Source organism: Rhinatrema bivittatum, chromosome 8 (assembly GCF_901001135.1).
Source record: "Rhinatrema bivittatum chromosome 8, aRhiBiv1.1, whole genome shotgun sequence".
NCBI lineage: Eukaryota > Metazoa > Chordata > Amphibia > Gymnophiona > Rhinatrematidae > Rhinatrema > Rhinatrema bivittatum.
This window is the reverse complement of record NC_042622.1, coordinates 65,102,425-65,390,782: the sequence shown is the minus strand read 5'-3', so window position 1 is coordinate 65,390,782 and position 288,358 is coordinate 65,102,425. Positions and strand designations below refer to the sequence as shown.

Sequence of the window (288,358 nt, the reverse complement as noted above, 5' to 3'; positions counted from 1 at the left end):
GTGAAATAAAGGAGAAAATCTGGGAACAGGGTGGAAGCCACCACTGAAGGAGAACATAAGAACATAAGAAATTGCCATGCTGGGTCAGACCAAGGGTACATCAAGCCCAGCATCCTGTATCCAACAGAGGCCAAACCAGGCCACAAGAACCTGGCAATTATCCAGCTGAAGCAGGAACAAAGGAATGAGGAACCCTCTCCAAAAGTCAAGCCCCTGAAGGAACCCAGCTTTTCCCAGGAACTGCCAAGAAAGGAACAGGGGTCCCCATATTTATTTATTCTCCTTTGATAATCCACTATTCATATTTAAACATTATTGTAGCACACTATCAAAGATAAACACACAAGAACCTGCCTGCCTAAAATCCAACCTCAATCAAACCCACAGTCACAACTCATCATAAAACTCCTTAAACTCCAACTAAAATGGACAGAAATTTATATTGATAAATCATCTGTCCTCTCTGGATCATGTGACCCGAATTTGATCACTGCGATCCCACTGCGGCTGCCTGAGTGCTGAACGGGATACTTTTCAAAGCCAGCCCTGTCACTGTAGAACCTTCCTGAGCTGTGGTTTCCTCCAGGCACTGTAGTCAAAAAATGCCTTCCCCCACATCCAGCAAGGCAGACCCTGCATGTGCTGCACAGGCCACCATGCTTAGTCAGCCCTGTCATGGTGTTTCCCTGGAGCTGAACTCACCACAAGGCACTCTGTGGCCTCCACTGAGGCACTAACAGGTTCTCAGCACTTTCTGCCAGCCTCTCCTCCCTTGCTGTAGTGGCACTGAAAGTGTAACCGGAAAGAAGCTGCTGGCTCCTTTTTATTTATTTTTTTGGCTATTTTATTCACAGAGCCCCAGGAGGGGAAAGCAGAGGTGCAGACCAGAAGACCATTAACCAAGAGGAGGGGAAAAAGAAAGAGCAGAATTCAGTGACCAGATAAAACATCACCCCCCAATCCAAGTGGCAACTCAATGCTCGCTGGAAAGCCCATTGTCCTAAGCAAAATGCAACTGGGATAGAAGCAGTCCTAAGTACTATTGTTCCAGCAGCAGCCACTTGGACTAGGTCTTGATTTTGCTCTCAGCACAGGATGTTGGCGCCAATACTGACAGGCTGAGGTCAGCACAGGATCCTTTATGGAGTGATGTCATCAAATCTGTTGCTCTCTGTCACCATTTGTTAGTAAGGGAAAATAAACCCGGAAATCTGAACTGGTCTGGCTGAATGAAAAAATTTGGTCTTACCTGCTAATTTTCTTTCCTTGAGTTCTACCAGACTAATCCAGATGCATGTATTTTGTGCCCCTACTAGCAGATGGAGATAGACAGCAACTAGTTTGCTGACATCATCCTATATAGGGTCTGCGCCACCTGAAGCTCTCCAGTATTTTTGTATCAAAGCAACTAATAATATATAACCTTTCTCACAACCAGCAGGGGACAGCGACTGGCCCCAATTGACATTGAATCCCAATAATTGAGAGGTCTAACTATCAAGCAACAATACATTCAAGAACTCCAAACATCATGAAATCACTTGATTGAAAAACTCCTCTGAATGCAGACTGGTTGAGATCCTGGAGTGAGTAGCCTGGTAGGACTTATGGAAACAAAATTAAGACCACATTTTACCTTCCTTATTGTTCAATCAGATCAATCCAGATATTTGGGATTCACCCAAGCAACCTCTAAACTGGGTAGGATGCTACTAAGCTTGCTCTTAAGATGCCCACACCGAAGGCCACAGCCTCTTTGGTACAAACTTCTAAATAAAAGTGCTTAGTAAAGAAGTGCAAGGCCCAAGCTGCCACTTTGCATATCTTCTCTGGTGGGACCAAGTAATGTTCCACTTTGAAAACTGCTAGAGCTTTAGTCGAATTCGCTCCAGATTTATTAGGAACCATCATGTCTTCAGAAATAGAGCCTATAGCTTCTTTAAACCACTGGACTATGGTGTCCTTCAAAGCAGCTTCACTTCTCCTTGGCCAACAAAGAGAATATACAAAAATCCAACCTCCTGAAAGTGTTTCTGACCTTTTGTGATGCTGGTCAGAAGAGTGGACCCTTAGTGCTGTGGTGGGGTTGGAACTGCCTAGTGAGCAAGCCCACTAAGTCCGACAGCTGGCAGAGAAGCCCTGTGGCGGGACCAGCTGAGCCTTCGCCTCTACCAGCCGCCTCCCCTGCAGCAGGTTGAGCCCTTGGGTTCTAGTGGCCAGCAGGTCTTCGGTGGGTCCCTAAGGCAGTCCAAAAGTGAGAGTCCAAGGCTGTGCGTAGGTCGAGGTAGGCAGCAGACAGTGGAGATGGCGATCAGGCCGGAGGTTGGGGCAAGTGGCAGACAGAGCAAAGTCAGGTCCAGGCCGTGATCAAGGAGGGTCCGGATCTGGGTCCAGGCCAGGGTCACGACAAACCAAAACAAACAGAGCACGGGCGAGGCAAGGACGAGGCACAGGCAAAGCAGACAGGTACAAGCAAGGCAGGGCAGGAACAGACAAGATGAGGTGAGGCAAGCAGACAAGAAGCACAAGGACATCAGGGGACCTGTTGCTGAGGCAAGGGGCTAGAATCTGAAGAGCCCCTTAAGTAGGATGAGCAGGTTAGGTCATCCGCTGGTGTCGCGGCCTATTTTCCGCTGTGGGCCTTTTAAATGGGAAAGCATCGGGTGCACGTGTGCCTACAGTTGCCGCCAGGAGTGGCGGGTAACGGCAGCCTCTTGCTTCGAAGTTTGCTGATGTCGGGGATAAATGCGATGGCTCGTGGGGTCATCCCGCAAGTTGCCAAATGTGACACCTTTAGGTTCTACAATAAATTCCTCCTCACCTGTAAGGAACAAAGCTCCCTAAAATCTTTTCGCAAATCCTCTCTTGAAGGATGGCAGGGAAACCCCTGACTGACATAAAATAGAAACACCAACTTAAGTAAAAAAGACAGAAATGACTCACTATGGTCAATGCAACAGGGCCTGAAATTCTGAAATGTGTCTCTGAGCAGATTGCAACAAGGACAAAAAAATGGACTTAAGTGTAAGATCCTTGATCGGAATCTCTGCAATAAGTTCAAATGGAGCAGTCCACAGAGAATGCAGAATCATATTGAGATACATGACTCCTTTCAGGAAATGAGAAACATCAGGAAGATATGATAGAAACATTCCTTGAACCCTACTTCTGTAACAGGCAACTTTACTGCTGCTTCTACTTTGAGGAATTCAATACCAATCCTTTCTGCAATCCATTCTGAAAACAGGACAGTATCAACACAACCGAAGAACTGAAGAAGGAAATGCCCTCATGCCCCAAACACCTACCATACCCTGATGTAAACCAGGGAAGCAGACTTCATGCAAACCTGTAGCGGGATGGCTATAACTTCCCCCAAGTAACTCCTGTTCTTCAGCCTTCTGCTGTCAATAGCCATGTAGAAAATCAACATGGAACCGGATCCTGTAAGTGAACTGGACCTTGGTGCAAGAGACGTTTGACTTGTGGGAATCTCAAGGGTTCCCCTGCCTTTAGACTCATCAGATCTGCATATCAAAGTCATCTAGGCCAGTCCGGAGACACCAAACTACCCGAACCCTAATGATCCACCTGTAGAGCTCTTCCTACTAATGACCATGATGGAAGGACATAGAGTAGTCCTTTCAGAGACCATGGCTGAGATAGGGTATCCAAACCCGAGGATCCCTCTTCCCTTCGACGCCTGAAAAAGACCTTGATCTTGTTGTTCCTCTTGGTAGCCAAAATGTCCATCATTAGTTTTCCCCACTTGTCTATGATCAACGTCAAGGCTGAGCCTGCTAGCTTTCACTTACCCGAGTTTGACGTGCGACAACAAAGATAATCCATCTGAACATTCACAACTCCTGCTATGTGAGCTGCAAAAAGCACTTTCAAATGTCTTTCCACCCATCTGAGCAAAAGACCCACTTCTAGGGCTACCTGAAGGTTCCTGGAGTCTCCTTGCCAGTTCACATATGCCACCAGCCTTGTCTTAAAATATATTTACCGCCCTTCCTCAGACCTTTGTTAAGAATTCCCATAAGGCTTTCTTTATGGCCCTCGTTGCAAAATAGCTTATCGAGCACTTTGCTTTTGTGATATTTCAGAGTCCTTGTGCCATTCGGCCCTGACAGTGTGCTCCCAATAATTCAGACTGGCATCTATGGTCACTGTTAACCAACTAGATGAATCTAATTACATACTCTTCTTCAGGTTCTGCTTGGATAGTCACTGTGCCAAGCTGTTCCTGGCTTTGTCTTGAAGCGGCAGCCTCACGCCATAATTCTGTGACTAGCCCTCCAGTGTGAAAGGAGACACCTTTGCAAGGGCCTCATGTGTGCTCAAGTCCAAGGTACCAGGACCAAAGCTACTGCCATGGACCCCCAATACCTACAAATAATCCTAGGCCCTGGGCCTCTGCTTCTCCAACTGAGCATGAAATCCTTTCTGCTGCCATGAACACCCTCCCCTTCCACATACTGAAGAGGACCTCCCTGGGTACAAGGTCTGGGATGGCACCAGCTTGCTCTTGGCAAAGTTTATCACCCAGCTTAGATACTGAAGGAGCTGAACCACCTGGCCTGTAGAAATCTGGTTCTGCTCAGACTGCTTGAATCAGCCAGTTGTTGACATAAGAGCAAACAATGCATTCTTTGTGAAGTGCCATGGCCAACACCACCATTACCTTTGAGAAGGTTTGTGGAACTGTAGTTAGCCCAGAGGGAAGTGCTCGAAACTGGAAGTTTCCTCCCAGGACTGCAACCCTGAGATACCTTTGATGGTCTGGCCGATATAAGCTTAGCTAAGATCCAAAGATGTGAGGAAGTCCCCCTGCCTCACCTTCACAACCATCAAGCGAAGCACCTCTATGTGTAAATGGAGGCACCCAAAATTGCCCAATTGACCTGCTTCAGATCCAGAAAGTGCCTTAAATCTTGGGTACCACAAAGTATTTAGAATACCTTCCTGTTGTGTTCATCAGTCTCAGAAGGCTTCGACCTCTGTGCCTCACCTTTCTTCCTGCTCTCTCCACTAGCCTTGGGAAGATGGCTGCCGCCACGTCTTCATGCCGCTCTCTCCGGTGTCCCCGGAACTGCGATGGCAAGGCTATCCACCATGTTTCTCCTGAGGTCCTCCTACGTCTTTATCCACGTCATGGCAGGAACCTCGGGGGTGTCCCCCTCGAGGACGTCACGCTATCCGTGTATTTAGCTGCCCTTCATGTGCTAACAATTCGAGTTAGCAAGGTTTGGACTGCCTCCGGTCTAAACTACTCTGCTGCTTCCGTGCTGCCGCTGGAAGCTCTCTCTGCCCTTCGGGGTTATTCATCTAACATGGGTACCCACTCCTCGGGGGCCTTATGCTTTCTTTCAGATGCTTGCTCCTCGAGGGCCTGCTCTCCCTGCCTTGATGCCTGCAATCCAACTACTTCTGCCTGCTGGGATCTCCATTAATACAGCTACCAACTTAGTGAGTAATCTAACATTTGTCCGTCTGTCTCATCTACAGCTCAGCACTGGGAACCTGCTTCTGGAACTCCCTTTACTTCTATGTGCTGTTAACATCTACCAATGTGGGACGGGTCTCCTCTGCCGAAGGCCCTTGGACTGCTTCTACTGGATCACCTCACTACTGCCATCTCTGGTGGTATCATCTAGCTGTATAATAAAGACAAAGCTTCTGTGTTTGCGTGTCTCGAGTCTAGCCTAGTACTGCGGTTCCTCACGGGGCTCCTCCCCGTGGGAGTGGCCATCACCGCAGTACCCAAGAATCCACTCCAACACCTCAAAACCATAACACTTCCTTGCTGCTACTTCTCCTTTGACAGTCCTCATTTTCACTTTTTCACCAGCTCCCCTTCTAGTGTGTGTGTGTGTGTGTGTGTGTGTGTGTACCAGACTCCTTTGACTTTCAGAACTCTCCCACCCAGACTGCAGGCCAATGCTACCAAGGGTCACTAGCCCCCTGCTCCTCATTCGGCCCTACTCCACTGGGAACAGACACTGCAGCCTGAGATCCCAGAAGCAATTTTTTCTAATCCTCTTCTAGTTGCATGGGCTTGCACATCAATCATCTGCTGTAGACAGCAAACAGAGCTACAGGTGGCATAGATCCAATATAGGGTGATGTCAGCAAACCAGTTGTTCTATGTTTCCAACTGCTAAAAGGGGAGCAAAATCCATACATCTGGACTGGTCTGATGTGACGATAAGGAATTTCTAGTTTTTTCCTACCTCACCAAATAATGCTCAAGGAGGCTTACAAGATTAGTCATTCAGGTAAAATATATCATTTCCCTATAAAGCTTACAATCTAAGTAGGTATCTGAGGCAACAGGAGATAAAAGTGACTTGACCAAGGTTGCAAGGAATATTAGTGGGGAAAGTGGTTTCCCTTGTCCTTAGTATATTGCTCTAATCACTAGAGTTTGCTTCATAACAAGGAATGCTAATGAGCCAGTTCTCAAACCCCATCTCCTGTGCAGAAGCCAGGAGGGGGATGGGCCACCATAAGCAGAGCAAAGCAGACACTGACTCAATCTCACACTGGCTCATTAACAGTCAACTGCAATTATTCCCCTTCCTGAGAATGGGCTTCAGATCCAGTCCCAGCTGGGCAGGAGTGTTAATTGCAGTAGTGTTGCTGGAAGTAGGAGGGAGAGACAGAGAGGTATTGCTTTTTTTTTTTTTTTTATTACAAGCTAGTAACTGACTTGGTGGGAGGGATAGAGAGGGCTGTTTTTTCTTTTTAAAAAATACTAACTGGTGGCTGACTGTTTGGGGGAGGGAAAGAAAAGGAAAATTCTTTCTTACCTGCTAATTTTCGTTCCTGAAGTACCACGGATCAGTCTAGATGAATGGGTTTATGCATCCCTACCAGCAGATGGAGGCAGAGAACAAAACTTTGAGGCACTGCTACATAAGTGTGCCACCTGCAGTCCCTCAGTATTGCCCAGAACCCAAGCCAAGATGTTTACCTCAAAAAAACCCCAATAAAGTATGGGCGAACAGAGACGTAAAGTTGGAGTCCCCTGCAAACTAGGCCCCCTTGATTTAACACAACAACTATACCAAACTATGAACACATCTTCTTACTCTGAGCAATCATAAACCAGCTCAGTCAGCTCCACCACATCCAGAAGCGAGCGGGTGTCTAGACTGATTTGTGGTACTTCAGGAATGAAAATTAGAAGGTAAGAACCAATTTTCCTTTCCTGTTCATACCCTGGATCAGACTAGACGAGTGGGATGTACCCAAGCTCCTCTACTCTGGGTGGGATGAAAGACCCGCGCACAACACACTTTCCCCAAATGTCGCCTCTTCTGGGGCCTGCACTTCCAAGCAGTAATGTTTGGTAAAAGTGTGAAGACTGGGTCGCTGCACAACAGATCTCCTGCGGAGAGAGCAGATGACACTCTGACCATGAGGTTGCCTGCGCCCTTAGTGGAATGTGCTCTCAACCCCTCCGGCACTAACCGGCCCTTACAGATGTAGGCCGACGCTATCATCTCTTTTAATCATCAAACAACAGTGCCCTTGAGAGCCTTATTTTCTTTCTTTGCTCCACTGAACAGGACAAACAGATGATCCAATCTCCGAAAAGCATTTGTCACCTTGAGATATCACAAAAGAACTCAACGCACATCCAATAAGTGAAGCTCCCTAGCTATTGGAGTATTGGCCATCAAGTTCGGAAAGGCCGGAAGCTCAACGACCTCATTAAGGTGAAAGGAGGATACCATCTTTGGCAAAAAGGAAGGAACCGCACGTAAAGAAACACCATCCTCCGAAAAGCGAAGGAACGGATCCTTGCATGACAATGCTTGCAGCTCTAAATTTGCCTAGCCGAGCAGATGGCCACCAGGAAAACAAAAGATTTTCAGGGTTAAATCCATCAACTATGCCCTCCACATTGGCTCGAAGGGAGGGCCACACAGTACCCAAAGAATCAAATTCAGATTCCAAGCCAGACAGATCTTCCTCACCGGAGGGCGCAGATGTTTTGCTCCTTTTAGAAAACAAACCACGGCTGAATTAGACGCCAATGGCCTCCCTGAATCTTTGCCACGAAGGGAACCCAAGGCTGCTACCTGGACCCGAAGGGAATTATAGACCAAGCCCTTTGCTAAACCGCTCTGCAAAAAGGCCAGGACCTGAGGAATATCCACTTTTAATGGCTGCACCCTGTTCTGCAAACACCAAGATTCGAAGACTCTGCATATTTGGACATAAGCCATCGAAGTGGAAGGTCTCTAGCCTGAAGCAAAGTAGCAATCATTAGCACCAAATAGCCCTTCAAACGAAGTCACCACCTCTCAAAAGCCAAGCCGCTAGACAGAAGTAATCCTCCCAGTCTGAAAATATGGGTCCCTGCCGCAGCAACCTCGAGGAGAGACAAGCGAACAAGACCATCTACCGCCAGACGCAGAACGTCCGCAAACCACGGCTGATGCGGCCACTCAAGTGCCACCAGAATCACCCTCCCCAGATGACGTTCGATGCGCCGCAGCACCAGACCTATGAAAGGCCACAGGGGAAACACATACAGCAGCAGGCATGCCGGCCACGGTTGAATGAGAGCGTCGATGCCCTCCAATCCAATCTCCCTTCTGTGACTGAAAAACTGATCTGCTTTTGGCATTCGCTAGCGTTGCCATTAAGTCCACTGCTGGTCTGCCTCACCATGCCTGCAGCAAAGCGAAGGTCTCCACCAACAACTCCCACTCCCCCGGATCCAGCCATTGCCTGCTGAGGAAGTCCGCCTGCATATTGTCCATTCTGGCCACATGAGAAGCAACTATCCGCATCAGATGTTTCTCTGTCCATCCGAATAATTCTTTCGCCTCTAACACCACCAGACAACACTTCCTGCCACCCTGCTGACTGATGTACACCACTGTCGCCACATTGTCAGAGAACACACGCACCAACTTGTCCTGGAGGAGCGTAAGAAACACTAAAGAGGCCTTGCGCACTACCCTGGTTTCCAGCTGACTGATAGACCAAGACGCCTCTTCCAGCAACCCTGAGTAGCCAAGAAAATTCTAAAGCATAGCCTTCTCTCACCACCTGCAGGACTCAGCGGACTGACATAAGCTTGGTCCACTCCTTGTAAAAGAGGCCAGCCTCTCTCCAATAGCTTCTGGAGAGGAGTGAACCAGCATGCCTTCATTGCCCAATCTTGTTTCCACCCCCACCTTGAGACCCACTGTCCCTCGGAGGCCTGCGTTGGGCTTGAAAGGACTGCTATCGGCCAGAACTCTGCTTTGGGGCAGCCAGCGCTGAACTCCTGCTAGTGCGAAACCTCCTTGCCTCCTGAAATTGAGAATGCAGAGGGAAAAACTTCTTGGGGTTTTTCTTGTCCTCAGGCAATTTGTTACCCTTCAAGTCCCCCAATTGCTTCATGAGCTGCTCCAGATCCTCCTTAAACAGCAGCTTCCTCTTAAAGGGAAGGTTAGACAGCTGGCCTTAGACCACACATCTGCCAACCAATTTCATAACCACAGAAGTCTTCTTGCAGCTACTGCCAAGACTATACTTCTGGAGGAAGTCCAAATCATGTCGTACAAGGATTCCGCCACATAGGCTGCTACCGCTTCCAAACAGAATGCTTGCGCTATCTCCACAGCCACCCTGACCTCTTATCATGCTCCTTCTGAACCCAGCACAAACAGGTTCTCTGCATCAGATTCCTACAAACGCCGCATGCAGGCTCTCAGCTGAAACTTCAAACAGCCTCTTAAGGAGGATTTCCAGTTTCCTATCCTAAATATCCTTTAAGGCCGCTACACCTGTGACTGGGATGATAGTCTTCTTGGTAAGCAAGGATAGTGCAGCATTCACCTTGGGAATCTTCCACAACTCCAGGGTCTGTTCCGGTAAAGGATATAATTTGGCCATAGCTCTGGCTACCTTCAACCCGCTTCAGGAGATTTCCACTCCCGATCCACCAACTTCTTCACCATCTTAGGCAATAGGAAAGACTTAGGGAGTCCCCGCAATTCCTCCAGGACTGGGTTTACCCCTTTATTATCTGACTCCTCCCTGAGCAACCTTAATCCCCCACTCTTCCAGAACCTGGGGGGGATCATCGGGCCCAACTCCTCTGCGGAACAAATGGACTATCCGAGGATAGTCTCCATCCGCAGCCGGAATCTCATCCGGATCCTGTATAGGATTCCCTACAGCATTAATAGGATCCTGACCCGGATCCTGTAATGGATCCAGCAATGTACTAGCAGGGTCCCTGCCCGGATCCACTGGACCTCCCTGCCCCAATCTGGATCATCAATCTCATCAGATGTGTCTTTCTCCACCACGGACCTCTTGAGACCCAAAAGCCTCAGGAACCCTCCAGACTCCACCTGCCTAGGCTTTTTCGTCGCCTGGGACTTGCTAGGCAAAGACCTCTTCGTCCCAGTCCCCTTCCTGGCCAAATAGGCCTGATACATCAAAAGGACAAAATCTGGAGAAAAGTTTCTGAATCTGATGAAGAAGGGTCTGGATCCATGTTCCCCTGCCTTGCCACCAGCAGGGTCTTGTTCCCCAGGAAAAAGCGTGGGAGGGGAGTCCTGAGGCCCTGAAGTAGCAGCTCATTTCCCAGAATGTGTGCACAAAATGGCTGCTGGTTCCTCAGACCCCCCCACCAGGGTCTCCAAAACCTGCCCCGCCAAACATGGGCTCCTGCCATCCCCTAGGGTGCCTGCGGAGGTCCCCGCCCCTTCGGAGACACATTACCTGCAAAATTCAGCTGAATTGAGGTGAGAGCGCCTTAAGCCACAGCAAACTTTCCCACGCAATGCGGGAGGTGCCATGCCAGTGAAAAAATAGGCCTAAAAATAAACCCTGTCTGCGAGCACTGCAAGCAGCACGAGTACCCGGCCCCGACACACACGGTGAATTGGCCCTGCTCACCTAGAGATGCTTATCGGCAGCATAAACTTAATTCAGCCAGTGGAGTAGTCTGAACTGCTCCACGCCTTTCTGTTCCTGCTTTTTTTTTTTTTTTTTTCCTTACAACTCATTTAAAGGGACACACACACAGAAGGGAAAGAAAAAATTGAAATATTTCCCTGCTTCTGGCAAAGGCTGAGCCCAAAAAGGTGTCAAGGACCTAGAGGGGATGAGGGAGACGGAACCACTGGCTATCACCCCTCCCTGTAGACAAGGATCACCAACCCCCTGCTTGCCCTGCTCTACCTGAGGGATGGCCCATAAAGGAACCTAACACCTCGGGGAGCTAAAATCTTCTCTCAAATCTTTTTCTTTTCCTTTTTGTTTTCGAAAACTCCAGACTGCAGGTCTGCACCACTATCATCTGCTGGAGACTGAGGGACTGCAGGTGGCTCTCTCGGTTATGTAGCAGTGCCTTAAAGTTTTGTTCTCTGCTCCATCTGCTGGTAGGGATGCATAAACTCATTCTTCTGGACTGATCTGGGGTACAAACAGGAAGGGAGAAAATTTTTTTTTTCAATGATTAACTAATGGCTGGCTGGAAGTTAGTATTTTTTTTTCTTTTCTGAGGTTAATATTGTTGGCTGGCTGGGAAAGGGAAGGAGGTAGAGACATGGAGATAGAGAGTTTTTTTAATTATTTATTATTGTTTATTAATGAACAACCTTATTTTTAGAAAAATAATTTCTTAAACTGACTAGTTACCTTCTTAAAATGACACAGACCATACATTAAAGAGCAGATACGAGAGAGAGTATATTCTCCCCTTCTCACTCTTAATTTTCTGGGGACCCCTCCCTCACTTTTCATCAGTTTTGCAACCCGTTCACATAATTTAATGAAGTTCCCCGGCATACAAATGGTTTAGACCACTGGGGTTTATGACACAAACATCTCTGGAAAGCTGAGATTCATAGTTTTCAAACAATATAAGACATGTCTGCACAACCCACAAACTAGGAGAAATAACTTAAAGAGATTGTAAGCCTGATGAGGCAAGATGGCGGCATAGGACGCGACACGAAACGCTCGAGCCGGACCTGTTCTGTTATTCCCTGTTAAACTACAACGTTATGCCTGCAAAGAGAAAAGGCAAAGTAAGGATTTACCCCTCTGAATCCTTACCGTCGTTTACTCAGCTTGATATCGAACGTTTCCTGTCCACTCCAGAGGAACGGGGAACTGATAAGCTCGTTGGGAATCCCTGTGAAGGAGAGCGGGGAGTTCCCCTGGAGGAAGCTTCCCTGAGCCCCGTTGTACGTCAGCCCCCAGCTCAGCGCGATTTCGGAGGAGAATCAGCCCAGGCGCCCACCGATGATGCGGTGAGGGCGACAGGGCAGGAGGGGGGACCCTCCAGTGAAGCGCTGAGCGTTGTAAGCTCTCTGTAACGCCGCGGAAGGAACCGACCAAGGCGATGGAGGAGAGGAGACTGGATGCTTGGAGAACCCCGGAGAGATTGTAAGAGAAGGGTTGTCTTCACAGGAACAGCGGGTCCAGATGTCATCAAGTACAGGGGGTGAGTCAATTGCAATACCACCCAGACCGGAGAATATCACTTTGGAGTCTATTTGGGAGCTGATGGTGGGGCTTGGGGCTTCACTGAACAGGTTGGAAAGAAAAATGAACTCTGTGGCCTCTAATTTTCAACAGAAAACAGATGTAATGCAGGAACAAGTTCAAGAATTATCAAATAAAATCGGCGTGGCAGAGAACAAGATAAAAGTAATACAAGATTTAAACGGGACTATTCTTAGAGACCAGATATCCTGTTTAAGACGTTTGGAAGTTATTGAAAATAATTCTAAACACCTCAATATAAGGATTCTAAATTTTCCTAAAATTTCAGGAGAAGTTCCCTTTATTACATTAAAAAGATTTCTTACAGAAGCTCTCTCTTTCTCATCTGAAGATATTCCCTCTATTAATTTTTGTTACTTTTTGAATAAGAGAGCTTCATTAAGAGGAGCAAATGTAGTAAATATACCAGCAAATTTGACTAGCTTTTTGGAAAACTTTAATATTGAGGTTATAGAGAGGAATACTCTCTTGGCGTCATTTATGTATAAACAGGATGTAAATAATATCATGAAATCCTATTTTAGAAAGTTTCCATTAATGTTCTATGACCAGCCGGTAAAGCTATTTCCTGATTTGGCCCAGGCCACTCAAATCAGGAGAAAAGAATTTCTAACTTTGCGTCAGAAAGTTATTGATTTAGGTTTTTCTTTTATGTTACGCTATCCGTGTAAATGTATCTTAAAAAGAGGCATAGAGGTATTCATATTTTTTCAGTTTGATCAGTTTCAAAGATTTGTGGAATCCAGACAGCTTACTACCTCCTCCCCAAATACTTCCAATGATGACGGGGTTTAAATAAAAGAATTCTGGAGTTTAATTTATGTTAATGCCCTTGAAGAATTGTTTAGTTTCTTTTTTTTTTTTTTTTTTTTTTTAAATCTCCTCAATGTATTTTACTTGCCTCTGGGCTTCAAGTTACCTATGACGTTAGTTGCTAAATGATGACTTGAATGATATTATTACGATGGTGATTAGTTACTTTAAAGATTGTGAAATTATTATTATATAATGTTAATATCACCAATACGGTCAATTTAAGTTTTTCCAATTGTAAAAGAAAAATTGAATAAATAAAGAATAAAAAAAAAAAGAGATTGTAAAAGAATAAAAAATTAGTAGGTACAAACAGCACAGACCGCAAGGGTTCTTTTTTCCTAAGAAACTGTCAGACACAGCAGATGCCTGTCCTCTTGTGAACGAAGCTTGTAAATTCCATCATCTGGTTCAGCATGAAGCTGAAATCTTGTTTGGTAATAGTTTTGCTGAAATTAGTTTAAGCACATTAATTAGATGTATTTAATGCATTTTAGTAACATTTCCCCAAATTCTACGAACCAGTCTATCTAAATTATTTTTTTCTAACAAGAAATATTTACCTTAACATTTTTTTTTAATTTAGCATGTTATAAGTGGAATAACACACTGCAAACTGTGGTGAGGGAAATGTGCAAGTTTCAGCCTTGTTCCTCGCACTGCACTCGTGATTTGAAGTGTGTGTAAATATTTTTATAAAGCACTTATGTTACTCTCTTGTTCTCCACGTAGTACAGTGCCTCATCCAGTCAAAAACCAGGGATTTCCTGTAACATGATAGTGGATGACAGAAAAGGAGAAATTTGGTTCTTACCTGCTTATTTTCTTTCCTTGAGTTCTGCCAGATCAGTCCAGAGGAGTGGATTTTGCTCTCTTACCAGCAGATGGAAGCAGAGAATAAAAGCTATTTGCTGATGTCATCCCTTGTAGGAAAGCATGCCACTTGTAGCTCCTCAATATTTCTATATCAAAGCACACTACCATATTAAAATATAAACTCAACCTTAACAAGCAGGGAAATTCAGATAACTGGCTCTCAAATGAATCCATTTCTCAAAATGTGTAAGTTCTAACACAACATTAATATCTTTCAAAATCAACTCTGCAAAAGAATAAGATATATACACATAAGATATATATACATAAGGCTAGTTGCAGGCTATAGGCTAAAGAAAATCTGATGGGATCCTATACTAGTTTGGTAGAACTCAAAGAGCCACATTTTTCCTTTCTTATTGTCTCAAACCAGGTCAAATATGTGGGATGTACCCAAGCTACCCTTCCACTGCGATGAAGCCTGATAAGCCTGCCCTCAGAATGTCTACCCCAAAGGAAGCAGACTTTTAGGCCCAAACAGCCAATCTGTAATGTTCAGAAAAATATATAAGGAAACTCAAGGCATCATTTTGCAAATCTCCTTTAGAGAGACTAAATGACGCTTCATCCAAGAGGCAACTTATGCCCTAGAAGAAGGCACCTTAAGTCCTTCCAGAACTGCTAGGCACTTCAGAAGATATACTAATGCAATGGCTTCCTTAAGCCATCTAGCCAAAGTGGCCTTGAAAGCCGCTTCCCTCTTTCTTCAACCATAAAAAAGGACAAATGATTTGACCTCTTATAGGAATTAGTCACCTTCAAATATCTGAGATCTTCTTTACAGACATCTAAGAAATGTAACTCTCCTAAGCTTGACTTTCTGAAGGAAGATAATTCTACTGATGGATCTAAATGAAAAGGAGAAACCACCTTTGGCAAAAAGGATGGAACTGTCCAAATCAAAATCCTACTCATCAAAATCCTTTTTTGAGGATTTTGTAAAGTTAGCACCTTAAGTTCTAAATTCACTTCACTGAACAGATCACTACAAAAAATACTGATTTAAGAGTCAAATCCTTCACCATACAAGGCCCTAATGAGTTCTAAAGGAGGCTTACAGAAGGAAGACAAAACCAGGTTAAGGTCCCAAAGACTGAAAGGCTCTCCAGAATGGCGGATGAAAATGCTTCATTCCCTTTAAAAATGTGAAAATCAAGGTAAACTGATATAAAGATACTCTGTGCCGTACCACAACAGAAAATGGCTGCCACCTCCAATCTCTAAGCCCTTTTGCAGAAAAGAAAGTATCAATGGAATCAACGCTTCAAAAGGAGACCCCCCCCCCACCCCTTCTCCTCACATCAGTCTTCAAAAACATTCCAGACTCCGATATAGGTAAGAGAAGTGGACTTCTTACATGCTTGCAGAAAGGTAGCTACCAATTCCTCTGAATATACACCACTTCTGTTAGGATAAGTAAGTGAGTGAACCCTCTGGCCGAGGTGAGAGGTGGAATCACCCAGGGGGATCACTGTCGGGAGACGGAGCCTCAGCTGTGGGATGGAGATACAACAGACGCAGAGGTGGAGACGTAGAGGATGATCCCTGGAGGTGGACCACGGAACGGCAGCAACTGCTGACGTCAGTCTTCCTTGAGACAAGAGTCAAAGGCGGAAGCGGCAATACCCGAGGAACGGGAGTGCCGAGAATTACAGTCACTGTAACACACTGAATCAGTAGTGAAGAATGCAGGGAGGTTCCTTGGTGGAAGAACACGGTAGTGATTCGCAGAGCGGGGTACACTGGTGAGGGTTCCTCAGATGATACACAGCACAGGTCCGTAGAGCAGGGGGAAACCCGGAAGTGAGTCCTCATGGCAATGGTCCGCAGAGCAGGGTACACCAGCGAGGGTTCCTCAAATGATATCACTGATAGGGTCCGCTAAGCAGGGGGGAACCCAGAAGGGAATCCTCATGGCAATCATCCGTGGAGCGGGGTACACTGGCGGGGATTCCCACGTAGCAATCAAAGCAGAGATCCAGAAGTGGTATGCACAGCGACATGTAGTAAGCAGAAGTCCCGTAGAAAGCCTTAGGAGAAGGCAGGCTGGAAACCGGGTGATAGGCCCTCTGAGGAGCGAATAGCCAAGAGACGAGGGGGGCCCCCGAAGAGCAGGTATCCAGTAGTCTCACAACACAGAAGCAAACTGGAACAAGTAGAGCAGAAGCTGGAACAACAGCAAGTGAACTTGTTGCCAAGTCGCCGGCTGTCTGGGCAGGCCGGATTAAATATGAGAGCAGAGTGATGTCATCTGGTAGGGATGCCCCCGAGGTTCCCACCATGACGTGGTTAAAGCTAGACAGGAAGCGCGCGTGCCTAAGGAACCCCGCGGGTAAGATGGCGGTCGGGAGCTTTCATGATGCTCGGATAGACCTGGGAACGGAGGGCGGAAGGCCGGTGGTAGCTGGCCGAAGCCGTGAGTTCGCCCAATGGAGCCAAGGTTGTGAAAAGGGAGGTGAGCAATGGCGGCCGCAGCCGTCTGTGGCCGCGGAGCATAACAGTACCCCCTTTCTTAGGGCCCCTCCCCAGGGTTTTGGGTTTCCTAGGATGAGACACGTGAAACTGTCTGATCAGTTCTTTATTGAGAATATTCGCTGCTGGCTCTCAACTGTTTTCTTCTGGCCCGAAGCCCTCCCAAGATAACAAATATTCCCATCGTCTTCCTCTTTTCCGTATATCCAAGATGTCTTGTACCTGATAAGTGATATCCTTCTCAGAGGCTACAGGTTGTGGTTCGGGCGGTTTCTTGGAAAACTCGGAGAGAACAAGAGGTTTAAGTAAAGAGACGTGGAAGCATTATATATCTTGAGCGAGGTAGGCAGGCATAGACTGTACATAACTGGGCCCAGCTGATGAAGTACGGGGAATGGACTGATATATCTAGGAGGAAAGCGGACCGAAGGTAGTTTCAGACGAATGAATCAAGACTCAGCCACACTTTATCTCCTGAACTGAATTGTGGTGCTGCCCGATAATGCATATCGTAGCATTTTTTGGACTTCTGGGCAGCTTGTTGTATGAGTTGCTTAGTATCTTCCCAGAGTTTATGCAACTCTTGAGTGGTGGCTTGCGCCGCAGGTGAGGCCACTGACTAAGGCAACAGAAGTGGAGGCAGGGGCTGGCATCCATATACCACTTGAAAGGGTGAATAGCCTTGGATAGCCTCGGATGACCAGTGCGAGGGGTTGGCTCCCTTGAGGGTCATGGCGGTGAGAGGGGCAATCAAAGTAGAATAATGTGGAATAAATGACCGGTAGTAATTTGTAAATCCCAAGAATCTACGAAGTGCCTTGAGGCCCGTAGGTTGGGGCTAATCCTGGATGCTCTTGGTCTTCTGAGGGTCCATTTGAAAGCCTTGGCTTGAGACCACATAACCGAGGAACGGAACGATCTCTTGTTCAAAGGAACCCCTCTCCAGCTTGGCTCACAGACAGTTGTCCTGTAGGCACTGGAGAACCTTACAAACATCTCGACGATGACTCTGGAGGTCCTATGAGAATACAAGAATGTTATCCAGAAAGACTACTATGCACTGATAAGAGCATGTCTCTGAATACCTCATTCATCATGAGATCCATGACGAGCATTCCCACCTGTCCCAATTCATCTCAAAAGCTGTAACTACCAAATCCCATTCTCTGGGATCTAGTGTATGAAGACTCAGAAAATCCACTTGCACATTATCCAGTCTCACAATGTGAGACACAGAGAGAGCTGAAGATGCCACTCCGCCCATTTGAACAGAAGACTTACATACTGGGATATCGCTCGACTTCTGGGTCCCCTTGCCAGTTCACATGCGCCACCACCATGGCATTGTCTGAAAACAGTCATGGGAGTCCCTGCAAGTGTACCCCGTTCGAGCAATAGTAGAAATTCCTGTAGGGCTCCCCTACTGCCCTTTTCTCTAACTGGAACAGCACGCTTTTGTAGCCATCTAGTTCCTCTGAGCTACAATGTGCTCCCCATCTGCCATGATCCAATCTAGAGCCTTCAAATCTATTCCCCTATGCAGGTGTCAAACTGTTAGCCACCAATCCAGACGCCTTCTGATTAACCTCAGAATAACCAACCTCCTGTAGTAGTCCTGCAAAAGTGGATTACAATTGGACAGAAGAGCATATGTGTTCTGGCCTAAGGTACAAGAACCAAAGTCACTACCACTGAACCTAACACTTGTAGATAATCCAACTCTCTGGGCAGAGAGCCCTTCAATAATTGGTACCCCTGACCTTGCAACTTGTCCACTCTCTTGAAGGTCATAAATACCTTGCCCTTCTAAGTATCAAAGCAAGCTTCCAGAAACTCTCTCTTCAGTGGGTTCCAGCTTGCTCTTCGCAAATTTGATCACCCAAACCAGGTGTTGTGAAAGCTGAATTACTCTGCTAGTTGCCAACTGATACTCCTCTGCTGCCTTCACTCGAATCAGCTAATCATCTAGATAGGGGCACCCCCTTTCTTGTGAAGGATGGCTGCTATCAACACCATCACCTTGGACAATGTCTTTGGGGCAGTCGCTAGACTGAATGAGAGCATCCAAAACTGAAAATGAACTCCCAGAACAGTAAACCTGAGAAAACTCTAATGATCTTGAGGATTGGGAATAGGTAGATAGATCTGAAGATATCCATAGCTGAGAAAAATAGGAAAACGGGTTCTTACCTGCTAATTTTCATTCCTAGAATACCACAGATCAGTCCAGATGCATGGATCTTTATTCCCTACCAGCAGATGGAGACAGAGAAGAAAAGCTTTACTGACACTGTGCTACTTAAGATAGCGTGCCACCTGCAGTCCCTCAGTATGAACTGTATCCAAGTCAAGATGAGATTAAACCATAAACAACTTTTCCCTCCCCCAACATGAGTAGGGGAAAGGGCAAGTCCCCAATCTAGAGCTCTTCCTTCAATAAAGGCGATTGAAAATTCATAAGAACATAAGAAATTGCTATGCTGGGTCAGACCAAGGATCCATCAAGCCCAGCATCCTGTTTCCAACAGAGGCCAAACCAGGCCACAAGAACCTGCCAATTACCCAAACACCAAGAAAATCCCATGCTACTGATGCAATTAATAGCAGTGGCTATTTCCTAACCTCCCAAAACTAAAACAATTTCTTACTATTTATACCCAAAATAGAGTGGTCTTTCCAGAATGGGTGGAGCTCTGGACTGATGTGGAGTACTGCAGGAACAAAAATTAGCAGGTAAGAACTACTTTTCCTTTCCTGTTCATACCCCAGATCAGTCCAGATACATAGGATGTACCCAAGCTCCCTTAAACTGGGCTGGACTCTGGAAGACCCTCTTGCAACATCCTCTCTCCAAAACCAGGTGCTTCCAGTGTCCAAGCATCCAATTGGTAATGCCTTGTGAAAGTGTGTACAGAAGACCAGGTCACCTCCTGACAGATCTCCTACTGATACTCAGCCCAGGATGCTGCCTGCACCCTAGTAGAATGGGCTCGTAGCCCCACAGGAATCAGATACCCTTTGCAAACACATCATCATGCAATGGTAACTTAAGAAGCTGTAATTCCCTTTACTTGTTCCATCACACAGAATGAAAAGGTGATTGGACTTCTGAAAACTGTTGGTTAACTTTCAAATAGAGCAACAGGACCTGATGCACATCTAACAACTGGAGTTCCTTCGCATGCGGAGAAGAATCCAAATTTTGAAAAACAGGAAGTTCCATTGTTTGACTGAAGTGAAAAGAAGATACCACCTTTGGTAAAAAGGATGGTACCATATGCAAAGACACTCCATCCTCCGAAATCTGAAGAAAACTACAAGACAATGCTTGAAACTCTGAAATCCACCTGGCTGAACAAATCGCCACTAGAAACACACATTTAGTGTAAAGTCCTTCAGCGACACCTTTCTCAATGGCTCGAATGGAGGGCCACAGAGAACCTGCAAAATTAAATTAAGATTCCATGAGGGAAACACTCGCCTCACCGAAAGCTGCAAATGCTTCACCCTTCTAAGAAAAAGAACTGCATCCAGATGCGAAGCCAGGAATGACCCTTGCATCTTAACAATAAAATAGCCCACTTGGACCCTTAGAGCAATGGCTCTCAACCTTTTTTCGTCCGGGACACACCTGCCAGATGGTTCTCACATGCGTGACACACTGAACATGTGACTGTCACGGGGTAAAATGTAAATATACATTCCGCATCCTCAGGAACCCCCTCAACCCCCAAAAATGGGTGCAGAGCAGAACTAGTGCATTACCCGTACAACTCACCATACAAAAAAAGATATTCTGGATCTGATGACATCTCAGTAAAAGCAAAACAAACTCTCTTTACTGGCAAGCACAATAGCCCTCCTTATGAAAAGAAAGTAATTTACTACTACAAATATTTATCCAGGCCCTAAACACTAATACACCTCCTATTAGGAAAACAGAGCAAGCCAAGCTGCTATAGAGCCCCACTTAGAAATAATTGTAAAACTATACTAATAAATGTTACAAAACAGCTGATGAACAGAATAACATCCAACAATTAAAAACTCATAAAAATTATTAAAAATTGTCCAAATATCAATAAAATATTTCAAAACAGCAGACACATCACATAATACCCAATAATTAAAATGGCAGTCAATCAAGAAAAATAAACTTAAAAGGCTGCCTTTTCTTACCCTCTCCAGCAACTCTCCTACTCCTTTCCCTTGCAGGCCAATAGCACTCACCAGAAGCAGCAGTGGCTGCTGAAGCTCTGTCCTCTCAGCCCTCTTCCTTAGGGCCCACAACCAGTCACAACCAATCTCTGTCTCACACAGACCAGTAACCTCCCTAACTAGTATCTCTTCCTCACACACACCAGTCAGCTCCCTGACCAGTCTCTGTCTCTCTCAGCCACCTCGCTGACCAGTCTCTGTCTCATACACACACCAATCATCTTCCTGACCAGTCTCTGTCTCTCCCACACACAAACCAGTCTGTCTCTCTCACACAGACACCAGTCACCTCCCTGACCAGTCTCTGTCTCTCTCAGTCACCTCGCTGACCAGTCTCTCTCTCACACACACCAATCATCTTCCTGACCAGTCTCTGTCTCTCTCTCACAGAAACACATCACCTCTGACCAGTCTCTCTCTCAATCACACACATGCTGTCACTTACATACAAGCTCTCAATCACACACAAATGCTCTTCCTCCCATTCTACCACAAGCCACAAAGCTGCCACTCACCACCCAGGCACCCATTCTACCACACAAACACACAAAGCTGGCATTCATGCACCCATTCTACCACACACACACAAAGCTGCCAGTCACGCACCCAGGCACCCACTCTACCACACACACACAAAGCTGCCACTCACGCACCCAGGCACCCATCCTACCACACACACACACACAAAAAGCTGCCACTCACACACCCAGGCACCCATCCTACCACACACACACACACACACACAAAAAGCTGCCACTCACGCACCCAGGCACCCATTCTACCACAAACACACACACACAAAGCTGCCACTCACGCACCCAAGCACCCATTCTACCACAAACACACACAAAGCTGCCACTCACGCACCCAAGCACCCATTTTACCACAAACACACACACAAAGCTGCCAGTCATGCACCCAGGCACCCATTCTACCACACACACAAAGCTGCCACTCACGCACCTAGGCACCCATTCTACCACAAACACACACACTCAAAGCTGCCACTCACGCACCCAGGCACCCATTCTACCACACACACAAAGCTGCCACTCACGCACCCAGGCACCCATTCTCACACACACACAGCTGCCACTCAGGCACCCATTCTCTCTCACACACTCACACATACACACACACACACACACACACAAGCACACATGGATCCTCTTCTCATTGTTTGGCCCAATAAGTCTGACCTCCGGCGGTGCTCAGGGTCTCTACGTTCTTCGGCCTCACCGGCCTTGGCTCCAGCGGTGGCGCAGTGTCTCTCCGTTCTTTGGCTCCGGTGGACGCAGCATCTCCATTCCTCAGCCTCGCCAGCCTTGGCTCCGGCGGTGGCGCAGCGTCTCTCCGTTCTTCGGCTCCGGCAGTGGCGCAGCGTCTATCCAGTCTTTGGATCCAGCGGTGGCACAGCGTCTCTCCGTTCTTCAGCTCCAGCGGTGGTGCAGCATCTCTCCAGTCTTCGGCCCTGCCGACCCTGGCTCCGGCACAGCGTCTCTCCAGTCTTCAGCCCCGCTGGCCTTGGCTCAGACGGCGACACAAAGATCTCTCCACTCTTTAGTCCCGCCCCTGGTGAGAAGGGAAGCACAAGTGGGGCAGTGGGACACTGGGAGCCGCGACACACCTGCCGGTGCTTGGCGACACACTGGTGTGTCGAGACACACCGGTTGAGAACCGCTGCTTACAGAATTAAATATTAGCCCTTTCGCTAGACCATTCTGGAAAAAAAAGTCAGAATGTGAGACTCACAGGGGCGCAATACCCTCCTCGAGGCACCATGTTTCAAAAAAACTCTCCACACCCTGACATAAGCCAATGAAGTGGAAGTCTCCTAGTCTACCGTAAGGTCGTAATGACTTTCATTGAATGAATCACAAACTTCTCCTTTCAAAAGCCAGGCCGTAAGACAAAGCAAGTTTCCTGTTCCACGAAGACTGGCCCTTGAACATGTAACTTGGGAAGATGCCCGAGCCTTAGAGGGCCATCCACCACCTGATTTACTAAGGCCGCGAACCACAGCTGACGCAGCCATTTCGGAGCCACAAGGATCACCTTCCCCGGGTGAGTTTCAATATACCTTAGCACCCTTCTTATTAAGGGCCAATGTGGAAACATATACAATAGAATTCCGATCGGCTATGGGAGAACCAGTGCATTGAGGCCTTCTGGTCTGACCTCCCACCTGTGACTGAAAAAGTGGCATGCTTTGGCGTTCTGCTTTGATGCTATGAAGACCAGCTGAGGAATACCCCACTTGGAATGAATGAGAGCTATTGCATCTTCTGCCAACTCCCATTCTCCACTACCTGCCAGCTGAGAAAATCTGCTTGAGTGTTGTTCATCCCTGTGACATGAATTGCCACCAGATCTACCACGTGTTCCTCTGCCCAGCAGAAAAGCGCCTGGTCCTCCCGAAACATCATGAGACTCCTGATCCCCCTTGGTGCTTGATATAAACTATCATTGTCACATTGTCCGACTGGACCCTCGTCTCTCGATCGCACAACTGCAGGAGACAAGAAAGCAATGCCTTGTAAACCACCCTCATTTCCAAACAAATGATAGACCATGAAGTCTCCTCCGCCAACCACTGACCCTGTGCTGCTTGCCCCTGACAAACGGCCCCCCGCATCTTTTCAGATTGGCACTGGTGGTCACCACCATCCAATCCGGGATCTCCAATTCTATATCCAGCTCGAAATTGGCCCGAAAAGCTACCAGAATAGACCTGGACATCCCTAGCAGTGGTAGCCTGTTCAGACATGCCTCCAACTGAGAGTTCCCTGCAGGACAGAAGCGTCCTCTGAAGAGGCCGCATATATGCGAATGCCCAAGGAACTAAATCTAGTTTAGACGCCACAGAAACCAGGACTTGCAAATAATCTCAGATGGCGGCGGGGACAGCTCTTTGGAGAAGGGCAGACAATCCATGAAATTGCAGGGCAATATGGAACACTTGCCCCACATGGCTGCTGGGGCTCGCTCTCTCTGCCTCACATGAATCAGCAGTGGTAACCATTTTAGAAGAGTCCGTCAGGGACCATGCAACCATGGAATCTTCAGATCCGCCTTCCTTGATTTCATTGGGGACTCTTGGGATCCTTCCAGCCTAAGGTGGGAGGTCAACTGATTTCTGGTTTGATTTGCAGCAGAATAGAGTGCCCCTCTCAGCAATTTTATTTTTAGTGGGGGGGGGGGGGCTGCTGATATACGAGACCTTTTCAGAAAAAGAGAGTGGACTCATGTCTGGGAGTATGAGCAAGAAGAGACCTTCTTTGAAGGCTGTCTGCTCGCCATCCTGTCCTGTATGCCTTAGATCCAGATCTGAGCTTGCTGTTTGAGAAAGGATCCACTGGAGGATAGCGAAATTCCTGTGGCCAGGGGTGATGATCCTGAAGAGCTGAGGCCTTTCATGCATGAGAAGTGTTCAGTAATGTTTAAGGCCTAGCCAAGGAAACAAGTTTCCCACTTAAAAATGGGGAAAACTTAGGTGGGTTTTGGAGGATGCATCTGACTTCCAGTCCCATAGCCATAATAGCCTCCATGCTGCAACAGTCAAGGCTACAGAACTAGAAGAGATCCAAATAAGGTTCTATTAGGCATCCTCCAGGAAAGCAGCCCCTGACTCCAACCAAGCTGCCTCCTGCCCTTCAGGTAGCTACTGTATCTAGCACAAGCACCTGAGCTACAAAGAAATCACAAAGGTAACGACATGGCTGAAAAAGCATGTTTCAATAGAACCTACATTTTTCTGTCCTAGTGATCTTTGAGGGCTGAGCCCCTATTACCAGAATAGTTGTTTTGTTGGCATCCATGAAAATCAAGGCATCCCCCATAGCACCTGAATAAAGGCATTGTGGGGCAACCACTGGCAAAAGAGTTCAGTTTGGTGAAGCCTCGATATCTTTGGACTATTCTTAGGGGATTCTCACTCCATTAGGAGCATACTCTGAACTTTGACATACGTTTTCTGCATCAGGGCTCCATTTGATGATGTGTAAGGACTACCATCCTGCTTGTCTTAGGAGAAAACCCATACATCTGGATTGGTGTAGCAGGATGAAAAGGAAACGCTTCTTGTTCAATTTTTTAGCAATAAGGCAGCATTTATAAGAGGAGATGTTCATTTTCCCCCCATTATGAAATAGCAGCAGTTGCATAACCCCATCAATAGGGATGTGTATTCGTTGGGCCATTCGTTTCAGGTGTGTGCGCGTATCTCGCGATCGGAAGGTATGTATGCAAAACCGAGGGTACGCACACATGCAGGTAGGCGCCCACAAGCGCATACCAGCAGTTTTGCGTGCTTTCATTCCGATCGCGAGATACGCGCAGCGGGCCAAAACGAATGAAATGGCCTAAAGAAAAAAATAAAACAATGAATGTACATCCCTACACATTAATAGGGCACAAACGTATTGCTTGCTGTATGACTTTCACAGGTCACTTCACCCTCTCATGCTCTAAATGTGAATGGAAGCTCTAGGGATCTGGAATCATGTACCACTGTGCATAATGACTGCATGCTATAAATAATATACAAAACTAGGATTAGAGTTGCCGCCTCACCGAGGTCAATCTGAACAAGAGGATCCAGTCCTTGATTTCCTCCATTGCATGCCTGGGAGTTTTAGTTCTGAGTTCCCAAAGAAAAGTGAGCTTATATCTTCATACATGCAATATGGAGTGATCTAGACAAGGTGGCAATTAAAATGTTCCCTCTAATTTTTGGTGGGCCTTGCACGCCCAAAAAAATTTTCATGTGCAACATGGTGTACAAAATTTGTGTACAGTGTTCTTTGAAAGATCATTCTATTTTCCTTTCAATACGCGTACTATGCTTTTCTGTGTGCTCATTTCACAAACTGTGTGCATGCACACACGCGCACAACTTACAGGGAGCAGCATTGGCAACCTTACTTAGACTATCCCAGGGAAGCATCCAAAATACTGCAGGGCTGACTGGCGCACACATCACACTCCTATGAGAATGAGGAGCTAGGACAAGGAATTTTCCTTTCAGGTTTTCTGAGCACCACCTGCTCCCTTCTCTTTTAAAGACAAAAGGGGGAAGAGAAGACAGGCACTATAAAGTGTTCTAGGCTCAGGGAATCTTCTACCACACATGGATAAAGCATTGCAATGTTCAGCTCAGCCTGCACTTCCTTCACGTTATTAGAACAAAGTATTTTTGTTCCTTTTCTTGGATTTCAAGTTCTACGTTGTCAGATTGTTATTCTGTCAATTTCCAAATACCATCACTAAAAACACGGCAAGATCTACTGTAGCCTTAATTATAGACAAAGAGACCTCATACAAATGTGGCTGGAATACCATATGCAGTGCAGTGCACAGGACGCCACTCAGGTAATACGGTGATAACTGTAATCGAAGTGCACCGTTATAATTGTTCAAATCATCGGTCTCTTTGCCCAAAAGATCAAGTAAGGACAGCTTGTGTCCGTTTACTAGCAATTTATGAGGCAGTATAACATTTTACTTATCGTGGTGTAGGTAGCATTATATAACGGGAGTATGCAGTCAGGGTTTAACAGTTGGCACTGGCCCGACACGGCTCGTGTTTCTTGCACCAGCTTCCTCAGGGGCCTCGCAATGCCACAACTGAAAATAGAAATACACATTGTGTCAATTCCTTACTAAACTGCAAAAAATCAAATGGTAATGCTAGATACCTACAATTCCCAGTACTGCCGCTCAGCGTCTGCTACTCGGCTGCAGGTCCTGTCAGGCAGCCGGATCCGCCATTTTACTCAAGGATTATGTACCTACCGCGATAGGAAGGGGGTGATATCAATCACCTTCTTAATGTGCGTGAACAGTGGTGGATTTTCACCTTGGCATCCTCATCTCCGAATGGGTTAAATGATTCTGTTGAATGGACATCACTTATTTAGTTACTCCGCTCATTTTCAAGTTAATTGGCTCTTACGTCATAATTAATGAGTCCTTCCTATCGCGGTAGGTACATAATCCTTGAGTAAAATGGCGGATCCGGCTGCCTGACAGGACCTGCAGCCGAGTAGCAGACGCTGAGCGGCAGTACTGGGAATTGTAGGTATCTAGCATTACCATTTGATTTTTTGCAGTTTAGTAAGGAATTGACACAATGTGTATTTCTATTTTCAGTTGTGGCATTGCGAGGCCCCTGAGGAAGCTGGTGCAAGAAACACGAGCCGTGTCGGGCCAGTGCCAACTGTTAAACCCTGACTGCATACTCCCGTTATATAATGCTACCTACACCACGATAAGTAAAATGTTATACTGCCTCATAAATTGCTAGTAAACGGACACAAGCTGTCCTTACTTGATCTTTTGGGCAAAGAGACCGATGATTTGAACAATTATAACGGTGCACTTCGATTACAGTTATCACCGTATTACCTGAGTGGCGTCCTGTGCACTGCACTGCATATGGTATTCCAGCCACATTTGTATGAGGTCTCTTTGTCTATAATTAAGGCTACAGTAGATCTTGCCGTGTTTTTAGTGATGGTATTTGGAAATTGATAGTTTAAGATTCCATCCCTTCGGACAGTTGGTTTTATAAGATTGTTATTCTGAGCATATAACACGTATCAGAGGATAGTGGCACACTGGGGCAATATTCAAAGCTTTTTAAGCAGGCAAATGCACGTTTACCCGTGTAAAAACCCATTTTGATTATTGACACACACACAACCCCCACCCCCCCCAGTGCAAGTAAATGTATGTGCGCTTTACTCACATTAAACAGGGGCAGGAATAGTTCGGGAAGGCAAAGCATGCACAGAGATTGTATTTTCACATGCATTATACAGGGGCAAAGAGTATGAAGGTATTTTGTGCATGCCAGCCCTCATTTTCAAAAGAGAAACTCTGCCCTCATTATTGTGACCTGCACATAAAAACTGAGCATGTGCATCTGACTATCATAGGCAAGAATGCTTCCAAATCCTCAGACTCAGATGATAAAACTAATGCAGTGAGTTGGCCACTCCATGCACACACACACAGCGCGCTGTGCACCCCATGTTACTCAAAGGATATTGCTGATTCTCAGAGTCCTCGGTGAGAAGTTTCAGCTGGATGCTGCACATCTGGATCAGATCATCCAGCTGCTGCTCAGCCTCCTGGAGGTCACTGGTATCCTTCACCAGCACCTGGTACTTGCTGCTGTTCTCAACAGTGGACCCACTGCCCCTGGAAACAATAGCAGATATAGGAACAGTTAGGAATACAAAGGTCACGAGCATATTATTTTGAGATGAGGAAAGCACAAGTTCTGATTCAATCAGGCAAATGTACATGAGAGCCAGTGAAAAACAGAGGACCTATGGACTCCTGTAGCATCTGTTATCAGCTGGCCAGCGGGAGCCAAGATTCACTGTACTCAAACTCTGAACCCTAAGACCTCTGAATCTCATCCTCTTGATCAAGAAACAAGGGTCAGGCTCAAAAAATTCATAGGCCAATCACAAGATTAAACCTCTTGAAGACAACTGAGAGTAAAATCACCAAGTTTTCATTTGTAATCTCTAACCCAAATTACATATTTTTATGTTTACATGAAATTTATTCACAGAATTTATTGCAAAAAATTCTAAACTACATCACTCTGAGGTATAATTACGTTTTGTGGAAAACTGTGGCCTTGCACAGTTTTTCCATGTGTAATTTTGCTAATGTCAAATCGCTATTGAGCTGATTTGCATGATTTAGCACTTTACCATGTGTGATTTTGCATTTGCGTATAATTAAGCTAAACTGCTAATGAGTTAAAAAATCATGCAAATCAGCATGTTTGTGAGATTTTACAAGGGGCAAACAGCACTTGTAAAATCTCACAAACATAATTACATGCGCTATTTGCCATTTTAACACTTGCAAATGATTTTGCAAAGCCGTTCCCTGCTTAGTACATTGGTCTTAAAGATAATACTGTACACCTGGTTATTTCATTTAGTGCAACCTCTAAAATTCATTATTTTGTGCGGACTTTACAAAATATATGTCACAAATCTGCATTTAAGTAATATTTAAGTGAGCTGATATGATGAGAAAATATTCTTGTGGTACCAGCTCATTTCTGTGGAGCCAACTGCACAATGGTACATTGGCCTCTTTGTTAATTAAAACTCAAAGTATCCTGTATCATGAATTCAGTACAAAGAATAAAAATAAGTCAGTATTAGAACTGAATCTTTTCTATGTCCTCGCCAAACCTCTAATGTGCACTACTGGCCTCCATGGGGTGCCTATGCCTCTTTAAGTCATATGGCTTATACGACTGGCCCACGTCGCCCTCTGCAAACAAGAGTGGACCCCCACACTGTCGCGCAATCAGGGTATTTTTCTCTGGCTAAGTAAGTGAACTTTTCCAGAGAGAATATCCACTACACTGGCTTAAACCGAGCCATCCTCGTCGATTTGTGCGATGATTTCCAGTTTCTCGTCATTGTTACTTTACTACTAATAATCAAGGACATGCATTTACACCTTGGCCATGGCTTCACCATGAGCAATTCCAGGAGATCGTATGGGAGAGATATGCAGAGAGTGCCACAGATCTAATACCTAACTTCTTTCCAGTTAGTTACTATGATGGGGCACTCCCACTAAACATGGATAAAAAAGGTACGTCCCCCAGCACAGCCTCACCAACCAATGCTCGGAAACTTCAGGAGGGTCTGATGTAGATGCTCAGTGGTTAAATGCCACCCATATCTAAATGAAACCATTAACTTGAAGTTTTGCACAGGAGGGCAATTATGAAAGTACTTTACTCAGATAAACATGTGTTTACCTGTGTGAAATGGGCTGCTGAAAAGGTAAAAGTATACATGTTATGAAAGGGGAGAGCTTCCCTTTGAAAACAAGCTTGCAGACCTGCAATCTCTGCAGAAAATCTGAAACTTGTCCCTAACTGAATTCCCCTTTGTGATCTTTTTCCAAATTATCACTCATGAACCCTCTTACATTTTTTTCCAAATTATCACTCATGAACCCCCCCCGGATCATCTGTAAATATGTTATGTACTATGTGCTATCATTTTCAATTTTCGTAAATATTTACATATCCCTGGCTCCTCCTCTTAGCCCCTTTTCTATTGTTTATTGTTCTCTTGTTTCCCCCCCCCTTGTTCAATGTAATTTCTACCTTTAGTTTTGATGTAAACCGATATGATGTGTATTTTAATGTCGGTATAAAAAAAGCTGTTAAATAAATAAATAAATACATGTGCATCTAAATCTAGGAATTGTCTACCCCAATCTAGCCAGTAGGTGACATTGTTGAGTGATGGCTGGGACTTCCTCCCCTCTGGGGCTGTGGTGCAGCACCCCAGCCAGGTGCAGAAAATTGAAGACCTGAGTCAGATATCAAAACCAGGTCCTCCGCATGCCACAGAGCTAGCTACAAGGCAAGCCTTGGGCTAAATCCAGTTTTAAATGTTTTTTTTTTTGTTTTGTTATTATTCTATGAAGTTCATTTGTTCATCTGTAAAACTGTTCAATTAAAGCACTGCTACTAGTCGTTAATTTAATTGTAAACCAATGTTACTAATGCCTTCAATGTAAAGCCCTGTTGCTAGTCATTGTTTAAATGTAAACCGATGTGGTTACTAAATGAATGTCAGTATATAAAAGCTACAAATGAATAAATAAATAAATAAATAAAATGTTTCTTTAATAGTCTCTGGGGACAAGAATCCTTCCCACTCCCAGTCTTGACCAAAAACTGAATTCTTTTCTGTCCAGATGAGCCTTGTCTTTACATCATTCCCAGAATAAAAAGGGAGGGGGAGGGGAAGGGGTAGCCGGATATATCATAAAAAACTTGTAATTGACTTTCTGGAGGCTCCTGGGATCTACTTTGAGCTCTAAAACAGGTCTCAAAAGAATGAAGGCAGCTAAAGTTCTAAAGCAAGACAAGGGGCCATAGTTGTAAGATTGTAAACCTCTGGTGTAGGGACCTGCCTACTGTACCTGACTGTAATTCACTCTGAGCTCAAATTTAGAAAGCCAAGATATTAAAATCTAAAAAAAAAAAAAATCTAAAAAAACCCCCTATGCATAAAAATAAATCAAACTACAAAAAGAAGAGAAAAATGAACTATTTTCAGAAAAATTAAAATCTCTAGGAGTTAAGAGGAGCCAGTTTCTCGATGAGAGCATGGAATAGAGCGCCTATGTCACTACGATGAGCGCTTCACACTTACACATCTTTGGGAGATCCCAACAGGAAGCAGATCGAGAAATTCACATCAGAGCAGGTGCTACATCACCCACACACTCAAAAGTTACGTTCACATTCACTCACACATACACATACACATTATGCTTTCCTGTTGTTTTAAGGGAGCACTCTGGTTTTGGGATTTGGTAGTCTCTCTGCAGTTGGGGTTGGGGAGTTTAGAGGTTTCCTTAGATAAGGCAGTAATAGTTAAACAGACATTTCCATCAGGTCTGTTTCATGTTTATATTGTATTGTATGTGCTTTTATATGTTATTTTAATATGTATGTAATTTTCTATTTTATTTTGTAATGCATGAAGTTTCTTTTCTCTTGTATATTATTCTAACCCCCCCCCCCCCCCCCCCACCGGGGTAGACCTCTCAGAATGACAGGAACAGCCGAAACTGAAAGCCAACTTCCTGGGGAAGACATCCACCAGGGGACAGAAAACAGGGATGCCGCAAGTGCAAGCCCCTGTAGAAACAGGATTCCTTTACCGACCTGGCAACCTGAAAGGTACCAGGACAGGGTCAGTCTAATCTCAGAACAGACCGCCCAACAACCTGGCATAGGTATCAATATCCAAGGCCAGGATTATACATACTTTCCCCCAAGGAATCATCCGGTCCAGGAGATGAACAGTTGCCTGAACCAGGACTTCCCTGTCCATAGACAGGGTTATCCCTAAAAGGGGAAATATAGCTCACAAGCCACTGCAACAAAAATGTAGCACCTCCGTTGCGTGTTCCCTCATCCCCCAACTTACGCAACGGAGGTGCTACACTTTTGTTGCAGTGGCTTGCGAGCTATATTTCCCCTTTTAGGGATAACCCTGTCTAGATAGATAGATAGATAGATAGATAGATAGATAGATAGATAGATAGATGGCAAGAGGTTGAAAGGCACACTTAGATGTAACTAGACCAGAAAACTCCCCACTAAGGTAGGGTCCCAAATGCAAGAAAGACCGGCAAGAGCGGTCATCCGCGAACACCGCATAGAGTGCTCTGCAGGTAAGAAAAGGGTGATTCCCATGTGGGAAAACCCCTAATCTACACAAGAAGTGGTCCAGAAGGGGAGACCCTGGGTTCGATGGGGAGACTGAATCTGGAGCAACTCCCTCGTGAAATAGACCTGCTGCGCCACAGGATGACCTAGGGGACAAGCGCTAAAACCTGACCTGCTCTCGGATCCTGCAGGGAACAGACAGCAATCCCTTGTCAGAGGTGTTGAAATCCTTCTTTTGGGAAACAGGGAACAAGGGCCACCCCTTGTTGGGGCGAAAAACCCAGTAGCCCAGGGGAACCCATAAGGGACGCCTCTGGAAACCCAGCTGTATCTCCCCTATCCGAAGAAACAGGAAAGCAATGGGAATCGGGGCCTCCCAATCCTGAAAACCCTTCCTACTCTCCTGGGGAGAGTTGGTTACGGTTGCTGATCAGTGAGGTACATAAGCGACCAAATCGGCCAGAGGTAGGACACCACAGTAATCCATGGACCAGCGAGAATGGTCCAACGACCACCGCTGCTGTCCCCCCAACTCCCGCAGGTCCTGACCTGCAAGGAGGGGCACTGATGCAAAATAATCAAGGCTCCAGCCTGGCGACGGACCTGCAAGGGATGGAGCCCCAGAGGCTTCCTTCCTAAGGGGATTCAATATAAGTTTATAGGGGAGGGATTGAAAGATACACCCCTCTTCAGTGGGAGGGAAGGATTCCAGACACTACCCTCCTAGTATCCAAGCCCCTAATGGTTCAACCAGGAAAGCAGGCTTATATCAGACTTGTGGCAGTGGCGCACAACTCTGCACTCAATAGCGATTGGTCGCATCAATGGCACTGACGATGCCGCGCCCAGAGCTCCTAAAGCGCTTAATTGCGCCACAGGCACCCAGCATACCTGACAGCACGCAGTGCTATCAATGCTGCTACAGGTGACTGCACACAGTGACAGCCTAGTGGCACTCCTGATGTACACGTTGCCTGAAGGCGCCAATGGCTCACTGAAAATGTCCAAAGTTCAGTGGCACAGATGACACCTGCAGTGCTCGAAGGTGGAAGCCCTGTAGCATCGATGCGCCACCGCATGCCCTATGGAACCAACACACCACCTCAGTGCCCAAAGGAACCGAAGCCAGCTGGTGTACTCCACGGTTCCCCTCAGCTCAGCTATGCACCCTAGGGTGTCAATGCTTCAGGCTTGACAGTGTCCATGCCCGTGCCTATGGCTGATGCCAGCCAAGACAGTGTCCATGCTTTGCGATCCCGAGCTGTACAGCGGCTCTGATCACCCAACAGTCATATGCCATCAATGGCATATCTCGATGCTCCTCGTGGCCTTCTGGACACCAGCAAGGGGGATCGTAAGTGCTCCCAACTTTAGATAGCCTCAAGGGCAATGAGCCATGGTGCACCCTGAATTCTTCGGTGCTCCAGGGTATCTCAGGTCGATGTCGACCCTGGCGCTCGACAGCACCGCAGCCATCTGTTCAAAGCTCCTATCAGCTAAGGGTTTCCATGGTGCTCGAGGGCTCTCAGGACCTCCATGCCCCGGCAGTTGATAGCCTTGAGGGCAACCAGGTGCTCGATGGTGCCCTGGTGTGATTGTCCTCGACAGCTTGAGAGCAGCCACGAACGGCATCGTGGCTCCATGCACTCAGTCAAAGGCTGTTCTGTACCGCTATGGCCTGGAGAGCAGCCCTGCACCTCGATGGCATCGAGGATGGTCATGGTGCTCAATGGCCAGCCTGGCTCCCGACACGCCACGAATCGCAATACCAGTCAGCGCCGCTATCCCATTGCATCAATGCCCATAGCAGTTGAGGACACTTGGGTCAATACCATTCCTTCGTTGCTTTGAGGGTCCATGGCGCATGATGGCATCCATGGTGCCCGCCAGTGCTTACGGTCTGAAACTGTGAATCGACAGTTCCCACTCAACAGTTCTCACGGTCAATGACCCTTATGGTGTTGATGGTATTGAGGGCGCCTCAGAACCTCGATGGTGTCAAGAGTGATCATGGTGCCCAGTGGTGGTCCCAGTCCCCAACACAGTCCTGACATCGACTTGTCAGATTATCGGTGCACTGGTCACAGATGTGAATGGGCAACCGATACTGGGCATGGCCTCGAAGGTGCAGCAGCAATGCTGGTTGCCTAGGCTCCTGCTCACCCTCTCTCACAAGGTGGCTGCACTGCCATCACTGGCAAGCAGAAGAGGAGGCTATGTCATCTAGGGCTCCTGCCCATGGAGGCTAGCTCCTTAAAATGTGGGGAGGATGAGCGCCCCGCCACAGGAACATGCGGCCCTCAAAACTTTCATTGTCCGCGGCTTCCATCGATGCCAATCGATTTGTGAAACAACATGGAACTCTTGCCTGGGTTAGAACTCAGGCGCCTACATAGAACCCCAACGGAATGCATTCTGTCAGTTCTGTCAGCACCAGACGAAGTTACCAAAAACAGACAGCGCAAGGAGAGGACACAGAAACTAAGCTGCAGATGCAGCATTTATTTATTAAGAATTAGAAGTAGAGTCTGCCAAGCTGCATAGCAACCAAGGCCTGCCATGCGGCTGGTAGAAAGTTGAAAAGTAGAGAAAAAGTAAAATAAGAAACAAAAACTATAGTAAAGAAAAGAAAAGAAAAACAGCTGCAGCTCCAGAAAAAAAGCCACAACTAATCTGTGAAAAGAGAGCAAAGCTGAACACAGTGACCACAGCTCCTGCAACCACACAGCTCCACGGAAAAAAAAAAGACTGAGGGACTCTGTCTAGGGGGCAGGGTGATAACTACAGCTGCACATGCTCTGTAGGGCATGCTTGAAAGCTCTACAATTCTTTGATATCAAAGTTCCATCCCGGGCTCCATCCGATGATGTCGCCCATGTATGAGGACTACCATCCTGCTTGTCCTTAGAGAAAGCTAGTTAACCAGGGGCTTGTCCAACTGGTGTAATTTGGGGTTGGGAAGGAAGATTTTCCTACTGTGCAGATAAAATTGCTAAAGACACAGAGTTTTTATTCTGCTTTACTCTTGATTACTATGTAGGCTCAACCCCAAAAGAGAACCGGACTTGATGGCGTCCCCTGATTATTTAACATAATCAACCTTCTGACCTAGAAAGTTACACATCGTCAAGTGATAAAGTAGCTGCCCCGCACTCTTTTATCACATCCAAAACACTGTCCTCTGCATAACTGCCCACAAATCCCTGTCACTTCTCTCAATCTGGCAGTGCATACAGCACAGAACTAGAAATATCAGGCAGGAAGGAAAGCAATGCAGCCTGAATATATCATGAATTGTGTACAGATGGCATGCACTACACAAAACATGATGATCACTGACCAGAAGTGTCTGGATGCTGTTCCAGGCAGGGAGCTTCTATAGGGTGTCTGCTCTCACTCGATTTTAGGGTCTGGGCAGTTTCATTATCACTACACACCCCAAACAGCATTTAATTAGGATTATAAAATTTCAAGGGTTTTTTTTTAGTCCCTAGGATTGTTTTTAGTTTTCTGGCATCACCATCGCACTAAACAATTGCTAATAGTGTGGGTCTTGCAACGTTTTTTAAACATTAGAAAATTCCTTAAAAATTTGAAAAAAGAGAAAAAAATTTTCTTGTCATTAATAAATTAAATTTGGACCTGTACACTACAAATGAGTTTGTATGATTAACATTCTCACGTAGATCAGAGGTCCTACAAATATATTTAATATATTTAGTGATCTATATTTGGTGGTTCTACATTTTACAATTATTGATAAATGTATACCAGTGGCCTTTTTTGGTTTGATGTGTGGTTGACAATTTTGTAGGCTCTGGAATAAGAGCATTTTGGGCATTTTGCGTGTGATTGACCCCTCAGGTATCGCCATGCACTGCCTGCACCTTGACGATTTGGAGGTCATGGCGGCACTCACTACTAGGTTCCAGGCAGTACACTTTTTCCACTCCCATAAGGATCTGTGAAAACTTTTCAGCTGGGAGAGAAAGTAAAGTGTTTCAAATATGGGCAAAAAAAGGATTAAATTCAATAGGCCAGATTTGGCAGGGCCAAATAGTAGCCACTTTTGAGATGTTAAAAGAAAATTTTCATTTCACTAATAAAGATTTTTTCACCTATATGCAATTACGGCATTTCCTATCTACTAAAAAGGTCCAAGAAGATCTATCTAAAGGAAAATCTTTGTTGGAAGGATATTGCAAAAAGCACCATATGTTAAAGGAGAAATAAATTAAATGTGTTGTTAAATAAATCTAGCGGACCAAAAGTGTGCTATATGCAAGCATGGGAACAAGATCTGGCAAAGACTCTAACAGAGGGGGACTGGGACTTATGTTTTATGGCGGTTCATCGCAGCTCTATATCCTCGCAAGTACTGGAGAACAGTTATAAATTTTTATATAGATGGCATACAACTCCAGTCAACTTAAATAAGATGTCCCCTTTCATCAGCAACTACTGCTGGAGGAAGTGTGGTATGGTGGGAGATTTCATGCATATGTGGTGGGGGTGCCCAGTTATCCAGCACCCTTGGGCCCAAGTGGCGGGCTGGTTACAGGAGCTGCTAAAAATTCACATAATGTTCACCCCTGCGAATACTCTACTGAATTTCTGCATAGAAACGGCATCTGCCCAGCAGCATTTGATTATCCGAGCGGTTGTGCAGGCAGTGGAGGAGTCATAGCGAAGAACTGGAAGAACGATAAAGCACCCACCTTTAAAGCTGTAATCCTCAGACTGGATTTTTTATATGGAAAAGCTGACCGATTTAAGGCATGATAAGAAGCAGAGATTTCAAGAAACCTGGTACTGGCTTTTGGCAATGGCAGAATTCACAACCTAACTACCTGCCTAGGTCTATGCATGGGGTTATAGGAGAGATCGTAATCTCCCAACTTTTTGAATAATTATTTAATTGGACCAGACTTATAATCTGCACTACTGATACTGTTTATCATATACGTAAACCTTCCTTTGTAGAGACTAATGTGTAGAAAAACTTTATACTATTGTAGGAGAGAGGGGGTGGGGGTGGGGGTCCTATAGGCATAAACGAGTTTCAGATTCTGTGGCGGAAAGAGTACGGGGTGGTATTTTGTTTTTTGTATGACCTATGAGGTATTGTTAGATGATTATTGGTTGATTAACCCTCGTGTATTCTTTCCTTAATGTATATGTTTTGAATACTGTTTGATCAATATGAATAAAAATACCAATTACAAAAAGAAAAAAAAGGCCAATATCTAGAAGAGTTGTTTAGTGCTCACTAACAGGGATAATGTCTCTAATGTCCGGGTGGGTGCCCACCTGAGCACCAGTGACCATCAAACGGTATGGTTTGATATTGTAAATAGGATACAGAAAGATCACACAAAGACCCGAGTTTTGAATTTAAAATTACCGACTTTATCGAAATGGGGACGTACCTGGAGGCAGAACTAGAAGACTGGGAGAAAATGAGAGTGGCGGAACAACAGCGAGCCAAACTAAAAAGGAGCAATTACAAAGGCAACAGATCTATATGTGAGAAAAGTAAACTAAAGTAAAAGAAATACAAAACCGATCTGGTTCTCAAAGGACATGGCTGATAAAATAAAGGCAAAAAAAGCAGCATTCAAGAAGTATAAAAGGATCCCAAAAAGAGGAACACAGGGAAGAATATCTGGTGAAACTGAGGGAGACGAAGAAATCAAGAAAGCAAAACGTCAGGCGGGAGAAAGGATTGCCAAAGAGGTAAAGCGAGGTGACAAAACATTTTTCAGATATATCAGAGAAAGGAGAATTATCTGAAGTGGTATAGTGAAATTGAAAGGTGACAAAGATCAATGTGTGGAGAGAGACGAAGAAATGGCCGAAATATTAAACAAATACTTCAGTTCGGTGTTCATTAAAGAAGACCCTGGAGAAGGACTGTCACTAATTGACAAGACTGTGGTTGGGGTTGGAGTAGACGATACTCCGTTTACAGAAGAGAATGTATGAGAAGAGCTAGGAAAACTGAAAGTGGACAAGGCCATGGGGGCAGATGAGGTACATCCCAGGATACTGAAGGAGCTCAGAGATGTGCTGGCGGGTCCACTGAACAACCTGTTTAATAGCTCCTTGGTAATGGGAGTGGTGCCACAAGACTTGAAAAGAATGGTAGTGGTTCCGCTTCACAAGAGTGGGAGCAGAGAGGAGGTTGGAAACTACAGGCCAGTTAGCTTCACCTCAGTGGTGGGAAAATTAATGGAGACTCTGCTGAAGAAAAGGATTGATTTTTTTGATTGGGTGACTAGAGAATTGGATCGAGGAAGAGCGCTCAATGTGATCTACTTGGATTTCAGGAAATCTTTTAATACTGTCCCACATAGGAAGCTTGTGAATAAATGAGGAGCTTGGGAGTGAGTGCCAAGGTGGTGGCGTGGATTACAGACTGGTTGACTGAAAGGAGACAGAGTTTAATGGTAAATGGAACATACTCCGAAAAGAAAACCGTGTTAAGTGGAGTGCCACAGGGTTCAGTATTGGGACCGTTTCTGTTCAATATTTTTGTGAGCCACATTGCGGAAGGGACAGAAGGTAAAATTTATCTGTGGATGATACTGAGATCTGCAATAGAGTTTCAGCGTGGACATGTCTGAAGGAGTAGAGAGAATAGGGAACAAATAAACATGGGGGTAACTTGCTGATATGGCTTTTACTACTCTTAATCATTAAGCCTATTTTTGATGCGGTTCCATCACTGCTCTCTGCTTCCATGCCGGGGATTAGGGAAAACTGGATTCGGATAGCATTCAAGGGCCTTGACTTTTACGATATGGGAAACTGATAAGCATGAGGGTAACCTGCATAGTGCAGCAGATACTGGCATAAGCTTGCTGAGCAGACCGGGTCTGCTCAGCAAGCTTATGCCATTTGGTCTTATTCTGCTAACATTTCTATGTTTATGTTTAGAAGCATTTCTCAGAAGTTAGATGCACTACAGAAAATTTAGCCCATTATGTGGCTCGACCAATCAGCTGACACCCAGAGCAAGGCTTAACCAATCAACTAAGTCACAGAGCACAGTTCAACTAATCAAATTGACTCATGAGCATGGTTTAGTCAATCAGCTGCTACATAGATTGTGACAACAGATCAGCTGAAACACCAAGGGAGGATCAATCAACCAAGCAACTCACTCATAGAATGCGTTCAACCAATCAGATGGCATCTATAATGTGGCTCAACCAATCAGCAAACTCCATGTGTGACTTGACCAATTGGCAAGAGGTTGATGCATTTCACAAATAGGAAACCACTTGTTTGGTTGATCTACCAGCTCAGCTGACTATTCAGATCCTGAGCAGTTTTCAACCAGTATTATTAAAGCATCACAGAATGCTCAGCTAATGAAGTTGCCTGATTGGCTGACATTCCTCCTTTCTGATACTAGCAAAGTTACCACATATAGTGGAATGACACGAGTCATTCTATCATTGGCTGTGTGGAATTCCTGCCAGTGTGTTGTAATGTTTAAGATCATCATTGCTTGCTCTACTTGTCTCACAGTCTTCATAGCAAATCTTCAAGTAACACTCAAATAAGAAGACAGATCAGCAGCAACACCTTTAGACATTTAAATAAACCACTCAGATTGCAAATAACTGGCGACCCTGGTCTGTAGACCAGGAGCATATAAGCACATACGCACAGCCATTGGATGTGGTTCTTGGACTTCTTGGTGATGAGCTGAATGCCCTCCAGGACGTTGGTGATGTCATAGATCCTCCTCTTCTGCACCTTCAGCACCTGTGCTGCCCAGTTCAGATCCACCACCCCATCAGGCGACTGGCTCAACAGCTCCAGGAATCGCTTGGTGGTGAGATTCAAGGATGTTTCATAGCGAGACTTCTCCCCAGGAGACTTCACACCTGTGCACAGAGAAGTAGGAAGTTCTGCTGTAAAAGACAGGAGGGATGCATTCAGAGACTATTTGGGGAGGAAGTCTCAGTCATTGCTCAAAGGTGACTGCTAAACACCATCTTCTGGAGGGAGCTACCATACATGTACTGTCATTGCGATGGCTGGGCTAGGTTGGAGGAAGTGGCAGGTGAGGGGATTAGAAAACAAGTTTTAAAAAACCCCGTTAGTTGGGATTGAACGCTGATGGCACCAGAGCTCAGAAGCCAGTTATGGGTGAGCTAAAAAAAAACCAAACCCAAAGAAGCTGGAGGAAACCACCAAGCCAAGGCCCCCTTCCCTCTATAATCCTGTCCTTCTGTGCTGTGACCAGACAGCAACAAGTCTGAAGAACCTGTTTCTCCACATAAATGCCTGCAATGGATAGGGGGCAATTTGGTTAGGCAAATATTGATGATTTTTTCACTTTGGGATTTTGGGTTTGTACAGCAAGGGTTGCTGTGCAACTTATTCCCTATGATGGAGCAAGAGAGCTGGAACCACTGAGGCACAAAGCCCTAGAGGAACTGATCCACCTGAGAAGCAGGATTTATTTATTCTTCTAGTGACAACTGTAGGAATAATCAGGATACAAATCCATGCATGCTATAGGGAAACACCAGGACTGGATCATACGTGATGTGCTAGTGAAATGTGGAGCTGTGTGTGTGTGTGTGTGCGTGCGTGTAAATATAATAAAAATATTAGCAGCTCCAGGTGATCATTGCAGTGCACCTGCTGCAGACTTCAAAGAGAGAGGCAGGAGCAGTGGATCCACACCACAGGGTCAGGGAGGGAAGAATAAAAAATAGGAGCGGTGGTGGCAGCTGGCCTGGTGAAGTTCACCAGGGCCCCACCAGCAGAAAAAAAAAAAAATTGGGCAGCAGCAGTGGCAGGGCTGGTGGGGTTTCCCTGGTTGTGCCCAGTGGTAGAAAGAAGCCAAGATGTAAGAGAAGGGAGGAGTATGAGATCGAAAGGAGCAGAGGCATGAATGGCCAGGGGGCTCACCTCAGAAAGGCTGGTGGGGTTTTTCAACCCATAGCAGCCAACAGACACAGCCCAAGGTAGGGAAGTGGGGAGGAGGGAGGGAGAAAGAAGTAGAGAGCTGTTGGACAGAGAGAGGGAGGAAAGAGAGGAGTAAGTCTAGGAAGGAGTACCAGACTGGGAGGGGGGGACGGGACTGAGTGAGAGGAGGAAGAAGACAGGAGTGCTAAGAGAGAGGAGAGGATTGTAGGCATCCCCCACATGCACACACATATCACACCCCACCCGCCATGCACAGACCAACACTCTCCCCCCCCCCCACATGCATCCCACATACACCAGCCCCCACATACATGCACAGAACCGGCCCCTATGCACCCGCAGCCCATACACTCATCAGCACCACCCACACCACCACTCCCCTCCGCACATGCATCCAATGCACACCACTGCCCTTCCTATGTACCGGCATCCCTCACACATATACACCACCCCCACGTACACACATCAGCACCACTCACACTACCACTCCCCTCCGCACATGCATCCAATGCACACCGCCACTCCCCCAGGCACATGCATCCCACACACCACTGCCCTTCCTATGTACCGGCATCCCTCACACATATTCACCACCCCCAAGTACACACATCAACACCACTCACACTACCACTCCCCTCTGCACACGCAATCCCATGCCACCGCAATCCCCCAGACACATGCATTCCACACATCACTAGCCTCCCTAGGCACCTGCATCCCACACACCACTGCCCTCCCTACGTACCTGCATCCCTCACACATATACACATCAGCACCCCCCAAACTACCACTCCCCTCTGCACACGCATCCCATGCCACCGCAACCACCCCAGGCACATGCATCCCACACACCACTGCCCTCCCTACGTACCTGCATCCCTCACACATATACACATCAGCACCACCCACACTACCACTCCCCTCCGCACACGCATCCCATGCCACCGCAACCCCCCAGATGCATGCATTCCACACATCACTAGCCTCCCTAGGCACCTGCATCCCTCACACGTCCCACCCCCACGTACATACATTCCACACACAAACCGCTACCCTTCACACACACACATACCATCCCCCCATAAACCACTATCCCTCACACACACCACCCCTCTCACATATATACCACCAACTCCCACAAACCTCACCATCCCATATACACACCTCCAACTCCCACACATCATCGCCCTCTCATATGCAGACATCTCACTCACACTTCACCATCATCGCCCTCCTTCACACAAACACACACACACACATATCACCCTCCAAATGCAGTCATTTCACACACACCACCACCATTGCCCACCCACACTCTAAGATCTCACACACATCCCCATTGCCCTCTCACATGCACACCACCACCATCACCCTCCCATACACATACATTGCCTCCATCACTCATCACTACCAGTCCACCCCATACATACCACTGCCACCCCTGCACACAAAGGAAAGTGAAGGGAGGCTGAAAGAGTGCATGTATCCCACTCACACCCCTGCACACCACCACCTATCCTCCACCCACTCTACTACACCATCAGCTCCCCCCACCCCGCCTACAGAACTATTCCCTCCCTCCTGCCCACCAGCATATGCACACAAGTGAGATGAAGGGGAAAGAGTGCTTCCACCCATACATATTCACATGCGGGGGAGGGGATGCTATTTAAATTATACAAAAAAGCCAGAAACTGGAGATGGGGCAGAGGACAGGATCCAAGGGACATTATACAGCAGAAGTGGAAGCAGGAGAGTCCCAGTGACTCCAGTAGAACCCTGTCGGACACAGACATGTCAGTGTGCCAGGAGACTGACAGTCACACTCTGATTTTTCATTTACTAACACGTTCGTCCAGTGGAGCTCCTTGAGAAGTGGCTCTGGAATTTTTTCTGTCTGGTCGCATTTAGGAGTTTTAATTTTGGGGCATGCTTGCAAACCTTACCTGGAAACTGAGACTGGGGCCCTATCTCTGCAGAAACATGCATGCAACTCCACGCACTTTCAGAGCACAGGGACAGGACAAGACAAGCCAGCAATACTCTTACCTTTTATAGAGTTCTTTGCTTTCCCCCGGGGAGTCTGGACACTCTCGGAAACATACCGATGATCCACCTCCAAATCCAGCTTCCTTTTCACCTGCAGGAGACAGAATGCCCCTTCTTTAAGACTAAGTAAGCTCTGCAGTTTGGCAAAAGATAGCACCCGTTCAAAAAGCAATTTTACAGAATGCAAAGGACCCATTGTTAAGCAAGAACAATCACGGGACATGCTACCAACCACCTGGAGTGGAACACAGCAAAAGATGGAACACCAGGCAAACTTTCGCACACTTCCATCGTTCCAAATGTACTGCTATAAGGGGAGAATTGGTTCCATTTTTCCCTGCTTCGAACTGTGGCTTCTTCTGGCATCAGGGTCTAAATCAAGAAGACATTTGTGAAAAAAAATACTCCCAGAGGAAAATGTCGACCACCTTTCAGAAAGAGAGAGCAAATCTGCTAATAAAAAGCTACAAAGAGAGCATTTGAAAAGATCATGAAAAAGCTGCTTATCTTGCAGCAATTAGTGTAAAAACTGCCTGATATTCAGCAAAGCAACTTGTTTGGACTTTGACAAGTGAGCCACACAGGTTCACGTTCTGGGCCAAGCGAGCTCCACTTCCAACTCGGCCTCTTGTTCCTGGGGTTAAACAGCTTTGGCAAGTGATGCTGAAGTAGCACTGCATAGGTAGCACAGCAGTAGTAGCAGCACAGCAGTACAGGGCTCTGCTTGATCTAGAGCTGCTGCAGAGCAGTCAGAAGATGAAATCTATGAAGCCCTGTGTGCTGCGCCCTCTGCTGCAGTCAGGGACCCTTCCTGCCTCTGCCATGGAAGGTCATGTAAAGATCAGAGGCGTACTAAGGGAGAGGGGCCATTGCCGCTGGCAGGAAGGTCCTGCGGTGGCACGGAACAGTGACGTGGTGGGGGAAACCCCGCCAGCAAAAGCAAGGAGCTGCAGTGGCAGAGGCCAGCGGCGCTGCCGGCATTTCCTGGAGCCGGCGCAACGACAAACAGGCCCAGCATTGCCGCCGGCACTCCAAAAGCCAGCAACAGAAGAAGAGCCCCTGTAGTGCCGCCAGCGGTCAAAGAAGGGAGAGACTGGCCTGTGAGAGTAAGTGCCAGTGTATGAGGGTCTGGGTGTGTAGATGAGTGTGTGTGTGTGTGTGTATATGAGTATGTGTGTATTTATGAGGGGGTGTGGGTATATATGAGGGGGTGTGGGTGTGTGTAGGTGTATATGAGGGTGTTTGGGTGTGTGTGTATATATGAGAGGATGCCTGTGTGTATGAGACGATGAGTGTATAGAAGAGTGAAGTGTGTGCCTGTGGGTGCGTATGTGTGAGAGGGTGCCTGGGTGCGGGGGAGGGGGGGAGGGTGAGAGAGAGGAAGTGTGGTGTTTGTGTGCATGGGTGAAACAAGAATCCTGTGTGAGAGATAAAGAGGAAGCATGTATGTGTGAGAGAGATACGGAGGAAACATGTGACTGTCTCTTTCACACACACACACACACACTCAAGCTCCCTCTGTCTCAAACCAAGCATATATGTGTGTGTGAGAGAAAGAGGAAGCATATTTTGTTTGAGTCTGTGTGTGTGTGTACCCCCAGTTCATGACAATCTCAGGGTGACAGGTATGGAGAGTGGGGGATTTTTAAAATCCTTATTAGTTTAAATTACTGGGTTTTATTTGATGTTTGCTGTTTTGAAATATTTTATTGATGTTTAGGAAATTTTAAAAAATTTATACAGGGGCTTCTAATAATTATTATTCTATTTATCAGCTGTTTTGAAATGTATATTTTTTTAGTATGGTTTTACTATTCTGGTTGATTTATATTGTATTTTGAGGAATATTGATTTTCTGCTTTTCCATTGTTGCCATGCCTACAGAATCTGGCTTGTGGTTTCCAGTTCAGTTTTTGTCTGCATGTGTGCGTGTGAGAGAGAGAGTGAGATAGAGGGAGTATGTATGTGTGTGTGTGTGTGTGTGTGTTAGCGAGTGAGAAAGACACACAAAGGAAGCGTGTGTGTGTGTGAGAAAGAGACATGGAGGAAGCATGTCTGTGTGTGAGAGAGTCAGAGAAAAGTGTGTGAGAATCACAGAGAAAAGTGTGTGTGTGTGTGTGTGTGTGTCACACACACACACACATGCTCCCTCTGTCTCTCACCAAGCATCTATCTATCAAGCATGCCCCCAGTGTACAACAATCTTAGCATGACAGATATGGAAAGCGGGAGATTTTTAAAATCCTTATTAGTTTTCATTATTGCTTGTTATTTGATGTACCTGCTGTTTTGAAATATTTTATCGATGTTTAGAAATTTTTTTAAATTATATATTGGGGGGAGGGGGGGTGCCAATGAAGTATCCGCCCCAGGTGCCAAATACTCTAGTTACACCTCTGGTAAAGATCACTGCATGTCACATTCTGGTATTCCACAGTGAATGCCACCTTCCCTCTTTGATTTGACCCCCACCCGATAAATGTTTTGTCTTTCCTCTGTCTTCTGGGTGTCTCCCACAGCAGCTGGGCAAAGACTTTGCTATTCTGCCCCTCCTAATTCCATTCCAAACTGGCAAGAACGGAGCCACTGCAGCCTCTGTGCAAACTGCCTGAGGTGAAAAGTGATTCGCAGGAATGATGGAATGTGAGCAGCCTCCCACCACTGCCTTCGGGGGAAGCCAGGGTATGAAAATCTATCTGCAAAAGCTGCAAATCAGCTCCATATCTTTGCTCTTTTGACTCACAATGACAGGAATCTTTGGAGCATCTTAGCCAAATGGGCTCACTGGTCCACTAAGCGTGATGAGCCCTAGATTAGATTCTTAGTCCCACATCTTAACACTGTAATGGACTGAGAGTGCTGGAGAAAAGGGGCAAGATGAAGGGGGAAGGGGAAAGAGGAGGATAGGAGTACTGCAGTGCGCATAATCCTGCCAAGGAGAAGACAGCGGACCCCAGACATTTCCAGTTATTGACCTGCCCCTGGTCAGACTTCCTTTGCATCCCAATGAAGAACTAGCACTCTCATGTTCAAGCCACAAACAGAATTGGGGAAACATAAAAAGAACTTGAGTGCCATGCTGCATCAGACCAAGATCCATCGAGCCCAGTATCTCATCTCAGGCAATGGCCAGTCAAGGTACCGAACAAATCCCCTTAGTTAATGTATTTATGATTTGATTTTATTGATTATATGTGCTTTGTCTATGCTTTTACTATGATTTATGAATGTATTGTTCTAAACTGCGCTTGACCATTTTTGGGAATCAGTGATATATAACATTATATAAATATTATATAAGTAGACCTATTCCTGTTACTTACTTTCACAGACAGCAATGGATTTCTTCAGTCTACCTGATGTTTTATGGATTTTTGCACCAAAAACTTGTCCAAACCTCTTTTATGTTTAAACTTTTTACTGAATCGTAATATAATAATACAAATAATGCCTCAAGGTACATTTGTCTCTTATGCCTCCCGAGACAAACTGCAAACATTTAAACATTTATGGATATTTCTCTTTATCCGTCTCATCAACAGTCAACCTTCCATGCTTCCCAAACAGTGAAGTTCACCATACGATTCCACCGTAACATTAATGAATTCCACAACTCTTCCCCCACCGCTTATCCCTTCCCCATGAGATATCAAAGTGAATCAAAACCCGACCGACCAAACAACCAACCAACTCATCCAGGGCTTCCTTGCATACAGGGATGCAGGTGCAAGTAATCTTAAAAATTAGGAACTAAACTGCAAGAGCCTGCAGGCAAACTCTAAATGGAACTATTCCAGGGAGCAGGAAACACCCTCTGTGCAAAAATGTAGTACAATTTCCATTTTCCATTTGCATCATATTATGCAGCAAATTGTGCCAATGCCAGAAAGAGTGCAGTGTGGTATCCCTCCATAGAAATGACGGCAGTCTGCCCAGCAAGCTTATGCCAGTATCTGCTGCACTGTGCAGGTTACCACCATGCTTATCAGTTTCCCAGGCTGCAAAAGTCAGGGCCCTTGGATGCTGTGGAAGCAGAGAGCAATGATGGAGCTGCATCAAAAGTATCAGGCGTAGTGATTAAAGGTGGTAAAAGCTGCAACAGCAAGTTACCCCCATGTTTATTTATTTCCCAAACTGTAAATGTCGGGGCCATTGTTGGTTGCTGTCTAAATCAAATTCCCCTTTTCCCACTGCTGTTGAAGCAGAACGCGATGATAGAGTTGCATTAACAGTATCAAGGCTTATTTGTTAAGGGTAGCAACTGCCACACCAGCAAGTTACACCCAGTTACCCCCATGCACTCTTTTCTTTATTTCTAACCTCTAGCCTTTAGGGATCCATATGGCCAGCCTTAAGCGTGCTGGGCCTATTTTAAAAAGGCCCGGCAACGCGCGTAAAGCCCCGGGACGTGTATGAGTCCCAGGGCTTGCAAAAAGGGGCTGGGTCAGGCTCCCAAGCACAGCGGCCATATTCGCCGCTGTGCCGGGGATCGCATGCTGGCAGTTGGCCGGCAGGCGCAAAAAGTAAAACAAAACTTTTGGGGGGGTTAGAGTAGGGCTGGGGGGGAAAGGTTAGGGGAAGGGAACGGGGGAAGGCAGCACGATTCGGTGCATAATTGTACACCCCCTTGCGCATGCTGACCCTTTATTTTATAACTAGCGTGCGCAAGTTATAAAATCAGGTGTACACGTGCGCGTGCTGGGTAGCGAACGCACATGTACGCTGCGCACGCTGCTTTTAAAATCTACCCCATAGTGTTTATCCAAAGCCCCTTTGAATTCTTTCACTGTTTTCAACTTCACCATTTCTTCCGGAAGGGCATTCACCACCTTCTCCGTGAAGAAATATTTCCTGACATTGGTTCTGAGTCGTCGTCCCCTGGAGTTTCATTTCATGATCCCTAGTTTTATTGATTTCTTTCCAATGGAAAAGGTTTGACAATTGTGCATCATTAAAACCTTTCAGGTATCTGAAGGTCTGTATCATATCTCCCCTGCAACTCCTCTCTTCCAGGGTATACTTTTATTTATTTATTTAGGATTGTTTATATACAGAGGTATAGCAAGCTGCCTTCACTCCGGTTTAGAGTTTAACAACTTATTACAGATGAACAAATTTAACCGAGAACTTCTTGAACTTATTAAGTTAACGCATTACAACATTCTGTATACAGGCAAATTGAAAAAGGGATTACATTATACAAACATCTACGGACAGGTATTACAGTGAACAAGCATTGTATGAACAGGGTCTAATCAGGTATTACGGCATATAGACATTGTCTAAGCAGGGACTAAACAAGTACGGGTGCACAAGTTGCGTATAAACTCGCGTGCGTCATCGAGTCTCTGGTGTGTAAGCGGTCAGATTAGCCAACACCATCTGTGAATGACTGTCTGAAAATCCAAGTTTTGAGCTCCTTTTTGAAAGATTTGGTGTCGCTGATTGTGCTTAAGTAGTCTGGTAGAGAATTCCATGCTTTCGGTCCCGCAATGGAGAAGGCTCTGTTCCTAGTGTTGGAGAGCTTAGCTGAAGGAAGAGGGGGTATGGTTAGGTGCAGTTTGCTGGTTGTTCTTGTTGTGCGTATCTGGATCATTTTATCGAGGGCGTTGTTCTCTGTTCTGTAAATGGTGTTATGTAAGATAGTTAAAGTCTTGAACTTGATTCTTTGTTCGACTGGAAGCCAGTGCAGACTTCTCAGAACAGGGGAGATGTGGTCTGATTTTTTTTTTTGCCAGTTAGGACTCTGGCTGCAGCATTCTGCAACAGTTGGAGAGGTTTTACGGCAGATTTGGGAAGTCCAATCAGGAGCGAGTTGCAGTAATCGATGTTGGTGAAAATAAGTGAGTGCAGGATGGTTCTGAATTCTTGTTGGTGTAGAAGCGGTTTAAGATGTTTAAGTATGCATAGTTTATAAAAGCCTTCTTTAGTTTTCATTGCAATGTTCTTTTTGTGGTTTAGTTCGTTGTCGATCCAGATACAGAGGTCCTTAGTGTTGTTCTTCAGTTGGATGTTAGTGTTGTCGATTTGTAAGGGCGGCAGTGGGGTTATTTGGGCTGTGTTGTTTCCTTCAATGAGGATGCATTCCATTTTGTTCATGTTGAGGCATAGTTTTAGGTGGTTCAGCATGTTTCTGATTGCGATAAGGTAGTTGGTTGTTAGACTCAGTGCGTCTTCGATCATTGAGGTTATTGGAATGAGGAGTTGAATGTCGTCGGCGTACATATAGTATGTAACGCCTAGACTTGAGATGAGTTGGCAGAGTGGGAGTAGATAGATATTAAAGAGGGTGGCCGAGAGGGCGGACCCTTGTGGAACCCCTGTTTCAAGGGGGAGGGGATCAGAGGAGTTGTTGTTAAAGTTTACTTTGAAGAGCCTGTCTTTTAGGAATGAGGTGAACCAGTCAAGAGTTGTGCCTGAAAGACCTATGTTTGCAAATCTGGATATCAGGCTTTTGTGGTCTACGGTGTCGAAAGCCGCAGAGAGATCTAGTAGAATTAGTAAGTGGCTTAGTTTATTGTCGAATCCTCTTATTATTTTAGGATCTGAATATACATATTCAGATCCTTCAGCCTCTCCTCATAAGTCTTCCAATGCTGACCACTCTCCATTTTGGTTGCTCTTCCTTGGACCACCTCTATCCTGTCTTTATCCTTTTTGAGATATGGGCACCAGTACTGACACACTACTCCAGGAGAGGCCTCACCAAGGACTTGTACAGAAGCATTTACCACCTCTTTTTCTTACTGGTTATTTCTCTCTCTATGCAGCCCAGCATTCTTCTGGCTTTAGCTATTGCCTTTTCACATTGCTTCGCCATCTTCAGATCATCAGACACTATCACACCAAGGTCCCTCTCCCAGTCCGTGTGCATTAGTCTTTAACCGCCCATCACATACAGCTCTTTTGGATTGCTGTACCCCAGATGCATGACTCTGCACTTCTTGGCATTGAATCCCAGCTGCCAAATCTTTGACGCTCCAAGCTTTCTTTAATCATTTTTCATTCTCTCTACTCATTCAGGTGTGTCCACTCTGTTGCAGATCTTAGTGTCATCTGCAAATAGACAAACTTTACCTTCTATCCCTTCCACCGGGTTGCTCACAAAGATATTAATCAGAACCGGTGCTAAAACAGATTTCTGTGGCACTTCACTTAACACCGTTCTTTCTTCAAAGTAGGTTCCATTTTCCATTACATGCTGTCTCCTGCCTGTCAACCAGTTTGCAATCCACACTACTACTTTGGCACCCACTCCCAGGCTTCTCAATAGTATCAATCTCCTGCTGAATAAAAAGGTTTTCCTGACAAACATTTTCTCTCCTTTGTTTCTTGACTCTTTGTAGAGAGACATCAAACAATGCTGTTTCCACTGTGCAGGTGACACAGCAGATGACTAAGAAAGCTGTTAATTTTACACCAAAAATGATACACTAAAGGTCAAGACCAAAAACATGAGGTAAGGAACCAAAAGCATGACATTTTTATACAAAGATCTATATCTGTTAAACGTGCTTTGTAGGATTTAACAGGGTTTACAAATGCATCCCTCTCAGATATATATGGCCTGTAAGGCTTTTAATCTTCCTGAAACAACCCATTCCCTATACGTATCCGGATCAGTCCAGAATCCTGGGTTTATGCATCCCCGCTAGCAGATGGATACAGAGAAAGTTTTACTGACACTGCTACAAAATCCCTGGTGGCATCTTCAGTTACTCAGTATTTCTCTGTCTCCAGCAGATGCTGGTGCAAAAACCTGCAGTTCTGCAGTCTGGCGAGTTCTTTCATTTTGTAAGGCTGCTTAGGCGGCTGTAGGCTCAGGGCACCTGGATCTTTCTTGCTTGGCTTGCCTCTCCTTTTTAAATTTTGGCTGTTTTTGTTGCAGCTTCCCTCTCCTTTTTAAATTTGGCTGATCGTGGACTGGACAGCTCTGTTTTCCATCTGAGGGGAGGTTTGCCAGTTTTGTTTAAAGTTATTTAAAAAAACAAAATGATAAAGAAACAGTAAAGAAGACCCAGTTCTGAGGTAAGGCACGGGTGATTTCAGGTCTCTGGTTGATGGCTCTCTCCCTTCCGGTCATTGGGAGTAGTGGGAGAAGGGCTTCTTTTGCCTTTCCCGTTCGTTGCTGTGTTTTGAGCTCGGCAGGAGGGCATTTTCCCGCCAAGTAGACTATGGTGCGCGGTTCAGTGTGCTGTGTGTGTGGCGTGGCGCTGGCATGTCTAAGCCGCCTAGGGCTCTGTGCGGCTTGCTTATTGGGGGGGGGAGAGGGACCATCGGAGCCCCCGAGAGCCACGAAATGGAGGAAGCGGGGTGCAAGCTCTCCCACAGTGGCTGTTCCTGCGTGCCGGAGTTTGGTGTGCATCGGGCCCTCGGCCTCTGTCAGCATGGGAACGGCAGCCATTTTGGATGCTCATGCAGCACTGACCAAGCTGACAGAGGAGAAGGGAGATTTCCCCCCGAGGCTTTCCCTGGTCCGCCTGATCTCCTCCATGGAGGGGGGGGGTGTACATGAGGGGGGTGGCTCAAATCTGCCTATCTCTGGGTCCTCTAGGGATGAGTCCCTGCAGTTTCCGGCGGTTCCTTGCCCTTTCTCAGCTGATTTTGTCCTGATGCTTCATGAAGCTTATTTGGCTCAGCAGACAGGACTGGGGACCCAGTCTCGACCTCCCATGGGTCTAGGTTTGGCTTCTAGACCTGAGCAGTACTGAGGTAAGATGGCTTCCTTGGTGCAGCGTTTGTTGGGTCCTGTTCAGGCTGGTGAAGACTCTGATAACTTGGTCGAGTCGCAGGGGACCCACGGGGCTCTGGGGGCATTGTCGCTGGACCAGGGTGTTGATCTGGACAAGGCTGGCATGGTCCCGGAGGATGATCCAGAGGTTACTCTGATTTATGTCGGGGATAATCCCAAGGTGCTACCGGTGCCATTGGTCAGCCCCTGTCACATGGTAGGAGCAATGGATGGCCAGCGCCATCTTGTGCTTCTACCATGTGACAGGGGCTGACCAATGGCACCGGTAGCCCCTGTGACATAGTGAGGGCAAAGGCTATCAGCGCAATTTTGAATACCGGCAGCAGAGGGTGTGAGTGCAGAAGATGGCTCCCGGACCCCCTGCTGGACCACCAGGGAGTTTTGGTAAGTCTTGGGGGGATCAGGAGGGTGGGGGGTTGTACTTAATTCAATTTTAGCTGGGAAACGAATAAGAATTAACGCATGTACGTATCGGGGGCCCCCCTTGCCGAATGCAACGTATCTGCCCCCTGACGAATATGAATCCTGAATGCAACGTATGGCGTCCCTCTGCACATCCCTATCAGAAACCACCTTCCCGTGTTTTCAGTGGCCTGCTTGACCACTAAAGAAATAGATTTATGCACCAATAGAGTGACACACGCTTTCTTGGTTGATACCTAGGAAACCAAACATTGCCAACCCATCATTGCGTTCATTTATTTTGTTCGATATCATTTAGATGCGTTTCCTGAAAAAGAATAGTTATCAGCTTTCTATTTAAAGCAGATACAATTGCCTTTTAATAACAGTGTTGAAATCTCCCCATTCCATGAAATAATTTTTTTTTGTGTTAAACATTATTTTCCAAAGAGACTTTGTATAATACAACATAAATTGAACAATACAGAGAGTAGATCATCATGGACATGTTCATGAGTAAACGAAGAGAAAATTGAAAAGAAAACTGAAATGAGACATTATGAAAGTAGTATACAATTGAGATATGTCTCCTTGATGCTTTATTCCCATTCCACCCACCCCTAGTCCCTGGCATTCTCAGGTCAGTGCATATAAGAAATAATAAACCATATTTTTGTACAGTGGAAGAAAGAAAGTCACCTCATAAAATAGGGTCATGTGAACTGTAAAAATGCAACTTTCAATATTGCCAAAAGGTAGTTAGAGCGGATCATAAATTTATAATCATCTGAGAGAAGGAGACAGCGAAGCAATATAATCCTGCCAGATCTAGAAATGCTATTCCATTTTGCAATTTGAAGTGGCTTTGGCTATCAGTTCCAAAAGTGAGCAACTTAAATATTCTGTTTTCCCAATTCTTTAAAATCCTCTCCCATTCATGCAGAAAGAATAGCTTTCTTCGCTAATAGAGCGGTTTTATATATATAAACATCTTATGGTCTTTAGAGAGCGGGCATGAGAGATCAGTGTAATACCCAAATAACCATACGTTGGGAGTAAGTGATAAAGGCGCCTGGAATAAAGCACTTATAAGAGATCTTATTCGAGTCTAAAAATGAAAAATTTTAGGAAAAGTCCAAAAACCATGTGAAGACCCAGGAGTTTCCTCACATTTTCTGCAAAATGGGGATGTACAAAGATTTGCCTTAAAAGCCTTATCAATCGCTAAATAGGACTGATGCAAAAATCTGTATTGAGTTTCTCATAAAACAACATTTTCTGTAACTTTATTTTAGAAAAAAACAAGATTGAGATTCTTGTAGAGTTAATTGAAATTTAGACCATTCTTCCCACTTATGAAAGACAAAGAGTAAAACATTCTCCTGTGGGAGGAGCATTAACCTGGCATAAATGTAACACAAGTTGGGGATTCTCTTGTTCTTCCAACTAACACCTCGTCAAGGGGTCTCAATGATCCAGATTTTGGATGCATTTTCAACAAACCCAGGAGATTGTGACGCACTTGCAGGAAGCAAAGAATTCTTTAGAGGGTAACTGAAAAAGAGATTGTAAATCTTGAAAACTCAGCAGTATGCTAGAATTCAGCATTAAAAATTGATTTAAAAAAAATCTAAGACCCTTCTTGGACCAATCCCGAAAAATTGGGTTGTTCAGTCTGGGTAAGAATTGCAGATTGCCCCACACAGCAAGTATTGGTAAACAAGTATTTCTATGCAATAAGGTCCTAAATAAATATGCCCTGTCTGAACGACATGATCGAATAAACAGAAGTCCCTTCCATTGCCCTGGAATATCTATCCCAGAAAGTTTAAATCAGTGAGTTCAATGAGAGGGGACTCAACCAATAATGCAATGTGGACTGTGATGAAAAATGAGAAGTCCCAAAAATCACATCAAATAAGTGTCATAGCATGTGAAAACATCTTTCATGCATCTGCGAAGCCCTATCGCACGGCTTTAATGCAGAGTTTAGCTACAACATTCTCAGGAGTGTTAAGCTGTGCGATAGCTTGCATTACAGCTGTATCACCTGTTGCGTTGTCTTTGACGGATGTGTGCGTGTGAGAGAGAGAGAGAGAGAGAGAGACACACACACACACCGTACCTGGGTAACCTCAAGCTAGGTTGAGAGAACACTGCACAAATCTCATCTTTGGGTGAGTTTCCTCACTCCGAGGGTAACCAAAGGTTCACAAGAGAGCACTGTTCTGTTTGTACATCTCACATTGAATGTCAAAGTGGCCCCTAACCCCCTACACTAATATCTAAACCTCACCTCGAGTTACTAGGTGGGCCTCCCATAGAGATATAAATACCTATCTAGGATCAGGGCATTATGGCTAGTCTCTCTCTCTCCCCCCCCCCCCCAGTGTTTGTATGTAGGAAACACCACATTCTGGCACTTATCTCAAAGTGTGAAAAAGTTATCGCAATTTGCGGTAACTTAGCTCTTCACATAGGTATTAGCGCAAATTGTGAAAACTCCCTATTACCATAAAACACACCCCTTTTTCTATTGCATGTGATATTTAACGCATTTTGATAAATCCAGGCCATAGCATGCATGCTAAATTATAAAACTGCATATTAGGACACTTCAGCTCTCCTTGCTCCACCGACCCTATCAGAAGTTTCAGGGAGATTCATGCCCTCTTCCTCTTCCAAATAGAGTTCCCAAAACCCAGTGTAATTCCTGGAGATCACTTCTTCGCAACCAGATGGGTAGCATTTGCAAGATATATAGCCATTTAGGCTTTCCATCATTTTCACACGTTGTATTCTTCCCATGACAGAGAGGGGAAGGTCGTGCCAGCATTGAAGGGACACTTTCAAATTTTTCAATAAGGGCCAGACATTTGCCTCATATACCCAACTAATATCTCCTGGGATTCTGATTCCCAAATACCACATCTCTAGTTACCTATTTTAGGGGGAAGTCCACTTCCATGAACTCTGTGTTGCGTTCATGCCTGTTCCTCGCCCTCGCTCTACCCTCTCTACTTCTGTGGCGACTCTCTCCAGGTTTGACAGACCGTTGCTACCGTGGAGTTTTCCTGCCGCATCTCATCGGAACCCTCGGGCTGACTTGACGCTATGGACCCGCCATGCTCCTGATGACGTAAGGGCGCGCGCATGCTCCAGACTTGTACCGGCGAGGGCGCTAACCTTGGGGGCGTCCTCCTGTAGTGACGTCACCCACTTCCAACATAAAAATGTCTTGATTGCTGCTACTAATCGAGTTAGCAAGGACTCGATTCTATCTCTGCCAGATTACGATTCTACCAAGCTACTCTGCTTTTGGACTTATTAGGAGTACCCGCTCCTCGGGGGCTCCGCTCTCCCTATTCTTGATTTCAGATTGTTGGACGGGATCCAGTACTCGCTCCTCAAGGGCCTACATTCCCGAAGACTCAGAAGACTCCTTCTGCCTGGAGGCGATTGCAGACGTGAACACAGTGAGTCTTATTACAGACAGGAACCGGTACTCACTCCACGAGGGCCATTGTTCCTAATCTCAGGCTCCCTTCAGTCTAAGATGTTATCGCAGGTACAGAGATCGTGAGTTACCATTGCAGATAGGAATCTGTACTCGCTCCACAAGGGCCTATGTTCCTAATTCCTTTCTCATACTCCCTTCTTCCTCAGAAGGTATCACATACCTATATCTTATGGATTACTATTACAGATTACCAGATAGGTACCGGTACTCACTCCACGAGGGCCTACGTTCCTAAATCTCTTCTAGCCTCTCTTCTATTCCAGAAGCCATCCCATACACAGTTATTGTGAGTTCTATTTCAGACTGCTTATAGGAACCAGTACTCGCCTGCGGCTCCTGTTCCTGAATACTGAAGACTCTCTGTTACATAAAGAAGACACTACAGAGATCTACAATTGTGAGTGTATTATCTACCACTGGTTATGCCCAGCATACCCTGTCTACTCACTACCTATAGTCTCTCCTTACAGCTCAGCAACTCAGAGATCGTAGTTCCAGTATCAGAGGGACTTCAGCCTTGCTGGGCATATCAGCTCACCACTGCCACCTCTGGTGGTTCTACTTCCAGTCTAATAAAGAACTATCTGTGTTTGTCTCAATACTCCAGCCTAGCCGGTGGTCCCTCTCAAGATCTCCACTTGAGGGCGCTGTCATCTGTCATCAGCCCAGTGATTCACCATTTTTTTTTTTTTACTAAGTGTTCATTCCTTACACTAAAGTTGTTCTGCTGAATTTCAATGTATAGCGTTGTTAAAATGTAAACCGGAGTGAAGGCCTCCGCAAATACTTCGGTATATAAAAGCTTATAAATAAAAAATAAATAATAGAACAGTATTATCAACTGCCACTCTGTGGGAGCCAACCCACAGCAGACCACTAACTCCGCCTACGGAGTATCATAAAGTGCTAGCCCCTCCCCTTGGGGAGCAGCATTGAACACTTTGCAAAGTACCTGAAATATCTAATTCTTCTGACTTGTCCCTATTAATTTTCAATCCCACAAATGCCCCAAATCGAGTTTGAACCTGAAGAACTCTCTCCAGAGATGCCTGTGGTTTTGTGAGAAAGAACTAAAATATCATCGGCGAAGGCCGCTATTTTAAATTCGTGTGCTCCCTCCCAAAACCCTTTTATAGACTCCTCCACTGCAATTTTCCATAACAATGGGTCAATGGTCAAAATATATAGCAACGGGGATAGAGGGCAGCCTTGCCTAACACCTCTGTGCAACTGAAAATCATCCGACTTAAAACCATTGCCAATAATATTAGAGGACGAATGTCGGTATAAAAGATTGAGATATTGTAACAAGGAGCCTTTAAAAGCAAAGCAAGCCACGATGGAGAATAAATAAGAAGAAGAGACCCTATCAAAAGCCTTTTCAGAATCAAATCCTTTGGCCACAGCAGGAACGCTCTTAGTTTTACATAGTGCCCTTCACGAAGCCCACTTGGTTGTTGGAAATGAGTGAAGAGATGATCCGACTCAGCCGAGCTGCTAACATTCTAGATAAAATTTTAAATCACAATTGATAAGTGAGATGGGGCGGTAGGAGCCTGGAGACGGATCTTTCCCTGGTTTGGCTAGGACTGTTAAATATATGTTATTTGAAATGTAAAGGAAAAGAATTATCCTGAAGAGCCCGCCTGAAATAGGTCTTCATGGGGATGGAAATCTGTGTTTTTAGTAATTTATAGTAGTCAAATGAAAACCCATCAGGGCCTGGTGTCTTGCAAGATTTACTGCTCTTAATTGCTTGAGAAATTTCAAATGTTTGGATGGGCTTATTCAAAAATTCAAGCTGTTGATCTGATAAATGGGGCAGCAGCAAATTATGGAAAAACTGTTCTTCCACTGTGTGTGTGTCTAGGGGCATATCTGTTCATAAAAATGACGGAATGTCGCACAAATGTCCAGCCCTTTTGTTACTAAAACACCTAGGGTATTTTTAACCTTTTTTAAAAATGACTTCCCCTTCCATACACGAACTACATTGGATAAGGATTTCCCAGACTTATTATCAAAATGAAAAAGATTATGTTCTGATCTGTTTAACAGTTTCAGAGTTCTCTGATGGCTCAGGGTGTTTAAACTTTCCAAAATATTCCTGTATTCAGCTTTAGCCACCTTGCAACCATGTCGAAACCATCTATCCTTGGCCCTTGCTAATTGTTGTTCTAACTGGATAATGGATTGGTTCAGCTGTTTATTCCTTGCAATAAGATAAGCAATAATTTCCCCCCGCGTCACCACTTTGCTAGTCTCCCACAAATGTTCTGGGGAGTCTTTATGCTGGCTGTTATGGTTCTCGAAATCTTTCCATTTTTGATAAAGAAATTATTGGAATGCAACATCATTCCATAGTCAGCTATGGATCTTCCATAATTTTTCTTTAAATTCTGCATCCCAGGGTTTCCAATCTATCCAAAGCAGTAAATGATCTGAAATGACAGGATTTCCTATATACAATATTAGAGAGCAACCCCTGGGACATCAAAATATAATCTATTCTGGATAGAGACTCATGGGCACATGAGTTATGTGCCCATGAGTCTCCAGGATGAAGAACCATCCAAACATCCAGTAATTGTAACTCTTGGCATAGGAACTCTATACCTCTATCGCTCACATTCCGAGGCCTGGTGGCTGCTGGGGATTTGTCTAAAAGGGGATCATGTACACAGTTAAAATCACCCAGCAAGAAAAGTGGTCCCTTAATATGCTAGATTAAGGAATTAACCAATGAAACAAAGAATGTGTGGTTTTATTCAGTTGGGGTGTAGATACTACATAATATGACCCATTCCCCATTCAATTTTCCAATAAATATGACAAACTGCCCCTCTTGGTCTTTGGCTACAGTTTCTTCCGCAATGTGAACATTTTTATGTATTAAGATTGCCACTCTAGCTTTCTTTTTTATCAGTAGCTGGAGAAAAATAGCACCCTCCTACCCAATCTCTACGTAATTTAATTTCTCTGCTGGAAATAGGTGAGTTTCTTGTAAACATGCCACCGAAACTTTAAAGCAATTCAATATCTGTAACACCTTTCTTTTGATTGGCGAGCCCAACCCATTAACATTCCAAGAAATAAATCTTACTATGTCTGTCACTGGTATACAGGGATATAAGAGAAATGGGACCTTTGATTTAGAAATACCACAGACCATCCTCCAGACCATTCCCAGAATAAGAAGACACCAGGTGCCCCAGGATAATACCAGTGGACCTGTCTCTTCATCTCCCAAAATAATATCAAAATGTTAGCCAATAACGAGATTCCCATAACAAAGAATGCCTTCCTCCCTCCCTTTTCCCCAGACTCCCCTATTCCCAATCCTATACAGCTCGACTTGCACCCGGCAAGCATGAGGCATGCAAAAGATGTGGATATATACCATCCCCAAGGAAAAAAAGAGTAAACCCTGTGACGGTAACCCCAGGATCATAGATTTATTTATTTATTTATTTATTTATAGTTTTTCTATACCGGCATTCGAGATTAGAAACCCCATCATGCCGGTTTACAAATAACAAGAGGGTGTGCACAAAAACAAAGACAAGTGCAGAGAAATAAAATAAAATAAAAGTTACATTACAACAGGGTCATATAACTGGGGAGAGAATTAGAGTAAGATAGTTGAGTAGAAAAGATGAATTATTTACATTAATAATTTACATAATATTGTGTAGTGTCTTATAAGATGTTACTGACTTTCAATATGGATCTGGGAAGGCTTGCTTAAATAGCCATGTCTTAAGCCTTTTTCTGAAAGTAGGAAGGCATGGTTCTTGTCTTAGATCGGGAGGAATAGAGTTCCATAGTGAAGGTCCGGCTGTGGAGAAGGCTCGGTCTCTGTAGGTTAGGTGGTGAGTGGTTTTGGTTTGTGGAACAAGGAGTGATCCTTTGTAGGCTTCTCTGATGGGTCTGGTGGATGTGTGCTTTCTGAGTGGAATTTGAAGATCGAGGGATGCTTGGTGATGGATAGTCTTGTAGATGATAGTGAGGGATTTGTGGATAATTCTAAAGTGTATTGGTAGCCAGTGCAAGTTCTTGAGAATAGGAGAGATGTGGTCTCTTCTCCTGGTGTTAGTCAGAATTCTCGCAGCCGAATTCTGAAGCATCTGAAGGGGTTTAATGGAAGCAGAAGGGAGACCTAATAAGATGGAATTGCAGTAGTCTATCTTAGAAAAGATTACTGCTTGAAGTACCGTTCTGAAGTCTCGCATGTGAAGGAGCGGTTTGATTCTTTTAAGTACCTGAAGTTTATAGAATCCGTCTTTAGTAGTTTGTTTGATGAAGGATTTTAAATTAAGATGGTTGTCGATAACTGCGCCTAAGTCCCTTGTTTGGGTGGAAAGATGGTGGGTTAGAGGACATGGAAGTGGGTTGCTATTTTCTGGTGAGATGATAAGAAGTTCCGTTTTGGCTGTATTTAATATCAGGTTTAGACTCGAGAGGAGGCGATTGATTTCTTTAAGGCAAATTTCCCAAAATTCAAGAGTTTTGGTGATGGTTTCTTTGATGGGGATCAAGATCTGCACATCGTCTGCATATAGGAAGTGAGTTAGTTTCAAGTGGGTTAGCAGTTGACATAGCGGTAGAAGGTAAATATTAAAGAGTGTAGGGGATAGGGAGGAGCCTTGAGGAACTCCAAAAGCTGAAGAGAAGCGGGAGGATTCCTTATTATGTATCTTGACCTTATAGCCTCTGTTGTTGAGGAAAGTATTGAACCATGATAGGGCAGTTCCTGAGATTCCTATGTTAGCAAGTTGATTGATGAGGATAGAGTGTTTGACGGTATCAAATGCGGCCGAAAGGTCCAAAAGGATAAGTAGAAAGGATTGGCCTTTGTCTAGCCCCATGATGATGCGGTCTGTCAGGGATATGAGTAGCGTCTCTGTACTTAAAGCTTTACGGAAACCATGTTGTGAGGGGTAAAGTATTTTGTGATCTTCAATGTAGTTGGAGAGTTGAGTGTTGACCAGCTTTTCCATTATCTTGGCAATAAATGGAAGATTGGAAATCGGACGAAAGTTGTTGGGGTCCTTGGGGTCTAGATTAGGTTTCTTTAGGAGTGGTTTTAGCGAAGCTAGTTTAAGGTCTTCTGGAAATAGACCCTGGGATAATGAGCAGTTTATGATATCTGCCAGAGTTTTGGATATCGTTTCCGGTATTAGAAGGAGGAGCTTTGAGGGTATTTGGTCGAAAGGGTGGGAGGAAGGTTTCATTTTTTTAAGTAACAGAAGAATCTCATAGGCTGTGATGGGTTGGAATGATTCAAAGGAGGTTCCTTTGTTTTGTATCTGCGGCGCATTAGGGCGAGAATTGTTGCTGGGGGTCAGTCGCTTTAGCAGGTTGGATATTTTGTCTTGGAAGAAAATAGCCAATTCCTCGGCTTTAGATTGAGCTAGTTCTATGGGAATATCTGGTATGTTGATGTGTGTCAGGTTAGATATGTAAGCAAAAAGAGCTTTGGCGTCAAATACAAGGTCATGGATCTTGCTAGCATAGTAATCCCTTTTTGATTTTTGGGTTGAGTTCTTGTAGTGATGTAGAGCTAGTTTGTAGGCGGCTAAGGTGCTGGGGCAGGGTGCCTTACGCCATTTGCTTTCTTTGTGTCTTAGGCTTTGTTTAAGTTTATGGAGGTTGTTTGAGAACCATGGTTGTCTTTTTGCTGGGTTTGGGTTTAGTTTTTTTGCTGAAAGTGGACAAAGTTTGTTTGCTACTGCCTCGGTGATGTTGTTCCAGGAAAGGATGGCTGAGTTAGGGTCAGAGAGGTTAATGTGAGGAAGCTCTGAGGTGAGCTGGCTTTTGAGGTCGTCGGATGAGCAGGGTCTTCTGTAGAGAAATGAGGATTTCGAGGGGAGATGTTTTCTGAATTGTGTCAGAGAAAAAGTGGCGGTGATTAGAGAATGATCTGACCATGGGACAGGGGTGCAGGACGGAGGTGAGGTGTATTTGATCCCTGTATTTACGAAGATAAGGTCCAAGGTGTGTCCAGCTTTATGGGTGGGTTTGTTAATGATCTGTTCAAATCCCATAGCTGAGAGGGCAGTAAGTAGAGCTTCGCAATTGGTGGTAGGTGTAGGGTTATCAACATGTAAGTTAAAGTCTCCTAAAATTATAGCCGGAGATTCCAGATTTAAGTGTGTTGTGATTATTTCTACAATGGGGGAGGCATCTGAATCCAGAACGCCTGGAGGGGCATACACGAGTAGGACTTGGAGTTGAGCTGTTTTGAAAAGTCCTATTTCAAGTTTAGAGACTGCTTTGACTGAGAGTTGGGTAAATTTCAGATCCTTTTTGGCTGCCAAAAGAATGCCCCCTCCCCTTTTTTTGAGACGAGGGAGGGAAAAGAAGTCGTAGAGGTCGGTAGGGAGTTGATTTATTATAGCAATATCTGTTGGTTTAAGCCAAGTTTCTGTTATGGCACAGATGTCTGGGTTGGAGTCCAACAGATAGTCATTGAGGATCAGAGATTTTTTGGTGAGAGATTGAGCGTTGAATAGCGAAAGGGAAAATAGTGTTAGTCCTAGTAATTGGGTAAGAGGAGAAATCATAATAGGGATAAGGGCTGTGTAGTTGCGGGATCTTTGTAGCAAGGTGGTTTTTCCTGTGGTGAGTAGGTTATGTTGAAGAATCGGAATCTGACATCTCGTCGTCATACTGACTGTAGAGTTAGTGATGCTCGAGTGATGAGCTCAGATGATAAATTGAGTGCGTTGAATGGTTGGGTATGGAAGTTTTGTAGATGTTGGAGTAGCTGCCTACTGCTGAATGCTGCTGGATCATGCAGTGTGAATATTGAGCGAATGATTGTTGGTCACACTGTATGAGTGCTGTGAGGATGATTGTTGATCACACTGTATGAGTGCTGTGAGGAAGATTGTTGATCACACTGTATGAGTGCTGTGAGGATGGTTGTTGATCACAATGGAAGTATATGAACAAGCTTAGAATAAAGAGAAATGAAGGATTGGCTAGATTGTTTGGCTAGGTAAGAGGGGGGATCAGCTGATTTAAAGGAGAGTTGTTGGATTAATTGTCTGTAGAGATCTGGAGTAAGAGGAATAGGGAGGGGGAGGAGAGATTCAGACTACGAGTAGCGTTATGAGTCCTGGAGTGGCTGGCCGTTGTGTATGTGAATTGCTGAAGAGGTAACGGGTGCCGTTTTACTCACTGTGCGAAGTTATCTGATGTCTGATAGCATTAGTTTTTTTTTTTTAATGTTATTCTAACTCCAAGTGTCATGGAGCAAGATCCTGAAACAGTTAAGAACAATGAGAACAAAGACCTGAAACATTCTACAATGCCAAAATCAATTCTGGCATAGTCCCGTATGAATGATATGTTGTAAGCAGGCAGAAACAGATAAACGATCTGACGTCCGAAGCTCTTGTCTAGTATTGGTAGACCTCGGCGCTATGTTATATAACCAATTGCTTCGCTTGCCCCCGATGTTGAACCCAGAAAAGGACTGTCGCAAGCTCCAGCAACGTCATTATGCTTGGGCATGCTGTACCTCCTTCATGGCCTGCTGCAACAAATCTAACTTTATGGCAAGGACAGTGTAGGCAGGAACAAACAAGAAGTGCTCTCCGTGAAGATAATGGGCTGGTTGGGAAAAACGCCGCTGAGAATTCAGAGACCTCCGCATCCAGTCTTCAATGTGTCAGTGAGTGTTACATTCAATCCAGGAAATCTTTCACAGCTTGTGGTTGTTCGAAGACGAAGGTTTTGTCTGGTGCCAGACTAAGTTTTGCTTGATATTGCTAGGAAAAATTCACCTGCTTTTTCGCAAATTCTGAGCATACAGGGGAGAATGCCTTTCGCTGGAGTGCTAGCTTTGCAGAGTAGCTTTGAAAAATTCTAACCGCTCTCCCTTTGTAGGCCAGCTCCTAGGACTTGTGGTAAGACTGCAGGAGCCTTTGCTTATGAGACCAATTAAATATTTTAGCGATGGTGATACGGGGTCATTGCTCCTCGTCCCTTCTGTCGCCCAAACGATGAGCTCTCTCTATCTGTAGCACCCCGGTAAGCTCAGGGAGAGATAACTCTTCAGGCAGCTATTTCTCCAAGAAATTTGCCAAGTTAGCAACTTCTATACTTTCCAACAGGCTGAGCAAACATATATTAATGAGTCTTGATCTATTTTCTAGATCTTCTATTCTCTCTTCCTGCTTTTCCACTAGTTTAGTTAGTGAAACTACTTTACCAGTAAAGGCCTCAAAGTCATCCTCTAGAACTGAGATTCTGCCTTCAATCATTTCCAGTCTCTGCCCCATTTCTGTAAGCGTTGTTTACAATCCAGCTATTTCCTCCAAGAGTTAAGTGAAAAGATTATCCAGAGCTGCAATTACGGCTGTTGTGATATTGGACGCCAAGGCAGTAAGCTCGGAGGATTTTGTCAAATTCTCCTCCATACCGGCCATCTTGTCTGCAACACACGACGGCTTTTCTTTCTCCTTTCTCACACCTTTTAAGGGCATAATCCTCAGAGATTTCTGCATGTCTGATGACAGAATCGATGGTTAAAAAGCAGGGATGCCAAAAGATATTGTGCAGACAAAGGAGGATGGTATGTAGACCCAGCTCAGACACGTCCGACCCAGCTCACTGCATCACATGACCTCCCCATGAAATAATTTTACTTTACTTTCTACTCATTGGCCCATTGATAAATATAGTAAAAAAAACAAAACAAAACAAATGAAAAATGTTTTCTTTCTGCATAACACTAGTGAGAACCCCCTAGCCTAGGCTCCCACTTCCAACATCACCCTTAGAATCATCCCGATCTATTTATTTATACTGCGCCTATCCATAATACTAAGTAGGTAACAATAAAAATATACACACTTTCCCAGTAACCTTCCAAGTATGGCTGGTATAACATTAGTAATAAATCTTTCATATCCACCCTTTTAGTCCTGTTACCCTTTCCATTCCTACTAAATATAACCTCCCCCTATCCCCACCCATGATAGAAATCAAACCCTCCCTTTCTATCAATGGAAAGCGAGTTGCCCACCACTCTTGGGGTAGCTATCCATCCTCAACCAGTCATCCTCAATTAGTCAAAGATTACCTCCAAACCTCTTTTCTATAACTCCCATAAAATCTTAAGGATCCATAAAAGGAACATGTTGAGCTTCACGACTGACTGGGCAACCCTGTGAGCCTCTGCACTCATCCCCGATACCACAGCCGGGTGGTAGATGCTGCCAGCACCGCCGCTTCCAACTGCCCCTTAGATGCGCGCACAGGTGCACGCACTTTAAAGGCCCCCACAGTGGGAAAGTTCTCTGCCAACGATGATGTCAGAGGCTTCCCTACTTAAGGGACAGGCCGGTGATTTGTCGACGCCTCAGCAATGGGTCTCCTGCATTTCCTGGAGTGTGGGTTGCCAGTGTTCCTGTGCCTTGCATTCCAGTCCAGCCTCGTCCATCCTTGTCCAGCCTTGCCTTCCAGTACATCCTGTGTTCTTTGTGGTTTTCTCCTGTGTGGCTACGTCCACCCTTGGTTAGTTGCTCTGGATCTTGACCTCTTGTTTTGACAGGACCATAATTATCTGCTGCCTGGACCAAACATATCCTTGCTTGCCTCCTGCACCAACATAGGCTCTCCTTTAATTTCCACAAACCTGCTATCCCATCTACTACCACATCTGCCCTAGAGACCACCTAAGTCCTGCAGGCTGACAGAATCCAAGGGCTCAACCTGCAGAGGAGGTGGTTGGTAAAGATGACTGTCCCACCATAGGGCGTGTTCTCCAGTTGCCGTTGTAGGCCTCGTGGTTTTGCCCTCAATGCTGCGTCAACTAAGCTTCAGCACTAAGGGCTCACATACCTCCATATTCATTACAAGTGGCTGAGGCAATAACCTCGGTGGACTCGCTCCCTGCTTTCACTGTTACCTATCTAGCATGTCAGCTTCAACACAAGCAGAATCAACTAAATACCATGTCCGGCTATCTCCAGGGTATTGTGGCCCGCCCTACTCTGATGTCTGCTCCTGTACCCATCATCTGACTTACCACAACCATGCTCCACTTGCCTCCAAGTTTTGATGGGGATCCCAGAAGCTGCAAAGGCTTTCTTAACCAGTGCCGGATGCAATTTGAGCTGCAGCACCATTAATTTCTAATGACCGAGTCAAGGTAAACTACATTCTGTTGCATCGGTCGGTCACAGACAGCTGCGACCGCTCTGCCTTACCTCTTTTTCTCCCCTTTCCCTCTCTTTGGGCAAGATGGCTGTCTCCGGTGCCGAATGCCTCAGCGTTCTCAGACCAGCATGGGCGTCCCCATCCGCCATGCTTACTCCTGTGGCCTCCTAGGGCGCGAGCGCACACATCTCTGACGCTCAAATACACGTCATGGCGGGAACTTCGGGGGGCAGCCCCACCGCATGACGTCAGTACCTCCGGGTATAACTAGCCTCCGCTTCCGCTACTAATTTGAGTTAGCAAAGACTTTGCTTCGCTACTCTGCCTGCTCTAAACTGCTAGCTTACTCACCTCCTTTCGCTAAGGGCCTCTCTCCAGCATAAGCACTAGACAACCGCTCCTCGGGGGTCTTTTCTCTTATTTCATTTCCAGGATATTGGACATTGGGGACTCGCTGGGCCTATCTACTTCATATCCTGCATCATGGACCTTTGGTCCTACCATTCTACCATCAGGAAGAAACCTTCCCTCTGTGAGTACCTCTACGAATAGACGCTCCAATTCCACCCTCCAGCCGTGGCGTTACCCGCACTGCGGGCTCCTGCCTATCGTGAACATCTGGGTGAGACTACACTTCTGAGCCTGTTGAGCGTATTGGCACCTCGTGGATCAGTGCCTTACCTTCCTGCTTTACCATCTATTTACAGCAGTATAATAAAGAGACTCTATCCATTCTGTGTCTGCTGTCGGGCCGATTCAGTAAAAACGCGGGAGAGCGGACGAACGCCCCGGCCACTCGCCGGTGCGCGCAATTCAGTATGTAAATTAGGTGGTGCAGTAGAAACGGGCAAAAGGAGGCGCTAGGGACACTAGCGCGCCCCTAGCGCCTCCTTTTGACCCGGACCGGCGGCTGTCAGCGGGTTTGACAGCCGACACTCAATTTCGCCTGCATTGGTTCTCGAGCCCGCTGACAGCCATGGGCTCGGAAACCGGACGCCGGCAAAATTGAGCATCCGGTTTTCGGCCCGACAGCCGCCGGCCCAATTTACATTTTTTTTTTTTTACTTTTTACACCCTTCGGGACCTCCGACTTAATATTGCTATGATATTAAGTCGGAGGGTGCACAGAAAAGCAGTTTTTACTGCTTTTCTGTGCACTTTCCCGGTGCCGGCAGAAACTAGCGCCTACCTTTGGGTAGGCGCTAATTTGTTAAGAGTAAAATGTGCGGCTTGGCTGCACATTTTACTTACCGTATCCCGCACGCAAACCTAATAGGGCCATCAACATGCATTTGCATGTTGAGGGCGCTATTAGGTGCCGCGGGTTGGACGCGCATTTTCCGCCCCTTACTGAATAAGGGGTAAGGGAAAACGCGCGTCCAAGGGCAGGTTAACAGTGCGCTCCATCAGAGCGCACTTTACTGTATCGGCCTGTGTGTCAGCCTTTCGCAGTGGTTCCCCACGGGGCTCCTCCTCGTGGGCGGAGTCATCTCCATTGCGACCAAGGGTCCACAATGCCTCAAACACAACATATTCTCTCCCTGCTAGGAGACACCGCCTTGACTTGGCCTCCTCCTCTGGAAACAGGATGATCCAGTTTTTGCAAGCGTTCCAACAAGTATTTCATGAACCTAGTCACAGCACTTCTAACTCTTCTGAAAGCGTGCAGATCAGAAGAGGCTCCCAGTCCAGGAATGGATCAAAGAAAGAAGTGCGACCACTGGCTTGTCCACCTTTCTCCAACCCTTCAGAGAACAGTGACTAACTGTTCTCCTTGAGTCAGGCCCACCACCAGTAGAATCCATGCACGTGAATTGTTTAAGAATCGGATGACGAGAAACAGATGTGCCATATGCTTAACCTTTGCTTTAACCTGATATCCACCGGCTCATTTACACCCTTTATCCCCCCTCTCACCCACACCTAATATCCTCTCTCCTAACATGCCCTTTTACCCTCACGTCTATATAATTCCCTTCCAATTTTGATATTCCCTTTATATGCTCTACCTTCCCATTCTATTTTCCTTTCTTCCCACATGTTTCACATAAGTTACCCTGCCTCTCTCTAACCCCTCCTCCAAAGGTTATTTAAAGTTGTCATTAGTTCTTCCATGTTATCTTCCTTATTTTTACATGTTATTTTGTTACCTCCATATATTTTATATTGTTTAATGTATAATGCCTTGGCGTTTGTTCTTGTTCTCTGTACACCGACGCGATATCTTTGATAAGCGGCAGCATATAAAAATCAATAAATAAATAAATTATATATATATTGCGCAGACCTAGGCCATCTCACAAGGCAATGCCCAAACAAGTCGGGAAACTCAAGGACCTAGGCCTGGTGGGAGAGGCTACCCTAGGTCATCCTTGTACCTCTCCGTAACATCTGGTTCCAGTATGCCGGTCTTTCAAAGATGTCCTTGTTAATGATCTTGCCTTTCTGAATACCTCGCTGGAGTTAGCTTTATCCAAGGAGGCTCTGGTCCAACACTATAACATACCCACAGTTCCCTTAAATTCTCTGCTTTCAATATCCTTCATTTATGGAGAGCCCCTACCGGGACAGATTACCAAGATGACAATACTACTGACCTTACAAACAAATCATGCATGCAGTACAAATCAGCCTTTATGTTTTATCTAAGGCAATCAATATAATCATCCTTGGCCATCCTTACATCATCAACCCCATGTCGATTGGGTGACAATGTAAATTGCCAGATGGGGTCCTCAGCGTCATGAACAATGTATTACCAGAGTTTCTCTTTTGGTGCCTGTGGCCCAGACTGTCTTCTCTGAACCTTCAGGCCTGCCACCACAGTATTCCGATTTCATTGATGTGTTCAGTAAACTGCAGGCAGAGGTCCTGCTGCCTCATTTCAAGCAAGGTTCGATCTCTGCTCCTGAAACAGAAGCAATGTCTAAATACATCAAGGAGAATCTGGACTGAGGCTTCAGTCATCCCTCCTCATCACCTGCAGGTACTGGGTTCTTTTTTGTTGGAAAGAAGGATGGGTCATTACGTCACTGCATTGATATCTACTTCCCTTGATCTCAGAGCTTTTTGACAGCCTCTGGGGTGCAAAAATATTCATGACATTGGACCTCGGGAGGGGGGGGGAGGGCATACAATTTGATCAGAATCCAAGAAGGCGATGAGTGGAAGACTGTCTTTAATACCCATGATGGACATTATGAGTACCTAGTAATGCCCTTCTGGTTGTGCAATGCTCCCGTGGTCTTCCAGTTTATGGTAAATGAGATCTTCTAGGACCTGCTCTACTCCCATGTGGTGGTCTACCTAGATGACATTCTGATCTTCTCAAAGTCATTTCTGAGCACAGACATCATTTGAAGCAGGTCCTCCAGAGACTCTGTGTACATCATCTCTATGCTAAGTTGGAGAAGTGTATCTTCAAACAGGATGAACTTTCCTTTTTGGGTATATCATCTTACGTCAGGGTCTTTGGATGGATCCAGAGAAATTAAAAGCCACCTTAAAATGGCCTTGGCCGGTAGGTCTCAAAGCGATTCAACATTTCCTTGGGATTCACAAATTAATATAGGCAATTTTAACCTGGCTACTCCACCTTGGTGACTCCACTTACAGTGCTCATTAAAAGGGTGCAGACACCAGGAATTGGACCTCAGATGCCATTCAGCCTTTAAACAGCTAAAGGAGTTCACCTTTGATACATGCTTACATCATCCAGATCCGTTCCAACCCTTCATTCGGGAGGGGTAGGCACTGTCTTCCAACAGCATAACTCTAAGGATACCCTTGTAACTTGCTCCTATTTCTCTAGGAAATTTTCTCCAGCAGAGAAGAATTATAACATTGGTGATTGTGAGCTGTTAGTGGTCAAACTAGCCTTGGAAGAATGGCGACATCTGTTGGAGGGGGTCAAACATCAAATAACCATTTATACGAATCATAAGAACCTTGAACACTTGGCACAGGCTCAAAGGCTAAACCTCAGGCAAGCCCAATGTTTTTATTTTTCAATTGATTTGACTTTGAGTTGCTGCATCAACCAGCTGATAAGAACAGTCGAGCTGATGCGCTCTCCTGGTCATTCAATACTAAAGGGGACCCTGGAATCCCTACAACATATTATTGACCCAACCAAAATTATGATCACTGTCACCTTCACAGTTTGTCCCAGCAAGTCGGTGGTACTCTGGCGCCTGCGTCAGAAGGTTATAAAGTGGGCACACAACTCCCATCTTATCTGGTGATCTGGGGATTACCCGGACATTGGAATTGATCATGCGACACTATTGGTGGTCAAAGATAAAGACAGACATTCACCGTTACATGGGGTCCTCCCCTATGTGCACCATGCATAAAAAAGTGTCAGAGCACAACTATGGGGGTTGTCACAGCCACTGCTGGCTCCCACAGAACCCTGTACCCATGTGGCCACAGATTTTGTCTGTGACCTTCCCCTCCTAGTGGCAATACCACCATATGGATGGTTGTGGATAGATTCTCTAAGATGGCACACTTCATTTCCCTTCCTGAACTTCCATCTGAGCTTGAATTAGCTAAACTCTTTGTACCACACATCTTCTGCCTGCATGGGCTACCACTTCACATTCTTTCAGATCGAGGGGTTCAGTTCACCACCCAATATTGGAAAGGCCTGTGCTAAAAATTAGGAATTCTGCTGGATTTTACTTCCATGTACCACCCTCAGAATAATGGACAAACCAAATGGGTGAAACAAAGTCTCAAGGCCTTCCTGAGGGCTTATGTGAATCTACATCAAGATAACTGGGCATCTCTCCTTCTATTGGCTGTTTGTTCATAATAACCATGTGAGTAGCTCCACAGGATTATCACCCTTTTATGTAGTCTTGGGGCGTCATATTATCTCCGACGATTGCCCAGCAGCCAATCTGATGGGACAGGAACTTCAAGAACTTTGGACAAAAACGAATTTTCTCCTGGATAAAATGGCAGAACGTACTAAGAAGCAAGCTGACAGGAAATGCTGTCTGGCATCTCAGCTGTCCCCAGGAAGCCTAGACTGGCTCAGTACCAAGAATCTGAGACTCAAGACACTTTCTATAGAGTTCACCCCATGGTTCATAGGACCCTTTCCTATTGATCATCAGCTGAGCCTCATGGCATATAAACTCAGACTACCACCATCCTTAAAGGTCCATAATGCATTCCACATCTCTTTTTGTTGAAACCTGCCATTCTCTCTTAGCCAGGCAGATAGCACCTCCAAATCACTGAAGTTGAGGCAGAGGAAGATACTTCATTTGAAGACCAAGAAATCTTAGACTCTTGAAGAATTTGTAACCAGTTGTAGTATCTTATTGCCTGGAAGAACTATGGTCCTGAAGAAAACTCTTAGGAGCCGGCCTCCAATCTACAAGCCCCCCCCCCCCCCCCCAACTTCTAGCAGAATTCAACAAAAGATTCCCCAAGAAGCCCAGGCCAAGAAGACTGGGGAGAGGACTTTGGAGAGCGAGTACAGTTATGCTTTGCGGTTTGTAGGGCAGGCCACTGAACTCACCCCCAGAGCTGCAACCAGCTGGGCTCCCATTCTTGGCCAGGTGCCACCGAGCTCCTTATGTGCGGCAGGACACTGCTACCACTGCCACCTCCAGCTGCCCCTCCTTAGGATGCACACTTTAAAGGCCCCACGGCGGGTAAGCCCTCTGCTGGCGTTCACTGATGACGTCAGCGGCTTCCTTAAGCACCTGGCAGCACTTCAATGATGCCTCAGCAATGGGTCTCCTGCATTTCCTGCAGTGTGTGTTGCTGGTGTTCTTGTGCCTTGTCTTCTCGTCCAGCCTGTCTTCTTTGTGGTCTTCTGTGTTTCCTGTGTGTCCACGTCTATCCTTGGCTTGTTGCTCCTGATCTTGACCTTTTGTTTTGACACAACCATGATTTAACTGACACCTGGACCTGACCCCTTGCCTGGACATGATTAGGATTACTTGCCACCTGGACCTGATTATCCTTCCTTGCTGCCTGCCCCAACACAGGCTCTCCTTTGACTTCCATAAGCCTGCTATCCTGTCTCTGGTGTGTCCCTTCAGATTCTACCACCACATCTGCACTAGGGACCCACCTAAATCCTGCTGGGTGCCATAATCCAAGGGCTCAATCTGCAGAGTAGGTGCTTGATAAAGGTGAAACTCTAGACTACTACAGGGTGCGTTCACCAGCTGCCAGTGGAGGCCATGGGGGCTTGCTTCGGATATATTTTAAAAAGTTTTTATTATGAGTTTTTGCCTCTACAGCTAACTTAATTTCAAATTCTCTCTTAGCTTGTCTTATCAATATTTTACACTTAACTTGACAATGCTTATGCTTTTCCTATTTTCTTCAGATGGATCCTTCTTCCAATTTTTGAAGGATTTTTTTTGGCTAAAATAGCCTCTTTCACCTCACCTTTTAACCATGCTGGTAATCGTTTTGCCTTCCTCCCACTTTTCTTAATGCACGGAATACATCTGGACTGCGCTTCTAAGATTGCATTTTTAAATAATGTCCACGCCTGTTGTACACTTTTAACCTTTGCAGCTGCATCTTTCAGGTTTTTTCTAACTATTTTCCTCATTTTATCAAAATTTCCCTTTTGAAAATGTAGTGGTTTTAAAAAAGCAAAGTTATGTCTTAGCTCCATGTATGTATTGCTACAGGAATCTTCCAAATTTGCGGATGACACAAAATTATTCAGAGTAGTTAAATCTCAAGCAGATTTAATGAATTGCAGGAGGATCTTGCGAGACTGGAAGATTGGGCTTTCAAATGGCAGATGAAATTTAACTTGGACAAGTGCAAATATGGGGAAAAATAACCCTTGCTGTAGTTACACAATGTTAGGTTCTATCTTAGGAATTACCACCCAGGAAAGAGGTCTAGGCATCATAGTGGATAATATATTGAAATTGTCAGCCCAGTGTACTGTGGCGATCGAAAAAGCAAACAGAATGTTAGCAATTAAGAAGGGAATGGAAAATAAAATGGAGAATGTCATAATGCCTTTGTTTCATTCCATGGTGAGACCGCACCTTTAATACTGTGTGCAGTTCTGGTCACCGCATCTCAAAAAGGTTATAGCTGCACTAGAGAAAGTGCAGAGAAGGGCAACCAAAATGATAAGAGGCATGGAAAGGCTGCTCTATGAGGAAAGGCTAAAGAAGTTAAGGCTGTTCAATTTAGAGATGAGACGACTGAGGAGGGATATGACAGAAGTCTACAAATTCATGAAAGGACGTGAACAAGTTAATGTAAATTGGTTATTTACTCTCTCAGATAATAGAAAGCCAGGGAGCATTCCATAAAGTTAGCAAGTAGCTCATTTAAAACAAATCAAAGAAATTTCTTTCACTCAGTGCATAGTTAAGCTCTGGAATTCATTGCCAGAAGATGTGGTTACAGCAGTTAGTATAACTGGGTTTAAAAAAGGTTTGGATAAGTTCATAGAGGATAAATCCATAAACTGCTTTGATGGTAATAAATAAGCAATAGTAGCTTGTGATCTATCTAATGTTTGGGTACTTACCAGGTACTTGTGACTTGGATTGGACACTGTTGGAAACAGGATACTGGGCTTGGTGGACCCTTGGTCCGACCCAGTATGGCATATCTTATGTAATTCTTCCCAAAAATGATAATGGGGTGTATTTGAACAAATGGATTCACAAGTATGATGTGTGCTACAGTTTGGCCTAAGAGATTACTCTTAAGAATTAAGCAGTTAACCATTCTTCTAGCTATCTGAAAAGAACTCCTTTGCTTTCTTATCCAAAGTCAGTACAAATCCCTAGATTTCAGAGGCAGAGTTGAACTACCTAATTTCTTTGTTGTAGATGACCTGTAGCTTAGCTGGATATAACAAACAGCAGTGGACCTTTAAGTCATACTACTTGGAACACAATGGGGACAATTCACGAGGCTGGCACAGAGAGCCTTGCCGAGTAATACAGAAAAACAAGCACCATTTTGTTCTTTTTCAGGTGTTTACCACTGCAGAGAGCCTGCAAAATGTTCATTTTATGAGCAACGTTTAGGATACACATGGTCTTCTTGTCAAGTCTTTCCTCATTTCCAGCCTGTGCACTTGTTCCACCAGAAGACGGCCACAGGAATCTCCAAGGATTAGTTCTCTCAGGAGCCACACCACCACCAGGAATCCTCGGAGCTCACTTTCCACCAAACTCTCTGTGATACCCTGAACCTGTTTTCCAGGTCTTCAAAATGTTCTTCATACTGCTGACTTCAGAAATGTTAGCTCACTAGTGGTGTCCTGCATTCTTAAGACTCTCTGCTCCACCTTCAGCACAGTGCTTCCAAATGCAATAATTGTAGAGGTACCTTCCTCCAGCTTTCCATAAATTCTGTCCAATTTGGAATCCAACGCTTTAACCACAGTTCTTTAAATCGATACAGCACTTAGCAGACCCAATTCAGCATAGATGTTGGAGACCACTATCTTAGGCTCTATCGCTTGCACTCTCTTATTTTTTTTGCAGCCCACATGCTCATGTCCTCGCCTGGGTTCATGACTAAGCACTGAACCAAAGTTGAGCTACTTTCTCACCATTTTGGAGGCTTTATTTGTGCATATGGGATTGGACTGAACAAGGTAGCACTCAGAGCAAAGCTACCTTTCATCTTGCCTTGCTCACAGTGTCATGGTACTCCCCTAAAAAACGTCTTTTAAATCCCACTACATTAGTCACCTTGACCACATCCTCTGCAAACAGATTCCGCAGCTTGATTGGAGCTGAGTGAAAAAGCACTTTCTATGATTTGTTTTAAATCTGCTGGTTGTTAGTTTCATGGACTGTCCCTTGTTTTAATATTAGTTAAAAGGGTAAATAACTATCCTTTATCTCCCCATTCCACCCCATTCATAATTTTTATAAACTTCTGTCATGTCCCCTCTCAGTTATCTCTCTTCCAAGGTAAAGAGACCTAACCAGCCTAGCCTCTCATCGGAGGAGAATCGTTCCATTCCTTTTATCATTTTTGTCATCCTTCTCTGCACCTTTTCTAGGTCAGCTATATCTGTTTTGAGATGGGGTGACCAGAACTGCACATAATACTCAAGGTGCGGTCACACTATGAATCCACACAGAGGCAATATGATATTTTCCATTTTATTGTTCATTCCTTATTGGATCATTCCTAACATTCTATTTACTATTCAACTAAAGTGCTGTCAATAAAGGCCCATGCCATAGTATCTCACATTCCTGCCTCCCTTCCTCCAGCTATCACGGCAGCTATCAACACTAAAGCAGTTTCTGATGATAAATTAACTTGGGGCATTAGCCAAATCCGACATTCTCGCCTACAGCGTCACCAATCAGATCAAAAGGTCCCAATGTAAAGACGAGCAACATTCCAAAGATGGATTTTAGATATGCCAATCAAGTCATGCTATGACAACTGACTTTCTTGGGGATGGCTGAAGTTACTGCTCACAAGTTCTGAGCTTGCGTTAATTCTACCCTTTTTTGTGCCTATATTTTTTGGTGACAGCAGAATGCTGCAGTGCAGGGGAACTGTGTCCAAGCCTATTCTGCATCCGGAGGGATACTGCCATTGCTGGGATCCTGTCCCTTTCCTCCCCTCTTCCCCCTTGACATTCAAGCAATACTGAAGGGTTCAGCCTCTGAGAAGACTTCCCTTCTAGCTCTTGGCTAGCAAGGGAAGCCCTATTCTGCCCAGGCATTCATTCTTGAGAGATGAGGAGAAAAAGAGGATCTTGCCCTCAAAACACAGAAAAACAGATAGTATCATGGACAACAAAGTATCCTCAATACACTTTTCCCATCCTGTAAGCTATAGAGAGCTCTTGTACACAGTCCACAATGTCTTCTGTTTTTCCATCAAATTGACAAGAATTACTTCCCCACCCTGCCACTTTCCACCCAGCTAGCCACAAGAATCACTTCCCTGCCCTGTCCCTCTCCACCCAGCCAGCCACAAGAATTGCTTCCCCACTCAGTCAACCACAGGATCTGTGAATCAAACTGAGGTCTTCTACTTGGCAGTTCTTATGCTGACCACAGAACTGTACATAAAGTGCTCTCTAAGGAGCTGCAACTTGCTCTCCCTGTGTTACTTGACTTATGTGCAGATCATTCCACTAGGCAGGATATTACACAATAACACTTGGTCATCACAACATAGTGCATGAAACATGTGGTGTGGAACAGGGCAACAGCGCAAGTAATGGTAACTCAGGCACTGATAAGTCCCATATGATTCCCTTCAGTCAGCAACAGGCAAAATGAGAATGTCACAACAAAACAGAATAAGTTAGCATGTTTGCTCCTTAACGAAAATTGTGTGGGTACAACTAAGAAAAGGCTGTCCATAACGTATCCCTGAAGAGCGCAGGATAGGAAGGCAGAACTGTAGTAGCTTTGCTAGGGAAGATAAACAGAAATAAAGAGCAGAGGTAAGAGATAAGCAGGCCCTTACGTGTACTTCAATTCTAACAGCTTGAATACAAACCCTGCCTGGTGCTTCAAAGTCCAGGCAGCCAACTAGGCCCAGCCTGTCAGCCCCTGGAAGCAGTATATTGTTTTAGTCTTGGTTCAATGCAAACAGGGGCTTTTCAGATGGATAATGTCTGTGTGTGCTGCAGTTTGTGCTTTTGTTGTGTTCTTCTCCCCCTTACAACTTTGACCTAGCTTCACAAAACTTAGTGTGGAGGTAGAGCATTAGGGGGCGTGGCTGTAAAGGGAAACAACTGACTTTTCAAAGTTGGTGAGTGATTTAGAGGGGCACAGGAAAGGGAAATAACGTTGGCATTTTTCAAAAAAATAATGCATGGGGGAGTTGAAAAGAAGTTATCTAGAATGTCATATTTTCTACTGTTTTTTGTCTCTGTGGTTCCTCCTTTCTCTTCCAGCTTAATTGGACCCCGTACTGGGATTTGGCACTATGAGACTTCATTCACAACCACCTGGGGATTTCTCCCTTATTTTAATAGACATCCACCTGCCAAGCTTCCACATTGGATGAAAGTCTCCTGTTTCAGAAATCCATCTTCTGATTTCCCACACAAAAGTGGAAAACTACCACCCAACACGAGTCTTGGAGGGCAGTGTTGCTGCAATTTGTTGTTGAGATAAATGTTTCTTTATACATCTGCTCTTTATTATACTTTTCTATCAGGTTCCTCCTATTACCTATATTGAAATGGATTAATATTTAAAGAACTAGTTGTTTAAGTGAAAATGGAGAATTTGTTTGAATTGGAAAATTTATCTGGTTCTTGAATATAGTGTATACTTGTAATATATTAAACTTAATAAAAATAAAATTAAAAAAAAAAAAAAAAAAAAAAGGAACCATGGGAGCCACACCAACTGACCTCACCTCTCTGAAGTGTCTGTATTAGCATTTCAGCAACTGCGAACAGGTTCAAAGCTTGCACAACTGGTACTTCCTATCTGCTCCGAATCTGCTGGCAGGTTCGGCTGTGCTCACAGAGAACCTACTAGGCAATCAGGTCTGCAGGATGATGGAATCCCGCTGCCGCAGCCATGTTGCATAAGTCTCCAGCAGAGAGATTTATTTCACCCCCTGAGACTAGGAAGGATGCTGTCTGTTCCTGGATCTCGTTTTGGGAGGAGGAACATAAGAAATTGCCATTCTGGGTCAGACCAAGGGTCCATCAAGCCCAGCATCCTGTTTCCAACAGAGGCCAAACCAGGCCATAAGAACCTGGCAAGTACCCAAACACTAATGTGGCCGGACTGCCTGATTTGAGTCCCTGTCCTCCTCTAAGGGTAAATCTCACTCCAGTGTATCAGAATGTGTTCTACTATTCCTCTCATTGTCCCCAGTCCAAGAAGTGTATACTCCCTTAAAGCATAATCAATGAAGGCTGTAGTATTTGAAACGTAGTGACACACTCGGGGGAATCTCCAGTCTTACAGAGGCTCCAAACAAGGGGAAACACGCAAGAAGTAGAGTTGGGGCAGAACAGAAAGACATATGCTTAAAATCTCCCATTTAAAAATTGTTCCCTCTCAGCAGCTCTGTTATTGTTGCAAAGGTCCTGAAGCCAGGGGTCATGCACCAGAGCTCCTTTCAGAACCATCGAGCCACCAGGTGTCACCCTTACTAACTCGTGCTGCCCCACCCCCTTCCCAGGGGCTGTGAATGCTGTCTCTGCAACATCCCCAGCCTACATAGTGCATGGAAGGCCTCATTTGGGAACTGAACCAGGGACCCTCCACATGGCTATGCACAGCACTGCCAAGTCACTGGGCTGGCCCAGTGTACAGAGACAAAGTTTAACTCAGTGGCTTCAAAGAAAAGAACAAGCTGGACAATTACTGAAATGCTTCTTCTAAGCACAGTTTCTGGCTTACTTAAAAGAGAACCAATAAAAACAGTGGGGTAGAGACGAAACCATTATCAAGCTGATGAACACTTTTGTCTCTTCCCCAAACAAGGGTCCTCAGCAATATCAAAAACCTGGAATCTGTAAATGGGCATTACACTAGCAGAAAGCATCATCACTGCCTAATACGTTTATCAGTGTACTGTACCATAAACACTGCAAACAGCGATTATATCATCATTAGATGAAAGTTGGCAACTGTGCTGCATGATTAGGGGAATGGAACAGCTCCCCTATGAGGAAAGACTAAAGAGGTTAGGACTTTTCAGCTTGGAGAAGAGACGGCTGAGGGGGGATATGATAGAGGTGTTTAAAATCATGAGAGGTCTAGAACGAGTAGATGTGAATCAGTTATTTACTCTTTCGGATAATAGAAAGACTAGGGGGCACTCCATGAAGTTAGCATGTGGCACATTTAAAACTAATTGGAGAAAGTTCTTCTTTACTCAACGCACAATTAAACTCTGGAATTTGTTGCCAGAGGATGTGGTTTAGTGCAGTTAGTATAGCTGTGTTTAAAAAAGGTTTGGATAAGTTCTTGGAGGAGAAGTCCATTACCAGCTATTAATTAAGTTGACTTAGAAAATAGCCATTGCTATTACTAGCAACGGTAACATGAAATAGACTTAGTTTTTGGGGACTTGCCAGGTTCTTATGGCCTGGATTGGCCACTGTTGGAAACAGGATGCTGGGCTTGATGGACCCTTGGTCTGACCCAGTATGGCATGTTCTCAGTTTTCTGGTTGCTAGGCTCTCTTCTTTACTTCATCATTTACAAATTAGAATTATTTTTACTGCACCATCAGTGGTAAAAAAAGGATTGAAAGTTTAAAGTTAATTTATCTGTTATTAATTCTCAATTTTATTGATTAAATAAATGGAATTCAAATTTCACTCACAGTTCTTTTACTTGCAATTCATTCAAACTAAAATGAATGAAGTCATGTGGCTGTCATGTCAGTCCACTGGAATACATAGAAGGGTCAACAAACTGCAGGCAAGACCTATTTATATGCTAAAGTGTTTTTTGGGTTGTTTTTTTTTTTTTAATAGTCTTGGAAAGAAACACCCCTTCATAAAGGGAACATAAGAAATTGCCATGCTGGGTCAGACCAAGGGTCCATCAAGCCCAGCATCCTGTTTCCAACAGAGGCCAAACCAGGCCACAAGAACCTGGCAATTATCCAAAACCCAAGAAGATCCCATGCTACTGATGCAATTAATAGCAGTGGCAATTCCCTAAGTAAATTTGATTAATAGCCGTTAATGGACTTCTCCTCCAAGAACTTGTCCAAACCTTTTTTGAACCCAGCTACACTAACTACATCCTCTGGCAACAAATTCCAGAGCTTTACTGTGCGTTGAGTGAAAAAGAATTTTCTCCAATTAGTCTTAAATGTGCTACTTGCTAACTACGTGGAATGCCCCCTAGTCCTTCTATTATTTGAAAATGTAAATAACCGATTCACATCTGCTCGTTCAAGACCTTTCATGATCTTAAAGACCTCTATCATATCCCCCCTCAGCCGTCTCTTCTCCAAGCTGAAAAGCCCTAACCTCTTCAGTCTTTCCTCATAGGGGAGCTGTTCCATCCCCTTTATCATTTTGGTTGCCCTTCTCTGTACCTTCTCCATCGCAACTATATCTTTTTTTGAGATGCGGCGACCAGAATTGTACACAGTATTCCAGGTGCGGTCTTACCATGGAGCGAAAGCTAATCCAATAAAAAATATATCACCTTCAACTAATTTGTTCACCTTATTCTAAAGTAATCTTAAATCAAATGAAGACACTATCTTTCAGGCCCCACATCTACTTTGTAAAGGCTGCCACATGTTTGTTTATGAGTGCTGTTATCTCTAATGTTGATCAAAGGCACAACTTTTTAATTAAAGTATATAATCTTTTCATTGTTGCATGAAGGTTGTAATAGAATAGCTAAACTGGTATTACCGGTGGGCGTCCCAAAGCAGGTCTCTGCCCTCCAGCCCCTGGGCCGGGCCTCTGGGGAGTGGCAAACAGAAGCAGCTCGGCCTGGCTCCCTCCTGCAGGAACAGGCCCCTCTTCCACAGTATCTGGAGTGGAAATGATCACAATCTGCTGTTCCATCAAATTTAAGCTCCCGGCTTCCCAGAGTGCCTCCAAGTCTCTGACACAGTCACTAAAGTCATGGACCACTTCTGTATCTTGAGACATGATGATGGTGGTGGTAATTTATTTTTAAATTCCTCCAAAGTGCCAGGCTAAGGGAGTGGCATGACCAAGGAAAAGGTGCTTATCAAAGATTGTCTCAAAAAGTTTGTTTATGGCTTAGGCATTCAAAATGGAAACGTTTCATTTTTGTGATCTGTTGGACTGAAACAAGTTTCCAGGACGTATTTCTCAAGTCTGTGATCAACCCACATCCTAAACCAGGATGCTACAGAATATTTGGCGTGGACGGTTGAAAGTTTAAAGCCTGTCTTTAATTAGTAATGAATAACTCGATGAAGTTCGTGTAGCAGCTGCTTCTCTTCCAACCTTTGTTCTGCAGCAAGACTAAAATGGGGGGAAAACGCTCCGAAAGAAAAATCAAAGCTGGTTTCGGAATATTGTAACCTTAAGATTCTTATGCTCATAAAAAACAGCATACATGGACTTCATATAAATAATAATGAACTTTTGATTTCACATCAAAGGCCTTTCACAGGAAGTCTGGACGTACAGAAAACTAGAGCTAACTTCAGCCCCATACCTCTGGGTGCTAGTTTGAAAAGGTGCATGTCCACCCTCCAATATCTGCGCTTCAGGAACGGTCCATCGCATGTCGGAGGAATTCTGGGGTCACTGCATGCTCTTCAGCAGCCATTTCACTATTAACAACAGTACCGGCTCATTAACAACTATTTCTAAAAAATAAGAAAATCGTTAATATGCCGCCAGCCAAGACGTGACGGCTTCTAAACGCGTGCATCAGGCGATTAAAAACAGAAACCCCTCCCCAAAATATGACACAAAAAGTGCAGAGCTGGCTCCCGGACGACTCTTCTTTTTGCAGGGCTGGCGGCGAATTTCAGGAAGTGACAGCGGTGTCAGAGAGCAGGAGATGATCGGAGAGCGGGACTCTTGCTCTTCTTCAGCAGAAGGGTGCCAGTCGCAGCTCCTTGCTGGGCTCTCCCCTTTCTCTACCAGCTCTCTCGCTTTGTTATTGTTTTGCTGCCCCAGCTGATCCAGGACAGCCTTGAGAATTTGCGCGCCAAATCCTTTTTGCCGCGAAGCAGGCACGAGCGGGCGAACCGCACTGCCATTGGCTGCCGGCCCCGACACTGACAGACAGGGACAGGCAGGAGCCCGGTTTCTATTGGCTGGGTGTGAAACCACGGGGTTAGCATAAAGCCAGAGGAAAGGAGGCGACCTCCGAAGGCTGTGACTGACAAAGGTAGCGTCCAATCAGTAGGCTAGAGGCGCGGGAGAGTCTTGTGATTGGGTGGAGGTGAAGCGGGTCAACTGCCTGCTGGGCTATGGCGAGCGGTGTGTGTGAAGCTGTGGTTGAAAGGCCGCAGGGCGCTGAAGAACTTGAGATAGCACTTAACTCTTCTAACTGGAAGCTGCCTTCTTAGATCCAGCTGTAGTTTTATTATGCGGAGCCATTTCAATGGCAGTTTATGGCGGGAAGAGTGTTCCAGGGTCCGGTCCCGGTCTCCTCAGGAATTGGCTTTATTTTTATACAGCCCTTTGAAATCTAATGAAGGATTCGGCTTTATTTTCATACAGCCCTATGTAATCTAATAAAGGATTTAGTGACTCGGAACGGCCCAGGTTCTGACACATGGTAGCTCTACTATTTTAACTTATTTTTGTTTTGCAAAAATATTTGACTTAATGGCCTAATGGCTAAGATCAATAAACTGAATGGTGGTCACTCAAGTTAAATAATAATAAAATACAAGGATTGACCCCATGACAAGTAGGGTTCCTCGGCCTTTTACATATCAAGAACCTATATAATATGGGACGTTAATGCCATGGCACTAGATCCCATTGCAACCATGGTAATGCAGGAGAAATACAACTCCTGTTAAAAAATTAACTTCACAGATGGCTGCAGCAAGTTCAGCAGAGCCAAAATAAGTTTAAACTATATTGAAAGTTGGCAGAGCAGACACTGCATAGTATTTATCAGACTCTAAAATGGTTATAGCATGAGGAAAGATAACTCAACTTCCACCCTATCTATGATATACATATCCAGCTTAGTCATACACACATACAGAAGCAAAGACAAAAAATACACCAAATGAATCGCATTGTGTGCTTTCCTGTCAGTACAAGGCTTAATGCCCGTACTCCAGTTATGCATATCTGTCCCTCTGGCTAGACGTATTTGGACCCAGATGGGTTCCAACTTGTTACCTGGAAAAGCCTCCCCTGCTGCTAGAGGGCAAAGATGTCAGCACCTCTGTTTTAGAAAGCAGGGGACAGCGCTAGCTACTTCTTAGCCAAAATACATAACTAGCAGCATCTGCCTGGAAAATAAGTTACTTTGAATTCTGAGCATGAGAAATACCCATTAATTACCTCCCATGCACTCTATATAAATCCAGTGTTCTCTCTCTATTCTTTATAATCATGCACTCCTATAGAGTACATGCAATGGATGTCTGCTTACTGTTCTACAACTGTTGACCAAACTGTTATTTATATTTAGGCTATGAATAAGTTGTGACATGTCTTGAGAAACCTGGTAAGTCTTTGTGATGAATAAACAAAAATAAAGAAAATTAATACTTGCTCTCATTGTGTCCTTGTCCCATGTCAGTGAGGAGGTGTGCAGCAGAATTCAGATTCGGAATCAGCAGTTGCACCTCGAACTTGATGGAGGCCACTGGCTCATCTCGCATACATGAGGTGACCAGGGATTTAAACTAATCTAGAGCAGAAAGGCTCTGTAATACTGTGATCATCTAGTACCATCCTTGACCACACCGTCCTAGAACCTCTTTCTATATACAATTGCTTCTGCAAGCTATGCCCTGCAAAGACAAAACTATAATTTCTTATTCCTCTTCATTCAGTCAGCCCAGGCCAGACAAGTGGGAAATGCACAGCAAGCAGCAGCTGGAGACAGATCAACAAGCTCACTAATATACCTCTGTCTCCAGCAGATGGTAGGCAAGCATCCCATATTGTAGCCTCAGGCCCAACAGGCTGAACAGAGAAATTGCTTGGAGCTCCTGAGGTAAAGTGGAGCTTCTCCCTCAGCTGAGCAAGAGTCCGTAACTCCTTGTAAAAAGAAGAGGGGGCAATTGGGGCACCAGAGGTAAAAGCCTTGTTCATGCCCTCTACTGAGATGGTGAGCGCCAGAGGGTTTCCAAGGGAGCTTGGATCTTGATCACCCTTCTCCCCCACCCCGGCCCTATCTCCATTCCTGCTTCTCTTGGACCCTTTTAAGTAAGGGGAACTGTCTCATTAAGTTTCTGGCTCTCTATTTTGAATAAGGTGAAAAAAAAAAGCATCAAAGAGCTGCTCAGTGGCATTCACTGGGGTAGTGCAGGAGCTTTGTTTTCAGTGCAAGGGGACATTTTGTACATTCTGTCTAGTGAGAGGGGAGTGCTGGGGCAACATTCAGCCCATGACTGTGTGTGAGACCGATGGCACATAGGATCAAGATGGCAGCAGCTGGAGAGCGTGGGAGAAAAGCCAAACTCTGTGCGGCGTGCCTCAATCGAAGCGTGCAGGCCAGGGCCACAGCCACTCTGAATGGTTGCAGAGAGTGTTCCTTGGCCCAGGGGAGCTTCTCCTGCTTTGGATATTTCTGCCATGACCCGGACAATTATTTCTCAAGAAATTTTTAAGGGGTTACAAGCTTTTTACAAGGGCCAAAGCACATCTCCAGGGGTGACTGCTCTCTTTAGGCCCCCAATGCCTGCCCTCCCAGAGCCCTTGGTTCAGGGTGCCCAGAGATCTAGGGCCCTGAGTAAGAAGCAAGTGCCAGTTGAGGATTTCTCACCCTCAGAGCATTCACCTGCGAGGTTTAATAGTTTTCTCTCAAGAGACAGTGAGGCAGAACTGGAGAAAGGGGAGGTTCCTCCAGAAGGGGAAGACTATAAGAACATAAGAAATTGCCATGCTGGGTCAGACCAAGTGGTTGTTGGATTTTATCTTCAAGACTAACTGAACTAAGATGCCATTTAAGGATTTGCTCTTGTTTTCAGAAGAGCTGGAGAAGATGATAAAGGCATGGGGCAACTCTGAGATTCCAAGACTCCCAGAGGATAGCGCTATGTATTTCACAGTTGGTATCACAATTCCAGGACATTCAGGCAGAGTCACAGTTCTGCAGGACAGAGATCTAAATCATATTTTGCAAAATGAAATGGTTCTTTGGCCACAGGACTGTTCCACTATGGCAGTAAGGACTCAAATATATGACAAAGAAAACTACATCAGAGAGCTCTACAACGTTACCCAAAGTTCACTATTATTAAATAGAAACTGCTCTTTTTTTTTTTTTTTTGGAGCATGGCTGGATTTTCTCAGTTTTCCCTCCAATTTCCTTCTCCCAAGACTGCATAGGCAATCCTCATTCCTTTTACTTGCAGAAAACTAGAAAAGCCTCCTTCAAGAACAAATCTTTCAATACTGCTTTAGTACCAGCAGAGCCCTCTGGTGGCAGTCATCTTACCACCCACCACGACTCTATTGCATTATCCTACTGATATGCCCATCCTCCAGAGCCACCACTGAAGACCAAGAAAGGACAACACTGCAGAGTTAAACTGTTCTATTTTCCTAGAGTTAAGCAACATGAGACATCTTATAAATTTAATTCAGCAAAATATGGGAGCATTATTAACACTGATTTTTACATTTCAGAAAGTGCATCACCACCTATCACAGCTTAAAAGACATCCATAAATCACTAATACCATTATTAGAAGTACTTAAATAAATTTGAATTAGATTACAAAAAATAAAATGCCTCAACATATAAATGGTTAACAGTCTATTTCCATAGCGATATGCTGTATATGAGAGAAAGACAACTCCAGTCTTTGAGGCCTGCTAATAAATCATACAAGTTATCTACATGCTTATTTAAAGAGAGAATGGTTATTGACTGTGCATATACTGAAAACTAAATGTGTTTGCATCCCTTGGACATAGCAGTAGGTTACTTCTGTTGTACAATGCAGAGGCACTGTCATAAGCAACATTCAGAGCTTTAGAAATTGTCTATTGCTTATCAGGGCTAGGCTAAGATAAGTGGCTAGGCACTTGCACAATACCAGAGCCCCAAAAATTGTTTGCTACTACATTTTTGCCCCATTAAGAGCTGCAAGCAGTTCCTTCCGTGATATAAGGAAGAAAGCCTCAGACCCTAGCATGATGTGGCTCTGGATTCCAGTAGTAGACGCTTCAGTACAGTAGAACTTAAAAAATTAACAAGAGTTTTTTAATCCCTGAAAAAAAATTGTACTTTGCTACAGGTTGAAGAAGAAATCTTCCTAAATTGAGGAAGAACTACCAAGTGTTTTTTTTTTCTGAAGCAGTCCTGCTTTAAAGGAAAAACATTCTGAGCAGATCCAACTGAGCTTCTCGGACTCTAATAATTTCTTTCTATGCTGAGATTTGTGGGCTTTGGTCCCATTTTCTTATTAGCTTTTTCGATGTTATCAGGAGTTTGGCTTTCTCTCTGGTGGATTCACCCCACGCAACCTGAAAATATTATAACATGAAGGCAGTGGCATGCTTATATTGTATTGACTAGTTTCTATCATTATTCCCTTAGGTGGAAGCTAGCCATGGCCATAAACATTTTGTTTTCACAATAGTGATAAGAACCGGCTATATAATGTGAGTAAGGGATAAGTTTATCAAATTATATTTATGCACACTGTTAGTCAGCTGGTGCCTTGAAACTCAATAGGGTCAATTGACTAAGAATGCATGTTAACATGAGTTAGCGCAATTTGATAAACTGTTTAGGCAGCAATATTAGCTGGAGTTCTCAGCTATCGACTTGCTTGCTTCTTGGGCTCTTTTCCTTCCTTTATTTGTCCAATTCATGTCTCCTTTCTTTTTTTACCCTAATACATTTGTTTCATTGTTTTAGATAGTATTTTTTTAACTAAAAAGGTGTGTACCTTTTATTACATGTCTATCCCACTTCTTTTCCACAGCTCCTGGGGGGAAGAGAGTCTCAGCTATTGCTCAATGGCAACACCTAGTGGCCAGACTCAGGGTCCCCACTAGCCAGGTTCCAGAAGGAAACAAGGTTTGTGGCCCCAATGATCATCCTTATGACGGTCGGGCTGAGTTAGGTGGGAGAAATAAAAATAAGGGAAAAATACTCTTAGTTGTTGCAAATGAAGGTACATGGTGCTGTAGCCTAGCAGAGGCAGATTCTGAGATGAAAGCCCACAAAACTGAGGAGAAAAGAAAAACTAGCAGATCAACTCCCCTTCATCCCCCCTCCCCCCCCCCCCCCCCCCCCCAAAAAAACCAACCTTTTTCCCCCATCTCTTTGCGCTATATTGTAGCTTTATCTGTATCAGTGTGCTCCCTACATGGCCCTCTGCTGAGGATCAGCACAGCAGCAGCTGGTTTGCTTTGATTTAGAATGATATCAATGGCGAAGGAGGAGGAACTTTCTAAAACTTTAAATACTGTCTCCTTGGGAATTATAAGGGGAGATCACCATAATGTCACTTGTTATTTAGCTGTTTACAACATTCAAACAGGTTATTGCTAAGACAGCTGCTTTTAGTAAAGCATCCGTATATGTAAGTACAAAAGGATATCATGTCATCTGAAACCAGCCATCATCCCTGTTTAAGCAGTGCCTTTAACGTCATCATCATTCTTCCAACATTTAAATCTGAGATATTTTACATTTGTACAGCAATTTAAAAAGCTATTGTAGAAAATTATTGGTTTGACTGAGCATAGTGCAAGTAATAATAATTTACTTTAAGAAAACTCTCAGATGGTTTAGACTACAGTAAAGACATGATAAGAGTATCGCTGGTGTGCACCACTCCAAATCACAAGTGTCACCAACTTCAATACAGGGCCCATGTGTACTCTTGTATTGTTTAAAAAGGATACCCAGCACCCCCTAATATGCACGCAACAGCAGCCAAAATATTCCTTCAAAATTGTTACTTTTGAAATTCTGCATGCATGTCCTTTGTAAGTGCCCTGTAGTCACAGGAGTTGTTATACTTGAAAGAGTTAAAATTACATCAAACACAATGGAGCCATTTGGTCTCACAGGCTAAGACGTCAAACACACTGCAAGAACCAACCAATGTGTGAGATTAATTTCTGACACTCTTTCTACCCTTCCTGAAATCTGCACTCCAGGAGAACTGCATGGGAGCAAGGTAAAGAATTCCACACAGAAATGTAAACGTGGGTGTGAAAAGTTACTACTTCTAAAATTTTGCATGGTATAACGAGAGCACAGTTTCTTTGTCATCAAGGAGATCGTAGTAGAAAAGAAAGATAAAGGCAGATGATCTTGTTTCTAAGTGCCTTTGAAAAAATAATCCTTTACTCCTGACTGCTGGAATGTGGTCAAAAGTTAATTTTTTTTTCTGGTGAATGAAACCACAGAGAAGTTATTTTGTGGGGTTGCTCTGGTTATAAATAAGGAAATCAGAAATGTCATGCCAGACATTGCTATCATCATAGAGGTAAGTCATGGAGGACTGCAGGGATGGCTGAAGAGTATGTCTGTGATACTCAAAAAGCCAGAGGACGATGCCCCACACCAGTGCAGCGAAGACAGGAAAGATGTCATGCTTGGGCTCTGGGATGTATCCCTTCTCCACCGCCAGTCGGGATAAGCCAAACAGGATTCGAGAGAGCAGGTACATGTTTATCTGCAGGGAAAGGTACATGTTTATCTGCAGGGAAAGGCTAGTGTTTGCACAAAGCAAACATTAGCCAAATAACATCACAATATTCAAATACATCCAAATTACATGTCTTACATTTAAAAAGTTATAAATGCTTTAATGCTTTCCAACATATGGAGTGTTGAAAAGAATTATATAAAGGGGATTGATGTCTGTACCTCCAGAGGCATAATAACTCTCCCAAAAGGAACAGAAATTCACCAAATTCGGCATGCAGAAAGAAAATATGATTATCTCAGATAAGTTTGAAAATCAAAAACATTGGGTCAGTATTTTAAGAGAACTGAACCTCAAAAAACCCCCCAAAAAATAAATCAAATCACAATTTCACTCCATTCCAAAAGTCCCTCTCACTCCAACACTTTGACATAGAGCAATACAGGCAGACAGAGATAGGGAAAAATAACTGAAGCAGCTAGCAATGGATGACACCAAAAGGCACCTTCAAAAGACACCCCTGCACACTCCCAAGTCACACCCATGCATCATACAGCCCCCCCCCCCCCCCCAAATCCACACCTATAGAGCGGCCTCCATCACATTCATACCTATCCTCCCTGCAGAGACAGGGGAAATAACTGATGCAGCTTCTCAAGTCACATTTCCTCCAAAACACCACCACCTTATAAACACCTGCCCCAGCTGCACCCCCGCCTCTTCATACATGATCATACCTCCCAAAACACACACCTCTACAGCCACCTTATACATAACAACCTTACCACACAATACTCCCCTACAGAACCCCCATCCACACAATTAAACTCACCCAAACACTCACATCCATTCCCCCCACACACACCTACATCCCCTACATATCCATACCACCAAAAAGAGACATTCCTATACCCACATATTCCACATACACAAAACCTTGCCCACAAATACCCACTCATATATAATCACCCCATCGCACTCACAACTACAACTGCTACTTATAAATAAAACAGTGATATCTCCACAAGCACACACTCACCCCACAACCCCCTACTTACTCGGACTCACAAACTGCCACTGGTCTTAATGGTTTTTTTTAACTTGCCATTCTTTTCTAAATGAAACTGGTTATACTGAGAAATTACTACTTACCTGATAATTTATTTTTCTTTAGGACAGTCAGATGAATCCAGAACAAGTGGGTTATGCATTCTTACCAGCAGATGGAAATGGAGCAAGCTGATGTCACAGTATATACCCCTGCAGAGACCTCAGCCCACCAGTATTCTCTTCAAAAGCAACTGTGGACAGACTGGCAAAAAACTCGATTAAAAACAGATAATCATATCAATACTCAGCCAACAGGCAACACTGAGCTCACTGAAGAATATAAGACTAGTATAGGGACTGGACTAACACTTACCAGTAATCCCTGTAATACATAGGCACACAGGAGGATCATTCAGCAGGCAAAGGAGGGAAACTGGATTCATCTGACTGTCCTAAAGGAAAAGGAAATTATCAGGTAAGTAGTAATTTCTCATTTCTTAGCGTCCAGTCGGATGAATCCAGAAGAAGTGGGATGTACCCAAGTTACTCTTGAATAGGGTGGGAGGCTGCCCACCATCCAGACAAAATCGCACACGCAAAGGCCACGTCTTCCCGGGCCTGAACATCCAGGCGATAACACCTGGAAAAGGAGTGCAAGGAGGACCACATCGCAGCTCAGCAAATGTCGACAGAAGATAACAATCTAACTTCTGCCCATGACACCACCTGAGCCCAAGTGGAATGAGTCCAAACCTGATGAAGTAACGGCTACCCAGCATCCACATATGCAGCCATGACTACCTCCTTAATCCAGCGAACTATTGTAGCCTGTGAGGCTGGCTTTCCGTATCTAGCACCACCGTGAAGGACAAACAGACGATCCGACTTCCGCAAAGGCTCAGTAACCTCCAGATACCTGACAATGTGTCTCTTGTCATCCAAGGGTCGCAACAGAGGATACTCCTCTGCATCTCTCTCTTTATCCAGAGACAGCAGGGAGATGGTCTGATTCAAGAGAAACTCAGTGACCACCTTTGGTAAAAAGGAAGGAACAGTACACAGCTGTATCACCCCTGCCACAAGGATCATCGTTTTCAACGTCAACAACTACAAAGATGTTTCACTCCTTTTATAAAACGGGCCACATCAGAATGAGCCAACAAGGATCCACAATCTACCTGACCCCTGAAACAGCGAGAGCCGCTACTTGTACCTTTAAGGAATTAAGAGCCAAACCTTTATTCAAGCCATCCTGCAAAAATTCCAAATAATTGGAAGCTTGACCAAGAAAGGAAACATAGCTCGATCCGCACACCAGGCCTCAAACACTCTCCAAACTCACACATAGGCCAAGGAAAAGGAGAACATTCTAGCTCTTAGCAAGGTGGAAATCACTGCCACAGAGTATCCATACTTCAGCAAGCGAGCCCTTTCAAGGGCCATACCATTTGACAAAACTGTGTTGGATTTTGGTGAAGAAGGACAGGGCCCTGCTGCAACAGGTTCCTGTGCATTGGAACTCGAAGAGACGAATCCACCAGAAGCCTCTGCAGATCTGCATACCACGGTCTCCCAGGCCAATCTGGAGAAACCAAGAGCACCATCCCCCTGTGGCGTTCGATCCTTCGAATCAATCTGCCCAACAAGGGGCATGGAGGAAAAACATATAGCAACTTGTCTTCCGGCCACTCCTGCACCAGGGCATCGATCCTCAGTGACTTCGGACCTCTTCTGCGGCAGAAGAATTGTGGCACTTTCACGTTGCGCAGAGTTGTCATTAGGTCCAGGAACGGGAGAGACCCCAGCGATCCCGAATCAGCTGAAATGCCAAGTCTGATAACGCCCACTCTCCTGGGTCCAGACTCTCTCCGCTAAGAAAGTCTGCTCTGACATGGTCTTTGCCTGCAATGTATGAGGCTGAGATCATCTGGAGATGCAACTCCGCCCATTCCACAAGTTGATCTATTTCTAGCAACACCTGCTGGCTCTTGGTACCTCCCTGCTGATTGATGTAAGGCACGGTCGTTGCATTATCAGATATTATTCGGACTGATTGACATTGCAGCCTGTCGCAGAACTGCAAACATGCTAACCGGATGGCCCTGGCTTCTAGCCGATTGATGTTCCAGAGAGTCTCTTCTGCACTCTAGCGCCATTAGCTCCTGACAGTGAACTCCCCAACCTAGGAGATTCACATCCGTAGTCAGGACTAGCCAGTCTGGTGGGGACAAGGAGACTCCCTTCCATAGATGATCCGCCTGCAGCCCCCACTGCATTTGGGAGGAGACCTCCATCAGCAGGTGGAGCTGAACCAAATAATCCTGAGACTGCGGATTCGAGGATGCATATGCGCCTTCGCCCTCGGTACCACTTCCAAGGTCACTACCATTAAGCCAGGGACCTGCAGGTAAGACCATACAGTCAGGTGCAGTGTGTTCAACAACAGACAGATTTGAGCTAGCAACTTCCGAATTCGAGCTTCCGGCAGGAACACCTTGCCTTGCAAAACAGGATTTTTCTTTGGCTCAGAAATGGGATCTGCCCCAGGAAATCCAAGCATAGTCAAGGTCTGGGAAATCAAGGCTGGCAGTTCATCCCTGTGAAAAAAACGCAACATAGTTCTATACGGTTCCAATCCGGGGTGAATTTTCCCATCCTCAAGAGAGGCAGGATAGGAAAATTGGTTCTTACTGCTAGTTTTCGTTCCTGTAGTACCACGGGTCAGTCCAGACTGTGGGTTATGCCTCCCTTCCAGCAGATGGAGACAGAGAAAAACTTGAAGGGCACCCCCTTTTAACCCGGTGTGCCACCTACATCTCTTCAGTATAAAGATTATCCAAGTAGAAAAAAGAATGATAACGAAATCAAGCAAGGACAAAAAGAGAAAACAGAGAACTTTAAAGTACAACTTGCAGAAACACATGTTAAATCTATAAAGAGAAGAAACCTATAGCCTTCTTCTGTAGTCTTCTGCAATAACACTGAATATCAGAGCGGACTCTCATGAAACCCCCCCCCCCCCCTCAACGGGTGGGCGTCTAGCCTGATCCGTGGTACTACAGGAACGAATATTAGCAGGTAAGAATCAATTTTCCTTTCCCTGTACGTACCCGGATCAGTCCAGACTGTGGGATGTACCAAAGCTTCCCTATACAGGGTGGGACGTTGAGAGTCCCGCTCGAAGAACACTGCTCCCAAAATTGCTGACATCTGGAGCCTGGAAAACCAAGCAGTAGTGAAGAGCAAACGTATGCAGTGTCTTCCAGGTAGACACCCTACAGATTTCTTGCGGTGATACCAGCTGGCATTCAGCCCAAGAAACCACCTGGGACCAGATGGACTGGGCTTTCAACCCTTCGGGAATCAGTCGTCGTTTAAAGCTTACAAGCAGAGGAAATAGCTTCTTTTAACCATCGTGCAATAGTTGCCTTAGATGCTTTTTGGCCCTTCTTAGGACCTCTCCACAAGACAAACAAATGATCTGAAACTCGGAAAGGATTGGTGATCTCCAAATAACACAAAAGAGCCCTTCTAACATCCAAACACCTCAGCTCCTCGCATGTGGGCCATTGGGAGATATATGCGAAAAAGTCGGAAGCTCCACTGACTGACGTAAATGAAAGGTTGAGACCACCTTTGGCAAAAAGGAGGGAACTGTCCTAAGAGAAACCCCCGATTCAGAAATTCGCAAGAAAGGCTCCCTGCAAGAGAGAGCCTGGATCTCAGAGATCCTTCGAGCTGAGCAGATTGCCACCAAAAATAGTTTTCAAAGTGAGGTCCTTTAAAGTGGCACGTTTAATACGTTCGAAGAGCAGATCACACAAGACTCGAAGCACCAAATTAAGGTTCCACGAAGGACACACAGGATGTTCGGGAGGATTCAAATGCTTCGTGCCCCTGAGAAATCGCACCACATCCGGATGCGAGGCTAGCAACCTGCCATGAACGTTGCCTACAAGAGAACCCAAGGCAGCCACTTGAACCCGGAGGGAATTAAAGGACAAGCCTTTAGCTAAGCCGTTTTGCAAGAACACCAAAATGTGTGCAACCGAAGACTGGTTGGGAAGAACCCTGTGCTTGCGACACCACGCCTCGAAGACTCTCCAAACTCTGACATAGGACAGGGAGGTAGAGGTCTTTCTGGCTTGCAGCAGAGTAGTAATTACTTCCTCCGAATACCCTTTCTTCCTCAATCGCCGCCTTTCAAAAGCTAGGCTGCTAGACAAAAGCAATCTGCCTGGTCGAAAAATATAGGGCCTTGACAAAGCAGATTTGGAAAATATCCTAGCCTCAGGGGCTCGTCCATCGCAAGATTGACCAGGTCAGCAAACCACGGATGGTGGGGCCACTCTGGTGCCACTAGAATTACTTTCCCTGGATGAACCTCTATTCTGCGTAGAATCTTGCCGATTAGAGGGCAAGGAGGGAAGACATACAGGAGCACTGAGGTTGGCCACGGAAACAACAGCACATCGACTCCTTCTGCGCCGTGTTCCCTTCTGTGACTGAAGAAGTGATGAGCTTTGGCATTTCCTTGCGTAGCAATTAAGTCCAGGTGGGGAGACACCCATTTGCGTGAGATGATGTCCATTGCTTGGTCTGAAAGGTCCCACTCTCCTGGATCTATCCGCTTCCGACTCAGGAAACCCGCTTGTATGTTGTCGGTTCCGGCGATGTGAGATGCCGCAAGCAGGGCGAGATGCCTCTCCGCCCAAGTCATGAGTTGTTCCGCTTCTGCGGCCACCGCCTGACTTTTGGTTCCGCCCTGACGGTTGATATAGGCCACCATCATCGCATTGTTAGACAGGACTCGGACCGCCCGATTGCGAAGCAGCGGGAGGAAGTGCCATAGCACTAACCGAACTGCTTTGGTCTCCAGGCGATTAATCGACCAGCTCGCCTCCTCCGACGACCACCGGCCCTGAACTGACCAAGACTGACAGATCTCTCCCCAACCAGAGAGACTGGCATCCGTGGTCACTGCGACCCACTTTGGAACTTCGAGATCCACTCCGCGAGTCAGATGTTCCGGGACAAGCCACCAGCCAAGACTGGATCTGGCGAGATCGGTGAGAGGCAGGGGGACCTGAAACTCTTCCGACTTCGGATCCCAATGGGAAAGTAATGCTCGTTGTAATGGTCTCATATGAGCAAAAGCCCAGGGAACCAACTCCAAGGTGGACGCCATGGAACAGAGGACCTGCAAATAGTCCCAGGCTTTGGGAAGTGGAAGCGACAAGAGGCGACAAACCTGCTTCGTCAATTTGTCGATCTGATCCGGCGGAAGGAATTCCTTCCCCACACTGGTATCGAACCGGGCACCCAAGAAATCCATCGTCTGTGACAGGAGGTTGCTCTTGGCCTGATTGACAACCCATTCGAGCGACTCCAGAAGACTCACGACCCTGACGACAGCCTCCTCGACTTTGCTCGAATGAGCCAGTTGTCCAGATATAGGTGAATCAAAAGTCCTTCCCTCCAAAGGGCCGCTGCCATGACCACCATAACCTTGGTGAATGTGCGAGGTGCTGTAGCCAGACCGAAAGGTAGGGCACAGAATTGGAAATGCATAATGAGAATCATGAAGCGAAGAAACTTCTGATGATCCTCGCGGATGGGTATGTGCAAGTAAGCCTCCATCAGATCCAGGGAAGCCAGGAACTTGCCCTTGTGGACCGCCGCAATGACTGAGTGCAGAGTTTCCATCCGGAAATGTGGGATTTTGAGAACCCTGTTTACCTTTTTCAGGTCTAGGATAGGCCGAAGGACCCCTCCTTCTTGGGGACCACGAAATAGATAGGAGTAGCGCCCCTTCATCCACTGTGCTCGGGGAACGGGCATTACCGCTCTGAGAGATGTCAGCCGGTCGAGGGTCTGGAGGACAATGTGTGTTTTGCTTCGTGAACTGCAAGGGAAGACCATAAAGAAGTCTTGGAGAGGCCGCGTAAATTCCAAAGCGTAGCCGTGTTCTATGATGCTTAAAACTCATTGGTCGGAGGTTATCCTGGCCCATTCCTCGTAAAACTGAGACAACCGGCCCTCTACACAAGGAATCGAGGGATGGGCCGGCCGTATCTCATTGAGAAGACTTGGATCCAAGCGACGTGGAAGCGACCCCGTCACGAAAGGTTCTGCGTCCCCAAAAGGATGAGGCCCAGGATTGTGGCCTGCCTCTGACTCGCAGCCTGTGCTCTGTTTTGACGAAACCTCTGTTGGCCTTGAAAACAAGAGTGGGCCAATGGGAAGCCCCTGGAAGTTTTCAGTCTATCCTCTGGGAGCTTGTGGACCTTGCTTTCTCCCAGGGACTTTATCAGCTGCTCCAAGTCTTCCCCGAAGAGAAACTTTCCCTTGAACGGCAACGCACTCAACTGGGCTTTGGAAGAAACGTCTGCTGCCCAGTTGTGAAGCCACAGGAGCCGTCTCGCAGACACTGCGGACGACATAGTGCAAGAGAAAGTACGGAGAAGATCATACAGGGCATCCGCCCCATATGCTACTGCCACCTCCAAGCGCTCCGCTTGCGCCGACTCGTCAGGAGGGAGGTCTCTGGACGTTAACAATTGTTGCACCCAGCAGAGGCTCGCCCGGAGCATGTAGCTACTGCACACAGCCGCTCGGATTCCCAGGACCGACACTTCAAATATGCACTTGAGGAGGACTTCAAGTTTTCCATCTTGAAGGTCCTTGAGTGCCGCTGCTCCTGCGACTGGAATGGTGGTCCTCTTTGTTACAGCAGACACTGAGGCGTCCACCTTAGGAGACCTCAAGAGCTCAAGGGACTCTTCAGCAAGGGATAAAGTTTGTCCATAGCCCGACCCACTCGCAAGCCTGCCTCTGGCACATCCCACTCCCAGGCCATCAGCTGCTGGCGCATAGGATGAAAAGGAAAAGCCTTCGCTGGAACCCGCAATCCCGCCAGGACCGGGTCCACAGAATCCTGTGGCAGGATTTCATGGGGGAGCTCTACCCCAAGTTTCGATAGGACTCAGGGAATAAAAGGGTCCAATTCCTCCCTATGGAACAGGTTGACTACTTTCGGGTCGTCACTGTCCAGAGGAGTCGCCTTTCCCAGGTCCTCCTCTGACCCCATTCCGGGTAGGGGTAAAGCAGCCGTGAGCAGGTCTGGAGCACCAACACCAGCCGCATCCGGAAGGGCAGTCCCGCCCGAAAGCGAAGAGCCCTGCAACTTAGTGACACGCAGGGATGCCTGGGGGTCTAGGCGCTTGGCAACTTTCTGGGGCGGCCCTTCAGAACAACCCAAATGTGAAGCATCACTTTGCTGAGTCTGTGCCGCCCAAAAGGCTTTGTGCATTAGTAGCACAAAATCCAGAGTGAAGACATTAGTGCCGGCCCCTTCCCTCACCAAGGGATCGGGCTCACCTTCGGAAATGTCCTGGTCTGGATCTAAAAGATCCTCAGGATTGGCAGGGACTGGAGATAAGTCAGGAGGGAGATTTCCTACCCCCGCTGCTCTGGCCCACGCTTCAGTGAAGGAATTCAAAATGGCCACCGTTCCCACGCTGAGCAGGAACGGTTCGGCCCAAGCCTCTTGAGGTGCTGATCTTTTCACTGCACCTCGGGACTTTGTGGAACTCCCCGTTCCCCAAGCAGAGCTACCTTTCCCTCTGGAAAGGCACCGGGTGCAGAGACCTGAATGGGAGAGGTGTGAAGCAGACTCCCCGCAGGCAATGCAGCGTGATGGACGCAGTATTGGGGAGGACGGGGGACACCGTCAGAGCAGAAGGAAAAATTTGCAGCTGTAAAAGAAGCGGAGAGCCCAACCAATAAAAAAAAGAAACTGCCCAGAATCAACCCAGACCCTTTATCGCAGAGCAGCCGCTGTAGGAAGCAAAAGAAACGCCAGAAAAAGGCTGACAGGCTGCCACTTGGTTTGTTGTTTTTTTTTTTCTTTTCGGGGCGGGGATGGGGAGGGACCGGACCACCGGTAATTCCCCCCAGGCGCCCCGCAGGATCACCAATCCCAGCTCCTCAAACCTGCTACCGGGAGGGATGGTCTCATCAGGACCCGACTACCCCCGGGAGGTTATGCTTTTTTGTCCTGCTTGACTATTTATTTTATTATTTATTTATAAATATATATATATATATATATATATATATTTTTTTTTTTTTTTTTTTTTTTTTTTAATTTATTACCGGCTTTCATGACATGGATCACATCAAACCGGTTTACATTTAACAAAGTGTGCAAGATAAGAGATAACTCAAACAATTGTAACAAGAGCATTGTAAGGAGAGTGACAGTTACAATAAAACAGGGAAATAAATAACTGGGCGTTGGAGGTGAGAAGAGGGGGGATTTAACTTACAGCAACTTATTTACAAGGTTACAAGATTGAATCTGATTAAATGTGATTTGTATAGTAAATGATAGTGTTAACAATGTCAAAGTGATTTCAGCGAATGACAAAGTTTGTTGTTTAAAACCATTTTTAATAGTGTGGTTGAGATGTCAGGTGTAGGTCTCAGTCGGGGCTTGGATAGTGTGGATAGATATATATATATATATATATATATATATATATATATATATATATATATATATATAATTTTTTTTTTTTTTTTAGAAAGATACTGCGTTAACCCCAAGATCAGGGTAAGACTGCAGGGTTTGCACCACCTCCATCTGGTGGAGATAGAGAAATACTGAAAAGATACAGGTGGCACACAAGGTTAAGAGGGGGTGCCCTTCAAGTTTTTCTCTGTATCCATCTGCTGGAAGGGAAGCATAACCCACAGTCTGGACTGATCCGGGTATGTACAGGAAACCGTGTCATCATCTATGCCATCCGGATCTCCAGCCAGAGGAGCCACTATCGCTCGGGGGAGTACTCCGGCGCAGAACAGAAGGTCCAGGCAAAGTTCCCACCTGTACCTCTGCTCTAGGAGCATGAAACAGAACAGAAGACTGCACCTGAAGAAAAGATTGTAATCCCTGGAAAGATTCTACCCAGGAAAGAGTAGAAGAATCCAGACCAGGAGGTACCTGAGGGGTACTCACTAAGCTACCTTCCCCTGCTGAGGAACCAGTTAGGGGAGTTCCAAATTCAGGTGCCCCCATCTGAGACATCTTTACCCAGACCCACAGCCAGCTCGGAAGAACCAGGCTTAGTGAAATCAAGTAAGACAATTCACCCTGAGCCTCCAAACAGCGCTGGCACAATTCAGCAGGCATTCCTGGCTGAGAAGCCCAAATACGACAAGCAGTGCAAAGAGAGAGGTGCTGAGGCTTCTTAGGCACAAGTGCTATTATGGCAGACAATGCGCTGAGCATATATATGCACTCAACTGGGAGCCCAAAATTATGCATCCTCCACTAGCACACATACACCTAGGCGCTCCACTATGCATCCAAAATTATGCATCCAAAACTTAGGCACACACACCTAAGCGCTCAACCAGGCGGCCAAAAGGAAAGCGCACAAACAACTTAAGTGCACAGTGCCACTTATGTGCTGAATAAGTGCCCGGCCAATAGGCGGCGCTGAACGTGGGCACTCAAAATTCAAGGCTTAACTGTGCGCCCAACAACGCACATGCCAGATCGACAAGTCTATAGAGGGCAGCCTCAGAAAGCGCACGAAAAGCCATTGCAACCTACCACACTGTGCGCAGCGAAAAGTCTCGAGCGGGGCCTAGCCAGAGGTTGCTCAACCCGCCAGGCTGCCGCATCTCTCGACCTCCCAAGGAGCAGGACAAACGTCAGAACAGAGCGCCGAGTTAGGAGGTCAGACAGGAGGAAGCCCTGCACAGTAAAACCTCCCGCTAAGTCTCTGTATATTTTTTTTTTCAAAACTTACTGGAGCTCAGCCTTACCTGACTGAGCACAGAGACTGTCTCCAGCTGCAGGGGAGAGGGCATGTGCTGTCACCGCCGTGCTCGGTTTCCTGTATCCATTGCCTTTTAGCGGCAGCTAAGTCCATGCCAGCAAAACCAGCTACGGGACCAAGGCACACCTCTGAGGGACCACAGAAATCACCTCAGGAATTTTCAACTGGGGAGGGACCATTTGGTATCACTACAGGAGAGTGGGGTGTTAGAATTTTGGATAGAAAACTCCTTCTTAAAATTGAAGCAATCCCCAGTGGGGAGATGCACATCCACCATCTGTTGGAGATGGAGAATACTGGCAGGCTGAGGTCACTGCAGGGGTAAATATACTGTGATATTAGCTTGCTCAGTCTCCATCTGCTGGTAGGAGAGCATAACCCGCTTGTTCTGGATTCATCTGACCTAACACTAAGAAAATATGGCCTATGGGGTGAAAGTCCTAGGAAGCTGTAATTTTGAGAAGAATGTTATGGTTCAAGCTATTATAAATCAAAGCAGAGCTGCACAGAATGAGAAAGGAAATGCAGGGCATGTTTAGCTTGGAAGAAATTTCACAGAAATTCTACAATCAATTAACTTAAATAAATCTCCATCATTTTCAAGTCATTTTAATGAAATGTTTCTGAGGTTTGCTGAGGCAAGCCATTACATCTGAGGGGAGAAAAAAAATGGAGAAATTACTTACCTGATAATTTCATTTTCCTTAGTGAAGACAGATGGACTCAGGTCCAATGGGTATAGTGTACTCCTGATAGCAGTTGGAGAAGGATCAGATTTCAATCTGACATCAGCCCTAGTACATATACCCCTGCAGGAAGTGCAGCTCTTCAGTATTCTCCTCGAAAAGCAATTGTGGATATATATATGACTGAATAATTTGAATAACTTGATTAACTTTATAACTTGGATAACTTGATTAATTTGAACTGGTTGAATTGGTTGTAGCTGGAGACCGCCAGTGCCCTCAACCGAGAAACGTCGAGACCCGGTAGGATGGGTGTTCTAGTTGGAGAAAGGCATGGCTTACCTGTGAATCACTCGCTCTCGGGGATGTCACCCAAGAATTCCATGACGGATGGCAGCCGTGGGTGGGATGCTGAGTCCATCTGTCTACACTAAGGAAAACAAAATTATCAGGTAAGTAATTTCTCCATTTCCTAGCATGTAGCAGATGGACTCAGGACCAATGGGATGTATAAAAGCTACTCCCTAACTGGGTGGGAGGCTGCCCGTGACCCACTTAGTACTGCCCTTGCAAATGCTGTATCCTCTTGAGCCTGAACACCCAAGCAGTAAAACCTGGAGAAGGTGTGGATGGAGGACCATGTCGCCGCCCGACAGATCTCGGTGGACGACAGCATCTTGGTTTCCGCCCAGGACACTGCCTGGGCTCTAGTGGAATGGGCCTTGACTTGTAAAGGCGGTGGCTTGCCTGCTTCTATGTAGGCCACCTTGATGACTTCTTTGATCCAGCGGGCTATGGTTGCTCGCAAGGCCACTTCCCCTTGTTTCTTCCTGCTGTGAAGGACGAATAAATGGTCCATCTTTTGTATGGATTCCCACCTTTCCAGGTATCGGACTAAGAGTCTGCCGATGTTGAGATGGCGTATACTGCAAGACTCTTCCAAATTCTTATGCTCATCTGGCGATGGTAGCGAGATGGTTTGGTGGAGATGGAAGTGGGACACCACTTTGGGGAGGAATGACAGAACTGTGCGTAACTGGATGGTTCCCAGGGTGAGTCTGAGGAACGGCTCCCGGCAGGACAGTGCTTTTAGCTCGGAGATACAACAGGCCGAACAGACTGCCACCAGGAAGGCTGTCTTCAATGTTAATAGTCGGAGAGACAGGCTGCGAAGAGGTCTGAAAGAGGCTCCTGCTAAGAAATCTAGGACCAGGTTGAGATTCCAAAGAGGCACCGGCCACTTTAGGGGTGGTCTGATCTGCTTGACTCCTTTCAGAAAGCGGGAGACATCCGGGTGAGAAGCTATGCTGCCGCTCTTGCTCTTGGTTCTGTAGCATGACAATGCGGCCACCTGTACCTTGATGGAGTTGAGAGACAATCCCTTCTGTAGTCCATTCTGCAGGAATTCCAAAATCGCAGGAATTTTGACTGAACATGGAACGAGGACCGGTCCTCGCACCAGGCTTCGAATACTCTCCAAAACCTTATGTATGTTAGGGATGTGGAGAACTTGTGTGCTCGGAGTAGGGTGTCAATTACTGCCCCTGAGTATCCGCTCTTCCTCAGGCGAATCCTCTCAATGGCCGGACCATAAGAGAGAATCGAGCTGGATCCTCGTGGAGGATCGGTCCTTGTTTGAGCAGGTCTCTGTGTGGAGGTAGCGGGAGGGGGCTCCCTGTCAGCAGTCTTCGCATGTCTGCATACCATGGTCTTCTTGGCCAGTCCGGGGCCACTAGAAGTACTGGTCCCCTGTGGTGTTCTATCTTGTGGATGATTGCGCCCAATAGAGGCCATGGCGGGAAAGCGTATAACAGAGTCTCTTATGGCCAGGTCTGTACCAGGATATCGATTCCCTGGGACTGGGGTTCCCGCCTGCGGCTGAAGAAGCTGGGCACTTGGGCGTTGGACCGGTTTGCCAGGAGGTCCATGGTTGTGTTCCCCAACGGTTTACTATCAATTGGAATGCTGTGGTCGACAGCCTTCATTCTCCTGGGTCTAGACTTTCTCTGCTGAGGTAATCTGCAGAGACGTTGTCTTTCCCCGCGATGTGGACGACCGAGATCTCTTGAAGATTTGCTTCCGCCCATGCCATTAGGGGGTCTATTTCCAGAGACACCTGTTGGCTTCTGGTTCCTCCCTGACGGTTAATGTAAGCCACTGTTGTGGCGTTGTCCGACATTACTCTGACTGATTTGTCTCGGAGTCTGTGACCGAACCGTAGGCAGGCAAAGTCTGACTGCCCGGGCTTCCAGGCGATTGATGTTCCACCCCAACTCTTCTTTGTTCCATTGCCCTTGGGCAGTTAGTTCTTGGCAGTGTGCTCCCCATCCTCGTAGGCTGGCGTCCGTGGTGAGCAGGATCCAGGTTGGTGAGGATAGTCTCACTCCTTGGCTCAGATGGCCTTCTTGTAGCCACCATCGCAGTTGGGTCCGAACTTTGTCCGGGAGCTGAAGGCGTACGGTGTAGTTCTGGGAGTGTGGAATCCATCGTGATAGTAGTGAGCGCTGTAGGAGTCTCATGTGAGCTCTTGCCCATGGCACTACTTCTAAAGTGGATGCCATGAGGCAGAGGACTTGTAGGTAGTCCCATGTCGTGGGGCGAAGCTCGCTCAACAGGGTTCGCAACTGGGTCATCAGTTTTGATATCCTTGCCGGCGTCAGGATGACCTTGTCTTGTTTGGTGTGAACCGGACTCCCAAGTATTCTAGAGATTGGGAGGGCTGCAGACAGCTCTTGTTCGTGTTGACCACCCACCCAAGGCTCTCCAGTAGAGTTTTGACTCTGTTGGTCGCCTGGTGGCTTTCCTCTGGGGATTTTGCCCTGATCAGCCAATCGTCTCGCTAAGGGTGTACGCGGATTCCTTCCTTCCTCAGTGTTGCTGCCACCACCACTATGATCTTGGTGAACATCCGGGGCTCTGTGGCTAACCCGAATGGTAGTGCCCGGAACTAGTAGTGACGGTCCAGGATCGTGAAGCATAGAAAACGCTGATGCTCTTGATGGATTGGAATGTGTAGGTAGGCTTCCGACATATCCAGGGATGTAAGGAACTCTCCTGGTTGTATCGCCCTTATTAGCGAGCATAGGATTTCCATGCGGAAGCGAGGAATCTTCAGGTGACGGTTGACCGACTTGAGGTCCTGGATGGGCCTGAACATTCCCTCTTTCTTGGGAACGATAAAATAGATGGAATAATGTCCAGTATTTATTTGTTGTGGAGGCACCAGTGTTATAGCTTCTAAGGCTAGCAATCTGGTCAGTGTAGCTTCCACTGCCATCCTCTTGGAAGGGTCGTGGCAAGGGGATTCCACAAACTTGTCCGGAGGGAGGTGGTGGAAGTCCAGATAACATCCCTCTCGAATGATGGCTAGGACCCACTTGTCCGAAGTTATCTTGACCCATCTTTGGTAAAATAGGGCTAGTCTGCCCCCTGTGCCTTCTTCCTTTGGACGGGTCACCTGATTTTCATTGTGGGGTGCAACTGGGGCCTGGGCCCGAGCTGGCTCCCCTTTTGTTGTGCTTGTTCCGAAAAGACTGGCTCCTGCCTGCTGGGCGAACCGCTTGATATGTGCTTCTGTATGGGTTGAAGCACTGTGATCCTCTGCCCCTGGAAGTTCGGGGGAAGGGTTGCTGGTTTCTCTTATTCCTGTCCTCCAGTAGCCGTGGCAGTGGGGATTCGCCCTATTTGTTGGCTGGTTTCTCTAGTTTGCTTCCGAACAGGAGAGTTCTCTTGAAGGGCATCCTTGCGAGTCTCGTTTTGGAAGATGCGTCGGCCGACCAGCTTCGGAGCCAGAGTTGTCTTCTGGCTGCCACGGCTGATGAGACTCCTCTAGCTGCGATGTGCACCAGATCAGAAGCGGCATCCGTGAGGAATGATACTGCTAGTTCCAGGGCTTCCCCAGGAGTGTTGTTCCTGGTCTGTGATAAGCAGGCGCGTGTCACCATGGCACAGCAGGCCGCGATCTGCAGCGACATAGCGGAGACATCAAAGGACTGTTTGAGGATGGATTCCAGACGTCTGTCTTGAGAATCTTTTGAGTGCTGCTCCTCCCTCCACTGGGATAGTAGTGCGCTTCGAAACCGCACAGACCATGGCATCCACTTTCAGACATGCCAGGAGGTCTTTGACAGCTGGGTCCAGAGGTACATGGCTGCCAGAGCACGTCCCCCTTTGAACGTAGTCTCCGGGGCATCCCATTCCAGGTCAATTAGCTGATGGACGGCTTGTAACAGTGGGAAATGATGGGAGGTCTGACGGAGTCCCTCTAGCAGGGGATTCGTCTTAGGTTCCCCCGAGGCACTTGTGCCCAGGATAGCAAGCTCTTTTAAGCTGTGTGTGACCAGGTCTGGAAGCTCGTCCTTGGTGAAGAAGCGTCTCATGGTTCAGTGGGGCTCTGTCCCCGGAGGGAGTTCCCCTTCCTCCAAGGGTTCTGATTCTTCATCTGAGTTGTCCGTATCCCCGAAGGTGGGGCTTCTGGGCGGTGGGATCACTTCTCTGGGCATACAGGGTCCCGGGATGTTGAGGTCCTCTTGTGGAGGTTGTGGCCATATTATCGGAGGCTTTGGCTGCATGTGGATGAAGGTATGCAGGCCTTTGAAGAATTCCACCCAGGAGATAGATGCTGGGTCTAAATTAAGAGGCGCTGTATCCCTGGGGAGCCCCGTTTGAGGGAGGGTCCTGCTGGGAGACGCTAGGTCCGGCGTACTGTTTGAGGAGCTGGAACCCAGCACCGGCTGGGGGGGGGGGGGGGGGGGTGTCCATGGGCTGGATCCCCCAGGGCCTCCTTGCACTATATACACAGGGCGGTGGCCTTCTCATGCTGTGCAGCTCTAATGTGGCATACTGGACAAAGGCCCTGAGCTTTGAGTTTCTTTTCCGGTGGTGCCATGGCTTGTGCGTGTAAAATACAGTTATGCGCTCCGGTGCGTCGAAGTTGTGCACATAGGATTGGTACGCGCTCAGGGAGATGTGCGTGCTGTTGTGCGCACAGATCGAAGTTATGCACCCGGCACAGTAAGTGCGTGGCTATGCACATGGTACTTGGGCGTGTGACATTGTGCGCACAAGGTATTTGTGCACACGGATCGGGACGGCGAACAGGGCGGCGAACAGATCAAAATGGTGACGGCGACTACGCAGACAATATGGCGACCACCTCGGAGAATATCCATGTGGGAGGGCGTTCAGATCTAACATTGGTCTAGCTCTGCTAGGGCAGATCAACCCAGTGGCACTAGTCCCGGCTGGCGACCTGTGCGACTCCTCGAGCTTCGGAGACCGGAGACTTTTAAATAGATTTTTACCTTACCTTGTGTCTTGGCGCTTCCCGGTCTCGTTCCGGGCGGTCTCCGGCTGTGGGGGGAGAGGGAAAATCCCTTCACCGCTGCGCTCGAAGTTGCACCCGTTGCCTCTCAGCCTCACCCGATGTCAGGGACTAGGTCCCCGCCGAGGGACGGCCGCCGGACCGAGGCTTACCTCCGAGGGATCGCGGAAATCACCTCGGGAATTCTCAACTGGGGGAGGGACCCGATGGGTGTCACCGCAGGAGAGCGGGGCTTGTCTGTAGAGGTAAGATTTCTTCTCATTTTGGTTTTCTTTGGTAAAATTACTCTAACGCTGTGCGAGCGTGCATAGAGTCCCTAACTGCTATGGAGACGGAAAATACTGAAGAGCTGCACTTCCTGCAGGGGTATATGTACTAGGGCTGACGTCAGATTGAAATCTGATCCGTCTCCAACTGCTATCAGTACACTATACCCATTGGTCCTGAGTCCATCTGCTACACGCTAGGAAAGCAGAGTTAAAACTTGCCTGCAACCTGGGCATCTGAGGGTTTGTTGATGGGAATCCATGGACAGTTTTAATGAAAGTTCTTTCATTTTATTTAGATTTATATTCCAGATTTCAGCCCCTTCTAAGTAGATCACATTCAGTTAGGTATTTCCATGTCCCCAGAGGGCTCACTAAGTTTTGTAGCTGAGGCAATGGAGGGCGACATGATTTACCTAAGGTCACATGGACTGACAGCGGGATTTGAATCCTAGATTCTGTGGTTCATAGCCCACTGCTCAAACCACTAGGCTACTTCCTCCACTCCGATGCCTTTACTCTCTTGCACACCTGCAGATTCCTGTCTCATTAGCAATTAGCATTGCAGGAAGACTTATTTCAATTCTGGGATGTTTAGAAACAATGCCGCCTACCTGACTGTTGATATGATTGTTTTCTCCAAAGACCAACCAACCACCGACACAAGCTGCCAGGAAAGAGTGGACTTGTAGCCTGTGGCCCTGCAAGTATGTCTGCAGCGCAAGAAGTCCCTTGTAGGTGAACACAAAGCAAGCCAAGTTTCGGGAATGAGTGAAGGTGGCCTGGGCGATGGCTTTAAGCTTCTCTCTTAAACTACACAAAGGAAAAAGATATAATCAGTGAAGACTAGTTTCCTAGAATATAATTATTTTTAAATCAGACCCACCTACAGTATGCTCCCTCATGAGGAAAATAAACCCACAGCCCTTACTGAATCATTGGTAAGCTGACTTACTTCTATGCGCAAAGCAAGCAGAGACCTATTATCTATTTCTGGCCCATCTATTTTTCTTCTAGTACTATCATTTTCCCAAATCTACAGAGCTCCAGACTATGCCCCTTCCCCCCAAGATATACTTCTCTCAAAAGGTGGCAATAGGATAATATTCAGGGAAGCACTTTTTGCAGGCTAGGGAATGTTCTGAGGCCTTCTGACATGCTGTAGCATAATTAGCTTCTTTTTTCCTTCTTGTCTCACTATTTCCATCTGGTGGATGTTTATGTTGTTGCTGTTAAGAGAAAGCAGCCTCTCTGAGATGCAATTATGACTGCCAAACTCCCATGCCTGTGCTACTCCAAACTTCTCCCCCAGGGCTACTGTCATGTGCAAGGCTGGTTTTAATGCCAGACCATACTGGCAGCTTTTGTTTTCCTGCTATATCAGTCCCTGGAGAATGACAGGAGGGGAGGGGATGCATTTGGGAGCAGAGTAGCTCTACTCTACTCCAGTTTCTCTGCACAGCATGGGCCAATAGAGCTGGGGTACCAGCCCTGTATGCAGTGACTACAGATAATATACAACAGCACCAGAATTTAGTAATCATCCATACTATTAACCATTCTGTAGCTTGTAATTTTAATTACTGTTATTAGCACTATTATATAATATTTCTTCTTTATCCTTTTAACTACTTTATGTATCACTTTGGCAACATGTATACATTTTAACATGACATAGTTTCCTGAATCTAAATCTGAAAAAAAGCACCAATGGTGCCTCTCTCTCAGCCTCATTCCCCCCGATGGTGCTTTTCCCTTGTCATGATGGCATCAAAGGAGGTACAGCAGGTAAAAGTGCTGCTCTCTTATGTCTGCTATCTGTTGGAGGGAGGATAGGAAAAGGGAAGGATCATGCTGTGATTGAACCTGCAGCCAGTTGCAGGGAGCTGGGCTAACTTGGGACGTGAGAAACTGATTGGTTGCCCTAATTTCTCCTCTCCTCACAAGGAAGGCCCTCCATCCGAGCACCAACACCTTTCTTTCTACAAAAAATAAAAAAAAAGCACTGGTCATGTGGCTATGCAGCTCATTCTTATGGACAGCAGCTTTCTTCAGATTATTAGGAAGAATTTATTTGTGCTGCAATTTTCACACATTTAAAAATGATTTTGGATAATGATTGTCAAAACCATAACTGTATTTTGGTATAGTTTGTAATCATGATTCGGAATCTCAAATTTTGCACCCATACTTAGCACTTAGCAGGGAGTGCTGCACTTTTGGTGTATTACTCACCAATGTTTTCTCAAGTTACAACTGGCAAACATAGTTATTGCTAGTGCCTTAAACACGTAATAAAAGTGCCTGTGTAACACACACACACACATACCTGCCACTCTTAAACAGGAAGGTCATCACCAGGGCATGCGGGGCTCGGATCTTTGCTCCATACCTAAAGAAGCAGAGAGTAAAAAAAGAAATTAAATTCTGCACACCCATCCACAGAATGAACCTGTGAGATCTCAAAAGACATCGTTTTTGTTGGTCCAAAACCCAAGGACAACCCAGCCTGTCTGGGTTTCAGGATACCTGTCATGAGCATCGGTTATTCACTCACTGGCCAATGCAATAAGACGCATGCAAAAAGCGGGCACTCAATATGAGTGCCTGTTTTTCTAATGCATGCCCGATGCAATATTTAAAAGAAAAAAGAGTAGTGTACAAAAAAAAAAAAGACGCGCTAAGGAGAAATGTGTGTTTCTGGTGCTCAAAAATTTATTGCATCGAGCGCATGGACGTCTAAATTGTGCGTTTCTAACAAAAGTATATTGTTTACATGAAATTACAGAAATCTGCAATGTGTGTTGTTTACCAAACGGAAAGCAATTACCCATGGTTTTTAAAGTTGTCCTTTAAAGGAAAATTGGTTCTTACCTGCTAATTTTCGTTCCTGTAGTACCACGGATCAGTCCAGACTCCTGGGTTTTGCCTCCCCTCCAGCAGATGGAGACAGAGAAGTTTGAACGGACTCTGCCCTATACCCTAAGGTGCCTCCCAGAGTCTGTCAGTATTACACTGTACCCAAGCAGAAAGGTTAAACCATAACTTCCACTATAACACAACTTCCCCCCCAAAGAGCAAAGGGAATGTAAACCTGTAACGTAACAAACGAAACATGCCCATACTCACACCCTGTAAGGGGGGCATACACTATAAGAACATTTGATACATCTGCAAAATATGAAATAACCAACGACCAAGCGGACTCTCCTTTACTCCCAACGCTGAAATGGGCAGGAGTCTGGACTGATCAGTGTTATTATTTGTAAGGGTTTTGGGTGGATCCCTGGACCTGTGGCAGATGACCACGCCCACGGGGAAAGTCCCGTGAGGGGCCACAGGTCAGGCTCAGTGTAGGAGACACACACACACTAGTTCTTTTATTATACAGGATTGGTGAACCACCAGAAGTGGCAGTAGTGAGCTGGAAAGTAGCCCGATTGGGCTTGTAGTCCCTCAGGTTCTGGAACAGCGATCCCACAATGGCTGTGCTGTAATACAGAGAACTGATATTGTGAGTAGTAGCAGGATATGCAGAGTTCAAGAATAGAGCCTCGTTGGTAATGTACTCACGCAGCGGTCTCTCAGTGTGGAGCACAGGAGCTGGAGTAAAGGGCAGGTCCTCGAGGAGCGAGTACCTGGTTCCAGGGAATAGCTCTGAGAGATAGAGATGGTAATTCACAGATGTTATAGGCAGCGGTGTCTTCCTGGCAGAAGTGGAGTCCAAGTAGCAAGTCCAGGAACAAGGGCCCTCGAGGAGAGAGTACTGGTTCCAGACTGCGACCTAAAAGATAAGACAGAGAGAGAGGCCCCCAAGGAGCAGGTACCCCAAATAGAGTAGGTCCAAAGGAGGCAGAGTTGCAAGGTACGGAGAGCGAATCCCATCCGTTAGGAAACCTTTGCTAACTCGACGGCTAGCAATCGCGTAGGCTATTTGTATCCGGGATGCGTGACGTCATCACAGGGGGACGCCCCCGAGGTTCGCGCCAAAGAAGGTACTTGAAGCAGGGCCGCGCAGTGCACGTGCCCTAAGGCAACTGGACAGCATGGCGGGAGGCAGTGCCCAAGTCGGACCGGGGACACCGGAGAGGACGGCAGGCAGACATCGCGGCAGCCAAACGTCCGTCAACCGAGGAGGAGTCGCCAAAGAGGTAAGGAGGGAAGAGTGGAGACGTCGGGCAGCGACAGTCGCAACAATCAGTGGTACTACAAGAACGAAAATTAGAGGTAAGAACCAATTTTCTTTTCCCTGTACATACCCGGATCAGTCCAGACTCCTGGGATGTACCAAAGCTTGCCTAACCAAGATGAGACTGAGAGAGTCCCGCTTGGAGCACACTAGCCTCAAAAGAACCAGGCTCTGGGGCCCAGACATCTAAGCGATAATGCTTGGCAAAAGTGTGTGTAGATTTCCAAGTAGCCGCCTGGCAAATTTCCTGTGGCAACACCTGTTGATATTCTGCCCACAAGGCCGCTTGCGATCGAGAAGAACGAGCCCGAAGACCATCCGGGATCGGACAGCCCTGAACTAGGTATGCAGAGACAATAGCTTCCTTTAGCAAGCACGCAATAGTGGCCCTTGAAGCTTTTTGACCCTTCCTAGGGCCACTCCACAGGACGAAAAGATGGTCCGAGAGATGGAAATTGTTCGTAACCTCTAAGTAACAAAACAGCACTTGTTTCACGTCCAATTTTCTTAGATCCCTAGACTCGGGAGAAGAAGAATCCAAGGTTGCAAAGGAAGGGAGCTCCACCGAATGATTCAAATGGAAAGAGGACACCACTTTCGGGAGAAAGGAGGGCACTGTCCGCAAGGAGACTCCTGCTTCTGTAATCCATAGGAAGGGCTCCCTGCAAGATAGAGCCTGCAGCTCTGACACACGCCTCGCTGAGGAGATGGCCACGAGGAAGACCACTTTCAATGTCAGATCTTTCAGAGTTGCTCGCTTCAATGGCTCGAAAGATGCATTACAAAGGGCGTGGAGAACTAGATTTAACTTCTACGAGGGACAAGGGTTCCAAACCGGAGGGCGTAAATGCTTGGCTCCACGCAAAAAGTGAACCACATCTGGATGGGATGCCAGGGCAACGCCCTGTACCTTACCTCGAAAGCAACCAAGGGCCGCCACCTGGACTCTTAGGGAATTAAAGGCCAACCCTTTTGCCAGTCCTGCCTGTAAAAAGGCCAAAACATCCGCAACCGAAGCCCTGGATGGCTCCACCTTGTGGTCCAGACACCAGGTCTCCAAAACACCCCAAACTCTCATGTAAGCCATGGAGGTAGAAGGTTTGCGAGACTGTAAGAGCATGGCAATCACTGCATCTGAGTAACCCTTACTCCTTAATCTCCGCCTTTCAAAAGCCATGCCGCTAGACAGAAGCGATCGGCCTCTTGAAAATAAACGGGTGTAGAAGATTCGGAGACAGATGAAACATCAGAGATCCGTCCACTACTAGGTTCACAAGGTCCGCAAACCACGAGCGACGAGGCCATTCTGGCGCCACCAGTACGACTTCACCCGGTTGAGCTTCGATGTGACACAGAACCTTGCCAAGGTTCTGTGTCACATCGAAGCCAAGGCGGAAACACGTACAACAGAATGTTCTTAGGTCAGGGAAGGACCAGAGCATCCACGTCCTCCGCTCCTGGTTCCCATTGCCGACTGAAGAATCGTGGAGCCTTGGCATTGCGGTATGTCGCCATCAGGTCCATGGAGGGCGTGGACCAGTGGTCGCGTAAAAGACGAAAGGCCTCTTCGGAGAGCTCCCACTTCCCCAGGTCCAGCTGATGGCGACTGAGAAAATCGGCTTGCACATTGTCCACTCCAGCTATGTGAGAGGCTGCTATCTTGTACAGGTGCTGCTCCACCCAGCTGATCAAGAGCTGGGCCTCGATAGCCACTGGTCGACTCTTGGTTCCGCCTTGATGACTGATATAGGCCATTGTCGCTGCATTGTCAGAGAGTACTCTTACTGAAGCTCCCTTTACCAAGGGAAAGAGGACCTGCAGAGCTAACCGAACTGCTCTGGTCTCCAACCGATTGATCGACCAGGACGACTCCATTCTTCACCACTGGCCTTGCACCGCTCTCCCCTGACAGACTGCTCCCCAACTGGAGAGACTCGCATCGGTGGTTATCACTATCCAAGAGGGAATCTCCAAGTCCACTCCGACGCAAATTGTCCGGGAGAAGCCACCAAACAAGACTGGAACATGCCAAGTCCGTAAGGGGTAGGAGAAGGTGAAACTGTTCGGAGAGCGGATTCCAACGGGAGAGTAATGCTGACTGAAGAGGTCTCATATGCGCAAAGGCCCATGGGACTAGATCGTGAGTGGAAGCCATCGAACAGAGAACCTGTAAATAATACTAGACTCTGGGACGAGGCATGGATCACAAAGACTCCACCTGAGTCTGCACCTTGGTGAGTTACTCCTCGGTAAGAAAACCTTGCACAAGAGGGTGTCGAACCGAGCACCCAAAAACTTTAAGGACTGGGAGGGAACCAGGTGACTCTTGCCCGGATTGACAACCCAGCCCAGTGAGCTCAACAGTTGTAGGACATGATGTACCGCCTTCCGGCGAAGGTCCTCTGATTTTACTCGAATCAACAAGTTGTCCAGATAAGGGTCTACCAGAATACCCTCTCTTCAGAGAGCCGCTGCTACGACCACCATTACCTTGGTGAATACCCTGGGCGCCATTGCTAGACCGAAGGGCAGGGCACAAAATTGGAACTGATGCCCAAGAATTGTGAACTGTAGATACTTTTAATGGTCGGGGTGGATGGCTATGTGCAGATATGCCTCTGTCAGGTCTAGAGATGCCAAGAACTCTCCTCTGTGAACGGACGCTATCACAGAATGAAGAGTTTCCATGCGAAATCGAGGCACCCTTAGAGCCCGATTGACTCTCTTTAGGTCGAGGATGGGTCGGAAAGTGCCTTCCTTTTTGGGTACAATGAAGTAAATGGAGTAGCGTCCCTGCCTGAATTCTCCTGTGAGTACTGGTACTATGGTGCCCAAGTCCTGCAGACGTCTTAGGGTGTTGCGCACAGCAAGGCTTTTTTGCTCGTATGAGCACGGGGAAACCAGAAATTGCTCCCAGAGCGGCAGAGCAAAATCTAAAGCGTAGCCGTGTTTTATTATATTTAGGACCCACTGATCAGAGGTCAAATTGGTCCACTCCTCTAGGAAAAAAGGGACAACCTGCCCCCTATCTTCGGTATGGAGGAGTGAACCGGCATCGCTTCATTGTGCGGACTTGAGACCCCCATGTGCCTGTGGGGCTCCGTCTCTACCAGGACATTGGCCACGAAAGGACCAATTCAAGGAATGTTGCCGGGTAGTACCCTGCTGAGACGAGGACCCGGAGGATCGAGAAGATCGAAAATGGCGATTCTCCCGGAATCTCAACCACTGGGAAAAGGATCCCCTTGCCTTGGGCTTGTCCTCCGGGAACTTATGGGCTTTGTTCTCTCCCAGAAACTTAATCATGTCCTCCAATTCATGTCCAAAGAGCAGCTTTCCCTTAAAGGGCAAGGATCCCAGCTGGGCTGAAGTACGAAGGAGATCATAAAGCGCATCTGCACTGTAAGTGACCGCAGCCTCCAGTCGACCAGCCTGAATAGCTTCTGCATCAGAAAGGGATACAACCAATTGCAAGTGCTGCACCCAGCGAAGGCTGGCCCTCAGCGCAAAACTGCTCCACGTAGCAGCACATACACCAAGAGCAGACACTTCAAAAGTCTTTTTAAGCTGCAACTCCAATTTGCGAACTTGCAAATCTTTAAGGGCTGTGGCTCCTGTCACAGGGATGGTGGTCTTTTTTGTCACTGCGGAGACCACCGCATCCACCTTGGGCACCTTGAGGAGTCCTGGGCGTCTTCTGGCAGTGGGTACAATTTGTCCACAGCTCGGCTTACCTTCAAGCCCAAGTCTGGAGTGTCCCACTCCCAAAACAATAGGTCAGTAACTGACATATGAAAAGGAAAAGAGTGAGCTGGGCCCCTGAGACCGACCATCACTGGATCCACAGCTTCCAGCCTTGAGTACTCCAGAGGAACCTCGATCCCCAATTCTTCCAGAATAGCGAGAATAAGCGGCCCCAACTCATCTTTTCGGAACAAACGCACCACTTTTGGGTCATCACCTTTAACCATCTGTGTGCCCGACTGCTTGGCAGGCTGAGGCTGACTGTCCGGATCGGACCTTGAGGATCCGGCGGATGGGACTCATCTACATCCGAAGCCTCCGAAGATGAACAGTCGGTGGGGCAAGATACAGATCTGAGTGGTCGTTTAGGTTTCAATGAAGCCACCCCCCCCCCCCCCCCCGAGGGCTTGGGCGGCTTGTGGTCAAAATGTCCTCTTTGCCCCCAACCAAGAGCACCGGGGCTGAACGAGGAGCCTTGATACCATGTTTCCTAGCTGCCTTCTGAGCCTTAAAGGCTTTGTGGAGGAGTAAAACAAATTTGGAAGAGAACGATGAAGAAGAATCAGAGGCCCCGTCGAGTTCTCCCGATCAGCCTCTGCATCTCCCCCCCCCCCCCCCCCCCCGGAGGCTCCAGGCTGCAGTGATAGCTGTGGCGGGGAATTCCCTTCACCCAAAGCTGCCCGCTCCTGTGCTCTGAAAACCTTCAAAATGACTTCAGTTCCCGTGCTCAGCGGGAACGGGTCGGGAAGTTGATGCTGCCGAACGAGTCTCCCAAGCTCTCGGCCTCCGTGGGGATCGCCACTGTGGGAAATCAAATTTTGAGTCACCGCCGAGGTGCCCTCCCCCCCCAGGGAGGCAGTCGGAACAAATGCCAGCTATGGAGAGCCATGCGTGCGCCTTCCCACAGGCACTGCAGGCCACCCCATGCGGCATGATGAGGAGCGCTAAATTTAGAAAGGAGAGCCCGGCGGGAGGCATGGCCACGGGAAGCCAGTAGGCAGTGAGCAGCGGAGGGGGAACAAAGAGGTCCGGAGAGGCCGAAGAGAAAGGCAAAGTAAATTTATTACCTTACTGCTTCTTCTAATCTCCACAGTTTTTTTTTTTAAGAAATAAACAGAACCTGTCCCCCTCAGAGGGTGAGTGAACCGGGCTCCCCGGTATCATCCTCAGAGACTGCCAAAGAGGAACGGTTACAGGGTTCTCAACCCTCTACTCTTCAGCCTCAAATACCAGGGGGGATGGTCCCACCAGGACCTGCCAACCCCCTGGGAGGCTTAAAGTACCTCAGTCTTCTTTACTCTTTTTTTTTTTTTAAACTAATTTCTAGCTAATCCAGACTGAAGGGATTTGCACCTCCACCATCTGCTGGAGACAGAGAAATACTGACAGACTCTAGGAGGCACCTCAGGGTATAGGGCAGAGTCCGTTCAAACTTCTCCGTCTCCATCTGCTGGAGGGGAGGCAAAACCCAGGAGTCTGGACTGATCCGGGTACATACAGGGAACTAATCTTCATGCTCTGCTCCACCACTCCCTACATACATTTTTTTTATTTTTTGTTTTAACCCCAAATAACATTCTTATACTAATCTTCTAAACAACCCTACCCTATAAGGGGCACATTTAATCACAACACAGAGGACCAAATTTATATTTCTCACGAATCCTTGACTGCGAGTAAACTTTACTCCATCTCCAGAGCTGGAGTTAATTTTCCAGCATAAAAACATGTGCTTTGGATGCCCAGCCTTTAGGCACTCTTTCCTGCATCGGGCAGTAATAGATAATGTCTTCATTTATATGGAATTTAAATGCAATCATTGCTATCCAGATGCATTTGTTAGGGTGCGTGTTTTAGAAACGTTAATCTCCTTGTTGCATCGGATGCTATTATTGCGCGACCAACCATGAGAAAAACCAATGTGCTACGCTGGGCGCACCTTATTGCAATGGTCTCTCAGAGAACTGATTGGAGGCAGTTTAGTAAAACAGGAATGTTTACTCTTCACACTATTACTCAACAACACTGGCTCTCCAAGCATCTCCCTGTACCCTTTACTCCTGGGGGAATTCTGCGCTACTGCAGAACGCAGAATTTGCGCAGAATTCCCCATCTGCGCAGAAAATAACAGAGGAGACCCAGGCATGCCAAGCTTCCTTTGCAACGAAGATGAAGGCCCAGTGCGCCATTCGCAGTGATGCCAGTGAGAGAGAATGTGTGTGTGAGAGAGGGGAGGGTGACAGAGCATGGTTGGTAAGAGGGGGGTGGTGAGGGTGAGACAGAGCAGGAGGGTGTGAGAGAGAGCATGGGAGGTAAGAGAGGGTGGGTGGGAGAGAGTGCTTGAGTGTGGGTTTCATAGAGAGGGAGCCTATATGAGGGGAGGGGGATGCCGGTGAGAGAGAATGTGTGTGTGAAAGAGGAGAGGGGATGTGGAGGAGGGTGAGAGACAGCTTGGTTGGTAAGAGAGGAAGTGTGGGAGATGCTTGGGTGTGGGTTTCAGAGAGGGAGCCTATATGAGGGGAGGGTGACAGAGAGCAGGAGGGTGTGAGAGAGAGAACATAAGAACATAAGAAAATGCCATACTGGGTCAGACCAAGGGTCCATCAAGCCCAGCATCCTGTTTCCAACAGTGGCCAATCCAGGCCATAAGAACCTGGCAAGTACCCAAAAAAAGTCTATTCCATGTTACCATTGCTAATGGCAGTGGCTATTCTCTAAGTGAACTTAATAGCAGGTAATGGACTTCTCCTCCAAGAACTTATCCAAACCTTTTTTAAACACAGCTATACTAACTGCACTAACCACATCCTCTGGCAACAAATTCCAGAGTTTAATTGTGCGTTGAGTAAAAAAGACCTTTCTCCAATTAGTTTTAAATGTGCCCCATGCTAACTTCATGGAGTGCCCCCTAGTCTTTCTACTATCCGAAAGAGTAAATAACCGATTCACATCTACCCGTTCTAGACCTCTCATGATTTTAAACACCTCTATCATATCCCCCCTCAGTCGTCTCTTCTCCAAGCTGAAAAGAGCTTGGGAGGTAAGAGAGGGTGGGGGGGGGGGGGGGGGGATGCTTGAGTGTGGGTTTCAGAGAGAGGGAGCTTATATGAGGAGATTGTGAAGGCATGTGTATGTGTGTGAGAGATTGGGAGCTCTTGTGTATGAAAAAGGGATTGTGTGTATGTGAGGGTGCTAGCCTGTGTGAAGGGATTGTGTAAGGGTGAGACAGAGCCTGTGTGAAGGGCTGCGTGAGAGAGAGACATAGGTAGCCTGTGTGAGGATGTATGTGTGGGTGTGTATGCAAGAGAGAGGGTCCTGTATGACGGGATGTGTGTGTGCGAGAGAGTGAGGGAGCCTGTATGTGGAAAGGACACTTACAGTGAATTTCTAGGGAAATTCTGCTCAAAATATTTAAAATTCTGCAACTTTAATAACTTTTTTCTGTAATAATTTAAAATGTAATTACTTAAAGACTGTCATGTAAATTGTGTTATTTTGACCAATATAAAGTTTGCAGAATTTTCAGTTATTGTGCGCAGCATTCCCCCAAGAGTAACTCTTCTCTATTTTCAAGTTCATTCTCCACAGCACCACCTAATGGCGACTCTATGAATATGCCAGAGATACAACTACATGCACTGCATATATAAATAAATATACATCATGCATATGCATTGTGGACACAACCTGAAAGCCAGACTGGGAGAATGCGCCCAAGGACTGGATTGAGAACCAATGCTCTATAAGAAATCACAAAGTAAGATAGGGCTTCCCAAACCCTTTCTCATGACCTCATAGACAGTCGAGTTTTTATGATATCTACAATAAATATGTGCATATTTACATATACTGCTTGCTTTCAGTTTTATGCAAATTTCTCATGCATGTTTATTGTGGATATACTGCAAATCTGACTAGCTATGAGGCCAATAGGACAATTTGGGGAAGTTCTGCACTGAGTCTAGTAATCTGAAACAAATAATTTGGTTTATTGACATTTAAATAGTTGCTGAATAGTGCCATCAAGCTAATAAAGCAAGAAGAGAAAGGCAAGCACAAAAGCACAAACCATTTTTAGTTTGTTGTAAACTGCTCTGTGATGGCCGGTCCCATATTATGGAACTCCATGCCCCTTGACCTGAGACTTCAGAGTAATCATAAACTTTTCAAAACACAATTCAAAACCTGGCTTTTCAAACAAGCCTTCAAGAAAGAGAGGGACGCAAGCAAATAAATAAGGATAAGCGGACATAGAGCACCTAGCACACAATTTCCAGATACTACTGGAAATTAGTTCACCCCTATTTTAACTGTAGTCAAACCAACAGGATGAACTGCTATAAAACATTCAATCCCCCAAGTGAATGTCTTTAAATGTAAAATCCTTATCATAAACCATATTATTCTTAATATTGTTTGTTACCAAATAGTAATGGCACCATCTATATAAATTATGATCTATATTCTCTTTGATATAGGTGCCCTATTGTAAACCGTTATGATGGTAAATAACTTAATGACGGTATATAAAAACTCTTAAATAAATAAATACATTTATGATATGTAGTGTTTAATCAATTTCAGTTATAAATCCAGAAATAAATGTGCGTTTATGCCAGGAATATTCTCATTTCAGCAGCCATATATATATTTTTTTTTTTATCAGAACCCAGCAAAATAATATAAGACATGCCATGATGGGTTAGACATCCTGCATCCTGTTTCCATTAGTGACCAGTCTGAGTCACAAGTACCCAGCAGAACCCAAAAAGTAGATAACAGATTCTCCAGCTTGAGTGAAAAAATGCCACAGTTACAGTGCCGTCCCCAAATTATTTACCAACCTTACATATACTTCCATTTCTGGGCTATTTTTATGAGCAGCCTTAGTGGCGTAAAAGTTCGCCCAAGCAGTGCAAGGGGAGTACATGGAAAAAGGGATCACTTGCAGCTGCTCCCAGGTCTTCTGTGGTGGAAACCCCTACCCCACCCACAATTTAGGAACAATATGCAACCATGGTGATGTTGCTCTTCACCAACGTCAACCCAGAGAGGCTAGTCCAGTTCTGTTTGCCCTATTACATGCATATGGAGAAGTGGCTCTACTTTTCTGAAGGACATCAACATCATCCTAATTTATCTCACGTTTTACCAACACAAAAAGCTCAAAGCATGATGGTATGGATTGGTGAGAGAGAGACGTGGAAGGGGAAAGGAAGGCCAGTCTAGGCGGCTATCATGAAGCCTCAGCTTTTACAGCCAGCCTTTGTTCCCCCCCAACTGCCCCGACAATGTAACCGTTTGTCAGCTCTTACACGGCTCCATTCCTGAAGCCCTTCAGCACGGCCAGGGCGACGCGATACCGGCGCCGTTGCAGCAGCGTGTTCACAGTATACAGAAAGGTCCGTAGCAGCCCCGCAGCCCCCATGGATCCGTGCCTGAAAACCAACGAGGGACACGAGTCGCCCGTACACAAGCTCGGGGTTACAGGGAAAACACTCCGATCGGAAACAGAGGCGCTGCCAAGAGAAACCGCAGCCAGTAACACCGCTGCTGTAATAATCAGGAGAGAGATAAGCTCGGTGATTTTTGGATACTAGTGATTATTCACAAGAAACAGGACAATTCCCATGATGCTCTTTGGTAGGCAGAGTTTAAAAAGAGACCTGGTGCTGAATCACAGGTGACCTGGGGTTACTTGGTAGATAGGTTAAAGGGCTGAATCAGTCTTTGTGCAGGACTTCAGTCTTCTCCGTGGTTAATATTTTCCTATTCAGGTTTATACTCATTCCATATCACTATCATCTTTACCATGAATTTATAACTAACATATTTAATTGTGCTGTCATCATGTCTAGCTCATCTTATCCACCCAAGTACGAGACGAGTGAAGTATTTACCTTTGAAAGATTATTTTGTATATTTTAATGCAATTAAATTATGAAGGCTCATGAAAGATGCATGAATGGTAGGTAGCTAGGCCTTCATACTGCTGGTGTTTTAGAATGTCAGAAAGTGGAACTCGTTTAGCAAAACAATAGATTAAGAGGATATGGAATCACATTTAAAGTTATGTTTGGATGCTTTAATAATCCCAAAATCTTTCTCGTGGTCTTATAATAACATTATTATTACAATAACGTTTACCCTGAAAGTGAAAACATTCTTCCAAGAGGACACCCTTATGCTAAAGGGGATGCAAAATTGTTCAGCCCCTTCCCCTTGTTAAATTAATGAATGAACTAATGTGTTATCATTAATACATAAAACAGATATCCTTAATGGCATACATTTACTTACTTAATGTCTTTTTTAGTCAGATAAAAGGGACCATTTCAGGGATTTGACATTGTGGCCCCAGTGGTGCATCTGCTGTATTTCTTCTTTCATGTCGTCAAAGTCTCCCAGTAGGAAATGTTAGCACCTCACTGTCAGGCCGATTCAGTAAAGTCCGCAGGAGAGCGGGCGAACGCCTGCTCTCCCGGCACACGCATAGGCCACTCGCCTGTGCGCGCGATGCAGTTTTTAAATTAGGTCCAGCGGTAGAAAGGGGCAGAAGGAGGCGCTAGGGACACTAGCGCGTCCCTAGCGCCTCCTTTTGGCCCGGAGCGGCGGCTGCCATCGGAGCACACTGTACTGTATCGGCCTGTGACAAACCCTTGTTAAATTATGCTATGAAACCAAGGCTGGTTTTAGCACTGGTGGTGCCCTGAACAAGGGCTAGGAATGCACAAACTCCTTCCATGGCCAGAAGTGCTGGGGGTGTACATGCTAAAGCTATTTTTTCCCTCACTTTTCACCTCCAGCCTTCTACACCCTCATTTTCCAGCTCCAAACCCCCGTCAGTGGCCTGGTTACAGAAGAGTGGAGCCAGCAACCTGCGCTTCTAATCTCCTGCTGTTGCTAGCTTCTCTCTCTTCAGGGTTCTCAGTTTACAGATTAATTCTTTGAATCGTACAAGAAAAAGCAGACCCAGACACAGGAGGAAGAGTTTAGACAATATGGGCAACTGAATCCACTCTCCCACTGCAGAGTAAAGGGGTCTGGCAAAAGCTGTTCTTCACCCTCTTCCAAACCAAATCAGGAGGCTCAGTGATAGAAACTTTTGGGTTCTGTAGACCATGTCAAGAAGGGAGATTGGCAGGAGCAGTTCATCAGCTCATGTGTTATATTGGGAGGGGTGGCAGCAGCTGCATTCTTTATTTATTCTTTGATAAATTTAGGCAGCATATAAAATCCATTTCTAGGCAGAGCATAATTAGGAAGGAGCAATGGTGGCCTTTAGTGCAGGGGTAAACAATCTTTCATACACCAAGAACTAAAAAACCAGAATGCACAGTACCAGACACCCTTACATTTTCAAGAAAGGAGGGGTGGAAGTGGGGAATGGGGTTCCTTTGATGAGCAGGGGAAGGAGCAGTGTTTACTTTTGGGGACCCACTATCCCCAACAGTATCTATCATTACCCCCATCCTGTCCCCACTAGTCTGTCCCACTCTTTCCATCTGTCTCTTTCTCTCAGTTCCCTTACATTGTCCTGATTAGTCTTTCAGTTTGCCCTTACCATCCCAACAGTCTCTTTCTCAATCCTACCCTGATTCCACTGGCCTCTTTCAATCTTTCTTTCATTTTCCCACCCTGTACCCATCAGTCTCAATCCATTCCCATTCTTTTCCTACCAATGTCAATCTCTCTCAGTCCCTCACTCCATGCTCACCAGTATCTGTCCCCTAACCAGTGTCTGGCTCTCAATTCCTCTATCCTGTCCACAACCAATCTCCTTCTTTATACCCCCACTCTACCCCCACCAGTCTATCTTTTCCTATCCCCACCAGTCTCTCTCTGTCCTCCTACCCTGTCCCCACCAATCTCTCTCTCAATCCCACCAGCCTCTTTCAGTCCCCTACACTTTCTCCACCAGTCTCTCTCTCTCTCTGCAGCTTCAGCATAACATGCCCCTCTCACAAGAATGATAGAGATTCTGCATCTCCAACCAAACATTTCCCATCCAGTCTCTTGTGCTACTTCCCCCTCCCCACCCTCTGCACCAATATCCCCATGCCCCCCATTCTCCTCTCTCTGTCTCTTCCTGACTGCACTCCACCTCCTCCCCTAATAGTCTCTCTGGCTGTCTTTTATACACCCTCTGCCATTAGTCCTTCTGGCTCTCTCACCATCCTGCCTTCATTACCACGCTGTGTGTGTCTCTCTCAAACCCTTGCCTCCTCTCAATCACCAGTTCCTGAACATACCAAGATCAGTCCCGACAAGTGGCTTTTGCCTCCCTACCAGCAGATGGAGTCAGAGAAACAAAACTTTGAGGCACTGCTACATAACAGAGAGTGCCACCTGCAGTCCCCTCAGTATTTCTCTGACTCCAGCAGGTGGTAGAGGTGCAACCCTGCAGTCTGAGATTAAGAAAAAGAGAGAAATTGAAGTAGGAGAATTTCAGAGGAAGCTCCTTGAGGTGTTAGGCTCCTTGGTGTACTATCCCTCTGGTTGAGCCTGGTGTCTGGAGGGTTGGAAACCCCTGCCTTGTGTTCACCTACATTGTGCTGGGGGCTCTGAAAATCCCTCAGGGCCTCCGAGGCCTCTGTCTGCAAGACCCCGTAATCAGGGAAATGCCCCTGTGTGTGTTTTTTGCCTTTGTATCTGTGATTTTAAAATTAAAAAGAAAAAGAAAGAAAGCAGCAGAAAGGCAAACAGCTGGTTGCTGGGGGGCAGAAGATACTGCCATGAGACAGCGAGGGCTGCAGGCCTTGACAGACAGAAGGTAACTACTGGGCCGGTCTGCGTGTGTCCCAGGGGGAGCGGCATTAGCAGCCAGGCCTGTAGCAAAGGAGGCGTGGCAGTGGTTGGTGCGGCCTCGTTTGTTTTCCCGCGTGTCTCAGGTCCGTGCTAAGGCTGGAGAGCAGCAGTCTTTTCTGCAGCAGTGCCCGGATGATTTTTCCGTGCCGCAGGAAATAGCGCAGCATGGTTAAGAAAAAAGAAAAAGGCACGCGCCAGAGCGCTGATTGAGGCCGGTGGTGTTTGCAGGCCATAGGACAGCTATTGGTGCAGGAGCACGTGGTATGGTGCCCAAGCTGTGCAGAGAAGCATGCCACGTATTGGGCTGGAGTCTACACGCTTGAATTCTCGCTCCCTCTGTCCTGGTTGTGCTTTGGGAGAGGAGGTTCCTCAGCAGGGGCACACTGGGGGAAGCAAATTTTCTGCCCTTCCAGGGGGAACATCAGTGTTGGCAACCAAGGGGTCCGGGGTGGGGGGGGGGGGGGGAGGGCTGTGGGCAGGATTCTTTTTTAACTAGGGAACCCAGAGATTCCCCTCCCCCAAGTTCAGGGGGACTCTGATGGGGGGGGGGGGACTCCGACAACAGCCTGGAGCAGGGTATGATTGGCCCTGAGGGATTTTCACCGAAATGTATTCTCTAGGTGCATAAAGTTTTCCTGTTAAGGAAGCAGGCGAGAATTGGGCCTCCACTTTCCACATCGAAGAAGCCTCAGAGGGCCGCAGGTGGGTCTGGGAACTACTGCATCATCTGGGACTGTGTCGGGCTGAGTCGAAAATGGACCCCAGGGATGGGGGGGACTCCATGGATGATCCGCAGGTTGTCCCTTTGGACCACCAGGGGGTGGTTCCAGACACTGATGTGACTGTAGCACTGAGTGTGGACCCAGATGTAACTAAGGATGACCCGGATCTGGATGAAAGATCGGTGAGGGATGATCCTCGAGTTGTCCATTTATTTAAGAAGGTGGAACTATGACCTCTTATTCCCCAGGCCTTGGAGGAATTGAGGGTTAAAGTGACTCAGGAGGAGTCGGATAGCAAGGGGGTGAGTCCGTTCCTGGATGGGCTGAAGGGCCCCCCGCCCCAAGTTCCTTTCCCTTACCTAAGAAGATCAGGAAGTTTGGAAGCTATATCTTTGGAGATATTGCAGGTACCAAAGGTGAATGCTGCGGTGTCGGCGGTCACTTAAAAGACGACAATCCTGGTGGCGGGGCTGCTGTTTTGAAGGATGTGCAGGACCGCAAGTTGAAGATTCACCTAAAGCAGATGTTTGAGGTCCCCACGCTGGGTCTTTGGGCCACCATTTGAACTAGTTTGATGTAGAGGGTTTGTCTGTTTGGGATGCAGAAAGCACAGGATCCGGCTTCGACAGGAGATGGTGCCCTGCAGTCAGCTCATTTAGAGGCTGGGGTGGCTTATGTAGCCGATGCATTCTATGATTTGGTTCGCACGTCAGCCAGGAGTATGGTCTCAGTGGTTTTGTGGCTGTGCAATTTGTCAGCAGGCATTTGGTCAAAGGCTCAGCTGTGTAATCTCCCTTTCAATGGGAAGCTTCTCTTCGGGGAGAATTTGGATCAGCTGATGAAGACACTGGGGGAATCTAAGAGAAACAGGCTGCCCGAGGATATGTGCATTATCAAGAAGGTATTTGTTGCGACCGTCACTGTCCAATGTCTCCACTCCGCCCACCTTACCTCTTTGGCAGCTCCCTCTTTGGTTGATGGAAGTTTGGCTGCCGCAGCGTCATTTTGCCGACCTCCTCCGGCGTCCCCAGACCGGCTAGATGCTGCTTTCCACCATGTTCTCCTGAAGCCTGAGGGCGCGCGTGCGGCGTGGCCACGACTCAAGTACCAGCTGTGGTGCGAACCTCAGGGGCATCCCTCTGAGATGATGTCATCCTCACCGGATACTTAAGGTCTTCGTTTTTGCTTGCTATTCGAATTAGCAAAAGCTTCCTCCAGGTATCGCTGCGGATGGGATTCGCTCTCTGCATACCTTGCTACTCTGCCTCCTCAGACTTTACCAGGGATACTTGCTCCTCGGGGGCCTCGCTCTCTCTCTTGCTTTTCAGGTCGCAGTCTGGAACCAGTACTCGCTCCTCGAGGGCCCACGTTCCCGGACCTGCTACCGAATACAACTTCTGCCAGGAAGTCACCGCTGCCTACAACACCAGGGAGTTACCATCTCTCTCTCAGAGCTTTCCCTGGAACCAGGTACTCGCTCCTCGAGTGCCTGCTTCATTCCAGCCTCTGGGCTGCTTCAAGAGACTATTGTGTGAGTGTTACCATCAAGGTTCTGTTCCTGAACTCTGCCTACTCTGCCTACTCAGTATATTCAGTTTCTCTACAGCTCAGTCATCCTGGGATCACTGTTCCAGTGCCCGAGGGACCTCAGCCCAGCCGGGCTCTTCCAGCTCACTACTGCCACCTCTGGTGGTTCACTATACAGTTTAATAAAAGATCTAGTGTGTGTCTGTCTCCCAATTCTGAGCCTGACTGGTGGTCCCTCTCGGGATCTTCCCCTGGGGGTGTTGTCATCTGCCACCGGCCCAAGGATCCACCCACAATTATCACAAATAGTAACAGTATTCCCACTTCTAACCCGGTTCAGGGATTCGAGGAGATTTTGGTCTGGTAGAACCACCTCTAATGCATCTGCAAAGCCAACAGGCCACTGCCAGCAGTCCTTTCGTGGAGGCTTCAGGGATGGTGCCGGTTAAGGGGCCGGTGGTGGAAAGTCAGCACAAGGGAGCCAGGGTGTCCCACTCCTGCATAGAAGCCGTAGGAGGCTTCTATGCAGGAGTGGGACCAGCTGTTACGTGGAGTGGACCAGGATTACCTCAGACCGTTGGGTGCTAGAGGTCATTAGAGATGGCTATGTTCTCAAAGTTTTGTGCCTGGTTAGGGAGGCCTTTCTCAAGGCTCATGTGGTCTCTCGCAGCAAAGGGGAGGCTGTGTGATAGATGCTGCAAAGGTTACTGGATCTACGTGCCATAGTGCCCTTGCCACAGGAGGTGCAAGGGCAGGGCAGGTACTCCATTTACTTCATGGTTCCCAAGAAATGGTTCCGTCCCATTTTTGACCTGCAGAAGTTGCCGCATTTTTGTATGGGGTCACTGTACATGGTTGTTGCAGCAATCCGCATAGGAGAGTTCCTGGCGTCCCTGGACTTGTCTTGGCAACTTCCTTGGTTGTTCGAGTCTGCTTGCTTCGGTGAGTCTTCTTGTGCTTTGGATCCTTGCTTCCTGGTTCCTGTTTCATCTCTGTGATTCCTGGTATCTGACTTCAGATTGGCAAGCGGTGATTCCTGGTGTGTGACTTCGGACTGGCAAGCGGCGATCCCTCGGTGTGTGACCTCAGACTGGCAGCGACGACCCTCTGGCACTCGACCTTGGACTTCTTCTGGACCATCGTCTTCAAGGGCGCACCTAAGTCCCAGCGGTCCGGGTCCCTACGGGCTCCTCCCGGGGGGACTGCGGGCTTCCAGTGGCAAAGACCCAGTTGGCTTCTCTGACGTCTCGATTCTTCGCCTTCTCCACAGTCGCCTCAGTCTTCAGTGCCAAGAGTCAGTCGGTCACATCTTCTGTTCCGCCCCGCCTCCCGACGGGGGAACCTCAGGATCCACCTCCTAAGGTATATCATCCTCCCATCGGTCCAAGGGTCCACAAGCCTGATCATAACAGATTGCCAAGACCATGGACCCGGTGGATTCAGCAAGTCTGAAAGCCATTCCTGGAATGGCTCAATGCCTGCAACAGCAGCAGATTTGTCTTGACTCTCTCATGGTCACCGTAGAGCTGTTGGCTAACCACCTAGATGGACCCTCTATTCGTCAGGGCCCCGTGCAGACTGCCATGGGCGATCTTGAGCAGGTAGTCCCCACGCAGCTCCCGGCACCCGCTCGATACGCTGGAGACGCGAAGTTGTGTCGGGGATTCCTTAACCAGTGCCAGGTCCGCTTCTCCTTGTTGCCCGCTCAATTCCCTGCCGACCTGGTCAAAAGCAGCTACATCCTGTCCCTGCTCGACGGGAAGCCCTTGATCTGGGCTTCTCACCTATGGGAGAGGAGAGACCCTTTGTTTGGAAACCTGGACCAGTTTCTGTCAGCTTTTCGACAGATATTTGACAAGCCTGTCCGTAAACCTACGGCCATCTCGGAACTACTCCGGTTGCACCAGGGTATTCGGACAGTGGCCGAATACGAGACAGAATTTCATACCTTGGCCGCAGTACTAAACTGGAGGGAGGATAGCCTCCACGGAATCTTCTTGGAGGGGGTTAACCTCGCGCCTTCAGGATGAACTTGCAGTGAGGGAACTCCCGGATGATCTTAATGGCATGATAGACTTGGTCAATCAAGTAGATCGCCGCATGCAGTTTCATCTTCGGGAAGGGAAGGCAGCAAGGAGGCCCTTGCCTTCTCCCAAGGGTGAATCGGGAGCTCCCCAAACACCGGTCGAAGAGCCCTTGCAATTAGGTCATGGGAGACTTTCCACACAAGAGCGCCGGCGGCGAATTAGAGAAAAACTCTGCTTCTACTGCGGCGCGGCGGGACATCAAGTGGCCGCATGCCTGGCACGGCCGGGAAACTCCTGGGCCTAGGTCCTGAAGGAGGTCTCTTCCCGGGCCTAACCTCGCCTGCACCTCCACTAACCCTACCAGTGGCGCTAACATCTGCGGACAGTGAGTTCCACACGTTAGCTCTGGTAAACTCCGAGGCTGGCGGCAACTTTATTATGAAGAGTCTGGTGGAGCACTTGAAGATTCCACAGGTCCGTGTTCCAGCTCCATTGGTCATCTCATCGATTCAAGACAAGCCCCTCCTGGGACGAATGACACATATCGCTGAACCCGTCCAGTTGAGGGTTGGACTCCTTCATCGTGAGCGGATGCCCTTCTATATTTTGGAGCATTCCATACATTCGGTCATCCTGGGCCTTCCCTGGCTTCAGGAACACGGTCCCCAGTTCGACTGGAAAACCTTGCAGTTAACCCAGTGGGGACCGAATTGCCACGACAATTGCCTCCAACCAGTAATTCCAGTGTCATGCTCCACTGCGCTCGCCAGTCTTCAGGGCCTGCCGGCCTCCTATGCCATGTACGCGGATGTCTTTTCCAAGCAAAAGGCCGAGATACTTCCGCCTCACCAACCATTCGACTGCGCCATCAACCTCCTCCCTGGCACTGAACCTCGTCGGGGATGTACCTATGCCCTTTCGCCTGTGGAGACGCAAACCATGACTCAATACATCAAAGAGAATCTGGAGAGGGGCTTCATTCGCAAGTCAACATCCCCAGAGGGGGCTGGGTTTTTCTTCGTTGCGAAGAAGGACAGAACCCTTCGCCCTTGCATCGACTACCAGGGCCTGAATTCCATAATGGTCAAAGACCAGTACCCCTTGCCCCTCATCTCCGAGCTCTTCGATCGTCTGCAAGGTGTGAAGGTCTTTACCAAGTTGGATCTCCGAGGGGCCTATAATCTGATTCGCATCAAGGAGGGAGACGAATGGAAAACGGCCTTTAATATCCGAGATGGCCACTATGAGTATCTAGTGATGCCGTTCAGGCTCTGTAATGCTCCAGCGGTGTTTCAGAACACCATGAACGAAATACTCCGTGATCTCTTGTATCAGTGTGTGGTCGTATACCTTGACGACATTTTGATTTTCTCTGATTCCCTTGCCACTCACCATCAGCATGTCGTCCAGGTACTTCAACGTTTAAGAGAAAACAGACTTTATGCCAAACTAGAAAAGTGCCTCTTCGAGCGGGAGTCCCTTCCCTTCTTGGGATATATTGTCTCCAGTGAGGGATTCTGCATGGACCCCCAGAAACTAAAAGCCATTCGGGAATGGCTGCAACCATCCGGACTGAAGGCACTCCAACGGTTTTTGGGTTTCGCCAACTACTACCGCTCCTTTATTCCCCATTACGCGTCCATTGTTGCTTCGATGACGGCCTTGACTCATAAAGGCGTGGACCCCAAGAACTGGCCTCTGGGAGCAGAGGCCGCCTTCCTCTGACTTAAAGAGGCGTTTCTTCAACAGCTGTGCCTTCACCATCCGGATCCGCAACGGCCGTTCGTCATAGAAGTGGACGCATCCTCAGAAGGCTTGGGGGCCGTCCTGAGCCAGACTTCGAACCACCACAAGCTACACCCTTGTGCCTTCCTCTCTCTCCAGTTCTCCCTGGCAGAGCGGAACTATGCCATTCGCGATAAAGAGCTCCTAGCCATTAAAGTGGCCTTAGAAGAATGGCGACCTTGGTTGGAGGGGGCACAACATCAGTTTACGGTCTACATGGACCATAAAAATCTTGAGTATCTGCATCGGGCACAGCGACTCAATCCTCGACAAGCATGATGGGCGTTATTCTTCACCCACTTCAACTTCGTCCTACGCTATAGACCGGCTGGGAAGAATCTTAATCTTGTCCTGTGTCTTCGAGACTATAGAAACTTCAGACGATCCCCAGTTTATCATTGAGCCATCACGCATCCTGCTGTCTACCACCACGACCATCCCTCCCGGGAAAACTCTTGTTCCGCCGCACCTGCGGAAACAAGTTCTGGTGTGGGCTCATGACTCCCGTTGCTCCGGTCATTCGGAACAATATCGGACCTTACAGACCCTTCGCCGTTACTATTGGTGGCCTCCCTTCCAGCAGATGGAGACAGAGAAAAAAACTTGAAGAGCACCTCCTCTTAAACTGGTATGCCACCTGCATCTCTTTGGTATTTCTCACACAGTTCTCATGAAACTCCCTATCCTGGCCCTCTCTTATTCCCCTTATTCCTCCACCCTAACTTTGGTTCCCCTGCTGCATAACTTGTGACAATATAGATTTTGGAGGAATAAGGTGCCACATAGGCCAATAACAATTGCTGACTACAGCAAGATGACATTCACCCCTTCTCACATCATCCCAACATTCATATCCTTGCTCAACTCTCCCAGCATTCAGCCCCTTTCAAGTCACTTCCCACCAGAAGCAGTCACCCCTCTTGCACTATCCTCTCCCCCAAGCAATGGTCCCATTTTGCACTGCTTCTTCCTCATTCACACCCTCACCTCCCCCAACATTCACCATTCCTCCCTCTGCCTCCCTCTCCAAACATATACCACCTGCATTCACCTGCAGAACACGGCTGCAAGAGTATTAACTGGAAAAAGGAAGAGAGATCACATTACGGAAACACTGGCTGAGTTGCACTGGCGTCCCATTGAACAAAGAATACAGTACAAGACACTATGCACCATACACAAATTAATACACAATGAAAACGCAGACTGGCTGAACACAGCCCTCCGCGTACACATCCCCAACAGAAATTTAAGATCAGCCAACAAAGCGCTTCTGACGAGACAAGACAGCAAGACTAACACAGGTAAGAGAAAGGGCATTATCCTTAGCAGGACCCATATTATGGAACTCCATGCCACTGGAATTAAGACTTCAAAGAGAAAACAAAACTTTCAGAAAAAATCTTAAAACTTGGCTATTCAAACAAGCCTTTCAAAAAGAGAAGGAAGAATAGAATCCAGGGAAATGCAAGGTTTAAACCAGGTAAGTGCAAGGGACAAAACACCCACGCAAACAGAAATCACTAAGGGTGTATGTTTTTGTTTTTAATAAGAATTCATCAGTAAAGGATAAGTTACTTATAGAATGAGTCCTTGACTCAAAACTGCTATAGAATCAAATGGGACATGATAGCATTCACTCTCATTTAACAACTAACATTGATTAAAACTATGTTACCGAACATTATGGCACCTGTATAAACTGATAGAGGTTAATAGCATTTCTTTTGTGCCTTACTGTAAACCGTTGTGACGGTACCCATCTTAACGACAGTATAGAAAAAGTTTTAAATAAATAAATAAGTGACTTCATCTCTCCTCTGCATCAGCTGGGAAGCACAATGATTTGCTGGGACTGGGACATTATCCTCTCTAGTCTCTCCTCTCTGGACAGCACAGAAGAGAAGATCTCTGTTCCAGACAGCAGGTGGAGTGGAAGGTGGACAAGGATAGGGAGGGCTGGAAAAGGGCACTGACTGGATCTTCTCAGCTATCCTGTCAGCTCCAGCCTTGCCCCTATCGTCCCCTGTCGTCCAGCTCTGCAGGTTACAGACAAGAGGGAAATGGAAGAGCAAGGAAGAAAACAGAACAGCCTCTGTTCCCTACTCTTGTCCCTCCTTCCCTCTTCACAGCAGCAACCCAGATTACTTAAGGTAGACATCATCGCATAAAGAATTCAAAAAAAGTTTAAAGACATCTATTTTCATTAGCCTTTTAAATCATTCTCCATCTCCCACTAGGTCACATTTACTCATTCTCAGCGTTCAAAAAGCACAGAAATCTACGTTCATTTTAATCATCAGATTCTTAAGGCACCGCACCATGATTGTCAGCTTTTTGTCTTATCTTATGTTTATTGTTTTTTAGTGTCTTAATTTTATGTTATTTTAATTATGTATATTATTATTTGTAAACTGTTTTGATTGACATGTGTTGTAATGGCGGTATTTAAATGTTTTTAAATAAATAAATAAACCAGAACTGGAAGGGCAGGAGCAGAGGGGCTGGGGCAGGGAGCAGAATGGCTGTTTTCCGTTCTGTTATAATGTACATGATAACCAACCATAAAGAGAGGTAAGTGAACCACAATCAGAAAACCAAGGATCAAAAATGGTACAAAAGGACATAAAATATTACATAGAAAATAGCAGAATAAATAATGTATTAAAAAATAAATACCAATAAATATAATAGTGTAATAAAACAAATGTTTTTTTTTAATATAACAACTGAATACAAACATATGTTAAATTGTAATACTAGATACTATGCAGAATGCAAAAAATACAGATGGAGTAAATAATTCACACAAAGCAGCAAAACAAAAAGAAAATGTGTGAAATGAGGTAAATCCTGTTCACTTCTTGAATAGTCAATAAATAATTACAAACTTCAAAATCCTTCTGAGTGGTTTAATTGTAATACAACCAAGATATAATATATAGTACAGTGGGAGCACTGAGAGGAGAGGATCACCTTGCTGGTGGCTGAAAGGAATCAGTAAGTTTGTGCTTGGGACATTGTCTTTTTTAAAAGTATTGGGGCAAAGTTAACTATTTGGGAATATTATTTAGTGTGTTTGTGTGTTTGTGCTTTTAATAGTCAGTAAGGCAGCGAATAAACAGAAGTTAGACTGTTTGTATTTTTAAATAGTCAGTCAGTAAAGCAGCTAGTAAGCAGTATTTAGTGGACTGAACCAAATCACAGTGAACCTAGAAGATGTGGTAGACCTGATTGACAAACTGAAGAGTAGTAAATCACCTGGACAAGATGATATACACCCCTGAGTTCTGAAGGAACTAAAAAATGAAATTTCAGACCTATTAGTAAAAATGTGTAACCTATCATTAAAATCATCCATTGTACCTGAAGACTGAAGGATAACTAATGTTATGAAACGGACAGTGGACCCTTGTTCTGAGGTAGAGTTTGCGCTACCGAGAAGGAAGTAAACCCTCGTCGGTCTCTACCGTCAGATGGCGAGGCCTGTTGAAGATGTTGAGAGGACGACTTCACCCTGGAATCTCGTGATCGCCCCAGGAGGAGCCCGTAGGGACCCGGCCGCTGGGACTTAGGTGACTCCCTGAAGAATGAAGATGGTCTGGATGCAGGCGCCTCCTGCAGGTCGTGGGTTCCAGATGGCTGGCACTTCCAGCAGGTCGCGAGAAGTCCGGGAGTATAGTAGAAGAATAGTCCAAGTCCAGTCCAAGGGTCGAAGTCCAGAGGAGGGTCGAAAGCCGGTAAAGGAGCAGAGAAGGAGAAGGATCCAGAGCCAGTCCAAGTCGATACCAGAATACACCACCACCAGTCCGAGGGTCAAGAGCCAGAGAATCAGTCCAACAAGGAGAAGCGCAGGAACGGAGCAAGGAGAGGATCCGGAACACCAAAACAGGAACCAAGCACAGAGCCTCAATACCAAGGCAAGGTCTGGATGTCAGATCTTGCCTTAAATACAGGAACCAGGAGGTGGAGTCCCAGGGAGAGCCATGGCAATATCCGGTCATGGCTCCTTTAATTATCTTCTGCAGTCGCACGCGCGGCTCCTAGGAGGCTGAGAGGGAGGAGCCAGACCGCCGAGACCATGCGGCCGAGTGAGGCAGCAGCAGCGGCCGCGAAGATGCCGAAACAGGGAGCTGACTGTCTCCGCTGGAGCCTCTGCAGCTCCTGGTGAGAATTTAATGCTGCGGCCGCCGACCCAACCCAGGTCGGCAATGACACCTGGCCGCGGGGCACTGCGACCGGCATTCCTAACAACTAATGTAACCCCAATAATTAAAAAGGGCTTCAGGGGCGATCCGGGAAACTACAGACCGGTTAGCCTGACTTCAGTGCCAGGAAAAATAGTGGAAAGTGTTCTAAACATCAAAATCACAGAACATATAGAAAGACATGGTTTAATGGAACAAAGTCAGCATGGCTTTACCCAAGGCAAGTCTTGCCTCACAAATCTGCTTCACTTTTTTGAAGGAGTTAATAAACATGTGGATAAAGGTGAACCGGTAGATGTAGTGTACTTGGATTTTCAGAAGGCGTTTGACAAAGTTCCTCATGAGAGGCTTCTAGGAAAAGTAAAAAGTCATAGGATAGCTGGAGATATCCTTTCGTGGATTACAAACTGGCTAAAAGACAGGAAACAGAGAGTAGGATTAAATGGAAAGAAATACAACGAGTGAGGTAATCAAATTTGCAGATGATACAAAATTGTTCAGAGTAGTTAAATCACAAGCAGATTGTGATAAATTGCAGGAAGACCTTGTAAGACTGGAAATTGGGCATCAAAATGGCAGATGAAATTTAATGTGGATAAGTGTAAAGTGATGAATATAGGGAAAAATAACCCATGCTATAGTTACACAATATTAGGTTCCATATTAGGTGCTACAACCCAAGAAAGAGATCTAGGTGTTGCGATCCCGGGGCGCCCCCGGGACCGACACTCACCCCGCGGCGGTAGCGTCGCTGGCTCCGGCCTCCCAGGCCTGCAGGGACCGCGGGCGCTGCGCCCCCGGCCTGTCCCGACCTCACTCGGGCCTGCAGGGCCCTCTGGCATCGCGTCCCGGCCTCTCCCGAGCCGTCGGCGTTCCTCGGCGGCTGGCCCCGCCCCCTAGACGCACGCGCGCGTCTCTCAGCTGGCCTTAAAGGGCCAGCACAGGAAATTGGCAGGGGAAGCTCCCGGGTGACGTCAGACGCTGCAGGGTATAAAAACCCTGCAGTACAGCCAAGCCATTGCCTTGCAACGAGGTTCCCAGGTTCGTCCTGCTCCCAGTTGCTGTGTTCCTGCTCGTCACCTTGATCCTCTGGTTTTCGACTTCGGATTGGCTTGTGGTTCTTCTTGGCTTCTGACCCTGGTTCGGCTTCGGTGTCTTCTGGCTCTCGACTCGGCTTGGCTTACGATACTTCTCTGGATCTCGACTTGGACTGGCTGACAACGACTTCTCTGGCTCTAGACGCGGACCGGCTGACAGCGATTCTCCGACACCTGACCCGGGCTTGGTGAGCTACTTCTCCATCGATAGGGATCTCCTAAGTCCCAGCGGCCGGGTTCCTACGGGCTCCTCCCGGGGGGACACCGGCTTCCAGGGTGAACCGCCTAAGTCCCAGCGGCCGGACTCCTACGAGCTCCTCTCGGGGGAGTACCGGCTTCCAGGGCGAAGCACCTCTCCCACCGGGTCAGCTTCATCTCCTGGTCCTTGGTCGCATAGGGCCCTTCGTGTCTTTCTCCCGGTAGTCCGCGAGCCTGCTTTCGCCGCCTCCCGTTTGGAACCGGTGCCCCTACCTCTCTAAGGTATTCCTTCTCCTGGTTCCGATCGGCCCAAGGGTCCACGAAGCTAACAGATTGCAAGGCCATGGACCCGGCGGACCTTGCTGGACTCAAAGCCATCCCGGGCATAGCCCAGAAGCTACAGCAGCAACAGAACTGCCTCGAAACCTTGATGTCAACAGTTCAACGCCTGGCGGATCGCGTGGAGGGGGCCTCCGCAGCAGCTCCTGTGGCATCTTCCTCTCAGGCTAGTATGGGTTCCATCACTCCTGTACAGATGCCCGCACCAGCCCGGTACTCAGGGGATCCTAAGACATGCAGAGGATTCCTCAATCAATGTTATATTCGTTTTGACCTGCTGCCCGCACAATTTCCCACGGATCGAGTCAAGACGACGTACATCATTTCCCTCCTGGATGGGAAACCATTGGTCTGGGCTTCTTCCCTTTGGGAACGCCAGGACTTCAGACTGAACAACCTAGTGCAGTTCGTCAAGTCGTTTCGAAGAGTCTTCGATGAACCATCCCGTGCCTCCACAGCCGCCTCCGAATTGCTCCAGCTGAGACAGGGGAATCGGCCTCTGGAAGAATACGCGATGGAATTCCAGACCCTCGCCTCTGAGCTGGCTTGGGGCGAAGACAGCTTGCATGGCATTTTCCTGGAGGGACTTTCACCACGGCTCCAGGACGAACTGGCAGCCCGGGACCTGCCTGACGATCTTCAAGATTTGATTGAGCTGGCCGGGCGAGTGGATCGACGCATCCAGCGCCGCTTCCGGGACCGAAGACCCACGTCGGGACAGACTGGTCGCAGGGTCACTCCGCCTCGTACCCGACCTTCCCAGCCTGCTGCCGCGACCACCTCGGCAGAGGAGCCTATGCAATTGGGGAGAGGGCCCCTATCTTCTGAAGAGCGGAGGCGCCGTCGCGCCCAAAGACTGTGTCTTTACTGTGGGAGCAACGGACATTTCCTAGCCCGCTGTACCGAGCGCCCGGAAAACGCCCGAACCTAGAGTCTAGCGGGGAGTTAACTCTAGGCAATGTTTCACCCAACTCCCCATGTACCGTACCGGTACGCCTTTGTCTGCCTGAGGGTGGATTCGACACCTTAGCCCTGCTAGACTCTGGGTCCGGGGGGAATTTTATCCTCCAAGAACTGGTGCAACAGCTCCAGCTCAAGGTCCTGCCTCAGGAACCAACCGTGCGAGTCTCCTCTATCCAGGGGGTCCCCCTCCCGGGTGTCATCGCTACTCGCACTACCCCGCTGAAGCTTCAAGTCGGAGCCCTGCATAGGGAGGAGATGTCCTTCCTCATTCTTGAAAAATCTATTCACCCCGTGGTCCTGGGCCTGCCCTGGCTCAGGGAACATTTGCCTACGATCGATTGGGCCACGCTTCAGATTACATCTTGGGGTTCAGCGTGTTTCCATCGCTGCCTCCCCGCTCGTCCTTTGCAGACACTACCTCTCCTCACGACCCCCTTGACGGTTCCGCCTCAGTATCACGACTTCCGCGACGTCTTTTCCAAAGAAAAAGCCGAATTACTCCCGGAACACCGACCCTTTGATTGCGCTATCACTCTGCTACCAGGGACTACGCCACCCCGTGGGAGGGTCTATCCACTGTCCCTGCCAGAGACTCAGGCTATGTCGGCCTACATAAAGGAGAACCTAGAACGGGGTTTCATCAGACCATCCAACTCCCCCGCCGGGGCCGGGTTCTTTTTTGTAGGGAAGAAGGACGGGTCCCTTCGCCCCTGTATCGATTACCGGGGACTAAACCTAATCACCCGTCGGGATCGTTATCCATTGCCTTTGATTCCGGAACTCTTAGACCGCCTTCAAGGGGCTCGCTTTTTCACCAAGCTTGACCTCCGAGGGGCGTATAACCTAGTGCGGATCCGCCCGGGGGACGAATGGAAGACCGCCTTTAACACCAGAGACGGTCACTACGAATATCTCGTCATGCCATTCGGTCTCTGCAACGCCCCAGCTGTGTTTCAAAACCTGATGAACGAGGTTCTTCGCGAGCTGCTGCACACCACGGTTATCGTGTATTTGGATGATGTCCTAATTTACTCCCAGGATCTTGCCTCTCATCGCCAACATGTTCGCCAAGTACTCCAGAAACTAAGAGAGAACCGGCTATACGCCAAATTGGAAAAATGCCAATTCGAACAAGACTCGCTGCCTTTCCTGGGATACATTGTTTCTTCAACGGGCTTCCAGATGGACCCGGATAAGGTCGCAGCCATTGAGAAATGGCCTCAGCCCCATGGGGTGAAAGCGCTCCAGCGCTTTTTAGGCTTCGCCAACTTCTATCGCCACTTCATTCCACACTACTCCAGCCTGGTGGCGCCTCTAACGGCCCTCACCCGTAAAGGAGCTGATGCCCACAAATGGACCCCCAACGCAACACAAGCCTTCCAGGAACTTAAAAAGGCCTTTCTACGGGAGACCTGCCTCCGACACCCTGATCCCTTGCGCCAATTTGTGGTAGAAGTGGACGCCTCCGACGTGGCGGTAGGGGCTGTGTTGGCTCAACTCGCCAAGAATGGGAAAACCTGGCCCTGCTCCTATTTCTCTCGTAAGTTCTCTCCCGCCGAAAGAAACTATGGTATCGGCGACAAGGAGCTACTCGCAGTCAAGCTAGCCTTTGAGGAGTGGCGCCAGTGGCTGGAGGGGGCCCAACACCCCATCATAGTCTACACCGACCATAAAAATTTGGAATACCTGTGCCGTGCCCAAAGACTCAACCCTCGGCAGGCACGCTGGTCCCTCTTTTTCAGCCGCTTCAACTTTACTCTCCATTACCGACCGGCGGCCAAGAACGTAAGGGCAGATGCTCTCTCTCGTGCTACTGAGACGGAGGACACCCCAGAACCACTTCGCTACATTCTGGATCCAGCTAAGGTGTGTCTAGCCGCCTCTGACGTCAGACCCGCGGGCAAGACAGTAGTCCCGGCCCGCTCCAGGAGGAGGGTCTTAGCATGGGCACACGATTCCCTCACGGCCGGGCACCCAGGGATTGCCCGAACTTTGGAGCTCTTGACGGAGTTCTATTGGTGGCCACGGATGAAGGAGGATGTCCGGCTTTATGTGCAGTCGTGTCCTACTTGTGCCCAGCAAAAACCATTACCAGGTCGACCATGGGGACTCCTGCAGCCGCTTCCCATTCCTACGGAACCGTGGACGCACATTTCCACGGATTTCATTGTGGAGTTGCCGCCCTCTGAGGGGAAGACCGTCATTTGGGTCACCATTGACCGATTCTCAAAGATGGCCCACTTTGTGCCATTGGCCAAACTGCCTTCGGCTCCTGAACTGGCCACATTGTTTGTCCACCATATCTTTCGGCTACATGGCTTGCCCTTGCACCTTACCTCAGACCGAGGTCCCCAGTTCACAGCAAAGTACTGGAGGGCTCTTTGCAGGAAGTTCGGGGTACAGCTGGACCTAACTACAGCGTTTCATCCGCAGAGTAACGGCCAGGTCGAACGGACAAATCGTACTCTCAAGGCCTTTCTCCGAGCCTTCGTGGGGGACCTCCAAGACAACTGGGTCTCGCTTCTTCCCTGGGCCGAGTTTTCTTATAACCGACACAAACACTCGGCCACCTTACAGTCCCCCTTCCAACTGGTTTACGGGAAAGTACCCAGACCTCCTTTGCCCTTACCTGCGACGGTCTCTTCCCCGGCAGCACAGCTGACAGCGGAGCAGATCCATCAGCTCTGGCTCTCCACCCAGGAGAGACTTCATAAGACCACGGCCCGGTTCAAAAAGTATGCAGACCGGTCTCGACGCCCCGCACCTGTCTTCTTACCCGGGACAAAGGTCTGGCTGAGCACCAGACACATTCAGCTGCGGACTCCCTCCATGAGACTGGCGCCTCGCTACATCGGCCCCTTCCCGGTAGCTGAACGCATAGGAGCAGTGTCCTATCGGTTACGCCTCCCATCCACGCTGAAGATTCATGATGTTTTCCACGTCTCTCTCCTCAAACCAGTGGTTCACTCCCACTTGCGACCTCAGCCTCCGGAGCCCACTCCTGTTGCGACTGACCCTGGAGCCACGTACACGGTTAAGGAGGTCCTGGATGTTCGGTTCCGTCGTCGACACTGGGAGTATCTCCTTTCCTGGGAGGGGTACGGTCCTGAAGAGAACTCTTGGGAGCCCTCTTCGCACATTCTCGACAAAGACCTTCTCCTCCAGTTTCATAGGGCGCACCCGGACAAGCCGCATCCTCCTGGGGGGGGCCGTAGGAGGAGGGGTACTGTTGCGATCCCGGGGCGCCCCCGGGACCGACACTCACCCCGCGGCGGTAGCGTCGCTGGCTCCGGCCTCCCAGGCCTGCAGGGACCGCGGGCGCTGCGCCCCCGGCCTGTCCCGACCTCACTCGGGCCTGCAGGGCCCTCTGGCATCGCGTCCCGGCCTCTCCCGAGCCGTCGGCGTTCCTCGGCGGCTGGCCCCGCCCCCTAGACGCACGCGCGCGTCTCTCAGCTGGCCTTAAAGGGCCAGCACAGGAAATTGGCAGGGGAAGCTCCCGGGTGACGTCAGACGCTGCAGGGTATAAAAACCCTGCAGTACAGCCAAGCCATTGCCTTGCAACGAGGTTCCCAGGTTCGTCCTGCTCCCAGTTGCTGTGTTCCTGCTCGTCACCTTGATCCTCTGGTTTTCGACTTCGGATTGGCTTGTGGTTCTTCTTGGCTTCTGACCCTGGTTCGGCTTCGGTGTCTTCTGGCTCTCGACTCGGCTTGGCTTACGATACTTCTCTGGATCTCGACTTGGACTGGCTGACAACGACTTCTCTGGCTCTAGACGCGGACCGGCTGACAGCGATTCTCCGACACCTGACCCGGGCTTGGTGAGCTACTTCTCCATCGATAGGGATCTCCTAAGTCCCAGCGGCCGGGTTCCTACGGGCTCCTCCCGGGGGGACACCGGCTTCCAGGGTGAACCGCCTAAGTCCCAGCGGCCGGACTCCTACGAGCTCCTCTCGGGGGAGTACCGGCTTCCAGGGCGAAGCACCTCTCCCACCGGGTCAGCTTCATCTCCTGGTCCTTGGTCGCATAGGGCCCTTCGTGTCTTTCTCCCGGTAGTCCGCGAGCCTGCTTTCGCCGCCTCCCGTTTGGAACCGGTGCCCCTACCTCTCTAAGGTATTCCTTCTCCTGGTTCCGATCGGCCCAAGGGTCCACGAAGCTAACACTAGGCGTCATAGTGGATAACACATTGAAATCGTCGGTTCAGTGTGTTGCGGCAGTCAAAAAAGCAAACAGAATGTTGGGAATTTTTAGAAAGGGAATAGTGAATAAAACGGAAAATGTCATAATGCCTCTGTATCGCTCCATGGTGAGACCGCACCTTGAATACTGTGTACAATTCTGGTCGCCGCTTCTCAAAAACGATATAATTGCGATGGAGAAGGTACAGAGAAGGGCTACCAAAATGATAAGGGGAATGGATCAGCTCCCCTATGAGGCCACTGTTGGAAACAGGATGCTGAGCTTGATGGACCCTTGGTCAGACCCAGTATGGCATGTTCTTATGTTCTTATGTAAGCTGTGTTTAAAAAAGGATTGGATAAGTTCTTGGAAGAGAAGTCCATTACCTGCTATTAATTAAGTTGACTTAGAAAATAGCCACTGCTATTACTAGCAACAGTAACATGGAACAGACTTAGTTTTTGAGTATTTGCCAGGTTCTTATGGCCTGGATTGGCCACTGTTGGAAACAGGATGCTGGGTTTGATGGACCCTTGGTCTGTCCCAGCATTAGGGATGTGAATCGGGCTTCAGACGATTGAAAATATCGGATGATATTTTCAAAATCGTCAGAAATCGGGGGCTCCCCCAAAACGATAGGAAAACCCCACGATATTGATCGTAGGTGTTCTCTTATCATTTTGGGGGAGGGCAGGAAAAACGGCACACAAAAATAACCCCTAAACCCACCCCGACCCTTTAAAACTAATCCCTTAGCTTCCCCCACCCTCCCGACCACCCCAAAAACTTTTTACAGGTACCTGGTGGTCCAGTGGGGGTCCCTGGAGCGATCTCCCACTCCCGGGCCGTCGGCTGCCACTAATCAAAATGGCGCCAATGGCCCTTTGCCCTTACCATGTGACAGGATATCCGTGCCATTGGCCGGACCCTGTCACATGGTAGGAGCACTGGATGGCCGGCGCCATCTTGTGCTCCTACCTTGTGACAGGGGCTGACCAATGGCACCGGTAGCCCCTGTGACATAGGGCTCAGGGTAGGGAAATACCCATATTGCAATCAAACATTCATCCTGCAACACAACATGTCTAGAAAAAACTCCTTCCTTAATGTAACCATCACTGTACACCTGTACAATTTCACAACATCTCCTGGCTCCCTGACTTGGCCGGTCTCAGAAAGACAATTCTCATTGTATTACTTTGTATTGTTATTTTAATATGTTGCTGTTGCTGTATTCAATGCTTGCCCAATCTTGCTAACATACCTTTACCTAAAACACTACGTAAAGATTTCCTTTAAATTTTAAAGGAAAGGATGAGATGTGGAGATGTAAGATTTTTCTCTTTGGTTGGCAAGCCACAAAGAAGCTGAATCTGCATCAAAACTTCTCAGTATTGCTTATCTGAACAAGCCTGCTTGTGTCTGCATTTCTACAGACCTTGCTCTTAGCACAAACAACCTTTGCCCTAAGCACAGAATGTCTGCTTTCTCTCACGAAGATAGTAACATGAGTTAACCATAATAATCCTTAGTAGCTATGTCTCAGAGAGTATTGTTGTTATCAAGGATGTGATTGTATACACAAATAATATGTAATGCAGCACAATAAAAGGCCTGCCTGAAGTGATTTCAGGATGGCTTCCTGGTTTCCTGAGAATCCTGTCTGACATCTCTTCTTTCCGCGCGTCCCGCGTCACAACACTTAGGAAAGTCATAAGAACATAAGACTTGTCATACTGGGTCAGACCAAATGTCCATCAAGCCCAGTATCCTGTTTCCAACAATGGCCAAGCCAGGTCACAAATACCTGGCAGGATCCCAAGGGGTAAATAGATTCCAAGCTGTTTATCCCAAGAAAAAGCAGTGGATATCTGCAACTCCACCTTAATAATGGCTTATGGACTTTTCCTCCAAGAACTTGGTTTTTAAATGCAGCTACTCTATTAGTTTTCACCACATCCTCTGACAATGAATTCCAGAGCTTAATTATGTGTTAAGTATGTTATGGAAGTCTCTGTTTAGTGGACCCTTGGCATAGCTTCCGACAGGCTTTCGACGAACCGGCTCGCTTGGCCACTGCTATGACAGAACTGCTCCAGTTACGCCAGGGGGTCCGCTCCCTGGCAGACTATGCTATGGATTTCTGTACTCTTGCCCAGGAGGTCGGAAGCTCGAAATGAACTGCTGTAAATCCTAAGCGAGGGATCGTTATGTTCCCAGAGCGGGGAGGCCCACAATAGGGCCTTTCCATTGAGCAGGGAGAGAATGTAGGCCACCTTCACCGAGTCAGTGGGGAACTGCCGGGGCAACAGAGTGAACCGTAGGAAACATTGGTTCAGAAAGCCGTGGCAGGTCTTTTCATCCCCGTATCAGTCCCCTTCCTGCGCGCGCGTCTAGAGAAAGGGCGTTCCCGCGGAGGCCTCCGCAGGACCGCCATCGACATCTGCGCCGCCGAGGCCCAGGAAGGAAAGGTAAGGCCCCGGTCACAACCGGGACCTTAACAAAGTAAACAAAATATTTTCTCGTATTAGTTTTAAATGTATTACCCAGTAACTTCATTGAGTGCCCCCTGGTCTTTGTACTTTTCGAAAGAGTAAACAACTGATTAACATTTACTCGTTCCATTCTATTCATCATTTTATGGACCTCTATCTCAGCCATCTTTTCTCAAGCTGTAGAGCCTTACCCTCTTTAGCCTTTCTTCATAGAGATATTGTTCCATCTCCTTTATTATTTTGGATGCCATTCTCTGTACCTTTTCTGATTCTGCTATACATTTTTTGAGATATGGTGACCAGAAATGTACACAATTCTCAAGATGAAGTCACACAATGGAGCGATACATAGACATTATGATATTCTCTGTTTTATTCTCCATTCCTTTCCTAATAATCCCTAGCATTCTATGGGACTGATGTAATAAGAGGCACTTGTTATGGTTTTGTATGTTTGTGGGCCCCTGGGCCGACGGAAGCGATGGTACCACCCACAGGGAGGAGCCTTGTGAGTCTCACCGTCGGGAGGCGAGGTCTCAGCAGGCTTCAGACACAGCTGTGGAATAGAGTCTTTATTAGAGAGAGAGAGAGAGACACTGCTCGAGGAGTGGAAAGTGCAGAGAGTAGCACAAAGTTCGTGTGGTGGGGTATGCCCAGGGGGAATGTTGTGTCTGTCGGTGCCCGATGCCCTCTCTCCACCCTCCTCACCTCGTTGGCGCCTCCCTCTTCGTCCTCGGTAATATTGGCTGCCGCGGCGTCCTCCTGCCGAGGTCCTCCGGCGTCCCCGGATCAGCTCTACGCTCCACGCATGTTCCTGAGAGGCTTAGGGGTGCGAGCGCGGCGCGGCCCCGACAGAAGTACCGGCAATGACACAAACCTCGGCGGCGTCCCCGGAAGATGACGTCACCCGCGACGGATATTTAAGATCTCAGTATTTGCTAACACATCGAGTTAGAACGAATCCTTATCCTTGCTATCTGAGCTACTCTGCCTCCTCGGACTTACCAGGGGTACCCGCTCCTCGGGGGCCTCGCTCTCTTCTTGTTTTTCAGGTCAGTCTGAAACTGGTACTCGCTCCTCGAGGGCCTATGTTCCCGGACTTGTTGCTGAATTTCCTTCTGCCTGGAAGTCTTCACTGCCTAACTACTTCAGTGAGTTACCACCGCTCTCTCAGAGCTTTCCCTGGAACAGGTACTCGCTCCTCAAGGGCCTACACCTTCCAGCTCCTGGGCTTCTGTGAGACAATGTGTGAGTGTTATCATTTGGTTCGGTATATGAACTTTACATACCTTGCCTACTCACTATATTTCAGTTTCTCTCCAGCTCAGCCTCCAGGGATCGCTGTTCCAGTATCTGAGGGACTGCAGCCCAGCCGGGCATTCCAGCTCACTACTGCCACCTCTGGTGGTTCAATATACTGTTTAATAAAAGAACTAGCGTGTGTCTGTCTCCAAACTCTGAGCCTGAGTGGTGGTCCCTCTCGGGATCTTCCCCCGGGGGTGTGGTTATCTGCCACTGGCCCAAGGATCCACCCACAACTATTCCAAACAACATCAGATTGCTAACTCCTGCAATCCGATTTCTAACAGGGAATACCTCTTCGTAGTAACCCAGTAATGGTCCGCAGAGTGGGGTACACCGACAGGGTTCCTCACGTAGATCAGGAATGGTAGTGGCCCGCAGCGCGGGGTAGGCCAGAAGATTTCCACAGATGATGGTATGATGAAGATCCACGGATACAGAGCACATAGGAGTGTCCTATGCAGGTGAATGCGGTAGTGGCCCGCAGCACGGGGTACACCGGAGAGAGGAGGTAATCCAGGTAGTCAGAGTACTCACAGCAAGTTGCGTTCCAGCAGAAGCCCTGGAGTACAGGGTAGAGCGATGGTTCAAGGTAGATGGCCCTCCAAGGAGCGGATAGCCAATAGCAAGAAGAGAGGCCCCCGAGGAGCGGGTACCCAAAGAGGATTCCGTCAGAGAAATAGGTAGACAAGAAGAAGTCCAACGAAGGTGGGAGGATTCGGCACGAAGATTCGTTGCCAAGTCAATGAGGGACGTGCAGGGAAGGGTTAAATAGCCCTTCTAATTGTGATGTCATCGAGAGGACCGTCCCAGGATTCCCGCCCTGGACCCTTTAAATATTCTTCTGGTGGTGCGCGCATGCACCTATGGACCCACAGGGCGGAGCCCAGCACAGCGGCAGCGTTCCTGCAGCGGATCGAGGCCTCCTGCCCACGGGGCAGGCAGCGAAGGAGAGCGGCGCGCTGTGGGCAGTTCCAGTGGCCCGCAGCGGAACTGGGAACCGGCCCAGGAAGCAGGTGAGTGCGGTCAGCTGCAGTGTCCGTGGCAACCGGCGTAACAGTGTTAAAGCTGTTGCGGGTTTTTGCGTGAGTTTTTCCCACAGTAGCCTTAAGCGAGTATGTAATAAAGTATTCAGTGCAGGAAAAACAAACACAGAAACCCACTTAAGAACATGCGGCTGGTTTAGCACTAATACATACAAAAGAGGCAAATTAACTATTTACGGGCTATGCATTAAGGTGTGCATTGGTTAGTGTGGGTTTTTCTACTCTGATTTTTAAGTACCTGGGTCAAGGCAGGAGTTAAATTAAACCGTGTGTCTAGAGACTGGTTTTGCTTGCATTAGTGTGTTTGTTCTTGCAGCTCTGGGGTAATCCTGGATTACTTTCATTTTTTCCGGATGTTTGTTTCATTCTGCGGGTCAGCAAAAAAAAATCTCTGCTGCATTACCCATGCCTACCGGCCTCCGCCAGAACAATTACCACACAGTCAGATATAGAACAGAGAGGGGATAGACATTGCTCTACCTACCTTCAGTTCCATTCCTGGACCACTAATTTCGTCACAATTTTATGGAAAGGGGAAGGCTTTCCCCCCCCCCCCCCAAGAATCACACAAGTGTTACCACATTAATGCGGGTTTCGGCGCCAGTTTCTGCGAGGTTTATTACATAGGACCGTAAGCAAGTTTGTGCTCGTTTTTCCATATGGGTTTCACATCAGCATGGAGTTTCTGTGCACATCTCATTTACACATGCAGACTTTATTATATCCCATGGAGGCACCTGCTTTGGGTGTGAGCACTAAAACAATATGCACAGACAACTAACTAGCACCGATTTCACCGTTGGTCTTATTACATTGGCCTCTATTTGCTTTCTTGGCTGCTGCTGCACACTGAGCAGAAGATTTTAACGTCCTTTTCACTTTTCCAAGTATATGAGCTTCTGTATCCTAAAAATGTCCTCAACAGCAGTTTGTCATGCTACTTATTACATACAAAGATATGCGCACATATATTTGACACATGGTAAGAGATACAAAAAGGGTTGAATTTGCTTAAGTTTGAAACTTGTCAGCAGTAGTGCCAGTCAAGGCTTCTATGAATTGAAATGAATGCTCTCTTTCTCTGCCAGCTGTGAGCCACCAGCAAATGCAGACTTCCAAAAACACTTCTAGGTCTTTGTAAATGGTGTATGACTGGCCACATACGCAGGTGCAAGAATCTTTGTAAGAAGATGAAATTCTTTTAGATCATCACTGCATCCAGGAATGTTTGGTTTGATTTAGGTGATCTTTGAGGGTTCAATCATTCTGACTGCTTTCTCCATCTACTCCAACTTCACCTTCAGGACAGGAGAAGGGGGAAAGGGGTAAAATAGAAGGAAAGGGGCAGGATTAGGGAGTACACTGCCTCTTTATTTATCTGCTATAGCCTCAGCCTCTCGAACCCTTCCTGTGCATTAATGTTGATTCTGTGGCAGGTTGTCAATTACAATTATGCGGTTTCTTCGGGGGCCCACTCAACTGCGGGAAGCTAAGGGCACTGCATACGCAGCCCAACACCAACTTCCACCTTTCCAATGTCTCTTACCTGACCTCTCAGCCCTTTTCCTACAACTGCCCTTCATATCTATCCCAAACATGAGCAAAATCTGTCACAGTGATGGCCTTCACTACTTGTTGGAAGGCCACCATATGCCTTGCCATTTTCAACTTTGCTTCTTACAATACCCAGTCTCCCTTCCATGTCCTATTACCAAGTTTTGTACAAATCCCCACTGCCTCCAAGGTTAGTGAGGCTATACTAAGAAATCCTACCTCCTCAAGCTCATTGATGATTGGGTTTGTAGGGTAAATGCCATCTTTGGTAAAACTTTGTATCCAGCCTGAGACCAGCTATGAAAAGAGTATTGTTCTTACTCCTGTTTTGCTGATGGACTCTAATGAATGTATAAGAATATTCCTATGCATTGGTACTTGGTCACCATCATTTGCATCCCACCAATCCTGTGACTATAGGAGGTGGCAATATCCAATCCAGATCAACTTTGGAACCTTATGGAACTAAGTATTCCTTGAGGTTTGACTCTGAGTTACCCAGGTGGTGGTGGCTTTTCTTCACGGACTCCTGAAAGCTCAGTTTGAGAGTCGTGCTGCCAGAACGGACTGTGCAGGTCACTATAACTGTGACTTGTAAGCTGAAACTGAGTTTTACTCAGCACAGTTGTTCAGTAACGTGAATGTAACTGTTTGCCAATTATTCCTATTGAAGAACTTCTGGCCAATTAGTGAATTTTTATCCCTTTTCTGCTGTCATATCTCACGGAGATATTTGTGAGACTTTTGGGTTTTAGTTGTCATCCACTAAAAGGAATTTTGTGTGGATTAACCCTTTAGTGTCAAAGCAGATCCCTGGACTTGTGCAGTACTATAAAGGGTAAGAACACTGGCTTAAATTACTTTCCAATTGGGCTAATCTATTTTGGCAAATTCTAAATTGAGCTTAAAGATAACATTTATTTCTTAGCGTCTGGTCAGATGAATCCAGGACCAGTGGATTATGCAACTCTACCAGCAGATAGAGATGCAGCAAACTAACGTCACAGTATATTTACCCCTGCAGTGACATCAGCCTGCCAGTATTCTCCGTCTCCAACAGATGGTGGACATGCATCTCCCCACTAGGGATTGCTTTACTTTGAAAAGGAGAAATAAAAGGAAAATTAATTCGCCCCACTCTCCTGCGGTGATACCAAATGGTCCCTCCCCCAGTTGAGATATCCTGAGGTGATTCCCATGGTCCCTCAGATTGAATGCCTTGATCCAGTAGCTGGCTCTTCAGCTGGCGTGGACTTAGCTGTTCAAATAGCTGAAAGGCAGCGGGTGCAGGAAGCCGAGCATGGTGGTGACGGTATATATCCTCTCCCCCTGCAGCTGGAGACCGTCTCTATACTGATCCAGGAAGGGCTGAGCTCAGGTAAGTTTAAAAAAATAAAAATTACAGAGACAGAGGATTTTTTTTATGTAGGGTTTCCTCCATTCTCCGTGCCCGGCGTGCCATTCTGATGTTTGTCCCGCTCCGTGGGAGGTTAAGGGACATGGGCAGCCTGGCGGGTTGAGCAGCCTTCTTAGGCTAGGCCCTGTTCTGATGCTTTTTCACTGTGTACAGCGTGGTAGGCCTCAAAGGCGTTTTGCGCATTTTTGTTAGGCTGCCCTTTTCAGGATTGTCGGTTCGGCTAGAGTGTCTAGCTGCATGTCCAGTTTTTGGACACTTAGTCGGGCCTCTTTGCATCCAAGTTAAGCTGCACCCTTAGTAGCTGCATGCTTACCTCTATGCGCACAAATTGGGCGTTTGTTGTGTGCTTAAAATTGGGGCACCTAGCATTATAGCACCTTTTTGTAGGGGCGCCTAAGTTTTGGATACCCTAGGTTTTGGGATGTCTAAGTTTTGGCCACCTAAATTTTTTTTTCTGGATGCATCAAAAAATCAAACAAAAAACAGCTGGAAGCACACCTTTGGTCACCTGTTAAGCATACTGACAGCCTAATGGCGCCTATAGCTAAAAAACCTAAGAGCCTTTCCCTCTTTGCTGCCTGTCATATTTGGGCATCTCAGCCTGGCATGTCCGCTAGCTTGTGTCAGCGCTGTTTGGAGGCTCAGGGAGAATTATCTTCCTCTGATTTTACTAAACCTGGTTCTTCCCAGCCGGATGAAGGTCTGAGTGAAGACGTGTCAGGAGAGGTGCCTGATCGTGGAACTCCCCTAACTGGTTCGTCAGCGGGGGAGGGTAGCTCAGTGAGTATGCCTCAGGTGCCTTCTGGTTTTGGCATGGATCCTTCTGCTTTTTCATGAGTAGAATTTTTCCAGGGATTGCAGTCTTTTCTTCAGGCACAGTCCTCAGCCCCATCCAATGCTGCCAGGGCAGATTCGCAGGTGGGGACCTCTCTCTTGCCCAGTTTTACTGTTAAGCACCAGAGTACATCTAGATCGGTAGCAGGTCTGCCCGATAAGGAACTGAATGGCATGGATGATGAGGCCGATCCTGACTCGCTAGAGGATGGAGAAATTACTCCGGGATTAGAACCGCATAGGACTATGCTGTAGTTCTTCCATAGAGATGAACTGCCGGTCTTGATTTCCTAGACCTTGAAAATGCTGGGAGTACCTGGGGTGGATTCCATGTCTCAGCCAAAGAAAAATCCCATTTTGGTTTCCTTGCGTAAAGCCTCCTGTTTTTTCCCTGAAATGGAGGCCATTCAAGAATTGATTGATCTTGAGTGGGGCACCCTGGAGGCTAATTTCAAAGGGGGTCAGATTTTGGAAAGCCTGTATCCTCTGAATCCGGTGGTGAGAGAGCGTTTACGTTTTCCAAAGGTGAGTGCACTTGTTTGTGCAGTCTCCAAATGGACGACTATCCCCGTGGAGAGAGGAGCGACCTTGAAGAATGTACACGATAGAAAGACTGAGGCTATCCTTAAGCAAGTCTTTGAAGCAGTGGCAATGACCTTGAAGATTGCTTCTTGTTCCCTGGTGGCTCACTTTTGTGTACTTCTCTCTCAGGAATAACTTTAGGGTGAATTCCAGGGCAATTATGGAACCAGCAGCCGCCTTCTTGGCAGATGTGGGCTGCGATTTGGTCTGCACCTCAGCCAGAGGGGTGGCTTTGATAATAGCAGCCAGGTGGAAGGTATGGCTGAGAAATTGGGCAGCCGATGCAACCTCCAAGGCTAACCTCATGAAATTGCCCTTTAAAGGCTGGCTTTTGTTTGGAGTGAGTAGGAAAAATTGGCCAGTAAGTGAGGCGAATCACCGGTTCCTCAATTGCCGGAAGATAAGAAACAGGCGCCACGCTCCTTTAGTATAAGAGGTTGTGCTAGGGGATCCAAGTATGTTCAACCCTATAAGGGAGCGAGGAATCGGCCGTTCGGTAGGTTGCAGTCTTTTCGTCCCAAACAACCCAGAAGTGGGCGCGGGCTCACTCCCGAGCCTCCCAATGAAGGTTTGCCATCTCACCCCGGGAACAGGAGATGGGGGACGTCTCTCTCTCTTTTATCAGAGGTGGGTCGAGATCACAACAGATCAGTGGGTCCTGGAGGTGATATGAGAAGGATATGCACTGGAGTTTCGTAGTATTCCTCAAGATGTGTTCATGGTGTCTCCCTGCAACTCTTCACAGAAGAAACAGGCAGTGGAAGGTACATTAGCAAGGCTCCTCAGTCTGAAGGCTGTGGTTCCTGTGCCCATGTCTCAAGAAAATACGGGGCAATAAAACAAATCGGAAGGCGGTCCCAGATAGCCAAGGCAAAAAACAACAAAGGGACAATCTTATACCGTGAAAGGATTTTATTAACAAGCCCGACTCCAGCTGAGTTTCGCCTGTTAAGGCTGCATCAGGGGCTAAAAAATTTAAAAGAAAGAACAATTTTTAAAAAAAATATTAAAATCACAATTAAAATTATCCATACCAACATATGTAGAACAAATATAAAATTCATGTTACCTCAAATTACAACTGATTAGGGATGTGAATCGTTTTAGGACGATTAAAATTATCATCCGATAATTTTAATATCGTCTTAAACCGTTATGGAACACAATACAATAGAGATTCTAACGATTTATCGTTATAAATCGTTAGAATCGTGAGCCGGCACATTAAAACCCCCTAAAACCCACCCCCGACCCTTTAAATTAAATCCCCCACCCTCCCGAACCCCCCCCCAAATGACTTAAATAACCTGCGGGTCCAGTGGCGGTCCAGAACGGCAGCGGTCCGGAACGGGCTCCTGCTACTGAATCTTGTTGTCTTCAGCCGGCGCCATTTTCCAAAATGGCGCCGAAAAATGGCGGCGGCCATAGACGAACACGATTGGACGGCAGGAGGTCCTTCCGGACCCCCGCTGGACTTTTGGCAAGTCTTGTGGGGGTCAGGAGGCCCCCCCAAGCTGGCCAAAAGTTCCTGGAGGTCCAGCGGGGGTCAGGGAGCGATTTCCCGCCGCGAATCGTTTTCGTACGGAAAATGGCGCCGGTAGGAGATCGACTGCAGGAGGTCGTTCAGCGAGGGTTCCGGCGCCTCGCTGAACGACCCTCCTGCAGTCGATCTCCTGCCGGCGCCATTTTCCGTACGAAAACGATTCGCGGCGGGAAATCGCTCCCTGACCCCCGCTGGACCTCCAGGAACTTTTGGCCAGCTTGGGGGGGGCCTCCTGACCCCCACAAGACTTGCCAAAAGTCCAGCGGGGGTCCGGAAGGACCTCCTGCCGTCCAATCGTGTTCGTCTATGGCCGCCGCCATTTTTCGGCGCCATTTTGGAAAATGGCGCCGGCTGAAGACAACAAGATTCAGTAGCAGGAGCCCGTTCCGGACCGCTGCCGTTCCGGACCGCCACTGGACCCGCAGGTTATTTAAGTCATTTGGGGGGGGGGGGTTCGGGAGGGTGGGGGATTTAATTTAAAGGGTCGGGGGTGGGTTTTAGGGGGTTTTAATGTGCCGGTTTTGCGATTTTACGTTTTTCGATTTTTCATGATTTTTCACGATTTTTCACGATATTTTACCCCCCCAAACGGCAACAATACGATTCCCTCCCCCTCCCAGCCGAAATCGATCGTTAAGACGATCGAGGACACGATTCACATCTCTACAACTGATGACTACATAGAACTAAACATTCTATGTATGGAAATATGATAAGCCAGGACCTACAACAGGCGAAACTCAGCTGGAGTCGGGCTTGTTAATAAAATCCTTTCACGGTATAAGGTTGTCCCTTTGTTGTTTTTTGTCAAGAAAATACGGGGCAATATTCCATTTATTTCATTGTGCCCAAGAAAGAGGGCTCCTTTTTCCCATCCTAGATCTCAAAGGGGTCAACCATCATTTGTGGGTGACTCATTTTCACATGGAAACCTTGCGCTCAGTGATAACAGCCAAGTAGTCGGGGGAGTTTCTGACCTCCTTGGCCCTGTCTGAAGAATATCTTCACATTCCCATCTGACTAGAGCATCAACAATTTCTGCGTTTCGCAGTTCTGGGTGGCCATTATAAGTTTCGGGTGCTGCCTTTTGGTCTGGCCACTGCTCCCAGGACCTTTTCCAAGATAATGATAGTAGTTGCGGCAGAGTTGAAAAAGGATGGAATCCTAGTACACCCGTATTTGGATTACTGGCTGATTCGAGCCAAGTCGCTGGAAGAGAGCTGCCTGGTGACCCACAAGTTGATCTCTCTGTTGCAGGAGCTTTTCTGGGTGGTGAACCTGGCCAAGAGCAGTCTTCGGCCTGCTCAGTCATTGGAATACCTTGGGGTTCAGTTCGACATGAAACAGGGCAAGATTTTCCTGCCAGAAGCTCGTATTCAGAAGTTGATGGCACAGCTGCGTCTGCTGAACGCTCTGCGCCCGACTGCATGGTCTTACCTACAAGTGCTGGGTTTAATGGTGGCAACCCTGGAAGTGATGCTGTGGGCGAGGGCACATAAGCGTCCTCTCCAGCACTCCCTGCTGTCTTGGTGGCATCCGCAGTCTCAGGACTATTTGATTTGCCTCCTCCCAACTGCAGTGATGGCTACAAGCAGATCACAGAAACAGAGAAATGATGGCAGAAAAGGACCAAATGGTCCATCCAATCTGCCCAGCAAACTTATGGTAGCACCAACCACACCATAAAGTTATCCCTCATAATGGTAGCACCAGGGGGTGGGAACTACTATGCCATACAAGTTATCCCCATACTTAGTTTCCCAAACCGTTAACATCATCTCCCTAGAATCTCCAGACTGGCTAGTACTCATGACAGACACGAGCCTCCTCAGTTGGGGAGCCCACTGTCAGGAACTGAGAGCGCAAAGGCACTGGATTGCAGAAGAGTCTCTCTGGAACATCAATCGGCTGGAAGCCAGGGCAGTCCGGTGGGCATGTTTACAGTTTGGCAGCAGGTTACAGGGTCGAGCGGTCCGGATAATGTTGAACAATGCAACGATTGTGGCTTACATCAATCGGCAGGGAGGAATCAAGAGCCAGCAAGTGTCGCAGGATATAGATCAACTTATGGAATGGGCAGAAGTGCATCTCCATATGATCTCAGCCTCATACATAACAGGAAAAGACAATGTAAGAGCAGACGTTTTCAGCAGGGAGAGTTTGGACCCAGGAGAATGGGAGTTGTCAAATGAAGTGTTTCAGCTGATTCTGGATCGCTGGGGTCTTCTGTTTCTAGACCTGTGGCGATGTCTCGCAATGTAAAAGTTCCTCGATTCTTCGGTTGAAAGTCATTGGGGATCGATGTTCTTGTGCAGGAGTGGCCAGAAGACAAGTTACTATACGCCTTTCCTCCTTGGCCCATGTTGGGCAGGTTGATTCAGAGGGTTGAGCACCACAGAGGGATGATGCTCTTGGTTGCTCCAGATTGGCCCAGGAGACCATGGTATGCGGATCTGCAATGACTCCTGGTGGATTCGCCCTTTCAGCTTCCAGTACACAGGAATCTGTTGTGGTAGGGACTTGTTCTTCATGAAGATACGATTCGATTTTGTCTTTCGGTATGGCCCTTGAAAGGGCTTGCTTGCTGAAACATGGATACTATTTGGCAGTGCTTTCCATCTCGCTAAGAGCTAGAAAGGTCTCCACTTCCTTATCCTATGTGCGGATTTGGTGAGTATTTGAGGCCTGGTGTGAAAATTGAGGTGCTCTTCCTTGTTCGGTCAAGATCCCGGTCATTTTGGAATTTTTACAGGATGGATTGAATAAAGGGTTGGCCCTCAATTCCTTAAAGGTAAGATAATGGCTCTCGCCTGTTTCAGGGGTCAGGTGAATGGTGGCCCTTTTCCTGAAAGGAGTGAAACATCTTCGTCCTCCCTTATGGTTCCCGTTACCCTTGGTGTTGGATTTCTTAGCGGGCCATACCGATGCGTAGCCTTTTCTTGTGGCAATTTGTTCTGCGCGTAGAGTTTCTGAGCTGCAGGCCTTGTCTTGCCGGGAGCCATTTCTCCAGGTAGCTCCGGGGTGGTACAGCTGTGTATTGTTTCTTCTTTTTTACCGAAAGTGGTCTCTAATTTTCACTTGAATCAGTCCATTTCCCTGCCATCTCTGGACAGGGAAAGAGATGTAGAGGAGTATCGTTTGTTTGCGACCTTGGATGTCAATAGACGGATCGTCAGGTATCTGGAGATTACTAAACCTTTATGAAAGATGGATCCCCTGTTTGTCCTCCCCATTGGTGGTAATAAACAAGGAGAGCCGGCTTCGCAGACTACAATAGCTCGCCTGGATTAAGGAGATAGTCATGGCCCGCTTATGTGGATTCTGAAAAGCTGTTACCTAGTCAGATTAGGGCTAATTCCACTTGGGCTCAGGTGGTGTCATGAGCAGAAGTTAGATTGTTATTCCCGTCGACTTTGCCAAGCTGCGACATGGTCCCCCCTTACACACTTTTTCCAGGTATTATCATTTGGATGTGCAGGCCCAGGAAGATTGCAAACCTTTCCATGTTCGGTTCTGACTGGACCGCGGGCAGCCTCCCGCCTTGTTCGGGAGTAGCTTGAGTACATCTCACTTGTTCTCGATTCATCTGACCAGACGCTAAGAAATGAGGAATTACTACTTAACTGATAATTTCCTTTTCTTTAAGATGGTCAGATGAAATTTCAGCTTCCTGTCCTTGGCCTGCCGAATTATTGTGTTATGATCCTCCTGCGTGGCTACGTGTGTTACAGGGATTACTGGTAAATTTTAATCCAATCCCTAGACTAGTGTTAATACCATTTCTTGTCTGAGCTCAGTGTTTACTGTTGGCGGAGTATTGAAATGGTTATCCGTTTTTAATAAAGTTTTTTGCTAGTCTAGCCACAGCTTGCTTTTGAAGAGAATACTGGCAGGCTGATGTCATTGCAGGGGTATATATACTGTGACATGAGTTTTGCTCTGTCTCCATCTGCTGGTAGAGGTATATAACCCACTAGTCCTGATTTCATCTGATCATCCTAAAGAAAAGGAAAATTATCTGGTAAGTGGTAATTTCCCATTCTCTGCTTATCTTACATGACTGCAAAAACTAAAACTGTAACAAACCAAAAAGAAAAAAAAAAAAAAGAATTGTACCATATTATACTTGTTTTCATGTATGCTGCTAATAAATTGATGACCTCACAAAAAGTGTCTGTATCTGCTCCCTAATGCTAATTAATTCATATCATAAGGTTATTTGTTAAATCTGATAATTTACTGTAAGGTTATCGTCACCAGATCTTCCTAAAGGTTCTAGCCAAAGTCACTCCAGCCTTCTTAGAAGACCTGTTGTATCAGGTAACTGCTGTTTCCCGCAGATTGCTTCAAACCTTTAACAATAACAATAAACATAAACAACATGTAATATTGTCAGTATGGTTAGCAGACTCTACAAACTGCGGTTTTAATTTTTGTATTTTCATCTTGGACTTCAAAACTGTTTGGAAATGACAGGTACGGTCAGGTGCTGCAAGTATTCAAGCACTAGAGGGCTATTATCGGATACCTATCAAAACTATAAACGATTCCTGCAAAGTCCAGTTCGGCTGCTAGAAGTCCCTGGCCTGGAAAACACTCCGGCACCAGAACCAGTCTGCTTATAAACGATGAAAGAAGAGGGGAAGCTGAGCGCCCTCTGCAGCCTCTGTGTCTTTGCAAGATCTTGGGTCATTTCCCACAATGCTATTAAAGACCACGGGCAGCAAGATGGCGCAAGCTATATTCGAGGCATTTGAAGGTAATTGTCTATTAAAAAAAAAAAAAAAGAGGGGGGCCGATCTGGGCAGCGCTGCAGGGGCTGATCCCTGCTTGCACAGCAGCCGAGGCTGGAAGAGCTGCCCACCGTAGCGCCTCCCGGGCTGTGCCGCTCTTTTTGCTTCCGAGCTCGGTCCGGGGCTTGGTCTTTGGGGCCGAGGAGACTTTGGGCACACAGGATCGGGGAGTTGGGGGCGGATTGGGACGTTTAGCTCATCCTGGGGGCTCTCGGTGCCTCTCTTCCCTCTAAGGTCTGGGGACCGGGGAGGAGGGGGGATGGCGAGTGGCTGGAACAGCTGGAGCAGAGCCGAGCGGAGAAACATGGCGGCGGCGGCGGCAGCAGCAGCAGGAGTTGCCAGGACTTGTTTCCTGCTGCCAAAGCTTGATCACTGTCTGCCAACCCTTAATCGGGCGCCGACTTGTGAGCACAGTTGTTACCCAATATTTTTTTTTTTAGATAGTTTTAATTAAACGCAGAACCACCTCATTTGAATCGTCTTTCGATTTTTATCCCCCTAGCACACATCAGAATTAAAGTTGTTGAAAGCTCCTCCTACTTAGGTTATTGTCACTATTATGAATCTAAGGTTAAAATCAGATGCAGAATATCATGCAGGCAGACACAACTCAACTGTGTACACATACGGTGAGCCGCTAGAGAGTGCACTGGGAAAAACCATGGAAAAGGTGCCTGCCTCCTTTTCTAAAGAAGTGCAAAACTGGAATGGGAATGTATTAGGGGTGCCTAGGCATAAGATCGAGGAAACTATAGAACTGAGAAGCAGGCAAGATGGTGTTGTGAGGTATTCTTCTAACTAGTTCTACTGTTATAACGGCTTTATAGAAAAAAAGTTCAGTTTCAAGGATTTGCTAAGTGGGTAAGATATTTGGTTGATTAGACAGTTATCTTTTGGCAAATTTTCAGCTGTAAATTCTTCTGAATCTAGCTAGGCAAAACTTGAGTGTCTAGATTTAGGGGATCTGTTTGGGTGGCAGGTGTTCTTAGGTTAAAACTTAGATGGTTAGCACTTAAAATCAGCGCTAAGCCTGCCCCAAGAATATCCCTAGAACCACACATTTTTACCTGGCTCATTTTGACTGCCTTTTGAATTGTGCAGGGGGCAAACTTAGCCAGTCAGAGAGGGGACTTTTTTTAGAAACAGATTTAGGCTGACCCTGGCAGTGCTATGCTCTTCCCTGCTGAAGGACCTCCATTTGATCCCCAAGTCTGGTCTTTTGCTTCCTGGGTTGGCCAGGGCTGGGGGTATGGAATCATGGTGTTGTGTAAGGGTGACACCAAGTGACCATATTTCGGGGGCCATGGTTGCAGGTTCTGGAAGGAGCCTTGGTGCAGGGCCCCCGACCCAGGACAGTGACTAGGGATGGAAGGCAGATATAAAATAGGTGGAGAATCCCTGGGTAGTTGTGAAAGGAAGATTCATGGGTGCCATACCCCCAGCCTTGGGTTTCGACTAAACTGGAAGTACAAAGGAGCAAGAGGAAAACGGCTTGGTTAAAAGAAGTTTAATCAACTAATTCCCAAAGTTAGCCAGTTAAAACATTTGACTTATTTTTCAAGGCGGGTTGGAAAGGAAAAGGAAAGAAATAGTTCTCTTATCCCGTGTCCCTTAATGGGGACACCAGAGAGTAAAATTCGGATGGGGAAAGGGGGGTGGGGGGTTCTTGATAAAGTAAAAGTGAGAGGTTCAGCAATAAACCCTTTGACGGTAGCTTCGCCCCATTGGCTCCTCAGCCAGACACACTCACCAACTGTCTGAACCTACGGTACTTTCCCCAATTTCCAGCTGCCCCTGTCACCCCCAGCCATGGGGGGGAGGCCCCTAATCCGCCTTTAGAGGAAAGGGGGGTGGGAGGGGTTGCTGATAATTATTGGGGGGGGGACATTGGGAGGGAAGGAGGGTCCCCTTCAGGGGGGAAAAGGCCCTCTACTGCCCCACTATTTGTGGGGTTGGGAGGGCCATGGGGGGGGGGGGGGGGAAAAGAGCACCCAAAAAGTGCGCAAGTAAAATATAATGCAAAATTAAAGAACTCAAATATTTAAGAATAAACTGGGGAGGGAGAGGAGGGGAGCAGAGCACCCTGTCCACTGCCCACTGGTGGGCGAATTCCACCCAGCCGGCGGACACGGCGCAGAAGTGCTCCACTTTTAGTTGGGCGCGCAACATGCTTCGGAAGAGGACCTCGCAGTCGAGGGAACTGTCCCCGGCCAACTTCCTCTGCCTCGACCACCAGACTGAGTTTCTGGAGGCAGACGAGAAAGTTGACCAGATCGTCCCTCTGGCGCAGAGGCCCCCCTCCTTGTCGTGCGTCCGTAGATCAGGAGGTGCGGGGTGAAATTCAACCAAAACCTAAAAATAATCCCTTAAGAAAGGATAGGAAGGGGGTAACCTGTGACGCTGAATCCCAGGTGGAACAAATCCTCCCACTGTCCGCCGAAAGAACAGGAGGCGGTCTGCCCGGAACGCGCGTGCCTTGAACCTGCCGGTGGCCACAGCTCCGGCAGCAGCCTCCAGGAGCGGTCCCCCTTCATAGAATGATTCCCAGTGGGGATCCCCCCCCCCCCGGTCTCCCTGGCCTGGTCCCAACACATCCCACCAAGGTGTGTCGGGATAGAAGACAAGGGCGAGGTGGTGCACGGTATGGGGTCACCAGCAGGCTCAGATCCTTCTAAGACACAGTTCGGAAGTCCTCTAGGTGCAGTTCCCACAGCCTACTAAGGCTGTGGGCCCGAAGAGGTTGAGCTTCCCAGAGGACCTGCCTTTTGACAGTCTATGCTCTACCAGCAATGCCGGGGGTCGGGGGGTGCGTTCGGGCGGGGATTCCCAGCTTGAGGGTCCTCTTGGCATAGCGTCTGCCTAGAATTTGGAGAACGCCGGGCAGCTTCTGATAGATGCGCTCAGTAGTGGTGATCAGGCCTTCTAACAGGTGTCCGACCGTGGTCCACCCGAGCTGCAACCAGATGGCGCCTCAGACCTGGGTCCTCCAACCCCTTCAAACCTAGAGTGGGGTTGTGCAGAAGGGGTTTGCCCAGGAAGTCCCCGTTCCTGGTAGCCATTCCCCGGGCCACGCCCAGCAGTCTCCAAGCCTTCAGCACGTCTTTGTAGAATGCCGGCAGCTGCGAGAGGCAACGAGGGGCGAGTCCTCTCATATCTAGGACAAACAGCTGCCAATTGTACCACAGGTTGCCCGCTTGGCGGAAAAAATGCTTTGCTGGCGAGCACCATCGCGGAGCGGGGTCCGCATGCAGATATCTCTGCAGGGCCTGAAGACGGAAGGTGTGCACCTAACTTCTCAGGCATACAATCCCCTGTCTGCCCTCTCCTCGAGGGAGAGCCAGAACCCCTGCGGAGACCCAGTGCTCCCTGTCGGCCTAGAAGAACTCCAGCAGCTTCTTCTGAGTAAGGGCGAGGAATTCCTGGGTTGAGCTCAGGGCGGTGAGGCGATGCCATAGCATGCTACTCTCCAGCTGGTTTGCCGGCAAGGCCCGACCGTGGGGAAAGACACTAGTCGCAGCAGACCCCTCCACGCCCCGAGGCGAGCTTCCACCTTCTCTCCAGTTGGTAGGAGATGGACTCCCAGGTACCTAAGAGTCTCCCTGCCCCATGACAGGTCCACCCTCTGCGGTCCTACAAAAAGGCTGGAACACTTGGCCCAGTTGATCTTGGCTGAGGATGCTGCCAAACAGATCAGCTGGTGATCATGCACCCTCTCCAAGTCTGCCAGGTCCTGAACCACGAGGAGCATGTCGTCGACATAGGCCCAAAGGGTGACCCGCATGTTGGGCTCTCGTAGCACTAGCCCGGTGAGCCGCCTGTGCACAAGAGACAGGAACTGTTCGATCAGTTAAACTTTTTGACTCCTAAGCATTTTCCTGTAGATACAAATATCACTACAAAATGACTTATTTTTGTATAAACTTTTATTATTTTTTCCCCAGTGGCCATCGTTTACTTCAAAGAATCTTTGCAACAGTTACATTTAGTAAAATGTTTGGATCAGAGAATGAAAACTTATTATAAAGGAAACATTTTTGTTATATAGTACTCTCGAGTGTTCGTTTTCTACATATTTTGGTAGTCTTCATTCAGATCCTCTCCACTCATTGCCAATTTTGTCTGAGAATTATCTTTCCAGACCTCACAGTGGGGAGGGGGAGAGAGAGGGCATGAATTGAGGGCACTGATGGGCAGAACATGAACCCTGCTATATTTGTTTTTACCTTTCTGTTTTGACTGCGCATTTTCCTCCAGCTCAGTAGGACCCACCATCTGTTTTGTTCTGGTGCCGTGAGTCTTCATTCACAACTGTCTGGGAATTTGTTTCCCTTTCTCTCTATTCCCTTCCCCAGTTCACTCAGCTCAGCCATTGGAGGCACTGTCCTCACATGGCTATAACCGAGGATAGAATATACTGGTAGGTGCCATTTTTAGGGAGATGTGCTGTGGGATAGGAAGATTCACACTCAGGTTGGGCTGTGTGCTTTTTTCTTTCAGGAATGGATAATCAGACTGTGTTGGCAGTCCAGTCGCTGTTGGATGGGCAAGGGGCCGTCACAGACCCCACCACTCAGAATGTCAATAGTGCTGTCTCCATTCAGTCCATGGGTGAGTCATTGGTTATACTATGCAACAGCAGTGCTGCATGTTCTCAGTGAAAATCCCATACACCCTGAAATAAGAACAATATAATTTAGAAGCCATGATAGGATCTGTCGGTGTGCTGAGCCCACTTACAGGATTTGTATTTAAATAGGATTCAGCTTTTCTCCTCTTGATGTTCACAGATCTGACTCCTCTGCATTTACTGTGGAAAAGCTAGTAATGTGGGGTGAGGAGGGGTTTATATAACACTTTTCCTCATCACATTAGCCTTGACAGGATCCCAGCATGCTTTTCTGCTTAATACTGCAGAAGCATGCATGCAGTCATTTCAGGTGGCTGAAACTCTGGCTTCTAGCATTGGTCCCAGAACTGTGTGAATGTGTCCAAGGGGAGAAGGAGTATGTTATTGCCCAATGTCAAGCTGGGAATCTGAAGGCAATGAGGATAAAGTGACTTACCCTAGATCATAAAGAGAGTCGGAGATAGAGCAGGATTTGAGATCACCTGGTCAGACCAGCGGACCACATGTCCTCAGGAAGGATGATGATGGTAGCACCACTAGTATCGGTAAAATTGATGCAGATAAATAGAATTGCACACCTACACCACACCTGAGTATTTCAGGATGGCCGATGTTTAATCAGCTCTATTGAAATAATGCTTTGAAGAGAAAAGAAGAGTTCATACACTGACCAGCTGCACCGGGGCTGCCAGCCGACTGGATAATAAGATGACTTCTGTTTTTGTTGCAAAAGATTTCCTTCTCACACAGCTACCAGAAACTAGGTAAATGTTACTCTTTCAAAGGCTGCGCTAAGCCTTGGGCATCAGTAGTGCTCTGGAGCTTAAGGGTGTCCCCGCTTTTATTTTCAGATGATGAAGATGTGTTCCTGTGTGGAAAGTGTAAGAAGCAGTTCAATTCGCTCCCAGCGTTCATGATCCACAAAAGGGAGCAATGCCAGGGCAACACTCCCTCCCTGGCGACGGTCTCCCTGGCTGCCCACAGCACCTATACCCCTTCTGTCACCTCGGCACAGCAACCCCAAGTCACCAACAGGCAGGTATGTAGAGGCCATTTGCAGGTCTTTGAAGAAAATCCCGTGCTGCGGTTGAATTGGAGTAAATGGTTGGATCGCTCTGTATCTGTCGATGTGCTGAGCCCACTTACAGGATTTGTATTTAAACAGGATTCAGCTTTTCTCCTCTTGATGTTCATAGATATGACTCCTCTGCATTTACTGTGGAAAAGCTAGTAATGTGGGGTGAGGAGGGGTTTATATAACACTCTTCCTCATCACATTAGCCTTGGAAACTTGTTAGTGAGGCTGACAATCGCAGTCTCGCAGTCAGCTGGACATCAGAAGCTGTCTAAAGTAACCTTGTTCCAGGTGGCATCATGTTCCCTTTGGCTGAATATGTGTAGTTTTCCTTGACAAGCCATGCTGGCCCTGGAGAAAGCTTCAGTCTTTGCAGGTCGTGATATCTTTTATTGGACAAGTGAAAATATATTCAGAGGCTATGATGCAAATAAGCTTTGAAGCCAGGTTGGTCCATTCTTGGGGTTTGTTTGGGGTTTTTTACTTTACAGTTTTCTTCTCCTCCTTTTGGGCTTCCAGCTCAATTGGAAGCAGGCTCTATTGGGCTACAGCACCATGAGCTTTCATTCATGACGACTCTGGGTTTTTATATCCCCTCACAATGTACGCAGCCCAGTCATTGCAGTGATGGTCCTTGGCCAGGAGTCCCGGGCTGCAGCGCTCTCTAAAATGCGGGCACCCTAAGTCTGACCTGTAAATGTCACCATTGAACCCTGGCTGAGATTTACAGCTCCCCCTCCTCTTGGGAGATGTGAATCCTGCCCCTGAAGCAGTCTCCTGGTTTGGGAATCAAACTCGGGTTTGCCACAGAGCAGTGCATGAGACTGGCTCTGGTCCTTCCTTTTGATGTGAATAGTAATGTTCCACACACTTGTTCCACACACTTGAGGCTATAGATTTACCCTCTGGCATGACAGAGTATATACAGTTCCAGTTTGCTATGGTGTTGTTATTGTAGCAGGTGATCTCCAGGCATGTTGGGGTTCTCGCCCCTGCTCTTTCTGCCAGGGAAGCAATCGAGAGAACAGACTGTAGAACTGGTTTTCTTCCCTCTCAACAAATGAGGCTTCCCAGAGGGGCGTTTTACACATTGTTCCTATTGTTTTATGTTTTTGCTTATGTATTGTAAACCACCCTGAACTTTGGAGAGTTGTAAATAATACATTTTTAAAATAAATAAATTAGGCTGGTGGTGCTGAAGATGGCTGTAGCCTGTTTTAAAAAAAAACAAACAAAAAACAGGGCGGTTCTGGTTGTGCAGCACATTTTGGATGCCTCCTTTGAGCGCTTCCTAGCCACTATTCATGTTGCCACATGGAAGAACCTCAAGATGGCAGTGTTTGGAATGCTAGAGTGCTCCTCTGGCTGGGACTGTCCTAGGGAATCAGCGGGACAAGAGGAGGAGATAGCCGTGCCTCCTAGAACAGGGGGGATAATGCCTCAGTGGGGAGGCGTTTCAGGAGATAGGAGCTGGTGACCCTGACTTCAGGGGTATGACTCCTTCTTCAGTTCTCGGAGGAGCAAATGGGAGGGGGATACCATATTCCTGGGTACTCATAGTCCCATCCTCAAACTTATTCAAACAGGTTAACTTATCTTCTGACTGAATGAATGATCCATCAGCGGGTTTCGAGTATGTGCTTTCCATGGGAGTATGTGCTTTCCATGGGACTCCTTGATGGATCATTCATTCAGTCAGAAGATAAGTTAACCTGTTTGAATAAGTTTCCTCACAAAAATATTGTCAAGTGACTGTTTTGGATGTTTAAAGATTGAAATAGTCAGCGTCTTTTGAGCATACGATGGTGTTAGCATGGTAAAATTTGTATTCGGCACACCATATCTCTAAGTGACTAATTAATCCATTTTAAGCACACATTTTTGGGTCAATGGACAAAATTCACAAGGTTGACCCAGTGCTTTATGATGGTCACTTTTGAGACATAAATCGATTATGTTATTTAGAATAGTCCACTCTTTTTTTTTCTATAAGAGATACTTCAATTTTTGTGATTTTAATGCCAACATAACTACAGCCACCTATTGTACCCTTAATGTAAAAGGAATTCATTCCCCGATTTAAAGAGGAAAAAAAATTGATGGAGTTAAAGCGTAAACATACCTCTGTGGCCTTCCTGCAAGAAACGCATTTAAATGATACTGAGCATCGGAAACTGCAGAGGGAATGGGTTGGAGCATATTACTTTTCTTCGTTTACTACTAATCAGAGGGGGGTGGCGATCTTGATTAACAAGTCAGTTTCTTTTCAGTGCAAGGGGGTGACTGTGATCCAGAGGGGATTGTGAGGGGAGTGTTAAATAACGCTAAGATACTATTGGTTAATGTTTATGCTTCCAATAAGTACTCCCATCCTTTCTTTACAATTTTGGTGTCTCAATTGGCCATCGGAGAAGATTATGCCATCGTGTAGGGTGGAGATCTAAACATCACTGACAATCCTAGAGTTGATTGTTGTCCCGCTAAGACACCGAGGCGCAACCAGGATAGTATGGGAGTCACTTTCCTTTGTCAAGAATTGCAACTACTGGATACTTGGCATATAAAGAACCTGGACAGCGAGGAATATACCCACTTCTCACATGTCCATAATCTGTATGCCAGACTCGATTATATCTTGATGTCTGAAACGTTATTTTCCAGGCTGAATGACAGTAACATAGTGTCAGTGGTCTTTTCTGATCATGATATGGTGGTAACATCACTTGACGGTGTCCCAATATTGCAGAGAAGGCCACAGTGGAAAATTACTCCTTGGTTGTATAATGATCAATGCTTCTGATGTTTTCCTACAGCAGAAATGGGATGAATACTTAGAACTCAGTACCAACTCAGGTGTAAGTGACATCACTCTATGGGATGCAGCCAAAGGAGTCATGAGGGGCCACATTATTGCATATTCAACTGGGGTACGGGCATAATGCAATAGAGCCACATTAGAGCTGAAGAAACAATTGCAGCCTTTAAAGCGCCAATATGTAAATGACTTATCTCCCTCAGAGAAGAACTATTGGTGGTTTGGAGAGAACTAAATGAGCTTCTCACTCAAAAAGCCCAGCAGAACTTATTTTATTACAAATATCGGCTTTACCAATGGGGAATAAACTGGGTAAACTCTTAGCAAGATTGATCAGGTCTGCCAGAGGTCCTCGTGCATTGATAACAAGACTAGTGCATAGGGCCTGTCAATTTACTGAAACAAAGGGAATCTTAGGGGCTGTGACACAATATTTTCAAGACCTTTATAAAGCCAAATACCCCTCCCCACAATGCCAACTTGGTTTCTTTGATGCCCTGCCTCTTCTACAGTTATGTAGTGAACTCAGGAAGATGTTGGATTCTCCATTGTCTGATGCTGAGCTTCTCAGTATTATCAAACAGCTACGATTGGCCAAAGCATCTGGCCCTGACGGGTTGGGGCCAGAGTTCTATAAAATATTGGGAGACAAAGTGGTGCCCCTCATGTGTTCCATTTTTCAGGCTGCACAGACTAGTGGCTCTTTTGGGGAGGGCCAAAACTTGGCCACAATAATCTTAATACCTAAGCCTGGCAAAGATGCAACTTCACCGGATGCCTATCGCCCAGTCTTGCTCTTGAATCAGGATGCTAAAATCCTTGCTGCAGCACTGGCCACATGGTTAAACAAAGTGATTCAATCTCTTGTCGCTCCAGATCAAACTAGATTTGTTAGGGGCAGACTGACCAACAATAACTTGCTCAAGGATATTATGGGTTTACAAATTTCGAGTACACAGGGGCGAGAAAGACATGATTTAATGGGACACAGTCAACATGGATTTACCCAAGGGAAGTCTTGCCTAACAAATCTGCTTCATTTTTTTGAAGGTGTTAATAAACATGTGGATAAAGGTGAACCGGTAGATGTAGTGTATTTGGATTTTCAGAAGGCGTTTGACAAATTCCCTCATGAGAGGCTTCTACGAAAACTAAAATGTCATGGGATAGGAGGCGATGTCCTTTCGTGGATTACAAACTGGTTAAAAGACAGGAAACAGAGAGTAGGATTAAATGGTCAATTTTCTCAGTGGAAAAGGGTAAACAGTGGAGTGCCTCAGGGATCTGTACTTGGACTGGTGCTTTTCAATATATATATATAAATGATCTGGAAAGGAATACGACGAGTGAGGTTATCAAATTTGCGGATGATACAAAATTATTCAGAGTAGTTAAATCACAAGCGGATTGTGATACATTACAGGAGGACCTTGCAAGACTGGAAGATTGGGCATCCAAATGGCAGATGAAATTTAATATGGACAAGTGCAAGGTGTTGCATATAAGGAAAAATAACCCTTGCTGTAGTTACACGATGTTAGGTTCCATATTAGGAGCTACCACCCAGGAAAAAGATCTAGGCATCATAGTGGATAATACTTTAAAATCGTCGGCTCAGTGTGCTGCAGCAGTCAAAAAAGCAAATAGAATGTTAGGAATTATTAGGAAGGGAATGGTTAATAGAACGGAAAATGTCATAATGCCTCTGTATCGCTCCATGGTGAGACCGCACCTTGAATACTGTATACAATTCTGGTCGCCGCATCTCAAAAAAGATATAGTTGCGATGGAGAAGGTACAGAGAAGGGCAATCAAAATGATAAGGGGGATGGAGCGGCTCCCCTATGAGGAAAGGCTGAAGAGGTTAGGGCTGTTCAGCTTGGAGAAGAGACGGCTGAGGGGGGAAATGATAGAGGATTTTAAGATCATGAGAGGTCTTGAACGCGTAGATGTGACTCGGTTATTTACACCTTCGAATAATAGAAGGACTACGGGGCATTCCATGAAGTTAGCAAGTAACACATTTAAGACTAATCGGAGAAAATTCTTTTTCACTCAACGCACAATAAAACTCTGGAATTTGTTGCCAGAGGAGGTGGTTAGTGCAGTTAGTGTAGCTGGGTTCAAAAAAGGTTTGGATAAGTTCTAGGAGGAGAAGTCCATTAATGGCTATTAATCAATTATACTTAGGGAATAGCCACTGCTATTAGTTGCATCAGTGGCATGGGTTCTTCTTAGTGTTTGGGTAATTGCCAGGTTCTTGTGGCCTGGTTTTGGCCTCTGTTGGAAACAGGATGCTGGGCTTGATGGACCCTTGGTCTGACCCAGCATGGCAATTTCTTATGTTCTTATGGTCATTAACTGGTCCAAAACTATAGAATATGTTACCTGTGGAATTAAGACTCCAGAGTGATTTGAAAGCGTTTAAGAAAGCACTAAAAACTTGACTCTTTGCACAAGCGTTCAAATTAGATGTTAGCCAGTAATCTTCATATTTTTATATTTTTATGCTTTCTTATTTAAACTGTTGTTTTTATGCTTTGAATGGTTTATGCCTTAATGTGATTATTTATTATTTTATTTTTCTGATATTAATTTTATGATTTGATTCATTCATATAATCTTATGAGTTTTTTAAATATTTACCTATTTTAATTTTGTTTAAAACTTTTATTGTATTCTTTATCACTGTTTTTAGTTACAAAGAAATTGTAAACTGTTGTGAAGGTAAATACCAAACATCGGTATAGAAAATTAAGTAAATAAATAAATGATCAGTTTAGACGCAGCCAAAGCTTTTGACCGCATGGAATGGCCATATTTATTTTGTGTCTTACGGCAATATGGGCTTGGTTGGGAGTTTTTACAGTGGGTCCAACTTCTTTACCACCAGCCTCACGCACAACTCTTGGTAAATGGATCGCTATCGCTCTCTTTCCCTTTGGAGCGTGGGACCAGACAAGGATGCCCATTGTCTTCATTACTCTTCATTTTGTCTCTGGAACCCCTGGCCATCTGATTACAGCAGCTAGACATTTTTCAAGGTCTAAACATCCGAACCAAAAAAGTGAAACTTGCACTTTTTGCGGATGATATGATGCTTTTTGTGCACAACCCTACAGATTGCCTAACAACTATCTTAGCTACTTTTGAGGAATTTGAGTCTTTTGCCAGTCTTCAATTTAACTATGACAAATCCCTGGCTTTTCCTCTAGACCCTGCGCTGCTGAACCTATTGCGGGGCTCGTTCCTCTTTACTTGTGCCCCTGCTGGATTGACAAACCTGTGCATTAAACTGGCAGGGCAACATGAGGATATATATGCAAGTAATTTCTGGGGGTGTTAGACAAAATTAAGGTACTTTTTAAAGGTGGAGGGGTCTCCTGCTTTCATTGATGGGACGTTGTGCCTTAATAAAAATGGCCATATTCCCTAAAGTGCTATATTGTACTCAAATGCTACCCATTTGGATCAAAGAAAAAGACCTGCGATCTTTTCACACTGGTTTCTTTTCTCTGGGAAGGGAAAAGGGCCTGCATTAAGTTAGATACACTTTGCCTAGGTAAATTAGAAGGAGGGCTGGGAATACCAGACCTGCGTGTTTTTAATGTTACTTGTTTGAGACACATTCAGGATCGGGTGGTGGGTAACCATAAGTTTGACACTGAGGACTTAATGAAGGATATGTTGGCACCATATTACCCCATTAACTTAATACATATGTCGAGCTGTAGACTAACGTCTATGATACCACCTTTTCCTTGGTTTTAAAGCGTTACGCAGGGCCTGGGTTTAGTGGAGGAAAAAGTCTAAACCACCATTCCCCTACAATATCACCATTTCTAACGCTGGTGGCGAACCCTGATTTTCTCCCAGGGCAGGACTCAAGGACCTTTTCTGATTGGGAAGCCAGAGGCCTGCGGGCCATCCACCAATTGAAGGAGGAGGAATCTAAAACTTTATTCTCTTTTTCCCAACTGCAGGAGGAGTAGGACCTCCCCCATGGCCAGTTTTGTGCTTACCTGCAGGCCCGGCACTATTGCCACCCGCTGGCCAGGGGAGATCTCGCAGTACTTACATTAAATGATGAAGAAGACACGTTCTTTGACACCACTCCCAAATTTAACAAAATCACGATATGGGCCATGCACTTGCGAACAAATCTAGCTAAAGGCCATTTGATAGGCCTGGCATCTAAATGGTTCGATGATTTGGTCATGGAGGTCACAGAGCCTGACATAAAGATAGTTTTCTTAAATCTTTACAGGCATCTATGTCTGGCCAATTTACATAAACTTTACAGTTCAAAATTATACATAGAACATATCTAACAGCATGGGGAAGCAGATGAATATTTGGGAGTCTGACCTCTATATAAAATGTAATGTACGGTCTGCCTGTTGATGTTCCTCTGTTGATCTAATAAAAAGATTAAAAAAAAAAAAAAAGAATTTGCATTCCTATTAAGGGATTTGTTCATAAAGTCCCCTTGTGCTTATCAGCAGAAAAGAGGAGTGGTCGAGAGACCGTCAGTAGTCTGCAAATGCTGGGGTCCATAATTCCCATGCCTGTGGAGGAGCAGGGAACGGGAAGGTATTCCATTTATTTCGTGGTCCCAAAGAAGCAAGGCACATTTCGACTGATCATGGATTTAAAGAAGGTGAATGTGGTTCTCAAAGTTCCTTGATTTCGGATTGAAATGCTGAGGTCAGTGATTGCAAAGGGGCGTTTTAGGCTTCGGTCAAATCCAGAGACGCTATTCTTCACATTCTAATACCTTCGGATCATCTAAGGTTTCTAAGTTTCATGATTCCTGGGGCTCATTTTCAATTTTGTGCCTTACCTTTCAGATTGGTGACAGCTTCAAGGACCTTTACCAACGTGATGGTCATGGTGGCAGTGGCTGTCCAGAAGGAGGGTGTCTTAGTTCACTCGCATTGGATGATTGGCTGATCTGAGAAAAGTCGGATGCCTTTGTTGTCAGGTGGTCGCAATAGTGCTGCAGTGCTTGAGGACCCTGGGCTGGATTGTGAATCTTCCCAAGAGTCATCTGGTTCCATCTCAGGTTTTGGATAATCTGGGCGCGTGTTTCTCACCAAGGAACAGATAGTCAAGATCCAGAGGCAGGTTTGCAGCTTGCTGAACAGTGCAGTTCCCAGGGTATGGGATTATCTGCAGGTTCTTGGGTATGTGGCTTCCACATTGGAATTGGTTCCTTGTGCGTTTGCTCATATGAGGCCGCTTCAGTCGGTATTGCTCTCAAAGTGGAATCAGTTATTATCAGAGCAGTTTCATCTACTGCTGCCTCTTACGGAAAGAGCCAGGTCGAATCTAGAGTGGTGGCTTTGTCAGGACAGTTTGAATCGAGGGGTGGCCCTAGAATTGGATAGTGGTCACGATCGATGCCAGCCTTACCGGTTGGGGGGCTGAGTGTCAGACTCAATTGGTGCAGGGCCGGTGGTCTATTAATCATCTAGAGATGAGAGCAGTGCGTCTGGCCTTGAAGACTTTTCTTCCTCTTTTACAAGGAAGACCAGTAAGAGTTTTTTGTCAGACAATGTGATGGCAGTGGCTTACATCAGTGGGCAGGGCAGTACCAAGAGCTGAGCAGTTGCGCAGGAGGCCCAAGAGTTAGTTCACTGGGCAGAGCAGCATCTGGAGTTACTGGCAGCTTTCCACATTGCCGGGTTGGACAATATACAGTAGGAGTTTTCTCAGTCATTGGCAGATAGATTCTGGGGAGTGGGAGTTGTTGGAAGTGGCCATGCGGCTGATTCGTCGCAAGTGGGGAGTCCCTTGCATGGATCTGATGGCAACGCAGAAGAATGCCAAGGCTCATTCTTTAGTCAGGGAAGAGAGCACGGAGCAGAAGGAGTCGATGCCTAAGTACTCCCTTGGCCCCAGGGGATTCTTCTGTATGTGTTCCCACCGTGGCCACTGATGGGCAAGGTCTTGCGGAAGATAGAAATTTATCCAGGGCAAGTAATTTTGGTGGCACCAGAATAGCCTCGGCGGCCTTGGTTTGCGGATTTGGTCAATCTCATGGTGGACAGGCTGCTACGTCTGGCTCATCTTCCCAACCTGCTGCACCAAGGTCCCATATTTTTGGATTGGGTGGATCGCTTCTCTCTTGTGGCTTGGCTTTTGAGAGGAGGCATCTGAGAGGTAAAGGTTATCCAGAGGATATTATTACCACTTTGCTGCAAGCTAGAAAGAATTCCACTTCCTTGGCATATATTAGAGTGTGGAAGGTCTTTGAGGCCTGATGCAAGGAACAGAAGGTAGATCCAACTCGAGCTTCGGTGGTCCACATTTTGTCATTTTTGCAGAAAGGTTTGGCTTTCAACTCTTTGAAGGTCCAGGTGGTGGGATTGGGATGCCTTAGAGGGCAAGATGCAAGGAATGCCTCTGGCGGCACATCCAGATCTACGTTTCCTGCGAGGTATGAGACATTTGTGTCCCCTGGTGTGAAAAATATGTCCCCATAGAGCTGTGTGGGGCACCGTTTGAGCCACTGTGCAGGACAAATTTGAAGGATCTTACCTTAAAGGTCAATTTTCTGGTAGCAATTTCTTCCACTAGAAGAATTTTGGAGCTACAAGCCCTCTCGTGTAGAGATCCTTTTCTAAAGATATCAGGTACTGAGGTCTCTTTATGTACAGTTCCTTCTTTTCTTCCAATGGTAGTTTCATCTTTTCACTTGAATCAGTCAGTGGAGTTATCAGCCTTTCCAAACCTGGACACTGCGGTACCTTTTGCTAAGCAGTTGAAGTGCTTGGATGTAAAGAGGGCAGTGTATCGGTATTTGAAGATTACTAATAGCTTCAGGTTGTCAGACCATCTTTTAATTCTCGTCAGTGATGCGAAGAAAGGTCATAAGGCCTCCAAAGCTACCATAGCACGGTGATTGAAGGAGGTGATTAGCTTCGGCATACATTAGTCAGGGCTGTCCTGTGCCTCAGGGTCTGAGAGCTCACTCAACTCAATTGCAAGCAACATCTTGGGCCGAATGTCAGCAAGTGTTGCCGCAAGAGATTTGTAGGGTGGCTACTTGGAAATCATTGCACACTTTCACCAGACATTATCGTTTGGATATTCAGGCTTCAAAGTTTAGGAGCTTTGGTGAAAGCATACTTTGAGTGGGACTCTCGCAGTCCTACTCTGTTTTTAGGGAAGCTTTGGTACATCCCAGGAGTCTGGACTGATCTGGGTACGTACAGGGAAAGGAAAATTGGTTCTTACCTGTTAATTTTCATTCCTGTAGTACCACAGATCAGTCCAGAGTCCCAACCTAAGGCTTGGAGAGTCCACTCAATCTGTTTTTTGTATATAGGCTGATGATGTATTCAAACTGAAGTTTGACTCAGGTAATGGCAGATGAAATTTAATGTGGATAAGTGCAAGATGATGCATATAGGGAAAAATAACCCATACTGTAGTTACATGATGTTAGGTTCCATATTAGGAGTTACCACCCAGGAAAGAGATCTAGTCGTCATAATGGATAATTCATTGAAATCTTCTACTCAGTGTGCTGCGGCAGTCATAAAAGCAAACAGAGTGTTAGGACTTATTAGAAAGGGAATGGTGAATTAAAACGGAAAATGTCATAATGCCTCTGTATCGCTCCATGGTGAGACCGCACCTCGAATACTGTGTACAGTTCTGGTCAGCGCATCTCAAAAATATATAGTTGCAATGGAGAAGGTACAGAGAAGGGTGACCAAAACGATAAAGGGGATGGAACAGCTCCCCTATGAGGAAAGACTAAAGAGGTTAGGGCTGTTCAGCTTGAAGAAGAAACGGCTTAGGGGTGATATGATAGAGGTGTTTAAAATCATGAGAGGTCTAGAACGGGTGAATGTGAATCGGTGATTTACTCTTTCGGATAATAGAAGGACTAGGGGGCACTCCATGAAGTTAGCATGTAGCACATTTAAAAAGAACTTTCTCTGATTAGTTTTAACTCAATGCACAATTAAACTCTGGAATTTGGTGCAGTTAGTGTAGCTGGGTTTAAAAGTTCTTGGAGGAGAAGTCCATTACCTGCTATTAATCAAGTTGACTTAGAAAATAGTCACGGCTATTACTAGCATCAGTTGCATGGGATATACTTAGTTTTTGGGTACTTGCCAGGTACTTGAGCCTGGATTGGCCACTGTTGGAAACAGGATGCTGGGCTTCATGGACCCGTGGTCTGAACCAGTATGGCATGTTCGTATATTCTTATGTTCTTTTTATGAAATTTATGGTTTAAAGGATTGTTCAGATTAAGCTGTTTCCATAACTTGCTGCTCGTTTGGGAGGTGGTATGCGAGTTTACATTATTTTTTTTTGTAGATACATTATCATCTTGGCTTGGATACAGGGCAATACTGACGAACTGCAGGTGGCACACCAGGTTATATGACAGTGTCAGTGAAACTTTCTTTCTCTGTCTCCATCTGCTGGAAGGGAGGCAAAACCCAGGAGTCTGGCTGATCTGTGGTACTACAGGAATGAAAATTAGCAAGTAAGAACCAATTTTTCTTTTTCAGATAGAAAGATTGAATCTCCCCTTAAATAATCTTTTTTCATTGATAAGCAGGCTGAATTAACCATGATATATGGCTAACATTATCTGGTATACGATAAATGTATAGGCTACAAACCCCCAATATAGAGAAGCTATATATTGGTGTAAGTACACAAAGTAATCTCATTCCATGGCAGACCTCATACGGGGCATACGTATCTAGTGCCAATTCGCAGTAATACGGCAGCAGTATAATCATTGGTCTGTTGCCCGGTACATATTTTTTTCAAAAAAGTTTTTCTCATGCGGTAGTGAATAATGCTTGACTCCGTGCATGTCCTCACGCCCATGTCTCTGCTAACCTCTTGAGGAAATAAACCGTAAAAGCTTCACAAAAGATAAGTGCAAAATGTGGTAAAACCTGAAAAGCTTTATAAAAGTTGCGATGATCTACATTTTGCTGCACAACTTACGATATGCCAATGGCTTATTTTTATTATTCACTACCGCATGAGAAAAACTTTTTTGAAAAAAATATGTACCGGGCAACAGACCAATGATTATACTGCTGCCGTATTACTGCGAATTGGCACTAGATACGTATGCCCCGTATGAGGTCTGCCATGGAATGAGATTACTTTGTGTACTTACACCAATATATAGCTTCTCTATATTGGGGGTTTGTAGCCTATACATTTATCGTATATCAGTTAGCCTTTCCCCTTTCTGCAAGATCAGGTGATTGAGTGCTGCTGTGATAACATTATCTGGTGGCACTAAATGGACTTGTCTGTTCTAGCTAATACTGAATATGTGTGGGAATTCCCGCACAGGTATTGCCTCATGAGCCTCATCAATTTGTCCACGCACAGCATGGACATGTAATCAGTCTTTTCAGATAAATTTATTTTAAAATCTTAAAACTTTTGTTCTTTATTCATTCTTTTTCTTCAATTGTTTCCTCTTTTAGTTTTCTTGTTGTCCCTGCAGCACTTTATAACAGCACTTTTCAGTGCTACAAAAAAACTTTGTCCCTTCAAAATATTCAGCAAGAAAAAACGCACAGTGAGCAGGTTTAAGGACTGCATCTGCAGTGTCATATGACACATTAAGCCCGGGGTAACTGACATGTAGACATGCCAATGCAACTCTGTTGTTCAACCAAGATCTGTCCAGACAGAGATTTCTTGCCTCTGCCCCCTACCATTACCAGAGCTCTTACCCCATCAAGACTATTCAGAGGGTTACACTTGGAGACACTAGACCCAATAAGTTTGCTGGTACCTCTTTCCTGAAATAAGCTTCCTATTCAAGAAAAGGAGCCCAGTCTTGTCTCAAAAAATGTTCTACCACTTATGCCAGATCAGAGGACACACTGGTTGCTTGACCAAATAGTGGATTTAGTGAAGATTTTTTTTTTTTTAACCTCTTTGACTAAGAAGACTCGAGGTACCTCAATAGGAACTCGGTGAATGTCCTGGTTAAGAGCCAGCAGCATTTGCAGCAATGTTCAAGAGAAGTTGGTGGATGTACATTGTCTAGAGGAGGACCTCTTTGGGGTTAAGCTCAGAGAAACGGTTGCTCAGATAAAAGAACAGAATGTGGCAGTCCAATCTCTTCCATTGGACTGAAGCAGCCTTCTTCACGATGCTCCTTCTGTTATAAGAGGATGTACTTTCAGAGACACCCTTTCAGGCCATATCTACGATACTGGCTCATGCCTCTTCCTGCTCCTCATCAGCAGCAGCTTCATCAACAGCTAGACCTCATCAACATGTACATCGTTAAGTTAAGGCAGCAACACTGGCCCAACGAAAACCTGGGCCTAGATTTTTATCCTTCCGAATCTTCATCAAACACACTTTCCAGTGGGAGGCAGAATTCAGTCCTTCCTTGAAGAGTAGCGCCAGATTATAAAAGACTTTTGGGTCCTCAAGATCATGGAATTTGAATACTGTTTGCATTTCTCCTGGCTACCATCTCTTCTTTACTGTTTGATCCTCAGTTCAGATCTGTCTCACTTGACCCAACTCTTCCTGGAAGTGGAATCTCTTTTTCAGCACCAGGCAGTAGAGCCAGTCCATGCCTTCCAACATGGACAGGGTTTCTACTCCTGATATTTTCTCATCCCCAAATGTTCGGGGTATTGAGACCCATTCTGGATTTGAGAAATCTGAACAAACATCTACTCTGAGAGATATTCAAAATGATTCTTCCCTACATCAGGCCAGCCTGCATGGCCTGCCAATGCTCTCCCCTTAGGTATGCACCAGCCTATGAAGGGCCCACTGCAGAAAACTCCAGCAGAAGTGATCCCTGAAGACATTACATGTTGAGGTATTTAAACCCCAGCCATGGTACAGGCAACGCCTCAAAAGGTCCTTCTGCAGTTCTTTACAGTGCATGTTGCTTGTGTTCTGTTGTGCCTTCTCACTCCTTGTCTTTCCTTGTTCTTCTTGTCCCTGCCATGTCCATATCCTGCCTTGCCCCTGCTGTATCCCATTCCTGGTATCCCACCTAGTCCCTGTCCTTCCTTGTCAGTCTATGTCTTGTCCATTTCTGCCTAATTTTTCTGGTTCCAACCTCTGCTTTGGATTCTGACCACATTGCCTGATCTCTGCCTGCCTTGACCACTGTCTAGATCTGGATGCTACTTGTCTGCTACCTGACTCTGCCTGTCTGTTCTGTGGGACTCCACTAAGCCCTGCTGGCCCCTGCAACTGAAGGGCTCAACTGTGGGGAACAGGGCCGGTATAGGTGAAGCCTAGACCTTGTCTTAGTGAGAGTGTGTCCACCTGCTGTCAGCGTTGGCCTAGTGGGTTCGCCTTCCAGGCATCAACCATGCTACAGCCAAGGGCTCATTCCATGAAACTTATCAACAGAAAAAGCAAGTTTGTTTATTGTAAATGGTGATTTCTGAAGAGTGTCAGCTACCTAGCTAGGATTAGCTCTGATATTGACTGAGGAGGTTCACGAGACAACGTCCACATGGGAATTCCCATATATGCTCATTATGCTCATTAGAGCTCAAAGCTCTACTAGCTAGGAGAGATGAGTCCACTTGGTGATGCTAGATGACATCACCCATGTGTCATGGGTAATTCATCCTGTTATCTATGGAAAACATAGTTTATGATAAGCAAACTTGCTTTCCTTTTTTTTCCCTCTAGTTTTTTTCCACAGGCTGATAAATTAATGAACCTAACAGTGAATATGATGTTGCACGTGCTGAAATCAGCTGGCCTAATTGTGAACATGGTGTAAGGATTCTTATTCCTGAATTAATAACCATAGAGTGAAGTTTCTTGGCTGTATCAAGTTTTGTTTGTGGTGGTGATTTGGAGACCTAAACAACGCTGAAAGTTGACTTCACTCTCTTTTATAAAGGTTTGGTGCTGCCTTCAGTTGTCTTAGTTTGGACATAGAATGCTGAATTGCTGAAGGCAGCACCAGACCTTTATAAGGAGAGTGAAGTCAGCTTTCAGCTTTGTTTTTTCCCTGTCTCTATCTGTTGACTGGAAGGCATAAACCACTTATCTGGACTGGTTTGGAAGGACTAGAAGAAAGAAATTAACAAGTAAGTTTAAATTTCAACTTATTCACATAAATTCCTTTGAAAATTGTCTTCTCATTGATTGCCCAGGTGGTTGCCACAGTCTAGTGTGCTGAGGACAAACTTATCCCCTTCAGCTTAAAGGGCCACTGCTGGGGCTAGCAAAATTAAGCTTTCCAGCGTCGTGAAGCAGTGTCTGTAGCAGCAAAGACTTGCAAAATGAAGCAACAGTAACTCGATAGTAGTGCAGCTGAGATGGATTAATTAGGATGAACTATTGCTTCAGTTTGCATATATTTACTTCTGCAGCGAAGTGGAAAGCTGAACTTTAATGGAATATTTAAGCACAGATGTAGAATAGTTTTTTTTTTTTTGCTTAGAGCACACACACAAATGTAATTTAATTAGTAGTTCGAAGCTTTGCTAGGGATTGAACCATTTCTCTAAGCTGGTTTGTTTTGCCAAGAAATTTAGCTGATGCTGCTGCTCTAAAATCATAATAAAATGTCAGCCACTGCCATGTGGCACACCGAGGATCTTCTGCCTTCGAGAATTGTGCTTATCTATCCCAAAAAAAAGAAAAAGCAGATAGTTGCAAAAACGCAAGAAGTCACATAAAAAGATCCTTCTTTTCTAAGCTGTTTCCGTATACCCACTCTGGCATTCTTTCTTTAATACAGAAGCAGCCACATGAGTAAGGTGGCACAGGTGCTTTTACTTCGGCTCTTGTCTGAATGTGAACACAAGTAGATGTCGCTTTCTCACCCTCAAAGATGACTTCAGGTTGTAGGGTTGCCAGTTGGCATCGTATTTTCCAGTCAGGCTGTCTGCACGCATGGACTTGAGGTTCTGATTTCCCTAAGAAAAGCAGGTCTTAAGACTCCGTGCATATAGTGGGTAAAACCAGGACTGGATTAGCCTGTTTAGAAAAAAATGGAGCAAGTGATAACCTTACCAGCATGTGACAGTGTTGAGTTAAGTGTTGCTTCAGGTCCTGTAACTTACCCTCAATACAAATCTTAGGCATGTGCCCAGTCGAATAATATGTGCTTGGAAGGGCAGTTCTTGCTCATTACAATTTGTTTCTTTCTCCAGCACATCTCTACGTACATCACTGTCCCGCCTTCTCCTCTGATACAGACATTCGTTCAAGGGAATGTCCTAGTTAATGATGAAGTGCTGATGTCAGCCATGTCTGCCTTCACATCTCTGGACCAGCCCATGCCCTCGGTACAGTCCTCAGTGCAGGTAAGAGGCCACTGATCCCACCACATGACTTCCAGTCTGCTGGCTGTGTCTCCTGGTGCTTTTTTTTTCCTCTAATGCTAAACACAAGTATGAACCAAAACAAACAGGCCGATACAGTACAGTGTGCTCCAACGGAGCGCACTGTTAACCTGCCCTTGGACGCGCGTTTCCCTTACCCCTTATTCAGTAAGGGGCAGAAAACGCGCGTCCAACCCGCGGCTCCTAATAGCGCCCTCAACATGCAAATGCATGTTGAGGGCCCTATTAGGTATGCCTGCGCGATACAGAAAGTAAAATGTGCAGCCAAGCCGCATAATTTACTTTAAGAAATTAGCGCCTACCCAAAGGTAGGCGCTAATTTCTGCCGGCACCGGGAAAGTGCACAGAAAAGCAGAAAAGTGCACAGAAAAGTGCACAGAAAAGCAGTAAAAACTGCTTTTCTGTGCACCCTCCGACTTAATATCATGGCGATCATGGCGATATTAAGTCGGAGGTCCCGAAGGGTAAGAAAATAAAAATTTTAAATGGGCCGAAAACTGGATGCTCAATTTTGCCGGCGTCTGGTTTCCGAGCCCGTGGCTGTCAGCGGGCCCGAGAACCGATGCCGGCAAAATTGAGCATCGGCTGTCAAACCCACTGACCGGGTCAAACCCACTCCGGGTCAAAAGGAGGTGCTAGGGACACGCTAGTGTCCCTAGCACCTCCTTTTGTCCGTTTATACCTCACCACCTAATTTAAATACAGAATTGCGCGCACAGGCGAGTGGCCTGTGTGTGCGCCGGGAGAGCGGGCGTTCATCCGCTCTCCCGTGGACTTTACTGAATCGGCCCGAAAGTGAGGCCAATATTCAGTAGGCCGTTTAGTGGACAAGCTATCTGGCTAAAGGCCATTTAGTGGACAAGCTATCCAGCTAAAGTAGCCGGATAACTTGTAAACCTAATTGGCTATGTTTGAAATAACTGGTTAGGTTTTAAAGTTATCCGGCCTTGTGTGGCCAGATAACTTGTTGCTTATCCAGACATCTTTAAAAGATATCTGGGTAAGAATTGCTATATCGATATTAATAAATAAATAAATCAATCAATCAATCAAAGGACCTGTGGCTCCCATTCTTAAGTAAATTGTCATGTCTAGCCCAGCATTCTTCAAATACTTTTCTGCCACACCCTTTTCCCATTTTCATTTTAAAAATTTCTATCATGACTCCATTGGACTTTGGAACCCCTGCCTCCCCTAGTCCTCTGGCAACAAAAATCATCCTTACTGGAAGTGAGGTTCTCACTCACCCGCTCCTGGCAGCTCTAGCACTGCATCTGATAGTACTGGAAGCATAAACTGTGCTCAGTTTACGCTTTCAGTGCTCCTGAATAAGTGGCTGAATATGTTGTAAGAAAGTTTAAGGGTGTCCTGCCTGCTACAGGACACTTCCAGTTGCCCTCCCACCTTACTTCACGATCCTAAGTCAGAAAAAAGACAATGTGTTTGCCTCCGAAATAGACTTTTATTTATCAGATTTGGCAGGATTTAGCATTTAGAAAATAACAACAATTCCTGTCTCTAACATCCTGACCACTAAGCAGCAGTTTGCCCTAAAGAAAGTTCTGTACCATGGGTAGTTTCAAACATGCCCTAAACCTTAGCCTGCTTAATATATTAATACTTTTGGCTAACTTACTTACCCCTGGTCCCAACTTCAGGCGATTTCCCTGTTCACCTCTACAGCAGGCTCTGGCTTGGAGGTCTACAGAATGTTGGCAGGGGAAGAGGCTTGCTTCTGGGTCTGGTACTGGCAGAGCTGCTGGGCTGTCTGGGGGATTTCCACCCTCCCCTTTTCTCTGGGGGGGGAGGTCTTGCTATGTCTGTGTGCCAAGCTGTATGCCAGGGTCAGCGTTTTCTCCATTTCAGAATGCTCCTCCATCCAAGGGTGGGGGTCCCTCTGACCTCTGGATTTCCCTTGGCCAGTCCATAACTTCTGCTTATGAGCTAAAGTTGCTGCACTGTCCCTCTGCCTTGGTTTTATTTACAAAGGAGCTTACAAACAGGCAGATCTTGATAAATATCCTTCAGTTCTGGATCTGGATGCTGGCACAAAATGCACAGCACGCGGCAGAGTTAAGCCACGATCGAGTGCTGGCACAGGCCCTGCTGGTTTTCGCGTGCTCAGACGTCGATGCCATGGGGGGGGAGACATGTGGGGCGGTCTGCCTCCTGCCGCAGCAACAATTTCAAAACGTGGTGAATCGAGTTCTCACAGGAAATCTCACCAAAAAACAGCCTCGCACAGTACAGCTTCCTTCCCCGAGACAGCAGCCTGTTTCTCCACACCGGCCGCAGGAGGCAGACAACTCTGTGTGTCGTGTCTCCCCCCACCCCCACCATGGCACCATCGTGGGCGTGCACAAAAACCTGCAGGGCCTGTGCCAGCACTCTATCACAGCTTAACTCTGCCACATACTGTGCATATTGTGCCCTTGGGGGGAGGGGCCTTCAGCGGGGGCAGTCTGTGAACCGGAGAGCTATCCGATCCCAGGGGCCTGTAAGGGAGGACTCTGGAGAAGACTTTGCAGTGAGCATTAAGAAGGCTGCCCAGAGCACGATGCAGGGGCTTATTAGAGAGTCCCAGGACTTCCCTCCTTCTCTGTTTCCAGCGATTCAGGATGGGGCAGAAGAGCAGGAGGAGAAGGCTCCAAATTTGCCTGGCATTTAGGACATTGATGGAGAGGAGTTCTCCACTGAGTTTGTTTTACTTATGCACAAGTCCTTTTTAGCCAGAAAATGTGAAGGGAGTAAACGCACTCTGTACCAGAAAGGGCAGCCCAAGCCTAAGAAAGCAAAGAGGTCCCCGATCAGGCGTTCGGGGAACCTTCTCCATTGAAGGGGGCTCAGTTACCCAGATGAGGACGTGGAATCAGATAAGTCAGACGACCAGCTGATCCCGATGAGGATCTAGCAGACCTGGACCCTGTTACTAACCAGAGGGATGAGATGGCTGACTGTGAGCCGCAGAAGAATTGTGACAAATTTGGAGATTTGTCTGAGGGGGAGGAGATCCCGGCTGCAAAGGGGGATGACCCTTGGGTGGTCCATGTTTTCCGAAAAGAAGAGTTGAAGACTCTTATTCTCAAGTCCTGAAGGAGCTGGGAGTGAAGGTGTTACAGGAGGATTCGGATAATGGAGTGGCTCCAGTGCTGGATGGTTTTTGGGGTCATCCTATGGCATACCCCAAGCCCAAGAAGGTTAAGAAATTGGTGGACCGGGAGTGGAATGCCCCAGCAGCAGGGCTAAATGTTGCAAGGATAATGGAAAGATTATATCCCTTATCTGTGGATATCTTATAGCTTCTGATGTTACCCAAGGTAGATGCCTTGGTGTTGGCGTTTACCAAGATGACCACCATCCCGGTCATATGATCAGCTGCACTAAGGATGTCCAGGATCGAAAGCTGGAAATCCAGTTGAAAAGCATATTTGAGGTATTGGCCTTAAGCCTATGTGCGGCCATCTGTAGTAGCCTGATGCATAGGGCCTGTTGGCGATGGGTGCAGAAGTCCCAGGGGAGAGCAGGAAGCACAGAGGACAACTCTCAACTGGCGGCCCAGTTAGAGGCTGAGATTGCATATGTGACAGCTGTCTTAAATGATTTGATAAGGATCTCGGCCAGCTGTATGGTGTCTAAGGTGGCAGCTCGGCACCTTCTGTGGTTATGCAATTGGTTGGCGGATATGTGGACCAAGTCTCAACTCTGTCATCTTACTTTTAAAGGAAAACTGCTTTTTGGTAACTATCTGGAGCAGTTAATGAAGAAGTTGGGAGAGTCGAAGGGATTACATGCAGGTTCTGGGGTTCATGGCATCTACTCTGGATTTGGTACCATGGGTCTTTGCTCACTTGCGGCTGCTCCAGAGGGCACTTCTGTCCCATTGGGATCCTTTGTCAGAGGAGTTTCATCAATCCTTGCCGTTGCTAGGGGCCTCCAGATCCAGTCTCTCATGATGGCTGTCATAACCAAATTTTGTGGAGGAGAGTGGATCTGGAGGTCCCAGACTGGGTGATAATGACCAAGGATGCCAGCCTCAGAGGTTGGGGGGCGGTCTATCAAGGGCAGATGGCCCAAGGATTGTGGTTGTCAGTAGAGAACTCCTGGTCTATTAACCATCTGGAAACAAGAGCGGTTCGCAAGGCACTGAAAATTGGTCTGGGGCTGAATGGTGAGAGTTTTTTCAGACAATGCAACGATGGTGGTGTATGTCAATCATCAGGATGAAATGAACAGTCGGAGTGGCCCTGGAGGCCCAGGAACTATTTGTCTGGGCGGAGCAATACCTGCAGGGGATTGTGGCATCTCATGTGGCAGGAGTGGACAATGTGCAAGTGCATTTTCTCAGTAGACAACGGTTGGACCCGGCAGAATGGGAGTTGATGACAGAGTCCTTTGACCTTATTCAGGCTAGATGGGGAGATCCCCAGCTGGATTTGATGGCTTCACACAGCAATGACAAGGCGAGGAGATTTTTCTGTCACAGAAGAGTTGGGAGCCGAAGGAATCTACACTTTTTGGTTCTTCCGTGGTCAACAGGGATTCTGCTGTATGCGTTTCCTCTATGGCCATTAGGCCGAGACTTGCGGCACATCAAACGGCATCTAGGCGAGGTGGTGTTGGTGGCGGCGGAGTGGCCTCAGTGTCCTTGGTTTGCGGATCTGATTCATCTTGCCGTGGACAGATCCTTTAGGTTGGCTCACCTGCAGGGTCTTCTTAGGCAAGGACCTATCTCCTCAGATCAGGTGGATCGCTTTTGAGAGGAGACGTTTAAGATCCAGAGGATGTTTGGAGGCGGTGATCTCTACCTTACTTCAGGCTCAGAGACCCTCCACATCTCTGGTTTATGTCAGAGTTTGGAGAGTGTTTGAGGCCTGGTGTGTGGACAGGCACTTAGATGTGTTGCGGGTGGATGTTTCGCACATCCTGTCCTTTTTACAGCAAGTCTTGTCGAAGGGATTCACATTTAATTCCCTGTGCGTTCATGGAAGGCTGTTGGTGACTCATCTGGATATCATGCGCTTTCTCAAGGGAATCAAGCATCTGCGACCTCCGGATCAGAGGATATGTCCTTTGTGGAATTTGAACTTGATATTGCGGTGCCTTTGTGGTGCTCTGTTTGAACAGCCGTGGAAGGCATTGTTGAAGGATCTTCCCTTAAAGGCGGTATTTCTGGTAGCGATTTACTCGGCCAGGCGGATTTCGGAGTTGCAGGCTTTGTCTTGCAGAGAACCGTTTCTATGAATTTCAGATGATGGGTTTCTCTGCGGACCGTGCCCTCATTCGTACCGAAAATTGTTTCATCTTTCTTCTTTAAACAGTTGTGGAACTTCCTGCATTCCCGAGTTTGGAGGGGAAAGAATGGTTAGCGAAGGATCTTCACTGTCTCGACATTGGGGGTACATTGTTCTGAAATCTTAAGGTTACGAATGCCTTTCAGCAGTCGGATCATCTTTTTTGTCCTGTTCGGTGGCACAAAGAAGGGAACCAAGATATCAAAGCCACTGTAGTGCGTTGGTTAAAGTAGACTATTTTTTCGACCTATCTTTGTAAAGGTCAATCTGTCCTGTTGGGGTTGTGGGTGTATTCAACTAGAGCGCAGTTAATCTCCTGGGTGGAGTGCTAATTGGTTTCGCTGCTGGAGATTTGTAGAGCAGCCGCTTTATCATCTTTGCACACTTTCACCGAGCATTATCACCTAGATGTATGAGTGCCAGAGGAGGCGACTTTTGGTGACAGTGTTCTGAGAGCAGGTCTTTCCCATCCAGTATAGGGGAGCTTGGGTATATCCCACTTGTCTGGACTGTTCTGGGGTACGAACAGGAAAGGAAAATTGGTTCTTACCTGCTAATTTTCGTTCCGTAGTACCACAGATCAGTCCAGAGACCCATCTCTTTGATTCCGAAAGACTGTATTATTGTGATTTTTTTTCAGCAGAAATTACAGCTGTATACAGATTGGTTTTTAGGACCTTTAGTGGCCTGAGGTCTTGGATGGGAGAGCTCCAGTTCAGGGGGCTCCAACCTACTTTCATCTGTTCGCACTAGGAGGGAAATTATTTGAGTTTATTGTTGGCTCTACATTGGCTTGAGTATATGTCAATACTAAGGGACTGCAGGTGGCACTCTCGGTTAAGTAGCAGTGCCTTAAAAGATTTTAGTTCTCTACCTCTATCTGCTGGTAGGGATGCAAAACCCATTTGTCTGGACTGATCTATGGTAATACAGGACTGAAAATTAGCAGGTAAGAACCAATTTTCCTATAGTGGCTGTGGTTTGCAATTACCTTATATATTTTGGTTATCAGGACAAAATCCATTGTGCTGTGGGGGTCCAGAAGATTCCAGAGTGATTTGCTGCTGTCACTCTGACTTTCCATTTCTCAGGAATACAGCTACTGTGGATACTGAGTGAGAACCAGCCTCTACTACTGAGATCGAGTGATCACATTTATGGGGGCTCATGCTCTGATTGGCCTTGACTTGTTTCTGATGTTAGGGGTAGGCTCTCAGGATCTCCATCATGAACAGTAAATAGATTATTGCAGTCAGCCTCTCTAGACTCCTTTTTGATCTCTTGTATTAAATGTTATTACAGCATTACTCCCTTTGAATATTTTTTTATTTATTTCCAGGTAACAGTTTGTAAATAAGATGTTTGCTTTTCTCTGCACCAATATTCACTAATTTTAGTATGTTTTTATTTCCTGCAACTGTCACTGTATGCACTGCTTTTAAAATGTTTTGCCTATACGGTGTTAATGCGATTCCTGCAAATAACTTTGTGAATAAAAAGTTGTAATTTCATTTGATAATAGCTGGGGCTGTTGGCAAACCAAGACGATATTGCACTAAAACTTGTGGGTATATGGTGGACATTAAGCTACAGAAGGGCCTATATCCTAAAGGTTTTCTTCTATTTTGTGTCTATGAGGAAAAAATAACTTCATATACAGAGCCCTTGGTTTAGCACCTCACACAATTAGTCTGCAATGTTTTTGGTTTTTTTTAAACTATATGTTTACCATGACAGAAGCCCATCAGCTAATGGGCTTCTGTCATGGTCTGATGCCTGGCCCTCTGTACATAATGTTAACCTTCCAATCACCATTCCTGCCAACTGATAAATAAACAAGCAAATCACAGAAAAAAAAATATTAAAAGCCCAAGAGCTTGCTAAGAACAAAAAATACCCCCAAAAACTACAGTACTATTGCATCTTCTGTTTGGCAGTGATCATTAAAATGTTTTCACATTTTAGTATAATGTGATTCTCAGTATTTTGGAGGTGGCGTTAATCTGGTTCTCCTTTTTCTGATCTAGAGCAGTCTGAGTATGCACTCGGGCTCCAGCTACCTGCCCCCGCCCCCTCCTCCTCCACCACGGCCTCCTCCCCCACCCCCGCCTCCGCTGCCGTCAGCACCGCAGAACCTTGGCGTGCCGGGGCAGCTGATCCCTAGCACCGGTGCTGTGGTGCAGATCTACAGCACACCAGTCAGCATGCCAGGGAGCGCTACGGGGGAGATCCAGACGCTGGGGATGCAGCCGTATCTGCAGATGGAGGTGAGAAGCAGAGGATTTTCCATTCATATCCTCTCAGCACCCACTGCAGTACTGAGGCTATCACAATGGTATGGTCTCAGCTGCTGACAGCCAGCAATAGTCATTCCCTATCTCGTTCTTAAAATGCTTTCATTTCACATTTAAAGATTAAGTTGTTCTGGATTTGGGGTGTGTGTAGGGGGGGGGGGGCTTTATTTCATACACCAAGGGGAAGCTATGCTGTATTAGGGCCCATGATTTCCTGTTATGCTGTGGCAACTGCTGCAGACTCAGTCTTCTGCCACAGAATATGCTGTCCCCTGTAGGATAATGGGGGCCTTGCAGCTGACTCCTCTTCCTCCTCCTGCTGCTGTAGCCTTCCTTCTCCTACTTCCATCCCTGCAATCTTTATCCTCTCTGCCCCTTTGATCGCTGAATTCTCTCTTCCACCTGGACTGCTCCATCTGTCCCGAGCTCAGCTGCTCAGTGGTGCTGATAGTAACTCTTCCTCTCAGCCCGGTCAGCTGCAGTAACTGTGCAGCCAGTATGGGGGGAGAAAGGGAGGGAAGAAGGGGGGGGGGAGACTGTTCTGCTGTTTAAGTGGGGAAGGGAAGGAGGGGTAAGGGTGGGGAAGAAGAGGACATGGAGGAATGAGAATGGGGGGCGAAGAGTGAAGGATGAAGGGCTAGAGAGGGGAGGTTGGACATGGAAGTAGGGAGGAAGGAGAGATTAGAGAAGTAATCAGTTGAGAGGTTAAGCACTTCTGAGAAGGGGAAGTTAATGATGAGAGAGGATGGGGTAACAGAAAAACCATGGGAAAAAAACTGAAAAAGGAACATTGATTTGTAAAAAGAAAAGATTTAGAGGCACACTCCAAGTTGAAAAAATATATTATTTTAAAACATGAAATTTCAATAAAAATGCAGGGTGATTTGCATATGTAATTACATGCAAATGGTTATCAGAGTTTTCTAATTCTTGCCTCAGAATCTGCCATGGAGTTGCTGCAGGAAACCAAAGGCTGTGGCTCTCGTGTACTTTAGGGTGGCCTTGTGTCTAGTTTTTCCTAGAAGGCCTATGTTTTGTGGACAGATTACTGATATTTGCCTTGTAGTGAGTGGGTAACAGTCTTTCCATCTGATGGAGTTTAGTGGGGTTAGAGCTATGTTCTTCATTCACACAATAATGCACCACAGTACACTTCAGAATAGCATTGAAAAGTGGGCTTCCCTAGGTGGGCTTCTCTCTGCATTTCTGTTAAATTGGTCTCACTAATGCTGGTAATTTGCTGCCTACAGGTACCAGGCCCATGCGTGGACACTCCGGTCTATGGCAGCCCTCCTGAATACAGTCCTGGGAAGCAGGGCTTCAAAACTAAAGCAAGCAGTGGCAGCAGCACAGGAGGAAATGGCATTTCTGGCTTCTCAGCCAACCCAGCCTCCAAGCCCAGGCGCTCAAAAGTTGGCAGCGAAGATCAAGATGGTAGGAGCCTCGCTGTGGGTTCAGGTTTATATCATAAGTGTATGCAAAAATTCTTTTTTTGCTCTTATCTTTTGTCTTTCTGAGAGGTGGTTCTTTTTTTATATTTTTTCTCATATCTTAAAATAAGTTTCCTCATTTTCACAAGTAAATGGCTGCATCTATAATATGGTGAGAAACTGAATTCTAATAAACACCTTTAATTCTACAGCATTTTCGGAATTATATTACATCAGAATTGCAAATACAGCCATCTCAGGTGGGGAAGTTGTGGCAGCACATTTTACTCTTCGGCCTGAGGGCTTCCAGCTTAGTTGGACCTGGCTTCTGTTTGGCTATGGCACCATGAACTTTTATTCAAAACTCTCTGGGGATTTTTCCCCTATTTTATAGCCAATCATCCAGTGACAGTCCTTAGCTAGAGGTCACAGACCATGGCTTTCTTTGGAGCCTGGTATATGTACACCTTAAGTCTGGCCAGTAGGTGTCACTGTTGTGAAATGACCAGACTGCCTTCTCAGTGTCCCTGGTCCTGGACAATCTGGGAAGCAGAAGCCTGGCCCTGGAATCAAATCTAGGTCACTGGCCTGGCCAAGCAGGGAGAAGGAGTGGCCTAGTAGTTAGAGCAAAGACTGAGAACCAGGGAAAGCAGGGTTCAAATTCCCCTTCTCCAACTGGCATAGCTTGTGACCTTGGGAAGTCATTTTATTTCCTGTTGCCTTAGGTAGCCATTTAGATTGTAAACTTTTTCGGGCAGGGGCTTACTGTACCTGAATTACTAATAATTCCATAAGCCGCCTTCAGCAGTGTTTGGAAAAATCTAAATCCAGACTGCATGCTACCTACCAAGGAAATGAGAATAAAATTAACTAATATTATCAGGTCTGGGTGAATTGAAGCACAAGGTGATAAAGCGATTTACCCAAGGTTGCAGTTGAAGAGTCAGAGGTAGAACTCGAGATTCAAGTCAGGTAAAGTGTCCCCAGATAACTTTAGCCTTAACCAGCTAGAGAATATTCTAGGAAAACACAGAGCTTGAATTTCATTTTGAAGGTAATTTTAAGCTTAGTGTTTAATTTAAAGTTGATAATTGTGAATTTGCAGATGTAATTTGTTTGATTTGAGAAGGTGAGAGAACTGGTTCCTGGGCAAGTAGTCACTGGTGGTTCATTCCCACCCACCCCAGTCACATTTCTTGATATGTAGATTATTGTCCCCTTTAGGAGGAAAATCTTCAAAATAAGAGTCTGTTTAGATACAGTCTGACAGCAATGGTCCTGTCAAAAGCAGTGCTGGGCACCACCAGGAGTGCAATGATCTAACTGCACTCCCGGTAGCCTAACGGATTGGAGGGGTGGGTGGGAACATTTTGGGTTGCCTAGCAAGTTTGAGGATGGACTTTCAGAGGAGGTCCAGAGGTCACAGATTAATTCTGAATGGGGGGGGGGGGGGTTTGGGAAGATCCTTGGGCCAATAGGCCAGCAATATGTTAAATCTTTTGAAGCACTATGGACCATATTATCTCTCATCCTATAGCTGGGCAGTGGGTAAGAGATCAGGCCTACAGGCCTGCAATATTGTTTATTTTTCCCTTGGCACCTTAGCTATGTTTTCAGTGTAGCCAGTTAAAGTAAAAGTTGTCTGGGGACAAGCAACCCAGATAATTTAAAACCTAACCAGCTATATTCAAACATACAGCTCGATCCAGTAAAGTGTGCTCCGTCGGAGCGCACTGTCACCCTGCTCTGGACGCGTGTTTTCCCTTACCCCTTATTCAGTAAGGGGAGGAAAACACGCGGCCCACCCGCGGCACCTAATAGCGCCCTCAACATGCAAATGCATGTTGATGGCCCTATTAGGTATTCCTGAGCGATCCAGTAAGTAAAATGTGCAGCCAAGCCACACATTTTACTCTAAGAAATTAGCGCCGCCCAAAGGTCGGCGCTAATTTCTTCCGGCGCCAGGGAAGTGCACAGAAAAGCAGTAAAAACTGCTTTTCTGTGCACCCTCCGACTTAATATCATAGCGATATTAAGTTGGAGGTCCCCAAAAGTAAAAAAAAAGTAAAAAAAAAAAAAAAAAACATTTTGAATTCGGCCCGCGGCTGTCGGGCCGAAAACCGGACGCTCAATTTTGCCGGCGTCCGGTTTCCGAGCCCGTGGCTGTCAGCGGGCTCGAGAACCGACGCCGGCAAAATTGAGCGTCGGCTGTCAAACCCGCTGACAGCCGCCGCTCCAGGCCAAAAGGAGGCGCTAGGGACGCGCTAGTGTCCCTAGCGCCTCTTTTTCCTCGTTTGCACCGCGTCGCCTAATTTAAATACTGGATCGCGCGCACCGGCGAGGGGCCGGTGCGCGCGCCGGGAGAGCGGGCGTTAGTCCGCTCTCCCACGGACTTTACTGGATCGAGCTGATAGCTGGTTAACTTTGAAAGTTATATCCGGGTAGTTATACCTCAATAACTTTATTCAAACACATTCAGCGGGTATTTATCCCACTGAATATGCCAGGTAACTCATACAGCTAACTTTAGCTAAGTAAGTTCTCCATTAAATGCTTTTCCGACTACTGGTCTTGTGGTGTATCAGTGTCCTTCAGCAGCTGGAGAGACTGGAGGATTTTCCACTTTTGACTGGTATGCTTCCCTGTTTTGTTGCTCTCTGCTCCCCCATTCATTCTTTCTCTCCTCTGTGTTCTGTTCTTGTGTGGATCTTCTCTTGCAGGAAAACCAAAATGCCAGAAACTGAAGTGCACATACTGTGACAAGGCCTTCACCAAGAACTTTGATCTGCAGCAACACATCAGAAGGTACACAATAAAGGACACCTGGAGCAGAGGTTGCTGAGCCAGGGTCTTAAATTTCTCAGGATAATATCTACTGTTTATGCACTCTAACCCCATTCCTTTAGAAGGGGATAGGCTCTTATTTAAGAGTTATTATATGCAATCACACAATAATACTCTTCAGTAAGAGATTAAGGTAACCTGTACTGCACATATCTTTCTAATTCTAGATGAGTCAGACTGGGGTAGATAACTCTCCATGGGGTTTGTCAGGGCATTTATTTCCTGCAGTGTTTGCCTCAATAATTGCAGCAAAATTAGATGGATAGGTTTTGCTTTGACTAATGCCCTCCCCCTCCCCCTTTAAATGTATCATAACACATTTGTTCCTGCTTTTTTGTGCAAGTAGGTTTTTGTTTTGTTTGGTTTTTTAAAGGTAAACAATGTGCGTAGTTGCCACCTAACCTAACTCTGCCCCCAGGAATGCTTACAAAATATTCAGGTTTCCCTGTACGAACCCAGATCAGTCCAGACTCCTGGGTTTTGCCTCCCTGCCAGCAGATGGAGACAGAGAATGTTTCACTGACACTGTACATATCCCAATGTGCCACCTGCACAATGTTGCCAATCTTGTTTATTTCCCATGAGTATGGGCTTTTTCCCGTCGATAGCAGGGCTGAATTAGCCATGCTGTCATGGGATCTGTCAATCAGGTCTGGGAGGCGGAGCTTGTTAAGCAGAGGTGTTTTCTGCGTCTCTGCGGCTGCTCGTGTGTTCCCGTGCAGGAAAGTAACCGATTCTCCTCAGTCTGTTCTTTCCGCGCGCAGGATCGCACGCGGAGCCATTTTCTCCTCAGACATGTCAAAATCGGGCTTCAAACGGTGTCGCTGCGGCAAGGTAATGTCTGTCACGGATGGCCATGACCGATGTTACCGTTGCCTAGGCGTCACTCATGATGTACGGGACTGCGAGTTTTGCGCTCGTATGTCCCCTAGGGCCCAGAAACAATGGGCCTACCGCCTCAAAGAACTCCTTAGTCTCTTGGACCCATCGGAAGCCCACTCTTCACCGGGCCCGGCGAAGAAATCCGCTCATTCTCTCAAGAGGGCGGCTTCGTGGGACCCTTCTAAACTGAGAGGAATGGAGGCGAGGCAAGTACCAAGGGATCAGGGCTCTGATTCCCCCGATCGGGATCGATCGGCCTCCCGTTCGACGCCGTCACGAGACGGCTCCGGGGAACCCAGTGTATTGGCGCAGGGCCCGGGAAAACCGTCGCACCCTAAGGCGCCAAAAATGTTGAGACACGGCGCGGTGCCGACAGCGCCAGACATAAGATCGTCGCCGAGAAAGTTGGCGTACACTACGGGCCCGACAGTGTCGAAGCGACCGGCGCCGTCAATCTGTTTTTTTGGGCTTGGTGGGTGGGATTTGAGCCCAGCTGTCCCTGTGATTGACTGCTGCTGCCACCAATGAGGCCTGTCCACCGTCAGAGGAGCATGTGGGCAGACAGGCACTGACAGAAAGCAACAGCGTCTGGTGACCGAGGAAGATTTTATGCAGCACAGCAGGCTTGAATGCTGAAGGGAATGAAGCATTTACCTGGCAACAATCAAAAGGAAGAGGTACCTGGAGGGGGGGAATGAGTGTGCTGGGAGGGGGAATGAGTTTGAGGGGGCAGACATGCTGGGGGGGGGGGGGGGGATGAGTGTGTGGAGGCCATTGTGTTTTTCTATGATTGGTTTTTTTTTTTCACTTTGAAGGAGCTCCAGAGTTCAGTGGCTGAGACTGGAGTGGTGGTGCACCAGTTAACCATACAACTGGCCTGCATGGGGGGGGTGGCTAGATAGAAGCCATTACTGAATAATGAATTGTGAGTTTAAAAATTTACTTTTAGCGCATACTGCCTGGAATAATCTGTGTAATGTAATGAAATCCACAAAAATCTGATGGACATTTTAGGGAGCTAAATACGATTACAAGTCACTGTGTTTCCTCCATTACACTCACAAAAGTATTTTTTATGTGTTTTCTGTGTATAAATACCTTCTAATTAAAACTATTTTTATCTTATGTGTTTTGGGCTTTTTTTGGGCTTGCTTTTATGGAAAATAGTGCTTGTTCTTTCAGGAAAACGTGGCAACCCTGACACCTGCAGTCCCTCAGTATTTTTCTTGTCTCTAGTAGTTGGTAGATGGTGTAAAATTTGCAGTCTGGAGAGAGAGAGTGAAAAAAAAAAAGATTACAAGACAAAATTTCTGGATCCTCCCAGGGGATTATGAGGTCCTGGTGGAGCCATCCCTCCTTGGTTTGAGGTGGACGAGCAGAGGGTTGGTGACCCTTCTGATAGCTCAGTCCGGAGGTCTGTGGGGTGGTCATCTGGTGGTCCAGAACCCTCATCCCCCACGAGACAGTGGTGAAACCTGCTGGCAGTTCTGTACTGCAAGCCTAATGGAGCAGGGAAGTATCCCTTTTATACGGTTTGTCCTGGGCTGGGTTGCTAAAGTTTGGCAAAAGGAGACTGATATAGCAGGTGGTCTGGCTCTCTTCTGATCTGCCATGCGGCCTGCGCTCCTGGAACCTGAACCTCTGCACCAAAGGAAAGTATTGGTTTCTAGGTATCTTTATTTGTTCTCAGGGAGTAAAAAAAAAAAAAAAGAGAACAAGGAATCTGTGCAGCGGGGTTCCAGATGGGGAAGCTACCTTAGCAGCTTGGGGAGCTCAGCGATGAGATTTTTCAGCAGCTTCTCTGCCTGCGGAGAAGACTGGGTGTTGGCTCCGTGGCACTGAGGGACTGTCCCCTGCTTGCCGTTGAGGTGCTGGGGGTGCCACAGGTGCGAGGAGGAACGTGTGCATGCGGCAAAAATGGCATGGTGTTCAGGGGGTCTGCATCGAGCATGACTGTGCCAGTAGAACAAGCCTTGAGGGTGATGGCATCTAGCGCGGAGGCTTTCCTCTTCAGCACAGAAACAGCAGCCTTTTTCGATTCTCTAACAGTGTTGGCAGAGAGAGGCAAGGTAATCCCCTCCTCGACTGTCGCCGGTGGTTCCCTGTCCCTCAGAGGAACTGTCCGAAAGAAAAAACCGCGATGGACGGTCTTGTAATGCAGATAGCAAGAGAAGTGAGAGACCAATCGTGGAATAAAAAGTCTTTATTAGCACATCATTAATTAAAATACTCTCGCCCAAATGTGGCTGAGTTTCGCCTTAATTAAAGGCTGCATCAGGGGCTTAGGAAAGTAGTGATCCAAATATTGGTAATGATTTCCAAACAGAACTGTCTGAAGGATCTTTAGATTTAACCACTTCGCACAGTCCGTGCACTCTATAGTAACGGTAATTCTCTGTACCCCGCAGTATTTTTGTGCAATATAAGGCAGTCTTTAAGGCTGTGTTCTTTCATAAATGAAAAATTATCCTTAAAAATCAGTACTCTAAAGATCCTTCAGACAGTTCTGTTTGGAAATCATTACTAATATTCAGATCACAACTTTCCTGGTAGCTCCAGAATGGCCACATAGGCCATGCTTCCCAGATCTGATCAACATGGCCATAAACAGGCCCCTGAGGTTTGGACATTGGTCGACTGTTTTCCACCAGGGCCCAATATTTTCGGGTCAGGCAGCTCGCTTCTGTCTCGTGGCTTCGCTTCTGAAAAGAGATGTCTGAGATAGAGGGGATATTCCAAAGCGGTTATTTCCACCTTATTGCAGGCTAGGAGATCTTCTGCATCCTTGACGTATGTGCAAATTTGGAGGATCATTGAGTCCTGATCTGCTGTTGAAGTACTGCAGCCTCATTCTGTTCAGGCTATGGTGTCGCATATTTTGGCTTTTCTACAGAAATGTTCTTGTCAAGGGACTGGCCTTTAAAAACTCTCTGAGTGTCCAGGTAGCGATACTAGGTTGTCTCCGAGGTAAGGTGCAAGGGTATCCTGCATCTGCACATCCGCATGCCATATGGTTCCTTCAGGGAGCTAAGAACTTGCGTCCTCAGGTGCGGAACATTTGTCCATCTTGGAATCTGAATCTAGTCCTTATAGGATTTTGTGAGGTTCGGTTTGAACCACTAAAGAGAGCAACGGTTAAGGGCTTGACTGTTAAAGAAATGGCTGAGAAGGGGATATGATAGAGGTCTTTAAAATCATGAGAGGTCTAGAACGGGTAGATTTGAATCAGTTATTTACTCTTTCAGATAATAGAAGGACTAGGGGGCACTCCATGAAATTAGCATGTAGCAAATTTAAAACTAATCGGAGAAAATTCTTTTTCACTCAATTTACAATGAAGCTCTGGAATTTGTTGCCAGAGGATGTGGTTAGTGCAGTAAGTGTAGCTGGGTTTAAAAAAGGTTTGGATAAGTTCATGGAGTTAGAAGTCCATTGACTGCTATTAATCAAGTTGTCTTAGAGAATAGCCACTGCTAATACTGGCATCAGGAGCATGGGATCTACTTAATGTTTGGGTACTTGTAGCCTGGATTGGCAACTGTTGGAAACAGGATGCTGGGCTTGATGGACCCTTGGTCTGACCCAGTATAGCAATTTCTTAAGTTCTTATGTTCTTGGTGGCTATTTGTTCTGCCAGGAGAATTTCAGAGCTCCAGGCGCCGTTGTATCGAGATCCCTTCCTACATTTGGGGGTATCTTTATGCATGGTGCCTTCTTTTCTGCCTGAGGTAGTCTTGGTGTTCCATCTTAGACAGTAGAGCTTCCAGCTTTTATGGATTTGGATTCCTGTACACGTGAGGCGTGGGAGTTTAGGGTCTTAGATTGGAGGCATGCATTATTGAGGTATCTAAATGTTACTTAATGATTTCTGTAGATTGGGTCACCTCTTTGTACTGTGGAGTGGTCCAAAGAAGGGATATAAGTCGTCTAAGGCTACAGTTGTGCGGTGGCTGAAGGAATCGATCGACTTGACTTACATTTCTAAAGTTATAACAAAAAACTGTATGTATATGATGTATTCTCATACATTGAATTCAAAACAACATCATAGTTCTAAGAATATCAAATGCTGATACCATGTAGTCTATTGTAGTAAACTAGAGAAACCTCATATAAAATGGCGGGCTGCACCTTCGATAGCCCTAGAAGCCACTGGTATAATTGTGCAGTCACCGGTCAAAAATCGGACCGTCACTATAGTTTAATCATTGGTTTCTCTAGTGGTAGTTTTTAGAATTTTTACATTTTTTAAAACATTTTCCATCTTTTGGTATGGTCATTTTATCAATTTTAAGGGCAGTAAGGTAACACTTATCGTAGCAGTAGGTGTGCAGCGGGAATATCTGACTGGCGCTGGCCCCTTTACATTTCTAAAGGGCATCTACTGCCGGAGAGTTTAGTGGCGTACTTGACGCGTTCTCAGGTGACTTCCTGGGCTGAGTCACAACAGGTGTCTCCACATGAAATTTGCTGGGCAGCTACTGGGAAGTCATTGCACACTTTTGCTAGGCATTATCGCGTGGATGTGGGGGATCCAGCTTCCATGTGCTTTAGTTAGAGAGTTCAACAAGCAGAATTCTCCAGGTGCCACCCGAGTTAAGGGGAGCTTAGGTACATCCCAGGAGTGTGGATTGATCTGGGTACGTACAGGGAAAGGAAAATTGGTTCTTACCTGCTAATTTTCGTTCCTGTAGTACCACAGATCACTCCAAAGATCCACCCATTTACTGAGGGGGGGGGGGGGGGCAGTCCGCTATTTGTACTATTGTACTAGTGCGAGTTGGAGGTTTTTCAGTGCTGATCGCTTATGTTAAATTTGGGAAACGAGTTTTCCATTGTCTTTTTGGGCAACTTCACCTTCTTCCAGCTCGTTGGAGGGAAGTGAGTTTGCTTAGAAATTTAAGGTTATTGCTGTCATCTTGGCTTGCGTACAGGTCAATACTGAGGGACTGCAGGTGGCACACTGGGTTATGTACAGTGTCACTGAAACTTTCTCTGTCTCCATCTGCTGACAGGGAGGCAAAACCCAGGAGTCTGAACTGATCTGTGGTACTACAGGAATGAAAATAGCAGGTAAGAACTAATTTTCCTATAAGTGCATGTCTTGTAGACGTGCACATACTCTTTCTTACCTGTATAGAGTGGGCAGTAATCAAAGGAAAGGAGTGTTTTTCTTGTAGGAATGCCTTCCATTATTGCACTCCCCATTTCTTTCTTTTAAGATATTTGAAGCTGTTATTACAGGGTGAAATTCATGCTCCCCCTACCCACTCTTTCCACTATCAATAATGTGAGAGGGTCAGGAGGGTCAAATCTCAGAGTCGACTTTGGCTGAAATACTATTGAGCTGTTTAAATTTCAAGACTGAGTACTTAGGTGAGGCAGAACTTTACAAGCCAGTAATCAGCCTAGGAGAGGCCCCCCCCCCCCCCACACCTATTCTTAGGGAATGCAGTCCTTTCTGGGAGGCTGAATTGAGGGGGAGAGAGAGGTGAGGGCACTGAGAGTTGGCTGGGGACATGGAGCTCTTTCTGATCACTCGGGGAATAGTATGCCAGAGATGTGGGAGCCTTTCTGTTAGTGGTTCAATAAGCTGCTGTTGTACTGGAAAGAGATTTTAAAATCAGGATGTTTAGGCTTTGAATGTTATAGGGCTTTTTGTGTGAGAGCTGCAGAGACACTGAGATTTTCTGTTTCATAAAGAAAGCGAGACCATTGTGAATGCTATAAGAGCATCTCATGTAGGAGCACAAATGTATGTGCTTGAATATATCTGGTAGCACTATAGAATTAAGCAGCAGTAGTAGTAATTGGTTCGGAGGTAGGGAATCAAAAATCTCAGCAGAATTGTTAGCAAAAGTCCCCGTGTCCTTGTTGATTTTCTCCTTTGGTGTTATTGTCAGCAAGCTCCAAGTTCTAAAGGACAGACTGAGCCAGCCCTGTGGTTCCTCCCTTCCCCCATTGCACATTTAGACTTGAAGCCCTCAAATCGGAACTACGAATCCATAGATGCACTGGGATAAACCAGGTTTAGCTCAGCTTGTTCCTAATGATATGGAGCTTGCGGGTATCTTTTGTGTGCAAGAAGGTCTTGAGCACAAGATAGTGAGGGTATCCGAGTGCCTTGTCTTCATTACAATCTGCTATACGCCAACAAGAACTGCCACAGCGCTAAAGCCTCTGCAGTAAACGTGTGGAGTCCGCTGACCCATGCATGTCCTTAGTCACACAGGGGAGAAGCCCTTCCAGTGCATTGTTTGTGGGCGAGCGTTTGCACAGAAGTCCAACGTGAAGAAGCACATGCAGACGCACAAGGTGTGGCCGCCGGGCCTGGGGTGCACGGTCTCCCAGAACTCCGTGACAGTACAGGTCATGACACTGAACCCCGCCCAGCCCCAGGAGCAGGACACCCCAGGTATGTGGCATATACTTACTTTGGTTTTAAGGGAGATATTTATGGAGGGGTAGAATTTTTTAATCCATTTTCTACTGGATTAATGCGTTGTCAGTGCTTCCTTCAGACTCTGTGGTCAGTGGATTTTCCAGATCCTGAACGCAATCCTTCATAATGCATTTTGCTCTGACTAGAAAGGATTCCCGAATCAAGTTGTTGCTGTGCGTCACTTCTGCTCTAGACTATAGAGCCATCTTAAATTAGTCTCAAGTGTAGCCAAGAGAAAACCCAGCATTTATCCAATGTATCTAAAGCATTTTGCTTTAGATACATTGGATAAATCATTTTCCAAATAAAGGACTAGAGTGTGAAAAATCTCAGGTCCTGTATCTAATGACTATTTAATTGGATTATAGCACAAATACTATTGATTGGACACCGTGCCCATTGACTCGATACTAGGTAGCCAATAAATGCCAGGGTATGGAAGAGTGAGGTCACTGGGAAGAGAGGAGGTGAGAGCATGCTGGGCAATAAGATCTTTGCCTATAACAACACAAAGGTTTTGCGGCAGTACTTACCAGACTAGCGCTGCTATTTTTGCTCTTTAAATTGTACCATTGCTTTTAGGGGTCATCTTGGAACACCACATGAGCTTTATGAAGGTTAGTCTTGACCTTTTAAGATGAGAGGTAAAGTTGACATATATTTAAAATAGGTAAGAGGGATGTGTTCCAGAGAAGAGGTATTACATAGGTGGGTGCTTAAAGCCACAGGTTACTACCAAATTGAGAAAACAGAGCCTGCATACTGAAGAAGATAGAAAATTAATATTCCTACTCACAAACATAACTCAGTACTGCCAGTGTTTCAGAAAAATGTGTGTCCAAACAGAGACGGCTTTAGGGTTTTGGCGCCCCTAGGCACTGTATGTGCTGGCGCCCCTTGTCACACTTTCCATTGTTGGACAACAGGGAACAGGAGATCCAAGGCATAGACCCCTAGTATCTTATGGCAAAAATTAAAAAGTTTTGAATCAAATTGTCAAACATTTCCATCTTTTATTACATTATAAAAATAAAGTCGTTTTATACTATATTGGTATAATTTATTTTATTTTTATTGGGTGAACTAAATGATTTCAATTAAGTATAGGGAGGAGACCTCTGGGATGGGGGAGGAGTGTGAGAAGAAAAGAGGACTAGGGATGGGGGAAATATAGGAATCTGGGATGGGGGAAGGAGAGGGATGTAGGTTCCTGGATTGAGGAAGGGGATGAGGGAGTAGGAAGGATTATGGAGTGGGGGTCCAGGATCTGGGGAGAAAAGAAAAGCAGAAAGAAAGGTGATTCTAGGATCTGGAGGGGAGAATTTGAATTGCAGTGGGTGGGGAGGAGGCAGATGACCCTTTCAAGCTCCTGTCCTGCTCCTCCTTGCATCCACTCTCCGCCATCCCACTCACACACTCCGACATACGCCCCCCAGCTGATCCCTCTCTTCCCAGCCTCCAAGCTACTCAGCCTCTCCTAGTCTCCCCAAAATAATACCCCTTTGCTGTGTCTGCTGCAGGCTCCTCTGTTCCCTGTAAGCTGCCTGGAGGTGAGGGGCTGGGTCAGGAATCAGAGGGCTGTTCTCTGCTGAGTGAGATTCAGCAGAGCTGAAAGACAACAAATCTTCAGCCAGCCTGCTGCCCTAGGCACAGGCCTAGTGTGCCTATTGACAAATCCTGACCTGTGTCCAAGTATATATACATCCATCACGATGGATGTCCTCACTTAAAGTTTGGTCTATTAATAAAAGAGTCCAAATAAATAAATAAATAAATTTGTTTATCATTGTCACAACTACAATTACATGGCTTCACACAGCCCACTTGCCTTTAAGATAAGAGCGGCGATGTAGGTGGCACAAAGTTCATGATTCATATATAGGTGGTCAATATTCGCATCAGTCCATGATTCCACCAGCCCACCACAATGTCTAATCAGAATTAAATAAGTAAACATGGTGGGCCAACTTTCCAGCTCATAAAGGAAATGAGAATCTACAAACGCAGATCTAGAACAAGCCAAAAAATAAGACCGCACACACAGGTATTCCTAAACTTAAAAAAAAATATATGTTTTGGAAGACACACTTCAGTGTTCATTCATGTTTTTCTTAGGCCTTCAGAGTAAAATAATTTATACTTCCAGCACTCAAGGTTAAAAATATGGCTAGGATATAACAGCAATATCTTCCAGCCCTAAATCAGACCCTATAGGCAATGCAGTTTGTTCATTCTAAAATGCTTCAGCTCGTCATCTGACATATGACACTTGAGCAGGCAAGAGCGTATATCCCAAGGAGAGAGAACTTCCAGAAGGGGTACACCATGTTAGACCATAGTAGCAAAAATGGTCAAACCTTTCAAACTAATGGGGCAGATTTTCAAAGGGGTACGCGTGTAACCCCGAAAACCTGCCCCTGTGCGCACTGAGCGCTTGTCCCAGGGCTTGCAAAAAGGGGCGTGGCTGGAGCCTCCAGGCACAGTGGCCATTTGCCGCTGTGCTCGGGATCGCGGGTGCAACTTCTCCGACAAAGGTAAGGGGGGGGATTTAGGTAGGGCTGGGTTAGGTAGGGAAAGGGAGGGGGAAGCAGAAGGAAAGTTCCCTCCGAGGTGCGCGCAACTTGCACAATTGTGCACCCGCTTGTGCACATGTTATAAAATCGGACGTAGATTTGTTTGCGCCGGGTTGCACGAACAAATCTATGCCCATGTCCAGGTTTTAAGATCTGCTCCAATATGTTTATTGAGGCAATGGCTTTTGAGGACAAGTCCACTTTGTCAGATGCATGCAGTGTCATGGAAGAGATGGGTGTATACTCTTGAGTTTTTTTTTATCAGGAGGCAATGTTAAGTTCAGGACAAATGGTTGAAGAAGAGGCCAGTATTTTTGTGTGTGCGGCTTGACGGGTGTTATGAACATGTGAGCATATAGGAGTGAATGAGGTATGATTGTTTTTGTTTTCATAGGTTGCTACCTATGTTTCGGGAGGGGTAATTTTGAAAACTTTGGGTCATCGTATTTTGATTACAACCAATGTCGTGACATTTTTCCTGCACTGATCTCTAGGCTGTTACTAGATTGTTCTTACACCTGTTCTGTTTTATGACCCAGTAAAGCTGAATTTTAAAAAACACCATACAAAATTAAAAATAAAATAAACACCTGGAGAATTTTTCAAGACAGAATATTATATCATTCTGTGAAATGTGCATACATTTTTCATATAAACAGCAAGCGTGCTTATTTTCCTACTTATAGACTTACTTAATGGTAAACATATCTGCAGGCTTTATTTATCCCAAGAATGGCTTAATCTATTAAGCTTTTCTTTAGCTACCACTTCAAGTGTGTGAGACATACTATAGTCCACCATATATTCATTTCTGTCCCTGTACCTTCTTTCCATTTGTTAAGAACCAGTTTCGCAGCTGCTTCCATCAGCTTGCATTCATTAGCATTTAGGTATTGTAAGAGAAAAATAGATTTTCAAATTGTAAGTTTATAAAGTAGTAGTTCTTGGATATTTAGTGCTGCTCACACTGATTTCTCAAACCTTTCTCCAGTACATCTTCAAATGTGAACCGTAAAATATTTGGGAATAATGTTCTAATTTATATCAATCAAAACCAACAGTTATTATTAATTTGCGTTGCAAGCTGTTCAAATCGCATTGTGCGCTGTGAAACACAAAGCTTGCACAATAGATGCAAACAACTACACCCTTAAAATGATTTTATCAAAAAGTGTGATCCAGTTTGGGCTTCGACATAGAATTAAGATGTTTCCCAGAATTTTCCCATCCATCTGCAACAAAACGTCTCTACTTTTTTTTAATATAGCAGTAAAATTGCAATACTGTTTTCAGATAATTTTTTATGTATTCTAGCTCATCATGCCACAAAGATAACGTTACATTACTTGCTGAGACAGTGTCTAAGGTGAAGCTACTGAAAAGTTTGCCTTGAGTTACATTTCTCTGGAAGATTCACAATTTAATAATTCCACATAAGTTCATCTAAAGTCCCTTTTCCTAGCGTGTGTAAATAGATGGACTCAGGACCAGTGGGTTATGCTCCCCTGCCAGCAGGTGGAGAATGGAGCAAGCTGAGGTCACAATATATATAATCCTGCAGTGACAACTTGCCAGTATTCTCCGTCTCCAGCAGATGGTGGACGTGCATCTCCGTATGGGGAGTGCTTCAGACTTTGGAAGGAGAAGTTTAAAAAAAAACAAACAAACCCCACTGTCCCGGTTACACCAGATGGTCCCTCCTCAGTTGAGAATTCCTGAGGTGATTTCCGTGGTCCCTCAGATGTGTGCCTTGGTCAGGAGCTGGTTTACACCAACATGTACTTAGCTGATTGTACAGCTTACAGGGCTGAGCTCAGGTAAGTTTTACAAAAAAAGAAAGAATTAATAAAGGCAGAGACAGTGTAATGGGGTTTTTCAGGACTTCCTCCTGTCTCTGTGCTTGGCACGCCATTCCAATATTTGTTCCCGCTCCCATGGGGGTTAAGGGAACTGGGCAGCCTGGCAGGTTGAGCAACCCGGGTGGGCTAGGCCCCGCAGTTAGGCCTTTTTCCTGCGTGCTATGTGGTTGGCCACAGCAGCATTTTCACGCGCTTTTGTGCATGTTCAATAGCTATCTACAGGAAGGTCTGTGTGCACTGTGCATCCAGCTCTGTGTACGAGTTGTGCGTGCAGTTTTGGGTGCAACTCTTTTGTGCACATTTTTTAAGTATATCGTTGGTGTGCCCAGATTTTGGCACACAGTTTGTGCATTTGTTTTTTGCGACACTTATTCTTGGGGCACCTAATTTTTGTGCGCATACAATTTTTGCGCTTCAAATGTTTCAGCACGAGCTGGCTGGACACACTTTCTCATTTGGCTGTGAATTAATTGCACCGGTGAACAAGAACCTAAGCGCCTTTCTCTTTGTGTTGCCTGTCATATTCGGGCATCTTAGACTGAGTGCCCTTTAACGTGTCAGCACTGCTTTAGAGGCTCCAGGGGGAATTGTCTTCCTCTGAGTTTGCTAAGACTGGGTCCTCCCAGCCTGATTATGATCTGACTAAGGATTTGTTTGGGGGTACGCCGGACCTTTGAACTTCCTTGACAGGTTCCTCTGCAGGAGATGGCAGCTCAGTGGTCCCTGCTCCAGTTCCTTCTGGGTTTGGCCTGGATCCTTCTGCCTTTTCTTTGGTAGAGTTTTTTTTCAAGGATTGTAATCCTTTTTTCAGGTGCAGTCCTCAGCTTTGACCAGTCCTGTTGGGTCGGATCCTCAGCTGGTGGCCCCTCCCTCTTCTAGTCCTATATTTAAGTCCTGAAGCACACCTCGGTTAGCGGCGGGTATTCTCAACGGGAACCCAGATGGCACTGATGATGAGACTGATCCTGGCTCTCTGGAAGATGGGAAAATTCTTCCTAGATTGGAACCGTATTGGACCATGTTGCAGTTCTTTCATAGAGATGAACTGCCAGCCCTGATTTCCAAGACTTTGAAGCTACTGGGTGTACCTGGAGCAGATTCCATGTCTGAGCCAAAGAAGAATCCCATTTTGGTTTCTTTGCATAAAGCCTCTTGTTTTTCCTTGTTATGGAAGCAAATCAAGAATTGATTGATCTTGAATGGGTCACTCCGGAGGCAAATTTCAAAGGGAGTTGGACATTGGTACCCCCTGGATCAGTGGTGAGAGAGTGTTTGTATTTTCCAAACTAAGGTGGATGTGCTGGTCTGTGCTGTCTCTAAGTGAACGACTATCCCCGTGGAGGGAGGAGTGGTCTTGAAGGATGAACATGATAGGAGGATTGAAGCCATCCTTAAACAAGCCTTTGAGGTAGTGGCAATTACTTTACAGATAGCTTCCTGTTGCGCCCTAATGACTCGCTCTTGTCTGCTTCTCTCTCAGGAGGTTGATGATTCTGGAGTGAATTGCAGAGCAGTTATGGAACCTGCTGCTGCTTTTTGGGCAGATGCGGGCTATAGCAGTAAGGCGTCAACTATGGCTGTGAAATTGGTCAGCTGACATGACCTCCAAAGCTAATCTTACGAAAATGCCTTTTAAGGGCTCACTCTTGTTTGGGAGTGAATCTCTGGTTCTTCGGTTGCTGGAGGATAAGAAGCAGTTGCAGCTCTTCTTTGTATGAGGGGCTCATCTCCAGGTTTCAAGGGGTTTCGTCCCTACAGAGAGTCAACCTTTCAGAGGACTCTGCTTTCAGCAGGTCTCGGTCCTTTCGTCCCAGACAGCCCAAGCGAGGAGCAGGCTCGGGTAGCAGAGCCTCCTGAGCCTCACAATGAAGGTTTGCCGACCCACCATCGGGAACAAGACATAGTAGGACACTCTCTCTCTTTTATTGGAGGTGGATTGAGATTGGATCAGTGGGTCCTGGAGGTGATACAGGAAGGATATGCGCTGAAGTCTCGCAGTATTCCTCAGGTCATGTTTAAGTTATCTCCTTGCCGCTCTCCGCAGAAGCAGGTTGTGGAAATTACACTATTAAGGCTCCTCAGGCTGAGAGCTGTGGTTCCAGTGCCTACATCTCAAGAAAATATGGGACGATATTCCATTTATTTTGCTGTGCCCAAGAAGGAGGGCTCCTTTCCCATCCTGGATCTCAAGGGAGTTAACAGACATTTGCGAGTGACTCATTTTCGCATGGAAACCTTGCGCTCAGTTATAATGGCCGTGCAGTCGGAGGAATTTCTGACCTCCCTGGATCTGACCAAGGTCTTCCTTCATATTCTCAACCTATTGTAGCACCATTTTCTGCGTTTTGCGGTGTTGGGGCACCATTATCAGCTTCGGGTGCTGCCTTTTGGTCTGGCCACCGCTCCCAGAACATTTTCCAAAGTTATGGTGGTGGTAGGAGCAGAGTTAAGGAAGGATGGAATCCTAGTACACCTGTATTTGGATGACTGGCTGATTTGAGCTAAGTCTCTGGTAGAGAGCCTCCTAGTGACCTGCAAGGTGATCTCCTTGTTGCAGGAGCTCGGTTGGGTAGTGATCCTATCCAAGAGCAGTCTTCAGTCATCTCAGTCACTGGAGTATCTGGGTGTTCGGTTCGACACGAGGCAGGCCAAAGTTTTGCTGCCAAAAGTTCAGATTCAGAAGTTTATGTCCCAGGTGCGTCTTTTGGTGAACACTGTATGCCCAACAGTGTGGTCCTATCTACAGGTCCTCGGTTTGATGGCAGCAACCCTAGAGGTGGTACTGTAGGTGAGGGCGCATATGCTTCCTTTTCAGCTCTCCCTTCTGAACTCATTGCAACTTGCAGTCTCAGGACTATTGGTTTGGCTACATTGGCCGATGCAAATCTGCTCTCACCTCCAGTGGTAGTTGCAGGACGATCATCTGAGAAAGGGTGTTTCCTTGACCTCACCAGACTGGTTGATGCTCACAATAGATGCGAGTCTCTAGGGTTGGGGGCGCTCACTGTCAGGAGCTAACTGCGCAAAGACGCTGGAATGCCAAAGAGTCCCTCTGCAGCATCAATTGCACCTGGAAGCCTGGGCAGTCCGGTTGGCATGCTTGCAGTTCAATATATAAAAGACATACAGGGTTTCACCACAGGAAATTACAAACATGAACAATATAACAACAACCTGTGTGTGTATTTTTCATATAAACTCATACACTCTCCACATTCATACCAATACAACGGCATTGATGAAAATCGGTGGTATGTGAAGGTCAATTATAGAGATTGTTGTGTTGAAGAACCATTGAAATAGCTCTTGGCTATGATTAATATTGATTGTACGAGAGAGATTACTGTAAAGGTTGCCGTATTAAAGAAATATTGAAACATCGGCAGGAAATGCTTTGGGATTTTTAGCAACGAGAAGATTTCAAACATATTATATTAGTGGTGATCCTGTGTGAAATAGCTGTTATATCCCCTGATGAAACCTTGGGTGAAACAGGAGTCTCTTGTCGGGAAGAGGAAAATGTTGTGAAGAATTTACATTGAAATAGAATAAGAAGAAATGAAAAGAAATTGAATGGAGGGTACCACTGTGGAAGATACATATATAAAAACAAAAAATTGAAATGGGAGTGCTTAATAATTATTCTGATATCTTTGATGTGTAATTTATATGTGATAAATTTGTATTGGTATGAATGTGGAGAGTGTATGAGTTTATATGAATAATATATACTGTTTTGTATGTATTACATATTTTAAATGAATTTTTGATATAATTTGTATGAATTTTTGATATAATTTGTTTAAATCTTTATAGAAAAATATACACACACCGGTTGTTGTTATATTGTTCATGCTTGCAGTTCAGCCATAGACTGCAGGGTCACGCAGTCAGAGTGATGTTGGACGACGCTTACATCAATCAGCAAGGAGGAACAAAGAGCCAGTAGGTGTCGCAGGAAATAGACCAACTTATGGAATGGGCGGAAGGATATCTCCAGGTGCTCTCGGCCTCTCACATTGCAGGAAAAGATGACGTAAGAGCAAACTTTCTCAGCAGGGAGGGTCTGGACCCTGGAGAATGGGTATTGTCGGATGAGGTGTTTCAGCTGATAGTAGATCACTGGGACCTTCCGTTCTTTGATCTGCTGGCAACTTCTTGCAATGCGAAGGTTCCTCTGTTCTTCAGTTGCAGGAGAGATCCATGGTCCCTGGGTATCTATGCTCTAGTGCAGGCCTGGCTGGAAGACAAGCTGCTTTATGCCCGAGGCCTATGTTGGGCATAATAGTTTGCCGGATTGAATGCCACAGTGGAATCGTGCTCCTGGTGGCACCAGGGTGGCCCAGATAACCATGGTATGCAGATCTGCGAAGACACTTGGTAGAGACCCCCCCTTTCATTTCTACCACAGAATCTGTTGCAGCAGGGACCTGTCCTTCACGAAGATCCGACTCTGTTTTATCTTACGGTTTGGCCCTTGAGAGAGCTCATTTGTTGAAGCAAGGGTATTCTTCTGCGGTGATTTCCACCTTGCTATGCACGCGCAAGTTCTTCACTTCTTTAACCTATGTGCAGGTTTGGAGAGTGTTTGAGGCCTGGTGTGAGGATTGAAGTACTATTACTGAGAGTGTGTATGGTGGTTTTCATGTCAGAGAAAGAGAAAGACCCACACACATCCTCTCTCAGACACTAAGTGGGAGTCTGAAAGAGTGTATGTAGGTGTTTTTGTCTGAGAGACTGTGTGTGCATCTGACACTGGCTGGCAATGTGGTTGTCACATTACTTGGCAACTGGTTCAAGAGCTGATTGGTTGGCAAGAGACTTTAATATCAGACCAGGAATCCAAGATATAATTATGAGAGATGTAACTAAACTTGGAGGCAGATGGCAACTGATTGCATGGATGGAAGAGGGCCAGCAACTCTGTTTGTTCACCCCTCGTCTAAGGTGTGTTCTACTAATTAGTTGTTTAGGAAAAATGTGAAATTTATATTGCATATTTTTTTGCCTCACTTCGGCCAGGCTCCTGGTCACATGATGTACATCTGAAGGGTCAGTTTGGTGTGCTTTTCAAAACTGTTGAAACACATCCTGCGGTGAAAGTGCACAAAGGAGTCCGACAGATAGCACATGGAGCGGTTTTGAAAAAAACATCCCCCGGGCTGATATTTTCCTGCAATCTGGCCGTGCGCCCTCTTTACTAAACACATAAGCAAAGAATTCATTTAATTTTTCTACAATGAACTTATTTTTCTTGAGCACCTCTTTTTTCCTTCTAGTCATCTAACAGTCCAGCTGACTCCTTCTCAGGTTTCTTATTTTTAACATACTTGAAAAAGATTTTATTAGCAGGTTTTTTTTTTATTTGCCAAGTTTCTCCTCAAATTCTCTCTTGGTCAGCTTAATTAATGTTTTATATTTAATTCAGCAGTGCTTATGTACCTTCCTATTTTCCTCAGTAGATCCTGCTTTCCACTTTCTAAAAGATGCCTTTTTGGCTTCAATAGCCTTTTTCACAACACCACTTACCCATGCTGCAAATGCCTGTTCTTCTTTTGGTCTCTTAATTTGTAAAATACATTTTATCTGGGTTTCCAAGATGGTATTTTTAAACAGTCTACTAACCTCATGCAGACTTTTAACCCTTCCAACTTCTCCTTTTAAAATCCTTCTAGTTAGTCTCCTTATTTTATCAAAGTCTCAGTTTTAAAGTTCAGTGTTATTGCAGTTTTATTTTGATGGCCTCTAACTCTCCTGGTAGGCAAGAGTACAGTGGTGACCACTTAGATGTTAGTTCCTGATGATACCAATAAACTCCTCCACATTTATTGAAATGGTCACATTCAGGGGAGCAGCCAAGATGGCGGCTTAAACGCCAGCATGGCTTGGCTCGGCTGAAATTCTTTTGATTGCCTGTGCTTGTTTCTCTCTATGCCATCGAAAAGGGAAGGTGAGATCTTTTCCTTTGGCATCCCTACCTTTAACCGGACAGATGAAGTTCCAGCAATGCTTGGCGATGGCCCCACATGTTGGGACTTTGGAACTGATTGCTGTGGTAAGTGGAGGAGAGCTCACCCCGGCCTCAGAGGAGGCGTCACTTAGTCCCTTGGATGATTGCTTGCCGCCCGCTACATGCAAAACCTTGCTGCCGCCTTCTCAGAGGGGTTCCAAAGTGATTGCTCGCATCAAGGAGGCTGAGGGAGCTGCGGCTTTGGATGTTCTTGTGCAGGAGTCCATGTTGAGCCCAGAAAGTAGATCTGGTTTGTTTCAGTCTGACTAGACTCCCTCTGAGATGGATGAAAGTTGTTGAGACTTTACCTTCTGGAGGAGCTTGTTTTCCAGCAGAGAGACCGGCGGTGGTAACACTAGAATCTTTATGGGACCTTATTGTCTACCTTTGGTAGAGCTTTTTCTGACTCCACTTCTAAAATTTAATTCTTTGTCTCAACATAAGAACATAAGAAATTGCCATGCTGGGTCAGACCAAGGGTCCATCAAGCCCAGTATCCTGTTTCCAACACAGGCCAAACCAGGCCACAAGAACCTGGCAATTACCCAAGCACTAAGAAGATCCCATGATACTGATGCAATTAATAGCAGTGGCTATTCCCTAAGTAAACTTGATTAATAGCCGTTAATGGACTTCTCCTCCAAGAACTTATCCAAACATTTTTTGAACCCAGCTACACTAACTGCACTAACCACATCCTCTGGCAACAAATTCCAGAGCTTTATTGTGCGTTGAGTGAAAAAGAATTTTCTCCGATTAGTCTTAAATGTGCTACTTGCTAACTTCATGGAATGCCCCCTAGTCCTATTATTCGAAAGTGTAAATAACAGAGTCGCATCTACTCGTTCAAGACCTCTCATGATCTTAAAGATCCCCCCTCAGCCATCTCTTCTCCAAGCTGAAGAGCCCTAACCTCTTCAGCCTTTCCTCTTAGGGGAGCTGTTCCATCCCCATTATCATTTTGGTTGCCCTTCTCTGTACCTTCTCCATCGCAACTATATCTCTTTTGAGATGCGGCAACCAGAATTGTACACAGTATTCAAGGTGCGGTCTCACCATGGAGCGATATAGAGGCATTATGACATTTTCCGTTTTATTAACCATTCCCTTCCTAATAATTCCTAACATTCTGCTTGCTTTTTTGATTGCTGCAGCACACTGAGCCGACAATTTTAAAGTATTATCCACTATGAAGCCTAGATCTTTTTTCTGGGTGGTAGCTCCTAATATGGAACCTAACATCATGTAACTACAGCAAGGATTATTTTTCCTTATATGCAACACCTTGCACTTGTGGATGCCCAATTTTCCAGTCTTGCAAGGTCCTCTTGTAATGTATCACAATCCGCTTGTGATTTAACTACTCTGAATAATTTTGAATCAACTGCAAATTTGATAACCTCACTCTGGTATTCCTTTCCAGATCATTTATATATATATATATATTGAAAAGCACTGGTCCAAGTACAGATCCCTGAGGCACTCCACTGTTTACCCTTTTCCACTTAGAAAATTGACCATTTAATCCTACTCTCTGTTTCCTGTCTTTTAAACCATGAAAGGACATCGCTTCCTATCCCATGACTTTTTAGTTTTCTTAGAAGCCTCTCATGAGGGACTTTGTCAAACGCCTTCTGAAAATCCAAATACACTACATCTACCGGTTCACCTTTATCCACATGTTTATTAACCCCTTCAAAAAAATGAAGCAGATTTGTTAGGCAAGACTTCCCTTGGGTAAATCCATGTTGACTGTGTTCTATTAAACCATGTCTTTCAATATGCTCTACGATTTTGATCTTGAGAATAGTTTCCACTATTTTTCCCGGCACTGAAGTCAGGCTCACTGGACTGTAGTTACCCGGATCTCCCCTGGAACCCTTTTTAAATATTGGAGTTACATTGGCCACCCTCCAGTCTTCAGGTACAATGGATAATTTTAATGATAGGTTACAAATTTTAAGTAATAGATCAGAAATTTCATTTTTTAGTTCCTTCAGTACCATAGGATGCATACCATCCGGTCCAGGTGATTTGCTACTCTTTAGTTTGTCAATCTGGCCTACCATATCTTCCAGGTTCACAGTGATTTTGTTCAGTTCGCCTAACTCATTACCCCTGAAAACCATCTCCGAAACTGGTATCTCCCCAACATCCTCACTAGTAAACACGGAAGCAAAGAATTCATTTAGTCTTTCTGCAATGGCCTTTCTTCCCTATCTTTATAAAAATAACATTTCTCAACAGCAGGAAACTTTTACAAAATTTAAAGAACTTGAAGAAGAGATTTGTATTGTAAAAGGAGTTAAAGCTTCTATAATCCAGGACTGCGGTTCTTTAAACAGGAAGATGAAAATAGGTTGAGACATTTAAATCTACATCTACTACATTTTCCAAGGGTCATGGGAGAGTTTCTGCGTTTGACACTGAAAAGATTCTTCTTCGAAGTTTTGGAATTTACTTCACATTCAGCTTCCCCCACCACCCTGGATAAAGTATATTTTCTACCATCCCATTTACTTACTCAAGCTTTAACACCTGCTGTAGATAAGGCTAACCTCACTGACATTTTAGAGTTGTCTAATTATGAAATATTGGAAAGAGACACACTTTTAATATCTTTTTTTCTCCAAAAATGACTTAAGTGCAGTTATGAAAAGTTATTTTAAGAAATCTAATGCTTTATTCATGGTCCAGAAAGTATGGATATTTCCGGACTTGGCAAAGTCCACACAAGAAAGAAGAAGAGGGATCATAAGAACATGCCATACTGAGTCAGACCAAGGGTCCATCAAGCCCAGCATCCTGTCTCCAACAGTGGCCAATCCAGGCTATAAGAACCTAGCAAGTTCCCAAAAACTAAGTCCATCCCAAGTTACTGTTGCTAATAATAGCAGTGACTTTACGCCAGGATACCCGAGCTATAAAGCATCCTTCTTTCTCAGATACCCATGTAAATGTATTGTTAAGTTTAATAATGATAATTTTGTTTTCTTTATACCAGAACAACTTAAAGCTTTTCTAGATTCCAAAAAGATGTTATCTGCATCAGTGAGATCTGAATCATCCATATAGTATAGTGGTGGGCTTTTTTTTTAAACTAGGCCATTTCTACTTATTTGTTTTTCCTGCAGATTCTCCCTGATTGAGCTGACCTTCCCTATGCTTGGGGTCTAATGGGTGCAGTTAAAACTGTGTTTTCTTTTTTCTTTTCCTTTTCTTTTTCCTAATATTGTAATGTACCAAGTTACTCCTGCAAAGTGGATGCTTTGTTAACATTTATATATATCTAATAAAAAGAAAGTTAAAAAAAAAGAAAAGAAATGGTCACACTCAAAATAAAATCCCAAAGTATTTATTTGATACTATCTGCTACCTGCTTTGAAATCATATGGTGTCAGCTCTTTTCTTGGTCTAAATTTAAGATTTAGACCAGTTAACTCTGTAACAAGAGATCCTGGAGAAAGAAGCAGTTGTTTGTAATAATTTGTATGGAAGAAGAATTTATGCTACACTGTTATCAGAGGGGCAAAGAGATTTCTTGTGGAAGAAAAAAATAGTTAACATCTCTGTAGAAAATAGTATGGATAAAATGTATTATTTAAACCATTTGTGTACAGAGTCTTGGGTTAAGATATCCAATATACTTCATGCTGGAGCAATAGTTTCTCTTGCTTCTTTGTTTCTGGTTAAGATCAAATGTAAGATCTTAGCCATGAGTGGAGAGTAGTCTCTTCTTGGTCTTTTGGCTGAGATTAAGAACCTGTACAATATGGGGGATTATACAACAAATAAGAGAATCCACTGGTCAGGATATAAATGATTTCAACAAAAAATAAAGAATCCCGTATAGGAAGAGAAGCGGGGACGCTCAGAGAGACCTCATAGTTGATGTCAACAATTTAAGCTGACGTAGATTTGAACTGGCGTAAAGCTTATAATGGCTCAAGCTTTTCTTTTATAAAGCTTATAATCATCGGTCTCTATGAGCATATGATGCTACTGCAATAGGTAGCTATCTCACGGCACAATCAGTCTCTATTTGTACTCTGATATAAAGTCTCTTGATATACTTAACTTGCGATTTTCGTGTCCGTAGACAAACCAGTGATGTTAGAACAAGTGTAATCCGACGCTGTTCCGACACGGCGTGTTTCGGAGGAAAACCTCCTTCCTCAGGGGCTCGGATGTCACTAATGCCGGTTTTTCACATTGTTTGTGCAAGACAGACGTCTTGCACGGCTCCACGAATGCTAGTTCAGCATCATTGGAAAGCCATTTGAGACACTATAATACAGCCACATAACTTTCCTTGCACAAACAATGTGAAAAACCGGCATTAGTGACATCCGAGCCCCTGAGGAAGGAGGTTTTCCTCCGAAACACGCCGTGTCGGAACAGCGTCGGATTACACTTGTTCTAACATCACTGGTTTGTCTACGGACACGAAAATCGCAAGTTAAGTATATCAAGAGACTTTATATCAGAGTACAAATAGAGACTGATTGTGCCGTGAGATAGCTACCTATTGCAGTAGCATCATATGCTCATAGAGACCGATGATTATAAGCTTTATAAAAGAAAAGCTTGAGCCATTATAAGCTTTACGCCAGTTCAAATCTACGTCAGCTTAAATTGTTGACATCAACTATGAGGTCTCTCTGAGCGTCCCCGCTTCTCTTCCTATACGGGATTCTTTATTTTTTGTCAATATGGGGGATTAGCAGCCTACCATCTTGAACCCACCAGGGACTCAAAACTGTTTGGATCCTGACCAAACCAGGTTGATTCAACCACCCCAAAAAAAAAAAAGACTTTAACCAGGATAATTCATAGGAGCTTTCTAAGCTATTTATACAGGCATTGGTAGTGGTTTAGAAGAATGAGTGCTGCTCTAAGCCATCAATATCACTGCCTCTAGCAGTGATATTGATGGCTCCTCAGCTCCTCAGATGTCTCCCATCCCAAGAACTAGCCAGGCTGCTCGATGGGTAGATTTTGAGTTCAGAGTCTGAGATAATTTAGCTACACATCAAACACATGATTTGTTTCTTGTCTGTCTCACTCACCATTCGTGTGTCTGTATTTATTTATTAGATTTGTAAATCGCCTATCAGATTATTCCTGGGAGACGTACATAAGGAATATTCATAATATCTAAAAAAATAAAATACAGACACTAAATAACATTAAAACCTTGAAAATAAAATCTCTTGCTGTGTGTTTATACATCTCTCTCTTTGTCTTCCAGGTCTAAGGCAGGATCACAGTGAGGGGACCCAGCCCCAGAACCTGGAGCAGGATGAAGACAGCAGCAGCGATAAACTAGAAGCAAAGCAGGTGGTTCTGATTGACAGCTCGTACCAGTGCCAGTTTTGCTCCAGCAAATTCAGCTCGTACTTCCAGCTCAAATCCCACATGATTCAACACAAGAACGAGCAGGTAGTGAGCAGACACAGGCGTAGGACAAGGGACACCCACTGTAAGGAGCAAAATCTCCATGGCAACCTGTGTGGTGTCAGTGCTCTGAGCAGCTGGACCACCTTGGATCTTCTTACTTTCTCTTATTTCCAAGGTCACTGTACTTAGGGCATGACCCCTTCCCAGGGTCTTTTTTTTTTTCCCCCCATGTGGCTCTGATGCACGCATACTGGAGTTCTCTGTCTAAACAACTTTGAGCGTTACGCTTTCAGCCAAAGGTTTCTGGCACTGAGTGGCCCTCTTTGCCTGGTCAGTAGGTGTCACCATGAAAGAAACCCACTGCTCTCCTCCTGCCCAAAGGCTCCAAGCCTCACCAGCAAGTGGAAATCCTGACTGCTCAGAGTATAAACCAAAAGCCATAATGCTAGCCCTACGTGTTTAATGTTATTGTGAGATAATAAAAAAAAGTATTAGATTGAGACTTCCTGAAACTGACATTTGGTAACTGCATCAGTTTCAAGTTATCCCATATTCAAAGCTTTTGTTTTCCTTATGCGTGAGAGGGTGTTCTCGCAGTACAATAATACCAGAATTATTAACTTCACAAAGCCTTTCAAGCTGAATTCTCAACTTCTCCATAATGTAAAACATTTGACTGTGTGGTTTCCTACTTCTTTTTTTTTTTTCCTGAGCGCAGGTTTACAAGTGTGTGGTGAAAGGCTGCACGCGCACCTTCCAGAAGCTGGAGACTTTCCTGGAGCATATCAAGAGTCACCAAGAGGAGATGACCTATCGCTGCCACATGTGTAGCAAAGACTTCTCCTCACTGTATGAACTGAGCATGCATCAGTACTCCCACAATCTGCTGCCTCCCCACGGTCCCAAGAAAGAGGCCACAGTGTACAAGTAATGTAACGTGCAGTAGGGTTACTGGTACTTACCCCACAACCTATTGTCTCCCCACAGCCCTGAGGAAGAGGCCACAGTGTACGAGTAGTGTAACACACACAAGTTTTGCAGCACACCCAGTAACAGGATTAGTACATACACATTCTCTTGCCTTAGCATGACACCAGAAAAAGGTTGGCAATGGAGATTCAGTCCAGTTCTGAATGGACAGGTTTGTCACTAAAACCCACTATCACAAGTGGCACCAATTTATGCATTAGTTGGCAGTCTCAGCAGAGAGACCACCAATTGAATATGCACAAAGACTGTACTCATTTCTGAAGTGCAAAACCAGGTTAAGACACATTTGCAATGCAATCTGCAGAAACTTGCACTGCTGCTGCCTGTGCTGTATCTGTTCTGTGGTGGAGCACTATGTGTATGTACGCATGAAGCTTGTAGTGTGTGTGTGTGTGTGTGTATCTGGGTCTGTGTCTGTCACTTACACACACACTCACTCACTCACTCACTCCACTACAGCCTGTATTGTTCCTGTTCCTTTGATGTCTGGACGACTTCAGTGTCCACTATTGACAGTCAGATACCTTTCACCAGAACTAAATTTGTTAGCAAAAAAAAAATTCAAATGGCCTCTCATGTATCGTTTCTCTCTCTGTTCAGGTGTCTTAAGTGTGTCAATAAGTATTCAACCCCTGAGGCCCTGGAGCACCATCTGCAGACAGTGACGCACAGTTTCTCCTGTCCCCAGTGCCAAAAGGTGAGGGAATTCCCTGGCAGTGCAGGGTCCCTTTCTTTTGTTAGTTGGCCTGCTTTCTCTTTGCTTGTTGCCAAGCTGCTGTTCTGTTCCTTGGAAGCCAGGAACCATCTGCTTCTCCACCAGTGGATGACTGGCATGGTAGATGTCAATCATGAACAAAGCAATAAAATACATTAAGACATGGGAGAACTCTGAGCGTGACCAAGAAACATGGGGTAGGAGCAGGAAACAAAAGAAAATAACGGAAGGAGGACTAACAGGAGCAAAAGAAGTGAAGAAGCTAAGATTAAAAAGCTCTATGAAAACATAAGTGAGTGTGCTGACTACCTTTGTTGGACTCATTCCGTTTTTGTCCAGCAGAAAGAAGACTTCAACCACATGGGATCGAGGAATGGGAAGAATCTGGTTTTCTTTTCTTTTGAGAGCTGATGTTTCTCTTGGTTTTCTTGCAAGCTTCATGTTTGATTAAAAAAAAGTTATTATACAGTACAATCAAACAGATGCTCAGTATGAAGCCAGAAATATATGAACAGATATTGTTGCACATATATTCACTGATTACCTACCATTAACTATCTGTAGTATAGAATTGGACACTACTTAGTGGGTCCATAAAACTGTACCAAGATAATTCTATTTATGAAGATACCTGCTCTGAAATGGGTGATCAGAAAAAAGAGGACTTAACATTGCAGCATGTCATTTGGTTTTTCCACTAATGGCTACCAAATGGCCATGTAGTGTTATGCAAATGCCCAATTAAGCTGGACAAACACTCCATAACCAATATATCCTACTCTTGTTTGAACCACACAGTCATTGAGGGTGGTGATAAATCCTTCCAATGTGCTCCACTGCAAAGCACAAGAAGTGGACCAGATTCTTTGTCCCAATGACCAGAATCTTAGAAGAACAGCAGTAACCTAGCAGGATAAAGCCAATGTTCTACCGGAATGGAGTGCCTACAATAACTTTTTAATTTCTTGGCATCGGTCAGATAAATCCAGAACAAGTATATTATGCACCTCTATCAGCAGATGGAGACGGAGCAAGCTGACATCACAAAACATATACCCCTGCAGTGACATCAGCCTGCCAATATTCTCTGTCTCCAGCAGATGATGGACGTGCATCTCCCCACTGGGGATTGCTTCATTTTAAAGAAAAGGAGAATTCAGGAAATAATTTCACCCCGCTCTCCTGCGGTGATACCATTTGGTCCTTCCCACAGTTGAGAATTCATGAGGTGATTTCCCTGGTCCTTTAGATGAGTGCCTTGGACAGGTAGCTGATATCAGTCGGTGTGGACTTAGCTGCTTGTGCAGCTGAAAGGCAGCGGGAGCAGGAAGCTGAGTGTGGCGGTGACAACACTTGCCCTCTCCCAGTGCAGCCGCAGACCGTCTCTGTACTCAGCCAGGTGGGGCTGAGCTCCGGTAAGTTAAAAAAAAAAAAAATATGCAGAGTCTTACAGGGATTTAGAAGGAAGGGTTTCTTCCTCCCCCAGTCTCTGTGCTTGGCACGACCGGGTCAGATATGTTCATCCCACTCCGTGGGAGGTTTGAGGGACATGGGCAGCCTCCTTAGGCTAGGCCCCCGCTCGGAGGCTTTTTGCCACATGCTGCATGGTAGACTGCAACAGCTTTTTGCGAGCTTACTAAGGTTGCCATCTACAGGATTGTTGGTCCAGCATGTGCGTCTAGCTGTGAATCCAGTTGTGCGCTCTATTTTTGGGTGCATGGTCGGGCCTTGTAGTCTGTGCAGCCACGTTAAGCACCATTTCCCTGCACTTAAGTGGTATTGTGTGCTTTAGGTTGTTTTTTTTTTTGTGCTTACCATTTTGGCTGCCTAGGTAAGTGCCTAGGTGTGCGCACTTACCGGTTGGATGCATAGTTTTAGTGCACCTAGTTGGGCGCATAATATTAAAAAACCCAGCTAGATGCATGCCTCCGGACACCACTCAGCACGTTGTCAGCTATAATGGTGCCTGTACCTAAGAAGTCTAAGCATCTTTCTCTTTGCACTGCCTGTCATATTTGGGCATCTCAGCCTAGAGTGCCTGCTGATTTGTGCCAGCACTGTTTGGAGGCTCAGGGGAATTGTCGTCTTCTGATTTCACTAAGCCTGGTTCTTCCCAGCCGGATGTGGGTCTGGGTAAAGAAGACTCATGGGGGGGATGCCTGTATTTGTTTCTCTCCTAACTGGTTCCTCAGCAGGGGAAGGTAGCTCAGTAAGTCTTCCTCAGGCTTCTCCTGGTCTGGATTCTTCTACCTTTTTATGGGTAGAATTTTTCCAGGGGTCGCAATCCTTTCTTCAGGCGAAGTCCTCTGCCCTGTCCAATGCTCCTCAGGCAGAGGTGCATTGGATCTCTGGATAGGGATCCAGATGGCACAGATGATGACACTGATCCTGCCTCTCTTGAGGACAGTGAAAATCCCCCCGGGTTGGAATCTATAAAACTATGTTGCAGTTCTTTCATAAAGATGAACTGCCAGCTCTGATTTCTCAGACCTTGACAATGCTTGGAGCCCCTGGGAAGGATTCAGTGTTTGAGCCAAAGAGAAATCCTTGCGTAAATCCTCTTGTTTTTTCCCCGTGATGGAGGCCATTCAAGAATTGATTGATCTTGAGTGGGGCGCCCTGGAGGCTAATTTCAAAGGGGGTCGGATTTTGGAAGGCCTGTACCCTCTGGATCCAGTGGTAAGAGAGCGTGTACGTTTTCCTAAGGTAGATGCACTTGTGTGTGCAGTCTCCAAGCAGACCACTATTCCTGTGTAAGGAGGTACGGCTTTGAAGGATGCTTAAGATAAAAAGAATAAGACTATCTTTAAGCAAGCATTTGAAGCCATGGCAATAACTCTGCAGATCGCAGAGGTATATATACTGTGACGTCAGCTTGCTCCGTCTCCATCTGCTGGTAGAGGTGCATAACCCACTTGTTCTGGATTCATCTGACTGTCCTAAAGAAAAGGAAATTATCAGGTAAGTAGTGATTTCTCATTTTATTGCATTTATCTTCTGAAATAACTGAAACTCTTACCAAATAACTCCTATCTGCACAACCTATCCAGCAGGGGTTGATTCTATGCATCTAGTCCAGGTTTTCTAACCTCCAATTCTCATGCACTGTGGCCATCCTGCATTAGAAGAGAGGTCTCCAAACTATGTAGGCATTCTTAGCATGTGAGATAATGATCAGTAGTGGCCCAGGCATGCAGACAAAACCCATGAGGTGGTTTCTGTATAGGGTGACCAACTGCCTGGTTTTCTACTGGACAGTTCGGTTTTGCAGCCAGTTATACAGCATCCGGTTACAATGGTAACTGGACATGTGAAAACCTGGTCAAAAAAAAAGATTGGTCTAACTCTGGCCAGTAGCTAATCAGCACCAATCAGCTGCCTGCTCTTTTGCTTTGGCAGCTTGCACAGCCGTAGAAGAGAGGAGAGAAGCAAGTTGCTTGCCACCAGTGTTTGTTCATGTTTGAACTTCCCTGGCTTGTTTCCCCGGAATCTTCTCTCTCAACTCAGCGGGTTCAGCATGAGTTTCTGTCCTAGAGACTGCCCCTCCTCCTTAGACAGGTCAAGGCGGTCTACAAGGCCTGCTTGCTGCAATTATCTAATGATTTGCTTGCCTGGCTGCCTGGGCCAGGGTCCATCCTAGAGCTGAATTCAGCGCACATGCCCGTGACGCCATGTGCCTGAGCCTCCCACCTCGGCTTATACCCTGACTGCTGCTGCAGCTTTTTTCTCTGATTCCAGCCTACAGGTAAAGGTGCCTTGCTGCTGCCCTGCATGCCTCCCTCCCAACACAGTCCCTCTGCTGTCTCAGTTTCGGGACTCCCATCCTATCCCTCACGGTTGGCGCCCCCCTGGCCCCCCCCCCCCCCCCCGTAGCTTTGCTGCTGCTACACTTATTTACTGTCTGCATGCCCTCTCTCCCATGACAGGCAGGTCTGGTCTCAATCTGTTCGCCTCCCTCTGGCTCAGTCACCACATGCTGGCATGTGTTTTCTGTCATCTCTCCTTTTACTGGCTGCTGCAGCCAGAGGAGCCAGAAGTCAGTTAAAAAAGTTTATAATGTAAAAAAAAAAATAATAATAAGGAAAGTCAAAACCACTTTAGCAATTTGATGTCGTGTACAAATCATGTGGTATACAAGTGTAGTGACTGCCCCTTTTTTCCTTAACCTCCCTTCCTGCCCCTGCATTTATAACAATAATTTATCTAACATGTGGGTGTGTCCGTGAAAATATGTAAGAGGGAGTGTGTGTTAGTGAGAGCATGTCAGAACATATGTATGAGAGGGAGAGTGTATGTGACAGAACATGTGAGGGCAGATGTTAGAGTCAGGGAGCATGAGTAAATATGTTGTCAGTGTGGCCATGTGAAAGAGAGGGACTGTGTGTGTATGAGAGAAATGTGTGTGTGTGTGTGTGTATATGAGAGGAGAAAATGTGTGTCCTCTTTACCTCCCATCCCCCAAAAATCCATGACAATTGTGGGATGACTGGAAATCAAAAGTTCCCAGGTATGGAGAGCAGAAGGTTTTAAAATCTTTATTAGTTTTATTTATAGGTGTTATTTGATGGGTCTGCTGATTTGAAATATTTTATTGGTGTTTGGGAAATTTTATAAACATTTTTTTAATTTAAATAAGTTTATAATTATTGGATGTTCTATTCATCAGCTGTTTTGAAATATTTTCATCAGAATTGGTTTACTATTGGGATTCATGTTTTATATTTCTTGATTTTATTATTTGATGTTTTATGAGAAATGGTGATGTTTCTGTTTTTCCATTATTGCACTGCATACAGAGTCTGGCTTTTTGGGGTTTCCAGTTCAATTTTTGTTTGTATGTTTCTATGTAAACTTTATGGTCTCTTTAATCTGTATTTGGTGAGGGTCTATCTGTGTTTTGCCTGTGTGACTGAGGGGAGCTATTTTGCTTGCATGTAGCTTATGTATAGGAATCTACAGCTTGGCTTGTTCTTTTTTCTTAATAGGAGGTGTATTGGTGTTTTAGGGCTTGGTATAATATTTGCATTGTTGCCTTTTCATGGATAAGATTGTTACTATTTGAGTGCAGGCAACTAGTCCTATTTTGGAAAGTTTATGGGAAGTTTACTATATTAGTATATTCATGCCTTTCTGAGGGCCAAGCCTATCCCCAGCATATTGTTATAATACGCCTAATATACGGGTTCCAAGTCACATGATATAAAATATGCAAATTTATACAAAAGAGGGAGGGAATAAACACCACTACCTCCTGTCCTCAAATGGCCAGTCATGGACTGTGGAAAAGTTGGCAACCCTATTTCCGTATAGAGGAATAGAAGCAAGAAGGACAGTGAATGGGTGGGGGAGGAGGCAGAATAAACATCTCCAAAAGTATTGCTGTTCTAGAGGGGTTAGTGAAGTTACAGAAGAGGCCATTTGTAAATAGCTGCTTTTGAAGGTGCTGTGCTCAGGGTTTGTGGTAACATTTGCTTCTTGTTTCTAGGTGTTCCCTTGTGAGAGGTACCTGCGGAGACACCTTCCCACGCATGGGGCTGGGGGCAGGTTTAAGTGCCAGATCTGCAAGAAATTCTTCCGCAGAGAGCACTACCTCAAGCTGCACGCACACATCCACTCAGGTACCTGCTTTTCCCTAGTAAGGGCAACATGAAGAAGGTCTAGTGCACATGAGAGCTCCATGCAATCCCATCTAAATTTGGGTATTACTTATGCTGCAGCTTAAAGTTGGAGGGAACAACTTTGGGTCTACAGGTCTGGTTTTCAGGATATCCACAGTAAATATTCATGAGAGATATTTACATATGTTTGATCTGAGACCTGATTTTAATTCACATATTTTGGTTACCCTGAAACCTAGACCTGTTTGCAGCTGTCATGGATTGGAATTAGGCTCCCTCTGAATAAACACCATGCAGGAATTAACAATGACCAAAATGCGGTGCTTGCTGTGTTGGAAGGTAATTTTAAAAGCATTCCTGTGGGTAAAAGAGTGATTTATCCACAGAGATGGGTTTTGGTAAAATTGCCCGCTCCTATGCAAATAAATTTAACTTGTGCATGTCATATATGCACATAAGTTTACAAGCCTAAGCAGATGCATTCGTGGAGCAGAATTCAGGAGGGGTTTGCACGTATACACACACTTCTGGATTTTAAGAGTGTGCAAAGAAATGTTCATGGGAAACTTGTGCAGGCAATTTAGCAAGTGTAGCCTGTGCAGGATAGATTTGGTGGGATAATTTTCAAAGCAAATTGATGTAATTTGTCTGCATACTTGCTGGCTGTCTTATGCGCGATGTTACAAACTTATCCCTCAGTGTGAGAAACCTTTAGTTAATTTATACAGAAACATTGGGGCTTCATTTCAAATCTTTTGCAGGTTAATACCCTGAGGATTTGTTTCTGGAGGATTTCCAGAAGCTGCCTTGGCTCACTTGCATGTCCATATTGTAGAGTCCTTAAATAGTCATCTTCCTTTCTTTATGGCTTTGAATACAAGCAGCTGCTAACTAGGCATTGTTAGCCCGAATCCAGGACAAAGATCTTCTAAGATATGGAGGGCTGTCCAGAAGCCTTAGAGGTACAGCCCCAGGAAGAAACCAATTTAAGTCTGTTATTGTTTTTTGTTTTTTAAAGGGTAATGTATTTAAAATAAGTGATTGATATGTCTGTGGCTTGCGTATCCTTGCCCCAGAAAACCTCCAATTTATCAGGCTATCCAGGTAAATAGTCAGCTAAGTCAGAGGCATTCAGAGCAGTGGAAAATTTAAAACCCATGGGGCCGATGCAATAAATAGCAGAAAGCAGGCGCTGAACAGTCAACACCCGCTTTCTTAATGCGCCCCCCCCCTTGGGGGTGCCATGCAATATTTAAATTAGGGAGTCGCATTAGGAGGTGCTAGGGTTGCTTGTGTGCCCCTAGCACCTCCTTGCTAACAAGAACCCGATCGGTGTCGGCGGTCCACCTAGTTTATCGACGTTGGTTTCCTAAACGCTGCACAGCCAAGGGGGTTCAGGAAACGGACGCTTGTCATTCCTCCTACTTAATATCTCAACAATATTAAGTAGGAGGCAGTACAGAAAAGTAATTTTTTCTGCTTTTCTGTACTGGTTTATTTATTTATTTATTTATTTAACATTTTTTATATACCGAAATTCTAGCAACAATGTTGCTAATCATTTCGGTTTACATATAACATTGGAGTGACTTAACATGCGAGTCTTACATGGAACAGGAAAATGAACTTGGAGAAAATTGAATAAATACTAATAACAAATAACATTAAAAACAACAGTAGTAATAGGTTTAAGGAGCACTCAGCAATTAACGCCTGCTCCAGGCAGGCGTTAATTGCTGAGCGCTAAATGTGCTTCCTAGATGCACTTTTTTTTTTTTTTTTGTATCTGGAGTGAATGCTAATAGCCTCAATCACACGCATTTGCATATGATTAGCACTATTAGACTCACTCCTGACCCACGTTGAATAGGCGCTAATCCCCTTTTCCCTGTACATACCGGGATCAGTCCAGACTCCTGGGTTTTGCCTCCCCTCCAGCAGATGGAGACAGAGAAGTTTGTTTAAAACTCTGCGCTATATCCTAAGGTGCCACCTACAGTCCGGCAGTATTTCTCTGTCTCCAGCAGATGGTGGAGGTGCAAAACCTACACTCTGTGCTGATTGCTTAGGGTTCTTAAAAAAAAAAAAAAAGTTAGTCTTAGGAAGTTTGTGCTTTGCAATTTATTCTTTGTTTTTTAAAAAAAAGTAAAAGCACCAGAGGACCGAGGCAGAGTTCTTCAGCCTCCCAGGGGGTTGTGAGGTCCTGAGGGGACCATCCCCCCTGGTGTGTGAGGCAGCTGCAGCCCAGGGTTGCGGACCCTATTACAACTTCCTAGCAGCTCTGGGGTGATACTGGGGAGCCCGGCTCACTCCCCCAGTTGGAGCAGGATCTCTGGACGGGCTGATGGGCAAGTTTTTGTTTAAAAAAAAAAAAAGAAAGCAAAATGTAAAAGTCGGGGCTTTTCGACTGAGGCTCTCTTTTTCCCTGTTGTTGTTGTGGCTGGGTTTTTTGCCGCTCTTTTCGCCGCTGCTTTTGGTTGCATTCTGACTGACTTTGTCTGCCTGCCCGATGCTGAAAAGCTCGGTGTTGCCACACTTGTAATGGGACGGCTTCTGCTTGTCATGTCTCTCCGGGGAGGAGGGGCCCGATCAGACAAATGTTCGGCAGGGGCAATTGCAAGGCTCCGACGGGGGCTGGGGCATCGCGGCCTTCCTCTATCGGTCCGTTCCCTCTGAGCGCGGGAACGGGTGCCATTTTGAGCTCTCTTAGAGCTGCCACAAAAGACGCAATGGGGGAAGGGATTTTCCCGCCGCCCTTTTTTCTCCACAGCAGAGGGCCCCCAGGGGTGGTGAAACATCAGGTCAGCACTCGCCTGCAGTGGAGGACAGCCCTGAAGGGGCTCCTGATTCCTCCTCTTATTCATCCTTCTCATCAGATTTTGAGTTGTTAATGCGCAAAGCCTTTAAGGCCAAAAAAAAAGTCAGGAAAACAGCAGACTGGGTCCAAGGCTGAATCCAAGGCAGCGGGCTAAGGATAGCGCTGGCTCCAGGAAGGTTAAGCGCCCGTTGAAATCAGGGGTGTCCCATCCAGATTTGGGTTCTTCGGGACCGCTCTCTGACTCACAGGACCAGGACATACAGTCCAAGCCCCCACTGGGAGTAGATGTATACGCTGATCCGCAGCAGGATCCAGGTTGCGGTTCCCATGTTATGGGGGATGACCCAAAAGTGGTCCGCCTGTTTCGAAAAGAGGAATTGGGTCTGCTGATCCCTGCTATTCTAGGCAAGTTAGGCATTGATGGGCCACCAGAGGTGCCTGTACTGGGGGCCATGGATCCAGTATTGTTGGGCCTGCGGGGTCCTACTACTACTTTTCCTATTCATTTTTTTCCATCACGGTCTTGATGTTCAGAAAGGGGGACACACCTGATTGGGGTTGAAGGTTATTAAGCTATATCCTCTGCTGGTTAGAAACTTTTAGACCTTCTTCGAGTCCCCAAGGTGGGCGCAGCGATGTCCGCAGTCACAAAAAAGACCACTATCCCGGTTACAGGAGCGACAGCCCTCAAGGGCCTACGGGATAGAAAATTGGAGCTTTAACTAAAAAAAAAAAATATATATATATTTTTTTTGAGTTCTCAGCACTGGGAGTGCGAGCAGCCATGTGCAGTGTTTTTTTCTTTAAAAGTGGGCCTTAGCTGGGTGCAGCGATTGCAGGCTAACGCCGGTCTTTCGGTGGAAGAAGCTCTTCATGAGGGACGCCTGGGAGCATCGTTCGCTTACAGTGCCGCTGCTCTTTACTATCTATTGCAGAATTCGGCCAGGTCTATGGTGTCAGTTGTCTCAGTCCGCAGACTCCTTTGGCAAAGGATCTGGGCTGCGGATGTTTCCTCTAAAGCTCGGCTGGGTTCTTTGCCGTTCAAGGGCAACTTGCTTTTGGAAAGGACCTGGATGACATGATTCAATCCCTGGGAGAGAATAAGAGTCATTGTTTACCAGAGGATAGGCCCAAATCGAGGGGCTCCTTTTCTTCGAGGGCTCGGTTCAGGGAGAATCGAAGATTTCGTCCCTCTAGGGGCCCAGGTTCTTCCTTTCGGCAGGCTTCTAGTAAACAACACACCTGGGCTCCGCCCTTTCATGGCCAGCGCTTTGGCAGACCCGGTAATCCTTCTTCTCCATGTAGGGGCGCTGGTCCATTCCTCGGTGCTGGTTGTAGGGGGCAGATTGTCCCTGTTTATGAGGAAGGGGACAGGTTGACATCGGATCAGTGGGTCCTCACCGTAATAAGATGAAGCTACACTTTAGATTTGCACATCACCCTCGGGACTGTTTGTTAGTCTATCCGTGAGGTTACAAAGAGAAGCAAAAAGCGGGGTAGGAGACACGCTGCAGCGCCTTCGCCGACTCTGCGCCATTGTGCCCGTTCCTCCAGTGGAACGGAGGAAAAGGACATTATTCCATTCCCTTCGAGGTACTCAAGAAAGAGGGGGCTTTCGGACCTATCCTAGATATGAAAAGAGGTCAACAGATACCTTCGGGTGCTCCGTTTTCACATGGAGACTTAAGTTCCGTGATTGCCTCGGTGCGACGAGAATTTCTAGCTTCGCTGGATTTCACGGAAGCATATCTTCACATTGGCATCCGGACTGACCATCAAAAGTTTCTACGGTTCTCGATTCTGGGTAATCATTTTCAGTTTTGAGCCCTGCCTTTCGGCCTTGCACTGCATCCAGAACTTTTACCAAGGCGATGGTTGTAGTAGCGGCGCAGCTCCGGAAGGAGGGGCTCTTGGTACATCCATATCTGGACGACTGGCTGATTTGGGCAAAATCGGAACTGATCGGTGGTTCGGCGGTTCGCAAGGTGCGTCAGCTACTGGAATCACTCGGTTGGGTAGCCAACTTGGCCAAGGGTCAACTAGTGTCCACTCAGTTCTTGGAATTCCTAGGTGCAATATTCAGCACGCAACAGGGGAGAGTTTTCCTTACTGCAGAACGAATTTGCACGTGGCAGAGGCAAGGCTCGAGAATTGTTGGTCAAGCATCCCCCTAGAGTCCGGGATTACTTATGGGTCCTAGCATAAATGACTTCCATTCTGGAGTTGGGGTCCTGGGCCTTTGCTCATGTGCGTCCTTTGCGGTCAGCCTTGCTTTCTCAATGGAATCCTATTTCTGAGCAATTTCACCTGACTCTTCCCCTTATGGATACTGCTCGATCCAGTCTCGATTGGTGGCTTCTCTCGGACAACTTGACCTGCGGTGTTCCCTTTTCTGCTGGCTCTGGCAGCATCTCAAGTTGCTGGAATGGCAATGTTCATGCAGGCTTTCTAAGCCGGCAGGTGATGGACCTCGGAGAATGGGAGCTGACCATTCACTGCAGGTGGGCATTCTATGGCTGGGCGTAATGGCATTAAAGCAGAGCACCAAAAGTATTCCATCTTTTCAGTCGCAAGCAGGAGGTTGGAGCTCTGGTCCTCCCATACCCACCTGGGATTCTGTTATACGTCTTTTCTCCTTGGCCTCTAATAGGAAAGCTGCTGAGGAGTACCAAGAATCACTTGGACAGAGTGATAAGAACATAAGATATGCCATACTGGGTCAGACCAAGGATCCATCAAGCAGTATCCTGTTTCCAACAGTGGCCTATCCAAGTCACAAGTACCTGGCAAATACCCAAACATTAAATAGATCCCATGCTACTAATGCCGGCAACAAGCAGTGGCTATTCTCTATTGATTAATAGCAGTTTATGGACTTCTCCTCCAGGAACTTATCCAAATCTTTTCTTAAGCCCATCTAGACTAACTGTCCTAACCATATCCTCTAGTAACAAATTCCAGAGCTTAATTGTGCATTGAGTGAGAGAGAATTTTCTCTGATTTTATTTTAAATGTGCTACTTGCTAACTTCATGGAATGCCTCCTAGTCCTTGTAATATCTGAAAGAGTAAATAACTGTTTCACATTTACCCATTCAAGTCCTTTCATTAGTTTTGTAGACCTGTATCATATTCCCCCTCAGCTGTCTCTTCTTCAAGCTGAACAGCCCTAATCTCTTTAGCCTTTCTTCATAGGAGAACCATTCCATGCCCTTTATCATTTTGGTTGCCCTTCTCTGTACTTTCTCTAGTGAAACTATATCTTTTTTGAGATGTGGTGACCAGAATTGCACACAGTATTCAAGGAACAATACAGAGGCATTAAGACATCCACAGTTTTATTCGCCATTCCCTTCTTAATAATTCCTAACATTCTGATTGCTTTTTTGACCACCACAGAACACTGAGCTGACAGTTATAGTGTATTATCCACTATGATGCCTAGATCTCTTTCCTGGGTGGTAACTCCTAATATGGAACCTAACATTGTTCAACTACAGCATGGGTTATTTTTCCCTATATGCATCACCTTGCATTTGCCCACATTATATTTCAAATGTCTTGTGGATGCCCAGTCTTCCAGTCTCGTAAGATCCTCCTGATTATTATCACAATTGAGAGGCTATTTGTAGAAAGTCATTAGCACCTTGTTATAGGCTAACAGACCTTCCAATTCATTGGTTTATGTCAGGGTGTGGAGAGTGTTTGAGACATAGTGTCTCCGAAAGATGGTTGTACCTTTTCTGGCTTTTTTGCAGAAGGTTTAGTGAGGGGCTTGCAGCTTTGAGCTATTTCAGAGGATTCTCATTTGGAGGTGAAGTTTTGAGTCGCTCAGTAATGGCTGGTGTGTGCCCTTGTGGAACTTTAATCTGGTGCTGTGGGTTCTTTCTGATCTTCTGTTCGAGATGTGGAGAAAGGCATCATTGAAGGACCTTATGCAACCTGTGGTTTTTCTAGTAGCCATTTGTATGGTCGGGAAGACTTCAGATCTTCAGGTGTGATCTGGTAGAGACCCGTTCTTTCGGTTTTCGGAACTATTGTGTCTTTACGCATTGTGTCTTCTTTTTTCCCCCGAAAATGGTATCTTTCTTTTTCTTTTCAATCACAGTGAAACTTCCCTTATTTTGGTATTTGGAGTCTTCAGTTCTGCAGGCAAAGGAGTGTCCCTTGTTGGATGTACATCAGGTCCTGTTACAGAACTTGAAGGTCAACAGATTTCAGAGGTCCATCACCTTTTCATTCTTTTTGGGGGGAACATATATAGAGGGTAAAGCTTCTAATGTTTCCCATTGCATGCTGGCTAAAGGAGGCCATTGTGTTGGCATTGGTTTGCAAAGAGTATCCAATTCTTAAGGGAGTTTGGTGTCCCCACAGGAGATCTGTTCAGGTGGCATCCTGTCTTCTCTACATACTGTCACAAGGTATTACCATCTGGATGGTCGGGCGCCAGAAGAGGCTGATTATTCAGGAGTGTGTACTGTAAGTGGGTCTTTCAGATTCCTGCCTAGTTTAAATGGAGCTTGGGTACATCCCATGCATCTGGACTAATCTGGGGCATGAACAGGAAAGGAAAATTGGTTCTTATCTGCTAATTTTCATTCTTGGAATACTACAGATCAATCCAGAGCCTTGCTCTCTTTGGAAAGACCACATTGTGTGTTTTGTGTGTAGATGTGTTGTGGGACCATGGGTAGCGGGCCCATCTCTGGTGGAATACGTGTACCCCTGGGCGATGACGCAGCTGTAGAGGAGCTCCAGCAAGCGCCGAGGCAGGTTGAGAGGTGTCCAAGTGCAGACTGGTGTAGATAGACCTTGACCACTGCCGCACCTGTACGCAGTAGAGACCCAAACAACGCAATGTTTGGTCTCATGAGTGGTCCTCCAACTACTCTTAGCCCTTTCGGACCTGCCGCACGGAGCAGCAACTGTGACAGGGCGAATGGTGGTCGAAGGATGAAGACAACAAGACAAAGACTGAGACTTGAGGATGGGGAGCGTGAGGAGTTCATGAAGAGACGAAGACTCAAGTTGATTGGAGTGACTGAGTGGAGGACTCAGGCTTACTGGAAGAGTTGAGATTACAGACTCGAAGTACGTGAGGGGCTTCACGAAGAGTCAGAAGATCCACATACTGAATAGGTACTGCCACATCACGGCCCTGCACAACCGATAAGGGCTGGTCACAGGACCACCACCGACTGGCGCACCCTACACAGCCCGACATGGCTGGTCGCAGACCACGCTTGTGGTTCCCCACACAGGACATATTGATGGCTCCAACGAGGCTTGGACCAAGGCAAGCCTTGCACGGCCAATGAAGACAAGGCAAGGGGGATGCCGAGGTACAGGTTAGGAAAGAGTCCAATCTTAGACAAACGTAGCGGCGACGAAATCCGGTGAGGGTTCAGGAAGAGCTCAGGATCCAAGAACTCGGAGGCCTCGCTCAGTGCGGAAGCTCAAGTGGACTCGGAGTTTGGAAGCTGAGGATAAAAGCTTCAACGAGGACAAGGTCGACTCAGAGCGAGGACAATAAAAACTGGAACATCTGATGGCTACGTTGCCATGGAAAAGATCTGAGTTGATTGAAGGTCAGGATAAAAAACAGACGAAGACGAAGACATCAGATGATGTCGAGAAGTCCAGGCAATCTGAAGACGAGGAAGTCAGAAGTAGAAGAAGACGAAGCTGTGAGACCATGGACGAAGAAGACAGCATGGAATTCCAATGAAGAACATAAGCCTTGAGAAGCTGGATGGCAGAGAAGTCCTAGGGAGGACTGGCTCCTTGCAAAGGCAAGGAAAGAAAGAAAACAAGACCTTTTTATAGGCAGAAGAGGCGGATCCAAGATGACATCACTTGGTGCACCACTCCCTGGCTTGTTTCTTTAAATATGGAAGAGAAGAGCCGGCCTCGCCCCTAGGAGGAAGCAGGAAGAACCACGGACAGCAGCCCTGCAGTGAGGAGTGCAGAGGCCAGAGCAGGAACTAGGCCTCAGGGCAGGCCTAGAACGTCGTGGGCGGGCACCCTGCCGCTGAAGGTGGAGAAAGGATGGCTCCTTGCCACAAGAGAGCCCAGGGCTTCAGGCCCTCTTTCCCCGGAGGGCTCAGGTAAGGTTTGTGGCCTCTGGACCACATGAGAATGGTAGAAGTGTGGCTCCTGCCGCCAGGGTGGACGGTGCAGCCTCCTGCCGCTTAAAGCAGTTGCAGCGCGGCTCCGCAGCACTGTGAGAGCATCGGTGGCCTCCGTGCCACAAGGGGACTGTCCGAGAGCAGCTCCTGCCGCACTGAGAAGGCGTTGGTGGCCCGAGTCACAGGGAAGGCAGGGTGATGGTGACTGTGTCCTGCTGCGGCAACTGCGGTCACGGCTGCAAAAAGGAGGAAAAAAAGGTGAGAGATGGCCAACAGCCGAATTGCAACAAGATGGTAAAGGAAATTATCAGTTGAGGAGTTTTCACTCTCTATAGATTGAAAGGGCTGTAGTTTGGGGGGGCTCGACTTTCCCCTGCTCGGTTGGGAGGGTGAAGTTTCTGTGTTAAACTCATCTAGACTTGTGTACAGGTCATACTGAGAGATTGCAGGTGGCACGCTATCTCAAGTAGCTCATTTGTCAGTAAAGCTTTTCTTCTCTGTCTCCATCTGCTGGTAGGGATGAAAAACCCTTGCATATGGACTGATCTGTGGTATTCCAGGAATGAAAATTAGCAGGCAAGAACCAATGTTCCTTTCTCTGTCTAACTATTCCACTTTGCTCATTACTTTGTATACCTTTGTCATATTCCCTCGCACTTGTCTCTTTTCCAGGCCGAAGAGCCTTAGCCTGTTTAACCCTTCTTCATAAGGAAGCTGTTCCATCCCCATTATGTTCTTTGCTGTACCTTTTCTAGTCCGATTTTTATATCTTTTTTTTTTTTTGGAGATGGGGTAAGCAGAACTGTACAAGGTACTTGAGGTGCAGTTGTACCATAGATTGATACACAGGCATTATGATATTCTTTGCTTTTTATTCTCCAATCCTTGCTGAATAATTCCTAACATTCTATTTGCTTTTTTTGACTGCTGTCACACACTGAACTATAGATTTCAACGTATTGTCCACAATGACTCAAGATCCTTTTCCTGGGTGGTGATTCCTACTACGGAACCCAGTAGTGTGTACCTATAACTAGGACTATTGTGCCGTATGTGCATCCCTTTGCATTTGTCCACATTAAATTTCATCTGCCTGACCACCTGGATTTCTGCCATAGTGCTTCCATTTTTTTTCTTGCATATTTCCTACCATTTCAGCCTTGGCTTCTCAGAGCAGAATGAAAACCATGAAGATTTTGTCATATAATCATTAGGTATGCACAAGAGACCATCAGTGTATTTCACTGGTGAAGTAGACTGAATTTTAGCTTGGGTTAAAGGCTAGTGCATGTGGTCCTGTGAATGCTGGGGATAATATGACATCACAACATTGAAAGAGAGTTTGCTGAGACCTAAATAATGTTTGTCAACTCTGCTTAAAAAACAAACAAACAAAACTTTATACTTTACAAAAAAATATATCTTCAAGAAGAAGAGAAACATTTGGAAAACAATTTCCTTTGTTGAATCACTGTGATTCACTGGCCCTATTGACTGATGCAATGACAACTCACTGCTGTCAGAATCAGAAGAATCACTGGGTTGAAAATGCAGGTTTTGCCGACACCTAACTCCCTTCACTAGTTTTCAAGGCTCTCCATCAAAACTTGATCCATTACTGCTAGGTAGAAAACATACAACTTCAATCTGAGCCCTCCCACCTTCTCCAAAGTGGTCTTCATGACTCAGAACTGGTTTCCCCTGCCATCTTTCTGATTTGCAACAAGATGGGTTAATGATAATCCCTTTACTGTACTAAAAAGTTAAAATGATTATAGTCTGAAGAGTTAGGAGGACTAGGTACATGTCTCGCACAAGAATATGAGAAAGCTTCATGCTGGGTCAGACCAAGGGTCCATCAAGTCCAGCATCACAAATCCCGATCCCAAAAATAGATCCATTCTTTGTTACCCCACTTCCAGGGATAAGCAGTGACTTTCCCCATGTCTGACTGGTTAATAATTATTATGGACTTTTCTTCCAGGAACTTGTCCAAATCTCTCTTAAATTCAAACTATGCTATGTGCCTTGACCACATCCTCTGTCAACAAATTCCACAGCTTAATTGTGTGTTGTGAAAAAAATACTTTCTCTGATTGTTTTATAACTGCTACCCATTAGTACATGGACTAGGGGATACGCCATGAAACTATTTAAAGGGTAAATAATATCCCTATTTATTTGTTCCACCCTACTCGATGAATTAATAAACCTCTTTCATACCTCCTCTCCTCCAAGTTGATGAACCCTAACCTGTTAAGCTTTTCTCCATCCCCTTGCCCTTATCGGTACCTTTTTTAGGTCATCATAGGGCTATACCAGACGCATTATGATATTCTCAGTTTTATTCCTTATTTCCTTTCCAAATAATTTCTAACATTCTCTTTGCTTCTGAGTGCTGCTGCATGACTGTAACATGTCACATTCTTCTCTTTCTCCATGCAGGAGAGAAACCCTTTACGTGTGCCATCTGTGATGCTGCCTTCAATCGCAAGGATAAGCTGAAGCGTCACATGCTGATCCACGAGTCTGTCAAGAAATACAAATGCCCCTTTGCGTATGTAGTTAAGCAGCTTGGGGGACTGGGTACCAAGTATGCAAATGTATCACGGAATGGGAAACCAAAGGCAACAGACTACAGGCCAGGGATACATTTCAGCAACCAAAGAAAATCCTCTCATTTCCACCTCCCGCAATGAGTGGCTTTGTAGAGGTGCTGAGCGTTAATTTTTGTAATGCATCTTCCTGGAGCTTCACTGCACTTCATTTTCCGCAGTTCATTTGAAACCAGTTTCAAACCTGTTCAAAATTTGTTCTAAGAAACTTAGTTCATTGTCTGAATTATTAACTGATACATTTAAATTCAATTGCTTCCAAAAGTAAGAGGAGATATTTACTTTATTTGTTTAAATCACACATATCCTGGGGAACAAGATAATGATCATAAAATACATAAAACAGAAGCAGTGGTCCTACGTAGGGACTTGAGTATTCCTGAGATATCTGCCACGAGAGAGCAGTGACTATCTCTTTCTGGGGGACAGGTGTGGTTTTATTTTTGAGCAAATGTGGTCATTTGCTTTGGTATACTTTTGTGGTTCTCAACTAGTGTTACATGGAAGCTGGCCAGGGGGTACACAGCTAGACCACCACCACAATCGAACTGTGAAAAGAAACTACCAGCCCTTGCCTCACAAAGTGGCAGCCTTTAGTGAGAGATCTTGGGCACCCTGTCAGCTCCTATATTCTACCTGGAGATGTAAAATTGAGATGTGTAGCATCACTGCTTCCACACAGGAGAGGGAAGCCTGAGACTGCCATCACTATCAAAAGAGCAGAAAAAGCAGCTGGCTGCAGAACTAAAGCAGAGACACAGCAAGTATTGCAGGGGCCAGTGAAACCTTGTGCTTCTTGTTCCTGTAGCTGTCTCCTCCTCTTCCTGTCTCCCTATGATAGGAGGAAGAGGAAGCAGCCCTGGAGACAGGAAAAGCAGTATTTTCATTTTCCCCTGCAGTGCTTGATGCTTCTGCTTCAGTCCCACTACTCCCCTGCTTGCAGTGGTTGCTTTGGTGCTGTTGCCATGGGAGAGAGGGCAAGACTAGGGAGTTGGAGAGTTGTAAAGAGTTGGCTGGGAGTTGGGGATTAATAGAGGGGGGGGTAAAAGACTGTTCCCTGTACATACCCAGATCAGTCCAGAACTCTGGGTTTTGCCTCCCTGCCAGCAGATGGAGACAGAGAAAGTTTCACTGACACTGTACATAACCCTGTGTGCCACCTGCAATCCCTTAATATTTCTCTGTCTGCAGCAGATGGTAGATGGTGCAAAACCTGCAGTTTGGAGTGTATATAAAAAAAGAAAAAAGAGAAGATAGATTTCCAGTTCCTCCCGGGGGATGTTATGTCCTGATGGGGCTATCTTGGTTTGAGGAGATGGGAGGCATGGGATAGAAGAGGTAGGGAGTAAGGAAATGGAAGATTGAGGTGTAGGGGTGAGAATCAGAGAAAGGGAAGATTAAGGGGCTGGTTGATATGCGAGAAAAGCCTGAAACAGGCTGATAGAGGGCTGGGAAATGTGGGGAAAGGGTCAGGGAAAGTGAGATGGAGAGGGAGGGCTAAGAACCATCAAAGAAGAAATGGAGAGCTCAGGGGTGAATGGGGCAAAAGACAGGAAAGTGGACGGATGGAAAATGAGAAATGGGAAGGAGAAGAGGTAAATCAAAGAGCTATAAGAGGAGAAAAATGATAGAACGGAATGACATTGTAGCAAGATTGGTGAGAGAGAGAGATGAAGAAAGTAGAGAAGCACAGGAGGAAGATAAAATGGAAAGGAGAGCCAGGAAACAAAGTCAGAAGAAAGGTAAGATGAAAGGAGAGAAGAGACCAAAGAGAAAAAAATCCCGTACAATCAAGGTAGAGAAAACACAAAAATATGCATAGCATTTGCTATAAATTGTGACTTTTTGAGGACCGGGAGCACATGAGACACTTCAGATGCTTCAAAGGGGTACGTATTCATGAAAGGTTGAGAATCACTGCAGTGTAACCAATGCTGGAAATGGGAGTTTACCATCACTTTACCTAGTGTATGTCCATTTCATGACAGCTTCTATTTTTAATTTCCCATTGATTCTGACAAAATCTTGTGGGCCAGACATTCACCAGTCTTCAGGTTTAGGCAATACACTCTTCTTAAATCATTATATGCTTTTCTTCTGAGAGGTCATTTTTCACTGTGGACTTCTTTGATAGTTTCTATATTTGTTTTTATTTGTATAATCTTAATTGCACCCTTGGGAAGTGTTGCTGCTGCAGAATAATAGACAATAGGACTTGTTTGGCTAAGTTCAGGACTTAGCTAAACAAAACCCTTGAGTTTTTAAGCATTCCGCCGTGCTAGATGGCTAAGTTTTAGCTGGGTAAACTTAACTGGATTAAAAAAAAAAAAAGAGGAAGGGCAGGGGTTTGGTTTAAATTAACAGCTAGCGCTGACATTTAGTGCTGGCTTTGGAAAGTTATCAGGCTAACTCTAGTAGGAAGGATCATAGGTCTAAAGTTAGCTAGATAATACGAATTAATGCCAAGAAACTACAGATCCCACCTCTGCCAAACATTTAAATAAATAAATGTAGCTGGGCTAAGCAGTACCCCCTTCTGCTCCCCAAAATGGCACCTAATGGCACCTCCTTCCCCCTCCTCAAATCCCCTTCTGTTGTTGCAACCCCCAAAAGTGTCCTAGGAGTCTAGCAAGAAGAGGAGAGAAGCTTATGCTTCATGTAGCTGGGCTAAATATTGTACTTAGTGCGATAGGTAGCTCTGACAGCTGCTGCACTTAATTATGAATTTATTTACTTCACTGCTGGCTCGGAATACTTCGGATTGGTCTGTTCTTTGACAGGTATCAGTGAACAGACCAATCCACATTCAGCATTGAGTCCTGAATGGGAATTAGTCTGTTTACCTGGTCCTGTGTAAATTTCATTTACCTTTGGAAGAGGGGAATGCTGTTCAGTCTGGCTACATTTATTTTAATTTCGGCGACTGAGCGCTGTTGGCTGTTTTTTTGCCAATATTTAATAAGCCGGTGAGTGGCAAAGATACCCAGATAACTTTATCCAGGTGACGTGAGCCAAGTATATTCAGTGAGAAACCTAACTGGATAAGTCCTGCTGAATATACTGGCCAAAGTTATCCAGTTCCATGTACGTATTCGGATCAGTCCAGACCGTGGGTTGTGCCTGCCTTCCAGCAGATGGAGACAGAGAAAAACTTGAAAGGCATCCACTCATAATACAGTGTGCTAGCTGCGCCTCATCAGTATTTCTCTGTCTCCAGCAGATGAAGGTGGCAGAACCTGTAATCCTCTTCCAAATTAAAAAAAGACTATTCCTTTTCTGAAGGGATTATCTCTTTTCTTGTCCATAGTTTTTAGAACAAGCAAATTTTAAAAAAAAAAAAAAAAAAACACATTAGCAGTCTTACAAAAAAAAAAAAAAGAAAATCAAAGGATTCAGCGGTGCCGTTCCTCCCGAAGGGCAGGCAGGTTCCAGGGGGAACTGCCCCACTGGTTGCAGGGTGGGCTAAGTACCCGGGAGAAGTCTTTGGCTGGGGTGAGTACCAGTGGTCCGGTCCTCCCCTGTGTTGCAGTCCTACAGAGAAGTTTAATGCCTCTGGGACTCGTTTACAAAAAAAAATAGAAAAGGCAAAATCAAGCAGCCATCTTGCCAACTTGTTCTATGTCCTCTGCTCTCCTTCCCGGGAGTTTTCTTTTTCGCTGCCTGCATGGGGTGCGTCGTGTCTCAGCCATGCCGTGTTCGTCGCGATGCGCTGCCTGAGGGGAGTTGGCAACACACATGTGTTCTTGTGCCTCTCCGGTGGGGAAGGCATCTTCAAAGGCAGCAGACAACATTGGGAGCTCGGACCCGCTCCTACCGTTGCGTCCTCAGGTTCGTCGGGTGCTCGTGCAAGCAGGCCTGATCCGTTCCCACTGAACGCGGGAATGGTGGCCAATTTTAGATACTTTTGCGTGCCGCAGTAGCGCAGGCAGCTGGGGGAGGGGAAACCTTTTCTCCACCCTGAAGAACCTCAGAACCTACTACAGGACCCCTTAGAGGAGTTGCAGGCTCCCTTGCCTGCACCTAGGGCTCCTCCTGCCTCCTTTTCCGCAGATTTTGTATCTTCTTCTACATAAGGCTTACATGGCCAGTTTTTTTCTCAGCCAGCTGAGGGTACCCATGCCCACTGCCCGAGTTCAGGACTCAGCCTTCTCCTCCTAAGGTCCAAAGAATGGCAGCGGCACAAGAAGTTAATAGGGTTCGCACTCTCTGGGATCCAGGGGCCCCTGACCCACCTGTAGCCATTTCTCAAGACCCTTTAGATGTGCCGGATCCGGACGGCGATACTCCAGCGTATCTTCCGGTGGAAGAGGATGATCCAAGGGTGCTTCGTCTGTTTTTACGGGATGAGCTAGACTCCTTAATTCCCCATGTGTTGGATGAGTTGGGAATCTCCCCTCCTCAAGAAGTTCCAAGCGACAGCACTGTGGATCCGGTCCTGGCAGGGTTGCAGGACCCGGCCCATACCTTTCCTTTTCATCCCATGCTCCTACAGATTATGCTGCAAGAGTGGGATACTCCAGAGGCGAACATAGGTGTCAAGCGTGCCATGGACAAATTATATCCTTTAGCGGAAGACTCTCTGGATCTCCTTAATGTTCCGAAAGTGGATGCCTCGGTGTCCGCGGTTACCAAATGGACGACTATTCAGGTGGCAGGAGCAGCGGCGCTTAAGGATCTTCAAGACCGGAAACTAGAAGTCCATCTCAAAAGAATTTTTGAAGTCTCAGCTCTGGGGGGTCAGGGCTGCTGGTGTAGCAGTCTAATGCAATGCGCAAGTCTAAGGTGGGCTCAGCAACTCCTCAGCGCAAGGGATCTTTCTCCCCAGGAAGCAGAGCAGGTGGAGCGTCTGGAAGCAGCAGGGGCTTACAGTGCAGATGCCTTGTATGATCTTCTTCGGGTGGTCCCTCGAACCATGGTGTCAGTGGTCCACTAGGAGGCTGCTCTGGCTCCGCAACTGGTCGGCTGACGTCATCCAAGTCCCAGTTGGGAACTCTACCCTTTAAAGGCAAATTTTTATTCAGGGAGGATCTGGAACAGATGATTAAGTCCTTGGAGAGAACAAGCTACATACGCTCCTGGAGGATAGACCTCTGACTTCCAGGTCTACCTTCCCTCCTCATTCTCGTTTTCGGGGGCAGCAGCATTTTCGACAGATAAGGCCGGCTTCCCATGGTTAGCGACCCCCGTCCACACGATCTCAGGCTTGGGCTCAGTCCTTTCGTGGATACCACTCATTCCGCAACGGGGTTTCTCACGGACAGTCTGGTCCCAAGTCCACACAATGAAACAACGCAGGACCCATTCCTCGGTTCCGGTGATAGGGGGCGGCTCTCCCTGTTTTACGAGGAATGGTTCAAAATCACTTCCGATCAATGGGTTCTAAGCATCATCAAACACTGTTACCCTTTAGAGTCTGTTCGTCCGCTGCAAGACCAGTTTTTGGTTTCCCTATGCGGTTTCACCAGTGAAGAAGCAGGTGGTGCGCCAGACCCTTCGCAGGACTAACGGATCTGGGGGCCATCCTCCCGGTCCCGCCAGAAGATTGCGGGATAGGTCATTATTCCATCTACTTCGTAGTTCCCAAGAAAGAAAGGTCGTTCCGTCCAATTCTGGATTTGAAAAAGGTCAACAAGGCCCTCAAGGAGCAGCATCAGCATTTTTGGATGGAATTGCTTCGCTCCATCATTTCAGCCATACGAAGCAGAGAGTTTTTAGCTTCCTTGGATCTCACGGAGGCTTATCTGCATATTGCAATACGCCCAGAGCATCAGATATTTTTTGAGATCAAGATACTCTGATGTCATTATCAGTTCCGGGCCCTCCCGTTCGGTCTAGTGACCGCTCAGCAATATTCACCAAGGTGATGGTGATGGGCAGTGGCTCTCTGCAGGGACGGGATTTTGGTCCATCCTTACTTGGACGATTGGCTCATTCGGGCGAAGTTGGAGGATCTTTGCTGGCTGGCAGTTCAGAAAGTGCTGCATCTCCTTCACTCCCTCGGTTGGGTTGTCAACTACGCCAAGAGCAGCCTGGTGCCTTCCCAGGTTCTTGACATTTTGTGAGCGCGGTTCGATACTCGGGTCGGGAAAGTTTTTCTCCAGCAAGACCGCTCTCTCAAACTGATGTCTCAAGTTCAAGATCTCTTGTCGCTATCACTTCCCTGAGCCTGGGAATATCTGCAAGTTCATGGATCTATGGCGTCAACTCTAGAGTTGGTACCTTGAGCTTTTGCTCATATGTGACCCTTACAGAGGGGCTTTGCTTCCCGCTGGAAGCCGAAGTCGGAAGAATTCTATGTCCTGTTGCTCACTACTGGAATCAACAAGATGCAGTCTCCGGTGGTGGCTCCTCTTAGACCACTTACAGAAGGGGAAGGATCTCGAGATCCCTCAGTGAGGTAATAGTGACCACGGACACCATCTCTCCAGCTGGGGCACGGTGTGCCAATCTCAGTCGGCGCAAGTCAATGGTCGCAGGAGCAGACGAAGTGGTCGATCAATCGCCTAGAGACAAGGGCGGTGCGCCTGGCGTTACTCGAGTTTCTTTCCTTGGTACACTGTCAGGCTGTTCAAATATTATTCGACAATGCGACGACGGTGGGCCTATATCAATTGTCAGGGGGTATGAAGAGCCAACAAGTGGCCTTAGAGGCGGACAAGTTGATGGCCTGGGGCGGAGTGCTATCTGGCGCGACTGGAAGCCTCCCACATAGCTGGAGTCAACAATGTGCAGGCAGATTTCCTAAGTCGTCAGCGTCTAGACCCCGGAGAGTGGGAGTTGTAGGAAGACGCGATGCAACTTCTCTCGCGCCACTGGGGTGTTCCACTCCTGGACTTGATAGCGACCCAGAGGAATGCGAAGGCCCCGCGATTTCTCAGTCTCCGAAGGGAGCATGGGGCAGAAGGAGTGGATGCCCTAGTTCTACCTTGGCCCCACGATGTCCTACTCTACGTCTTTCCTCCATGGCCGCTGGTGGGCAAGGTTCTCAGAAGATTGGAAACTCACCCGGGACCAGTCATCCTAGTCGCCCCGGAATGGCCACAGAGACCATGGTTTACAGACCTGGTCAACCTCGTGATAGATGGACCTCTTCGCCTCTGACATCTTCCACGTCTACTCTGACAAGGTCCGGTATTTTTCGACCAGGCAGATCGCTTCTGTCTAGCGACCTGGCTTTTGAGAGGCGGAAATTGAGGAAGAAAGTGTAACCAGAGAAAGTCATCTCCACTCTCTTACAAGCAAGAAAGACGTCTACCTCTCTTACCTACGGCCGGGTTTGGAAGGTGTTTGACTCCTGGTGTACTGAACAAGGAATCTCGACACAGGGAACTTCTATTGCTCAGATCCTGGCCTTCCTGCAGAAGGGATTGAGCAAAGGTTTGTCATTTAGTTCTTTACGGTTACAGGTAGCGGCTTTGGGATGCTTGTGTGACCGTGTGGAAGGGAGATCCCTAGTGGCTCATCCGGATGTGGCACGTTTCCTGAAGCAAGCAAACCATTTATAATCTCCCGGTCTGTCCTATTTGTCTTTCTTGAAGTCTAAATTTAGTTCTACGGGTACTGTATGAGCTGCCGTTTGAAACCCCTTAAGCAGGCTACCCTGAAGGATCTAACTCTCAAAATGGTATTTTGGTGGCTATCTCCTCCGCGAGATGGATTTCAGAACTTCAGGCCTTGTCCTGTAGGAAACCTTTCCTCCATTTTTACGATTTCGGAATATCCCTCAGAACGATTCCATCTTTTCTGCCAAAGGTGGGTCTCTTTGTTCCACTTGATCAATTGGTCGAGCTTCCGGCTTTCCCTGATTTGCCAAGAGATACTGCTCATTCGGCGGAGTAGCGACGTCTGATGTCAAGCGGATGCTGTTGCGGTATCTCGAGGTCACGAATGACTTTTGTTTATCAGATCATCTCTTTGTACTCTGGAGCTGTCCGAATAAAGGTCGTCCGGCCTCCAAAACTACAGTGGCACAGTGGTTGAAAGAGGCGATTGCTTCCGCTTATATCTGCCGTGACGTCCAGTTCCGGAAGACCTTAAAGCACATTTGCTTTCGTTCACAGGTGACTTCCTGGGCGGGGAGAGTGTTTCGGTGTCGCCGCAGGAGATCTGTAGGGCAGCAACTCTGCATACGATTGCTCGGCATTACCGCCTGGATGTTCAAGGTCTGGGATTCGGATCCTTTGGAAGTAAGGTCATTTGAGCGGGACTTTCCAGGTCCCACCCTGTTTAGGGAAGCTTGGGTACATCCAGTGTCTGACTGATCCGGGTACATACAGGGAAAAGAAAATTGGTTCTTACCTGCTAATTTTCGTTCTTGAGGTACCACGGATCAGTCCAGACGCCCACCCGTCATGGGCAATGCATTTCCTGGAGAGTCTGTTTGTTTGATTGTTTTCTTCTATCTGCAGAGTTATGTGGAGCATCAGCATAAATTATGAGTAATATCAGCACAAGATTGTTATATACTTACACTTGTTCTACATGAAAATTCCACATATCAAGCTATGCCTTACAGGTGATTCTTTTCAGAGTTCACAGTTCTTGTTGATATACAATTTATTCTTGCTTGTTCTATTTATCTATTGGTCTTTGAAGTTTTATTCTGCTTTGATATTCTAAATACTGAAGAGGCGCAGCTGGCACACTATGTTATGAGTGGATGCCTTTCAAGTTTTTCTGTCTCCATCTGCTGGAAGGGAGGCACAACCCACGGTCTGGACTGATCCGTGGAACTACAGGAACGAAAATTAGCAGGTAAGAACCAATTTTCTTTTAACTTCAACTGGATAACTTGCCATTCACTTGCCTACTGAATATGTATTTGATAGATGACGGTAGTATCACACAATGGTATGTTTCAAGGCCAAGTGCTTTCAGCATCTGGGAAGTGAGACAGAATTCCTTTCAGATCACACATGACAGTGAAATGTTATTGTATTTTTAAAAGCAACAATTTGTAGCTCAAATAATGAGTCGCTCAAAGCCTCAGAATCTCTTTTCTTTGTAATGACTTCAATAACATGATCACAGGACCTCCACAATGTTTTTAGATTGCTCAACAGGTGGTTCAGTCCTGAGCAAAACTCTTCCCTCTAGTGATTGAGTGACCGAGTGCTGCTGTCATACTGCAAGCTCTGCCTTTGGTTCTGTTATTCATATGGTGTGAATTTACTTACAGATCACACACAGGCTGCAACAAGGAGTTCAACAGACCAGACAAGCTCAAAGCCCACATACTCTCACATTCTGGTGAGTGGCACTGACACAGCCCTTTTCCATCCTTTTTGCACCTACAAGTAGCCAAGGAGAGAGATGACTGAAAACATGTCCCAGCAGGCTTTGATAAGGTATCAGAAGGGAACATTTCTATAGAACCATAGAATACATAGCTCAAGGATAAGGTGTCATCATATGAAGCTGGCAGGAGGGTCAAAAGGAATGTGAGAAAATAGATTTTAACTGCAAGGATTTTGGACAACTGGAACAGAAGTGGTAGGAGCCAAAACAATGACAGAATTGAAGCATGTGTGGGATAGTCACAAAGGACCATAGTGACAACAAAGGGAGAAGACTAGAAATTGAGTAGGATCCACAACAGCAATGTAAGCAGGCAGACTGGCTGGACCAATTCATTGTTATCTGTCATCATTTACTCTGTAACTGTAGGTGAACCAAGTGGTCCTTATCTGCTGGCAGGTATTTTCTACATAGCCAAACTTCACAGGAATGTATTTTGAAATGAACAAGAGAATATGGATGATAGGAAAATGGTACCAAATTGTCACTGTTCTGATGTAGCAATCTGAACCTCTCAACTTTCCTCGGGAAGGTGTGTACACTGTTGCTCTAAGTGACTGGCTCTCATTTCCTTGAGAGGATCGCCTTCAGAGCTCTTTCCCTGGGGTGGAATGGCTGATTGCAAATTGCCATACTCCACCCGACTAATAGGGCCGATCGACCGATCTGGGGCACCCAATTTAATATTTAGATTGGCTGCCGCGTGTAAAAAAGGAGGCACTAGGGGAAATTGTGCGACCCTAGTGCCACCTCAGCCCAGGAGACTTGGCTGTCAGGGGTTAGGAAAATTGAGTGCCCCTTTTCCTAACCTGACTGCCAGCACACTTTTTTTTCTTTTTTTAAATTCTTCCTTTTTGTTCCCCCAACCTAATATTTGCCACGTGAGTTGGAGGAAGTACAGAAAAGTAGTATATTCTGTTGTTCTGTACACTTTTTGGGCTGCTCAAAAATTAACACCACCTTCAGGCAGGCGTAAATTCTGAGGGTAAAAAATATGCAAACCGGGAGAGAATAGCTAATAGCCTCATCAACATAAATTTACATGTGATAAGTGCTATTAGCTGGGGGGGGGGGGGTGGTATACGCGTGTTTTGGATGCGCTTATCCTCTTATAGCATAAGGGGCTATGGACATGTGTCCAAAATGCACGTCCAACCAAGGGTTAACCAGTGTGTTTGGCTGAGCACACTGTATTGTATCAGCCTGTAAAAGCATGCACCAGTTTTCATAGGTCGCATCCTGTCGGTCGAGCTATGAGGAGGCGTTCCCAGAGGCATGTTTAGGGCAGGGGAGGAAAAGAAAGTGCAGATGTGAAATTTGGAAATATGCACATGCTATCTTATCTTCCCTGACTGCCTGCACTAAAGAGGCAGGTACAGAGGGCATGGACACATATTTGATGCTTGTTTTCCAGGAGAAGCAATAGCAGGTTGTTTTGCTGTGAACTTTATGTACAGTCTGTATGCTAACATAACCTGCATTCCCTGTACATACCCGGATCAGTCCAGACTCCTGGTGGTCCAGATCCCTCCCCTCCACGAGGCCGCCTAGGTGGCTTTCAGCTCAGGGCTCTGGGGATTTTGCTCCCCTCTGCTCCTTTCTTTTAAGGCCTCATCCTCTCCTTGGTTTCTTTGGCTGAGCTGAGCTAGACATTTCCCCACCCCCTGTGCGTTCAATCGGCTCGAGTGTTTCCCTTCTATTCCCTTCTACCTGAATCTCACCAAACTTTTACTCTCGGCGGGGAGGGCTTCTGTTCCCGCTGGTGGTGGGGATGGTTCGTTGGCTCGGCTTGCCGTGCATTGTGGCATGGCCCCAGAAAGTCTCAGTCGTACTGGGCTTTCTTCTGCTTGTATCTTGTGTGGGGGCCGCGAAGCACAAAAAAAATTGCTCATTTATTTTATTTATTTATTTATTATTAACTTTTATTTACCGACATTCGTGAAGCACATCATGCCGGTTTACAATGAACTCAAAGGAGGAAAATTACAATAAACAATAGAGCAACTAAAACAGGGGAGGGGAGTGGGAAGGAGGATAGGAGGGGTGGGAGAGGGAGGGGATAGGGGGATGGGAAAGGCAGAACTGATAGAAGAAGTAAGAAACAAAATAGAGGAAACTATATACAGTTGACAATATGTACAGTTACAATCAAATTATGTAGAGCTAAGGAGGTATTGAGAGTACTGGCAGTATTATCTGAGCGATGGTATTCACTTAAATATAATGTAAATTTGGGGGTGGTAAGAGGATTTAGAGGCGGCATGGAGGAACAGGGGTCGTAACGGGGGTAACATGGAGGGTAGTAGAGGGGCAGAGGGTGAGTTGGGCGGGGAGGGGGGGTACAGGGGGTGGAAGGTCGAGCCGGGAGGAGCTGAAGAGGGAGGAAATTTAAGTTTGGTTTGTATCGGGGTAGGCCTGTCCAGAAAAGCTCATGCTCATGCTGTGGCAGCCGTGAAAGTTTCTGGCAATGCTGCCTCCGATCGCATCTGGCCTGCTGGCTCATTTGTGGCGGGAGCAGCGACTGTTTTGGACTCTAGTACACGTTTACCAGTGTTTTCCGAGGGGGAGGGGGATCTCCCTCCATGACTTTCCCCTGTCCACCCGGATCCCCTGGAGGGGGCAGGGAGGCACAGAGGGGCACCTTTACGGGATTTGCTGGCTTCAGGGCTTGTGGGGGATTGGGCCTCTCCTTTGCTTGCGGCTCCACGCGCTTTTTCCCCGGACTTTATCCTGCTGCTTCACCAGTCTTATCTGGCACAGCAGGCTGGCAAGGGTTACCAGTAGATAGGTCTGGCATCCCCAGGCCCATGCCACATGCCTTCTGGATCTGCAGCTGGGTCCAGTTGGTCGCGGGGCTTCTGACCCTCTGGGGTCCAACACTTGTTACACCTGGGGGGACAGCTGATGACTCCGATGACTTGGTTGGGTCACTGGACCCCACCAGGGATGCGGCAGCAACATCGGGAGCGCAGGGCGATGATCAGGGACCGATTGACATAGCTCCGGGGGACGACCTGGGGGCCCCTCCAGCTCCAGAAGTGGATGACCCCTAATAACCTCTGTTTCCTAGCATGTAGTAGATGGACTCAGGACCAATGGATATAGTGTACTCCTGATGGCAGTTGGAGACGGATCAGATTTCAATCTGACGTCAGCCCTAGTACATATACCCCTGCAGGAAGTGCAGCTCTTCAGTATTCTCCTTGAAAAGCATTGTGGATATATGTATGACTGAATAATTTGGCTTTCTTCTCCTGACTTCATGCTGCTGCTTCACAAGCGTACCTTGCCAGGAAGGCCACGGGACACAGATTTTCCAGGAGCGGAAGTCTGCAGTATCAGGGTCCTAGCAAGCAGTCCAAAGATGCGACCGGGTGGTTCCTAAGTCATACCCACTCCATGGACATATATGAGATGTCAGGAGAGTCGGATGGAGGGGAGTCTCTGTGGAAGTAACCTCGGGGGGGGAGGGGCCAATATTCCTCCAGACCATCACAATCCGGATGAGGAACAGGGTCAAACCTCTACTGTGAAATGAGACGATCCGAAGGTTCATCGATTTCACAGAGAAGAGCTATGGCCCCTGATTGTTTGTGTCCTTAAGGAGCTCGGAATAAAGGAGCCACAGGATGGATCTGAACATGAGGAAGTGGACTTGTCATGGATTGATGAAGGCCTTTCCTTTTCATAAGTTGGCGAAGAAGCTGGTGTTTTGGGAGTGTGAGACTCCAGAGACAGGCTTGAAGGTGGGCAGAGCTATGGATAGCTGTATCCTTTGCTGGAGGACACGCTGGATTTATTGCGGCTGCTGAAATTGGATGCCTCTGTTTTCGGCTGTTACGAAAGACAACTATTTCCTGTGGCTGGTTTCTACTGTGCTTAAGGATATGCAAAATAGGAAACTAGAGGTCCATCTCAAAAAGATTTTTGAGGCGTCTACTCTGGGTTTCGAGTGCAGTATACAGCAGCTTTATGCTCTGGGCTGGTTTGAACTGGATGCAGCAATTACAGTCTGGTAAGGCAATGTCAGCAGCACAGTCCAAGCAGGCCGAGTGGGCTGGAAGCTGTGGTATAGCCTATCGAGCGGACGCATTGTATGACTTCCTCCGCGCTTCTTCCAGGAGTATGATGCCTGCGGTTTCAGCCAGGAGGCTCCTTTAGTTGCTGAACTAGTCGGAAGAGGTTTGGTCTAAGTCTCAGCTTGGAGCATTACCCTTTAAGGGGAAGCTACTTTTTGGCAAGGACTTAGAGGAGCTGGTAAAGCAACTGGGTGAGAACTCTTAGGGGGATGTGAAGTCCTGGTGGGGCCATCCTCCTTGGTTTGAGTTGGATGAGCAGGGGGTTGGTGACCCTTCTAGTAGGTCGGTATGGAGGTCCATGTGGTAGACATCTGGTGGTCCAGATCTCTCATCTCCCACGAGACAGTGATGGAACCTGCTGCAGTTCTGCACTGCAAGCCCAGTGGAGCAGGGATACGGTTTGTCCTGGGTTGGGTTGCTAAAGTTTGGCAAAAGGCGATCTGATATAGCAGGTGGTCTGACTCCTTTCTGATCTGCCATGCAGCCTGTGCTCCCTGGAACCTGAACCTCTACACCAAAGGAGAATATTGGTTTCTATGTATCTTGATTTGTTCTCAGACAGTAAAAAAAAAAAAAAAAGAGAGAGAGAACAAGGAACTAGGTAGAGGAATCTGTGCACCAGCGAGGTTCCAGAGGGAGGAAAACTACCCTCAGCAGCTCAGAGAGCTCAATGATGGGGTTTTTTGTTTAGCAACTTCTCTGCCTGCGGAGGAGGACAAGTGTTGGCTCCATGGCGCTGAGGGACTCTCCCCCCCTGCTTGCCATTGAGCTGCTGATGGTTGCCACAGGTGCGGGGAAGGAACAGCGTGTGCGTGCAGCAAAAGCATTCAGGAGTTTGCATCTAGCATAACTGCACTGGTAGACCAAGTCTCGAGGGTGATGGGGTCTAGCGCTGAAGCTTTCCCTATCAGAGCGGAAACAGCAGCCATTTTTTATTCCCTAGCCACTTTGGCGAGAGACGCAGGGGAATCCCCTCAATTATCACTGGTGGTTCTCGGTCCCCGCAGAGGTGCAGAGAGGCACTTGCACTGAGGAGGAGTCTCTGGTTCCAATAGAGGTCGTCTTCCAGTTTTAACTAGCTTATGTGCAAAGTGTGTTTAGCAGGATGCTGGCTCTTGGCATTAGTCTCCATGGATTCTCGGTCAGTCAAGAAACTTAAGCTGTTGAGCAGTTCTTCAGGCCGATGATTTTTGATGCCGGATGTTAAACAGATCTGGGCCTAAACGCGCGGAAGGTTCAGGCAGGCTTTACTTAGCCATGTGGCAGTCCATGGCAGTGTTTCTTTTTCCATGTGCGTAGGAATGTGTGCTCACTCTTGCTGCATGGCTGTTGCATGTGCAGGGATCTGTATGCATAAGACCACAGCCTAGATTTAAGCATGTACGTCTACGTCCTAGTCTTGAGTGTGTATTTCACAGATACTTGAGTGAGTATTTGTATAGGTACTTGTGCGCGTAAGGCCGCAACCTAGACTGGCACAGCTACTCAGGCACATAACATTGCAACCTAAACTTGAGCATGTATTTGCCCATCTTCTTGTGCACGTACAACTATGACCTAGTCTTGAGCGTGTATTTGTGCGCATCCTGGAGGGATGTGTCTGTATGATCAGGTGGCATTAGTGTGCTCACAGGAGGCTGCCTAGAGCTGAAGTTCAGGAAAGCTAGGCGCAGGGAATTAACAGGTCCAAGCGCCTTGGTATCTGTGAGACCTGCCATCTGATAGCAGTTCAGTACTCCCTCTCTCTCCGTTTGTGTCAGCGATTTGACTACTAGAGTGTTTTGCCCATGTTGAGACATCCCCTCGGCCTATGGTGTCCCTAGAAGAGGGGAGTGAAATAGGAGGCGAGGCAATGGTCAGCTTTCCTCCCTTGTTCCCGAGGGCAGAAAAAGTGCTCCCTTGACTGCAAGGGATTCTCCGTATGTTTTTCCGCTGTGGCCGCTGGTGGGCAAAGTCTTACGGAGAGTCATTCAGGGGAAGTGATTCTGATAGTGCCAGAGTGGCCTGGTTTGCGGATTGATTCAATCTCGCAGTGAATGGGCCATGGTGGCCCGCTCATCTCTCCAACCTCTTGCATCAAGGTCCCTTATTTTCGGATAAGGTGGCTTGCTGGCTCGCAGTTTGTTTTTTGGGAGCAAGCGTTTGAGGGGTAAAGGATATCCCAAGAAGGTCATTTCCACCCTGTTGCAGGCCAGGAAAACTTCAAATTCTTTGGCCTGTTTGTGGGTGTGGAGAGTTTTTGAGATTTGGTGCGAAGTTTGGACTCCTATTCGAGCATCTCTGGCTCACATTTTGTTCTTCTTATAACGAGGATTGGTAAAATGATTGGTTTTAACTCTCTCAGAGGTAAAGTGGTGGCTATAGTCTGTATTAGGGGCAAGATGTAGGTTGCATCCCTAGCTGCACATCCTTATGTGGTGCGTTTTTTCTCGGGGGGGGGGGGGGGGGGAGGGAGAGCGCAAAACATTTGCGACCTCCGGTAAGGAAGTTGTGGCTCCCCTGGAATCTTGTTTGGGTCTCAGAGGATCATATATGGCTCAGTTTGAACCGATTTGAAGGGGCGACATTGAAGGATCTTTCCCTAAAGGTTCTTTCTGGTAGCAATTTATTCTGCTAGAAGAATTTCAGAGGTATGAGCTCTGTCATGCAGGGATCCTTTTCTAAAGTTAATGGAGGCGGGAGTCTCATTGCGTTCAGTTCCTTCTTTACTGCCGAAGGTGGAGTTGTTTTGTCATTTGAATCAATCAGTGGAACTCCCAGCTTTTAAAAACCTGGATGCATCGATACCTCATAAGAAAGAGTTGAGGGATTTGTATGTGAAGTGTGTCTTGTTACATTATCTTAACATATAAATACCTCAACTCTTTCTTATGAGGTATCGATGCATCCAGGTTCGTAAAAGCTGGGAGTTCCACTGATTGATTCAAATGACAAAATAGCTTTAAGTTGTCCGATCATCTTTTTGTGCTATAGAATGGCACAAAGAAGGATCATATGGCTGGCGCAAAGAAGAGTCAGACTGCTTCGAAAGGCCACCATTACGCGGTGGTTGAGAGAGGTGATAAGTTCGGTGTATATATGTCAGGGTCCACGTGATTCCTATCGGCTTGAGGCCTCACTGTACTCGGTCCGCAATTGGCATTCTGGGCTGAAGGTCAGCAGGTGTTGCCACAAGCGATTTGTAGGGCAGGTGCATGGAAATCATTGCACACTTTCGCCAGACATTTCCATTTGGATGTCCATGATCCAGATACCATGGGCTTTGGTGATAGTCTACTTCGAGTGGTCGCAGTCCCACCCTGTTTAGGGAAGCTTTGTTACATCCCAGGAGTCTGGACTGATCTGGGTACGAACAGGGAAAGGAAAATTGTTTCTTACCTGCTAATTTTCATTCCTGTAGTACCACAGATCAGTCCATTGTCCCTGCATAGTTTGAGGGTGAGAAATGTGGAGAGTCTGCTTGAATCCTGTTATTGTACATTTTATTTATTTGTACAAATGCATCGTAGTAATAAAAGAAATTGAAAATACAATAAAATAAAAGTTTAGAAGATACATGAGAGATATTAAAAGCAATAAGATAAAAATGCTGGACAAGAGTTATGGTTGACATTTTCTTAAAGGCAATGGAACACAAATGAGTTTTAAGCGCTTTGTTAATTCTTTGGCAGTAGAAATAAGGTGGATAGATTTGGATAATGCGTTCCACAAATTCTCTGAAGGTTGGCACAGGTTGTCTGTTTGGTTTCCTTTGATCTAAAGGTTAAGAACATGCCATACTGGGTCAGACCAAGGGTCCATCAAGCCCAGCATCCTGTTTCCAACAGTGGCCAATCCAGGCCATAGAACCTGACAAGTACCAAAACTAAGTCTATTCCATGTTACCGTTGCTAGTAATAGCAGTGGTTATTATCTAAGTCAACTTAATTAATAGCAGGTAATGGACTTCTCCTCCAAGAACTTATCCAATCCTTTTTAAAACACAGCTGTACTAACTGCACTAACCACAATCTTCTGGCAACAAATTCCAGAGTTTAATTGTGCGTTGAGTGAAAAAATACTTTCTCCGATTAGTTTTAAATGTGCCACCTGCTAACTTCATGGAGTGCCTCCTAGTCTTTCTATTATCCGAAAGAGTAAAAAAACCGATTCACACTCTACCCGTTCTAGACCTCTCATGATTTAAAACACCTCTATCATATCCCCCCTCAGCCGTCTCTTCTCCAAGCTGAAAAGTCCTAACCTCTTTAGTCTTTCCTCATAAGGGAGCTGTTCCATTCCCCTTATTTTGGTCGCCATTCTCTGTACCTTCTCCATCGCAATTATATCTTTTTTGAGATGTGGCGACCAGAATTGTACACAGTATTCAAGGTGCGGTCTCACCTTGGAGCAATACAGAGGCATTATGACATTTTCCGTTTTATTCACCATTCCCTTTCTAATAATTCCCAACCTTCTGTTTGCTTTTTTTGACTGCCGCAGCACACTGAACCGACGATTTCAGTGTTTTATTCACTATGACGCCTAGATCTCTTTCTTGGGCAGTAGCACCTAATATGGAACCTAACATTGTGTAACTATAGCATGGGTTATTTTTCCCTATATGCATCACCTTGCACTTATCCACATTAAATTTCATCTGCCATTTTGATGCCCAATTTTCCAGCCTCACAAGGTCTTCCTGCAATTTATCACAATCTGCTTGTGATTTAACTACTCTGAACAGTTTTGTATCATCTGCAAATTTGATTACCTCACTTGGACAGGGTCGTTTCCATTAAAGCATTTTTCCACATCTTGCCACTCATTATATGAGAAGTGTATTAAGTGTAGGCATATTGGTTTAGGTACAGTAGCATCTTGGGTTGGGTACAGCTCAATAACTGGTGGACTGCAGGTGGCACACTAGGTTATATGCTAGTGTCAGTGAAATTGTCTTCATTTGCTGGAAGGGAAGCAAAACCCAGGAGTTTGGACTGATCTGTGGTACTACAGGAACGAAAATTAGCAGGGAAGAACCAATTTTCCTTACCATATATACTCATGTATAAGTCGAAAAATTTTAGCCCAAAAATCGATCCTTAAAATTGCAGTTGCCTTATCTATGAGTCAATCCACATAAATGCCAGTAATTCAGATGCATGATTGAATCATTTGCACGCTCCCCCTCCTGATCACTTAACTCACCCACTACTATAGTGATGATGGCATTTGCAGTTGCTAAAGCACATCCTACTCCCCCCAAATACTCTTAAGCAAAACCTCAATTACTGGTATGTGGCAATTGCCATTATATGAGAGCAACAGTGTACTCCAGGAGATTGCTGCTAAGGGAATTGTTTAAATTGTCTTTTTTTTTTTTTTTTTTTTTAATGTTTAGGGATGAAGATTCACAAGTGCCAGTACTGTAGCAAATCCTTCAGCCGCCGGGCACACCTATTGGAACATCAGAATTCCCACACGGGTAACTACAAATACCGCTGTCCCACCTGTGGTAAGGGCTTCACCCGCCAGAAGTATATGTTGGACCACAAGTGCAGGTTGAATCTGCAGAAAGACAAGGAGCTGCAAACCAAGAAGCCACAAAAGAGGTGCATTCGGGGGCGAAGATCTGCCTTTGCCAGTCCCAGTGAATCCAACCTGGTGGAATTTAAGAACAGCACAGAGATGACTGCCCTAGAAGTGGACCAGGATCCCCATAAAGATCAGTTCCAGGAACATGATGCTGTCCTGTCCATAGTTATTGGCAGGGCAGGTGCTGCTGATTCGGATCTCAGTGTCCCAGACCACTCTGACCATATTTCACCTAATATTGCCCTTGCCGAGCTACAGACTAGCACTGATGTGCACTGTGCTATGTTAACGGTACCTGTTTATATTCAGACAACTGAGTAGCAGGCATAGTATTCTGTATGCATTAATCAGGCAAGATGCTTCCTCCCTGTGGGCCTCTATTCTGAAGATCTTGATCAGACAGGGTACAGAAGGTGCCTCACCAAGAAGGGCTCACCCTACTGATTCTTCAGGAATTTTGTATTATTATAGTGTTTCCCTCATATGGTAAAGCATCCTGAAATACTTTTTCTGCAATGGAAATCAGGACTACAGTTCTGTTATAGCCTGATGTAATGAAGAGACTGAGCATCCAGACTATAGTATAATATCCTCCTTGCTGAGAAGGGAAAGTTGGTCCTTTATTTCAAGAACAGCATTCTTGATTTAAAATCAGAAGAATGCAAGTTCATTTCCCAAGAATCTTAAAGATGAAAAGATTGCAACTGCCGAACTGAGATAATGGAGAACCCAGTACTGGGCAATGCTCAGCATGGTGGCAGTGAGTGTAGAATCCATGAGGTTGTCATGGAAGGAAGAAATGTGCTTAATTGGCAGTAACTTTGTGGGATCCATGAGACATTGGAACTGGGCAGCGATCAGTATAGTGGCAGCAGTTGTAGAACTCATGAAAATGTATTGCTGGGGAGTGCTTTGCTTTGTGACGCTGACTCTGAGATCCATGAGGTTGTAGTAGTGAGGATGCCCTTATTGAGTCAGTGAATGTGAGATCCATGAGGTTGTGTGCTCAGCTTGTTATCAGTGAGTGTGGAACTTTTAGATAGTCCCAGAATACCTTGCAACAAAAAACAACTGGAATATTTTCCATTGGATGCGATGGCTTGGGAGCCCTCAGAGTAGTCCTTAAGCTGCCTCTTCTTTATACCCTGATCAGGGACATGGAGTGGCAGATGCATCATCACATAGACTGTGCATCATGTTTTCTTCATCTCTTGGGTCTATCTGGATTAAGACAGCAGCGTAAAGCACTCCTAAGCTAAGCTGGAGGGTAATGATGGAAAGATGCATGTAAAATATAAGTTCTTAACTGCTGCTAGCTCACATCAGGACCAAGTGTTACAAATGACATAACCATGTCATAGTTTTTATGCTAAAATCTGTATTGCCCAGTATTTGGGTGTTTAACCTTTTATAGGTGCATTCTTCCTACTGGAAGCAAGGTTCTCAAATCCTTTTTGGAATGGTATAAACAAATATAATATATACATATGTATATTTATATATTGGCTGCTGTTTTTTTCTTTGCTTGCTAGATACAAACCTAAGTAGATGTAAAGTGGGAGAACAGTAGAAAAGTAGTGCCTTACTAATCTAAAATGTTCTTAAAGTGAATGCCTGGGGTTTTTTTTAATTATTTATTTTCTCTTTATTAATTATGAATATAACATCAAAATAAGTACTTTGTTACCGAAACATTTCAATGAAAGATCTTATAAAAAAGAAAAAAGGGATACATATATAGAAGATCTAGGTTTTAAATAAAATAAAAATATGTGGGTACCTAAAATGGTATATCTGTCAGAGAACCCTAAGTAACACCACTAAGGTTTTAAATGATTTCAAAGATGCTTAATGTTGCAAGCTTTATTACACAATGGCAAAGAATATCAAAACTATTCAAAAAATAATTAAAAAAATAAAATTGGCACAATAACACATATATTTATCAATTGCCCTAGTCAATCATTCCTCATTCACAACACTTCTAAACTCTGTAGTGTTATGTATTTATAGCATGTATAGATATCGACATGAAATATTGTCAAAATAAATACAAAGTGCTTGTAATGAAACAATGACACACTTACAATAGAGCTAGACTTCAAGAAAGATACTTTGGGGCGGATTTTAAAAAGCATTTACTCGAGCAAAACTGGTTTTTGCTCGAGTAAATACACTTTACTCAAGTAAGTGGGCTTTTCAAAATTGCTACAATATATGCCATTGAATTGTCCATAGGATTTACTCAAGTAAGTGCACTTTACTCGAGTAAATAGCTTTTGAAAATTGCTATGATAGTATGTCACATTTACATGCGTAACTCCTTTGAAAATGACCCCCTTTATGAATTACAAATGAGTCACATGGAAGATACCTTCATTAAAAAGGGGATAAAGATGAATCACAGTCCACAAGAAAGGATACTTTGTAATTGTTACACAGACTGTTGTTCCAATGATATTTCTGTAGTCTATGTTCTACTTCTGCTATATCCTATATTCCCTCTGTCCCTACAAAGGCCTCTGTCGCCGTCCAGGCTTCCTCAGGGGAAAATATTGTTCATAACTATTCTTGCGTTGATGCCATGGACTGTATTTAGTGAAGAAGACTTGATCTCTTATTGTTGATTCTTTATATGTTAACAGTTGCGTTCTTAAGACACTGAATTGGCAAATAGGAAAATTGGTCTTTACCTGCTAATTTTCGTTCCTGTAGTACCACAGATCAGTCCAGACTCCTGGGTTTTGCCTCCCCTCCAGCAGATGGAGACTGAGAAGTTTTAATGGACTCCGTCCTATACCCCTGAGGTGCCACCTAGATTCTGTCAGTATTACACTGTACCCAAGCAGAGAAAAGTAAACTAGTACAACCAAACCCCCCCCCCCCCCCCCCGTAGAGCAGAGGAAATGAAAACATGCCCATTCTCTTACTCTTTGAGGGTGGGCGCACAATATCAACATGCATTGAATAAATCTGCAGAATATGAACATCAACCAGCCGAGTGGACTCTCCATTTCCCCATGGGTGGGACTCTGGACTGATCCGTGGCACTACAGGAATGAAATTTAGCAGGTAAGGACCAATTTTCCTTTCCCTGTATGTACCCGGATCAGTCCAGACTCCTGAGATGTACCAAAGCTTCCCTAACCAGGGTGGGACTGAGAGAGTCCCGCTCGGAGAACACTGGCCCTGAAGGAACCGGGCTCTGGGGCCCGGATATCTAGACGGTAATGCCTAGCAAACGTGTGTGGAGATTTCCACGTAGCTGCTCGACAAATCTCCTGCAACACCTGCTGACATTCCGCCACTGAAGTCGTCTGCGATCTAGTAGAATGAGCCTGGAGACTGACTGGAATCGGACGGCCCTGAACTAGGTAAGCTGAAGCAATAGCTTCCTTCAGCCAATGTGCAAAGGTGGCCCTTCCTGGGACCACTCCATAGGACAAACAGATGGTCCGAAAGACGGAAACCGTTCGTGACCTCCAAATAACTTTTCGGCATGCGTCTGACGTCCAACTGTCTTAACTCCCTAGACTCGGAAGTAGAAAGATCTAGGCCCGCCAAGGATGGGAACTCCACCATCTGATTCAAATGAGAAGAGGACACTACTTTCGGAAGAAAGGAGGGAACCATTCGTAAAGAAACTCCTTCGTTAGAAATCCTTAAGAAGGGCTCCCAACAAGATAAGGCCTGTAGCTCCGAAACACACTGCACCGATACGATAGCCATGAGAAAAATGACCTTCAACGTCAGATCTTTCAAGGTCGCCCGCTTCAGCGGCTCGAAAGGCGCATTACAAAGGGCATGGAGAACCAGATTGAGCTTCCATGAATCGGAGGACGCAGATGTTTAACGCCACGCAGAAAGCGAACCACATCCGGATGAGACGCTAGAGCGAGGCCATGTACCTTTCCCCTGAACTTGTAGGGAATTGAAGGCTAGACCTTTTACTAGACCTGCCTGCAGAAAGGCCAGAACATCCGGAATAGTAGCCCAGGATGGCCCCACCGCGTGGTTCAGGAACCAGTCCTCGAAAATACCCCAAACTGACGTAGGCTATGGAGGTAGAAGTTTTTCAGGACTGCAAAAGCGTAGTAATCACCTCCGAGTAACCCTTATTTCTCAATCTCCGTCTTTCAAAAGCCATGCCACTAGACAAAAGCGATCTACCTCTGTGAAATAAATGGGACCTTGTCGCAGCAGACTCAGGAACGGATGAAATCTCAGCGGGCCATCTACCGCCAGATTGAGAAGGTCCACAAACAGCGCCTCGGCCACTCTGGCGCGACGAGTATCACCTTGCCCGAATGAGACTCGAAGTGGCATAGAACCTTGCTGATCAACGGCCACGGTGGAAAGACATACAACAGAATGTCTTTTGGCCAGGGAAGTACCAGAGCGTCTACATCTTCCGCTCCTGGCTCTCTTTGATGACTGAAAAAATCGAGGAGCCATCGCAGGCCTGGACCATCGGTTTGCACAGGAGACTGAAAGCCTCGTCGGAGGTTCTCCCAGATCCAACTGGTCTCTCCCAGATCCAACTGGTGGCAGCTGAGAAAATCGGCCTGTGCATTGTCCACTCCAGCAATGTGAGAGGCTGCTATCCTGTACAGGTGCTGTTCCGCCCAGCTGATTAAAAGTTGAGCCTCAGTCGCCACCGGACGACTCCGAGTTCTGCCCTGACGATTGATGTAAGCCACCGTCGTCGCATTATCAGAGAGAATCCGCACTGATCTCCCCTCTACTAAGGGAAGGAGGGCCTGTAGCGCCAACTGAACCGCTCTGGTCTCCATCCGATTGATCGACCAAGAAGACTCTGACCTCGTCCACTGACCTGCACTGCCGTTCCTCGACAAACTTCTCCCCACCCGGAGAGGCTGGCATCGGTGGTTACCACTATCCAGGAGGGAATTTCCAAATCCACACCCCGTCGTAAATTGTCTGGACACGGCCACCAAAGAAGACTGGACCATGCCGAATCTGTCAGTGGGAGGAGAAGATGAAACTGTTCGAAGAGCGGATTCCACCAGGAGAGCAAGGCTGGACTGAAGAGGACGCATATGCGCAAAGGCCCAGGGCACCAGTTCGAGAGTGGAAGCCATCGAACCAAGGATCTACAACTAATCCCAGACCGTGGGACGAGGCATGGATCGCAAGGACTCCACCTGAGTGAGAAGCTTGGACAATTTTTCCTCGGTAAGGAAAACCTTTCCCAAGATCGTGTCGAACTGAGCACCCAAAAACTCCAAGGACTGGGAGGGAACCAGGTGACTCTTGTCGGGGTTGACCACCCAACCCAATGAGCTCAACATCTGTAGCACCCTCTGCACCGCTGCCCTGCAAAGGTGTTCTGACTTCGCTCGAATCAGACAATTGTCCAGGTAGGGGTATACCAAAATCTCCTCCTTTCGCAGGGCCGCTGCCACAACCATCATCACCTTGGTGAAGACTTTGGGTGCCGTCGCCAGACCGAACGGTAGTGTGCAAAATTGAAAATGATGCCCCAGGATCGCAAACTGCAGATATTTCTGATGATCCGGGCGTATAGGAATGTACAAGTAAGCTTCTGTCAGATCTAGAGATGCTAGGAATTCCCCTTTGTGTACAGATGCTATCACCGAACGAAGAGTTTCCATCCGAAAATGAGGCACCTTTAGAGTCCGATTGACTCTCTTTAAGTCGAGGTTGGGACGGAAAGTGCCCTCCTTCTTGGGCACCACGAAGTAGATGGAGTAGCGCCCTCGCCTGAGCTCTCCTGCGGGTATCGGAACTATGGCGCCTAGGTCCTGTAACCGCCGCAGAGTGTCCTGTACCACCCGACGTTTTTGATGGTACCCGCATGGGGAAACCATGTACCGCTCGTGATTCGGCCGAGCAAAATCTAACGCATAACCGTATTCTACTATACTGAGGACCCATCGATCTGAGGTTAAGTTGGTCCACTCTTCTAGAAAAAGGGATAGCCTCCCCCCTATTCTTGGGATGGAAGAGTGGACCAGCCTCACTTCATTGTGCTGACTTGGGACCCCCATGAGATTGTGGGGCTCCATCTCTGGCCGGCCGGCGCCTTCGAAAGGACTGATTCCAAGAAGATTGGCGGCCGGGACCCTGTTGAAAGGACAAACCGGCGGAACGTGAAGAGCGAAACTGGCGATTTCCCTGAAATCTCGCCCGTTGAGGAAAGGATCCTCAAAGGACTTTATTCTCCCCCATAGATTTTATTATGTCCTCCAATTGTTGCCCGAAAAGCAGCTTACCCTTGAAGGGTAAGGAACTCAGTTGAGCCTTAGAGGAAAACATCCGCAGCCCAGTGTTTAAGCCAGAGGAGCCTGCGGGCTGACACTGCCGAGATCATAGTCCTGCCAGAAGTCCGCAACAGATCATAAAGCGTGTCAGCACTGTAAGCTACCGCCACCTCCAGGCGCCCTGCTTGCACCTCTTCACTCGCAGATAGAGATGCTGTGGCTTGCAAATCGTGAACCCAGCGGAGACTGGTTCGCAGTGCGAAACTGCTGCACATAGGTGCCCGGACTCCTAGGGCCGAAACCTCAAAACTCTTTTTAAGCTGCAACTCCAATTTGCGATCCTGCAAATCCTTCAGGGCAGTGGCTCCTGTTACCGGGATGATGGTTTTCTTGGTCACTACCTAGACCGCGGGGTCCACCTTAGGGACCTTAAGGGGGTCCAGCGCTTCCTCCAGAAGCAGGTATAACTTGTTCATAGCCCGACTTACCTTTAAACCAAGGTCCAGAGTGTCCCACTCCTTAAACAAAAGATCCGTAACTGACATATGAAACGGAAAAGATCGAGCTGGACCCCTGAGGCCCACCATCACCGGATCCATAGCCCCAAACCGTGAGTCCTCCGGAGGAAACTCAATGCCCAGCTCCTCCAGAATGGCCAGGATAAGTGGGCCTAGCTCATCTCTTCTGAACAGGCGGACCACTTTGGGTTCATCGCCCTCCACTAAAGGCGAGTCTACTGGCTTGCCCGGCTGGAGCTGGTGATCCTGATCTGCATCCGGTCCCTCACCAGGGGCTTGTGGAGGAGACTTACCTTCATCGACCCTGTCCGTATCTGAACTGTCCACCTGTCAGGAAAAGGACCGGAGAGGACATTTGGCCTTGGGGGCTTCTATGCTTGTGGAATGATGAAGCTCCTGTTCCAGCCCCCAGCAACGGCAGGACCTCACGGCGTACCTTAGTACCCTGGCTCTTTGCTGCTTTTCATGCTTTGAAGATTTTATGCAGCAGCAAAACAAAATCGGAGGAGAACGAGGAAGAAGACTCATCCAAGCCCTTCCCCGTTCCTCCTCTGAGGAAGAGATCTGCGCTACCTGCAAGACGCCCCCCCCCCCCCCCCCCAGGGGCAGCAGGATGCGGCGAAAGAGGTGGCGGAGAGCTCCCCTCCCCCAGGGCAGCCTTCTCCTGCTCCCTGAACCTTTGCAGTAAGGCTTCAGTATCTTATAGAAACATAGAAATGACGGCAGAAGAAGACCAAACGGCCCATCCAGTCTGCCCAGCAAGCTTCACACATTTTTTTCTCATACTTATCTGTTTCTCTTAGCTCTTTGGTTCTATTTCCCTTCCACCCCCACCATTAATGTAGAGAGCAGTGATGGAGCTGCATCCAAGTGAAATATCAAGCTTGATTAGTTAGGGGTAGTAGGGGAAGTAACCGCCGCAATAAGCAAGCTACACCCATGCTTATTTGTTTTACCCAGACTATGTTATTCAGCCCTTATTGTTTGTTTTTCTTCTCCCCTGCCATTGAAGCAGAGAGCTATACTGGATATGCGTGAAGTATCAGTTTTTCTTCTCCCCTGCCGTTGAAGCAGAGAGCTATGCTGGATATGCGTGAAGTATCAGTTTTTCTTCTCCCCTGCCGTTGAAGCAGAGAGCTATGCTGGAAATGCATTGAAAGTGAAGTATCAGGCTTATTTGGTTTGGGGTAGTAACCCGCCGTAACAAGCCAGCTACTCCCCGCTTTGTGAGTGCGAATCCTTTTTTCTTCTCCCCTGCTGTTGAAGCAGGGAGCTATGCTTGATATGCGTGAAGTATCAGTTTTTCTTCTCCCCTGCCGTTGAAGCAGAGAGCTATGCTGGAAATGCATTGAAAGTGAAGTATCAGGCTTATTTGGTTTGGGGTAGTAACCGCCGTAACAAGCCAGCTACTCCCCGCTTTGTGAGTGCGAATCCTTTTTTCTTCTCCCCTGCTGTTGAAGCAGGGAGCTATGCTTGATATGCGTGAAGTATCAGTTTTCTTCTCCCCTGCCGTTGAAGCAGAGAGCTATGCTGGATATGCGTGAAGTATCAGTTTTTCTTCTCCCCTGCCGTTGAAGCAGAGAGCTGTGCTGGATATGCGTGAAGTATCAGTTTTTCTTCTCCCCTGCCATTGAAGCAGAGAGCTATGCTGGATATGCATTGAAAGTGAAGTATCAGGCTTATTTGGTTTGGGGTAGTAACCGCCGAAACAAACCAGCTACTCCCCGCTTTGTGAGTGCGAATCCTTTTTTCCACATTTCCTCTTGCTGTTGTAGCTTAGAGCGATGTTGGAGTCACAGTAACCATGTGTATGTTTATTGAATAAGGGTATTATCTCCAGGCAGTAGCCGTCATTTTGGCGAACCACCCACTCTTTATTGACGGCCTCTTGATTTTATGGATCTACAGTGTTTATCCCACGCCCCTTTGAAGTCCTTCACAGAAGAAAAGGGTCCTGAGGCTGCCGCAGCAATTTTGCCCTCCCAGGGTCCCTGCGTGCTCTAGAGCTGCTGTGATGCGATTTCGCCGGAATCAGCTTCCACGAAGAGCCTTCCCCTCCCGACAAGCACCCGGTACAAACTCCGGCCCACAGGCCGCACCATGCGACATGATCTCTGAGCTAAATTAGGATCTGGGCCCGAAAAAAGAACCAGCACGACCAAGACAAACCCCCGGGAGCTCGTACGATCTGAAAAGGATGGCGAAAATGGCGTCAGAAGGAAGGAGGGCCAAAAGAGAACTCTAGGCCAGCCCAGAAATTAAATAAATTACCTCAGCATTGTTTTGTCCTGTGTGCAGATCTTCCGAGGGTGAGTGAACCGGGCTCCCCGGTATCACCCTCAGCCGCGGGCAGTTACAGGACTCCCAACCCTCTGCTCCAGAGCCTCTGTTACCAGGAGGGATGGTCCCACCAGTACCTAACAACCACCTGGGAGGCTTAAAGAGAGATCTTCTCTCTCTCTTTTTTTTTTTTTTTTTACTAAATCCTTGTCCTTCCTAAGGAACGAATACCAACAAAACTAAAAACCTAACACTAAATCCAGACTAAAGGTTTTGCACCTCCACCATCTGCTGGAGACAGAGAAATACTGACAGACTCTAGGTGGCACCTCAGGGATATAGGACGGAGTCCGTTAAAACTTCTCTGTCTCCATCTGCTGGAGGGGAGGCAAAACCCAGGAGTCTGGACTGATCTGGGTACGTACAGGGAACGACATATATATATCTTAGTAACACTAAAGATATATTGCACAACCCCAATAGAATTTTTTTTACTACTTTCAAATACATTTTCCAATGAAAATGCTTTTATTATATTCCTTATAAATATATTGCACATTCTATTAGACCATCAACCCTATTAAAAACCATTCATTTTTCACATCCTACTTAAAAAAAAATCAGCACTCCCACATCATATTATAACAATGCTTTTCTATGCATGATAAGTCTCAATAACCTTTTTATGTTATTATGATAAACAACACCATTGAGCCACAACTTAAAGTTCTGTTTATGAGTTTTTCTTATAGATGCTTTTTTTTCTTCCCGACATAGGCCTAAGTTTCACCTAATAAAAAACTTCATCAGGAGAACATTATGAAAAGCTCATATAGGCATGTGAATACACACTGGCAGCACAAAAAAACCTTTCATTTGTTGATTATTACTATGTCTTTTAATGAAGAATCCAATATCACTGTTCAAGAAATAACATGTCAGATGGGTTTGATTCTTACCAGCGATTCTATCTTCCAAATGTAAAGTATCTCTTTTTTTTAAACCATAAAGTTCAAATGGTATATTAGCCCCGTGGCATTCCCCAGTGCTTTCCATTGCTCATTGCATTCACTCGGGTGGTCAAAGATTGTAGCACTTGTTGCCTCTGTTAATTCAAACATACCAATATTTCACTTCTTACTAAAAACTGTCTTAATTACTGTTTAAATTAAACATCTTTAACCCTTATATTCAGAATGTGGCTACAGCCCTTAGGGAGACACATTTATCCTTCTGCATTCAGATGAGCCATTTATAGAAATGAATGATATGTTTAAATCCCTCTCCTTACCTAAATACAAACATAACAAATGTTCTAAAAATATATTTCTCTATAAATTGTACAGTTTTATCCCCTGAATCTAGAAATTTCTTAGCATCCAGTCAGGTGAATCCAGAACAAGTGGGTTATGCACTCCTACCAGCAGATAGAGATGGAGCAAGCTGACATCACAGTACATATACCCCTGCAATGACCTCAGCCTGCCAGTATTCTCCGTCTCCAGCAGATGGTGGACATCTTATCTCCCCACTGGGGATTGCTTCAATTTTAAGAAGGAGAATTCAGGAAAGAAAATTGTCGCCTCGCTCTCCTACGGTGATACCAAATGGTCCCTGCCCCAGTTGAGATTTTCTGAGGTGATTTCCATTGTCCTTCAGAGGTGTGCCTTGGTCTGGTAGCTGGGTTTGCTGGCGTGGACTTAGCTGCTTGAGCAGCTGAAAGGCAGCAGGTGTAGGAAACAGAGTGCAGCAGTGACGGCACATGCTGTCTACCCCCATAGCCGGAGACCATCTCTATGATCAGCCAGATAAGGCTGAGCTCTGGTAAGTTTAAAAAAGAAATCATAAAAAAAAAATAAAGTAAATATACAGAGACTTAGTGGGAGATTTTACTGTGCAGGGTTTCCTCCCGTCCAGTCTCTGAGCTCGGCATGCCTTTCCGATGTTCATCTTGCTCTGTGGGAGGTGAGGGACGAGGGCAGCCTGGCGGGTTGAGCAGCCTCCTTAGGCTAGGCCCCCCCTCCGAGGCTTTTTGCTGTGCACAGTGTGGAAGTCTGCAGAGGCTTTTCGCGTGCTTTCTGAGGCTGCCCTCTACAGGCTTGTCAGTCCAGCATGTGTGTCTCGCTGTGCTTCCAGTTATGCACCCAGTTGTTGGGTGCACAGTAAAGCCTTGAATTCTGAACTCCCACATTCAGCGCTGCCTATTGGCCGCATGCTTACATAAGCACACAAGGGACTGTGCTTATGTTTTTTGTGCACCTTCATTTTGGCCACCTAGGTGAGTGCACTTCAGTGTTGGACGCATACATTTTTTTTGGGCACATAGTTGCGCGCATATATATTAAAAAAAAAAAAAAAGAAGCAAGACGCACGCCTCGGCTCGCCGCTCAGCACGTTGTCGGCTATTATGGCGCCTGGGCCTAAGAATCCTCAGCATTTCTCTGCACTGCTTGTCATATTTGGGTATCTCAGCCAGAAGTGCCTGCTGAATTGTGCCAGCACGGTTTGGAGGTTCAGGGTGAATTCTCTTCCTCTGATTTCACTAAGCCTGGTTCTTCCCAGCCAGATGTTGGTCTGGGTAAAAATTAGAGATGTGAATCGGAACCGGAATCGGTTCGGATTCCGATTCACATGTGGGTTTTTTTTCATCGGGCCCGATCGCGTTTTGTTTATCGGCTGCGCCCCAGCCGATAAACAAAAAAACCCTCCCCGACCCTTTAAAAGTAACCCCTTAGCTTCCCCCACTCTCCCGACCCCCCCCCCCAAAACATTTTACAGGTACCTGGTGGTCCAGTGGGGGTCCCGGGAGCGATCTCCCGCTCTGGGCCGTCCTCCCGCTCCGTCGGCTGCCACTAATCAAAATGGCGCCAATGGCCCTTTGCCCTTACCATGTGACAGGGTATCCGTGCCATTGGCTGGATCCTGTCACATGGTAGGAGCATTGGATGGCCGGCGCCATCTTGTGCTCCTACCATGTGACAGAGGGTGACCAATGGTACCGGTAGCCCCTGTGACATAATTATTATTATTATTTTTAATTTTTATATACCGGTGTTCCTGTATGACATACAAGTCACATCGCTTTACATTTAAACTGAGAACAACACGATCGCCTGGAGGCGGTTCATGGAACAAGGGATACAAACTGGGAAGTGGGAAACTATAATTTAGAAAATTATATACATAGTAAGGGCAAAGGCTATCAGCGCCATTTTGAATACTGGCAGGTGACCCCCGATTAAAGGAACGGAGGAATGGGCCGGCGCTGCTTCATTGTGCCGTCTTATTGGGGGTAAAGGCGTGCGATGCCCCCGAACGTTGAGGCTGTCTGCCACGAAAGGAGTGCGTCCAAGCCTGTGACCGAGATGCCTGTTGTCTCTGTGCGGAGGAAACACCCCTTCCCGCACGGAACCGTTGTTGATCACGAAAACGGCCTCTGAAATTCCCAAAAGTGCAAAACTGCTTGGGCTTGTCCTCGGGCAACTTGTAGACCTTATTGTCCCCCAAGTCCTTAATAAGCTTCTCCAGCTTGTCTCCGAACAACCATTTCCCCTTAAAGGGGAAGGAACCTAATCGGGACTTAGAGGAAGCATCCGCAGACCAGTGTCGAAGCCATAGCAAGCGCCTTGCGGATACCGCCGAGGACATAGTGTGGGCGTAAGTCCGAAGGAAATCATATAATGCGTCTGCAGTATATGCGACCACAGATTCCATGCGGTTCGCCTGCTCCGCCTCTTCAGGCGGTAGGTCCTGGGCCGTAAGCAATTGCTGTATCCAGCGAAGCGTAGCCCTCTGCATGAGGCTGCTACAGACTGCGGCCCGGACACCTAATGCAGAAACCTCAAAAATGCGCTTCAACAAAACCTCCAGCTTCCTATCCTGGAGATCCTTAAGCGCTGCTCCCCCCGTCACGGGAATAGTAGTATGTTTAATGACGGCCATGACCGCTGAGTCCACTTTGAGTAGCTTGAGAAGATCTAATGACTCAGCCGGGAGGGGGTACAGCTTCTCCATAGCCCTGCTAACTCTTAATGAGGCCTCTGGAAAATCCCATTCCCTAGATACTATCTGAAATAATTTTGGATGAAATGGGAAGGTCTGAGGGGGTCCCTTAAGTCCCGCCAAAACAAAATCTCCCGGGGAAACATCTGTTTCCAGCGGGGGGCCGGAATCTCAAGCTCTTTCAAGACCTGCGGGATTAAGGGATCCAGCTCGTCCTTACCAAATAAACAGAGGATCTGAGGGTCATCCCCTTCAACCGGGACATTTTCCTCTAAATCACCCCCTACATCCTGAATCAAGGGGTCTGGGAACAGAACAGCTGGCTCTGCATCCCCCGGATTTACTGGCGGCCGAGGACAACGAACCCCTGTATTCCCAGTGCCTGCAGCAGACTTTGAGACTTTAGGGGGGAGAGGGACCCGTATCCTCCCAGCCAGCCTCTGCCTCAAGGAAGGCTTGATGCATCAGCAGAACAAACCGCGAAGAAAATGGAACTTGCCTTTTTAAAGCTGTCTCCATGGGTCTGGGGGGAGGGGGGGTTTATGCGCTGCGAAATTGCGATCTCGTTGTGGACTGAGGGCCAGAGAAGAATCAGGTGGGAAATCCCCTCCATCCAGCGCTGCATCCTCGCTGCTCAGCATGGGCAAGATGGCTGCCACTCCCTCTTCGAGTGGGGGCAGGGCCGGCCTCTGCCCGCGAGCCGACAGCACTCTCCGTGTTTTGCGCTTCTCCCCGCAGGCCGTGCAGGCCAACGCTGCTAGAGCAGGGAAAAAGAAAAGCGCGCGAAAACAGCAGAGCTTTGACTGAGGTAAAATAAAAACGCGCCAGGTGACCAGGCCACCCCCTCCGGAGTCCCGGAACCCTAGCGTGGCAGGCCGGGGCCACCGAAGCGATCAAACAGCCTGCCACCAAAAGGACTTACTGTATGCTTTTTTGTATTTATTTATTTTTTTTATAAAAGTAAAATCTGATCCCCGCTTCTTTCCTGTGATAGTTGAGCCCCCTTCAGAGGTGAAACACCCCTGGAATATACATACAGGGGGGAGAGTGACCGGCCCACCAGTGAATACTCCCCCTGGTCCCAAGGGATCACTATCTCCAGGAAATAGGCCTTAGGGCACTGCCCTGCCAAGAATCAGAACTTCACCCAGCGCATGTGAAAAGAAAGGACAGAAACCAAACCTATCTGCTGATCTAACTACCTTAAACCAAAAGAAATTGATCTAGTCAAAGGTCAGCAAAAAGTCAAACCTGAATAACCAAACTTAAATTTAGAAAAGATCAGGGCCGCAGGTTATGCCTCTCAATCTGCTGGAGTCAGAGATATACTGGGGGATCGCAGGTGGCACACCAGTATATCTAGGGGGTGCTTTTCAGCTTTTCTCTGACTCCATCAGCTGGACGGGAGGCATAACCCAGCAGTCTGGACTGATCCTGGTACGTACAGGGAAAAGGAGATTATCAGGTAAGTAGTAATTTCTCATTTTTGTTGTCACCTTACCTTTCAAAAGCACGCACGTCTTTTAAACTCCAAACATGCCGTTTTCAAATACAGCACGTTTGCAGAAGAATCCAATGGCATACTAACAAACCCTGAACATCCTGGTTACAAAGCCTAAACTGTTGAACTTCACAGCTTTATTGAAATGCCTTCTGTCATAGACACCCTAGTCACAATGTAAATATCAATGTGCATCTCTGTGCTTTTCTATCGTGAATGAAACAGCCAACATCCACCTAAAATGTCTGTCATTATATGAAAGAAAAATTTACAAGCAGAACTTTAAGTTGTTGCTCAATGGTGGTGTTTATTCTAATAACATGAAAGAGGATTATTAAGAATTATTATACATAAAAGAGCATTGCTGTCATAATATGATGCGGGGGTGCAGATTTTTTAAGTGGGATGTGATATGATTGGTATGACTGAAGTATGAATGTTTTTTAATAGGGGTGATGGTCTAATAGCATGTACAATATATTTATACATGAAGGTCGATATATAAAAAAAAAAAGTTCAAAATAAATAAATTTATAAGGAATTTAATAAAAGCATTTTCATTGGAAAATATATTTGAAAGTTGTGAAAAAAATCTATTGGGGTTACGCAATATAGGCCGGATTTTCAAAGGGGTACGCGCGTAAATGGGCTTATGCGAGCCTGGCCTATTTTCAAAAGGCCCGGCGATGCGCATAAAGCCCCGGGACGCATGTAAGTCCTGGGGCTTTACTAAAGGAGTGGAGCGTGGGCGGGGTGGGGGCAGGGTCAGAGGATCCTGGCACAGCGGCCATTTGCCGCTGTGTGGGGGATCGCGCGCCGGCAGTTGGCCAGCGTGCGCAACTTCCTTCAGCCCCAGGGCTGAAGTAAGTTTTAAAACAAGAAAAAAAAAAAGAAAAGGGTAGGGGGGAAAGGGCAGGGGAGGTAGGGGAAGGTGGGGTGGAGGGATAGGGAAGTTCCCTCCGAGGCCGCTCCATTTTTGGAGCAGCCTCGGAAGGAACAGGGGAAGGCAGCGCGGCTCGGCGCGCACAAGGTGCACAATTGTGCACCCCCTTGCACGCACCGATCCCCAATTGTATAACTGCGCACATGTGTGCGCGCCGGGAAGCACGCGCACCTTTTAAAATCTGCCCCTATATCTTTAGTGTTACTGTGTAATCTTTTGCGCATAAATCTGGAAATTTGATAGGTGCCAGTGTGGTTTGTTTTGCTATATACATATCTATATATCGATATATATATTCAGTTGAAAGGCATTTTAGATAATATCAATGAGAGGTCTTGAAGAGGAAAAAGGAAACAGTTCAAAAAGAAGTTCAGCAAATTTGAATATATCCATTCTTCAAATAAGCAATCAGGATACAGTAGTCTGATTTTTTTCCTATTCTGCAAAAAGCCTTCCAGCTGCACAGGATCACAAAACACATACCTATTCCCTTGAACTTAATTAAACACCTACAGGGAAATTACAAAAGAAATGTAGCCTCAAGGGCAAGTACTCTGTTTTTTCAAAAGAAACACTTTACGTCTAGATTGATTCTCCCTCACTACATCCAGGAATATTGCAAGTTTTTAACCTAGGAAACATATCTTTAAGGCAAAAAAAAAAAAAGTCTTAATGTCATCTGCTTATCAGCTTCAGAATTAAATGAGGCTAATAAAGTAGCTCTATCATTTACCACATAGTGAGATTGTTTCAAAATTTCTGAAATACTCAATTCTGGTTCAAAGGGTCACTCCTTCGTTCCTACCTTCAGGAAGAATTTTACTACCGCCAGAGAATAGATAATAAACATTAGAAAAAGTAGGTAAATGATTTTTAGGAAGCTTCAAAAATTCAAAATAAAATGTTTGCAACATCTCTAAAAGTGGAATCAACAAATATCTTTGAAAATTTTTAAAATGTCAAATTCAATCTTTTTGAAACAATTCTGAGATAACATCTTTTTTTCATTAAACAAAGAAACGTGAGATTCATCCAAAACAGCACATCTTTTGGTTAGCACTGCTATTTTATCCAAATGTTCCTCACAATTCAGAGTGTTTAGCCACTTGGGTAGATAAAGTTCCAGTGTAGTATCAACGCAAGAGGATAAATACTTCTGCTGAATAATTGCTGACCACACCATATCCAAAGTTACTGCAGCAGGAGAAACTTTATCAACAACAGATGAAGATGGTGAAGGGTTGTCTAACAATACTGTGTCTTGCCCTGGAACTTCCTCTTCAGGAGCAGAGAGAGGTGTAGATACTTTTATCATACCTGGATCCACTCCAAGTCCAGGAGATGAGATATCTAATGGCTGCAGTAAGGACTATCAGGGCTCAATAATTCTGATGTAATGAATGGAATGGAGGATAAACCACCAAGTCCTGAAATTATTTGCCACTGAAACTGAAAAGCCTCCAGAGTAGGCTGAACAACAGGAGGAGCCACAGAAGGCTCAGAGGCAAAAGCTCGAACATGGCCCCTTCTCTTCTTACTCATCCTAGAGAGCAAACAAGACAAAAGCCCTTGACGTTGTAAATTCTCTCCAAGGGGCGTGCCCCATCGGCACGAGGCTTCGGGGCGCCACAGGGCAGGCTGATTTAGAGGGGAGGGAGTCCCCTCAGAATGACGGTTGGCTCAGCGTCTCTGCCCTGGGAAAATCACCACTGGTAGGGCTTCCAACTCCCGTGAATGTCTGGTATTAATGAAAAATGTCACTAGCAGAATATTTTATGCATCAACAAATACCAATTTCCCTTCTAATCGATGTCAGAAACATGAGAAAATTCAAATGTATGTGGCTAGCTGTACTTTGTAATCATTGGTCACCGGTATCATGAAATAAATTAAAAAATGTTTTTAACATTCCTTTTCTTGAAATTGCATATACAATTTATTAAAAACGTTCCTTATTGTGCCACTCTCCTGATGGGAATAATGCTGCAGGATTGCTAGTTGGAATCGTTTGTTCATAACTACGATGGTATTTGATAGTCTTCAAATCTGGTGCCAGCAGCCATGGCAATTCCAGCTCCAATAGCATATATTAAAGTTGCTGCAGCTAAGAAGCTCGTAGTTGGATCTTGGGATCGACCTGGCAGTTTGCCATGAGGCAAGCTACCGCCTGTCCCAGCCCCTGCCCCTCAGCATTTCCTTGATGCTCTTGATTGGAGTTGTGAAGCATTTATTTTGAAACAATTAGTGTGTTCAAAGCAAGCTGATCACACTTGAGCTAGGAACAATGAACTAGGACTCCGGTTCTATATTGATGGTTTTTGGAACTGGGGCCATGATTAAGAGGAATAGCTGCAGGCATTCATATTTCACTAGAGGTGAAATTCTTGAACTGGTACAAGACAAACCAAGCAAAAGCATTTGCCAAGTATGTTTTCATTAATCAAGAACAAAAGTTGGAGGTTCAAAGATGATCAGATATTGTCGTAGTTCCGACTATAAACAATGACAACTAGTGATCTGGTAGTGTTATTCCCATTAGGAGAGTTGTATAATGAGGTAAGTTTTTAAGAAATTGTGTATGTAATTTAAAAAAAAGTTAACTTTTTTTGAATATATTTCATCATCCCAGTGACCGATAATTACAACGTACAGTTAGCCAAATAAGGTTGAAATTACCCAGTACATTATGCTAGTTTGAGAGTCTTGCTGCAATATACATTGAGCTGGTACTTTCAGTTATAAATTAATGTTGAATACTATTTATATTTAGAGTGAAAAAACATTGCATTTGGAGTGAAATTGATTTTTTGGTGAAAAACCTGAGAAAAAAAGCCCAACTAAAAGCTGCAAGAAACAGAGATTTTCTAACACTTCTTACTAATTCTTTTCTAACGTATTTGCAGATCATGTCTAGTTCCTATTTATAGACTGTAAAAAAAATAAAATAAAATAAATTGTGACATGCCCATTAAATTAACCTGAGCTGCATCTCACTGTAACAGGTCATTTGGGAAAACTATAAGACACGGGAAGGAAAGGAAACCTCAGGAAGTGCTCACCTTCTCAGCAATGTCATACACATAACACCAAGCTTAAGGATTTCCTATGCTGCTGCTAGGGGCAGGGAGAGCTTGTGTTCTTGTTACAAAGGATGTTATTAAGGTTCTGACTTCCCTCCTTTGCCACTTGAATTCTATAGCTGAGAGGCTGTGTTGCTTGAGACTGAAACCAACAGCTAGTGCCCATGCTGTACAGGAAAGAGTGCCACTTGTCTGAGGGCACCAAATTCCAGGAGAGGCTGGTGCAATTCCTAGGACTTGGGATCCTTTCTGTCTCTCTATCTGTAACACATTGATTAATAAAACGTTCTTGTTGTTACTGAAGTTGAAGTTTTATTTGTGGCTGTGGCGCATGGTAGAGGCTTGAGAACACTCTATATTTCCTGGCGACCGCGAAGGGACCGGTTGGGGCTGCGGGTATGACTGGCAGAACTGGTCAGGGCCGCGGGCACAACTAGCAGGACTTAACGGGGCCACGGGCACGATTGGGCAAAGTACAGTAAGTAAACACAGACGCACGTGAGTAACTTGTTTTTTATTATTTCATTTTACTGCTTGTTCTTTTATTTCATTTTATTGTCATTGAATAAGATTAGTTGTCTCTAAGCTGATAATATGTCACAAGGGACGGGAACCCCCAGTCCCTTAGCGTTAGTTTGTGAATTGTTCCCTCATTAGGTAAAGAACATTACTAAGCACTGTAAAAAATGGGCAGTATGGGCAGATCGGGATGCATTCATGAGTTGGCCGGAGGATGGTAGTTTCTCAGTGTTGGTATTTGGGAGAGTTGTGGGTGGATCCTTGGGCCGGTGGCAGATGACCACGCCCCCGGGGGAAGATTCTGATAGGAACCACCGGTTAGGCTCAGAATTTGGAGACAGACACACACTAGTTCTTTTATTAAACAGTATATTGAACCATCAGAGGTGGCAGTAGTGAGCTGGAAGCGCCCGGCTGGGCTGTAGTCCCTCAGATACTGGAACAGCAATCCCAGGATGGCTGAGCTGTAGAGAAACTAAATATAGTGAGTAGGCAGGGTATGCAGAGTTCATGTACAGATCCTTGATGGTAACACTCACACAGTAGTCTCATAGAAGCAGCCTAGGAGCTGGAATGAATTAGGCCCTCAAGGAGCGAGTGTCTGGTTCCAGGGAAAGCTCTGAGAGAGAGAGATGGTAACTCACTGATGTTTGTAGGCAGCAACTTCCTGGCAGAAGGTCATCCAGAAACAAGTCCGGGAACATGGGCCCTCGAGGAGCAAGTGCCGGTTCCTAACTGCAATCTGAAAAGCAAAGAGAGAGTGAGGCCCCCGAGGAGCAGGTACCCCTGGTAAGTCCGAGGAGGCAGAGTAGCTTAGGTAGAGTAACCAAAGTACCATCACCATAACCTTTGCTAACTCGATTAGTTAGAGAATTCAGAGACCTTATATATCCGGTGCGGATGATGTCACCTCAGGGGGTTGCCCCTGAGGTTCGCGCCACTGCTGGTACTTCAGTCGGGGCCGCGCATGCGCCCTTAGGCTTCCGGGAATAATGGCGGAGTGCAGCGTCAAGCCGGTCCGGGGACGCTGGAGAAGGATGGCAGCATGACGCTGTGGCAGCCAACCATCCACTAAGCGGAGAGAGAGTCGCCATAGAGGCAAGGTGGGCGGAGTGGAGACATCAGGCAGCGACGGTCGCAACACTCAGCCCCAGTGCCACAATTGTTGCAGTTCATAAAAAATAGGAAGACAGGGAAATCACTGACACGCCACTTGCATTATTTCAATATGTTCATGGTCACAAGAGAGCACCATCAAGGGATTAGTTCAAACCCTGCCCCTACTTCTAATGCAAAGCCTACTTCTCCACCTCCTTATGAGGATAAGGTTGAGGACAAAAATACAGTAACCGCTCCACAAGATCTGGCAAGACAAGATCAGGTATTGAAATGTGCGAAGGGGTATCGACCGTTATACCCTCAAATTAAATCTGAAGACAGCCTGAGCGAGACCTCACAGAGTAATGCACAGGAGACTCCTCCTATAACAGGGTGGATGATAGTGCAAGGTGCCCTCCACCTGCAACTGGGTAAACAGGGAGACACAGTATCCTGAGCAGGTTCCCCTTCAATCACTGACACAGCAGGTAAATTAATAATAGAACAATCTAAGATTGTCTCTTCTACGCCCAATATGCAGAAATCAGTACACGAATGGCAGAAGAAGCAATTGCAAAGCATTGAAAACCAGTTACAGGGAATTGAGCACATTACTTGTTGTAACAAACATGAATGTCAGACTTGTGCACAAGTAATTACTGGTAGCCCCCCACACTTGAGGAGTGGGAAAGTTTATGGAGAAAATATGATGGACACAAAGACTAAGGCCATTGGCACTATTACACCAAAGGAGTATGTAGCGGAGCATGAGGGGTCATATCGCCTCGTTGATCCCTAGGTAGATAACCTTGCAGGCTGAACCGAGTCGCTATGGCCAAGGGTCCCTGTCCCCTATCCCCTATCCACGAGAGGGTTCATTTCAAACAATGGATATGAATTTGGCTTGAAGGTGTATCCTAAATTTCCCTGACCCTAAGTGGCCACTATCCTATATGAAACAAGAACTTTTGATTTGGCAAAAATATGAGAAAGGTGAAAAAGCTTCCAGAGTGATGCTGTTATTATGTAATGGGGATGGTCAAGGAGGGAGCGAGGTACAGTATCGCCCCTTGAAGACCCAAGATTTGAGTACCCTACTTAGTAAGCTCCCCCCATTAATAAAGGGATCTAATAAATGGATTAGAGAATTTGAGTCACTAACAATGGGCAAGCGCCTGGCGATTGGTGACATGAAAGCGGTGTTCACACAAACCCAGGAGCAGGCAATAGGAAAATATGGGAGAACATAAGAACATAAGAAATTGCCATGCTGGGACAGACCAAGGGTCCATCAAGGCCAGCATCCTGTTTCCAACAGAGGCCAAAAACCAGGCCACAAGAACCTGGCAATTACCCAAACACTAAGAAGATCCCACGCTACTGATGCAATTAATAGCAGTGGCTATTCCCTAAGTATAATTGATTAATAGCCATTAATGGACTTCTCCTCCAAGAACTTATCCAAACCTTTTTTGAACCCAGCTACACTAACTGCACTAACTACCTTCTCTGGCAACAAATTCCAGAGCTTTATTGTGCGTTGAGTGAAAAAGAATTTTCTCCGATTAGTCTTAAATGTGTTACTTGCTAACTTCATGGAATGCCCCCTAGTCCTTCTATTATTCGAAAGTGTCAATAACCGAGTCACATCTACTCGTTCAAGACCCCTCATGATCTTAAAGACCTCTATCATATCCCCCCTCAGCCGTCTCTTCTCCAAGCTGAACAGCCCTAACCTCTTCAGCCTTTCCTCATAGGGGAGCTGTTCCATCCCCTTTATCATTTTGGTTGCCCTTCTCTGTACCTTCTCCATCGCAACTATATCTTTTTTGAGATGCGGCGACCAGAATTGTACACAGTATTCAAGGTGCGGTCTCACCATGGAGCGATACAGAGGCATTATGACATTTTCCGTTCTATTAACCATTCCCTTCCTAATAATTCCTAACATTCTATTTGCTTTTTTGACTGCTGCAGCACACTGAGCCGACGATTTTAAAGTATTATCCACTATGATGCCTAGATCTTTTTCCTGGGTGGTAGCTCCCAACACGAAACCCAACATCGTGCAACCACAGCAAGGGCCATCTTTCCCCATGTGCATCACCCTGCACCCGTCCACACTAAATTCCATCCGCCACTCGGAAGCACAAATAGGTAGAGTTATGGATACAGATGCATATGATGGGGATGAGTGCCATAGACAAGTATGTGCTGCATTGAGGAGTCATTTTCCGACTCAGAGAGATTTCGCCTCCCTTACTACCAAACAGTGGAAGACTGAAAAAGAGGATATTGAGGATTTCATAGTAAGATTTCAAAAAGAATACAGGAATGAAATGGAGGCAGAATCTGATGACCCAAATCAGGTGCCAGTATTTTATCATCTATTAAAAGCCTGTCTGCCTTCTAAAGTACAAGATGCCCTAACCAAAACGGTAGGGATCAGTTGTAAATCTTGGCCAGAAATATACGAACATGTGCTGCATCACTGTAATTGGTATGCACAACCCCTGCGGAAGCCCGACAAAGAATTTAAAAAGTTAGACTAAATTATGTACTTTACAGTTACAGGAAACAGTTGATACTAAAGGCACTAAAAGCCACCCTATCAAACCAATACTGACACAAGTGACCCCAGTACTACCTAATCCACAACTGTTCATGTCACAGCCTCCTTTCCCCCCTGTTAACCTCAACCTGTAATAGCCCACTGAGTAGCCTATTTCTTTTTCTTTTACGACTTACATGCCATCCATAGCAGTAGTAAAGTAATTAGGAAGGGACCCCAGCACGTGCCTGTGCACTTATGTATATATGCACACCCCCCTGAATGCACCCCAGTCCCCTGGTCGGACCATTCATTGATTTCCACCACTCTCATGAGAAAAGAAAATCCCAACTCTCACCCCACTCAATCTACTTTTCACTACAGGAGATCTTGCTCCCCTGAGATCCTCAGTGAGCACCTAACAAAAGAACTACTCAACCTAGATGTCTCAACCCCCAACTCAGCTCTGTTCTCATGGCACAGCATCACAGAATCAGTAGCAAACAAAATATGCCCTCCAATAACCAGAAAAATCAATCAGACGTCTAACAGGAAACAACCATGGTTCTCCGATGAACTCAGAAAACTTAAACAAAACCTCAGACAGAAAGAGAACAAATGGCGTAAGACCCATGCCCGAGCACACTAGCCGCCTACAAATCAGCCCTCCACTCCTACAGGACCTCCACTCTTCGAACAAAAAAAAGATTTTTACACCCACAGAATCCACGACCTCGTTTTTGACGCCAAGGCCCTATTCTCCTATGTATCGGATCTCACGAAAACCATCACCCCACCCATTCCGGGTGATCAAGCACAATCAAAGGCAAATGAACTTGCAACTTTCTTCCAGAGCAAGATATCCAACCTACTAACACTCCTGCCCATCAACCCTACCTCTTCTCCCATCTCCATCTCTCTCTCATCAAACACCGGAACCATTTGAACCTACATCCGCCCTAGAGATAGAATCCTTAATAAAGAAAATGAAACCCTCATACCATCCCCTAGATCAAATCCCAACTAAACTACTTCTATCGGTGCCAGACGCCATTTCCAAACATCTAGCGGATATCAAAAACTGCTCACTATCCCAAGGAATTTTCCCTGATGTACTAAAATTCACCACCCTCAAACCCCTGCTCAAGAAACCAAACCTAGACCCTAAGGAACCCAACAATTTCCGCCCCATCTCCAATCTGCTGTTCGTTGCTAAGATTATGGAAAAACTAGTCAATAATCAACTATCAGACTACCTGGAAGACCACAACATTCTCCACCCAACACAATATGGATTCCACAAATCTTTAAACACAGAGACCCTCCTCATCTCCCTCACAGATCACCTCCTCATGGGGCTGGACACTGGACACTCCTTCCTTCTTGTACTTCTTGATATCTTGGCTCCATTTGACATGGTGAATCACTCCATTCTCCTCAAACGACTTTCAGACATCGGGATAACAGGAACAGCATTCAAATGGTTCGACTCTTTCCTCAGTAACAGAGGATACAAAGTAAAAATCAATAACAAAGAGTCTCCTCGCATCAACTCCACAAGAGGCGTACCTCAGGGCTCTTCCCTGTCACCCACACTCTTCAATATATACCTTCTCCCCCTCTGTCAGTTGCTTACGAATCTAAAACTTAAACACTCTCTCTATGCAGACGATGTTCAGATCCTGATCCCGATAACCGAATCCCTCTCCAAAACACTTAACTTCTGGGACAACTGTCTTCAAGACATCAACCACCTCCTAACGAACCTAAACCTAGTTCTGAACACATCTAAGACGGAGCTGCTCCTTATATCTCCCAACCACAGTGATAACCTTCACCTGACCCACACCAACACCCTGGTCAGCCAAGCAAGAGATCTCGGTGTTATAATTGATAACCAGCTATATCTAAAGAGGTTCATCAACAACACAACCTAGGACTGCTTCTTCAAACTTCAGGTGCTAAAAAGACTCAAACCGCTTCTGTACTTCCAGGACTTCAGATCGGTACTCCAGGCCATCATATTTTCCAAACTGGACTATTGCAATTCAATTCCACTAGGTCTTTCTGCCTCTTCCACCAAACCGCTTCAAATGCTGCAAAACTCGGCCGCCAGAATCTTATCAAACGCCAACAGAAGAGACCACATCACACCTATCCTAAAAAATCTGCACTGGCTTCCTGTAAGCTTCAAAGTCTTACACAAATGTCTCACCATCATTCACAAATCCATTTACAATCACACCCCTATTGATAACCAATACCCACTAACTCTCCACACGTCTCAAAGACCCATCAGAGAAGCCTACAGGGGATCGCTTCACCCCCTCCAGCCAAAGCCACACTCCACTCAGCCACCAAAGAGCGAGCCTTCTCGACAGCCAACCATTTGGAATGCTATGCCCTCTGACCTCAGACAAGAGCCCTGTCTATTGACATTCAGAAAAAAACTGAAGACTTGGCTATTCCAACAAGCCTTCCCTTAATCTGGGACCTCCCCAGCTACAGGCACACTCCAAGGCCCTCTAGTCATTGCACCCCCTTTACTGCTACTGTCAATATTGTTGTATTGATATTGTTTAGTTCCGAGTCTCCTCTGACACTGGCTCCTCTTCTTCCCAGTTTGAGTACCCCTGTTTTATTGTAACTTTCGCTTTCTCCTTGGTTATGTTAATGTTATTTCCCCATGTTCCATGTAAACCAATATGATATGATCTGTATCATGAATGTTGGTATAGAAAAGCACTAAATAAATAAATAAATAAATAAATAAATAAATAAATATTAGGAATTAGGGCAGTAGCAAGGAGAGGTGAATGCCACCTCCAAGAGTGGTAGCTAATCAGTGCGCACCACCTCAGCCATATAAACATACCAAAAGGCAGGGGATGGCAGATGAGCCATGGGAGATCTAGAGGATTTAATGGTCCCTCACCCAACTGTAGAATGGGACAGTGTTGGAGTTGTGGAATGTATGGATATTATCAGAATGAATGTTGTTACACTGGAAAAAGGGGTAACCAGATTAGGGGACCCCAAAGAGGGAGAGGTTGTGGGACTTTCCCACGATGGAACCCTAATACCTGGCAGGAAGAGACGCCAACAGATCAAACGCATGTTGATTGGGAGAATGAGTATTCAGACTGACGGTTATGTGCACTGCGAGTAAAAGGCGAGGTAGCAGAAACTTCCCTGACACTCAGGCCTATCCTGTAACGTGCGGCCGCGTTTACCCTGCTCCTAAGCCGTTTTTAACTTTGTTTTCGGCCGCGTTAGCCCTTCCTGCGATCCCGAATCCCCTTTAACCTACTCCTACCGCGTCCTAAATTCCCTGGGCAACCCCTTCCGCCCGCGGCATGTATATTGCATGCAAACGAGCGAATTAGCGCGATATTGCATGCAAACGAGCGAATTAGCTATTCACCTGCAATCCCGTAACCCGCGCCCCGACTATCGCTACCTTTCCCTGCTGTTTTGTCGCGCGTTTAACCTGGAAACTTACCGCCTACCCTGACCCAGGCGGTAGAGGCATGGGTAAGGGTAGGTGGAAAGCTTTCCCCCAGCCCCCGCTCGCCTGCCCCGGCCGTGATCATGGGTGCCGGTCTCCGTGGCAGCCCCAGTCCTCTCCCCTGCTCCCGAAGCCAAAAAAAAAAAAAGCGTAAAAAACGTTGCAGCCCCCCTCCGATGTCCGGACTGGGGCTGCCATGGAGACTGCAACGGCAAAGCGACATTTCAGTGTCCCCCCTCCTCTCGGAGCAGGGCGCGAAAAGCCGCCTTGCTCCGGGAGGAGGGGGGACACTGACAGCGGCGAAGCAACGACGAAGAAAGCGGCGAAGCGACTTTTCAGTGTCCCCCCTCCTCTCGGAGCAGGCGCGAAAAGCCGCCTTGCTCCGAGAGGAGGGGGGGACACTGACAGCGGCGAAGCAACGACGAGAAAGCGGCGAAGCGACTTTTCAGTGTCCCCCCTCCTCTCGGAGCAGGGCGCGAAAAGCCGCCTTGCTCCGGGAGGAGGGGGGACACTAGCAACGATGAAGCAACTTACTTTTCTGAAGCCATCATCAGGAACACATGCGATCGTAGCTCCTCCCGATGAAGACAAAGATGGCCGCCTGCACGGGGAAAGCGTGCAATTGGCCGCTCAAGACGTGATGTCGTGACATCACGTCTTCAGCGGCCAATTGTACGCTTTCCCCGTGCAGGCGGCCATCTTGTTGGGAGGAGCTACGGGAGCCAGATCGTGTTCCTGCTGATGGCTGCAAAAAAGATAAGTTTTGCCGGCGTCCAAAAGCGACTTACTTTTGGGATCTTGACAGATCCCAAAAGTAAGTCGCTTTTGAAAAAAAACAAAATTTGCTCCCCTTTTTTTTTTTGCTTCGCCGCTGTCACCTCTTCTCCCCCCTCCCGGAGCAGGGCGCGAAAGCAGCCTTGCTCCGGGAAGAGGGAGAACAGACTGACAGCGGTCAGGTCGGGTCCGGGTTGGGGGTAAGCTTCGCCGCTGTCATCTCTCTCCCCTCCTCCCGAAGCAGGCCTTGCTCCGGGAGGGTGGGAGAAGCGCTGTCGGGTCAGATCAGATGGAAAAGTAAGTTGCTTCGCCACTGTCATCTCTCTCTCCACCTCCCGGAGCAAGGCCTGCTTCGGGAGGAGAGGAGAGAGATGACAGCGGCGAAGCAACTTATTTTTTCATCCGATCGGACCAGACTTCCTGGTATCTGTCATTTCAAATGTCATTTGAAATGACAGATACCAGCGTGGCGTGAAGCCTTAGGCCCGCGCACCCAGGATCCTGTATAGGCGCTCTATCCAGTATCCTGGGTTGCGCGGGACTAAGGCTTTTCGGACGCGGCTGACATTTACATATAATTAGGCTTCAGGATCGAGCGGTAGGTGAGCTGCACTGTGCGGGCGGTAACCGCGGGTGCCGTAGGCACTAACGCAGCTCTTCCTACCGCTCGGTACTGGATCACCCTGACTGTTAATAAGTCCCCACAATGTCCCGGTTAATTTCCTAGTAGATTCAGTCACCTCTAAGTCAGCCTTGACTTCCCTCTCACAAGCAGTCCAGCTATCTTCTACTACAGTTATGATGAAAGGATTTGAGGGACACACCAAATTATTGCCATTAACCCAGCTTACCTCCGTTACCATTAAGGGCCAACAAAATCAACAAAAGTCGGTACAATTTATTTATTCTCTACAATGTCCAGTGAATTTGTTGGGACGAGATTTACAGACCCAGCTTGGGATCATTATAGATTATAGCAGTCATGAATCTTTGCTCACAGCCGTACAAACTAACTTACTTCCTATAGTTTCAGGGTTTCAGGAAGAAGAAAAAGCTTTAGAAAGAGTAGACCCCCGGGGGGAGGAATCAAGATGGTGACGGGCATTTAGCAGCAAACCAGACCTGACTGCTTTTCTCTTGCTGTGAATTGGAATTCTTTTCTAAGCTAAATGCCTCCTAAAAGAAAAGGCAGAGTGAGGGTATATCCCTCTATACCCTGAACAATCCCTGAAATGACTGCTACTTACCCAATTGAGGGAGCTACCCCCGCTGATGGAATGCCGGTGGGAGCGGCGTTAGCATCTGGGGAGACATCCTTAAGCCCCCCATTTGAGAACTCCGGTGGCGCCGGGGCTACAACATTTCCACGAGCTGACGCCAAAAGAGGCAGAACCGAAGAGTCCCGCGCTCAGCGGAGAAGGGAGCAGCTGTGGAGAAGGAGGGCCCGAAGCCAACAATGGCGCCTAGTTATGTCGACTTTCCAGGTACTGTTGCCAGTGTGTCGGTGGACCCCAAGAGTGGTGTGAACCACTTACAAATGAGGAGGTGGCGAGGGGGGATACCAACGGAAGACCAAAGAGAGCAGCAGGAGATCCTGGAGAAGGAAGACTTCACCAAACCGGCAACGGTAACTCTAGCTGTCTGCTTCAAATGGCCCTATGTTCAAGGGCTATTCTAAGCAATTAAATCTGTTATCAGAGAAAATGGACAGATTGTCGCAGGATCACGATAATCCTTTACAAGAATATGCAGACAAGATTTCAGCAGTGGAAGAATCAGTAAAGTCAACACAGAATGTTTGTGCAAAATTAATACTATACGATGAAGTCTAGTATGATGGTCATATATAATCGTGAATGCTATTAGATTTTAGTTTCACTGTAATTTATGCAGCTGGAGATTGAGCAGCACATTAGTGGATTGAATTGGTCAATTGCAGTGTTATTAGTTATTGCCCAATGATCCTGAGACTAATTGGTCAGCATATGAGTGATTTTCAAGTGTTATTAAATCATATTATACCTAGATTTGGTATTGTCACTGATAATGGTTCTCACTTCCATATCACCCTTGTGAAAGCACTCACGTTAGCCCTGACTATTCCTCATCGAAGAGTTAGCGTATACAGACCTGGCAGTAATGGGTTGGTGGAGCGTTGTAATGGGATTCTAAATTACGCTAACTGTATGCTGATGATCATATGTCTTGGTTAGACAATTTACCTTTAGCCTTGACGTACTTATGTAATAGCCCCCTGCGCAGCGTTAACCTGACACCTTTTGAGCTGTGCACAGGATGCAGCATGCGGCTGCACGATATTCAACGGAATAGGGTCACCCCAGATACTTATCAGACTTACATGGACTCTTTAAGGATCATTGTATCTTATTTGTCTGCCCTTAACAGGAACTGTGACCAAGATGTGAATCTACCATCCATGATTGTACCTGGAAAGAACCTGTTTATGTGGGGCCATATACTGTCACAGCCTGCACAGAGACTGCAGTCCTCTTAGAGGGTGAAACTGTTTGGACCCATTTAAAGGACATTTGTATTCCCACTCAGGTGGAGCCAAAGGACTGAGGAAACGAGTTGATCAGTTGACCAGCCCGGAAATAAGATGCAATTACCTATCTGTTCTGTTTTTTACTTACATCTTGCTATTGTCACCAGCATTTATCATGAGAATTTAATACTGAAAGTTAAACGATTAATTGTGAATAGTACTAATGCTTCTAATTGTTGGGTTTGCACAACTAACCCAGGATCTGCTATACACGGTACACCCTTCCTAGCTATACCTACACCAGTAGCTAGTTTAGCAGGCTGGGGTTCAATTTGGTATAACACCACTGCTCTTCAGTTGTTCATCTAGGACAACACATCTGTTAGCACCACTAAACATGATCCATTTATTGTTCGGACTATACAACAGGTGTCACAGTTGTGCTTTTCCAGCAAAGGAACACAAATATTCTTAGGAAATTCAACTAATTGTGTATGGACTCAGGTTAATGAAGGATGGTGACATAAAAATGGAACACAGATAAGAAGACAAGCACTAGATAGTTAATAGTCTCCTCTTGCAAATTCACTGATACCAATCTATCATTAGGTTACTTCCCTTTCGTAGGATACTATGAGGCTAGAAAACGTTCTTTCCCCTATCGCCCAGGTGGTTTGGTAGCCCTACAAGGACATTACTTTGTATGTGGACACAAAGCATACTGAGCACTTCCCCCAGGGAGGGCTGGCACTTGTTTCATTGCAAGTGTTTTGCCCTATACACACATTTATCCAAATTCGTCTGTAATTCCAAATGTTCACTCTAATTATTCCTAATTAAAGAGAGAATTGCAACAGTCGGTAGATTTCCTTAATTCTAACGAAACCTCCCCACTTACTGAAGACCAAAATGTAGGGTTAGCCATTACAGGTGTCATTCCATTAGTTCAGGGGCTTTTTTTTCAATTTATGGTATGAAAAATAGTGCTTACAAACCGTTTTAGAAGTTATGGCTTATGAGTATTCTTTAAACAAAACTATTAATGAATTATAACAGCTAAGGCTTTATAGTATGCAGAACCAAATGGCATTAGATTATCTGTTATTATCCTAAGATGGAGTATGTTCTATTGTAAAAGGACAATGTTGTGTTTTTGTAGATGACAACTCAGAATTGTTAATGGATTCGGTTGAACGTGCCAAAGTTGCAGCTTCTGTCCCAAAGATGACCACTGGTCTACTTGGTGGGAACAACTGGTAAACTGGCTCACGTCCCTAGGAGAAATTGCCAGGGAGTTTCTCGTGGTTTGCCCTGGTGGTCTTAGTGGTCATGCTAGTGGTATGTATGTGTTTGCCCACATGTTTACTGCTTGGCCAGCAATTAGCACGACATTGTTGGGCCCAAACAACCTCTCCTATCACCTTGAATATGGTCAACATTCAGGGGTCGGTCACAACACAGAACCTCTATGCTTCTCTCAATACAGCAGCCACCCAAGAACAGCAGCAGGTGCTGGAAAGGGACCCCCTCAGGATGAGTCAGGTTGACAATGACGGGTAAGATCGGAGTATGCCCTCCGGCAACCTAAGACAGTCGCATGGCCCTGAAAGTGATGATTGTCCCAATCATCAAGAGGGAAATGAATAATATTTTTCTGTAAGGTGACCAAAAATTGAATGCTTAATGGCCGGCACATGCAGAAACAAGGTTGAATGTTTGCATGCAAGGATGTGTGTGAAAAATGAGTGGGGGTGCATGTGAAGCCACCAAGCAGAAATCACAAGAACAAAAAGAAATGCTGAACAGACACATTATATGAAATGAATAAGCATTCTGTGAGGGGCCCTGGGGAGGAGGGGCAGCGTATGTGATAAGATAGAGCACTGTATATGTGAGCCATTCAAGCATCGTAACAGGCGATATTCATCCGCATCTCTCTCTCTGAGCAGAGATGGCAGGGAAATTGATTGATTCAAATGAAAATCCGAGACCAGTGTGGATTAATTTAATAATTAGGGTTATTACTTTGAAATAGATTCGGTATTGTATCGGTAGCCAGGGCAGTGCTATTAGCGAGGGTATAATATGATCAAATTTCCTGGTTCCAAACAAGAGTCTTGCAATAGCATTTTGTAGTAGTTGTAGGTTTTTTTTTTTATTAGGCAGGTTGAGAGTCCAAGTAGTACGGAGTTACAGTAATCTATGTTTGAGAAAATTAGAGATTGTAGAATCCGTATGGAAGTCTTCGAGTTAGTTCTGGTTTCAATCTATGTAGTATGCGCAGTTTTGCATATCCTGTAGTGATTAATTTATGTGCCTCTTCATTGTAACATTTTCGTCTATCTGGATTCCTAAGTCCCATATTTGATCTGAAGGTGTTATTTGAAAATGATCTAGGTTTAGGGATGGAGGTTTAACTATGGGGGAGTTTCTCCTTAACCAGATGAGTTCAGTTTTTTTTGTGTTTAGTGTTAGTTTAAGATCAGAGAGTTCTTGCTGTATTGCCTTCATGTATTTTGAGAGTGTCACTGCGGTATTTTCAAAAGAAGAGTCGAATGGGATGTAGAATTGTATGTCATCAGCGTATAAGGTGATTCCTAGTTCCGTCAGTAATTACACAGAGGAAGCATGTAGATGTTGAATAGGGTTGCTGAGAATGCTGAGCCCTGAGGGACACCTGTACTGATGGGGAAGGTGTCAGATAAATGGTTTCTCAATTTTACTCGGGATGTCCTGTTAGATAGGAATGAAGAGAACCATTTGTGAACTCTGCAGTCTAATCCAATTTTTCTCAGCTGGTGGCATAGCAGGATATGGTCCACTGTGTCAAAGGTTGCTGTTAGATTGATTAGCACCATGTTGCAACCGTCCCTTCCCGACGGCTTCACTCCGCCTACCTTTCTTTCTTTGCACCTCCTCTCACTATGGATGGATGCCTGGCTGCTGCAGCGTCTGCCTGCCTTCCTCTCTGGCGTCCCCAGACTGGCTTAGGCGCTGCCTCCCGCCATGCTCCGCTGGTACCTTAGGGCGTGCGTGCCGCGCGGCCGTCACTCTTATTTCCTACTTGGTGCGAACCTCAGGGGCGTCCCCCTGTGATGATATCATGCTGCCTGGATATTTAAAGCCTACAATGTTTGCTAGCCTTGGAGTTAGCAAGGGGGATTCTTACGGATGGGATTCGCTCTCCGTACCCAGCTACTCTGCCTCTCCAACTTCCATTGGACTCTTAACGCTAACGGGGTACCCGCTCCTCGGAGGCCTCACTTGCTTTTCAGGTCGCTATCAGGAAACCGGTACTCGCTCCTCGAGGGCCCATGTTCTCTGATTCGCTGCCTGCTCCTACCTTCTCTTCTGCCTGGAAGGATTCGCTATCTTCAACACCAGTGAGTACTACCATCTTCACCTCAGAGCTGTTCCCTAGAACCAGGGACTCGCTCCTCGAGGGCCTGCCTCCGTTCCAGCCATAGTGCCATCTCCTACGTGGAACCGCTGTGTGAGTACATTACCTTCAAGCCTCTCAGCTCTCAGGTACTTGCTCCTCGAGGGCCTGCTCTCCCTATCCTGGGGTTCTCCATACTGGGGCTTTGTGCATCTTCCACTGTACTCCTTATTCTCAGTTCTTTCCACTACAGCACTGCTACCGGAGGAGTCGCTGTTCCAGCGCCTGAGGGATACTAGCCCAGCCAGGCTACTTCTGCTGCTCACCACTGCCACTTCTAGTGGCTTCACCACATTGTCTAATAAAAGATCAATCTCTGTGTTTGTGTGTCCTAAGCTGAGCCTGACCTGTGGCCCCTCATGGGACTTCCTCCCGTGGGCGTGGTCAGCTGCCACAGTGTCCAAGGGTCCACCCAAACCTCACTAATTATAACACACCAGGATAATAGGATTCATTATTGTTAAACCCGTAGGACAAGATCCATTAATGGATATTGGACAATAGCTGTCCCAATCGTCAATTCTACCAGATTTATTTTTTAAGATTGGTTTTATCACTGCTTGTTTTGCTCCATCTGGGATCAATCCTTCTGAGAGCGAAAGATTATTGTTGCAATTGTCGGGGTGATTATGTTACGTACTAGTTTTCATGGAATTTGCTGGGATTGGGTCACGTGGATGTGTTGCAGGCTTAATTTTAGAAATGATTTGTCTGATTTCAAGTTTACCCTGTCAAATTCAGTCCAATTAGCTTGTTCAAGATTTCCATCAGGTTCTTATGTTTGCGAGTTGGAGGTGATTTGTGTTTTTAATCTATTGACTTTATCGAACAATGAGGTTGCATAATTATTGCAGGCGTTGTTTTGGAAGTTGTGGTTGTTTGAGATGGAGGAAGAATGGTCTTTGATTAAGTGTTTTACAACTTCAAAGATTAGTTTGGAGTTAAATAAGACTCCGTAAATTTGTTTAGCATAGTATTCTCATTTTCCTTTATTTATTAGTACAGTATACGGTATTTTGTTAGGAGGGATCTGTATTTTCCTAGGGAGTCTGTGGATGGGCATTTCCGCCATTGTTTCTCATATTTTCTCAGTGTCTGTTTAGTGCGTGCATCTTAGCTCTTCGTTGTACCATAGCTTTGTCTGATTAGTGGAGTTTCATTCTTTTTGTTGCATTTTTGTCTGGACCGGGCTTAGGTTGTCAGCTATTTCATGGACAATTTTGTCCCAGGAGTCAAATGCTGAAGAGGCATTCACCTGATTAAAATTGATTAGTTTGCTTTTAATTGCTTCTGCTAGTACATCAGTTTCTATCTTTTTCTCTGAAGGTGAAAGTTTGATTTTTATTTATATTTTTTTGTGTTTGATTGAGGAAGGTTATTTCTGCTTTGATTAGTTGGTGATTGGACCAGGGCAGAATAGTGGGAAAGGTATTGATGAGACAATTGTTGTTATGGGCAAATATTAGATCAAGAATGTGACCTGCCTTGTGAGTGGGATTAGAAACAAATTGTGACCATCCTATTGCTTCCATTGTTTCTAGGAAGGTTTAACATGCTGTAGTTTTTGGTGTTCTATCTACATATAGGTTAAAATCTCCTACTATTAGGGTAGAGTCAGGAGATGGATATGCTTTTGAAGTATTCCAGCTGCGGTCTTGCACTCGGGAAGAGGGTGGGCGGGGAGCTGCTGTGGTGCTGGCAGGTCCCTCCTCTCCCTCGTCGATCCGGTGGTGGGGGAGTGCTCCTTGCATTTCCTTGCTGCGGTCTACAGCACAGATAGAGGCCCAGGTGTTGCGGCCTACCTGTAGTTGTGGCCATTCTGGCTGTGCCTTGCCTCCAGTGGCATTGCAGCTGTGGTCTTGCGTTCGGGAGGAGGGCGGGCAATGGGTGGGCTGTGTATCTGTATCGCCCCCCAGAGTCAGTTTCAGGAACGACTCCCGGCAAGACAATACCTGCAGTTCAGAGATTCTTCGTGCAGAACAAACTGCCACAAGAAACACCATTTTCAATGTAAGTAAGCTCAAGGACAGGCTACACAGAGGTCGGAAGGTGAAACCCGCAAAGAAATCCAAAATCAGATTAAGACTCCACAAAGGCACTCACACCCGCAGAGGAGGATAAATATGCTTCACACCTTTTAAGAAGCGCACCACATCTGGATAAGCCGACGGGTGTCCACCATTCACCTTCCCTCCAAAACAGGCGTGAGCCACCACCTGTACTTTCAATGAATTAATGGTCAAACCCTTTTTCAATCCATCCTGCAAAAACTCCAGAATGAGTGGGATCTTACTGAATGAGGGGGACCCTCTTTTCTCACAACAAGCCTCAAACACTCACCAGACCCGCACATAGGCTAAGGAAATGGAGAACTTTCTTGCTTGTAATAGGTAGCAATCACCACAGTGGAATACCCATGTAAAAAAACTGTTTGATTATTGTAGCCCCCCACCCCACTTTTACAGTGGATAAAAGTGTACCCACATGAAAAAAAGGATAGGTTTAGGTTTTGGGAAGGGAAAGTGTGCAAGGTGCTCTCATTTCAAAATCATTGCATGTACTTTCCAGCATAGACTTTGTACCTTTCAATGTAGGCACTTTATACTCACATTATATGCACCAGTCCTTTAACAACATAACACACATACATGTCTGCCCTCTGTAAAGTGCTTGATAGTCTGGGGGTCAACTTTATTTATTTAAAAACTTTTCTATACCGTCGTTTAGTAGTGCACCATCGCAACGGTTTACATTTAGGCACGAAAAAGGTTTGATAGTTTTCTAAGTTATCCAAGTGGTGCCAATATTTTACGGTTACATTGTTAAAAAATATACTCTAATTGAAAAGTGGGTTGGAGATGCTATTTACGATTGCCGTGCTAATCGTATATGTGCATATTGTATTTAAATTAATATTTAATTATGAGTAAAATAACAAAAAATAATAAAAATATAAAGACAAACAACTCTGCTTTTATGGGTGATTTTCAGCTGAATGTATTTGTTGTTTCTTCAGCGACCTTACTGTGGAATGCTTTTTTGAAGAGCCAAGTTTTTAAGCTTTTTTTGAAGAGTTTTAAATCTTTCATTAGTCTTAGCTCAAGTGGTAATGTGTTCCATAATAATGGTCCTGCTAATGATAGTGCTCTCTCTCTAACCTGGGTCAATTTTGCTGTTTTCTTTTCATTTATTAAAATGTAATAATAGTCTATCACAAAATAGGTCTAGATGATTTACAATAAAACATACCCAAAATAATTTGATAACATTGAATACAGCAGACTAACATACCATTAACATTCAATAATAAATAACAAAAACAGAAGACGTTCACCAGAGGAAGTTCATATTAATAGTTTTCTCCAGCAATATCAACCATCATCAGTTATTTAGAACACGCCATAAGCATATTGAAGAAGAAAGCTTTTTAATTGATGCCTGAATTTTTTTAAACTTCAGACTTTACACAGATGACATTCAGTTTGGAATAGCACCACTTTAGGTTAACAGCTGGGATACAGGCAGGCCTTGTGGAAGCACAGCTACAGTGGCACCTATAAAAATTTGGTGCCGGAGGCAGTTGCTATGTTGCCTATGCCTAAATCCGGGCCTGTTCCTTGGCTTTCCTTCTGCCTTTCATTTTGATGGGCTTACCCAGCTGTCTCCTCACATGTTCTTGACTCCGAATAATCCTTCAAACCTCACCTTAAGGTAAGGTAAGCGTTAAAGCTTTGGTAAAGACATAGTTTTTTAAGCTTCAGATACTGATAAATTTTGTACTGTTTTGTTGGTACTAGTATTTAGCGAGTTGGATTATTGTAATTCTTTATTAATTGGGCTCCCTAAATCTCTCTGAGAGCTTTACAATTATCCAAAATTCCACGGTGAGAATTCTTATTGGCTGTAAGCTATGTGACCATATTACTACTGTTTTGCATGCTGTTTAGCTCCCCATTGAATGGTGCATAAAATATAAAATTACTTTCATAATCTGCAAGTTGCTCACTAACAATAATATTGCCACTTGGATCAGCCCGCTCTTATGGATATATGTCCCCCCCCCCCCCCCCCCCAACCACACTGCATTCAGCAAGCACTGATTTGCTGGAAGTACCTTCTTACCACTGTGCATCTCTCTGTGGCTCATGAACCTGCCTTTTCTGTGGCAGGCCCAACCTTTTGGAAAACACAGTGGCTTTTTGGTCTAGGGGTATGATTCTCACTTTGGGTGTGAGAGGTCTTGGGTTCAACTCCCAGATGAGCCCTTTGATTTGTGCACACAGCGAAACCTGGGTGGTAGGGAGTAGAAACCTCTTCTGGCTGAAAGTCAAGCTTTTGGCAGGTTCTTATGGCTTAGATTGACTGTTGGAAACAGGATGCTGGGCTTGATGGACCCTTGGTCTGACCCAGTATGGCATGTTCTTAACACTCTTATAGGACCAGTTAAAGAGTATGCAGGAGGAGAGACCGCCGTGCAGAGCCTCTGTCAGGCCCTGAACAACTCACCGCAGAGGGCCGACCCGAGGGGGAGGAGCCAGACGCGCCTCAAAACCGGCACGGGAGTGGTGCCCTGCTGCCGCCGGCGCACCGCCAAAGCCGTGAGCACCTAAGGGGTGCGCACGGCTTGGTCCAGCTTAGTCCGGATTTGGACGGACCAAAAGAGGAATTTCTGCAGGACGAACTCTAACCACTGGGATCAAGGAAAGAAAGGTACAGAAAATGTTTGTCTTTTTCAAGTTAGTAAAACTTTGCTTAAAGTTCTCAATCACTGCTATGCCAGCTAAAAGGAAAGGTAAGGTGAGGGTTTTCCCCTCTGAACCCTTACCTCCTTTACTTCAACTTGAACCGTTTTATGAAGCAGTTAGATATAGAGGGTCCCGGTGAATCCTTTGGTAGCCCCATGAAAGGAGAACAAGAGGCTCCCTAGGATGAGGCCTCCCTCAGTCCTGATTACAGACCGCCTCCAGTCCAATGTGGACCAGAAGTAGCTGCAGCAGTTTTGTCCACCGAAGAGGAAGTACAAAACTTAGCCCCTGGGGGAGTATTCTTGGGACCTAACCCGGGGGAGAGAGGAATAGAGGAGAATCCCACCGAGTTGGTCTCTGTAGAGGGAGAAGCTATAACATCAGCTGCAGGTTTACATTCAAACTCCCCCCAAATTGAGAATCCCGTGGACAAGCAATTTTCAACAACAAGGCCTGAGACGGTCACATTAGAGGCTATTTGGGACTTGGTAAGTGGCCTGAATGCCACTGTAAACAGGTTGGAGGGGAAAATAGACTCTGTATCCTCCAATTTATAACAACAATTACATGGTATGCAGAGACAAGTTATCGAAGTGACAGCTAGAGTGGAAGAAGCTGAAAACAATATAAAATCTGTGCAGTCCTTAAATAATTTGGTGGTAAAGGATCAAATAGCGTGTTTCAAGCGTCTGGAAATACTTGAAAATAATATAAGACAATTGAATGTAAGGATTGTGAATTTTCCTAAAATTGTGGGGGAAATCCCCCTTACGTCTTTGAAAAGATTTTTTATTGAGGTTCTGGGTTTTTCAGAAAACAATATTCCATCCATAAATTCCTGCTTCTTTGTAAAAAAAAGAACCTCAGATCCTGCTGTATCAATACCTAGTAATCTCACAAGCTTTCTTGAAAATTCTACCTTACAGGTGATATTAAGGATACAATTAATGTATTTCTATCTAACAACAGCTGACATAAGTAAATTAATTAAAGTTTACTTCCAGAAATTTCCTGTTACTTACTTTGGGCAAGATGTTAAAATCTTTCCAGACTTGGCTCCTTCTACACGTAGTAAAAGAAGAGAATTTCTAGCATTAAGATCAAGGGTAACTGCACTGGGGTTTTCATATATGCTTAGATA

The 288,358-nt window shown here is 46.2% G+C and overlaps 3 protein-coding genes, 1 long non-coding RNA gene and 1 other non-coding gene across 7 annotated transcripts in view; 2 read left to right on the top strand and 3 right to left on the bottom strand.

Annotated features, from left to right (window-relative positions):
* The window catches only part of E2F1 (E2F transcription factor 1), a 104,967-nt gene extending 23,304 nt beyond the window's left edge, over positions 1-81,663 (bottom strand). The window contains exons 1-4 of the mRNA XM_029614401.1: positions 80,366-81,663; positions 43,160-43,250; positions 39,837-40,056; positions 27,964-28,116 (exon numbers count right to left, since the gene is read on the bottom strand). Of these exons, the coding sequence (XP_029470261.1) occupies positions 27,964-28,116; positions 39,837-40,056; positions 43,160-43,250; positions 80,366-80,608 (707 nt within the window). The 5' untranslated portion in view covers positions 80,609-81,663. The remainder of the gene's footprint in view (positions 1-27,963; positions 28,117-39,836; positions 40,057-43,159; positions 43,251-80,365) is intronic.
* Positions 81,664-85,160: 3,497 nt separating this feature from the next.
* PXMP4 (peroxisomal membrane protein 4) lies at positions 85,161-118,984 on the bottom strand. The gene is made up of 4 exons (XM_029612980.1): positions 118,679-118,984; positions 107,760-107,822; positions 106,045-106,243; positions 85,161-88,281 (listed from the first exon to the last, which is right to left on the bottom strand). The coding sequence occupies exons 1-4, from the start codon at positions 118,789-118,791 to the stop codon at positions 88,018-88,020; spliced, it is 639 nt and encodes a 212-aa protein (XP_029468840.1). The 5' UTR covers positions 118,792-118,984; the 3' UTR covers positions 85,161-88,017.
* Positions 118,985-154,578: 35,594 nt separating this feature from the next.
* On the top strand, positions 154,579-251,450 carry ZNF341 (zinc finger protein 341). Of its 3 annotated transcripts, none has more exons than XM_029613989.1 (15): positions 154,579-154,744; positions 159,276-159,386; positions 160,257-160,444; positions 176,459-176,611; positions 183,969-184,208; positions 185,486-185,669; positions 188,386-188,470; positions 195,616-195,806; positions 211,527-211,615; positions 212,394-212,602; positions 213,266-213,362; positions 218,866-218,998; positions 230,389-230,500; positions 239,737-239,807; positions 249,315-251,450. In XM_029613989.1, exons 1-15 carry the CDS (start codon positions 154,687-154,689, stop codon positions 249,827-249,829), a joined length of 2,436 nt encoding a protein of 811 aa, XP_029469849.1. In that variant the 5' UTR covers positions 154,579-154,686; the 3' UTR covers positions 249,830-251,450. The 3 variants fall into 3 exon arrangements, with proteins under 3 accessions (XP_029469849.1, XP_029469847.1, XP_029469848.1); XM_029613987.1 differs by having other exon boundaries at positions 211,527-211,717; XM_029613988.1 differs by lacking the exon at positions 154,579-154,744 and adding an exon at positions 155,530-155,564 and having other exon boundaries at positions 211,527-211,717.
* On the bottom strand, positions 196,333-264,395 carry LOC115097862. The gene is made up of 4 exons (XR_003858350.1): positions 264,055-264,395; positions 259,511-259,656; positions 213,690-213,815; positions 196,333-196,462 (listed from the first exon to the last, which is right to left on the bottom strand). It is a non-coding gene; the product is annotated as an uncharacterized LOC115097862 (long non-coding RNA).
* A 22,270-nt stretch (positions 264,396-286,665) lies between these two features.
* TRNAP-UGG lies at positions 286,666-286,737 on the top strand. Its single transcript has one exon. It is a non-coding gene; the product is annotated as a tRNA-Pro (tRNA).
* The last annotated feature ends 1,621 nt before the right edge of the window (positions 286,738-288,358 follow it).

Bases quoted from the DNA above. Each gene is read 5' to 3' on its own strand.
- ZNF341 (XM_029613987.1), top strand. From the start codon at position 154,687: ATGCTATTAAAGACCACGGGCAGCAAGATGGCGCAAGCTATATTCGAG. The intron at 195,807-211,526 runs GTATGTGGCATA...TTTGTCTTCCAG, and splicing joins CCAGGAGCAGGACACCCCAG to GTCTAAGGCAGGATCACAGT. The intron at 230,501-239,736 runs GTATGTAGTTAA...ATTTACTTACAG, and splicing joins AAATACAAATGCCCCTTTGC to ATCACACACAGGCTGCAACA.
- PXMP4 (XM_029612980.1), bottom strand. From the start codon at position 118,791: ATGGGGGCTGCGGGGCTGCTACGGACCTTTCTGTATACTGTGAACACG. The intron at 106,244-107,759 runs GTATGTGTGTGT...TCCTTTGTGTAG, and splicing joins TTCCTGTTTAAGAGTGGCAG to TTTAAGAGAGAAGCTTAAAG. The intron at 88,282-106,044 runs GTAGGCGGCATT...CTTTCCCTGCAG, and splicing joins ACAATCATATCAACAGTCAG to ATAAACATGTACCTGCTCTC.